Raw genomic sequence first — 232484 nt, forward strand, 5'->3', positions numbered from 1 at the left:
AGCAAGAGATTTTTCTCCCTGACGCGAGAAAATAAATAAAAATCATGCAACATGATTCATGCACTGAGTGACGTAAGTGCATACAAGAGCTAAAAAAAAAGTGGAATGTGAAATAAGAAATGCAAGCAAAAAGCGCAATGTACCGACCAGATGAAAATGGGTCGAAAGAATGACAACGATCCAGCTTCACTATTTTCTGAGGTCAAAACTGCAGCGAAGCGGAGGCAAAGCGTGTCGGTGCAAGGTAATGTGATTGCAGTTGGAATAAAAAAAAACTATATAACACAAACAATCACCCCCACTTAGCAAGCAAACCACTCGAAATGGTGTAGTGCATAAAGCATCATAACATTAATGAGGAAAACCTAGATCGTGGCGTAATTTATTTGCCAAGCCATAGATTGTGTGACCGACGGACTTGCATTTAGAAACTAGGTACGGCAAACTTCCGTAGAATTGTTGTCGTTAGGACGTAATAAAACCGAAAGCAGAAACCAATCTCCAAGCCGCAATTGGTTGGCGCAATCTCGCAAAGTCTTGTCCGGTAATGAGCGTTGCTTTTTCCACGAAATGGAAAGGAATGCTTTGTCGTTGTTGATTTATGCAATTTTCCAAGCTGCAAACGAACCCTTGCGGGTAAGAATTCTATTTCGATTTTATTTTGATAAATAATTTGATTTGAAGAGGAAAAATATAGACCGCGCTACAGAGAACTATTAATGTAAATTATTTGTCAAAAAAAACAACAAAAACGCCATATCTTTTGAGAAAAGTTTTAATAGCCTCTTGAATAATCGTTTCAAGGTAACCGACTTGAACGAAGGGAATTGAACGAAAAACTTGACACAACTGTCACAATTTAAACGCGTCTAGTGGCAGCTAAGTTAGACACTAGACGAAGCTTCAAAGTTTGATCGATAGCAAGGGCTGTTTATTCTTCTTGTTTTTTGTTAAAAGAAGACAAATTTGAATTTAAAAATATTTAAATTGTTTAATCGTTATATCACGTTCATTTATTAAATATCTAAACTGAGGTACTTAATGATAGAGAAGGGACCAAGAACTGCACTCTGATTTACCACAAAACGAGTATCAGTAGTTCGTCCACTAAAAGCTGATAAGAAAACAATAAAATACAACGTTATCGTCCAGCTAATGTATCGCGTAAATAAAGCGAACGCATTGATCCGATAACATGTTTTCCCTTCTTCTCCGATCGGTTCGCGATCCGATCTAAAGCGTCGAGCAAATTAGGTTTAAGATCGACAGTAAATTAAACTGCACTAAAGGTAGGTGGGTGCGATATCTAGCGTCTCCCACGAGCCCATGCATACGGCCAAACATATGTTAAACCATTTTATAACGATGATGTTCACCGGGGGGGATATTAAATGAGATCATCGGCTATTGTACTTTCGGGTTGCGTTTCTTCTCCATCGAATGTGGGAGCGGATGCGAGGGTGTTGGAAGGGGAAACACAAGCGTAATGTTGCGTAATCGGCATGAAAATGCTTGTACCGAATTTATCATTACAACTAAAGCTTCTAAATCCCTATCTCCCTTCATCATCTATTAGGTTAGATACAACATGTTGGTTTGACTGATAGATTTGTAAATAGTGTCTTGTAAAATGTGGCTGAACAATATACAAACCCTTCCGCACAAGTGATTGAGAACCACTGCCGCTGAGTTTCAGCTCGCTTTCATTCCATGGTGAAACACGAAGGACCATGCTGCTCTAGGTTTTCGTACACAATTTACATTTTGATCGTTTTTTTTATCAGCCTATTCCGGACCGTGTCCTATTCCAGTTGCTTCCCGCGGTCAGCTCTGGGAAGGTGTCGTCTCAGAAGCAGAAAGTCGAAGAAACCCATCTCGTCGAACACCACGCGATGTGTTCCGCAACGCTTCCGATGGGCCCGATATGTCAACTGATGACTCAACCCCCAAGCACTACGATGGGATGGCCAACCTGGGACACCGGTCGCCTTTCGCCCCGACGATTTCGCTCCATCCATCCATCGACAGCCACACACTATATCCCCTGCACCCCCAGACGACCCCCTACACTTGCGCCATGAATCACGGCCCGTGCACTCCCATAACCGGCGTCTTCCCACCGAGGCGTTCGCGGTCGGTGAAGGGTGGCAGGCTGTGTGGGGAAATTGCAATTCCAAAATGGAAACACAACACACATCGCTGAAACTTCACTTCGCCGCGGAGAAGTGCATATGAATGTGCATTTTGGTTTTCTCTCTGTTGCTCTTCAGCGATCATTTGGTACGGTTTGAAGGGACCTCACATTGGCAACTTCGTCTGTCTACCCCTCCAACCCCGACCCCCCGACCGTGGAGGCATGGCTGGTCATATTTTTATATCTAATTGTAATTGCCATCATTATGGCCGTCGTCGTGGGTGCAATACTGGTGCAAGGAGAGTCGTACGTCTGGAAAGCGTCGGTAGCGCCGACCAAATATGGAAAGCCATTTATTCCGCTGACATCGAATGACGGTGCAACGGATGGGAATGTTTTTATTTCTGCAATAAATCCGTTCTTTGTACTAGGCTTTTTTATTGCTCAGGATACAAATTTTAGATTTTATTTAATTAAAAATCAACGATTTTTCTCAACCGAATGATATGAAAATGTATTTAAATTACTCTTTCCTATCCGCGGAACGTTTCAAATTTCCCTCACAATAAATGGAAATGGGTCAATGAAAAAAGGGGAGCAATGTTTAGTTGAGAATGGCATGGGGGGGATGGAATCAACATTCATGCTCGGTTGCGTTGGACAATTTATTTGGATTTTCTATTGACCAAAAGCATGGGGCATCTGCAAAGTGCAAGCTTTAATCCCTCCGCCTACTGCTCCTCCTCCTACCAACAAAACAGCTGACCGAAAAACCTAAATCTGCTCCATTTCGATGCCAACGAAGCCGAGAGTCGTTGTTTCTGCCATTCATCACCGGTGGTTTCCCGGGCCTCCTCCAGTACATCGACCGTTTACGTAAAGGCTTAGCCCCAATTTCGGTTCACGCAATTAGGCAGCCCATTTTGTCGCCACGATTGAATGCCGCTAATGCCCGCCGATCCGTCGAGGTTTTCCCCCGGTGCCCGAATTAGGCAGCATTTAAACGATGTGATGTGGCAACAGGCGGTCGCGGCAGCTTGTTAGTCGGCCCATTCGGACACACGGAAGACCCCGCCGATCTAAGCGGTGAGGCCACCGCATGTGGCTACTGGTTTTGGGGAAGCCGATTCCTTCGTGGAATTCGAAAAAAAACAAAACGCAACCAAGGGATAGTTAATCGGTTACGTGCCTTAAGAACGAGGCAGACACGTCTCGCTGAAGAGCTGAAACCCCAATCCGAAAGCATACGCCGCAAAGCGCGCACGCACGAACTTTCCTCGGCCGTGACACTCCATCCAGACTGGCGATCTCCCGCGGGGAGACACGTACACTTCGGTTGGCTTTCCACGTTGCCTGGCGGAGAAAATGGAAAACATCCGGCCGCTGATGCAAGATGCGGAAATTTCATCGGAACTCCGTTGTCGTTGTCGCCGGAAGCGAATTGACGCTTCGGGCGACTTTTTGACAGAAACTTCTTTCAATTATCCTCTTCGTGGTTGGAAGAGCGATTAGTTTTCTTGGGAAATCATGATGCCACGTTCGACACGCCAAGAATCTCTAATGGTTCACTTCCGATGCGTAGTATGCAGTCGCATGTTATCTAATAGAAATATGATAAACAAAGCATATCTTTGGGCAATGCAATTTTTATTGATTGATTATTTCTATTTCCTTGAACATTTGCTTTCAACTGTTAAGACATATTTTTCATTTTCATATAGTTTTCTTTTTAGTAAACTAGCGTAGAACATGTCAGAATTTTCATGTCGCAGGTAATTTACAGAAGTTGCCACCTATATTAAGCTTTATCCACCGGTGATTGAAATAGTTCTGTCTAAAACATATGGTGGTATTGAAATAGCTCATAGAATACTGTCTCTTACACTTCTGACTTTGTCTCTAACGCATCTGACTTTGTCACTAACCCATCTGGGTTTGTCTGATTTCAACTGACACAGTTATAATAAACATGATAACGTTATAAAATCTACTGGTACTGTTTAAATATCATGTGCTGCAGTTGGAATAAATGCTGCTACTGTTATGATATCATGTGAAAATCCCTGTAAAGTAGTTGTGGTTATGCTACATTTTAAAACTCGAAACCCCAAAAACATTATTATTTTTGTATGCTTTCAAGCTATTCTATTCAACGTCTGTACAGTATGGTTCAAAATCCAGATTATCAGACAAATGTGTTATTATTCAAAAAATCTAACGCATAAAAAAGTATGTTACAATAACCTTTTTTCAGCTATTTAAACTCAGATGAACCTCTACTGTTTTAAAAGAAAAACGAAAGGTCATTTTATGGTTTATGTAACACATGAGTTTTCAAACTACATGAACCCACCGTATCCGCGTTAAATTTACAAACAGGAAACACTTTCACTGGTTTCCGCTACGATGAAATAGGAAACATTAGTTGTTTATCGTAAACCATCCCGATAAGATTACGGGTGAGTTCGATAGCGTACCCGATAGCAAAGCATGGCATGTATTTTTAACCGCCTCTATTTTATCTTTACCGATACATTTGTGGCGAGATAAAATAAGAGACGCCGTCACCGGGCCCGGGTCAACCCTTGAGCTTACCCTCATTGGCGCCTCGGTTTGTAGGACACAATCTCCTTCGTCTGCGTACGTATGAAATACTTTGGGGGCTTTGTTACAACTCACATTTAGTTTGAAGATAATTTTTTTTCCACAATTAGCGCACCACCGTGTTGCAACCGGTTGCGGTTGGGGTACTGAAATTACCCCCTGAAGACTCCTCAATCGAACGGCAGTACACGGTAACGGCACCTAACCAACGCAGTTCTAACCGTAAGGAGAAGAAAAAACAAGTGCATGTCGTAATCGTCGGGCCCTTCCCGTGTTGTTACCACTTGGAAGAAACATTTTGCACCTGCTGTCGCGACTGAAAACAGCTTTATTCTGTTTCACGTTCCAAGCCACCCCGCCACCACCTTTGAGGTCCTAATCAAGATCAACCCTTTTTGCACCCTTCCCCTTCATCCCTGACCGGCTGGTGGTGGTGGCATCGAATATCGTGGTTTGAAAACAGGTTTTATCGCACCACCGGTTAGGGGACGGGGGGATGGGTGCCCTAGAACGCGACACTGACACACAGTGCTCCCCCCCACGGTGCCGCCGCCGCCGGGTGGTGGTTGGCACAACTCGTTCTAGATGCGCGTCCGGTGGTGCTTTATAACGCGAGCTATCGACTAGCGTATAACCACAACGCCACGGTTCCACAAAAAGAAGCAGAAACGCATGACAAAAAATGTGATAGTAAACCAATCAGTATGCATAACAGGCTGGTGGCGTCTGGTGGCCGACGACTTCACTGCTAACCGTGTCTAACCGTTAAGGTGGCGTGGTGGAAGAAATGCCCCAACGATCGATCAGACCGTACGAGAGCCGGTCCGAGAGCCGATGGTGATAAATCTCCTCCGACGTAGCACGGATTCGGAACTATGTGTTCGCCGGGATCGCTAGAGTATCCGATAGGTTTGGGCGGCATCAGACCCCACGGGTTGGGAAGGATTTAACCGGAGCTATCCGGTCGATGCCCACACGCGCGAAAACAGGCAACCGGTGCATTAAACCGACGGACCGCCCCCCGGTGAAGGTGCGTAGGTTGGCGAGCATCTTGGTCGCTCGTTAGTCAACATCCTACCCCCCTCTCGGCAGGAGATAAATTTTAACGACCGTCTCTTGGGCAGGGTTTGGGAAGGAAATCGTTTGAAGTGCTAAACCATGGGGCATTTACACCTACGACTTGCACAGAAGGTGGCTAGAGTCGTAAAAGTTTCTACATGCCGATGGGAAAAAGAGAGAGAGCCTCCAATATACCAAACACATTTGAAGCTGTGCGAAATCATCAAACCCTAGCTTTGGAAGCATTAAAATTGAGAGATCAAGTAATCAGCAAGCAAATGGTTGTAAGACAATGTTGGTATCATTGAATCCTTAGGTTAGGAAAAACACGAATTGGCTGTATAGATTCTAATTTATGAGGCAGAATAAAACCACATCTCCTTAGTTGGTGTTATTATGTCCACCTAATATAGAGCCAAGCTGCCGCGCTTTATTGACTGACCATTTGCGGAATGGTTCAGAAATATTTTATAGCAATAATTCCCTCGTACCCACGTCGAGTTCGAGTTGCTCTCGGCGGGAACCTACCGTTCAGACTTACTTCCAATTCTACGGTAAGCCTCGACGCCGCTGGGAGTCTGCGGCGGACAGGTTAATCGATCTGAACGCGACCGGCGGGACGTGCTCGACGATTCCATGAGAACAAGTACGATGATGATTCATTTCAGCGCCGTCGGTAAGCCGCACTTTCCTCGTCCCACCCTCAGGTTGAGGTCAATTAGATCTCACGCGAAAGAAGCCCAAGGCTAACGAGAGACCCGAGAAGCCCGACAACGGACGGTCAATGGCGAACAAAGAGCCCCTCCATGACTGGGTAGAACTTTGCACCTCACACCTTCTCGACTTTGGATCCGCTGAGACTTCATCGAGATCGATCGGTCTGTTTGCCCGAAAGCCGAACACAAAAAAATCCGCAAACCCTCAGATCTTCAAGGTGACAACATCTCGCAGATGGAGAGCGATCGTACGGAGCCTTGCTTGAAGATCCAACGAACTGACGGAGGTGAACCGTTCCGTACACAATGTTGTTCTCTGTGCGGGCCAAACGTGGGCCGAGCGCGTGTATACTTTGTCGTTTTTACCAACACACAAAAAGATCGTCGACAGTTTGGAACTGGAGTCGCAAGTCACGAGAATGAAACGACAGACAGGGTCCTCCATTAGCTGTGCCATCGCTTCCAACCCAGAGCCACCTGAGCCAGATGCAAGCGAGATCAAAGTTAATGGACTCGAGACACAACACGACGACAGCGCTACTTTACCGCGTTGGATGAAGTATAATTTCGTTGGAGCACTTTGCCACGCGCGCAGGGTGTGGACAAAGTTGAACCCGCCACCGTCAAGGTCGTCCGGTGTCGTAGGAACAATTTTGGAGAAGTGGAAGTTAGTCTGGTACCACACCAGTGGAATATCTGTTGAGATAATCTTTGTTGTCGAAAGTTGACACAGACTGACTTTGTAGCAGTCAGTTATTTCCAGAACAACACCTTGCCACGGTTAAGGATCGTTCTAGCAATCGACCACCGTATGCCTATATATCTTCTATTCCACACTTCAGCAATCGAATGAAACATCGATCGAACATTCCGCTCGTAATTCCTCGCGATGATTAAGAGGCGATGTGAACCGATAACAGGTTACGCTTGCAAATCTCACCCCTCCACACCCCGAGCTCTTAAACCTTCGTGGAGAACATAGTATAATTAATGCATCATCGCAAAACCTAACCTCCCTTCGCACGCATGACCGCAAGCACAAGTGGTGGATGTAGATGGCCTTTGGTTTGAATCGAAGCACCAGTTGTGTAAACCCGACTACGGACTCGAAACGAACCATCCAGCAGCCTTGGACCGGGGGGTGGAGCGGTAGCGATCGCACTCGGGCAAAACTTGCGGTCGGATGATGGTGTCGGGTCGGAGCAGAGCTATTGCGTTGAGCCATGTAGATTGCGGAGGGTACGAAACACGGTACACCTCCACCAAGTATGGTTCTGAATTCGAACGCGCAAGTCACCATGACGGTTTGGGGGAATCGGGAATCGGGTTCTCACACGAGTATCGGATTGTGTTGCAAGTGAGCCGTGGTGGCGCGCTGTGGCTTTTCCAAACACAACCCCAAACGGGACGAAGGTTCTTTGGCTTCAGCTAGAATATCTCCCGCGAGTGTGGATAGGAACAACGATAGATACCATCGGTTTCGCCATCTCGAGTGTGCGGATTCCAGATAGCTCAGTTTCAGCCTCTCCCTCCCAGTCTTGCTGGAACCAACCGTTGAAATGAAAATAATTGTTACGATATCCATTAAATGGCGTTGCTTGCTTCCATTCCGAAGCCACCACCGGAGATGGAACGAAATAAGCCGGTTTCAGAAAACCGTGAAACAACAAACATTACCATCAGCTACAAGCTTGAAACTTCATATGGAATCCACACTCATCTCGCGTATCATCCGCAATGGGCGTGACCGATCGAATGGGATGCGTTTTATCGAATTGCACATTAGATAACCATTGGATAAGTGGAGAACACGATCCTTGGTTGCGCACAAACAAAAAAACAGTTTGGTTTATTCGCAACGGGTTCGCTGAAAGCTGACACTCCGTTCGATCACATTTCAAAAATACCTTATCATTGCTTCGTGCCTTGCAAAAGGCAAACAAAATGTTATGCAAACATCCGCGGTACCGGTGTGGTCAAGCATCCGAAAAATAAAAACGAAACAAAATAGCAAAAACCCACAAAAACCATCGGTCAAGGCGTTTGCGACCGACCTGCTGCAGTCACCTCATAGCTGCCCAACCCTGAAACGGAAGCTTTGGGACCGGCAATAGAATATGCCTGAGAAAGGAAAAACAAAACTTATTTTTGGGTGGCATTTGGTGGGAATTTGGCATGATGCAACAACATTTAGATGGTCAAGGTTCCGTGCTGAAGTTGGATGAAGTAAGTGAATAATAAAGCATTTGCTGCATCTGGCAATCCAACCCGTGGGATTGAACAACGCCAGAAGACGACTGTCTTAGCCAAGACCGGAGGTAATCATTTCGAAAACCTTGGAACACCCTTGTGATCTTCTCCGAAGGATGTCTATAAACTTGAGTTTCTCGATGAGATCATCTTTTCAAAAAATGAAAACGAGTTCCTGACAAACTACCATAAACGTGAATAAGTACGGGAAATGAAACACAATGTTTTAAAGGCCTATGTTTCCCTTAATTGAGCTCATTAGATTGGTTTTTCATTCCCTCAGGGAGCCTGGAAATTATACATACGCGTTCCAGTTTCCCGCAAGTACGTCTTGCCCGCTAATTAAAACCGATCCCTCGGCCTAAGTATCATATTACCCCTTTGGCCGGCCGCTTGACATCGGTCAGATTTTTCTCGCCATCGACAGGGCGGGGTGGAAGGGAAAAAGTTAATAAAGCAAGGAAATATAATATGCACATACACAATGTATACCCTTTCCTATCGGCTTGATTATTCGTTCCGTGTCCTGATGCCCTCGTTCATTAGAAATGCCCATCGGAGGCCGACACGAAAGATAGCAAACCCTAAGCACGCGGAAAGCTTGCGAAAAGGGGGTAACTATTTACGTTTAAAATAACGCTCTTCGGAGACGGCATGAAAAATGTACCCCCAAAATAGGTCACTAACGCGGGGACATAGTACATATGCCGGGAGCCAAGCCGCATCGTACCGGCATAAAAAAAGATGGGCAACGGAGGACGCGGTAATGGGAATCGTATGTAAATCCACATGGGGCCAGCTCACAAGTAGCCCAGGACGTCGGTCGGTCTTAATGTCGCCGGGACAAGCCCTGCCAAGAGCCAAGTGGAATCCCCACTCCTTCCATCGTCTCACGGGGAATAAAATCAATTTTCCATGCGTTGCCAACACTCGGCCGGCGTATTGAGTTGTGGAGAAAAATAAATAATCCAAGTGTCTGTTTTGCAAAAACACGTAGGCGTAAGGATACGGTTGGCAGTGGGGGGAAAAAACGGGGATGCGGACAAACTGCACGGGGTGCCGTGGATGTTATTTACGAATGAAAATGCGTGCATAGCGAAACAGTGTCACACTGTCTGGCCCACGCCAGGCCTACATAAACATAATTGCATGGCTGGCTTGCCGGAACGTCGGTCCGCAGCGAGGAAGGCATGTGGGCGCCAGAAATCTTACCGTCAGCATCCAATCGATAAATCGTATTTTTACGCAGTTTAAGTGCGGACATTGAAAGAAAAAAAGCAATTGACACATGGCCCTTGACAAACACACCCTCGATAAATGGAGCAGCAAAATAAATGGCTTGAAATTTATGATTTAAAAACACATTCAAGCGTGCTGTTCACAAATAAACTATTCTGAAAGTATTCTATGCATTAGTATAGAGATATAAAATTTAAACTAGAAGTAGTTGTTGTAAAAAGGCGAAAGTCGTGCTTTAAACCTGCTTTTTAAAGTGAGATAAATTACACCACCGATGACAATCAGGAGGTTCAACCTATAGGGTCGGTAAACTCGGGATGAAAAAGTGAAAAAGGCAACATAAATAAACCAGTTACGTACAAATCTTAGACGAGGTGAAAAGCTAAGAATCACCCCGCAGTAGAGAACGCAAGAATGCGACCAAAGAATGTTACGAGTGCTTCGAAGCAGACCAACACCACGATCAAGCGAATGATCCTCGCTTCTATGCTGGCATCGGAGAGATGAGAATTTGGGGCTCTGGCGATCGTCCTTTCTTTTACTTCTATTTTCCTGCCTAATTTTTCAACGCTCCACGCCACGATCTTCTCATCGCACCGGAGGAATGTTTCTAGTTGGGATACGTTTCAGCCTCGGGCACCGTCTCGCGAGTCTTCTTCTTACTTTCATCTCCCGCAATTACAAGCCCAATTAGAAATCGAGCCCAAAACGAGTTCTGGTTTGCGTGCGTATCCTCCTGGAACGCAGCGAAAGATCAGTTTGCGCCCCAAAATTCGATCGGCATCGAAGAACCGGCCGGTGAATGCTTTGCTTGAAGCGATGCGTTTCGTGTTTCCTGTTTCGACCGGCCATCGTCGTCGCCCCGGCCATTGCTGTCTGCCACCTTTGACCACCGATCTCACTCACACAGCCCCAACCGCGGGGGCTCGCGCAGCTTCCGCGATCACAGTCTCTCTCGCTCTGTGGCGGCATTAAACCGCTGTCGTCAGACCCCATGATCATTCCCAACCGCCGACATGTTTGATCATGTTTGGTGTATGCTTATTTTTTTGTTTTTTGCTTCCATTTCGTACAGCCCAACCGAGAAGGTCGAGGTCGTGGTAAATTCACTGGATCCAACGCCAACCGGTGTCCCCGGGCAGTTGCATGCCACGCTATTATTGAGGATGAAATCATACCGCCTGAATCGAGATCTCTCTTTTGCATTTAAAATTCTCGTCGTTATTCTATCGAGTCAAAATCACCATTCGCTTTTCTCAACATTGCTTATGAATATTTCGAGGTTGTTTGCATCATCCATGAAATAAGAAATATCTTGTATCAAAGCAAGCGGCTTTTCATAAAAAAGTTTGTACAATTTGATGGCTAGCAAATTCATTGTACTGCAAAAAAGATTATCTAATGACGAATATTTGTCGTCAGCATTTCTGGAGCAAGCTTTTTTTTAAACACATGCAATCCAATGGTCAATGTTCACTAGAATAGCTTTGATGAAAGGATACATTATCACTTTTTACATGTTATTCCAAATCTTGAATGAGTAAGTGTGAGCTCTATTCTGACACATTTAAGAATTTTATTTTGCAGTCGCTTTATTTTTGAAGCAATATGAAATCGTGCATACGAGATAAAATTATCATATCCATATTGCCATTTTTTCGCGATGACCGATCTTGCAAACGGTAGGCAAAACAATTGTTGCTTTCTGTTGGTGTTACACGAAGCGAAAACACCGCTATGAGCTATCACTTTGAACTGGCGGCTTTTTATCGTCAATTCACGTTCCGCTTTTCTGTAAGTACGGTAAAAAAGGGCTCCACCGGCGAGCGCTAAACACGTTTCGCTAAAACACAAATATCACATACGAGATCGACGTCAATGGTGGACGAGTGTTGTGCCCCTTGCAACGTTAACCGAGCAAGTCTGAGAAAGAAACCTTCAAACAGCATATTGTCCGTTGGTTTTTACCGAACGGTGCGCATTTTTATTTGGCTTTTTGCGTCGCGGTGTTTGTTTTTGAGATAAATATTTTAAAATTGAAAGAAACAATTTTACAACAGCCACCTGTACTATGGTTACATAGAGAGCGATGCTTTCGCGAAATACGGTACATGCGCTTCCGGTTGGCGCTATGACGACGTACATGCATATCTATTTGATGTTGGTTTGGCGTGAGCTAATTACCTGGCGGTAGGGCTGTTTATGCAATCGTTGCCACGGCAATCCGCTTCTCTTTCCTGCTGCTGTATGCACTACACATGCACCCTGCTAGGGACGGATAACTGCGATGCATCAACCGTTTTTCACTTTTAAATAACGGCACAATTTTCACTTACAGGCACGGGGCGAGTGTTGTGTTAGAAGGGAAAACACCATCTGGTGAATATGGTTTCACAACGATACTAACGGCGGGCACGTGTCAACCGGCGTAATAACTGGGAAACTTGGACAATTGGTTTACGGCCTAGAACACAAATTTGCACTTTTTTTGGTTTTTATAACAATAATAAAAACAAAAAATACAAACTGGTTGAACAGAAATATTTGTATTTCTTTGTGATTTTAGTGACCTTTTTGTTACACTATATTTTAACTTAGAAAAACCGTCATGCACTTTTTCGACTCACTGCGCATTTATCCATTGGCAAATATTCGATTGATAAACAACGATCTTCCTTTTGCAGCGAGCAGCTAGGCAGTTGTCTCATAATCCACGCGGCATTCGATGGGGACGCCAGGCGATAGATATGTTGGGAAAACAATTGCACAAACTCACGGTACAACAATCACCGTAATTGTTACCGGTTTTGCTTCAGCACCAAACATGTACCACGATACGGTGTACAGTTACGCAAACTCACCAAAAAATGTGTATTTTTTCTTTGTTTATAACGAGACTTTGTGGAGCTCCCGTTGCAAGACTGAACTTCACGCACCACACGGCCCAAGTGTTTCTCACAAACTAAATCGAGTATTGAAGTGGTGACGAATCTGGATTCGGAAGATCCAAAGATTCAATCCCAACACGGATTCCAATGATTCGAATCCCTTTGGGATTTAATTTTCCCACCACTAGTTTGCTTAACGAGCAACCCCACGGTTACTTTAGCCAAGCTAATTGCTTGAATTGTAACTTTGGTAGAAGAACCTGGTTGGAAAATGAAATATTTTGAATTGCAACCTTCGGTTGAATGGAAGAACGGTAGTCAAGAAAAGGCAGAGAAAAGAAAACAATTATTTAGCTAAAATAGTTTTAAAATAAATAAATAGTAAAATAGAACATGAGGCTCTGGCCTTAGTTTTTTCGGTATTGGACTTAAGAAATACAGAATAAGTTTGTATATAAGCTTTGCTGGCGCTTGAAAAAAGGTCTTAAGAACCTTGACTTCATCTTTAATTTTTTAGCTTTTCAGTGTTTTTTTGCAAATGATCTTAAAATTTTCCGAAAATCAATTTATATCATAGAGACACCTCCAACAGGAACAAAATCCTATTACGCTAGGTTAAACGTACACCTTTTTGTCATTGTATACTTAAAATAAACAAACGGTCTATGGTATAACAGTCTATTTCAATAAAAAACTTCGTTTATTCTATTATATCCTCCGATTCTTCTTCCGGTAAACCCCATACATCTATGTGCCGTTTTCTGGCGAACAAAATATCACTTCCTGTGGGATGTGGCGCTAGAGAATGAACCACCTCGCTTCCTATGCGCAACCGTTTTACTTCCGTACCTTCGAGGAGATCCCAAACAACCGCTGATCCTTCCGCCGATCCAGATATAATTTTAGTATCGCTACAAATAATGCCACACTCGATGTGGAAATCGTCCACCCGGTGTCCCTTGTACTCGGACAACATTTCACCCGAATCATTGTCAATCAGTCTTATTCTACCATCGGAACAGGCCGCCAACAGACACTGGCCATCCCGCGTCTGCACGAGGTGAGTGATAGGTACACCGATGGTATCGCAGACTAGTTCTCCTGCCCGAATGTCGTATTGCCGGATGGACCCGTCCAAGGAACTGGAAATAATCTTATGTTCGCTCACCACCAGCGCACTGATGCAATCCTTTGCCTCGCGCATCGTCTGAATGGCCTCCAGTTTACGAGTACGGATATCCCAGCAGGCCACCGTGTTGTCTTTCGAGCCGGATACGACAATGGATGATTCTTCGTTAAATCGAATGCAGGTTACACCACCAGCATGGCCCCTTAAACGACGCACCGGCAACCCTGTCGACACATCCCAGTAGATAACGCTCTTGTCGAGCGAGGCAGATACGATGTAACTACTTTCACAACTCCCGGCCGCATCCATCACCTCATCAGCGTGTCCGCCGTACGTTTTTAGCAACAGGCCGGTACGCGGGTTCCAAAGTTTTATTTTCTTATCCGAGCCACAGGACAAACAGTATGAACCATCGACTGAAAAAAAAATGGGTAATGGTTATCCAAAGCGGATACAATTCCTCATACAATTAACGTTACCATTGTAGCGCACTGCTCGTACCGCTCCCTGTTCACAATTTATGCTTCGTTTGGCCACTATATCCATGTTAAATAGTTTTATTTAAATCATTCACAAAGTCCCTAACAAATCTATAAACAAAAACATTTGGTTTGTAAATAAAATCTTGGAATTGCCGGCTGTCAAACAACTTATCGATTTATCGTTTAGAGGTGAAAATATTTTTTTTAATCGACGAGGTAATTCTTTAAAAATGCAGCGATTTTTAAATGTTTTGTTTCGTGTTAAATAAGAAAACCAGCATACAAAATTTAAAAAAATGTACTCATATAAAAAAAAACAATTTAAACACATGGGAAAATGGTACAATACACCACCTGTTTGGCGCTGGTAACCCTAATCGAATGTAAACAAAGCACTTTTTCCACGTACTACGTATTTTATCGTTTTCCTCTGATGACACTTTTTGCGCGGAGTTTTTGCATGGAAGAACAAGAAGAAATACGCAAAATATTCAACCTGCAGGAAGGAAGAGTTTGCTGGCGAAAAACGGGACGAAAGGAAACGAAAAGATAAAGCGGACTGTGCAGAAAGGGTAACCGCGTCGTTGTGCGTGAACAAGCAAGCTGAGCAGATGGCGTAAAACGGAAAACTTATTGAAGTAACGATGACGGAATTCTGCGACGACGTTATCAAGCTATTCCCGCTTCGAGCAATACCGGACGTCATTAAACTGTTCCGGCAGCAGCTGAATAATCGCGAGGAGGAACCAGATCTAACGCTCCTGTCGATCGTGACCGGATTGATTGAACATTCGTTGACCACAAAGGTTCTGGAATCGACCTCGTCGTCCTCAACGTCCGCGAACAACAACAACATCCACAATAACAACAATAATGTGGAAGGTGGCAAAAGTTCAGCCGGTGCTGCTGGTGCAGATCCATCCGGAAACTTTCCGATCATCAAATACGACACCGTCGAAGGACTCTACAAGCGGTTTAAAACCGTTCTGGCACCGATCGAGAAGCTGCTGGTGAAAAACACGACCGACTCGAAGTTCGCCAACCGGGAGATCATCAAGAAGGTGTCCGATATCATCTGGAACTCGCTGCTTCGCAGCTCGTACAAGGACCGGGCCCATCTGCAAAGCCTGTACAGCTACCTGTGCGGGAACAAGCTCGACTGCTTCGGAGTGGCGTTCGCGGTCGTGGCCGGATGTCAGATGCTAGGCTATCGGGATGTTCATTTAGCTATCTCGGAAGACCACGTGTGGGTTGTGTTCGGGAAGACTGGCGATGAAACGATCGAAGTGACCTGGCACGGTAAGGGGGCGGAGGATAAGCGCGGTCAATCTGTCGCACCAGGCGTCGAGTCGCAAACGTGGCTGTACGTCGCTGGCAATCCGGTCGTTTGTAACCGCTACATGGAGGTGGCGGCCATTGTATCGGCGATAAATCCATCGCTTACGGCAACGAGCGCGTGCCTGGAGGTGGCAGACCTGCAACAGCAGCTGCTATGGCTGTTGTACGATATGGGACATCTGAAGAAGTACCCAATGGCGCTCGGGTGCTTGGGAGAGCTGGAGGAGGTGGAACCGACGGTGGGTAGGAAAAGCTGCGAAGAGCTGTACAACGAGTCGGTACGGTCGGCTCAAACGTATTATCGGAATCATCACGTCTATCCGTACACGTACCAGGGTGGGTACTACTATCGGAAGAATATGTACAGAGAAGCGTTTGCTTCATGGGCGGACAGCAGCGACGTCATACGATTGTAAGTAACTTACCTTTGATATCCCGGCGGAACTGTGAACATTGTTGCTTTTTTGTTTCTGTTAGGTACAATTACTCTCGCGATGACGAGGAAATCTACAAGGAATTTCTCGATATCGCCAATGAGCTGATCCCGCAGGTGATGAAGCTGGAAAGCTCCGGACACTCGGCGAAAAGTATTTTACGTGACTCGACCTGCTTCGCTAACCTGTTGCGTTTCTACGACGGCATCTGCAAGTGGGAAGAATGCAGCCAGACGCCAATCTTGCACATTGGTTGGGCCAAACCGCTGGTAGCTACGATCGCAAAGTTCGATCATGACATACGCTCGCAGGTTATTATCAAGTGTGCCGACCAGGAACCGCAGGCTCAGCACCACCATCAGCACGAGAACGGCAAGAACGGATCGGCAGAACCAGAGAAAAGTGCTCAGGCTCACAACAACAACAACAATGTAGTGAAGGCCGACACAAACGTTAGAAATGGTAGCAATGGAAGCGTTGCCAAGGGCGACAGCAATAGTTCGTCGATGGCGACTGCGTTACCGAAGTCGCTCGAGGCAATCGTTGGAAAATGCGGCGAGAAGCTGCTCAATCCCGAGTTTCTGCTGCAAGGCGGGGGGCAGCCATTCACTTCGGAAGAAAGCACACCCTCGTCCGATGGCGACAGCAATCTGGTAAGTGCATCCATCGGAGCTGATTTGCTGTTGGGAAGCGGCAATGGCAACGGCGATGCGGAGGCAGTCAAGCTAGAAAAAGAAAAACCGCCCGCGAAGGACAAGGAAGATCCGGATGTCGATCTCGAACCGAAACGGCCCATCATTATGCTGTACAGTCAAAAGATGAAAGGCCTGAAGGATCTGCTGCTGACAGAGAAACTGAACACAAACGCTATATCGTTGCAGATTACGGCCCAGAGTCAGGTGCAGGTAGGTGGGAAAAAGTTGCGCGGTTCACAGTTGGCACAGGGTGTTGCTTCTCTTAGCGGTGCTAGCGGATCGTTGATGTCCAGCGATGGCAGTGAGGGTAACACTCGACCGAAACGTGCCCGCCGAGAGTAATATTTCTAGCCGGTGGAAAATACACATAATTTATTAATTGGGGAGGGGGCTATGGCGTAAGAATGCGACAGGTAGTTTTAGCTACCTTTTTTTTTTTAAATCGTCCACTTTTACGTAAAGGTTCTTTTTTGTTGGGAATATCAGCATTTTTTTATATAAGTTTTAATTTTTATTCGTACAGCCATTCCATCACTCGAAGCGACCGTCTCTAGTCGGTACAAGTAATTTTATTTATCTTTTAGTTTCATAATTTTTAACCACATCGTTCTTGACATGAGTTTGCTTTCGAAAGCTGATCATTTCGGTAGACAATCAATCGATTACAGATGATCTGTGAGTTTTATGTTTCTTTCGTACTAAGTTCCTTCCGTGTTACAATAATGTGACAAAAAATCTAAAACGCTTCTAAAACGTTATCGTGTTGCATTAAATGCAATAAAAGTTTTTGCTAGGATTATAACAACCTATAGTCCTTTTCCAACCTCTGATGGGGTATAACCTTTTTTCTTTGTTTCTACCTTTCTACGTAATAAGTATTCATTCTTATGTGATTTTTTTTACTAAAACTCTATTATTAAACAATTTATTTCGGTTTTATTCATTCGATTTAATTTTATGTTACGGCCGTTATACTATGTTATCAAAGCTGCTTTTCACTTCTAATAAGTCGCGATAAGCTTTTCACTGTTGTTTGCGACTGGAAAGGCAAAATATTCAGTTATGCTTATCACAATTGGCGTTAATTCCAAACACGTTTAATTGTGAAAGGCGGCTCCAAGGTACAACTTATAAAAACCATGTAGAGAGAGTCAAGTAGAGAGCAACAACAATCAAACACTTAGCCAATCGGTATGCAATACACCGGAATCAAAATTGTTTTCTTGTTGTAAATATAACCTCGAGCTAGTGTAACTTATTATCTAACGCCACTTTTATTCATCAATTTTTATTGTTTCACTGGCATGACACTCATTTCTGATTGTTTCAATGCATGTTTAGTGTATTTACATCGTTAATCTAAATCGCTCATGTTTTATTTGGCTCCTTCGAAGGTTGGTTTCGAACCATCTGTTTGTAAGAGCAAAGAAAAGCATATAAAATAACGAGGATAAGTCACGGCAAAGCCACAAAACTATTGATTCGTATACATTTGTTGCAAAAATTTAATTTTTTATCACAATTAACAATGACATACATCATAAATGAGTTTGATACATCCACGCTTCAGTGAACATTTTTCGGGAAAAAATGAAGAAACCAATTTACTCGCTATGTTTATAAGCGATAAAAATTCATCAAAAAGAGATTACTAAATATGCTACATAGTAGTGAAAGCAATACTAGCATGGAAAACAACCGAAAATATATTAGGACAAGCCATGCAATGTAGACATTTTAGTGTAAGAAGAATGGTACGCTCTAACATACAATCGAAATTTGAAAGTACAAACATTTAACTACTGGTACCGACCGAAACACTTCACTTTTACCCTTTAGTATTTCCTAGCAAATCACAATCGATCTAATACGATCCGAATTCGGCAGGACGTTTTACAAAAAGAATAACAAAATTTTTCTAGATACCGTTGACACTGGGAAACAAAATTAATACTAAAATTCTTTAAAACAATGTTTGTTTCAATCTGCAAAACTCCAGTACCTTTGAAGCGTAAAAACTAGCTGAAATCAAGAATCAAATACAAATTCATCTAATCAGGAAAATTGAAAAGAATGGGTACAACTAAATTAACATTACTAAAGCATTAGAATACAATTAGGGGCTTGCTTTAGTTTGAATTTGGAACGCTTGCAAGCGATATTGAAAAAAGCAGTAACGAAAATTAAAATCTGGTTGCATGGCAGACAAATGAGACATTTTGGCACGTTGAGAATCAACATGAGAGGGGAAACTTTGGCATAACGACTGATAATATTCGTTTTTGATGAATTTATTGCAAAAGGATAAGACATCAAGCGTATGCGACTGACATGAATTAGAAAATCAATAAATGCGAAGGATGCTAACGTTTGAGGAATCATAATCAAATCTAAAAATTCCCCTGCGATGTAATAAATATATACTAAATAACCTGGAAATGTAATGCAAACAAATATCAGACATGTTATTTGACACATGGCCTTCATTCTTCTCAAGGCTTTATTAGTTTGAAGTGTATTTGATTTCCTCTTGATAATTGTACAATAAACTCACAAACATACCCAATCGGACATTTCATAGCTAGAAAATGATCGATTATCATCCCCTGCGCTTAGATGAAACATTATTATTTGATTGTTTTGATCTAAGCTCCATTTTTCCAATGCTAGAAAGTTAAAACAATAGACGGTTATCTGGAGTAAAAATAATAACAGCACAAGCACACATAGGGCACATATAAAACACTCAACGACATATAAATGAAATCGTGAAGATACACAATAGGCGTAATGGTATGTTTTAGATTTAGTTAACCTCTGGAAATCTCTCACGTAATACCGAATAAGATGAATTATGCTACATTAATCCGATGAGATTTAAAAAGGAACCGACATTAAGTAAACTTGTACCGACAAGTTGAAGATATGTTTAAACAATTACAAAATACATCACATTCCTCGCTCACTAGAAGCATGTTGTAACAATAGAAAAAAAGGCACTCAACTAAACATGGTATCCACCGTTTCCTAACAGTAAACATTAAAACTAAATGAAATTGTGCCATGCCTAACTTATTTGATAGGATCAACGACAAACTCACAACAAAACTACAGGCACCAAGAGTGCTCTCATTAGGCTTCACATAAATCGTTCAAAATGTTCGGTTTAGCTACAAGCCATCGCTTGTATGTGACCACTATCAAAAGAATGGAAAAAATCATGATTTATTTAGAGATTATAACCAAGCTCAATTGCAACCTGCTCTGCACCTACGAGTTTTAAGTTGCTACTAACGGCAATCCTTGAGGAGCACATCTTGCCACATGAGGCACTCGTGGGAAAGAAAAAAAAAACACGAAAACAGAAGCAAACATTCTCAAGCTTGAGGAAAATAGTCCCGCTTGAAAAAGTATGCACTACAATTCGTACAAAATGTTGTTAATTTTCCTGTTTGCTGCAGAGACCAGTAGTTCTCGCTAAGCGTGTATGTCTGTTATGTATGGTATATATTAAGTACATGCAGTGAAATGCACTTACGCGTCACACATATTTAAATACGACCTTAGAAGTCATGCTACACCATCTCAGTAGTGTGTTGAATGCTGGGAGGGAACAGAAGCGAAGGAAGGACATTATAAGATTTGGGAAAGAAGTATTAAGGGACAGACATTATGATTAGAGTAGAGGCTATCCGTTTTTTCCTGCTGTTGTTGTAAAGTTTTCGGTTTCTAATGTGTTAAATTGGGTTCGAATAGATTGTTTTGGGTTTTTATTATTAAATGTAAAAGATGTTACTAACGGGATCGGGTGAATTCGCATTTTAAATTGGTAATTGTTGCATTAGAATTGGTAAATTCAGATCAGATTAAATTGTTAGCTATTCGATGAAGCAAATTATGCGACTATCCTCGCCACAGCGTATCGTGTTGCACTTGAAATATGTTGATGGGTTTACTTAAATTGATATGAATATATTGCACAGTTATAAGATCATTTCGAGGAGCAAGTGAATGGAATCTTTTCAGTGTTAAGAACTGTTGATTAGTTTTCGCCTTTAGAAGGACTGAGCTGGTGATCACGATAAAAAAAGCATTATAGAAAGTAGTTGGTGTTCAGTGCACGCTTATGTGTAGCTTAATTAAGTCTTGCGCAGTCTAAGTGCGAATTGCTGAACACTGTGGTAAATAGAAAGGAAGCGTGAAGGTTCATTTCCAAATCCGAGCGTAACATTTGATGTTGGAGCAGCGGGATTTGGGGGCAAATTGGTTCTGGTGAAATGTTAACGCATGTTCTATTGGGTGATGATAATTGGCTTATCGTGTTGTGCATGTGAAACACTAAACTAGCACATGCGACCGTTGAGGAGACGCGAAACAGCAACAAACATGTTGTAAAATCAAACTGGACGGAGATTAACAATAATGTGAAATCATATATGGAACATTCATATATTTTTGAGATAATATTCATATATTTATACATAAGAAAAAATCAAAATGGGGAAAAATACACAAACACTATAGGCGGCCGGTGAAACACTAGAAACGGGCCAAACAAATAGTATTGGCAATATTCTACCTTTTGAATAAATGCATTTTCTTCTAACTACTTTCACTACCTTTCCGCAACATAAAATAGACCTGGTTAGTTTTGAATATTGATTGATAAATATTCTATATGCACACACCACCACGAAAGCAGTAAAGAGCAGCCGGTAAAGAATGGAAATACAAACTACAAAAGTAAACAGTAGCAAATAGTAAAGAAACCTTGTAAAACATGAAGGAAAAATATAAGTTACGATAATTTAGCGTACATACTTTGACCGAAAGTTGAGAGTGCGAATGTTCGTGAAAGTGAAACAGCGGGAGAAAAATCTTATATCCAGTGTTAGAAACGTAGCAAAACATACAAAATGAAGGTTAGAATAGAGCCATTAAAAATGAAATGAATCCATTCACACACAATAAATATCTATACAATGTGACAAAAAATTTGCCTTTTTTTTAATGAAATATGCTTTAGGAATTTTGTGAATTTCTATCAATATGAATTTATTAATTTGTTTTCGAGTTTTAACGGCGTTTAATAAAGGTTGCTTTATTTTAATGCTACGCACTTTCATTACCCTGTTTTCCTTATCAAGGATACTTTGGTGTTTTGTTTTGCTTCTCAATAAAAATCCAAAATTCTCAGTTTGCATCGTAAAAGAAGTGCGCCAAAGGATATCGAATTGTGAACGCGAACATGGCACAACCGAGCTGGAAAATGACCAGCAGTCGGTTTAACCGATCCTCCCTTATCGGCCCAGTGAGGAGGATACAAAAGTTGATGATCGTAAAGTTGTTGCACGTGACCGTTTTTCCGTCTCGGTCAACCTCGCACCGGATCAACCGTAAGTGGTGGAAAATCTGATAGCAAAGGCGTCCGAGGGCGTTCAGCTCATCCACCCGGAACTGAGTGCGGCTGATGTGTAGCAGGTCGGTCGTCGGGTCGTGCTTTGGCATGCGGTGCCGAGGGCACGGGATGAATCGGAACAGCTGTGGCACGGAGTACAGGAAGTTGAGCACCTGCGGGATGAAGAAGAGCAGCACGGTTTTGCTGAAGTGTCCGAGGATGCCGACCACGGCGAACGTCATACCGGAGAGGTAATTAAATGTGTCACCAACGAAAACCTCCGAGGGGTACCTATTGCAACGACAGAGGAAAAAACATACTTTGATTAAACCGGAAATGGAAACGCAATCGTCAGAACAACATGTAGTTATTAAAAAGTAAACAAAGGAGACCCTACTGTCAAAATTGCTTCGCTAGGACTTGTCAAAATGTATAGGGCACTGCGACCAGTGAACTAGACCGTTCATGGTCGACACACGAACCTTAAGTTGACAACACCAGACAACAACAATGACTCATTTTTTGTACGCCGTGCGAAATGGGAGTTCGCGTTTCGCTCGCTAGATGTTGGTTAGTTCATTTATAAAACATCTATCCACGGGCACAGACAAGAGTGATATCGCAAGCCGCCTCCAAGAAAATTGGAGTTGCTTTACAGCTGAAACGTAAGGAAGTGGAATTTTGCCTGGAAGACAAATGAGCACCATATTCAAGTGCATGCGTGATGGCCGATTCGTGAGGAAATGTTAGCAGCAACAGCATCAATTGTGCAGTGACAGTGTGACGCACGGACGAATGGTAAACGCCCTGAAAAATCAATCTAGTTGGCGAGAGGAGTAAGTGTGTGTTCTCGTAGCCCGGAAAAAAGGTGTCTTCTCGGCACATCGTAGTGTTTGGGCAGAATCCCCGACGTGGTCCGGGGAGGGGTGGATCGATCGATCAAACACCTTCCGCGTTGCTTTTTCATCCCTTCGGCAGTGCGGTACCGCTGGCTATACCGAAGGTCCGAGATCGTTGTCTCGGATGTCTCCGGGTGGCAGCAAACGGAAACTGGACGTACGGCTGTTCCTATGGGGTCTTTTTCTGCTGCAAATCTCGCTTATCTGTCTGTTTCTGCTGTTCGGGACGTTGCTCGTGTCCACCGCCGTGGACGATACCAATGGCCAGACAGTTGAGCAGCCGATGGTCGAAAACGATGGGCACGGACAGCGTAAGGCAGGACACCCGCTATCCGATTGGTCCCCGTTTGGAGTACGTTTCATCCCCAATCGAACGTCGACGGCGGCATTGGTGTCGTCGGAAAATGAAGCAGCAGCAGCAGCCGCCGAACAGGGCAACTCGATTCATCTGCACGAGAGACAACCGTGGGTATCTCAAGGCGACGTGCTTGACGACAGTCAGCTGTTGAAAAGGAAACAGCTGCACCCAAGGCATCCAAAATATCGACCGTGGATTCAGCGGGTGATATCACGACCAGAGCGAATGGAGAAATATTTCAGGTATGTACATTAATTTAATTTTGTACGGTTTCATGAAAGTCGGACGGAGTATAAATGTTTTCTTTTTCTCTCAAATTTTAAATAGAAAAGAAATGTTTATCTCTTTTCGTCGTGATTTTATTCGTGGGCCACTTGAAATAAAAACTCTCGTCTAGCCCAGTCGCCTTAGCTCAATGAAGTAAAATCTCTTTGTGAATCCATTTCTCAAATGATTACGTACCATCGTAAATAAATTGCATTTTAAATCTCAGCTCATAATAATTCATGATACACAACGCATCCACCAACAAACTTTTGCGATTGCGTTGATGAGCGAAAATAGCTAGCTGCTGCACATTTGCATCAATTTGCTTCAACTAGCACGATGAGATTGTGCCAAATCTTGGCGCATCGTATAAATTGACTTGTTGATGGTCTCGAACCATACGTCTGCGTGGGGGTGTGGCACGAAAGAGGCGTACAACTGAAATCCATTCCATAATCTGGCACATTTTGTGCCCGTTTCTAAAGTCGATAATGAGGCTAATGGTACTGAAGAGACGTCAATGGCCGTTCGAAGGACGCTAATTGGCTTACCGGGTTTCCGGGTGCCGAATGCACCGAGTGGCCAAATGGGGGGCACTTGACTCGAAGAACTGTTCGATCGTTGAAAATCGTGGTTAAATTGTAGTTAAAAGCTTTAATATTCGTACACATCAAACTAAACAGTTGTTTGTTTCATTTCTAGGACAATTTCCTTCGTTGACTGGCATGGCATTCGCAAACGACGGTTGTGCTTCATCGAAGGCACCCGTGGTAGCGCACAGGTGACTTCGATGGATCAACAGAGGAGTAAAGGCAGCAACAATGAGACTGAACTAATAGATACAGGAAAAGAGGACGTAGTAGACAATGCAAAAGAGCTTAAGAAAGGGAATAAGAAGTCGGCAGCGGCTCCTGACGCAGCAGTGTTAGATACCGATGGAAGTGTTGTGACGATGGGAGAGGACGCTATTAGTCGATGCCGCTGCAATTCCCAGTGGCACGGTACCGACTGTGGCCAACCGGAAGTGATCTGGCGAGCATTCATTACCTCGAAGATTCCGCCACGCGACCAGATGGCCGTTCCGCGAACCGTCGCACGAAACGTCTTCTACATTGTCCAGAGTACGTTCATCAGTGTGGAAGTGCTCGAAATTCAGCTGATGGAGCTAGCCGAGCAGGTAAGTCTGTTCGTTCTCTGCGATCAGACACGAGATCCTAGCGAACCGCCATCGAAGGATGTTTCCATCGCGGATCACCTGGAAGATACCGATTTTCTGCGAACCCTTCGCGATCGATTACTCATCGTGTCGGACGCAACATGCAGCGGGAGGAATGTGTTTCGAAAGCTGCAAAAGTATACGGCAAAAGAATCGATTCGATCGGACGACATTGTGCTGTTGAGCGCAGCAGACGAGATATTGAACCGAAAAGCGGTAGCATACCTCCGGTGGTACGACAACTGGCCACAACCGGTGCGGTTTCGCTTGAAACACAATGTGTATGGCTTTTTCTGGCAGCATGCATGCAACCGTACCGTCATCGGCAGTGCAGCGGTGCAGGTGGGGATGCTACGAGAGGTTTACGGGTCTGATCCGGATCGTCTATTAGCGATCGAGAAGCCGGTAATGTTGATCGGTGATTTAAACCACTTTGGTGGATGGTACTGCCGAAGATGTTACCAACCGGGCTCGATAGTACAGTACTTTGAACATCGCGCCGGCTTATTGTCCACCGTGCCACGGGCCGAGAAAGCGTTAGGGAACAAGAAGAGCGAGCCTCTGCTCTTCCTACCCGATCCCAAGCGGACGAAGGTGTTGAACGAAGAGTACGTTCAGCAGGCAATCGCCAGCGGAAAGGATCTCGAAGATGAAGAGCGCGCACTGGAGCGCTTAAGTCGCCGAACGGACAAGTACTATCAGCCAGAGTACGTGCGGGACAACGGTTGGAAGTTCGATAACATCGTACTGAATCTATTTGCCCGCTGGGATGATAATCTGGCAGAGGACGATTACTTTAGCTAGACACTAACTCTCTGTGTGGACTCTTCTTCCTTTGGTTGTGTACCTGAGTCGCGTGGGAAGGAAGAGGTGTTGTCGCGCAATGCATAAATTAAACGATATCTTCCATCTCCTACTAAGGCAAGGCCAATCATCGATAACCGACATGAACAACACATCACATAATCATCGCAAACTCGCTCCTACTAAAGCAACAACTAGTCAAATATTTGTATCGCTTCAAACCAAAACATAGATGAACCCTTGGAATCTCGGATCGATAGCATAATCATTAACATTATCATCGCCATCGTTCATGACCGTCGTATACGAGACGGTGCCAATGCACACACTACCTATATACATACAGCACCGATCCACGAAGTCAGGGAAAACACCAGAAAATGCGAAATGATAGTTCTCTATCCTCTGGATTCAACTCACAAGTAATATAAACTGATGTATGCGCTGATAAACAGTACTATCAATATTTATATATACACACAAATGTAGAACAATAGACAGAACGATAACGTTAGCGAACAGAGCGGATCTGTTCCCATTGGCATAGAAAAGGAAACGGATTAGTGAATGTGACACCAAGTATTCAGTAGCCCAATCCAATCGGACTGTGTGACTTAATCAGGGGAAAAGGCATTAGCCTTCATTATCGTTTGTAGCCTAGTTGCAGTGTACTCTTCTGAATCACACATGGAATGGCGCTTTGGAGAGTAAAATCATCACGACAGAGGCAAGCATCCGTTGGAAATGTATTAAAATGTGATGGGATCAGTTGGTGGTGTTGCGCCAGATACAAGAAAGCAATTAATGAGGGCAAAGGAAAGGATAAGAAAAATGTGATCGACTGATTCGAGTAGCCTAATGCTTTGAAAAGAAAAGGATTTATAAACTTGTGGAACTGCATAGTTAGTTAGTCATCAACCTTAAGTTATCGTCAATGTAGGTGGAATTAATAATAATGATAATCGTAAAAATATCAGACCCAAACGAAAGCACCCGGGCACCATGACGTTATACGATGTGCCAAGTGTGTCGAAACCCATTGGAGAGAAGATTCTTAAAATGTGTTTTTTACTCAAGTCGTAATTCTATTTTGCAATAATTTTTGCAAATTCCGGAAGGATGATCAATGCATAGAGACTGGAAGCATCGTCGCTAGAGGCACGATTGCTAGTTGTTTGTTTTATAATTTAGGTAAAATTTGCTAAATAAATGATCAACTTTAAAATGAGAAAAACTGTGTTTAAATTCTATATGAAGAAAGGTGATGAAGATAAAGATATTTTTTGCAGTTCTTACCTATTATACCGCCACAAAGCCAGCGTTGCACCAATGTATGGCAGCATGATGTACAGTGAAAACTCGTGTGCATCATTGTGGTGTCCACTGAGAATCTCAATCACGTTGAACACGACAATCGAACCGGCAATAATGAGGGATTGACACACCTCAAGCCCATTGATGCCGGCCAAAATGTTGATCGCGTTCGTGCAGAACACAGCCAGCATTCCCATGAACACGTAGTAAAGCACTCCGATATCGAGCGACTGGCCTAGAAGGGGGCGCACAAGCTTCGGCAAGATCACCGTCGTTGAGTTGAAATTTGTGTAGTAAACCATGAGCAAAGGGAGCGACGCGATTGTCGGTAGGTAAAGTTTGTCCCGCCATCGTAGGTTGAGTACGTCGTCGGCGAATCCCAGCAGAATCATGCAGCAGATGGACAGCATAGCGGCAATGAACTCTACAAACTGTAAGCGAATCGTGAGTGAACTGCTCTTCAGGGCGCGTTATATTGAGGTCGGTAGTACAATCTATACCTTATCGTGAGGAAAATCACCCTTCACTGTGGTGGAAAAATTCCTCAAAAAAGGCACGGGTATAAAGAGGAAAAGTGATACGAGAAATATGCATCCAGTGACAACACCAAAGGCTTCTGGGCTGTGAAACAAGAGAATAGGTGTTGCAATAAGCAATATGCTTTCAAAATTTTGAAATTTCACATCAATACTTACATTTTAGGTTTCGATTTTTTATTCATATCGATGCCGTACAGGTTTGCATTGATAAACATCGGTTTCATCTTTGGTATCAAACTACGCCCCGCCAGGAACGCTCCCGCAGAGATGGCCACATTTAATAACAAAGGAACCGGGAGGGATACTTGCTGTCCCAATATCGTGAACTCAAAGCAGTGTACCAGCGGCATTTTTAACGCTGAACGAATTGAAAAATCTCAAACGTAAAGCTATTTACTGATGCACTTGAAACCGCAAGATCACAAGATCGATTGTTTATGTTTTAAATTGTCAACACGCAACAGAATCCACATCGGCTGCCGAGGTATATGCACCTAGGTTCACGAGAAAAGATCGGATCACGGTTACTGGAACGAAGCAATACTGCATTGCCACAGCTTGTATGTCTCTTAATCTTGATTTTGATAAATCCAAAACTGTTTGTGCTTGTTTGTTTTATCGTATTTCTGTATTAACAATAATCCTTTGATTTCCCCTTATTTTCTGTTATTCACGTTCAGCGATGCATGGTCGACTCCTATCGTATATCGAAAGTAAGCTGAATAAAATCAAATCGACCTCGGAACAATTCAAATCTGATTCCAATCCGCCAAATGGGAACAAATCTTTAGAATCCGTCAACGGATCGAGTATTTGGGTCTTCCGAATCACGATTCTGCCAACACTACTTTCCACGGACGCGTTAGATTTTTGTAGCAACTTTTCCCCCTCTTGTATTTTCCCATTTTCACATCTAGTGCTGCAGTAGTTTTGGACAATTTTTAGTTCGATTGCAATGCTCTATAAACACCGTGTTAATAGAATATTTTAGTTACCTGCTGCCGATAAGCTACAGTACGTATTATTCTTCGAAAGGCTTCATTGGCCTGCTGTAGGGCATTTGTTGTTTTGCGATCTTGTGAATGATTCGCAGACAATCAATCGCTCAAAACACTGGTCCAATACACTTTCCGGGAGTTTCGTGTCGAATTTAGGTGCTAACATTGCTAAACGCTATATGGTCAATAAAGTTAAGAAAAAATAGTGCATTCCATACTATCCCAAGTGTGCCTTTGTACAAGTGAAATTGCTGGTGTATCAAATGAAGAGCAGTCGTAAAAAAGTTCAATAGCATCGTGAATGCGGCGATGCTCAAGTTTGCAACAAAAGAAATCGGTGTCGGGAATTGAAAGGTGCATCAGTCGAGTGTTGAGCCTGTAGCCCGCGGATCTTCCTAGCGGATTCGTCATCTTGCACCAGTACTTCCCCGGAGCAAAAGCAAAACGTAAAGCCAGCGCATTCGAAAGCGGAGACTCAGGTGAGTAATGGATTCCCGTGTACCCGAATGGCCGCGTAGCAAACGTGCGGGGTCATGGTGCTAAACATATTCTCAGCGTCGCTTCCATGACCATGATGCGAGCATAAATGGATTCACCAGGTGGTGGTATATTCCATACGATCGCCGGTGTGTACCCCTTGAGCACGGCGAGATGGTGGTGTGGTATGTGTGCGCAGGTGGAAAAGACGGTAGAACAAATCCGTCGGGTCATAAAAGATCGAGATGCACACCGTGCCTTGCACAGCATCCATTTCTCGTTTCAAGAACGTAGAACGTCTTGAGCTAGACGGAGACGAACAGGGTAGTCTCTTCCTACTTCAGCGTGTTGTTTGATCATTTTCTCCCTTTTTCCTTAAATAGCCGGTCAAGATCGCCGAGCGGTCCTAATGCATGATGCAGAGGTGAGCAACCTCCGATGGTAACGTCCTATATTTTGAAGATAACTATTTGAACTGGCTTAATGTAAACTCTTAAACATGGAGTCACAATGGATTTAAAATGTTAAAATACGAATATAAAAAATATTAAAATACCGATGGATGCTTAAGCATGTAAGGATGAACAAATCATCAGTTCATTGAAACTAACATAAGTTGTCTTAACCAATCAACTCATGTTGGATGATGATGATCAATTATGATAAAACAAATGTTAATGTTTGACTTCGGTTAATTTTTTTCTGTACTTATTTTTGAAGTGAATGTAAGTGATAACTTCTTTCTATCAAAAGCACTTTTTCAATCATATGTGCAAAAGTTCGCAAAAAATATATAGAAAGAAGAACAAGTTTTTGCTAATTGTTTTTTAACCTAAAATGGTCATAACCAAAACTGGATATTGCTATCCTGCGGTTCTCATCTTAACTAACATCCTTACTAAGATGTTGTTTAAGTACACGTTTGTTAGTATCGTACCAAAGTGTAAACTACTTGTTTATGACTACTTGATTTTTTTTAATTTTAATTTGTTTAATATTAAAACCATTTTGAGTTGTTTGTCCATAACTATTTTTTTTTGTAATAGTAATTGTACACTTAAAGCGGAAGAAAATTAGCTTCTCTGTTGGTCATCGTAATTGTCTTTATAAATTGTATAGTTTATGGTATGTTCTAGGCTGTTAAGAGCGTTTTATGTACTCTCTATTCTATATCTATTGTACTATGTACTCTCTATATGTATCTATTAAATTATAACAATTAAAAATCACTTTTTACTGTGTTTAAATTGCTCTTGTTTTAAGTTATGTTATGTCTAGCGTCTTGTTTTACATCTTGGTGCGATAAGCAAAATGATCATATGAAGTTCCAGCTGACAGAAGGGACCGGTTTTTTTTTTAACTTTATTTTACTCGACACTTTTTGTCCGACTTCCAGTGTGTGTGCGCCATATGCCACTTCGCATGGCAAAAGCCCTTCAGCGATCATCTTGCCGCCGCAGCGTTTGTTAGCAATTGCGGGCGCCGACGCCACCCGCGCTACCGCCAGCGGCACGATCTTTGCGCTCAGCTTTACTCCAAAGCGCGGTTGTCCCGATCGGATCCGATCCGGCATCCTCGGCGTTTGCAGCACGCGCACTCGAACCGGTTCTCAGAACATCCCGGTCCACGGTCGTCGTCGTCGTCGTCGTCGTCGAAGGCGTCGAACGGCCGTGCGCCCTACCGTTGGTTTCAGTCGCTTTCGAACCACGGTCCGGACCGGTTGTGCCGTTGCTCCATTCTTTCTACTCCAGTGGAATATCGGTGTTATAGCTGCCTGACCACCGAGTGTTTGCCTGGTTCGTGAGGGTTTTCCCTGTTTTCTCGAAGCTCGTAGAACCGATCGACCCAGCCACCCACGTGTCCAACGATGGGTAGCTTCTCGGGTACCTGTGCGATTGATCCCGCGCGGTTTTGAGGACGAAGCAAAAGGGCTTTTATAATCATCCCTGTTTAGTTCCGAAGTGACGGTGCGGAGAAATCCCATTGGCAAGTGCAAGTCGGCTGGCGGCCAAGGCAGAAAACAAGCCCCAGCGCCGCCGTTACGTCAGCACGTTGTTGGTGACGAATTGTGCAAGTGTTGATGGCATTGTTGGTGTCGCGTTGTTAGTTAGTTAGTTTGCGAACATCACAAACGAGTTATCAATGGCGGTCGACGAGTTTGCAATATATTGCCACTCCTTCTTTCCTCTTTTCTCTAACTATCTATCGCAAAATGTAACCATTTTTAAAAGCCAACAACCGGGAACGTCGCAATATATTGTGGAGTAGTTTTTTCGCTCATTTGTTTTATTTTCTCACGCTAAGAAGTTATGCCTTCATTAAATACATAAATATATTAACCGAAGCATTTTGATAGTCGCATCTACTTTCATTCTCACGTTCCTACATTCAATATTGCTTACCCAGCTGTTTCCATTCAACAGAGGTATCGAAAGGGTGTGAAATAAATTGATTAAAGTTAACTCAATTTCCTCTATCTTTTCCGTTGTTGCGTACGTTTTCCTTTTTTACGATGTCATACTCAAAGCGGAGTGGTGAAAAACTGTCTGTCCCTAAATTTGGTTCTTAAAGTTGAAAATTCACTTGATCGTGATTTTCAGCGGCAGATCGGCGCGCCGATTTCCCTTGCCACCGCTGGTTGTGCGTGTGTATGTGTGCTTGCGGGAGGGAACCGCGGTCGCAGCGGGAGTGTTGTCAGTGCGTTCCTTTAAAACCACCTTTCCGCTGTGTGTCATTATTGCACCGCCAGTGCAGCGAACCCGATTGTGGTGGGAGTGTGTGCAGCTGCATCGCGATCCTCGGCGCGCGAAGTGGCCACTTACACATGCACACACGCACAGTCGGCGGTCGGCGGACACAGTTGACAGTGGTGCCAAGGACGGAAATTTATCTTTTCTCGTTCCCACACAACAACGCAGTGCAGCAACAATTGCGCCAGCCAACAACGAGCAGCAGCAGCAGCAGCAGCAGCAGTTATTATCATAACTCACAACCAGAGAGTCGGTCGCTGGAAGTCAACAGTTGGCCCCCAAAAGCCAATAAAATCGAAAGAAACAAGAAAGTGGTCGTAAAGTGTGGTGTCATTTAGGAAGAAAAAAAAAAGACAACCCCGTAAATCATTAAACGGCTGCCGACCGGCTGCAAGTATCTCGAGTGAGTTGCTGGAAAGCAACAGGGTTTTGGGATTAGGACGTGGCTAGGGCGCAGCCAGAGCTGCGTTAAACAAGCAGCGAGATGACCATCTTTAGCTCGTGAGTTTTATTTATTTTATTCAATGCTATTACAATAAGGTTTATATAATGAGTGAGGGGGGCAGGGGGAACTGTGAAGAGAGCGGGCCCATAACCAAATAAGACCGAATGCGTGGGAAAGTCATGTCTCAATCAATCACCTTGCTTATTTTCATTTATAGTGGACATCGAAATAGCCCGAAAGTCATCTCTCTCCTTGATAATTCAACTAACCGCCAACAACTAAAAAAGTCTGAGATCTTGCAGAAAACAAAGACTTTCTATCATGAAAATATACTATGATTTATTATTTTAGTTCAAATTTTAGATGTGCGTTCAAATGCAACAAAATTAAATGATGTCAATGCAAGTGAGAGTAACATTGGTCATTCTGCGTTATGATCAGAATTACAAATAAAAATGATCGATCATGATATTGTTTCTAACAATACGAAAATAAAAAGTTTTTTCGCATCCCTTTTCATCGCTTTGGCAGAATAAAATCAACTCGGGGTTTATGTTTATGCCAACTTTAATAGCATCGAGGAAAAACATACAATCAAAACATGCATCATTGTGTCCGACAAAACAACATTTTCAAACCGCAAAGGGTTTTATTATTACTATTTACACAACGGATGGTATCACTCAGCGGAAGATTTTACAGTGCGTGATACTTTCCTAATATTTTCCTCCTCCCAAGTTACATCATAAGCCGCCCCGATACGTGTCGAAACCGTTTGTCGGGGAACCACTGTTTAGAATAGTACACGTAAACACGTTGTTCGCTTCCATCAACAAATTCTCCCTTTTGAGTGCGCGATGGCGGGAATGTTTTGAAACCCACCTTGTTTTTTTTTGTCGGCAGCCAACTTCCGTGGAGCAGGAAGAAAATGGTCTATTGTGATTTATTGGAAAGATAAACGAAAGAATCGTGTGTGAGTGGAAAAGGGCTGGGAAAAAGGGCCCCCACCATTTTCAAACCCTCTTTTCAATCGCTATCGTGTACGATCGACCGAAGAAAAACCACACCTGTCGTTGGCATTGTCGTTGGTGGAAGGATTTTTCCTCGGCATGCACCCGGCCATTCGGTTGGATCTTCTCGATCGGAAATCCAATCGGACCATCGATCAATGGGTTGGTTTTGTGCGGCCTGTGGGGAACGGTCTGGCGCGTTTAGGAGGGAAATGTTGGTCTAATTTATTTCAAACATGCCTTTTCCTGCCCCACCAACCGATGCCGATTGATGACGATGGAAATCTATTGCTTCCGTTTGCGGCCAGCGTGTTTCTCGTGTTCGAAAGATTCATAATTAATGAACAAGCGATGGAAATTCGTGGCCGTACGTATAGATCTTCCCATTTTCACCCCACGCCGATCGTTGTGCTTGGCAGTTACATCTTTTTTTTCCCCTCTCCCCCGTTTAGCTGCTTTTGTTTGTTTGTGTTGTTTCATCATCACTATAATCATCATTTCTTTTCCGATTCAAACTCGAAGATTCTGCCAGCAAACGAAATCGATATTTAAAAGACGTTCGATTGGTATATCTCCCGCGCTTGAACCTTGGTTTGTAGAATTTAATTGGTGTCTGCCCGTCGTCCCGAACGTTGTGCCTGCTAATTTATTATGTGACTGGGCGATTATTTTATTTCCTGTGCGAAACAACAAGTTGGGGCGGCCTTGGTGACTTAAAAAAAACCTTAATACCTGTTTCATTTCCCGGAAAGGGTACATTCAGTCAAAAAAAAAAATGGACCAATGGAATGTGACTGAAATCATTCGATTGAAATAATTTACCTCAAATAAAACATACAAGAACACCAACCCTTCAACGTTTGTTTTACACAAACAAAGGAAAAAGGTGGGTAAAATTGAGTTGTAAAAACTCTTGCGCCAAACCGGAACAATTTTCTCGTCCCTCGCCGAGGGAAAAAGCGAATACCGGAAGCAAAATTGCCGCTTCCCGGTTGACGCTGAACGCACGACACCGGAAGTAGAATGGTCGTAGGAAGGTCGCCGGGAAGCGAGGAAGATTCCAAAGACGATCGGGGGATTGAAGAACCGTAAAGAATGGACACGCCGTAACGCTGTGTATGTGTGTTTTCTGTTTTCCCCCCTAATCGTTAACGAGTGAGGAACGAAATGACTGAATAAATCAAACCGGAGTCTTCAGAGTTGGGCGTAGCGAGGAAAGCGGAGTGGGCAGGGATGAAGGTAGAAGGAGAAGCTTAAGAGAAAAAAAAAGCCGGACGAACCGGAAGTACCGGAAGGAAGGAAACCAATTCAATGAGAAAAGATCATACAGAGAGGCAACAGGCTGAAAAGATGCTGCTCAAGAGGTGTAGGGGGATCGGGACGGGTAAGGCGGGTGCGGGGGTGCGTGTCAAGATCGGAAGTGCCCTCGAAAAGATGCGAGACCAGAGCAGTATGTCGTTAATTAGGCAGCGTGCGGTAGGAGGAGGGTTGTATCAACAACGCAAGCAATTTTTCCGGAAGAACTTCTTTCCGGTCGTCCGGATGATGCGTTGATGATCGTGTGGAAAGTGGAAGGAAGCAACAAAAGAAAGAAGAATACACACACACACACACACACGCACGCACGCAAACCTTCCTCCTCCCGGTCGCGATACACAGGGCGCGACCCTTCCCATCCCTTTCCCGCTGTGCTGGTCAACACATTGTTTGGCGACGGAGGCATATGCCGTGTGTGGTTCCGAGAAGATCCGAGAGGCAACGGGGCTGGAGAACACCCGGGAATGTAACGATCTTCAGCAAATGACGATCCGAGCGTTCGAAGGTTTGTAGCTGGCGTGTGGTGTGGCGGTCAGAGCCCTTTCTTCCCTTTTTTTTAACCTCCCCCCCCCTTCCGATGTTGTTTATTTGTTCAGTTTTTCTTCTGGGCGCAAGACGGTGTAAGCGTAAAGGAAATTGTAACGTTATAATTTGTTGTATCGATCGTTGACGGGAAATGGCACCGTAACCGAGAAGCGTTTCGCGGCAGCCAGATATTAGATTAATAAGCAGGAAGGGGAGGTTATTTTTCTTACGGCATGGCCACGTAGTACTTCCCCGAAGGGGGTGCAAAAACAGGATTTTCGTTTCCAAGCCCGTACCTGTTCTTTTTATCATTAATCATCGCCCGGAGCTGATGGATCTCTCTTCAACGTTACTTACTCGTTGGAGCGATATGTCTAGTTACACTGGTCTAGTTACAATACCCCACCATAGGTGAAGTAAAGGGTCATCCGGTCTGTTATGGCAGATCTACAGCTGCGGCTTGCGATCGCACTGGAAACTTCCGGTTCACGTTAGTGGCACAACACAAATGTGAAGGTTTGCTGTTGATCATTCGTTTCTTCCGTTGAAAGCTTTCGTACCAAAGTTGGGGGGGAAATGAATTACACTGATTTGAAGAGCTGCTCTGATGATGATGTTTGAAAACACCCACGACGAATTCGACGATCTACGAATAAGTTTTATTGTTTGTGAAGGGCTTGGTGCTTAATTTATCTCTTTGATTATTAATAAAAATTGTTTTCAATCGAACTAGGGATTAGACGTTAGAACATTTTATTCTGAACTGTGGAGGAATTGTGTAACTCTTTCAAAAATTTTGGCAAATTACTAACGAATCATACCAATGTCTAACATTTGAATAGTTAATATGAAATGTTTTCCGAACCACAATGTTACCATCATTTATATTGATAACCTCTACGCTGTATATAAATTCATCCTATTCATCATTATTTTTCCAAAAGTTTGTCACTCAAAATTTTGAGCTTTCCACATAGAATTATAAAAAATGGAGGTTTTTCTTTGAATTGGAAAAGTCTGACAAGCTACGACGTTTTTTAATTAAACTTACAGAAAAACAGATTAATAATGCTTGCTATTACATTAGTTTTTCTGATGTCAATTCGTTGAATACTTAGACCACTTCGAAATATATGGAGTGTGTGTTTCTTACAGCAGCTAGAACATATTGTAGAAAATGGTACCCCGGTGGGCTCCGGATACCCGACGATCGGGGGATCCGGTTTTATCCTCTTCTCCGGAGGATGAACGGATGGACGTCGTCACCCGGGTGAGTGTTGCATGTCAATTGAAAGTCCGGTCCGGTCTGGATGTTCATCAGGGGGAAGAAAAAAAGCCTTCGGCAATGCTCACAGTGGAAAAAGGAAACACGCTGGAAAGCTTTATAATTACCGTCATCCGTAAGAGATTCATACAGCTCAACTGCCACACCTCTATTCCAGGCCTGTGGCTTGTGGCGTTGGGTCCTCGAGGGGAGGCGGAGGAGATAACCGTCTACGGCGTTCTTGAACGTCGGGAACGACAAGCTGGAGAAAATCATTTTCCCCGGTCCGGCTAGACTTCGGTGGGGGGGACAGTGTTGAGGAAGGAAGACCGTCTACCGGACACCTTTCTTCATGTCTCGATTAAGTGGCTGCATGCCGCCAAGAGTGTACGACCAGTGTAGCTTTTGCGTAATGCTTCGTGTGACCTTAGGCAAAAATTGTGCCGATGTCCGGCTTGTGGGAATGGGAACGGATTCGTTCAAAACAGACGCGACACAGAAAATATACCAAGCTTAAGGACATTGTCTTTTTAGGCTCGTGAGATAAGGATGGGTTCAATTTATCACACGCCGATCCATATATTTTGTCGTCAGACATTAGGAACAACCGAAGGTAGACAGGTTGGGTGCCTCTCTGTTGGCGATCCAAACGCAGCCCGTTGCAGTAATCAAGACTGCACTCAATCCCCGCCCCTCCGAGTGACGCCAGGTGCATGTGCAATCACATTCTTTCTTCTCCATTTCTTTTTTAACGTTGCTGCACGTCTCGGTACCGGAAGTGCACCATCAGCCCTTCTTTGGGGGTAGTTGGAACTCGCGGCGTCACTCTCCGCCCTTCCTCCGCGCGTCCTTTACGCTTGGTACGCCTTTTGTTGGACACTTTCCTCAATCAAGGTTCGGTTTGATTCGGAAACCCGATGGCAGCTCCCGAAGGCGTGGATAATTTATAACGGTGCAACCGGTAAACATCCTCGGTGTCGGCGGAGGAGTCCTCCCCGGTGGAGAGCGAGCGATATTTACCGATACTTAACGTCCATTTCGTGCGTACACCGCATCACCATCACGATCATCATCATCATCAACATCATCGGCGTTGTCGCTGCCATGATGAAGAAATATCGTGCGAAAATAACAGCGACCCGTTAGCCTGGTGGGCAGAGAGAAAGAGAGAGAGCTTTGCTGGGAAATTGTACCTATCCTTCCAGGGTCGGGGTAAAATTTATGCTAATTATTATCGGCAAAGGACGAACGAGCGGGTCGGGCGGGCATTTTCTCCGCGTTCTCGATATAAAACGATAATTGGTTTGTTCCTGTTGGCTTGTTTTTAAGCAATGCAATTTGTTAAACTTTACTGTGGGAATTTTTCGGACGGTGGTGGTGATGCACATGACATGCAACTAAAGATTTCGTGAAGGTTTTACACAATGTGGGTTCAAAATTAACATCGAGTTTGCTCTTCATGTTTCCTTAATAATTATTGCATTTTGCATTACAAACCGCTAAACGGTTTGGTTACTTCCTCGAGCTGTAAGACATGATGATATTCTTTGTTGCATTTTCCAACGCACGCCGGAGCTCTCCTTTCTGTGCTGCAGAACTTTGAAATACATACATATTGTTTCGAAGCACCCCGGCTCGGAAAGCCGTTGCGGATTTTCTCCGCCTTCTTGAACTTCAACCTTCTAGAGTTCGAGTATCCGGTTTCCCATGCTCCCGCACTTGCTGGGAGTTGTGACCTTTGCTGGTGCCCCCCGACCCCGTGACTTAACTCGATGTTCTGGCTCTCGCTTCGAGCAATCGAAACTTTCTTCCGCCCGAGGGTGCTGTTTTTAAGTCTCCCCCGCTGGATCCCACTCATTTGTGTTTTTCCTCTACCCGTGTTATGTGTTTTGTGGGAAAATATTTGGCACGCAAAAGAATTGAAATTCGTACATTTTGCAGAGTGTAATAGGAAGGTGAGGTCCGTTTTTTCTCTTCATCTAAAACACGGCTAGCCCCTAAAACCAAGGTTCTGGCAAAGACAAAATGTTGATGACAACTAACTGCGTGTCGAACGGCTAACAACGCAGCAAAGAGGCAAAACTTCGAACTCCATCAAGGTTTCTCATTCTCCGTGCTTCCCATGCAAGAATCGACTGCAACATCCTGCTGTGAAGACTTTGCTATCGGTTGTTGTCCACATGTTTTTGACATTCCTAGTGCATCTGTTTTGTGGCATCCTGTAGATGGTTTTCGATGTTGCCAGCATGCTCTAGCACATGGCAAATACAAATCTTATGAAGTTAAAATTATTTGTAAAAGCGACCTTTCTATCGCGACCGATAAATTTGCGACCTTTCTATCGACTTTCTGCACCTTTGTTCAAGTTCTTGGTGGTTGGGTATATTTTATCTCGTTGATTATTTATTGAAATAATAAGTATAGTATAGGTTTAATTCTGTGTTACTTTTATCATAAAAGACCGATTACCTACGACGATAAAAATAATACTATTACAAGTGATAAATTATTTAAAAAAAACGACTCAAACCTGCCATACGTGGAAACGCTAAAGATGTTCGTCCTGAGAAAATCATTCCGTTGCCACGCAGTCATCTGTTTGCGATCGACAGTTGGTCGAATGCTTCACGCATGAAAATATGGCTTCATGACTTCTTTTTTCCGACTTTTTTTCTTCTCACGATTCTGCTTCCAAACTCAACACATTATCGCCAGCTCAGCGGACAGTTTAGAACCCGCTGGTGCCTGAGTTTTGAAGCCCGTCGGTGTGTGGATGTCGTTTGATTTTTCGTTTTCATCTCGTTTATCTCATCTTCTCGTCCATCCGTTTGCTTCGGTGCACTTTCATCCTGTTTCTTCTCCACGCGCGACACCGCACGGATGGTGTCCTTCTCAACGTTCCTCCTGCGCACAGTTCACCTTAGTTCCATCTGGCTTTTTGTCTGGTTCACTGCGTAGGACCTCCAGCAAAAGGAAGCCAGCAGGATCGAAGAATGAAGCATCGCGTATGCCGCCTCAGAGGCCACTGGAAACGAACGGATCCTTTTTGGGTGGTGGCTTGTTTTTTTTCCTCTGAGGCTGTCCGTATCCTTCCATCGCTCGTTTTCGTTCGGTACCCTAGCGAGCGGCACCCACAGCTGGTAGACGAAGGAAGAAAAGGACAAACTGCAGCGTCCGATGTCGGAGAATGTTGGGATGGGAAAGCCTAATCCATTTTGATTGTCGTACGAACACGTGTGGATGAGTACACTAATCGTTCAAACGAGAAGTATGAGTTGTTTAGCATATTTTTAAATCAAAAATCTTACTGAATATTAGAAAACAACGAAAAACTGATTATTTTTATCGATTTTACGTGAGCTTTTTAGCAAATAGAATCTCATAGCAATGTTTCTCCGAATTCTGGTGTTACTAACTTAAGCTTAAAGTAAAACAACAGTTCAGTAGTTCTAAGATTTTTATTAAAATCCAACATGACATAACCTTTTTTCATTGTATAACTGAATCTGTTCATCCCATTAATAATCCCTTTCTTTTTTTTTTGTTAAATCCGAAAATATTTTCCTTATGCTTATTCCTTTGTTCCGTTGTTTAATGTTTTCGTATTTGTATTCAACATCTCAAACATGATGGCAACAACAAATTACGTCAGTACAAATTCTTTGGAATAACATCTGTGGGATGAAATCACCAACAACAAATCGAGGCAAATAATTGCAGATAAACTGTGTTGATCAACACAACTTCGAGAAACGAATCGGGCCTCCCTTCCACAAGAAGTCAAGGTTGGGGGGGGAGGGTGGGGTTCTGAGAAGAGTGTATGCAAATATGATTACTTGCTTACTTCATTCGATCGTACGGTTTTGTGTTTGATTTGGCACGGTCCCCGTCGGAGGAGACCGTGATTATTTCGTTCGGGTTAGTTTTGGTTTTCCCTCGCGGCAAACTATTGCACAAAGAGTGGCCCCATTTGCACTGCACACACACACACACAAGCTCGTGCATAGATCCCGCAACAAAGGGTCATAATTCCGGTTGAATGACCCCGGTGAGCTCATAAATATGCTCTGTGCGTCCAGGTCGGCAAGAGCGATGGAGATGTCCTGTGCTCAGCCGTCAGTTGTCAGCCAGCGATCATCGGCTGGTTCTGAAATGAAAAAGAACGGGAAAGTGCCACAACACAAAGACACCGTGACATAATGCGAGAGGGCAAAAAATAAACGAAAGAAGCCGGCGAGCAGCCCTTTGTTCCGAAAGTGCTTAGCGCTTTTCCACCACGGTACCGATCCAGCGATCGGTATCCCGGTACGGGTTCTGGGGAATCTTTCATTATCCAGAAGGTGGCGAGTATGCAAACAGAACTAAATCTTCTCCCCGGCAGATGAGGTTTATGTGCTCCTACTCTACTTCGTGCCATCTGCACGTGATTACACAATAGAGTTTTTTCGTCATAATTTTTATTGAGCCTCTTCCATGCGACACTGCGCCCGCATCATTCAGTTTTCATGTTGAACTCTGGAAAAGGCATAAATGCAAAAAAAGTGTAATACATGATCAAACCGGTAGCAAATGCGTGCTCATCTCCATCCATGTTAAGGTTTTTAAGTGCGTGCCTTACCATTCAACCAACCTTATCGAGATGAATGTTCTAACAATTAAGGGATGAAGAATTTGCAGACACATTTTTAACGTCGAATTTAAGGTTGAAGATATTCCTTGAACTGACAGAAAAACCTTAGAAACGACATCCGACGTTGTTCGACATGGAAAACCCATAAAAAACCGCTCCCTGTGTTGGACGACATGGTGTATCTTCTCTGCATGTGGGCGCCTACATGTGCTCTGTCTTACAACAAAGCATTCTCCCTCCGGTTTTTTTTGTGTCCTGTGTGAAATGGGGTCTTCCTTTTTTTTACGTTTTGCCATGAAATGTGAACCCGATTCCGAAGCCAACAACTACGGAAGGGTTGCGTCGAAGTTAACAAAGAAAAATAAAATCTCTTTTTTTAACTCTTTTACATCTCAGTAACAATCGACAAGGTTCTTGTGCCATTGGCGGGAAGAAATCTCATGGGCAGGGATGAGGAAGGGAAAGGAATTGGTGGTGCCAAATGACGCACCCCAAGGTAAGGCAACCATGTCTCGTTCGGCAAGAAAATTCGCCGCTTTCCTTCCGACGCGTTTTGCTACACGATTCCCCAAACTCCTACAAGGCATTTTGGTACTTTTTCCTTCCATCTCAGGGAAAAACAAGACGGAAAACGCCCATGTAATGTGTCCCACAAAAGTGTATGTCCCACGAACCGTAACTCAATGCGACTTTGATATTCGATCACCCGTTACGAAAGGGTTCCATTCAGGTCGTTCGATTTCTTCCGGGGCTCGAGTGCAGGGAATGCGTTACGTGCTGGTGTCGTCGCGGCTAGGTGCGCTGCAGTAAGACGAGTACAAGCAAGGTGCTTGTGAATTTGAAAAATGTTGCAAGGTTGGGGAGGATAAAAAATCGATTCCATGAACTAAAGGGCTTAAAAAGGAGAGTATAGAAAAATGGATATAACGGAAATAGAATAGAAAAAATCTGAATCAAAATGTAACGGTTACGGAGAGATAGGGCAAGGAATGTTTGTTCCAAACGAGTAAAATTGTAACATCTTTCTAATTTTATGTACAGAGCATAAGTTATATGAATCTTATCCTTTGTTATCTTCAGTTTTAGACATTTTCATAATATGTCACATACAACTCATCCTTAATTTGTTTTTTTTTTCTACATCGTTTCAGTTATGGAGTAAGGACGAAAGTCCAGGAGAAGAAGAAAAAAATGACTCCCGAGGAGCAACAGCAGCAACAGCAGAACCAAATTCCAAACATTGCCGGAACGATCCTGATCGGCGGAATCGGTACCACTAGCCCTGATGGTGTTGGCCAGCCGAAGCACCACAACCAGCAACAACACCAGCAGCAGCAGCGGCAACAATACTCGGCCCATCTCCTACCTCATTTGCATCAGTTCTGCACGATGACCGGCTCGAACCCGGCCAGCCTGACCGGGGCGTCGAAGCTGCCGTCGAAAAGCTCGCCCCTCGGGCCGTCACCGTTCCGGCAGCTGCTTCCGGTGACGCTCTGCATCATATCGTTCGCGACCGTGCTGAGCATACTGATCATCTACATGGACACGACTGGTGAGTTTGGTTTGGTTTTGGGTGGCACACACTCACACGAGCGTCGTCCAAATCCGGGGGCAATCAAACAAACCGGGCGTTCCTTAATCGATCGAGTCATTCGGTACAAATAAGGCCTAACACTTCCGCCGAACGATGAGCGATTTAAAGTCGTGCTGCGGTGGATGAAATGCTCTGCATGTAAATGAGTGCATTCTGTGAATGTTTCGAGTAACAATTGCATATTCAATTTTGCCTACAATCATCAGGAATATTTTTATTAAAAATAGCCAGGATTAAATTTTAAACCTGCATGAGTATTAACTAATTTTCTTGGAGTTGATTTTGCGACCTTTAATGAAATGAACAAGATTATTGAATAGTCGACCGTGAACTCTTTTCCATGAGACGTTAATCACGTTAAGATTCAATTAGAAAGTCCGTTCGACACTTGAGTCAACATTTTAACGTAAATAAATAATAAACAATAAACACTTGTATTGGATATCAAAAATCCCATTCATGTGGAGACCAACTCGCTTCTCGCCCTAGGTTAGATTTTTTATTTCCTTTACGATTTATTTAGTACTCCTAATTATGTGGTGATTTTAGTTATTTTTATAGCCCTCCATGGGAATGTGTGACTCGAAGGCTCCTGAAGGGAATGGTTTCAAAAAGGTTGTGAAATTTAGGTGCGTGGCACGCACCGAGCACGCTAACATTCGATCAGTTCGCACAAGATTTTCTCTTTTTATGGACGAAAATTTAGAAGGACTAGCCTCGGAAGGGTTCCTTCCTCGTTCGGGGCTCCAATTGGAATAATTAAATTTCCGGCATTAATTCCCAAAAACTCGAGATCTTCTGGGGACGATATGCGGGAGCGCCGCCTCTCTTGACGGTGCGTTATCGCTGAATCCGAAGCGCAGTTTCCGAAGCATATCTGTGGAGTATCGGGGTTTTATTGCGATTTTATTTTCCGTTCTCGGTTTTGTTACTATTTTCATATCTCGATCGAGTTGATTTGGTTTACCTCGGCTAAGCCACAGCTAAGTTCATCGCTAGGAAAGCACAGCTTCTTCGTGTCGTCTGTCGATGAGCCGCGATAACGTGTTTCCGATTACTGTGAGTTTAATTAAATCCCAAAGTGGACCTAACCTTATGCTCACGCTGAAATTAGGTTTACCAAAAAAAAAAAAACATCCATGGAGGTTATAACCGTCGGGGAGGCAAACCGCCGGTGGTTTGGAATATAATTTGTTTACCGAAAAGGAAATGAGCGCCTCCCATGTCCCTCACGCGTTTCGGATTTGTGTTGTGTCCGGACCCTTTTGGCCGGCTGTGTTATGTTGTGTGGAGTGTAGTGCTGCTTTAGAAATCGCGCCATTTGCCCATAAAGTAAAAGAAACATAAAAGCCCCGATGAACCACCAGGGCAGAAACGAAGCTAAAAGACTCTGTTCTCTTTTTCCCCGCCGTGTTTGGGGACCTCTCGTAACGGCCAGGAAACGCACGATCTCGTTGCGTAAAAGACGTTAAGCATATCCCCCCGTTCGTCCGCTGTCTCTCGTCCGTCTCGGCTCGGTCGATCTCCAACTCAACGCGACCGATCGTGGCGGGCAAAATTTTCTATCGACGCAGGAAGAGATAAACGGTGGTCACCCACCGGGCTCTCGTCGGGCTCATTCATCGACGGTGCGGTGGCTTTTTAAAATTTATTTTTCTTTTTCGTCCAACCAACGGCCAACGTAGAAAAATTCGTCGCCGAATTCAGAAATGAAAACGCACCCCAAGAGTGATCGTACTCTAACTGGGGGAAGGGATCGTGCACTGGGAAAAGGGTGGGCTCCACACACTGACCACCCTGACCCCTCCGTCTCTCCCGCTCTCCCGCCGTACGGAATGTGCGTATGCTTGTTTGGCCTTTTTTTCCCCGGCCCTCCCTCCCGATGAAAATGTTTTCATTCGTCGGCCCGATTTTCGATGCTGGGTTTTATGTTCGTCACCGGTTTTATGTTGGCTTGGGGCGGAGGAAGTGGATGCCGCTGGGGGGGTGGAAAGGGAAGGTAAGGGCGGCCCACGACCAAAAGAAGGCCACTCAACTTCCGGTCAACGGTTATTTTTTCTTTTTTATTCATTCTCAAAACTCGTTTTCCTACACATGGCTTCGGGGTTTTCCCCTACGCCATTAATTTGTGGATTAAAAGATTTAGCAAAAACGAAAGAATGGTTACGCGCCACGCTGAAGGCCGTCCAGTTTTGCTTTTTTTTTTTCGTTGTTTCGATTGCATTTTTGACAAATTTTGCATTTCATTCAGACGTTGGAATGTAGGTAGTTTTTTGTTAAATTGATTTCAAATCAGTCTTTCGGGGTGCAGTCGATGTTTTGATAATTTGTTTTAAATCCAACCTCCTTTACTCAATTTTTCTCAACGACAATCCAGATTATAGTAGGAAATGCTTGTCTCTGGCGTAATGTTCGACACAAGTCCCAAAATGTTACCTTCGAGAAAGGAGGGGGCTCTTTCGCTCGAGCCGATAATTATACCAACGACGGCGACGACATTGACCGGTGGCCGGTGCGATAAACGAAACGGACCCATTTTCCTGTCGGTATGCTTTACCTGCTTGGCGTCTTGGCGCACGTCCCCATCGTCGTCGGGGCCGGTAATTTCCATATTTTAACAATCTATGCCCTTCCAGATATGGTGCGGTGCGGCTTTCTGGACTGACAAGGGAATAAAACCTACGGAAGAAGCCGCCAACACCATCAAGTTCACCCGGCACGATGCGGCATTTAAAGGTAGTTCGAATTGTTCGAAACGCTGCTGCACGATAAATCCTGCTCCAGTGAAGGAGTCTTCTGGATTTGCCGGTCTCCCGGGTTCGGGTTCCGGGGGAAAACGATCGAAGAGACAATATCGATTTCCGGCCGAAGGTCGACGACATCGGGGAGGGCAAATTGGTTCGCCTCGTTCCAAGTGTTCGGGTTTCCCTCACCCCCGGGCCTGTCCGGAAGATTTTCTAACGCCTCGCGCCGCATCAGCAGCGCAGGGTCGATAAGGGAAAACGAAAATCAAAATCTTTTTTATTTTATGCTCGAATGCTCGGAACGGCCTCCCTCTGGTGAGCGATGCTTCCCATTGTGTAAGACCGTTGGAAGCTTTCTTATCGGGTTTTTCAGGTGTCGCCGAGCTGCTTCGCGGCAGCATCTAGCATCCCAAAATGTGGCATCCCGACCGAAGTGACCCACTTAAGATAAGCTGTTGTTTGCGGAGCCTTTTCGTGAATCACCAAGTGGCGGTTGTTTAGGAGAAAAGCTAAGGTGGGATGAACGTCTCGTTAATGGTGGTGCTTTTTCGAAGCAGTCACGGTAAAATTGTTATCTTTTTGGAATTGTTGAAGCCTCTTTGAAAAGAAAGTTTTTCACCAAAACAATGATTTTTGTAGCCGTTATAAAAACAGCTTCACAAACATCTGTAACAAAAACACGTCGAGTTTCATGATTATCCCTCTCGCTCTTTCAGCAGCATAATCGATAACATGGTCTGCCCTTAACGATAATCTAACGACTGAAATAGGTCAAAGGCAAATTATGGAGCAAACAGAATCGATGATTTATTATTACCCTACGAGGCCGGTGGGAGGAATTCAAAAACATACTGAATTATACCTCTCTTTAATACAATTTTCTACAGTTGATTTATATCCGTAGATTTGTTTTTAACTCAACCATTTTTCCTTTTCCAATGGCCATTTTTTCTTTTCCAGATAAAGGAAGAATCTGTTGTTGTCCCTTTGAAAGGTTGATACGAATGGACGAGTTAGTTCACTTTAATTATCTAACTGAAATTACGTTAGCAAATTGTAACTCAACCCGAAATGGATGGCTATCAACAGGCCATATGCTTATGTTTTATGTCTTACTTTTCCCTTTTCGAGAGAAAAGATTTGAAAAGCAAGCCGATATACAAATCTTTTAAATAATACGGTTGAAAATGAGCCCAATTTTGCTCGCATTAACAATGCCCGCAGCTGTTCGGCAGCCGAATGCGCTTTCGGTAGGAAAATTATTGTAATCATCGTGCTACTGGCCCCAAAAAAGGGCTGCCAGGATCGATAAGACCGTCTGGAGTCCTTTTTTTGTGCCCTTGTTTTTTTTCTCCTTTTGAAAAATTTAAAGTTAGTCCTATTTCGCGGGACGTGGAAGGCGAACGCTGTGTTGGGGAGTGTTGGAAGAACAGCACACAACGTGGCTTTTTACCACTGCACAGCTGCAATCATATGTTGGTGCGAAATTATGTGGTTTCGACACGAACATAGCCGTCCAATACAAAGTGAGGAAAGAAAAAGACCGAGGTTTCTGAAGGTTCTTCCCCATGGACCGACCTAAACAACGGGGTAGATCGGTGGAGTAGCGAAGGAGGGGACTAGAAGGTCTAGAAGGTGGAAGAATGTTCCAGTAGCCGGCAGAAGGCATACCGAAAGCCGAAAGGATGTTGACCAACAGCTGACGCTTAACCACTTAAGCGATGATCACCCGTTGATGATGGTGCCGGAGGTTTTTGAGGACGATCGCCAGCGCTAGCTGTGTTTGGCGCCTTTCTAATCAATTAACGAAACCGTTCGTTCCGCAGTCGGACCGCGTCGCTATCGGCATCTAAATGGGTTCGCAAATTGGAAGTTGTCGGATAAGCTGTCCCCGGAGAGTGCTGGAAACGATGGACCAGTGTGGTTGTTTTTTGAATGGAAAGTAATAAAAACTGCGGATAAAGGTAGGAAAAGATGGTACAACTATTTAATGTGAATATTTCTCAATTTTCGTCATATCTAATTTAATAGGCTAATAAACATAGCTTTCGCCTATCTCTGTAGGTTTCTTTAAAATTGGAAAAGGTTAAAAAAGATACCGCAAACTTCATCCATCACCATCTCGCTTACAAATTCGTGGGCTTCACTCGCTCGAACCTCCTAATAATAGTCATGCGGCTGATCATCGACCTAGCGAATGATTGGTGATGCAAATGATGAAGAATTTTAGTCGTTTTTGGGGGCGAGTCCGGTTACGAAGAGTTGTTGCTTTATGCTTACTCATTTATTTGTTTGGCAAGAACAGAACCTTGTGATCATCGAAGCACCGTTCCGGTCGCGTTGGTGAAGTTTTTGGATTGTTATGCTAATTGGAAGATGATAACAGCCTTAGCACGTTCCATTATAGCAATGAATCATGTTCAACTATCAATATTTAATTTGTCGGTGTATTTAAGAATACTTTTACTTTACCAATGTTTTACTAAAAATTATAATAAGTTCCAATGAAAACCGTTGGCCGATTTCTATTGACTCTTCACTGGACGTCCGATCGTAAATAACCCCGGTTTAAACTCACATATTTCTCCACCGGAAATTAGAGGTGCAAAAGTTGGTGCTAAAGGAAGTTATGTACCGAGTTTCCATTCCATCGTATTTTTTAGGATTTGGGGAACGATGGTAAAAACAACATACACACTGGTACAAAAAGACACCATTCCCGAGCATGAGTCGGGAATTTAGAAGTTTGAGGTGGAAAAGGGGTCGCCGGAGCTCCCTAGTTTCTAATTTCGCTTCACCTTGGGCGGCATTTTTTACTGCAATGTTCTTCGGCCACCCTCGGTTTAGGCTGAGGATGACGTTCGTCGAGCCGGGAGTGGAGCGCATTTTTGTGTATTCGTATAAACAATCACTTCCGGTGTCGGTGTTACCGGTATATCCATTTATCCAGTCAGCCGTTCTTGGTTGCTGAATTTTGCAATTGGTTTCATCGTTTCCAGGACGGGTTATGGCACCCAATAATTTACTGCATCTACTTCAAGCACTGCCAAATAGACTGTAGTTTTTGTGACGCTAAAAGGGAAGTTTAAATTGTTTCAGTATTAGGGTAATAAATTGCGCACTAACACTTTATAAACATCAGGTACCGTTTTTCCATCACGCTTTACATAAGTGCTTTTTGGAGAATATTTTGTCGAACTCAATACGCGTTTCTAAAAGATCCAAACTTCATCGTTTTGGCAGGTTTCCACGGTTCCAGAAAAGGCGGGAGCACCCTGCAATCTTCAATTTAAATTTGAAGGGAAAGAAAATCGAAGAAGTTGAGATGAAAATCAATTTACAACTAAACGTTCCCCCTTCGGGCTTGGGGAAACCCACTTGGAGACCGTTCCGTTGGAAGAAGTTGATGGTGGTGGTCCGCGCTGGTTAAAGGGTGAAGCAAATTGCTCAGATTGATGCATTTAATTTCACAGTAATCGGGCCCCATTATATCTGGTTGGTTTTCGTTTGCGTACGGCGTACGGGTCGCACAAACTGGTACGAAATTCAGAAGCATCAAAATATACGCTACGCTTAGCGAGATGGGCCAAGAGTTCGGCACGATCACCACGTGTTCAGCTTTCGTTCGATCGATCGGTGCTCCCTGCAATGATCTCGGACGCTGGCCCATCGCTAGAATTGTTGACCCGGGCCAGAACAAATCACAACCCGTTTGGGTCGGGTCTGCCAGGGATAATTCGTAATGGTGTAAGGCTGGTTGGTTGGGAGGCTTGGTTTTGGAAGCGGGTCGATGGCGCGCACTCTTTCGCGTGGCTAATCGCATGGAAAGAAGGTGAGGCGCGAGTGTATAGGACGGGCTTCGAGCAAGCAACAAGACATTATTTACGCACGCGTTTCGGATTTTCCTCGGATGGGTCCGTCCCAACATCGAGGTGCAGCACGTGCCTCCGTCTTGCGAACGGTTGTTAATCAACTTGCGCGCGTGCTCCTCCGTTCGATTGTGCTTTCGATACGATTCGATACGAGCCGGAGATGCTGCTTCTGGTAGGCCTGTATCGTACAGTCATGCCCGCCGACGTCTCGGCCGACGTCTCGGGTTGCAGAAGCAAGCACTATCATTAAACAATCACATCCTCTCACCCTTCCTGATGCGGATGAAGGGATGAGGGTGGTGAGCACGAGGTGGCATTATTGTAGTTTGCGCGTGGAGGCTAATGAAACACCTTTTCGCTGACTCACCCGAAGGAATTCACTTGACTTAACTTTTCTTCTGAGTTCCTACACTCGTGCCGGTACATGATCTTTCTGTGCAAATTCTACGGCTAGCATTAGAAAGAAGGGCTCGTCTAGGCTGCTTCTGGAGTTTTAATTGCAAATAATGAGGGATGCATGTTGGGTTTATCTAAAAAAAATCAAATAAAAAAGAACAAGGCTCGTTTGAAACCTTTTCTTAGTTTTACTAATAAAGTCTGTAATTTAAATGTAATTTTTCCATCATCTTACAACCACACGTGGTTGCACCGACTTCCAAAAGATAAAAACTAAAAGTCGTCAAAGTAACACAGGAATCATCTAAGCTTGTAGTTTTTAAGTAAATATCGAGTTGTACTTATGACCACTTCAACATCAGTTGCACTGATGTATTTCACGTTGCCATGGTATTTGGTTTTTTTTTGTACAATTCCAGTGTTGATATTCATTAAAGATTTGCTATTATATAAATCGGCTTTAACATTCTTCTGAATTCCGTACATTTTTTACATTGTTTTACCACATAAGGTTTCCTATTCAGTTCAACTCTGTTTACCGAGGGACTTTTTTGGCGTTTGATTATGTTTTCGGTTGGTCCAATTTTTGGTTACTTGATGCTCCGCTACTCGAGCTTCTTCAGAAGCACTTGTTGGTTGAGTCCGTGTGGTTTCAGTCCTTTTGCGACCGCAGGCTCGTCGACGGTGGGCTTGGATTATTTGACAGAATTTAACCTTTCCGCACCGGCGACGGTGGAATCCGTTCATCCTACACCTGATACCGTGCAGTTGACGCAAACTTGAAACCAAATCCGATGAATAGTTTTACTGGATTCGTCGCATAGGGGTAAATTTAATGCTTAATCTTAGCACCGGGCGAAGAGGCGAACTCCGGGTGTAGTTTGTTGGCTTCCCCATTTTTTTTTTTTTTTTCGGGTGTTACAGGGATTTGTCCTGGTTCGTTTGTTGTGGCTTAACCACATTGTTTTGTCGCTACTTTTGATGCACAGAAAAGCTACTTGGGTTAAGCAGTTGCCAACGGCGTTTTAGGATGTGGTCTTGTGGTTTTATCATATTTGTATTCGAATCCGGTAGAAGCATGGGAAACAACTGTAAATCCTACTCGACTGGGCGTTTCGTTGTGGTTTTGCCTGTTGAATAGTTAAAGTATTAAAAAAAGTATTCATTACACAAACTGTTGCTCAATATGTGTATGTCATACTATTATCGGCAATGTTCAAGTTTCGCTAATCGATCGTTTCTCTTATCGCATTGCAGAAATCCGCCACCAGCAGTTCCGGTTGAACATGTCGCGCGACTACGACCTGATGGGCGTGCCGCAGGACAATCCGGCCCTCATCAAGTACGTCCGGGATATCCACATGAAGAAGTACCCGATGACGTTCATCCGTAACGCGGACGGGCCGGGCGAGCAGTTGAACTTCACCAACCGGCACGAGCTGGCCCCGGAGATGGCGCACCTCATTTCGGACCTGCTCGGGCGGAAGCGCTTCGGGACGTTCTTCCAGTCGCTGACTGGCAACAGCGATGCGATGATGACCGCACCGTGGCTCGCGGAGACGATGAACTGGGGCGGTTACCTGGTGGAACCGGACCCGCGCAAGTACTTCTCGCTGCGCAAGCAGAATGCCTTCCGCTCGAACGTGCAGGTCATTCATGCGTGCCTTTCGCCGAACACCTACCCGAAGGAGGTAATTTTGGTGGGGGAAAGCAGTGGAAATGTGCCGCTTTTTCCACTTGCCCCGGTGCAATCGGTGTCGTTTTTCCGCCTTCTTACTGTTCTTCTCCGCTTCTCCCGACCGTGCGCAGGTAACGCTACACCACGATGACGACAGCGAGGTGCAGATCAATAGTGTGCTGGACGAGGAAACGGAATGGTTCCATCCGCGGGTCAAGTGTTTTCCGGTGTACACGCTCATGCTGGCCGTCAATCGAACCTCGATCGATCTGCTCAGTCTTGGCTGCCACGGACAGGAACTGCAGGTCAGTAAGCACAATTAGAATGGCCTCTGTTTGAGCGCGTGAAACGCCTGTGGAATATTTTATCATTGGCAAGAGTTATAAAACTCGCTGTGGCATCCTAACGGCTTCGGCCAAAGAAAGAAAAATAAAATCTGTTAAAACTTAGTTTTTTGTTAACTAAAATCTGTTATATTCAAGGTTCTTCCCAAAGTTATGTCATGTAGAGCGAGTTGAAAGGTAGCGCCATCATCTACTTTCGGATAACTAAAACAATCATACGTAAACATCGTTAGAAATCGATTGTATAACAATAAAAAAGTTGAAACATTATTTAACTCATAATTAGAATCAATAAAAATCTTCAAAGAATATTTTCAAATACAAATCTAGTTGATTGCAATTTCAATTGCAATGCAATTGTTAAATAAATAAATAAATGTAGATTTTTATATACAAAACTAATTGTGGTATCGTTCACTTTTCCATTTTAGATCCTCCAAACAATACCCTTCGATCGAGTTCATATCAAGGTAATTTCGATCCATCTGGTGCACTACTACGAGGAGGACGAGCAGATAATCGATGTCGACGACTACGTGCTGAGCATTGGCCGCTTCCTGATGAGCCGATCGTACAAACTCGTGCGCAGTTTCGATCGTAACTTTATCTATCAGCATCTGTCCGTGCTTTCGGCATCCAAGCAACGTCAACAACTGCAGCAGCAACAGCAACAACAGGAGCAATTACAGCAGCCAAATTCACCCTTCTTGGGACCCTTGCTACCACCGCTGCAGCCAACCATCCTTGCCCACAGCAATGCCATTAGCTCCGGCGAGAAGGCCGATACCTCGATGGACATCCGGAAGGGGCAGGAATCGGCCGCCAATGGTGGAGCTACTTCCATCGGTGGTGTAAAGGTACCGGTGTCCGTGACAGCCGCTGCTCCGTCTACCACTACCACGACGCCAACCTCTTCCAGCACCTCTCAACCATCGATTGCGAATGTTGCAAATGTTGCACAGTCCTTCGAAGGCATCGAATCGGAGTTTGGTTTGAGTTCGTCCGAGTTCGCCGCGGAAGATAGCGATGAGCAACGGCAGGATCAGGATGATGAGCAAGAGCAGCCGCTCGGTGGTGGTGAGGGAGAAGATGGAACGGTTCGGGCAGCTGGTTCGCCACCGCCAAGTGTTACCTCCCTGAAGTGAACTCGCGTCCAAAGGGGACGGTTTTCTCTCGATACGCATTTTATCAACTGAAAGCTACCAGTTCATCATTCCACTTATAACGTTTACTTACTACAAACGTCCCATATCTGCCCAATTGATCGGCAAGGGTCGAGACGAGCCTTCGTCTGCAATGTACCACACAGAAGTATACCTTTTTTTTTCTTTTTCCTTACGGACGAACTCATTTTATTGCTTAAGATTTTTTAAATTTTCATTTTATCTTGTTTACGTAATTTCAAACATCCATGCGAAGGTGAAATCAGTTCCATTCGAAGAAGGGTATCAGAGCATTAGATAAAAAGTGAGCGCTAAAAATGCATACCGAAGCGGGTACCTTAGGCTTTGTGATGGCGTAGAATTACTGAACCATATCGTAGAATTTTTGCAAGGAGAGGGTACCAAAAGGCAAAGTCGCATGGAGATTTTAGTTTTCGATGGCATGCATTTAGTATATCAACTCTTACTGGTACCATCCACGAGGGATTTTTTGTGGTTTCCTTTATTATGTTGTCTCCACAATTCAATGTTTTTCACCATAGGGTCTATGGAATTGGTCGATAGCCTTCTGCTCGTAAATTTGTCTAAAAATGGCATTGTGAAAGGGTGATAAAAATTAATTGAATATTAGTTTTCCTTTTACTTTACATTATTCAATAAGAGAGTATTACTTTTGCTTAGGTACTAAAGAGTGAACGGTATCAAATTGTGAAAAAGGAGTGATGGCATAAAGAGAAAGAGAGAGGGAGAAAGAGAGATAGAGAGAAGAGAGAGAAAAGAGAAAAGAAAAACAACAACACACAGCTCTTAGATCTGTAGATCAACACAAGCGTAGATAAATAAACAAGACTCTTATAAGTAGATCTTACGCATATTTAGAATACTGCCAAACTCCTAAAACTTGGGTGCCGTTGGGGGGAAAGATATAGATATAGCAACTCGTTTTTTTTACATTTACCATTGGTTATTTTCTGTGGCGCGAGGTTTAAATATTTTTGGAACGAACTACGTTAAACTATCTGAACTGAGTAATATCGAAAGAAGGAAATTCGAGGCGAACGGACGATTCATTTTTATCTAAAATATATTACACTATGCACTCGTTTAGGGCATATTTACAGAAACATTACATATTTAAAGCAAACTGCTAAGGTCGATTTATAGAAGTTATTAGAAAAATAACACAGAATAATTCAACCATTATATAATATTGTTAATTGCTCTCTCTTACATATATATGCAAATGGTATGCCTCTCTCTTTACACTGTTGGCGCGTTAGAGTAAAACATTCGTGGCAGTATCTCGATACTGTTTTGTATTTTTGCCCGAACAAATTCGGATTTGCCTACAAGGGTTGATGGGGTTTTTTTTGGAAAGCTCAACTAGCGAACTCTACCATATCAGTCCTAAATGATTCCTATTTGTGCTCTTTGCTCACGAAACAAAATATAGAAGATTTTGGTGGTATCAGGAGTCTTAGTTGTTAGCAGCGAGTAGTTTGAGGCATTGATATTGCGAAACAAATCACACAGATTACTTGAAGTAAAGCAGTCTCGAACTAAGAATGCAACGTACCGGATGATGGTGAAGTAATGTAGTTTTATACATTCGTTGCACACGTTGCGAATCTCGATTGTCTCTCTAGCCAGATGGGTGTGTTTTCTCGTAGCCAGACTTCCTAACTACCTAAGTATGAATTAGAAATGAGAACGGAAGTAACAGATAAGTGCATCCAATCGCGATGTCACATGTATTGCAGGTCGTCACACTCCTTGAAAGCGTGCCCTGCTTATCGTGAACATGTAATAAAGACGAACGATTTATTTTAAACGATGTTGTTTCAATGGCTCAAGACATAAAGTCTTCCTCGGGCAGTTAATTACGTGTTGTAGTTTTAGCCATTCTGTAGGTTAATGGCCTTTGAAAGAACTAAATGAACTAACAAGCATTCTTATTTCTTTCAAGGTTATCCTTGCTGTGGAGAAAATAGCCTTAGCGCTCCAGGGTTGCTGTTTGTCCTTCGGGAGCACTCTTTCTGAACGGGCTTGTTGTGTTCCAATCCCGTCGTGTTGCTGTCAAGGATGTTAGAAATGTAGCTAAGCATATAAATACTAACAAAATGGAAATCTCGCTCCATCAAACGAAGGGCAAAGAGAAGCATTTGAAGAATGAGAATATATAGTTATATAAAATAGTGTTTAGTTTATGCTCGTTAGTTTTCACTCGTATAGCGTCCCTGTTAAAATAAACATTTAACTTGGTTAGTTTCCATTATCCAAGTTGGTTTTTTTAACTACTTTTTTTCCTTAGTAGTAGTATCTTTGGGAACTGTTCCGGCAAATTCTATTTGTTTGATTGCTGCAGTAATAAAATATTTTGCTTGCTTGTTGTAGTAATAAAAGTAGTCAAAACATGTAAAAAGTTCTTTTTATCATAACAGTTTAGAAAACTATTGTTTTGTACCTCTACTAACGAAAGGTCTAAATAGGCTTTAATGCGCTGAAATAGAATTAGAAAAACACAGAAAAAAAGTGTAACCGTGTTCGAGTGCTTGTGAGCTGTTGGTGCGTAGGTATGTAGAGGTTTGATGCACGCTATTGAAGCCTGATCTTTATCAATGAGCAGCGACAGGAGCGCATCTACGTCAGCGGTCCTGCATAGTGTGGTAAAGCATGGGGAATCATATAGGAACAAAAAACAACAAGCAACAAACACATATGGAACAAATATACACAAGCCTGCAACGCCGAGGTAGGTGGATGCGTGTCGCGGGGGAGAGCGAAAAACTCAGCGTGCGGCCAACACACGGGTTGGCGCGAGTCTGCGCCGTTCTGGTCTCCCGAAACCGCCGAGCTTTCCGTTATCGATCGCGTCCAATCATACGTGCGTCCCGTGGTGTTGGTGTATGCCTGGCGCAACAGTGTGCTACGAGTTGGCCCGCATCTTTGACTCGGAGGAGGGAACCCACATACAGCTACGGCTCGAGGCCAATACGCCATTCGTCCCAGCTTGGCAGGGCTCAAAGGGCAGTCACGAACTACCGCTCGACTGCAGTGCACTCAGTCGAGGCAGTGTCAAAGTCGAAAAGTCTTTCTTACGTGCTCGCCTATAAAAGAGCATGCAAAACAAACTATCGGTACATGGTAGGAAGCCCGGAGCGTAAAATAGTTGCAACCTGAGAAATTGCAGGGAAACCAAGAGACCTTACAACGCAAAGGAACTGAGAGCTGGCGGCATTTCCCATCCTTTCCATCACCAGTGGCGTCAGGATCTGTCTCATCATCCTATCATCGGCGAGGGATAGCGAACCCGCTTGCTGAGCTTTCTGTGTTTTTCCTTACCGTTATATTTTGGTTGTTTTCGCGGTCCAAAGTGCCTAAGTGCAATAGAGGCAGGAAAAATAGTAGTACCAAGTGAAATCAACCGGAATGTGGAGTAACGGTGCGTGACCAAAAGCAAGGGCGTGAATCCGAACCCCCCGACTGTTGTGTCACATATCAGATAACGCGACACCGAGGAAAAGTGACAGCTTCGACAGTTTTTCCACGGTACACCAGGTTACGGGATACACTAGTGGCGGTGGCAGGGACTACTTTGGTGCCGTTGGCCTACACCCGTAATCGTCACATTCATCACAGAGCGGCACGTGAAATTGGCGTGAAGCAGGAATCATTCCCTACGTGTGTGCGACGGTACAGTTCACCGAAGCAGCTCGAGAGATTAATGGTAGGTTTGATGGAAAAACTGATAACGGCGGGTGTGTGTTTGTCAGTGTTGTTGTTTTTGTCTCTGCTAAAGATGCCCTTGCTCATGCTCGGTCGGGCATTTCTTTACTCGATGCTCAAATTGTTTCTATGTTTTTCCTGGAGTTGTTTTCCTTGACGGAGTCTATCAATATTTGAATACATTGTGGCAGGTATACATTTTCTAGCGAATATTGACCACTAATGTACTCTTCCTTCACGTGTTGTATAAAAACAAAATTGCCCAATTTTCCAGCAAGCCCGAAACAGCTGATAGATTTAATACATCAGGAAGGGGAAAGTGGAGCGCAATAAGCTTCCTATACCAATGCTTGTAAGGTTTTGTCAAAAGTATCAACTGTTTGATATATTGGGCAACTCTTTTCGCAGTTGGAAAATTGTTGGAACACATAAGACCTATAAAGTATGCGCCTAACGAGATTTTTTTTATAAGTTTTGAGCCATTGACAAGGCGTCAAATCTTCTTACAATGCTGGCCATACTGAGGGCTTATCGGTGCTGGATGATTCGTACAAAAACATCGAATCCTTGTGCATTATTTAAATACTGGGATACAGAGTATTTCACTAACATCCTGCCGTTCGACATTAGTTTATGGCAAATTTTTAAACTGTCGTGGAATTATTCAATTTACATCCAACTATAAAACTGAAGTCGAATTTTATTAGTTTATCAAGTAGATTATATTTTGCCAAACATGTTTTGCTTAGGGCATTATGAAAGTCATAAATATATTTCAATTAAAAAAAACTTTTGCTTAAAAACAATGATGAATTAAATTACACCATCCTTCGAATGATAATCTTTTGTTTAAAAGAGAACTGACATTTGTGGGATAAAAATGCACCATCTGGAATTGCTTAGAATGATTCTGGGGATTATTTTGAGGTTATAGGAGGTTGCCTTTTCTGTTGTTTCAGCAATGATTTTCGTGTTAAAAGGATTTCAAAAGCTATTTCTTGAAGCAATGTGACAGTGCACATGAACATTAGCACCCCGGTCGCCCCGTAACCTTCTGCCAAGCGCTACCCAAAGTGAGTGCCAAGGACCGCCGAAGAAAAGCTCCGGAAGCTCTGGTGAGTGTTCCTGCGGGTGAGGCTGCGTCGTCGTCGTGGAAAAGTGTCGGTCAAAGCAGCCACCGGGCTGCCACCAAAAAGCCCGGGTAAGTGCCGCTGTATGTGTGTTCGAGTGCGTGGGGGTTGATCGCGGCCTCGGCCGAAACGCTTGGCGGCAGTCGCGAAGCTGCTCAAGCTGCTACGGCCGCCAAGGGGCGAGTGCTCGCTGCCGAAGTGTACAGCATATTGTGCCGTTGGTCCCCCTGGCGGACGGTTGCATATTTTTCCGCCCGGAAAGTGTGTGGGACTTCTTCAGCGACCCTGCACCAGCCAGTGTAAAATTAGTGCAGCTAATAGTTTCTAGCGGAATCGCAGCGAACTGTGAACGCTCGAGAAGTGTGAACACCGAAACAACCGTGTCTCGTTGGACAGTCGTCCAGGGGTAGTGATTTCGTTTCGTTTTTTCTTTTCTTTTTATTTTCCTTTCCATCCCTGAGTTAGATTAGTTTTTCGGTTGCCCCGTTCCTTATTTTCCGTTCGATTCATCCTTATTCTCACGTCGCGGCCTGCTACGTTACAGTGTTTCCGTAGTTCGTTTGTGCTTTATTTCCACCATCCTGAGTGCGCCGTTTCCTTTCACGTTCACAGCATCCAATAGTTCTGGGCGTTCTGGTAAGCGCACGGGCGTTCAGCCTTCTATCCACTGGGGAATACGGGCAACCATATTGAGCGGACAAAGTTCCTCAAACGGCATCAAGCGAGCCGTCATTTGGTGGAAAATGGAGTCCTTTTAACGATGTCGTTCCCTCCCTTCGTGTCCTACAGTCGGATGTTTATTCTTAGTTGATTCATGCTCCTCCAAAGCCATGCAAGGTCAGAGGGTTTACCATTTATTTTTTACATCTTCAGTTAGTTTGCCGTCGTTTTTGTATAATCGCCATTTGATTCAAGCAGATTCTGAATAATCACAATTTTTCAAAGGATTATAGTCGCATAAGTATAGATAAGATGTGTCCTAGCCCGTCCTAGCTTTCTTTTTCGCTGCAATTCATCTTCATTCGCCCACGCTAATGGCCGTGCTGTTGTGTGTGAAATGATTTGCCGATCCAGCCTCGGGTCGTTTTTCCTTTTCGATAGCGAAGCGAAGTGGAATTTTACGATGACAACGACATAGATAAATAAGGACACACACGAATACCAACGCCGCGCTAGATGACTTACAGATAATCGCTCTCCCACACTGACATGGAAGGTTGATCCTTGTTTCTTTGCATGCTCGCCTTTGCGATGGAGGCGCCTGGTATCTGTTGACGAACACGTGTGTGGAACGGTCGGTGGGAGGTTGGGGGGCGTTGGGACGGTGGAAACATCTCTCGGTGAATCCTCGTGGACGTAATCGTTTGGAACTTTACGGTGTTCAAATGAGTTCCCGGTGCTCCTGTGAGCGATTCGAGATGCGACCGAAGCCGTGGGAAATGACGGGCTGTATTTTTCTTCCGTCTCTCAAAGTTCATAATAAATAATAAGCATACAAAAACTAAACAAAAGCCATAATCAAAACAAGCATAACAAATCATTTAAGGAAAAGAAATATACTGCGGAGAAAATGGAAACTTCACGTCGGCATATTTGAGCCGATACTGTCGAAAGTTTGCATACCGACACAGCAGCTTTCCCAATTGCGCAATGCTCCCGTGGAAAAAATCCCGGCACTCAGCGAGGCGCTCCACGCACACAGGACGACCTGTTGACTGGGGCTGTAGGGCATGGCCCATGAATATGCAAAGCGTCGAAAGTTATCGTACGAAAACACGCGACGCGCTCCGACAGCAGTAGGAAAATGTCAGCCGAACCGTGCGAAACACAATCGACCAACATGTAGTGCAGTGCGTGCGAGCATCCGATAACGGTATACGTTGGTTTTCTTTTCGGTCAGCCACCAATCTACATCAGGGAGAGGTAAAAAATGTCTATATTTGGAGCAACCGTTTTGCAGAGGTTCCCGCAAGTTGTGGATCGTATTTGAAACGAATTGTTGTTTTGCGTGCAAAGTTGGAGTGAGCGAAAAGATGCGATAGAAAATATAAAACTATATTTATTCTCCAGATTGGTTAAAAATTCAGCAGAATAACAAAGTATAGAGAGAAAGGAATTTTACTTCCTCTATAGTTGTATGGGAATATCAACTTTAAGCCTTAGACGTGTGCTCGGTTTATTAAGAAAGTTTTCAACGGGATATCCTTTCTTTATTCATGGGTGACAGCGTTATACGCTAGTGAACAACTGGCAAACTGGTGCCTCCGCTGGGATACATGCTGTTGCTGTTTGCAATAAGGAAGAACATGTTTATTCACCACCGTAACACAGTTGTGGTAAAATCTCGTCCCTTGTTAACTGTAAGTGAGACAAGGTGGGTGTAATCTACAGGTGTTTTAGCAGAGGAAAAATATTGCTTCAGGGAATTAATTTAATTACTTGTCTATGTTCATGATTTATTTCAACTTGATGTGCTTTTAAACTTACCTAAATAGTCAACAGCAAATTGTGCAAATCAACAATTCGTCTGCCGTTGGTGACAAATAAAGCAAAACTTTTCCTTTAAAGTTTACTGAAACTAAAAGTTAATTTTCAAAACAGTTTCCGTCGTCCTTTGTTTTTGGGGCACAAATTGAATTACATTCTCACGGCAAAACTCTCGGTCGTGGCATGCAGGGGAAGCTGGTCGTAACTTAATTTTCTCCGTAAATTGTTGAACAAAACTTTTCTACTGACTAGCGACCTCCTGCACTGTTTGCAGGCAAAAGCAACAGATGAGTCCGGAAAGAAGGAAACCATTGGAGACAAGCGTAGTAATATTGCACATAAACGGTTTTGTGATGATGGCTGTGTGTGTGTGTGTGTGGGTGTGTGCTAGAGTTAATTATTGTTTCGTAGAATGTAGCGTTGATAAATTGGTAGATATTTATTCGCCGAAACCGCACCTTTGACCATTGGTTGAAATGTCTGTAGGAAAAATAACTTCTGTGTGACGTTATTCAAGCTGTTGTTAAAACATAATACACTTGGTTCAATGGAAGCGTTTCAGAAACAGGTAATATAAACGCAGAATTTTCACATTAATTTGTGTTAAATTAGTAAAAGGGCGTAAGGAATGTACAAAATGGCGTTGGCGTTCGTTCGTGCTCCAAGTATCGATAAATTGGCTTAACCATTAACCTTTCAATTTGGCAAACATTCAAACGCGAGTCGGTCAGTTTTCCAACAGCATGCATTTTTCGCGGTGTGTGGGAAGTACTCAATCACTCTGGTGGAAATTTTGTGAAAAGAGATTTCTATCGTTCAGTAGGATGAGAGAACGAGAAGGGAGTAGGAGTAGTCGTTTTGCCCTCCGCCAACGAAATCAATTTCAGTCAAGCTGAATTCTTTGGTGGATTTAATTTGCATTATATTTCAATTAAAACCACCCGACTTGACGAAACGATGGCTCAAACGCGAGTTGTAGGTTGACGTTGTATATTTTTGTATTTCAATGGTTTGCCTCAAGTTTTGGTTTACTCTGTGAGATGCTCTAATAACAAGCATAAAATACCTTCACCATCTTCTTGATCACGCGAAAATATAGATTGCAAATGGAGGCGCATGGTGCCAGATAAGTGTACCCGGTGGTTTGACTTTCTAAACCCTTTTAAACTGTAACCGCAATGTCAAGCGAAAACTTTTCCAATATTTCATACCTGAACTTGACGGGGAAAATCGAAAAAAGCTCTATAGTTGAACGTGACGAAAGTAAATCATGGTTTTTAATTAAACTGCACAATGTTCGACCCTTTATCACTCCTTAAGGCCCCCAGTCGGAACCGGGTTGGCTCATCGTACCTGGTGGAAATGAGAGCTAAGCTTATTTCTTTCATCCAGTTACACTTGCTAAGCCTCCATAGTCCATCGATGCATATACCTTCGTTTTCCCGGGGGTTGGAAGGAACTTTCCGGACCTTTCTGTCTCGTTGCTTCGACGCACGTGACAAGCTCGCTCCTTATGGTTCGAAGTTGTGTGCTGGCAGGTTTTTCCAGCTTCCCTAGAGGAGGGTGGGGGGGAGGTCTGGGAAAAGCGGCCGGATGTATCTTTTGCTTCCCTGGATGGTGCGTTTCCCTTGGCCAGCCTGATTGGCTTTATCAAATATGGAAGAAATGTTGGAGCCTGCGATAGTAGAATACTATTTTATCGTCCTTTTCATGCGACTTTAGGTAGGACACAAACACATATGAACTGCAGCATCATCTTCTGTCGAATTATTCGATGTCACGTAGCAAAATTAAGCTTGGAAAGCAAGACGAGCTTCACAACCACGGTGGAAACTAGGCCCAGGATTTATTTCAAAGTTGTGGCATCGTTGGTTTGACAGACGGTCGTCGTTAATTATTAACATGGGACAAATTCTATGGTTGACCCAAAGTGTCTGACTTTTGGATAGGCTTTCTCTTTGCAAAATGCAAAGTAAATGAAACGCCAAAGCTGACTAAACACGTTCAATCTAAGCTTGGATTCTAGAATCAACTAAAACACATTGGCTTCAATCTTGCGTAACTCAATGTTGCAACTTTATTAACCCTTCGCATTTCCTTCACCCTCGCAGTAATCGCACATCAAACAAGGAGCACAACAAACTTCAAACAGAAACTTCAAACTCAGAAAGCCAACCATCTTTGCTTTCCCGAAAATAGTGTTTAATTAACACCGAACGCGTTTGCGGAAAGAAGAGCAACCTAAGCAGCAAACTAGCGACCAAAGCGAGTACTTTAAAGTGATGATCTAGAGCGCACAATGTCAAGTACTGGCACATCGACGACAGTGGCAGCATGGACAAACACTTGGCAACACTTGATGCTGGCCGTCGGCCTGCTGGCGCTGTTGGTGTCCGGCGGCATCCCTGGTGGCACTAATGTGCTCGTTGCGGCCGAGGGTAACATCGGTAAGTACCATACAGCCATGTTTAGGTTAATTCAGTTGAACGGTTTGGGCAAATATCCTTTCCTTTGGTTCGTTAGCGTATATGTTTTTGTGGTTTAGAGCCCACATGCTTCCCATCGTGAAACGACATTTTCCTCAAGGACTTAGGCTCCCACGAGTAGAAGATGGAGGGCATCTTATGTTCAAAAGATCGTATGAGTGAGTGTATTTCTCTCGCAAATAATATTTGTGCCAAGGCATCAGGAACGGATCTACCGTCACCATCGGTGACGTCCTTCATGGTCGGCTTCCTGCTCCACCACAAGGCAGCAGCCCTATTCCCGTGGTGCTTCAGAAGGGCACGATTAACGGGAAAAGGTTTTCCCCCGTCATATTATCCAGGGCCATCGGATGTGTGATGAATTTTCGATGCGTTGGCGATGTTGCCGCGTGCCCGGGTAACTAATGAGAGACCTTCGGCTTGAGAAGGATGTTTTAAGTATGTTATACCTTTGGCATCACCGAAACACAGGCTCTTGGAATCTCCCTTCCACTGGATGATTGTGTAATCCGTTTGGCGTGGAGGGGGAGGGTTGATTATAAGGATATCTCTTTGTCAAATAATAATTCATCGACTATTCCATACATCGACTATCAAGCGGGCTTTTCGGAAAACTTTATTAGCTTTTGTGTGTGATGCAAATATATATGACAATATGGTGTACTTTCTGTAGTATTAAGGGGTTTGCTTTTCATTTATTCCGCGACGAACCCATATTGCTGGGACATTAAAGAAAATAATAATGCATTTTGCTTCGGAAATAAACATTTACCAATTTAATACTAGGTCACATTGACCACAGATAACTTGATTGAATTTCTTACCACCACTTCAAGTCGAATCCAGCAAAAGGCGTTCCGATGGTTGCCAACTGTTGCATATCAGATGCAATATGAATTCATGCACATGTTGCAGCGTTGATCCTTACATCTTGCAATATCGTTTGCATAGAGAAGCTTTTCCCAGGCTCCGGTGTTGAACAATGCCCTGACAAAGAATACTCCCACACCCGGAAAGGTGCTGCTTCGAAAACTCTGGACCTGCGTTTAACGCAAGTCGGGTAAAACCGTTCCAGCACGGTGGACTTCCCAGTGAAGCTGCTGAGATGCAAAGGCCATTCCACGAGCACAAATGCTTCTCGAAACGTCCTTGAATCTCGCAGCTTGCTTGATGGAAGGATACACCCGGCAAATGAAGCTCGTTTTTCTGCTCAGTGAACATCCAATGCCGACGCACCGAGTGGCATCGGCAGGAATTGCGGAGTTAATTGGATTGTCTGCGATGCAGTTCCGAGGAATGTTTTTTCGTCCCATCCCCACCGTTATGGTTGCAAGTTATTTCTCATCAATTGCGCACATTGCAGCGTGTTTTAAGAGTAAAATGGGTCAAATGTTCGCATTCGGCGCATATAAAAGAGATTGAGTAATTTGTTTGAATTAAAATATGATTTATTATCTCGTCAAAACAAAATTCAACTCCTCCCTTGACTCTGATAGTATTACGTTGAAAGTTTTTTTATTAATCTGTTTAAATTAATGATTTATACTAATTTATTTCATCGCGCTTTACGTTGTTCTCACAAAAGTATAACAAGAACATTTATGTTTTAAATTGAAGAATAAAACTATACTATAATACATTTTATGTCATGTGTTTCTGTGCCTTTTTTAAGCTTTAGTTTATATTATTATTTTTTTACAAAATGAAAGCAATTTTATCTCTCAGATCTAACGATATAATATTCACATGCTGTCTTTTGCATCACATTACTCTAAGGTGGAAAACTTTTTTGTTTGAATTTCCACTTTGGCGAATACACCTAATTACAACTTTCTAATTACGACGAGGCGTAAATTACAATTACTCACTCTTTTTTATGTAGAAGTAACCGTTTCATTTATTAAGCCCCTTTTTCCTAGACGTGAAAAAAATGGTTCATTTATTTTTTGACGTTTCTACCGTATGAAGTCATACTGGATATGAGCTCATTTGTGTAATTCCACTTTTGCGGAATTTGCATGTATAGAAGCATTTAGTCAGGCAATGCGGAAAATTCAAGATGCCACAATGACATAATAAAAATGGTGGACCGTGTAGGGTGCCTATTGCATTGGCCAGCTAAACGCACGTATCTTTCGAGCGCGTGTCAAACACAATCCTACGCTTCGCAGCATGCATCCGAGCGTTTCCAGGCGCTCGTTTTGCATTCCGACACATCCGGGCACGGCTGAACGCTGCCAAGGATAGGAGCAGACGACGGTGCGGATCGATTCCCACGGTGGTCCTTACTCACACTGTTTGATGGGCCCGGACGAGTTATGAGTGCGTCCCAGGACACCAGGATCAGGATCCAGGCCGGAGATGGAGATGGATATTTTTCATGGCTCACTTCATCTCCACCACCGTCGGCCATAAACGGGGGGTTCCATTTCACGGGGGTACGTGTGTTTCAGCGTGAATGTTTGCCCGGACATCACCGGGACAGATTTGCCTGTCGCTTTCAGCGACGGAAAGCCACTTCTTCTTCTGCTTCCTCTAGCCAGCTTGACAGGATAAAATCAAATCCCCTTTACCGGGCCTCCGGCTCCGCCCGTTCGGGGAAGGCTATTTGCTTCGCAGATTTTATCACTTACCATTAAACGCCACGTGCCCGTTGCATCCCGGGATCCCGTCGCGGTCTGTAGTAGGACGGATTGATGGCGGTTGGCGGTAGTGGTGGATTCTGCGTAGGATGGCTTCCGCTAGCTGGTGGAAATATTAGAGCTGACGTGGGAAGGCTTCAATTACCCGAACGCTAGCCGCAAGATTTATTAGCGGTATTGAAATATGGTTGATGCTACCGTTTTATGATGTGGTTTTTGAATATCTTTTGACAGCCGAGCTTTTTGCCAATAAAAGGACCTTTGTGTGAACGTTGTAAACGATAGGATTTAATTGCTTGATAAGCTTATTAACTGAATTGAAAAGTAATTCACTCCACGGGCGAAGGCCTAATCAGTGTCCCACTTTTCATTGGCTTGCATTCAATCTTGTAAGCACATTTAAATCCTATTGTAAAATATTTCTTCCATGCGTTTTGACCGCATGCGTAACTCTTGTTTGGGCGGGGAGACAAATATCCATATTCACGTCCCTGACGAAAACATTACCCTCGGAGGCCAGCGCTCATAATGTTCGCTGCTTTATATGATACAATAATGGAAGCGCAGGCGAGAAGAGTATTAATTTGTAATACGATCCTAGCGACGGTCACACGAAGGGCCGAGGGTCACCAATGTCAAAGGACGAAGGTTGGCTTTATGTGCGTTAATGGTTTTCCTCCCGGTGATGGAAATATACGTGGCCAACAAACTGCTGACGTGTGCGGCCTTTCAACACGCTGGACAGGAAATCGTTCGTTTTACTTTCCTTCTCCCAGCGCGTGAACGGTGAAAGCATATTATAGTGGTGGTGGAGTAAGACATCGTTCCTTGCGAGTGTCATCTATTAGGGAAAATATCTGCCGATTCTACAAACATTTTCGATACGCAGTCGATCCCGGTCAACACGTTAAGGCAGCCACGTGCTGATGAAAATTTATTTATAATCCATTCATTGCTGCTTTTGGCAGTTTTAGTCATATCATTCTGTTTGGCCAATCAAAAAGTGCGTTCGCCGCGACGGTCCGGTTTTTAGTATAAGTAAGATAAATTTATCCTGTGTTTACGAAACGATGGCCGCAAACGTTAGATGAGTAACAAGGTGTTGACCTTCTCACAATTCTAGGATGCCGAGAGATGGATTCGAGCGGTTCAAGACAATTGGATTGGAAGCTTAATGTAGTAAACTCTTCTTTCCAATAAAAATTGGCAGTAAGTTATTTACCAAAATGTAAAGCTGCATTTAACTAAATTGTTCAAAGATATGTTCTTAAAACAATTCATGTCAGTGTAGTCTTGATATTTTACATTTTACTTCAATGGAAGCTTAAACTGAACAAACTCACTTAAAAATTTATGAATGTATAGTTCCTTTATTTTTTTAGAGAATAATAACTAAATAAAAAAGTAAAAGTAACAGTATTTCAAAGTTCGTTAACAAAATTTAATAACAAATCATAAACTAATCTAAAGCAAACACAAAAGAGAACATATAAAAATTGGGTTCAAAAGAGTTTCAACGAGAACGGCATTCAACGGTTAAAAGGAACTGTTATACCTATCGTACATTCAATCCTTTTCTCAACTCGATATGTTTACCAAACATTACTGTGCGTAACCAATCAATGTTTATCTTGGAATAGTCTGATAGAGACTTTATTCGATTTTTATGGACATGTATGACTAAACAGTTGCACAAATTCGATTCTCCATCCGCCAAACATTTCTAAACCCATTTCTTTATCTTCAATGTTCCACTTAACAACAACCAAGAGGCTTTCCTCCTCTCAACTCCCCCCTATGCCCTATGCGATAAAACTGGAAACAGCTGTCATTATCCTCGAGCAGCGAACTCCCACAAGGGTTATTGCGTAACATTATGGTATAACGGGGAAATAATTTGCGCCCAACACATGGTGCTGGTGGGGCGAGGGGGGGGGCCGGAAAGTGTGGCCACCGGCCGGAAACAGGCCGTTACGGGGGGGGAATGCAACGGCCGATAATTCGCTCCCATAATCCCTGCGGTGATAATCTTCGCCAGCGTGATTAAACCCATAAATAAAACGCGTGAGGAAAGCTGCGGGAAATGGGAGAGCAAACCTGTAGCGTTTTCCTTCGATAGCGATGTGTGTGTGTGTCTAAGCATTGGGGGTAACAGATACTGTGGATATTGTTTCCGACAGTTGATTTTAGCGCCTTGTAGCGGAGGTAAAAAGAGCTTTCCTTTTTGGTGATGGAACTCGTTGCCCCGAATCATGGAGAGCGGTGAATGGTTTCTCTTAATTTAGGGCTTGGCTTTCTCTGGTCACAAAATACTTGCTTACTTATAGATCATATCGGGTCTCGCTGTCTAAATTTAACCGGAGGTTCGTGCGATCGATATCGATAATTTATGGACGGCGACAACACTATCATCCTTCCCCGAACGATGTTATTTTTGTCGACAGCTTCGAAAAGCTTCTTTGCAATGTAGGATGCTTCTTTGGGTCAATTAAATTTTGGGGACCATCCGTTTCATTTCAACACAAATGGAATTTGTGAAAATGTTGTTTCCAGAGGGAAAAAGGCACTGCCGTCTATTAATAGAACCAGGCAAACTGCACCGCGAGCCACCTTTTCCGACAGTGACAGCTTGTCCGATCGGGTACAGAACACTAGGAAATTAAAAACGGATGCGGAAGTGCGTTAAAAAGTTATCGATCCGCACCAACACACAGACGGGACGCCCAGGGACATTTTAGGGAAGTAGCTATTTGTGATGCAATGTAGTTTTTGTGCGGCAATGTGTGTGTGTGTGTAACACGCACAAAAACGTAACACGTAACAGGCAATACGCAAAAAGGACCCTCAAAAGGCCTAGAAAACATCCCACGCGTGGATCAACCTTTTCTAAAGAGCCGGGAGAAAACTGTTGGGAAAATGGCAAACGGCGGCGGAGATATTTGGAAAATGGATCGTGCAATGAAAAACAAAAACACGACAGACGGAAGAAGAGAGGGCAAAAATGCGGCACAAACATTATAGCTTTCGTGCGTGCCGAATCCCGTCGGCCGGATCGACATGGCATTCGTTCGACCATTTTCCATCGGTTGACGTCATTCGCGGACCGGGTGGAAATAAGTGTATCGCCTGGCGGCATTTTCCATCGCCACGGGGCCTCGGGTGAGTTCCTCGGAGCATGCTCGCCCTCTATTGTGGGTTGGAAACGGAGAAAGATGGTTTTATGTTCGGCTTCGGCTATTAGAATAAGCTTGCGTGGGCCCGTAAGCTCTTAACTGAGCGAGCAGCTGCCGCCTGCGGAGCAACATCAGAACTCACCGCTTCGCGGGGGAAACTCGCCACTGTTTGCCGCAACAATCCTTGACTGCGCCGAGTTGACAGTTTATCGCTCGTTCACTGCCTCGGTCGCGAAGTTTCGTCCTTCCCAAGAAGTTTACCAAGCTGCAAACGGTCGCTGTTTGTCCACTCACGCGAGTCCGGAATTGTGCAGTTTAAACTGTTGCTGATGTTTATCTTTCTGAGTTTCCATTCGCCACAATTGAAAGTTGTCGAATTCAGCTTTACTTAACTTAGGAGGGGAAAAGTTTAGTAAAATTTTTAAAGTGAACCTCTTTCTTAAATCAAATTAAGAACAGTGTAACATTTTAGCTTTCCTTGTGTGCTTTTCAACTAGTGATGAGAAAACTCCTAAATTTCAGGAGCAGATCAGATCATTTGCTCTCAGTCAAAGATCGGATCAGATCAGAAGAGCATAATCGTACTCCAATGCCATGCCGCTACGGGTAATGGCGTCACTAGGATCATAATGGAGCAGATCAGATCACATCGAAATAGGTATACAGACAAAGAGCATATTGGATCAGATCAGAACACATCGCCATACCGCTACGGGTAATGGCGTCACTAGGATCATAATGGAGCAGATCAGATCACATCGCCATAGGTATACAGGCAAAGAGCATATTGGATCAGATCAGAACACATCGCCATACCGCTACGGGTAATGGCGTCACTAGGATCATAATGGAGCATTTGCTCTCATATTTTCGGATCAGATCAGATCATATAAACAAGAGAGCAGATCGGATCATAAGAAGCTATTCCTTCTTCTCATCACTATTTTCAACGCACCAGACCGGAAAAAAAATCCACACCGGAAGCGCTCGTTTGACGTCATTTTGTTCGTGCCCACATAATTATTTGGTCGCACGCGAGCACGCTACGGAAAGAAAACAGCGTGACAATATTTCCACTCGCCAGCGCAACCGATTGGCGAGTTAAAAAATGTTAAAATGTCCGTACATTTTCTAAAGCACGACGACCGCGCACGACGGTTCGCATAACATTCCCGCAAATGTAATGCAAGCGTCCATGCATGGACATGTTGCAGCGACATATCTACCTCCTGTTCTTTTTCTAAATATTTTCCCGATGGAGCTCAAGATCGGCCATATTGGCATGTTCTCACGCCATCGCGCGCGAGGAAACTGTTGCCGACAACATTCAGCTCGATTTACTGTCTGCAAGACCCCGATGGGGAGTAAGAAAAGCGCAAAGCTATTTTTAGCCCATCGACCGAACGAACACTTGTCGCTTTTAAGGATCACGTTTTATTTTACCTTACTTTAGAGAGCATTCGCACAAATTTTACCTTCTATCTTGGGATGGTCAATCGGTTCCTTTTTGGAAATCGGCAGAATGATCCGAATGTTCATCGCCTAGCGGAAAATAAACAAACAAGCGCGTGTATGTTTGTCGGGTTGGAAAAGCGTCCAGCCTTGGTCCATCAGAACCCGGTGAATGCGTAGGATGCTTGGGGTAGCCTTCGACCGAACGACTCCCTGGAAGTCGGAGTGTCGTGGGAAGTGCTTCAGCCGAGCGCAGGCTAAATTTAGACGCAGCTCCAGGGGCGACAGGGAAATCAATTGGGGCCTGATATCGATCAGCAACAAATACGCTGATGCATGCGCGAAGCTACGTCGGATGATTGATGGAAATGGAGGAAATTGATCGAATGTCATGGTGATGAAGTGTGCAAGGGATTTTTTTTAGGTTTTCTAGGCCATCATTCACCGAGGATTTAATATAGGAGAAAGTATCGTTTGTATCTTTTCATCAACGCTTACACTGTAGCATACGCTACGCACATCACACAATTCCCACGTATCCTTATCACATCACACACTATATTTCAAACCCACATCTCATCACACTTATCACACTTTGTAACAACACAACACAACACGCTAGAACCACACAACGTTCTTAATCCACACTTTGTAACACAATGTACAGTCAGGAAAGTTATGACGAAAACCAGAACCCAGAACCAAAACACAAACCATGTAACTGTTACAATGTTGCAGTCACCAACCACTTGTGACCCATAGAAGGAAGAACCTTGACTTAGGTTACAATGTTGCATAACATGCAACGAAAGTCAATGTCAACCCGCTCTTAAGCTAATGAGTCATAAATTAGAAAGAACACAACGCCGACCTTCGAGGCGCTAACGGAGCATAGGCATGTGTCATACGACACCTAGGGAAAGCGTGAGAACCGCGCGTCGAACCGAGCGCATGACGAAGTGACTCAAAGCGGAACCAGGAAAAAGGTCTTTCTCCAGGCAAACCAGGAAAACTCAGGAAAGGATAACATTAAACAGATGACCAATGTAACAAAGAAAGTTTAACTATAAAATAAAGATCACGACGAACGAAGGGGATCCAGTCCCAGTTGAGTCGTCGGAGAAAGCAAACATCGTCCGTGCCCCTTTCATTTATAGCGACTCACCCACTACGAATTAAACAGCAATAATAATACAGTTACATAGGTCTTTCTCCAGGCAAACCAGGAAAACTCAGGAAAGGATAACATTAAACAGATGACCAATGTAACAAAGAAAGTTTAACTATAAAATAAAGATCACGACGAACGAAGGGGATCCAGTCCCAGTTGAGTCGTCGGAGAAAGCAAACATCGTCCGTGCCCCTTTCATTTATAGCGACTCACCCACTACGAATTAAACAGCAATAATAATACAGTTACATAGTTGGCGTTAATAGTTGGAGTTAATACAACACTATAAGTATGGATGTTCAGTTTTTCGTACATGCATTCATGCATAAGTGTTTTACTCCATTAAAGTTTAATAATTTCTTCTGGAATCGATAACATGACTAAAATTTATGTTGACGACTCTTTATCCGCTCCGCAGCGAACGAATCTTCTAGAAAGCAAAATCTCAGCACGGCATAATTAAACGAATCAGTCATCAGCAATCTCAGCTTTCAGCTGGGATTATTATTTTTCCCGAACCGAATGCAGCACACACAACAATACAAATGTCAAACGGTCATGCGAAGCGACGAAGAGAAAAGCGTCGGAAAATGCCTCCCCGTACCGCCTAGCTGGTGAAACGTTGTGTGAGCTGTTCCTTTGCTCATCGTGCGCTCATCCTTTGCCCTTTTTTAATGAGCTTAGACTTGAAGAGATGAGCGGGCAGCATCAGCAGCATCAACGGTCTTTTTTTCTCCTGTCGGGAAAAAGCACTCCCGAGATGGCAGATGGTGTAATATGGTCCGCCTCTGCTCTACTCATCTTCAGTGTATCGTTTCGCTGGCCCATATTTTTTTCTTTTGCCTTTTATTTCTTTTGTAGACCGAGCCGGTGAAAAATCTACCAATATTGCGGCCTACGCCATTTGAAGAAGTAAACAATTAAATTAGGTAGCATTACTTTGTTTGCGTTTGGAAAAGCCCAACCGGACGTGATAAACTTATCCAGATTATTTCGATCGATTCCATCTCCTCCTTGCATTGACCTCGTGCACCATGAAGGCACAAAGGATGCTTCGCTCTTATCAGATCATTGAATTGATGAACCATCCCGCGCAAACCTGCCAATAGTCTCGCAACGGATGAAGATATTGCGAACCACTTCAGGCTGCCCACTTCGGAAATTGCACTTTCATCGGAGCCAACAGTCTATCTCAATTGGAGTGGAATCTCCACACCGCCGGGCCACTCTCCTAACCCGCCACCTTACCGATGATTAACGGCCACTAATCGATTCCCAGCCTTCATCAGGTTTTCGAGTCCCGGGCAGAGCGTTCTCGTTGCGGGCATTTTCCCTTCAAATGCTTTTCTTCTTTTTCTCGCCACCACCCAAGCTAATGATGTGGATTGGTCTGAAGTGAACGAGAGTAAGCGATCATCCGCCACCTGTTTCCCACTATACAACGAGAGGCCATTTCTATTGATGATTCGTTTCGGAAGGATTAGATTGTTGTTCACCGGTTCTTTCGCAAGCCTTGTTGAGCTTTCAAGTATTACTTCATCGTCGTGGGAGATTTCATAGTTTTCTTTTCAACCAACTTTAAGCGACATCAGCTACTTCAAATTTATCTTTAATGAGTGTCTTTTTGCTTACTTCCGTTGTAGGATGCCTTTTTGCTGAAACACTTTGCTTGGAACACCTGGAATGGTGCTACGATGGTAAGTACCTACTTGTGGCGTTTGACTCTTCACAGGACACGTTTGGAGGCAATCCGAAAGGGATGCACATGGTTCTTACAATGAGCCTTAAATTGAAAAAAAGTTAAAAAAGTTTTTAAACGAGAAAAAGTAAAAGTACGGGAGATAGTTTAACTTCTTTTAAATCCTCAAAAGCCAGAGGAAAATCTAAAATGATGTCCTCCTATGATTTTATTCGCGCCTAAAAGTATGCAATTGGAGTACATGGATATTTTTCAGATGGGACGATGAGTTTTTCGTTCCTTACGTTCGATGGTGAAAATCCATGTGAAAATCTAAAATGATGTCCTTTCTTACTTTTATTCGCGCCTAAAGATATGCAATCGGAGTACATGAATATTTTTAAGATGAGACGATGAGTTTTTAGTTCAATGAAACAGTACCACCTTTTCATGACGATCATAATTCACCGAGACAATTTTTTTTAAATTGTGTGCTTCCCTTTGCTTTGTAATACAAACATTTCAAAGTGTTTGCTTGAGAGCTCATGAAATTACCTTATCTGATGATCCACTTCTTAGTATCCGACTCGTCCCTGTTTGTCCCTGGCGTCGTTGTAATTAATTTCCCTGATGAATAATTTCACCGTTCAGCAAACAGCGCAAAAACTAACTGCTCGCTATCGTTTTCATTACGGTCATCTGTTGCCGGCATGATGCCATTCTGGCGCGTAAAGTCCGACCGGCCCCGGACATTCCCCGAAATGGTTAGATCGCGGAGTGCAAGTGGAGGTATAAACTTTTCTAATTAGATTTGCCCACCTCCCCCAAGATGAACGGTGGACAAGAGAAGAAGCCGATGACCACCTCGTTCCTGCTGCCATTTGCGGTGCGGAAGTTTACCGTATCTTCTCGTGCTTAGTTATTTTGCTTTTACTTCGTCGTGACCGGCACGTGGTAATTGAAATCGGATTGATGGATGGTTTCTGGGTTTCGTTTTTGCTTTGACAGCCATATTTAAACGTTCTTTTCTCGCTTATCGTTTCCGTTGTAGACTTCGCCTTCGGAAAGTGTCTGCCGCAGTATGGGCTGGAGCCGGAGGAGTTGTTCCGGCGGCCGCTGGAGGAGGACCAGAGCCGCATTCTGGCGCGCATGCTCGAGGAGCTGCAGGGAGCCGGGCTCGGTTGGGAGCACCCGTTCACGCAGTGTCGCATGCAGGGCGCCCTGTTTGCCATCCGCACCAACACGGAGATCCCGCAGACGCTGTGCGCCAACCTAGCGCCCGACCCGGAAGTGCTCGGCCCGCAAAGTCCGCTCGCCTTCGTGCGCTTCACTCCGCCGAACGAGGAGTACGCGGACGAGGTGTACTATCCACCGCCGAAGAAGGCGTTCGCCCAGCAGGCACTGAAGTCTCCGGCCGAGCTAGACGTCCTGCCGGAGGTGATTCCGGTTGGGCCGCATGGTATGACCAGTGCTGAGCAGAAGGAACTATGGCGACGGGTTGCGCTCGGCAAGATGCTGCGACGGTACGAGGAGCAGATGCAGCAGCAGCAGAACCCTCCGGATGTAACGGACTACTTGGACGTGGATCCGAACGAGATTGAGGACAGCCAGCTGCTGCCGTATAAGGGGCCGGAGCGTGATTGGGCTTACGGAGCGAGCAAACGGACTGGTGGCAACGCGGCGGCACTGTTCCGCGAACAGCAGACCGGACTGGATGAGGAGCGCGCCCTGAAGGAGCTGGTCGACCGGTTGACACCCGAGAACGACGATCCCGAGTTCCAGTACATCTACCCGAAGACTTCCTCGTTCCGCGAGTACGCCAAGGAGCATCACATTCCCAAGATATCGAACTTCGCTCCGGAGAACGTCAACACACTCCCGGAGGCACCGGCCAAGGTGACCGATCCGAACGTGGACAAGTTCTACAAGAAACCGCACCGCTCGGGAGCGCACGCTCGGAACGAGATCCCGACCGGCGGCGCAGTTCTGCGTGAGTCGAACGCGGGTTACGCCCCCGAACCGGAAGCAGCCGGTGGACTGTACACCGAGGGTGGGTTCGTGTACGTGCCGAAGGCGGGCGTAAGCTCACGGCCGGGCAAGGACGAAGCCCGCGCACTGCTGGATAACATTCTTGGGTTTACGCGGCGCGAGCGGTTGGATGTGAAGAAACCGGGACCCCCGGCAGCGCCACCACCACCAGGTCAAAGCCCTAGTGAGCCACCGAAGGAGATTGCACCGTCGGACAAGGACGCGGTTGGTGAGGAGAAGCGACCGAAGTCAAAGTCAAAGAAGGAGCTGTTTGCCCACACCGACGATGACCATGCGCCGCACTCGGTCGACACGGAGTACGCTCATGTGATCCTGAAAAACCCGTAAGTTGAGCGCATACTAAGGCCATTGATTGAATGTGTGATCAGATCGGTCTTATTTTAGTTATCTTCAAAATCAAGTTAAGAGTTTGTAACCCGTTTCTTTATCAGAGGTTTTGTGTTTTTGATTCATGAACCTTTAGGCTCTAAAGCTAGTCTTTTCCTTCATTGAGGTTATGTTAGTTAACGTTATCGTCTAGTTGTAGACTTTTCTAGTAGGGATTAGCAGTCCTTGAGAAAATCCACCTGGAATGAATGGTCTGCTTATAATTTCTGAAACTAGAAGAGATTCTAAAGGGTGTAGCCAATATCTTGGATGATTGTATTAGAGAAACGACTAACGTTAAAGAGCCAGTAACTTAAAGGTTTTTGAGGATATCCTTGTTTTTGGATGAAGGATATTATTAGGCCACTCTTCAACAATTTTGAAGAAAAGACTTGAAACACCAAACATATTCTGTTTTAGTTGTCGATCTATGCAAGGCAAAGGAGATCCATAAGATTGCTTAACTTCAGTAGAATTTGAGGCCATTTTCGTATGCTGCTAACTTTTCCTGCTTATCATTGTAACTTCCTCTTTCATCTACCACCCAGAATCGACAACTGGAAGGATGGTGCACGGATTGTCGGAGCGTTAGCGGAGCTATTGAACATGCAGGGATACTTCACGCACCCGAGAGTTGACCGACACGAGGTATCGTTCCGCGTGGAACCGAACCCGGACAAGAAGACGGCCACCGACGTGGCGAAGCAGATCAACGACAGCCGGTTCAAGAACAACCTGTCGCGCCGGCTCGGCGTGCTGGTGATCCAGGCCGGAGTGGGTGATAAGACCAAGGATCTGGATGCCGTCTCGTCCCAGCGTCTGAAGCGCGTCGAGGACGGTCCGAATGTGACGCACGTGATGGCGTACATGTTTGCCGGTGCAGGCGCGGCTGCCGTCATCGTCGTCGCCATGACGCTTTTTCTCATCCGCAAGCACGACAAGAAGAAGGACAAACTCGGTGGGCTACAGTCGGGCATAGGGGCGGGTGGTGATAGTTCCAGCCGGGACTACCAGGACCTTTGCCGGGCACGGATGGCCGGTGGAAAAGCGGGCGCTCCGACGACGGGCGGAACGGGCGGAGGTATTGACTCGCCCGGTGGACGCATCACGGCGCTGGCGAAGGAAGCCGAAGCACGGCCACCGTCGTCCCGCTCGAGCACGTCCTCGTGGAGCGAAGAACCGGCCCTGACGAACATGGACATCTCCACCGGGCACATGGTGTTGTCGTACATGGAGGACCACCTGCGGAACAAGGGCCGACTGCAGCGCGAATGGGAGGCGCTTTGCCGGTACGAAGCCGAACCAAGCGCAAGGGATGCGGCCCTGCAGACCCAGTGTGCACCGTTGAACCGTGCCGGGGCCCCTCTGCCGTATGACCACTCGCGCGTCGTGCTGAACCACCTGGCGAACGCGGAGGGCATGGACTACATCAACGCGTCTACCATCACCGATCACGATCCGCGAGCGCCGGCCTATGTGGCCGCCCAGGGCCCGATGCAGTCGACGCTGGCCCACTTCTGGCAGATGGTGTGGGAGCAGGGTGCCGTCGTGCTGGTGGCGCTCTGCCGCCTGCAGGAGAACGGCGAGTCCGCCTGCGCCCGCTACTGGCCAGAGGAGGGCGCCGAGGTGTACCACATCTACGAGGTGCACCTGGTCAGCGAGCACATCTGGTGCGACGACTATCTGGTGCGGTCGTTCTACCTCAAGAACCTGCGCACCGGCGAGACGCGTACCGTCACGCAGTTCCACTTCCTGTCGTGGCCACAGGCCGGAGTACCCACGTCCGCCAAGGCGCTGCTGGATTTCCGCCGCAAGGTGAACAAATCCTACCGAGGTCGCTCCTGCCCGATCGTCGTGCACAGCAGGTAAGAGAAGTTTTTGTTTCTACCCTAACCGTTCAATTATACACGGTGCGTGAAGTAAGAAAACTATTTCTCAGGTTTGCGTAACAACATTAAAATAGCAGAAAAAGTACATAGGAAATAGAAAACGTGACGATGTGGAAACAAGGAATTAATTGTAATTTTATTATGCGCAGAAGTGTCGAAGTACATAAAGTATTCATATTGATAGACCAACCTTAATCATGTCGAGTGTCCCCTAAAAATCGTTAATCCTGACTGAGGCACTGTTCACAATCTTCAATACATCAACTTCACCGAACCTTATCCAACTCGTTTCTCAAAAAGAATATACAAAGTTCTTTAAACTCGTTTCTAGTTCAATAAGAATTTGTAAATCTTTTTACTCAGTTTCTGAAGCTATTTTGGGGAAGTAATTCATTCAATCTATTCGAATCGTTAAAATTCGGACATATCGTTGCAAAATTTATATTTTCTCGAATTCGGTTGTCCGTAACACTCTTTTCAACCATCTTCTTTTCCTTTCCTCCCACAGCAATGGATCGGGTCGCACTGGAGCGTACATTCTGCTCGACCTGGTACTCGGTCGCATGAATAAGGGCGCTCGTGAGATCGACATCGCGGCCACACTGGAGCACCTGCGGGATCAGCGGGCCGGTCTTGTCGCCACCCGGCAGCAGTTCGAGTTTGTGCTGATGGCCGTGGCGGAGGAGGTGCACGCCATTCTGAAGGCACTCCCGCAGACGACCAGTGCCAACAAGGGCTCGCAAGAACAGGATGCCAAAGATGGCCAGGATGTGGCCAAACCATCGGCCGAAAAGCCCGTCGACAAGTGAACGCACACAAACCGTACGCGCAAATGCCATGAGGCGGCATGAATTCGTTTCTGTTCAAATTGCATTTGACCAATGGCGTTAGGTTGGTTATCTTTTACGTTGGATAAGTTCACTTTTAAAAATAAACATTTGTAGAGTTAGACAGGTCGGTTTGAGTTCGGTTTCCTTACTCATGCCCTGCGTTAGGAACACTTTTGTTAGGTAGTCTACGATATGATTTGTCTTGTCCTTTTTTAAAAAAACCATTAGAAATCTACCCCAAACAGGGTGGACAATCGGGCGCCAGGTCCACCGAGCACTGTAAACGGTTTATCGGAATCCCGAGTGAAGCGGAAAACAAACTTGCTGGCAAATTACGGACAGATTATTGGAATATGCACTACATCAGAACCCATCGAATATCGGACCTACGCTAAACGAACACGGTGGAACACATCCTACGGACGACGGCATACAGAGAAATGAAATGGAAAAACTCATCAACACACAACCCTATAATCCATACATTCCACCGTTCGTGTCGAGTTGAGCCTTTCGAGTCTATTCGATGGAACGTTAGCTCCAGAAGAAGTTGTCTGTTCGACTTTCGTGAACGAATCTCGGAAGTCCCGCATTTCCGGTGGATCAACTTTGTCAACCAGCCTGCGAAGTTGATCGATCGGGAGCGTTTTGCGCGGACGGTGCGAGGTTTTTCACGGGAGCGTGAAAACATTTGCTCGATGTGTTCAATGTCGATCGTTCGGTGGGTGTGATTTGGTTATCGATTTTCTTTTTATTTGCCCATTCCCATTGGGCCTGGGGAAAACGATCCATGCACAGACGTTAGGGAGGAAGCAGTCCGTGATCGTGTGCGATAACTTATCATTCACTCGCACTCAATAGCAAGAGGTGCGACTTTTGCATCGCAAATGCAAAAATCAATCACAAATGTACCTCCTCGAAACACCATACATACACTAAAAACACACTAAACCACACTTGAAATATTCTATGGTATCGCGAAGCAGGCAGCCAACATGGATGCGGTAAGCTAGAAGAGAGTGGGACGACCAGGGAGGGGAAAGATTTATCATAATATCCATACAAAGCATACCGATGGAGCTACAAAAGTCATACATATGTCTATATACATACACGTAACTATATTAAAGAGAGCCAGAGAAATTATGATGGGGAGGAGTTAGCACAATCCCAGTCAATATTTTAAGCTACTAACCGCCTGAAGATGGAAACTATGGCTAGATATATATATATATATATACTATATGTAGATGGAATACTAGTGAATTAAAAAGTATATATTTTGTCTTTGGGATGCTAGTAAGAGAGATATTAAGATGAAAGGCACAGAAAAGCTAGACACGGCGCAGGATTGAAAACAGGATCACAAATAAAAATAATAGGAAGATTCAATCTGGAAGGGTGAAATATTATAAACTGGTTACAATCTTGACGCCAAGCCATTTTCTAACGTTGGAAGGTACAACCTCTCTGACCGAGGGCAATGGCAGTGGAATGTCTCAACCGTGCAGCTATTAGGTAGAAGCAAATTTAAACTAACCTGACCATAGTACAGCCGTTAGGGACCGTTGAAAATCGACCCGACCGGGTATCACTAGACGAACGCAAACACATCATCAACTCAGATTCGCATTGGGCAGGTAGGAGGAAAGTGCACAGAACGGGGAAATTGGAATTGATTGGAAAAAAACGCAAGGCAAGAAAATATATATTTTTTTATTCCTTATTGTGTGTAGTAACGGCAACACCGACCTACTGCGTTTGATAGTGTGACAGCGTTGCACTGCGTTACGCGGATGTCATTAGTAACACACCGGGGTAGTGTAGCGTTATACCCCGTTACCTGGCACCTATCAACCGCGGTAGCGTGCGTTTCTGTCAACCATTAGTATACACATACTCAAATAAGAGCAGCAGCAGCATCCTTCCTACAGGATGGATCGAATACTATACGAAATACCCACACACACACAACTAAGTAATTGTTCGATGAAAATGTGTACTTTATAAAAGTGGCAACGTTATGCTTATTCCATTTTACCCATTAGTGATTAAATGTGTGATTCATCGTATGCATGTTACTACCAGAGAAATACAAGCAGCATAGAAGCAGACAAAACATACAACAAAACAAAAAAACCCTATCGAGCGTAAATAATCGAGGCGTTATTTTTGTAGGCACGAGCCGGAGAAGCAGCTCGTGAGGAGGTGTACCTAGACTAAAGGAAGCTCGCAAATCCTTCCTGCACAAGGACCGGTCCACCGATCGTTCGAACCTTCGATCACACAGCTGTAACTCGAAGCCCTCAACTCCAGCCTGTTGAGGGTTTTGGGCTGCCCGACGAGCGCGGAAGCTGGTCCTGTGTAAGGGTGCAATACCACTACGCAGATTGCAGCACTACTATACAGTTAATCGTACGTCTAGGTACTAGATTTGGTGTCGTTTTGGCCACCCGTTCGGCAGGTTCGTTTGATGCCGGCACGAAAACAAAAAAAACACTTATGAGGAGAGATCATCAAGTATCGCACAGTAGCTGTTGACTATCATTCGGCAATTTATGGGGGCATTCCATTTCCAATCCACATCGCACCACCAAGGAGAACAACTTCCTTAACAATTAAAACAATCACCATCTAATGGTACAACTGTTTCCATCAACGATGGGAACGCATTTACTGCAAACAAGCTTTACTACGCGATCACGTTGTTTTCGTGTGAATAAGCGGATTACTATCTTGACGAGTCGCAGACTCTCTCACTCTTTTGAATCGTCGTATATACATATTGCGCTCTTATGCCAACCGCGGCAACGCACAAACGAACCTTAGCTGAACGGGTGCCGACTAAACCAAAACCAAATTATATGCAGCTACCAAGAGAGAAGAACACGAAAAACGTACAGAAGGTGGCAGCAAACATGAAAATCAATTGAGAAGATGGCGATGACGATTTGTTTACACTTTACATGAAATTTCAGACAGTAAGAAGGGGAAGGAAGAGTTAATCGAAGGTGGAAGGTTAAAATAACTTGAGACAAAAAAAACGAACTAATCAGAGACTGAGTAAAAAACTGAGAAAACTAACAAAAACAAAATAAATGCAAGTATCTCATATTTATTTGGAACTGTTATAAATATATATATATTTCCTGTCGACAAAGATTACGCAACCGTTTTCTTAGGTCGAAATTTTTGTTTTAAATAAAAAAATAAACTGGATTGCGTTTCACACAACCTTGCACAAAGCTCATTGTTAAATTCTTTTTGAACACAGATTTAAAATTTACAAATTTTTCTAATGTTTTTTTTATGCACTACAATCGAATAATGGAAGTTTTAAGCATTTTCAAGTGATTATATTCAACTCCACTCCGCAGTACAATCATGGTTTTTAATAAAACGAAAGCTTGACACACCCCAAATCTCGTTCCAACGGAAACCGACAAATCATTGCAAGAAAATGGCCAACGATAATTGGAAAACAAAACGTGAAAAGAAAAGAAATGAAAAGAAAACTTAAACAAAACCAAATCCATAACGGATTACTATATGATACTTTTTGAGCTATTTCACATAAATTATATAGATATATATACATATACATATACATCAAAGAGGATCTAGAACATAACAGAATAGTGAGACAAAACTATGGCAAGAAGAAGAAGGATCATTAAAAGCAAAAACAAATGATTGCAACAGTTAGACAGTCACCCGTAATTAAACTCCCTGAAAAAAAACCTCTCACTCTATAAGAATATACACATTATATATAAATATATAAGTATATTATATACACACAACATTCAATAGCATTCTCAAAAAAAAAAAAAAGATACTGCAACATACATTTACTATGCAGCCTAATCCCCAAAGCGATATCCGCTCACTTCCGCGCCACGATCAAATGGAACAAATTGATCAACGTGGAAACTCAAAAACAAAAAGCATAAAAAGCGGTGCGGCTTTTCGAAAGTCATAACCATGCATAAATACGTTGTGTTTTTACTTAACTATCACCAACATGGCAGCAATTGATACGTATTCATAGAAACGCAAGGCCCTTTGGACCACAGTGCTCGATCGACCAGTGTCGTCAAAATTAGTTCATTTAGGGTGAGTGATGAGGCCAAATGGACGAATGGCAACACTGTTCGACTTGCTTGCAATGCGTCATATAGACCGCGGAAAACACTAGCGGAGAGAAAACTTACACACCCGAGGCGAGCATGGAAGCAAGATCGGTAAATCTCCCATTTTCCATGCCTTGGAGAAGGCCTTGGCCTTCTTGATGGGCTGAGGCCGACGAAAAGTGACCTGGCACAGGCAGCTAGCATAGAGTTACAAAACCCGAGAAAACCCATTTCAAGCGCTGGGAGTGCAAGTAGAAGGAAGGAGGGATTGAGAGCGAAATATTAATAAAAGATGCATATTCATATTAACCTGTATGTAAACTGAATGTCCACCTTCGTGCAACAGCAGTGAAATATCATCCAAACATTTAAAAAATGGCAAACCCACAGTACACGTGCAAGACACACTCCTCGGGCACCCATTATCCATTACTACACGACACATCAAGCAAAAGGGAAATATAATTATACACTCATATTATATACATTCACCTACGTTTATCGTCAGGAGCAAAACGAACTTGTACACTTTATACTTACCGTCTTGGATCCGTCGCGCATGCTACCAGGCACCAGAAAAGGGCTGAAAGGCCACTGAGGCATCGTGTACATTTTGGGGCAGGATGTGGAAAAGAATAATAAACAACCAAAGTCAATGGCACACAGCTCTGCACGAAACTTTCAAAAAGTAAAATCCTTCGAAATCTACATGTGGGGCAAAAGGGAACCCGAGTCAGTCTTAAGGAATAGCAGGAGGACGAAACATAAAAAATAAAACACAGAATTGGCTCAAAGCCTACTAGAGTTTAGTGCATATTCCTACTCAGACTTAACCTGTAAAAGAGCATTGAATAAACATGTTTTACGTACGATGATCACGATACCGAGCAGAAGGAGCATACATGTTCCGCTTCCCGGCCGGATCTCTTCCGGTACCGGTATCTTTCAGACGTAACTTTAAAAGAAAACAAGCAAACAAACAAAACCCACAACCTTATGATGATTATTCTACCAGATGGAAAATGAAACGAACGACTAGAACGAGTGCAGCTAAACAAATGATAACACACTCTTATGGATCGCACCGATCGAGCAGCTAGGGAAACGTAATTTTAGCAACAAGTAAATTAACAAGTCAACAGAGAGTCAACTAAACACACGATTTACACGCACGCATTTGCAGGGAAGGATCAGTTTTTCAGCCCTTTTTCCCCTGTTGGTTTGCCCATTTGGTTTGTCCTTTAGATGGAATCGAGAGTAATTCAATTTAAATCAGTAGAGTTCACGTTGAGTTGGAACTTATGTCAAAGCATTTCCAAAAAGTTTTCACTTCACTTAATTTAGCAGGGAATACAATTTTAGTTAAATCAAACTGGTCCTATGTTTTCCTCCTTTCTGACATGCACAAAAGAAACAAAAACCCGAATGATTGTTTTAGCCTGGTCGGTCGAAGTTTAACTATTTAGGTACTACTACTTTGACTGCGGATCATACTGTTAATAGCGATCGAAGGGGATGAGGAAGAAGTTTCGTTGCACTTTGTGGAGTTTATTGTATGTTCTTGTGTAGGGTTGTCACATACCAACATGTTCTGTTATCGTCGTTGTTGTATTTGAACGTTGAATGCTTCACACCCAACGCACAGGCGTCAGTCAGCCAGTATGGTCTCAACCAGCACTCGGTTGTATGGTGCCATCGGCCATTAACATTCACATTCCAACATTCACATTCCTTCTCTTAAACTCCCTAAGAAAAACAGAATGGCAAATTGCAAATATAACAGTCTATTTGTACTTATGTTTTATTTTCATAACCTGAGCATAGAGCTGTGCGTTTCTTTTCATGCGTTTCTTCTAAGGTACTCAACGTCACCGAGTTCATCCGAAAACGATATTTTTTTTGTTCAGCAGTTTTAAACTGCTTGATGGGTAAAAGAAATGGGGCAAGGAAAGAAATGATGGAAGCGAAAAACAGCATCTTCTTTATTCACTACGTTGCTCTCCGACGGCAAGGTAAGTTCTTGAAAGCGTAAAGTTTAAGGCTAAACGTAGGGGTGGGAGAAATGAGTACGCATCGTTAACACTGACCATCCTTGAACCAAGCCCCTTTACAACTTTACAACATCGGCCTTGATGATCAAGTAATCATCTAGTGAGCAAAGTATTGTGGTTTGCATACCTTGAGGCGCGGATTAATTTTATGGAACGATTTTTCTGTACCAAAGAAACACATTTTCATTTGAAATGAAATTGTATCAAAAGTATGGAATATTTTATTTGTTCTTTATTTTCCCATATCTAGACTTATTCGTCAAAGGTAGTATTTCATCGCACATTGTCTGCAAGGGTGTGAAAAATACGCTTCAGTCCAAACTATTATTCAAACAATTGCACACACCCATAATCCTACTTCTCGTCACCCGTTTGGTTTGTCTAACGCCACAAGCAAGACCCATCGTATCCAGCGAGACTGTACTGGCCCCAGTACATGATTTTTCCATAACGTTTGTCAACTAACCGAGGCCAGGAGGGGCTTACGTCTATAAATTTGAACAGCAAGGAGGATCTTCTTCACACCCGGTCCGATCATCGGGTGGGTTTTACTGTTTGATCCAGTCGGTCCGGATTGTGGTGCTGAATGTGAGGGAAACATTTACGGTTCACACCGTTGCACCAACAATGAAGCTTTTCTCAGGCCAGTCGAACGAGATGACGAAATGTTAAGCGACCGAAGAGCTGCAGAGAGTAAGTGTGATTATCTCGTCTAATTTTATTATTCAAAGGTCAACGAATAATTTCGGGCTAAATGAAGATATTTTAGAAATCATTTTAGCAAGAACTCAGACTATGCTGCACCTGATACATCCCCAAAGCTTTTACAAAACCCTATATTAAAGGTGAGATTTTCTCTTTTCTTCCCAACTTTTGATGCGAGTCGTGGCTATTGCAGTCCGGCGTCGCCGAACGAAAACCGGTTGAGGGCTTGGGACCATCTCCAAACGGGCCGGAGATGAGCATTTGTCTTTAGCGATGCACCCGTCTGAAGGGAATTTTCTTCCACTCAAGTTCGATCGTTGGGCGCCCCTCTTATATAACGCAAGGTGTTGCATTTGAACCGAATATGTCTATCGAGTCGCTCGATTCGGTGAAGATCAAAATGGGTTTAGTGATAGTTATTTTTAATTTATTTTAAGCTTTTGGACAATCAGTCATGAAAAAAATCTTCCGCGTCCCGGATCTGTAATGTCACGCGTCTTTAAGGGGTCGCTGTGATCTTCGAGTACGTTTTGCGGTGTAGTACTTCCGCAGACTGCTAAACAAACATAAGCTCATGTGGACCGGCGATGCCAACAATCACCTATCTGACACGTACGTTATGCCGGACGAGGTGGAAAAAAGCCTCGTTCACGGGAGCTGGCAAAGAAATGGAAAAGAAATAACAAGAAGAAAAAAATGAGGACATACAAGGCCAAACACAACACGCGTAGGAAGTCTCAAGAGATCATCGTGCAGATCATGACAGTATGTCAAGTTTGTGTTGTCTTCAAAAAACTTGCTGAATAAATAAATAAATAAATAAATAAATGATTTTTAAGGTAAAGTTCTGAGTCCACTGAATGTACTAATTACGTGAAAAGAAACAGAAACATGGACCGAAAAATCAACCTCAAATGTAAAAGTAGAACCATAAAACATTATAAACTTCAAAAACCCAAATGTTTCTATAGAACAAATTTACGATGAGAGCTCAATCAAAATATAAAAGTTTGGTATACAAGTAATTGTAATTTTCCACTACGGTACTCCCTAATAATTTAGGGAGTTGTTAGATGCAAGAAACCAAACCATTGACGAAAGTGATTGAGCTGGTGTTCAGTTAACCAACATATCCATCATCTTGTAGGAATTCCAAATTTCGGTGCGAAAGAAAGAGTTACATCTCGGATCGTCTCCGACGAACGAAAGGGCACGGCCCCTTATGGATGCTTTCTCGAACACCCCTTCGCCAGTTTCGTTGCCGTTGTCGATCGTCTTCAACGTCGAGTGAGCGAGCCAACAAGAGAGTCTCTGCACTGTTGGACGCTGCTAGATCAGCCACCGAAATCACCGGCTCATGGCGATAGGCGCGAGCGCTCGTCGGCAGTCGCGTTCGGAACCCGCGAGCGTTTGGTTCGTAGTAAAATTGTTCCCATCGCGTTTGCCTCCTGTGGTGGAAGTGGTTCGTTCGGTGGTTGCGAAGAAAGCATCTCAAGCAATCGCAGGGGAAGTGTGAAAGCCGTGTGGTCACAACGGGATCTCGTCTGGATCTCGGTTGAACCGATTGACCCGATTACGGTGAAGCAAAACGGGAAGAAAGTTAGAGCCCCTCTGAAGCATTGGAGGGCAACAGTGTTTGATGTTTTGAAAACGACTAGTGCGAGTAGTGTGCGTTTCAGTGAAAATTCGCCACCAACGGTGGAAGTGAAAAAGTGCAGTTCGTTGAACCACTCTACGGGAGTTTGTTAATTCATCTACGTGTTTGATTCGGCGTGGAAAAGCGACGCAAGCGAAGCCGTTTTAGGAGGAAGAGGGGGCAAACAAATTTCACTCCCTTCTACAGCAAACCGCGGACACCGACACAACACCCAAACACGCCCAAGATGGTCCTGCGAATGCGCGACATGCTGTACGAGAATCCGCTCGATCACTTCCTCTCGTTGTTGATTGATTTGCTGATATTTTCCGTAAAATCCGTCTACTACGTGCTGGAAACGATCGCCCTCACACTCACACCGTATCAGTTTCGGAAGCTAAAGGTAAGCATGTGGGAAATTAGAGAACCCCCAATGTAACTCCGGTGGTGGTCTGTAACGATGATCAATAGAGAAAAAAGGGATAGAAGAAGTTCGGCGAGCCGTTAAGCCGCGAGCTGACCTTGATAGTTTCGGATTCGTGATGTGGGTTGTTAATGTTGATTGATGCGCACGAAAATGTGGCCAGTTGTAATTTTTTGTGTAAGCAATGCTCGCATAAATACACAAAATATGGTAATAACATTAAAGAAATGGCTAAAGGATCTCTTTCGAGTTGAAGCGAAAGCTATAACGTTTTTACTACATCAGTATGAACTATTTCGAAAAATATTTGAATTCAATTTTCTAAAACCCTGAAAGTTCCAGTAGGCCTTTGTGCTTTCAACGTACGAACATAAATAATGGGAAGAAATATTGGCACGTTCAAAAAGTCAATTAGAATATCAATAGAGTTTAATTATTTGCTTTTCAATTTGCATTTTTGAATCCAATCCATCTGAATACGTCGCGGGGTTTCTATTTATCTGCGACTTGTGTCACACTTGACGCATACAATGGTGCATGTGCGGTACGTGCTTTGCAATAATACTTCCCACCTGAACCATAAAGGTGATCATATTTATTGTCTCACCATACCCCGTACGAAACGAATATCGTAGAACGATCCGAGCGCAAATCAGTGAAAACCTTGCCCCCCTTTTGCTGCCGGACTACCGCAAAAACAACGCAAATGCAACTATACTATGTGCATACACCTTTCACCAAAACTGTAAACCGATCGATCGAAACCGCAAGTTGCAACCGCTGGCAGTTGAAAATAGTCGTTAAGGCATGAAAGTATGGTTAACGATCCACCATGATCCACCGTTTGATCGGACTGCACAAAATGGGGCCGTAAAGGGCAATTATCTTTTTTATTCCATCGGTTTTGCCAGGTTTCGGGTAGCTTTCTCCGAGTGTGAGGTAAATGGGCGCATCGAATGCATACGATCTCATTTGAACGCGGTGTCAACAAATTTAAAAATAGACCGACTTCATTTCAAAGTGTGGTGAAATAGATTTCCTACCTCCATCTTATAATTAAAACAAATAAAAGATAGGATGAAAGAAAACAATCAGAGTTGCAAACGGTAGAGAAAGTTTACATAACTTGAAAGGCTAGGCTGTAAAATGCATATTTCAACGGAATACGGGGGAGTAAACCTTCCTCAACGAAAAGCACTTCACTTCGGCATAGATACATTATGGAAGAAAAACAAACTAAACGTTAGATAAGGAGAATTCAAGAGGAGATTAGGAGGATTTTAAAGTGCCTTAGCAATAGGTATCTTTCCAAAGAAGAGAATAGTTGAACGAATTCAGAGTATTTCATTTGTATTTCAGTTGATATTTTAAATGCAAAAATACCTTTCGGTCCAAATAAGAGTAATGCAATCGAAGGCTTGCTCGTTAATTCAAGGTATCTTTTACTTTCGATGCTCTCCTCCTTTCGAAAGGGAAACCGAATTCATAAAGCCGCCCAAACACTTCGCTTAAGCGCACGCCTCGAAACCATACCGGAGATGCTTTTACCATACACAACCATACTCCCGACTGATGGCTTTCCCTTTTGGTAAAACGGCGAAATGAGGACAGTTCTTGAGTTCGTGCCAAGCAAACCGGTATTGAGGAGAATAATTTAAGCCCACTACGGTACAATTGGGGAACGGTCAGCGTGGTCAGCTTCTTATCTTTTCCTACTTCATCCACCAACAGCCGCTCCACTAGGGCGTGTTTCCTGTGAAGTATTTTCCCAACATCTCTTCGCCTTCTTTTCACATTTCGCAACCTTTTCGCAGCGCACACTACCTCCATCCGTCTCTCGACGTCCGTTTTTTTCGGGTGAAGGTGAGCAAGAAACGGAAGGGAATTGGTAGGGCACATAAACCAACTAATTTATGCGACCAACGGCACAAACTGCCGGCCAGGACCGGCGGGAAAGGTGGCTAGGGGTGGGCCCTATTTATGTAAAACATGTAAATTGGTATGCGTTCGTTTCACCACGTGCGGCATCCCAAAACAGGCGCCATCTTTGGCGGATCCCGAATGGAAATGTGTGATGTGTGTATTGTTTACATGTGAATCCAACAAGATGGGTCATTTTTCTACTTAACTTTTCATACTGCAAAGCTGTTGTGAATCATTTTTAAAGCCCAGCAAACGGACGGTTTGATGTACAACCAGCATCAACCGAGTGCATGTCATTGCACTCTAGTACTTTACAAAATAACAATAGAAAAAGTAAAGTGGAACAGTCAGCGATACCTGAACAAATTAGCGAAAGCATGATATGTTTGAGCAATCAATAACCGATGTTTTTCTTCACTCGGTACAACAATTCAATTGACAAGTCGAGGGCGTGTTGTGAAAGTTGCTGAGCAATAAGTAAAGTTCATCAACTTCGTCGGAAAAATGTCACTTGATAGATTTTTTTCTCTGTAATATTATTTTCGCTGATTTATGAGTAACAAGTTGTTTTAGCCATGTAATTTTAGCTATAACATAACATTTGTTGCATAACCCTACACTTGTTACGTTCCGCTCTCTTAGTGCCTAAAGACACAAATGTTTTTTCTAACTGAAAACTCGCGGAATGATTAGCGGGACCTTGTGTTTTTACCTATGAATTTTCCAAGAGTACTTCTTAATTTCTGCAGATTTACAACCTGGTCTTAAGCTCGTGTAATAAATAGAAGACAGATTTTTGTAATTAATGGTTTGAAAATCACTTTGAGCGAAGGCCACAAGGCTATCGGTGGACAGACGATGTCAAAATGAAACTTTAATGGATTAGCTACCCGCAACTCCTAAACATGCTAATGCGCCAAGTCATTTCCTTGTCCGTTAATTAACAACAGCTCTTTCGGTATACACTTGGTGCAAAAGGAAAACAGCACCTTCCTTGACCCATCGCCATCGTTGCTCGGTCAAAAACGGTTCACTGACCCGACCCAGATTGGCCACCGGCCATCGAAATCCGTCACCTCTCGATACCGGCGCACTGACAGTTATTATTGGTCACCCAGCGAAATGCAAAATCGCCAGTCAACGCCCCTCCACCATAGGTCGGGCTTAAGTTTAGAGCGCAAGTGTCACCGCCGGTATCACCGGGCACTTAGCGACACGGTGGATTATTAAGTGATCATTTATTTGCAGCGATTATGGATCAATTTATGTGATTCGAGTGACACGCCGGAAGATAATTACGCTACGGCCGTTGGGAGCCCACTCTTCGGGCAAAGGATGCTTGCTTGCAACGAGCGTTTTGTGTCTCTTACAGAATTAGCCTGCTTCAGACCTTATGAGGAAAAATGGAAAACAAGTTACTTAACCGTTGTCAGTGAGTTCAATTATTGAATTAAGGATGACATAAATTCAAGGCATCGTTGATTGAGAGATTGATTTACGCTCTAGTTGAATATTTATATATTCTTTTAGTTAATACATAATTACAGAAAGTTGTTTAACTTCTTTCTTTCATCTGTACTAACCCATTCTCTAACTGATAAAAAGTAATTTTCTAGCTGGTAGCCTACCAACAACTACCGCTCATTTTAATACATGTGGAAGGCGAACGTTCGTTGCTAAAGCGGTAAAACGGTTCGAAAACAGTACTACAAACGTACGCTAGCTACAACTTATACTCATGTCTTACATAAAAGTCAGGAACCTCGGGCAGATCTGCAAGTCTGCAGGAACCCGAATCGTAGCAAAGGAGGGAAAAGGGAAACAACAAAAACCACCCAGTCAGCTCGTATCATAGCCGACGTCTACCGCACCCAGTACATTAAATTAATACTGCTGAAGTAACTCTCTTTCGTTGGTTTTTTTCACCAGCCTCGATTTCTCCTGAACCAGGAGTGGTCAAAGTACGGAAAACTGCCGAGCGAGAAGTGTGTTGGGAGTTGGGAAGACAATTGTTTTGAAACAGCGGTGAAATTAATACTTCACCATACACATCCCGCGCACATGCTGACATTTGGATGAAGCTCGTCAAGATGTTCGTCACAAATGGAACCGGTTGTACACTTGAATAATCGGGGGACTTTTTCACTACGTCAAATGTCAATTGCGCCAAAAAAAAGTGATCAGTAATATGAATGTTGAATTTACCATTACAGCCAACAGTTCCTATGCGTAACTTGCATGGGGATCAAAAACCTATCCCTTCAGCCGAAAAAGTGAACGGAAACCCCAAGATTCGGTTTGAAATGTACAAAAGACTTCAACGGCCGAACACCGCTTTTAAGGCGACGAACCCGGCGGGATGCATAACAACAATGCACTCGACCTCGCGGAACCAAGAGGCATGCAAACTGTTTGGAAAAAAGAAAACAAAAACAAACCACCATGGTTAATGTTTGCCGTACGTCTGGAAGCGCTTTCTCCCTGGGGGTCGAACCGGTGGGGGCACTATTAGGGCGACGATTGCGCGACGTCCGAAATCCGGTGATGTTGGCAAACTGTCACACAGTTCTGTTTAGTGATGTGGTAGTGCCTATTAAAAGTAAATTTTCTCGTCGCGTTCACGAATTAGAAACCTCACATTGGGATCACTGTGCGGGAAAATTCGTCACCGTCGCAAACAATTTGTTGTGTATCAAACCGAACCCTAACTAGTGTTTCTTCATCCATGTCAAACTTTCCGTTCGCAATAAAACCCAGCGGTTTTTTGTTTGCCAATCTAGATTGACGAGTGAAATCGCTGTGTGCAAATGTCACATGGCGGTCGCGATCGTCTCATTTCATTTCCCCGCGAGTGCAGTTTGCGATTGGGATCAATATTGATATTCGCGGTGAAAAGGTTCACCTAATATTTGCTCTTCTGCCTCTTCCATCCAACAATTCACGCAAGCAAATCTTGGCAGAGATTGGCAAAAAAAGAAGACATCTTGCGCCGCTCGTAAAGTCCTTGTTTGCACTGGCAAACAGTCGGTGCACGAAAGGGTGTCACGTTCTTCTCTAGGATTTCTTCACACTTCACCCTTTGAGACACGCGGTGGTGGGAAGGAGGAGAAGGAACCAGTCAAGAGTGGCGTTTCAGTGGAAATGTGTACTGAATGAAGAAGATAGTGTCGCATGCGTTCGGTGTGACAAAAGCAAAGCCAGGCGTGTGCGGTATTTGACAGGCCATTAGGCGGAGTTGGAAGGAGTTGATTAGGTGGTGTTCTTTGTTGTTGTCGCGTTTTACCCCCCCTTTCGTAATAAAAGCACTTAAGCCGACAAACCACCGGAATGGTGCGGTTAACAGCAAAGGGTTCGCTCAGTAATGAGCCACATTGTGCTTGCTTCATTACCGCATACGGAGGGTGGATTTGAATTTCCGAAATTTTTCTTCTACCAGCTTCGAAATTAACGACATGCGTAGATGTGAAGGAAAATTTTTTTTTGCCACGGAATTCTGTGGTATTTTAAAGTACTAATAAAAACACTGTCTCATTTGACCTTGAACTGAACAAACCAGGATAGAGCGTAGCATGAAACGTGTTTCTATGTTCATTACACATTTCACCATCAAAACTTTCCGTTATTGAAAAGATAAATATAACACCTTGGGTCTGAGCTGGTCAGTAAATCAATAAATTATTTCAACAAACGATTCAATAAGATCCAAAACATGGTGGTATGTAGTTTTTGACAGACATTCGGTTCACTGTAAATATAAAAACAGATGAAACTAAAAGTTCAAAAATTGCTATTCATTATTTACTTAGTATTGTATTTGTATGTTGTATTTTGCTCGTAGAAAGGTACAAAAATAAAATCAATTTAGAAAGTGCACAGTCTTCTTCCTTCTTCGAAAAGCCAATGCATAATATATACGAAAGAGGATGTACGAAAGTGTGTCACGCCTTTGCCAAGCCGATGCCGATGTTAGCAGATAAAAGGAAGACATATGGCGTTCGCTGATGTTATAATGCCAAATCACCAACCACACCCATCTCGAGCACCACACAGAAAGCTGAAGAAAAGACTCAACAGCAATTGATATCTTACCACTGCGTTAATCTTAAGCTGCGGCATGTTCGTAAATACAACCCACCCCATACTACTAAAGTTAATGTTGATTTTGTTTTCTTTCGCCTCAGGATATCTCCGGCCAGGTGGTGCTGATAACGGGTGGAGGTGGCGGCGTTGGTCGGCAGTTGGCATTGAACTTTGCGCGTCTACGAGCGCGCGTAGTCATCTGGGACATCAACACGGACGGTAAGCGCAGCCGCGTCCTATGCATAATTTCTATATGCTGGCTGTACATAAAACATGATCAAACGGACACCACAACCTACGACACCTGACCCATCGAAGGGGGGAGGGGGATATTTTGTCGTTGTTCCTATCGGTGATCGACAGTGGCTTATTGATTGATAGGACGTCAGCTTTACGCCGCTGCCGACGCTGATTAATGTTAATCGCCTACGAACAGCACTAACACGTGAGAAGCGAGGTAACATGCGGGCCTAAGGAAACGAAGAAGGTGGTTGTAGGAATTGATGGCTTTAACATCTAGCATTTAAAGACAATCGAGTCTCATTCATAAGAACAAACACTTCCTGCTAGCAACAACCGATGTGATGGAAGCGATTCTTAGCATAAGTATAAAGCATGCGATAAAGATAAAGCATCTAGAGGTTTGTTAATTGGAATCTTTTATGGTTGACTATTTTTTAAGGTAGACTCGACTCGATTGTATACATAAATCATCACACTTTCTGTATATGTACATTATTTGTGATGTAAATACCTTAGTTGTATCCAATCGGCTCTCAGTTCGAAGCGGCATTTCTGCTTGGTGGGCCAATGTGCAAACATTTCATCAATTTATAGTTAGGACCGTATAGCTAGACGAAACTCATTAGATTAAGCAAAGATACACATTCCCACTGACCTCCACTAATCTTCGAATACCGTAAAAAGCTATCTGATACCGTTGGATTTGATGCAAAGCAAAGTCAAACAAACTTTTTTTCTCACAGAATCGGAAGAAATTGCACAATCCGAACGCTCGTTTGAGTGAATCTGTGCAGTTTGCGATAACAACTGATGGTTGATACAAATTAAAAAGTCAATTTCTCGTCCGTATGGTGGAAATCCCTTACCGAAATGACCATGAAACCCGTTCAGCCGCAAGTCTTATGCAATGCGAAGTCCTCCACGAAACCTGTTGTTGGCGATGCTCCTTCGGCATCGTTCAGTGCCATCGTCCGTGGTCATAGAATACGCAAATTTTCTGGTTTTACCAATAACCGTGCACCCGTCAAAGCCCGGCCAATATCCTACCATTGCATTTATAACTTGGTAGGAGATTTCTCTTTCGTTTCGCAGCATTCAGGTTTATATATGGTTTCAACTTTCAGCACACGAGACTAAACTTCATTATCGCGGGAACCGGAAACGGTCGCACACATGGTCGGCAAGGATATATCAACAGCCGAACCGCTAACTCGATGGATTAATATCGCACCAAGCATTTGTGTCGTTTCTAGCACGATCTTTGCAATCAACCGATAATCTGTTTGCTCATCCAACTTTGCGGAAGTATTTTCTAAGCGTATAGACAAAGTGGAATAAAAACTAGATTTTTTCGTGTCAACCGTGCCAAATTCACACCTTTGTTGGTTAGAGTTTCACCTTCAGTAGTACAGCCATTTTGTTTCGGACCCCATCACCCGCTCCATGGTTTGAAAAGTTGTTTTAGGTTCTTGCGTCTATAAACAGAAACTGATTTGTCAACAATCAATCATTTATGAATCAAAGTTTTCTCACCCGCTGAGCTCACAAAAATCGATTAATGTAAAACTGATACGCTCCAAAAGATGACGATAATGAACTGGTTTGTTTATCGTGGATTTATTGTATCAATATAAGAAACGCATCAAAAGAATCTTTTAAAATGCGAACCTCGTGATTGTCGCTTGAGATTAGAGAGTAACAAACAACCTGCTTGTTTCTCAGTCGCACACTATATGAGATGCAAATTTAAATTAGTCGTTTTGCACAATGTTTATTAATTATTTTCTTACGGTTCTATTGGCACCATACGGCCCAAATGTCATCCATTGATAAGAAGCAAATATACAACTCTTTCTCGTTTTCCAAAATGGTCAGTTCCTTGTGATCAGTCAGAGTCATTGTCTTCTATCACTAAATGCACACTTACGCTAAATGCCAAAGTAGCTAAAGTGATTTGAGTTCAGCCAAAGGCACAAAAAAGAAACAAATAAAAATCTTCAAAATTACCCTAGAATTACCAATCATACTATTATTAAACATTTAAACTTCATTAGTAATATTTATAAATATAGTTTTATCAAATTAAGTTGAAAGAAGATGTGCAATTTATCAGCACAACTTGCTATAATATTATACATTCTTGTGAGTTTCACATGCTTCTAAAAATCGTTTAAAAATGACAAACTAAGGCACTCCAAAAACATTAAAACTAAACTGATTATCACGTTGCTCGGCGAATCAAAAATATAACCATAGCAAGTATTCGAAGATGATTAGACGCTAAAAATAGTTGTGCCACGTGCTCGAGTCACCAGCATTCCCAAACCGGATGCACTGGAGACAGCACTCGCGAGGGCTTTTTCAACGACCATTGACTGGCACGGTATCGGTAGGGTCGGCAGGAAACGTCTAGTCTAGACCCGGAGTACGTAAACAAAACAGACTCCATGGTAGGGCCACTGGAAGCGGGTTTTGTTTGTCTACAGCGATTCGTACGCGTCTCCAATGCGTCGCATAAAATTAACATAATCGACACAATCGATCTCGCACCAGACCGTGTCTTCTGGCCTCCGGTGGCGTATGAAGAGATCAAATCGGGGTCTAATGGTATTGCTTACGACGGCGAAGGCAAATAATTACAATCAACAAAGCCCCCATTAGGTGACCGGATTATTAATCTATGCCGGTGGATAATTGAGCCCAATAACGGACGACGGCTTGGGTGAGTTAATGCTCCGGTTAGCATCAAATTGGTGGCGTTTAGATGGAACAGGAGTTGCAATCTGCATTGTGGATGGTGTCTAGACTTGCGGACATATTGCAGCATCCAGCAATCAGTCATTCTGATCCATTATGTTTTCCACCGTATCTCCACCCTTGGTCTTTTCTAGATTCGCATATGAAATGTTCCTTTTGACTAAATGACAGACATAATTTTTCTTCGCCTGTAACATGGACATCCGAATCATCGAAAGAGTATGACAAATCGCATGTCCCAACCTGATGGTGTTTGATTAATCGTCGCGACATCGCGCCATCGCGGTGGTCTTGCACATCGCCGTGGAGGGCCTAAGGCGAACGAAAAAAACAATTAGCTAAAAAAAGCCCAACCATGTCATGGAACATCCAAGTAGTTTCATACTGTTGTTTTCTTTACACTCGTTCCATATGATGGTTGATTCCTGACGCGGTTGATCGGTTTCGGTGCCATTAGCGCTGAAGGGAACGGCGGATGCACTGGAAGCTGAAGGCTACCGGTGCCATACCTACCTGGTGGACATATCGGAGCGCGAGCGGGTGTACGAGGCAGCCAAGAAGGTGCAGCAAGAAGTAGGCAACGTGCAGGTACTGATCAACAATGCCGGTATCGTGGCCTGCCGCACACTCTGGGATCTTAGCGACAAAGCGATCGAGAGCACTTACGCCGTGAACATTCTGTCGCACTATTGGGTAAGATTTGGAGGATGCTTTGCGAGGGATGAACCTCGTGTAGAGGACTTTTTGTTAAAATAACATCTCTATTTTTGTTCCAGACGACCCGCGCGTTTCTTCCGGAAATGATGAACTCGAACAGTGGACACATCGTTACGGTCGGTTCGGTGGCAGGACTGCTCGGAACTTACGGCTGTACGGATTACAGTGCAACCAAGTTTGCCTGTGTCGGGTTCCATGAGGCCCTCTTTACGGAGCTCAAGGTAAGCTTCGTCTAAATGTTACGACATTCAGCCTATTAAACACTTTAATTAAGCTAATGTCCCCTCTCCCCGATGCAGACACACGGTTACGATAACATCCACACGACCCTGGTCTGCCCGTACTACATCAACACGGGCATGTTTGCCGGGTGCCGACCGCGTCTCCTGCCCATGCTGGAACCGAAGCACGTCGCCGACAGTATGGTGCGCTCGATACTGAAAAACGAAGTGAACTGCACGCTGCCGGACCACGTACGCATGTTCCTGCCGCTCAAGTGTCTGCTGCCGGCGAAGATGTGCTGGGAGCTGATGTACCGCGTCATGAAAGGCCCCGAAACGATGATGGGCTTCCGCGGTCGGGGCAAAGCGACTGCCGGGTAGAGCCATAGGGCTCACAGGTTGTTTCCGTTATACGTGCGTGACGTATTGGACCAAACTGGCGGTGTTTTATGTTTAAGCATACTCTAATTTAACTTTTCAATGCCGATTCATTACTAGCTTATGTCATACGATACGAAAAAATGGAAAGGTAACATCGGAAAAAGTGAAAATTAACAAAACCATAAACTATCTCTTCGTTGTGTACAAGAATTTCGTTCTTAAAAGAATGTATTTTCAAGGAGAACCATTACTATATTGCTTTTTTAGTTAATAGAATATCGCACAGCTGCGAAATTTACTCTTTTAATAAACAAACCGTTTGTTTATTATCCGAAAATCATCCTATCATCCAACTATGAGAACTATTAAAGCCAGTCGGAGAACAATTCGTCTTTATCCACCGTCCATTGCCGGCTTAGAAAAGGTCATAAAAGTAGTCTAAGCCTTGTCCGAGCTCCCAGATAGAAATTCCCGTTCCAAGCTCACGGGCCAGCTTGAGTCGCTCATCGATCGAAAACAGGGTTGGATAGAATACCATGTGGCGTCCATTGGAGGTCCTACAATTGAGATACAAAATTATCAAATCGCAAATGCACGCAAAACCATTTGCTGGCCATACGTACTTTACTTCGAAAAAGTTCTCCACATCATGCTCGTCGTAGGTAAGATGTCCCTTAAGGTGTTTCAGCAGGGCCAAATATTCGTGCGCCACTATCGGTTGTCCACCGTTCGGCGTGAAATCGCTTCCGTACATATTCAGCCCGAGCAGTATTTTGGAGCGTTTTTCGCGCACATTTTCAGCACTATCGGGGCAGATGTGTTGCACGGCGTTCCGCACCCAGTAGAGTGGTGCATTTGCGCCCGGTCGCTGTACACTCGAGAAATCGTACGTCATCAGCGAAAAGGCCGTTACCGTGTTGACGAGCGATTCGAAGTGTTTGCGTGAGAACAGGTCGTACGTTTCCTTCCGCGCCGGCGGTATCACAAGAATGCAGTCGTACGATGAGGCCGTCAGTGTGTTGCAGATTTCTTCCACCAGCCCAACCAAGTAGTTGTCTTCGACGCGGGCGGCCAACTGGGACCACACTTCTAGCACGATTCCGTCAAACTTGTGCTTCCGGATGGTGGCTAGGAGCAGTTTCGCGACGATTGTTCGTTCCTCTGGGTAGGTGAGCAGCTGAGAAAAATCTCGATCGGCGAATTTATCAAACAGAACACGTGGAATCACTGCAAAAACAGTCGATTAATTGTTCATATAGATAAGAGCAACCGTTTTCATACTCGCCATACCTCGATTGTTGATAATCGAACCGGCTTTCTTAACGTCCTTCACCCATCCATCGTCGATGTCATGTACGCCACCAATTTCGTACTGTTTTGGTCCTTTTCGCAGCACCTGAAGCCACACCGGTGACACGTAGTCAAACTTTGGTCCCCAAATTTTTGCCACATCGTATCCATGGTTGTTCCACTACAATTAGACGGAAGATATCAGTACATGCTTGATAAGGAACTTCCGGTCTCGTCACAGTATTGTGAGTGCCACCGTACCGGCGTTACAAAGCCAAGCACTTTGCCCTCGAAGAGCTTCAACGTGGTATCTTCAAAATATGCAGCATTTTCGACGATGATGTCCCGGGCGGACGGTTCGCCCTGTACCAGGTCCCTATCGTATACGTTCGCCAACTGCGGACCCGTTTTCACCTTCAGTTCTTTCGGGGCTTTGTTGCCCTTCTTCTTCGACGGAGACAGTGTCGCCAAGGCACCATGGTTTATTAGCACACACAACGATAAAAACCCAATAAATAACAGAACAACTTTGTCTGGCAGCATATTAGAGGACACCAAACTGTAACTAGCAGAACGGCCAGGAGAATAAGTTTGTTATCGTCCAATTCAACTAAAGACGATAACTTCTTCCGGCTTTCCGAACCTGACGTGGTTTGTTGTTGTTTACTTTCTCTGAAAGCTTCAAAAACCTTGATCACAACTTGAAATATTGACTAAAATAGCTCATTTGTTAATTACTTTTTAGTACCTCGGTCAATTTTAGCAACAGACCCTTCAAATGAAAGGTTTTTTGAAGACAGATAACTCTGTACAACAAAGATTTTTCCGTAATTCTTAGTTTATGAAATAAATAACTAAATGAGGCAGGTTGACGTGGTTTGTTTGTTTACTTTCAGATGAACACTGCAGATGAACATTGACGGCCGGTCGACATTTGACAGTTGTGTCGATGAAAGAACGATGAATGAACACAATCGATGAAACTGAATTTGGCGGGAAAATTTAAATATCGTTGAATGAAAGCGGATTTGGGATTTTTTTCGATCATCATAATACAATTTACATTGGCTGTTCACAGTCTCAAACCGATGAGGACTATAATTATAAGGAAATTATTCTTTTTGCAAATTATCAACCGTTCCTGCGATCTGATTAGGTGGCTTGTGGCCAAAGACAATTAACAGACAGGTCGCAGCATACCATGTAACGAGCCGAAAACCGTGGGAAAATGTTTGACACTTGGTTAAAATTTTGTTTACTTCTCACGAACAGCGAAGAAAGTGGGGTAAAACTGCAAATTTGGTATGTTTCATCAAAAGAAAAAAGAGTTGAGGCGTTCAAAATATGTTCTGGAGGAAGACTGGGTATAAGGCAGACCAACACACTTAATTTCGGCAATCACAGCGAGCAAAAGGATCTATATCACATGATTTCACACAGAAGAGCAGTTTCTATCCGCAAGACCATGGATACTGTGATCTAGAATTACCAACTACCTATTTCGCGAAGATTTTACCGGAGATCTCCCACAAGTATGCTGGAAATTTTTGTAAACACTTTTTTAACCAACTGTCACAACAATGGCGGAGCAAAAAATAGCTTTGACCCGACCTATCTGTTAATTGTCTTTGCTTGTGGCATGTTTCAATGCAGCCTGACAGCAAATAAGTTGAAGTACGATCTCCATAAAAATTGAATAAGCGATTTTCGCTATAACATGATTTTAAAAACTCGTGCCTAAAACTGTTTTTAGGAATGGCAACTGAGCACTTGTTAATACAGTTGTTGATTGTGCAACGTATGACAATGAAGTCTACTTCACGGGAAAATATTTCTAGGAGAAGGAACGCAAAATTTCTACAACAAAAACAGTTCCCTGACACAACATTCGGCACAGTTCCCTGACCTACGGCAACAACGGTTGGTGCTTACATCCCACGTTTTAATTTCTGCGTTGTCACTAAAAGGGAAAAACGAAATGAAAAGCGAGCAGCCAATGCTTGAAAGACACACTTTAGGGATTGGAGAAACCATCCGAACGACGACTTCAACGCGTGACGCACCGGTGTGCCGTTATCTCCCGTTCACGCCAGCGACATGCGACCAACGGCCCCTGTAGTCAGGCATCCCGACTGGAACGGACACGCATGGTTGATAGGATTCGGAAAGCACATCCATTACCTGGTGGAGAAGGTATGGCAGAATTCGCAACTGTTTTAAAGTTAGCATATGCTAATACATGAAACGGGTTGATTTTTGGATCACACAATCCGAAAATGTTTAAACCGATAAATGCACTCCGAAAAAACGTTGTAGAATTACATAAATCGCCAAACTGCTGATGGACTAAAACGCAACGGTTCTCCACCACGGGAACCGGTGTGGAGCTCCAAAGCCACCAAAAGAAAGTAAACTCCACATCTACTCTCTTTCCGCTCAAGGACTTTCTCGTGCTCATTTCTCCGCGTTTCTCAGCGGGCAGCAGTTTCTCGTGGTGCCGATGTTATAAAACTAACGTTTTAATTGAAACGCAGCCCAGTTGCCGGTGAGAGATTCGAGCGTGCGCACGTGTTTTCCGGCTTGCGTTTCTTTCCTTTGCGCATGAGCCAACGGTCGGGTAGCGTGGGAGATCGCAATTTGCGTTTTTCGAATGCAGGTTTGTGATGGTTTGCTTTGTTTTGCAATTTTTTTACTGTGACAAAAACCCAACAGATGGTGTGCTAGCGTTAATTTAGAGTGGTCTCTTTAAAAAACATTTAAATCAAGTTTTGCCTGCAATTGATTAGAGATTGATTTTATTACCACAGTGTCAATTCCAAAGTCGTGCCATTATAATCCACCGCGGTTCTGCTAGTTCCTGTTCGTCCCGTTAATCTACCAACCGAACCAGTTCTCGTGCGTAGCGAACCCGCCGGTTCCCGGTCTCTGGTGAAAGGCGTCACTGGATTAGGGTGAAAAAAGGAAGAAGAAAAAACACACATCCAAAAAAGAATACGGTGGTCCTAGGTGGTGCTAGTGGCTGAGACCGTGAGGACTAGGCGTAGCAGGCACCAAGCGGCCGCTAGTCTGGCTTCTCGAGCCACATCGCGCTCCGCCGAACCGTCCGTCGATGGTGAAAGTAAAAGTGGAAAAGTCGCACAAATCGCGCGAAACTGATTCGTACGAGTGATACGCGCTTTCGCGCACAAACCGACCAAACGCCTTGCCCGTTTCTTGCGTGACCGGGGGCAGACTCAACGGATCCGCAACAACTCGGCCCATCTTTCGTTCCTACGGGCACTGTGCAATTTTCCGGATTTGCAACTGCACAGATCCTGCTGTCGGTGGCAACCCGCGTGAAGAAAAGAGAAATTCGAAAGCTTCCAGAATAATTGCAGTGCAGTGTAGTGAATATAGGATGCATTAGATTTGATAAAAATTTCGTAAAAATAATTTCTGAAATCTAAAGTGAACAGCAAACCGCGTCGACGAAACATTGTGTATCCGTTCCTTCTGGTGTTTTAAATAAATATGTCCAAACCAATCGTTTTTTAAATTGATCCTCGAATGGGTGTGTGATTTTCCGTTGATTTTGATTCAGCGTAATGTTCGAGCCGATGACTGAAAACTGGAAATAACCTAACGCCAAGGTCCCACGCCAAGTTATAAAATCGCAACCGGATTGAATTGCATCCCATGCCAAAGAGGCGAATTGACGGTGACATCGAAATAAACTCATCGAGACTTAAAAAAAAAGGAAAAACAAACTACACACAACTTGGCAGCTAACTTAATCATCCGGAATGGGTCTATTTTTACTCGGCACGCTGACGCTGGTGATCACTTTCACTGGAAACGGTACGTACACACGGGATCGGTTGGGATAATCGCTTGAGGCTTGAGATGCTGCGTTGCCGCCGTTTGTGACCGGAAGGCGAGTAACATTAATCTGCATCCCACCCCTTTGCCTTCGCTTCTTGCCCATTTCCCCGTACAGATAGCAGCATGTGGTTTTGGGGAGGAAAATATGCAAACAAACATTGCCCTACCGCAACGGTGTTTCGTGAATGTGTGCGGTTTGTTTGTAACTGCCAGGCGGAGGTTAACGCATGTCGATTTTTCCTTCCGAGGAATCTAACGAGCGCTGGTGGAAATTAAAAACGAAGAAGAACCAAAGAAGAGTCTCCTAACTCATGGGAAAGATGCAGGCAAAGAGGAGAAACTGCATAGCGATTTCTGGTTGAAAACCGGGGCAAACGTTTTAAACCCCTTTGTGTGGAAGCAGCAGCAGTAGCAGTGACTGCTAAAGACGGTCAAATGGGATAGGGGAGAAAACTGCACCAATTGTGTATCGCATTGCATCAGTGCATCGGGGCAGCGAGAGGGGCGAGGGGAATGGATGCAATTTCGATTTCAAACGACTCCCGCCGACCCGCATTCGGTGGCTTGGAAGGTGGGAAACAAATGTGCACACCTTTTGCTAGCCTGGAAAAACCGTGGCACAAACAACTCAGCCCGCTGTTTCGTAGGACAGTAGTCAAGAGGGGACGTACACTAAGCTAAGGTACGCGGCAGATCACAGCGAACGTGTAGGAAGTGAAATGTAGCTACACCGGAAATGGATGGGAAAACATGTCTTCCGAAAGATATAAATTGTGGCAGCAGCCCGGATATGGTTTGCAGACTTATGCATGGGAAGAATAACACGATCACTTATGATCGAATGACACGTGAAAAGAATGTGGAAAAAACACAACTTGTGCAAAAAGTTTCACCATTCCTAATTTCTAATCGTACATCATGGAAGTCATTAAGGGTGGCCTACGGACCGAATGTGGTCTATATAATTTGGCTTTGCGTACTCCCTGTAGGGAATTGAATAAAGTTTATCTGTAGCTACAACGGTTATTTTTTTCAAATTCTGAAATGCCGTATTTTCTGTCGTTGTCTTTTAAATTTTAATTTTAACCATAGCTTTTGTTACAATGCTTCAAAGAACTTTTGTAGATAATACTTTGGTAATTTGAGTGGGGCAAAAAACAGAACTTCGTTGTTCTTGTTACTGTTAGTTCAGCAATTTTTACTTTTCGTCATAAATTGCTCCCATGCTTTAAACATAAATTAATAACAGTCATTTTTATTACAATAAAATTTATAAAATCTGCTCATTCATATTTTTTTAAAGAAACTCCGTACGAAACGACAAGTTTCAACTGAGACGAAATTAGAAAGACTCAATCACCATCAATATAAAATGAATCATTAGATGCTTCAGTTTCAATGGCAATCGTTTCGTTATCGAAATGGTGTTTAGCTTCAATATTCTATGGGTCAATTAATGGCATAAATATGGCATAATAATGACTCTCGAATGTTCCTCCGATCATGTGGTTTAAAAGCGGTTGAGAATAACAACAAGAAAAATGGACAAAATAAATCAGTTTAACTAAATTCAACAAGAAAAACAAACTAGTTCTGCAAGCCACAGCCCTAAGCGGATGATAACGTCTGGTGCATAAGAAAAACGAGACACGCTTAAGAAACACATCAAGACGATGAGGTAAACAAAAACCAAACCCCTACAACGAGTTTCGTGCCGTTCAAGAAGCTGCCGACGGGACGGGAAAAACAAACTGGAAAATGTCCGTGGCAACAATCGCGGCCAGTGGCAGAAGACGCCGCAAGCAAAACCGGCCACCAGCTCGTGACCATAATTAATTAATGAATCGTTAAAGCAGACGATCGTACGGTGCAGCGCATGGCATGGCCACGAGGCAGAAACCGAATGCCGGTGGAAATGCAGTGAAAAAGGTGTTAAACCGGGGAGTGATCGCGAGAGAGTCTTTCTCGGTGGTGCTAGAAGGAAAACGGTTGGCTGTGAGCGGGTGAAAAGCAAAGACGGAAAATGACATCGGAGGAAAATTGTGTGCCAGAAGCGCACACGGCGAGATGTACTGCCGTGAGCGCTTTAGGGCGCTTGAAGGCCAAACAAGTGAGACAGCCAGATGTTGATGTAAATTAGACTGGAACCACCGCTTCCATTTTCCAGTTTTCCCGCCCCACGGGCCGATGAACGGTATTTATCGAAGCGCTGCCAGCGGGTTGCTGGCGGTTGGTTTCGTGCGGAACCACCCGGGAGGGGACCTGAAGCAGGGGGAGGAAAAATGAAATCTTAAAATGGTGACATGGAAAATTGAATTACAAATCCAATCTCCCGTCACCCGCCACTCCCGTTCGTTGCAGCGATCGTCTTTTTTTCTCTCGATGCCGCTATTTTCTTCCAACCGAACATAACATCTGTTTGTTGGGAAAAAGATGTTTCAAAAACACTTTGCAACAGCGAACGGTTCTTTTTGGCAGCTGAACATAACAAAATTTATTTAACTAAGGCTGTATAGACTTTTAGACATTGAGAAAGAAAGAGTTTTACTGCTCGGAACACTTCTTCGTGTGCGTGGAAATTGATCAATTTTCCGATTGCAATCGAACAAATCCGGATACTCCAGTATTTCCGGTTGCTATAACTATATCATTTCAACTTTTCCTTTCTGGCTCCATCCACCTCCGGGGGAGTATTGAACTGTGGGCTGCTGGAAGAAATGAAAGCACCCCGCCGTGTCTTAAGATCCTGTGCCACCCAGAAAGTTCGCTTTTGATCTTTTCAAGTGTCCTCAGCCGGTCAGAGCAAAACTGTGTGGCTGTGTGGCGAACATTTTTCCCACGTTGTAATTGCAATCCCAGCAGGGAAAGGTGTAAGCCCCACGCTTGGTGGGCGATCGGTTCGGTCGGATGGTGTGGTTGAAGTGATCTTACGTGACGATCATCGCACAGCAGGAATATTGTTTTTTCGTTGTGTTAAATTTGAATCGTTGAGTTGCTCATGTAAATAATGTCTCCATTGTTAGCTTGCCTCCATAGGTTTTTTTTTGTTATCAAATAATGTCTCCACAGGTTTTTTGTTAGTAAAGAAAACAATTGCATTGAATGTTAAATTTACCAAAAACGATGTTATACCATATTCGACCAAAGCAAAACTGACGCATGTTGACTGACATTGCCAATGTAATTACACATGCTGGAGGGTCGCACATCAACTTATGGACCTTCATTTTTCGAGCCAACTGGACTGAAGGTGTTACCTAACCACCGACGCGATGACGGAGAGGTCATCAATAATCGGCCGAAGAGAGCATGGGAAACTACATCCTCCGTATCTGTTACTGCCAGCCATTTGGCCAGCATCCCACAAGGTGGCGTTCATCAAATATGACTGCGATTATTCGACTAGAGTCTATAATCAGGGAACACTCGATCGTATATAGATATCAAGCGACAGTTACTCAAGAAAAATATTAAAAATACAGTTTTTGCCCATCTACGAGATACTTTTATGATGGAACGGTAAAAGGTTGGTAGCAACGAGTGGCCATTTTTATCATAGCACCCACAAACGGATCAGATTAGCGTAAAACCGTAGAAAAAATATCCATGTTACGTCGGTATTTTCAGAGCCGCTTGGTTCTGAAATCGTACCGGATATGTCGTGAAGCGGAAACCAGGCGATGCATCATGATTAGATGATTCTGCTCTTTCACCCTCTTTTTGTAAGACTGTTCTGGTCGGTAAATTTCACGCAATAGTTGCATAGCCATTAACAATGTTCATGCCCAACGCGTACACGCTTTGCGCTAGCGTTGGATGATGAAAATACTGAATTAACACCAACCATCTAGCGTGTACTCTTGTGTATGGGTGTGTCTAATTAGTAAAATAATAAGAAAGATGGACTGGTGATGATTCATATGAAGGGAAAGCTTGAAATTAATTTTGTAAGAATTCCAACCACATTGGTTTGTTTGTTAATTATCGTTTTAGTAAAAGTATAGATCACTTTCACATTTAGTTATTAAAAAGTTGGCGCACAAAAAACAGCAAACCATATTTTAACCATCAAAAACTCAGGCAGATGAATAGCGATGAAAGTTTTTCAATTAATGTGGAACATTGAGGTTGTTACCGAAACCAAAACATCAATCCGTTTCTTTGTGTTTTTAGTGGGTTTAACACCATCTTTTCTTCCGCCACATGTAATACTTGGGAATTAGTTTTCAAATGAGTTGTTTGTACCAATGCCTCTAATAAACTAAAGTAGATTTTGATAACTCAGATAACTGAGTTAGTTAAATACGTTGGCAGTACTGATTAGAAAAAAAAGCAGAAGCAAGTGTATGGACATTGCAACAAGCAGAGATAAGGAATGAATTTATCTTTTAGGAACTAATATATTTGTTGCAGTTGTTTATGTACAAGATAAAAAATTTAAAAAAAGTTGTAACAAACATATTTTTATCAGAATGTGAGAAACATACATAGGGAAGTAATATGATTTCCGGTTTCATAGCCAAACCCTATTGGAACCAGAAAAAAGTTAATTTTCTTTTAGTATTCCACTGTTTGGATATTTGAATCTACAACTCCCGAAGTAAATACATGGCTTCTTTTTTATGGCGTCAAGTCTTTTTGAGCGTCGGTTTGTTTGCATCCACACCAGACATGGTTTCTTCCCAGCTTGCAGGCGCTCTATTCTTCTCCCTTTCTTAAGTACTCCTAATAACCCATTTCTTTTAGTTCAAGCCTTTCGTTAAAGGCCCCCACGGAAACGTTACGCATCTCGCACGCCTCTACGCCAGAGAGATATCTTTTCACCTTCTTTTCCAATCACATTTTCTTCCCAACAGCGCACGCAGGCAACCTTGTGAAGCGGAGTCTGAAAAACACGGTACCCTGCTTAGAGGATGGACGGTTTTACAGGTCAGTTCCAGGTTTATTGGGGAGGTTTTTCTTCTTTCGCCAATTTAACGATTGGCCCTACCAGTGTTTCCCTGTGAATGGTTGATTGTTGGCGCGTGTGCATTGCGGTCCGAAGTAATAAAAAGCCGACCATAATGAGCTCCAAATAGATAACACTCGAACTGCGATGCAGAACGACGTAAACTGCGTTTAAAAACGGCCAACAAGAGAACAGGCTATATTATTGAAAGTACAGTATTTTTTAATCGTTTTCTCGTATCCTTGCACGCACAGAAATCCCGACCGATTGGAGCACAAAATGTGGACCAACAACGAGTGCGCCAAGTACTATCTCTGCCTCGACGGGGAAGTGTTCGAGTTCAAGTGTTCCGTGGGGCTGCTGTTCGACGTGTCTCGTCAAATATGCGATTTCAAGCAGAATGTAGAGAATTGCGACGTTACCGCCGGTTAGTGGAGGATAATCGAGGGTTTCACCATTTTTGCCAAATTTCAATTTTTAACTTATTGTTGAATCTTTCCAGAGGCTCGTGTACCGAAGCCACTGCTTGAGAACGCGAAATGTGAAGAACGATCTCAGCTCGGCTGTGGCGATGGAACGTGTCTACCGAATGAGTACTTTTGCGATGGGTCCGTCGACTGTGAGGACGGGTCGGACGAGGGCTGGTGTGACGTGGAGAACGACCCGAACGCGGCCGACCCCTGCGACCCGTCCGTGTGCGAGCTTCCCGAGTGCTTCTGCTCCAAGGATGGGACGCTCATCCCTGGACGGCTCGAGCGTTACCACACGCCCCAGATGATTCTGCTCACGTTCGACGATGCGATCAACTTCGAGAACTGGGAGCTCTACACGGAAAAGATCTTTACGCCGGCACGCAAAAACCCCAACGGTTGTCCGATCCGAGGCACGTTCTACATTTCGCACCAGTACACGAACTATGCGCAAGTGCAGCGGATGTGGAACGATGGGCACGAGATCGCCATCCACTCGATCACCCACCGGGGGCCGGAAGAATGGTGGTCACGGAATGCCACCATTGAGGACTGGTTCGACGAGATGGTGGGCCAGGCGAACATTATCAATCGATTCTCGAACGTGCGCATGGAGGAGCTGCGTGGAATGCGGGTACCGTTCCTGCGAGTCGGCTGGAACAGGCAGTTTCTAATGATGAAAGAGTTTGGCTTCGTGTACGATTCGTCGATGGTGGCACCCTTCTCGAATCCGCCGCTGTGGCCGTACACACTCGATTATAAGATGCCGCACGCGTGCAACGGTAACAATCAGTACTGTCCGTCCCGGAGCTACCCGGGCATCTGGGAGATGGTGATGAACCAGCTGGAGGCAGGCGAGTACACGTGCGGTATGGTGGACACTTGCCCGCCGCATATGAACGGCGAGGACGTTTATCGGATGTTCGTGCACAACTTCAAGCGCCATTACCATTCGAACCGTGCTCCGCTCGGCCTGTACTTCCATTCTACCTGGTTCCGCAAGCAGGAATATCTTGATGCCTTTTTAGTGAGCACATGAGTGAAACGCCAAACCATAAATGTAACTTCCTTAACGACCCTTTTCCTCTCGCCTTTCAGAGATTCCTTGACGATATGGCAAAGCATCCGGACGTGTACTTCGTGACCAACTTCCAAGCGGTCGAGTGGATGCGCAACCCAACCGTTTCGAATCAGCTCGGCCACTTCGAACCATGGCAATGCCGACCGAGGCAGTTCGATCCGCAGGAACAGGCGTGCAATCTTCCGCGAACTTGCAAGCTGCATAGCCGCGTCCTACAGCAGGATCGCTATCTTTACACCTGCAACGAGTGTCCGGCACAATATCCCTGGATACGGAACGAGTTCGGACTGGACTGAAGTAAACCATCCTTTCGGTGGCTTTAGCTTTAGCGTTACTTTCTGTTTTGTTTCTCGTTTTTGTAGGATGGAATTTATTTACACTATAAGAACAACTCAACACCGATTAGAATGTAAACAAACGAATGTTTAGGTCTACGAAATCCAAGATTTTCATGTTGTTTTGTTAAATTGTTGTCTGTTGCAATTCTCCTTTTGCTTTTTCTTTATCCATTCGGTTATAATTTGTTAACAACTATCGGCAGCCCATAGGGAAAGGCGGAAGAACTCGCACTTGAAGATGAATACAAGAAACATTAACCGTCCAGGAAAAAAGGCAAACATTGTCTATTACCTTATTTTCGCAAGTTAGTTCTAGCTGAAGAATAATAGTATTTAAGATATAAATTAATAAACCGGTCGAAAACGGTCGATCTTTTTAAACAAAAATGCTAGGTCGATAATTCATGTCGTCTTCTTTAAGTTCAACTACCAGATCCATCCGGAACCTGATGTTCCCCATATGAGCAATTCGATTATGGGTTACTTATGCGTATCTATGAAAGAAGGGGTTGTAATGGATTCATGGGATAAGCATGGAATGAAAGGAAAAGAAAAATGAGCACATGATCTGTTGTAACGAAACATTCGCCTAACAACCAAATACACGCGTTTAGGAAAAGATGTAAGAAGAAACCTGCAATCAAATTCACTCTTCACACTCGTAAATGCTGTAGAAAACGCTTTCCACCGTCACTTAGAACAAAACAAGAGCCACAATATTCGATCACAGGTAGGTACCGGTCCTTGTGCATTGAATGGTTTGCATTCATCGACACTTGGACACATTTCCTGCCATGAATGCGCTAGCCTTCCTGAGCGATGAACGGATTTTGTATCGACTCCATACCTTCCTGGGGACAAATCAGTACTACCGATGTGCCACGGCAAACCACCAGCCCGAGATGCCGCGTATCGTCCGCTAGCTTGTAATCGTCCGGATCACGCAGGAACTCTATCGTGTTATCCAGCACCAGGTTTAGCAGCGGATCATAGCCTTTCAACACACCGGCAGCTTCTCGCCCGCCGGCAAACTTTACTCGAATCGTCTTCTCGAGGTATTTGCTCAGATCGAGGATGGACTCCTTGCGGCGTTTCTCTTTGTTGTCTCCTCCACCACCGCCGCCGGTTGAGTTACCCGATGTGGATGGCTTGAAGAAATGAAACGAAAATGAAGCATCCGGCGAATACAGTACTATATTTCAAGGTTATATACCTTTTTGTCGGACATGCTCGAATGGACAGCGCTTTGCTTTTGATTTTAGTAGTTTCCACCTCAAGTTTACGAGTAGGTTTTACTAACTTTGAGTAGCAGTTTAACAAGAAACCAAAGTGGTAATTGAACAACTAACCTCCGCGAGGTACGACGGCGTTTTGTTTAGTGTTTGGGCTTTGAGCAACAACTGCGCGAAGTCATATTCAGCTGTCAAATTGTCCGAGCCGGCAAACACGTTTATATTGTATGGTTTGAAATCTATGTTGAAAATAGATTTTGAATTATGCACCAAAACAGTCCCATCAGAGAAGATAATTTTACCCAATTTCCTTTCGTCTGCTTTTTTAGTGCAGCAGGTATGCCTGCGATTTAGTAATTTAGTTTTTTGGACAGTTTTAACCTCAAACTTTGAAATTTGAATGTTTCCTACAGATGCGGTTATATGGGGTGGTTCAAGTTCAATAAGAGTTGAGGAAGAATTCCAATGCGGTTAAGTTCAACGTTGTGTGCTATTCATCAGATGATAATCTAACCGAAATAGGTAGTCTTGTCGCTGCAATTAAAATTGAATCATTAAGTCCGTTACTTTATTTTCGTTTACGTGAAGATTTCATTCATGCCAGCATGAAGTTTATTGCTGATTCAATGTAAAGTGTAACCAACGAACATAAACGCAAATGGCGACAGGAACAATTAGTTTTTTTTGCGTTCCATGAAAGTTGACGTTTCAAATCATCAGAGGCGAACACGAGAAGAGCTTCGTGAATTGATTTTTACCGGCACACTAGACGCACCGACGAATATCCGGAAGCATCGTAGCTCTGAACAAGCCGAGGCACGCCGTTAATCGTTAATACGTGAAAGTGCCACTGGACAATCCGTATATAGGCCAGTTTTAAAGAAGTGACAATTGTTTGTGTTGGCTTATGCGCGGCAACAAAGCGGAAGATGACGTCGAAGACCCTAGCGACCGCGTAGCGGTAGCAATGGTTTCACACGGATAATCAGGAATTGCCGGCTAAGCACCTGTGATAACAAGGTAAGTAATATGACGTTCTGAGGGGGAGATGATTACTAAAAGGGAAGAATACAAGAGTTGCTAGCAAGAGGTTAGATTGATATGATAGGTTTCATTGCATTGATATTTTCTCGAGCGTCCGAAACTTCGGACAAGAAAAGGTTTCGCTCTGCATCGTTCTACGAAGAGTTATGCGCGCGCATTTTGGTGTACAGTTTAGGAGTGATTGTCCAGACAAATTTTTTACTCGAGGTACTAGAACATGTTTTTTATGTCTCGCGAAACAATTCCAGAACAGGCCAGATGTGCCACAGTCTTCTAAATTATGTTCACAGTGCAGTGTGCGCCGTGTGCTAATGGTCTTCTTTTTTTTTTTGCTAACAATTGGATATGGAACGACGAATCTTGTTTCGAACAGATTGGAACTGCCAACGTTTGTAAATGTACATGCTCTAGCTTATGTTTGCGTTGTATTTCTTTGTCCTATTATGAAAATAGTCGTGAAACCGAAATAGAAAAATGGAACCGGCGGCAATTTCAATGCCAATGGAATCTTTCGACGACCCGTAGCAGCTTGATAGGGAGCGTGTGTGAGTGCAATGGTCAACTTTCGGTCCGCAATACTCACACTGCTTCGTTTGGAGGAAAAATGAGAGTGTGCAACAGTTCGCTGGAGAGAAATGGAAAAGTAACTAAAAATGAGTAGCGGAACAATACCTATCACTCCGAAAAAGTAGCGGTAACTGTAACATGACTACTTGTTACAATTTACATGATATAAATTTTATATCCGTAGAAAACACAGTGCAAAGCTTAAATTATTGTGAACATTAAATTTTCCGTAGAATTTTTCCGGGTTATATTCGGTAAAGTGATGGGCCTCTTAACTTTGCGTACAGTACCTAGCTGCAAATTAAATATTTGTACCTAGCAACTGTAGCTAGTTGGAGCTTCCATCACTAGTGCAGTTCAGTTCTCTTTTGGTCTACCAGTTTGGAACATTTTATTCGGTTCCGGAACCGAAGGTTTCTTTCTCTTTCTCCGTTGTGAGCGACTCCTTGCAGGTACGGCCATTTTTCAACGCCCCGTAGGCTCAGTTCGGCTTTTGTTCTTTTCCCGTGCGCAACGGGTCGTTCGCGTCTCGAAACCATGTGGAGAACGCTACCGAAGGTACTGGAACAAGAGTTTAAATCTGGTCAGCCCAAGTTTTACCCAACTGCCAGGAACGCCAAAATGGCCAAGACGAGGTGTGAACTCGCTAGGATTTGTGCTGGCGAGCCGCGAGCGCGAAGTGCGTGTGTTAATAGTGGTTTCAGATGGAATATCGATGGCGTTCCCTGAACGCGCAAGGAATAACGTACGAAGGACGATTAATCAAAGCACATCGCGGACCACCAACTGCTGGCAGATGGAAGGTTAAAATATTCCCGTCTTGCGAATGCGCGTACACTTTTTGCCAGTGATTATTCGACCAAGTGGTAAAACATCCCGGTTACGGTTTGTGCTTCTCCCGATTCCGGATGGTGGGTGTTGGTGTGGAAACAAAAGCCGCCGATTCGCCTATAGAAGAGGTTATGTTCGACGTGCCCTGTACCACCCGGTCAAATTTTACGAAAAAAAACTCGCAGCATCGAATCTGCTGGAGCTGCAAACGAGAGAAAAAAGGAGCAAGAACAGAAGACAGTGGCTGGTACGTGCATGCTGTCCACGCAGCAATTTGCAGTCACCATTTGCTATAACGCCCGATACTTGGAATGGGGATGCAGCGAATTTTTCTTTCCAGGTGAGTGATCGACTTTGTTCGACCTGTCGTGATGTGCTGAAATTCTTTTCGCTGTCTCTTTTGAATGCACCATGCACCTTAGTTCCTTTTTAGGTTATAACATTAGAACCTTTTACAATCTATTGATTAAATAATTTGTCTTACCGTATTTGGTGGCGAAATAATGATGCAAAAAATATTCCTCGTTTATTATCCAGAGCTTAGAGCCAATAGTTCGAATCAGTTTTTCTCTAAGCCTTCCTCGCGATTTTCTCACTGGTCATGTTCGAAAAGAATGGGATTTTCTCCGTTCGCCAAACGGCGGTTGCTAAGCGGTCGAGCGAGTTTTGTTTGAGCTCGTATTCTTCTTAGAGGCGAAGAAGGAACGCGCAACATTCACTGTTCAGTTCAATGTTGCCAGGTTTTTACACCGTGGTGTGTTTTCGATGATCTTTAGTTTTCTTTTCTTACTGCTGACACCGCCTTCTTGCACAGCACCCCAACCCCGAATGCCTAAGAGAGGTCGCAGCATGCAATAATGTACCCTACACTCACACCTAGCTATAACTGACGAACAAGAAAAGATGCCAAACAGGTTGGGCGTTTCAATAAGAATTCTGTTTTCTACATGGGGTCATGGCGGCGGCATAACGATGGTGGTGGCATAGCCGACGACCGATGCTATGTGAAAGGTAGCAGGCAGCAGCAGCTACGAACTATTAACGATAGTCATTCTTTTCCTCCATTTTCCGCAGTGCACACAATATCGAGACGTTCACATTTTTTTTTTAACAACCGAACGTGTATCGATCTGAAGCGAGGGAGAAATGTGGTTTGGGATCTGTCGTGTTGCCCTTGCAAGAACCAAGAACAGGTCAACAGCGCGCAACCCGAGAAGAGCAAACAGCAAACACATCCGTGGATCCGGGAATTTTGATTCGACGAAAAGCGAACCCAAATGGTGGTGCGAGAACTTTGAAGAAAATTTGAAGAAAACGCAACGTGCCGATCCGACATCTTTCCCCTGGTGCTCGTTCGCTCGCCATTGAGGGAGAGTTCGTGCTTCTATCCAGTTCGATTCAAAAATCGCACATTGTTGTGGAATAAGATTTTTACTCCAGTTCGTCATCGCTGCTTTCATTTGAAGAGCGGTTCTTGTTCTATACATTCAACACAAGGGAGGGCGGGGATTGTTGGTGTGGCATATAATGCCTTGACTGTTGCTTTTCGCGAACTTGATTTGCACACTATACGGCTTATATAGTTGTACGTGTTTTTACGCGGTAATTGAGTTTTTGGGATCTGAATGTTTTAAGGTCAATGAACGGAAAAACAGTGGTAGGACTACTATTGCTTGTGAAGAACCACCAAAACAGGTATTTAACCTTTATGTATCTAATCAGGAAACTTTTTAAAGGTATCAGATAATTTGTGTTGTAGATTAATTTTAATATTGAAATTTAATATTGAAGAAAAGCGCGCTGGAACAAGAAATATGAATTGTCGAAAGCTAATAAGAATTGCCTACATTCGCAACTTTATTTAAAGAACGAAAAAAAAACACTGGCGCCAACACTAACCCTCACAAACACAAGCCTACCGCAGCCCTATTTTATAGAGTTTCGAACAATTCCAAATCAACACCATCACGATAGCCAAGTTCGTAGTCGAAAACCACCTCTGCCAGCAGCAGCAAGGAGATTTCTATCCCGCTGTGAAAATGAAGGGAGAAAGAACGAGCACGGCAAACATTCTGGAGACGTTCGTAGGCCGTTGTCTCGACCGCGACGTCGTGGTACGCCTTTTATGTATGGAACAACCGTGGAGGAGAGATGTAGATTCGGAGCAATGAACCGACGATAACGCCGCGAAAACGACTTTCGGGAACATCTCTCCATGACACGCGCGGAAACCCACCCAACGTTTTCTCAGCGTGGCGCGTTGATGCAAGAGATGGCCGTGATGGTGGAGGCCCACCTGTGAATGGTAGTCTTCTAGCAATTGTGGAGCCGGGGGGAAACATTAAAGAAAATGATTTCACAAAAGCAAACCATGAGAATAGCAGGCTCACTTCATCCTCCCCTAGCCCGAGGCGAGTTGCTATGGTAAGGTTCGTATAGGAAAAAGGATGTCGAAGGTTAAAGGTAGGCTTGGTGCTGTTTGAAATGAATGTTTTTAAGAAAAACGACGAATGAGAATTCGCGAAAAATCAACTACCATCATTTGGTATTGCGATACTCTGTATGCCCGAAGCCGGAGTTCTGTCTGGAGAGAAGAAAGTAATAAAATGAAATCATCGAAACAGGTTTTTTACCCCTGTGCTCTGCTGATTGGAGGCTCAAGTTTTGCATGTATGCGCACGATGGCGAGAGAAACTCGCGTTCCGAACACCGAACTTCACGTTTTAGCGGTTGGGATGCTGAGATGTTGTAGTTGGGCGCGAGAGAAGAGCTGTTTTCTCAGCGACCAAGAAGAAGGAAGCTTCGACTGGGAAAAGGAAGGCTAAAATGGGAATTAGCATTGTTCCAATGGAGCCTTCTTCGATCGTGATTCCCTTAATTGCACCATCCGTGGCAATGGTAAGGAGCATGGACGACGGATTGCAAAGAAAAGAGAAAATGTGCTAGGCAGAGGTTTGCAAATGTTGCTGACGAAAGGTGTGACTCCATGTTCGATTGAATAACCTTGAATTTTTCGCGCACGAAGAATTGGAGGAACATTCTTTTCTGGCACCACATCTTTCCTCGATAGGCTGGCGTTATAGTAGCTATCTGTAAATTGATTCGTTCTTTATTGTGCTTTTATACATTTCCAACCTCGTACGAACATAAATGTGATACCATATTAGAACGAGTGGAAAAGGGGTTACCATTTGCATTTATCATTGTAATAATGTGGCCGGGAGTAGCATGAATGTCCTTTGATGACACGCATGGATAGCGTGGAGCAGGGATAACGTTCCAGGCGTTGGCCACCATCATTCATATTTTGCGAAGAATTTTCAAAAGACTGCTTGCTGATAAAACACTAACTGCGCCTAGCCCTGTATATGAAGCGCATGCGGTGGAAAAGAAGGACAGAAAATGGCTGGTGGAGAGCCCTGCCATGACTCGCTGTTTGCTTTTCCCATTTCGGGATTTTCACTGACGCGCGTTGACTGGCAAATATGATGTGACACAATCTATCAAAGAGGAGAGTAATGTTTTGCCGTGTTTTTAATGTTCAACGCTAGAATAAATATTCCAAGAAGCGTAAACTGTTTCGACACTGCACGCATCCTCTCCTCAGCATGCAACGTTCGTATATTCCATGTGGTCACACATTTCGCCACGGCCTCTCGACGTCTGCCGGTTGAAACTCTTTCTCCTGGGAACGGCACATTCTCTTCTTCATGTTTGGCGCGAGCTTTTTCGATATGCTGATGAGATGATGTGTTTGTCGCATGGCTATCGACTTCGTCTTTGGCGTCGTAGTCGACGTCTTAGCGATCGTCATTCAATTCGGCGTTAGTTTTGCTCTTTCGAAAGGCAATTATCAACAGTTCCAGAGGCTGGTAGGAAGTGGGTACAACAAGAACACATTGGAAACGATTGTGGGGGATGATGATGGTCATTTGGTTTGTTTCTACTCTTCTTGGCAATTCTCGATTCTTTCTATTCACCCACCGCCTGCTTTGCTTAACTGGATGGAATTTGTTTTTCTTTTTTTTTGGACCATGCTCGCCAGGATCGGGTTCTTTAGTGTAGATCAAAATTTAATGCAAAACCAAGCGAAAGACCGTCGATAAGATTGATCGCCCAAGTGGTTGGTTGGAAGATGGTTGTCTGGTTACAGAATTAATTTTACTTACCTATTTCTTTGCCAGATCCTTTGATACTATTTGAAAAGGAGCCGTTTAGATGTAGATCTAAGGAAAAATGTTCTGAAAATTGCTTTACGTACATATTTTAATTTGAAATTATAACGTTTTCATTTGTACAATCTCATTTTCACATTACATCTGGGATTCGAACTTGTCGTTTAAGTGGCATTTCCCAACGTTGTTTGGATTGTGGATTTTCCATGCATGCATGCTTTTGATCTCATTCACGTGTCAAGCATGCCTCGGCAAGAAACAGTGGCTGGAGCACGATGATGTTTCTCTACTCTTCTCGCGTTCAGTTATTATTCGCTTTGTGTCGAGATAAAAAAGGACTAATGGGAATTTTCTATGATAAGCACGTAGAGGAGAACATCGCTAGACTGTGGCATGTTCAGATGGAGTATCTTACGATAGGAGAAGATAAACTCTGCAGACCTAGACGTTGCATGTTTTTTTGTGTGACTTTTTTAAAGTGACAATGATCAAAGCACAGTTTTGCATAAGTGTTTACTAATGACAAACGGCAAACCGTACGAATGTGTTGTGGCTTTGGAACTTGATTTCATGTTTGGCAAATAAACTGCAATACATTCCATTATGCCAAATTAGATGGTCTCAAAATATTTACTTCATTTTTGTCGTTTTTAAAAGCTACAGCTTATGAAAAAAGTGTAATAAAAAAAATAGTTTGTGAGTAAGAAATCACGACGCTGAATCCCCGTCATCAAACTCTCATCAATCGCTATAGAGCCCCGCACCATGCTCAAACATTTTGTTAGTTCGTTTGTGCGATGCAGAAAAATGTTGCAAAGTTATTCATCCCTAGCTGCGCCAGATGTCTTGCTTCCTAATCACTGTTCGGTGTCCCGGTTCTGTGCCTCCGGTGAAGTTGTGAAATAACCGCATCGCCAGAGCTAGAGATGATGATACGTGAAATACCGCATTCCGGCACATGGTTGTCACGTTTCTCATGCCTTTGGAAGGTACTGTTAGGTGCTAAAATATTCTGCCGTGTTGGAAAGGAAGTTGCGTCTGTTTGTAGAACTTTTTATGTGCCCCGTCAGAGTAGTGTAGCATGGCGGACTACGAAATTGGAATGCCTCCATTTCGTTCGTTTACGTACGTACCGCCGTTGCAGTCCATCCTTTATGTTCTTCCTGAGTCTTTAATGAAAATGTTTCATTTACGTGAATGCAAAATACGCTCTTCTTGCTTACACTGGAAATCCTTATTGTTTTAAAAATGTCACCTTTTTGGCCTTGACCGAACTGCTGCCAAGAGCTGTTAGCAAAATAACCTGGCAAAATAGAGGAATCACGTGTGTCAGCATGACACCCGGTTATCCTCCTCCTTCGCTTCGGTGGCACTTTGTAGTTCTACTGCTCGATCCATTAAAAAATTGAAAACGCTGCAAAACTGGCTACAACTGGTCGGAATAGAAAAATAAGGGTTAGTTTATGGGTAGCCAACCGAAAGGCGTTAGACGGCTGCTCCGTGTGCGTATCCTATTACTACGATTATCAGCGAAAATTATTGTTTCCAACCGGTGGTGTTTGCGTGTGTGTATGTGCGTGCATGCTATGTCCCATTGTAGACCAGCAGAACACACAATCCCGCATCTTCAGTGCCAGAACTAGGCACCGGGAATGCACAATATGACAGACTGGTCCGTTTCGTTAAACATTGGGAAAAAGTGCCACCGAAGCAGTTTTTTTCTTGGTCATAGTTGGCATAGAAAACTGCAACCATGTGCTTCGGTTAGTTTATTCCTCTTCCAGCCACCATTTTATTATAGATACTACAATATTTGTTGGCTTTTTTCCTTAATTTTCTTTACAACTTGTTCGACAAAAGCCATCTGTGTCGGTAATCCATTATTTAAGAAACATTCAGTTTAGTCTGAACCACCATTATAGCGCGATCAATATCCAGGTTTTCATAAGTGTTTTTTTTTTCTTTTCTTTTTTTACAAATAGGGTGAAAGATTGTGGAAGAGTTCGTTCCAGTTCGTACCCTGGTTCCCTGCACAGCCTCTAGCCAAGACGAAGGACGGCGGTTGTGGAGTGATGGTGCCATCCATCGACGGCATATCCTTATCATTCGATTTTCGTTCGTGGATCATTACCCTCGACCGGTGGTGACCACACCAGAACGTTGTTCGTATCTCCGGTGGTCGATGGTGTGAAACAACATAGATCTTCGGCAAAACGATGATATGCGCCGGAAAACGTTTTTCTCGGTAATGCCGAAAAGGAGTTTCCCCTCGTGAGAGTTTGGATCTAATTTTTCGTCCTGCAAGAGAAACCGGAGATAACTGCGAACGGATGCTGCTGTGCGCGCTGTGTAGAGAGAACTTTGGAAAGTGAGAGAGATATCAGGTAGAGAAGCAACATCTGTTCCGATGGAAAAAAACGTATACGAGGCTATGACCACGTTAGTAAATTTTAGATACTTTTATGCGAGTTATTAAATTCTGGTTAACATCTCCGAGTCATTAAGCAATGATGAAAATTGTCCTCAAAAAGGTTTGAGTCATCAATCAATGCATACCACTTTCCGTCCCAGGATACGCGACGGTCCGTGTTGCCATCGAAAAAGCTTCCTACCAAGTCTAGTGTTCCTGCATCCCCTCTCGTTAGTTTGATGATAAGATGGTTTAAAAACTCTCTCGAAACTCTGTCGGGGCGACGTGCGTTGGATGGAAAATGATTCACACGCCCACCTAGAAATCGGAGAGCAAGGTAAACGAAAATTCCCTGAGAGACATAGGGGGAGGAGAGTACGGTAGTGCATGCTGCCATTTGTTGGTTTGTTGCTCCACCAAAATCGGATCGAAAAGGAAGACTATTGCCGGAAAGGATTTTCGACTTCTGTCGCAACGAAGAGATTCTGTCGCTCAACAGTGCGAGCTGGCTGGTCGGCATCATCTCCATTTTTCTCCTGAGTATAGTGAGCGAAAGACACGTGAACGCGACAACTACAGACCGAGCAGGGCACCACTGGTTGGTGAACACACGACGCGCCGCACGTGCATACATCGAAGCCGCCCCTCAGCAGTGTTGAAGAGAAGATCCGGTTGCGAAAACGAAAGTCGTCGTCTTGTCTGTTCTTGGAATCCCGGATTCCCGTCTCAAGGTTTGTCTACCTTGTGGCAACGTCGTCGTCAACGTCGTTTAGCAGCGGAGGAGATCCATTGTCCAGCACATTGCCCTACCACCCGTTTCCAGACGTTCCTGTGCATAGCTGAGTGAAACTGGAAAGCGAGATATATCTGACAAGCGCCTGTGTGGATTCTGGTCACTAACCCTCTGCGAGAGCAGCAGAAGCAGAGAAATCAATATTTAAGTTCACCATCGTCCGCGAACGCAGCGTGAAAAGCTGTCGGGTGGTAGCAGGTGTTCAGAGGGGTAGTTGTACATTCGATGCACACTGCCTTCAATTGACATACGGAGGCACGGAAGAACAATTGCTAAAAAGCGCTATCAAGGATTTGACGACAGCACACAGTGGGACAAATTGTGGGTTGGGCGTGTGAAGTGCGAGCAAAAGAAACGTACGCAAGCAACTTAGGTGTCCTGGACGGGGATGAAGGATCATCTCTTCTTCTTCGCACCATCATCATTGCTATCGTCGTCTGGTTCGGCAGATTTTGGCCAGCGTCGTGACCACTATCATCACCAGCAAGAGCCGGAATCGTTGTTGGCACCGAGCCGAAAAATCCTTTGCGGTCGTCGTATACCAGCAATTAGCGGTGGTGGTGGCCTAAATTGGCGCAGCATCGGTAACCGAAAAATACGCGGGACTGGGAAAAACGCCAGCACACAGAAAAGAGCAGATGGAAAAGCTATTGGCACAATTTAGGCCATCCTCTATGTCAACACTTTTGAATTTTTAAAATTTCTGCCAACTGCACAGACACACACACACACGGTCGGTATTCTGGCATCGTAGTTCGAAAAAAAAGAATCATCGATTTAAACATCATCGTTTTGGAGATAGCATAATTCTACCGCGTTTGTGTGGTATTAAGTTTTAAAACGGGAAGAGTAATAAGGTACTGGAAATCTCAAACGCCAGGGCAAAAATGGCAGCTCTACAGGCGCAGAACAACGTTACCACTGGTTCCCAACAGCAGGCTACCGGCCTGCGTGAGTTCGTCGAAGGATGGACACTAGCACAAACACTCGGCGAAGGCGCCTACGGAGAGTGAGTAGTCTCTTTACTTAACATCATGTGTAAAGAATCCTTTTGATTGTGTGATTACTACCCTTACAGAGTTAAATTGCTTATAAACCGACAATCGGGCGAGGCGGTTGCGATGAAGATGGTCGATCTGAAGAAACATCCGGACGCGGAAAGCTCGGTGAAGAAGGAAGTGTGTATACAGAAGATTCTGATGCACCAGAATATCCTCAAATTCTTTGGCAAACGAACACAGGGTGACATCGAGTACATCTTCCTCGAGTATGCCGCCGGGGGAGAACTATTCGATCGGATAGGTAAGGAGTTATTTTGCTAGATGATGCTGTTAAAGAACATTTTTGTTAAATAAAACACTCACATGTTTCAATCGTTTATCTCTCTCCCCACAGAACCTGACGTGGGTATGCCTCTACCGGAAGCACAGCGCTACTTCAATCAACTGCTGGCCGGTGTTGATTACCTGCATGCCCGGGGCGTCGCACATCGTGATCTGAAGCCGGAAAACCTTCTCCTCGACGAGCACGACAACGTGAAGATATCCGACTTCGGGATGGCGACGATGTTTAGGTATTAGGTATAAGCTTAATGAACCTTCACCACGGAGTCTTAGTTTTGATGCTCGATATAGTTGAAATCGGAATCTCACCATCTCCGCCTTAACTCTAATCATCGATCCTTCCAAAACCGTGTTACTAAGTTTTTTTTTTCTTTCTTATACTTGTTCATGCCACGGACGATCATTGTTTCAACTACGCCTTCGTTTGCTTCACTGACAAGAATAGAATGAAGGGCCGAGAGCGACTACTGGACAAAAAATGCGGCACACTGCCATACGTCGCCCCGGAGGTGCTGGTCAAGCCCTACCGGGCAACCCCGGCCGATCTGTGGTCATGTGGAATCATTCTCGTCACTATGCTGGCTGGAGGTGAGTGGTTTTTATCATGTGCTTTTGCTGTTTATTTTTTTCCATCTCTCATCCTCCTCCCCACTTCCCCATTGCTACTTCTGCGATCCGCTTAACGATGCTTTTCTCGCGCAAATCTCAAGGCGAGAAACTACCTTTCGATGAGGTTAAAAGAAGTTTCCAACAAACGGCGGTTCTCACACGCTTGCTTAAATGATAATAACCGTTTTTTATTGCTGCTTTCTTTTTATAAAGTTTTGTTTTTGATTTTGCAAAATAGCAGCATGAAATATTTGCTGCTCCGCTCCGAAGGGTTCTTAAGTATATTTTCAATCACAAATTTTCTCTTTCAATTTTCTTCTTCTGACATTTTTAACTCCTTCAATTATGCTTTCCTTCCTTTCAATTTAAGCTAAAATCAAGTTAAATGTATATCAACATTTTGTATACTTATGCTCGAACCTGTTACCAATCGGGTTATCTTTCAATAATCATTCATTTTAAATGTTTCTATTGAGCAGCATGTATGGTACCGTAAATTTTCCCTAATAATCCTTGAAATTTCACTGCTTACAATCGGTAAAGTGGTTTATGCTTTTCCAAGATATTGTCGATGGTGCATCATGTATTACCTCCCAGTTCAAGCCTTGAATGATTTCATACATATATTGATGTTATTTTTCGTGTATTTTGTTGTGTCTTTGTGGAAGCAATATTTCAAAGAATTTTATGTCATTTATATGCTATATATGACGACAATGGAAACTAATACATTGCATAGCAAAGTTATCTTTTATGAATTGGCGCATAAAAAACAAATTTTCAGAACTTTAAATCAGAATTACTAAAATGTCCATCAAATTACTGCACCACTACCACAATCACTACCTCACCACCTACTCCCCACTTTTACACCTTTCCGTGTACTGCGCGTGTTTGGACTTGATTGTGCGTTTTTGTTTCGTCCCGCGTTTTTAGTTCATTTCATTCATTTGCCAAACATAATAAAAGTTCTTAATTATGCTGTTTTGATGTGCTCGAAAAGAAGAAAACCAAATTATAACAACAAAGTCTCTCTAAATCCCCCATTCGTTGTTTTTTGTTATAATTTCCGGCTGTATCTTTGGTATTCTAGCTGTAGAATGTTGTTTTGATTGTAATATCTCTAAAGCTTTAGTACCAGAGGTCCAACTGGGAATTGCTTGCTGCTGCACTGCACTGTTGTGTTTTATTTGATTTTTTTTATCTCAATATGCCCTGCTGTTTAATCAAATAAATCCTCATAATAATATTATTGCGATGTGTGTGCTATTTGTGTTTTTCGGTGTTTGTGTGATGAGTGTACAACTTTTTTTTTATTCACAACCCAATAATGTTTACTGCTGGCCGTTTCCATTTTTATTCTAACGACCTTTTTTAAGATTGTAAATTTCAAATAATCGAAGAATGCCTTGCTAAATACTTTCGTTTGTCTGTGGAAAAATACAATAAAAATGATATTTCGCCTACTTTATCACTTTTTCCCTACTCTGCATTTGAAAACAGTTTGAACAAACAAGCTTCCCTTTTGTAAACTATGTGCATTGTTTTTTTTTTATTCAATTTTTTATGAAAGAGATCAATACCATTCTATATTGTCTTGCTCAAAAACTTACGGGGAGCAGAATAAATGTTTGAAAATTTTGTTTTACTATATACGGCTATCTGTTGTCGCTCGCTGATTTTATTCCATTCGCTCATTGACCTGCTGTCGTGCGTTTTGTAAGCCTTAAATATTGTGTATTTTGCAAATCTGATATTATTGTGCATTGGCCTCGAAGCTTTAGCACGAAGAAAACAAATTAATTGTGTATGTGTGAATGTGCGTGAAAAAAAATCGACAAGCAATCCAGCCTCCTGCAACCCTCCTCCCCAATCCAGTTGGTTGGGGGAATCTCTGCATCTGCAACTCCTTGCGCACTCGACTTTGGCTTTATAGTTTTTTTTGTGTTTGGCACAAGAGTATCGCGAGAACATTCATGTATTGTCTGCTGTGTATGTTGTTGCTGCACCACCACCAATCACTACTACCAACACTGATTGCATCGTGATTGTATACATCAACCGCACGTACGCCGCCGCCGTTACAGTAAAGTGATAAACCGATTCGGAACTCGCGAGTGAAACAATTTCTGACAAATGAATTTAAATAAAAATAAAAATAAACCTTCATTGAATATGCCGGTACACAAATCCACTACTCAAACCTTTGATATACTTACTTCCTGTCAATCCTGATCACTAGTTCCTCTGCCATCATTCTGTCTCTTACCTTGAACATCGCTCTTATGAATTACCGCTAGTTCCACTAGATTTTAAGAGTGAATTTTTCAGAGAAAACAAGGAAATTGACTAATTTATTTTTCATTCTTCTCTTTCGAAACCGGTTTCGAAACTCACTTTAATGTTTTACCGCTCCTTTTTGTGACTGCCATGCCACAATCGTCGTTATGCTTACTACGCGATAAGAGTTACCCTGGGACCAGCCATCGTCCGGTTGCGCGGAGTACCTCTGCTGGAAGGAGAACAAGTACACTACCTCAACGCCCTGGTGCAAACTGGACACCCTCACGCTCTCGCTGTTGCGGAAGATTCTAGTCCCTAATCCGGCGCAACGGCTTACGCTGGACAAACTGCAGGACCACAAATGGTGCCAAACACAGTTTCACCTGCAAGGTAAGACCGAAGAAGAATTGTTTGAGCTCTCTACTATCTGTTGCGTTGTTGCATTTCGTTACATTTCACATTCGTGCGTGTTATAGAGTGAGTTATTAAAAAAAGAAAAAAATAATAAAGCGTGCTTGAATAAACTTAGGAAAGTGGTACCGGAGGAAATGTCGCTAATATATAACTTTTGCATGACCAACTTTTTTGTGGTCGTATCATCGTATATCAAATCCTTTGCACCCTTGCTGTGTTATTCCATACTCTCAAAAGGAAGGGACGTTTTATGTTCGTCCGACCAGCATATTCTCTTTTAGATTATGCCAATGTGCAGCTGCTGCTGGCATCGGTTTCTGAAATAATATTTGTTCATACCTCCTCCCGGGTATTAGAATTGGAACACAACCACCATGCATTCCCGTTTCTTGCTATAGAAAATGGCCTGTTAATGGAAGAATCGAGCAATGCAACGAGATAGAGAAAAGAAAATTAAACAGGAAAACTCGTACTGGAAAACATGCGACGAACGATAAGACCACGCCGGTGGAACCATCTAAAGATGGGAACAATCGAAAAACGAGTTATGTCTGCAAAGAGAACAAACGATAGAGTATTCGATGTGTGTTGCCAGGGAGAAGGAAAAGTGGTGGCTTGTTTTGATTCGTTTCACGAACGTAAGAATGGTCGAGTTTTTGGCATGCGGCCAACATCCAGAGTCTGCGGATTTTCTTGGATCGCCCTTTTTTTTCGTAGTAGATGGCTAACCAGAGACCGAGTGTCGAAACTCGACCGATTCCTATATATATCTGGAGCAATGAAAAGCAGCTTTGGAAAAGATAAATTAGCTTAAAAATAGAAGCGATTCCGATGACATTTTCCGGACACGTTGGTCCTTAAATAATGGTTGCTTTTAGGTGTGTTCACTCGTCTTGTGTTTCCTTCGCATGGTCAGGTACTGGATGACTCTCAGTGGTGAACGAAATTCTGAGGGAAATCCAGCACTTGGCCTTGAGTTGTGAACAACTCGTCAGCGTGTGATGAAAAGCCCTTCCTTGTATCTTCTTGTAGCAAAACAGTGAAATACGTGTTTCGGTGAGCTCTTTTTGTTCTGATATTTTTCACAGTGACTCGATCTAAGAAAAAAAACCCCTCTCAAAAGAAGCCCATTTGTCTGTGCTTTGGCGCTTTAGCTGTATGATAGAATTTAAGCTATTTCATAAAGCTAGATTACCAAAGCATGGACGACTAATCGGGCAATACTTCGATGAGAAAGGATCCGGAAACATTTATATAAGAATTCGTTATGAGAGATGTACACAAGAAGAATGATATTTTGTCGATTAGTTGAATTGAATAGTTTGTGTTTGCACATATCGTATACTACTCAAAACACAAGTACTCCCTAAGCATGTATTGCACTTCAAAGTATTTATTCCCAATTGAACTTGTTTTTTTTTTAAATTTTATATGAATTTTTATTTACTTCTGCATCTCAATTGTCTGTATCTGCTAAAATACTTTATTTAAAGTCACCAGCTTGTGTTCTCCAAACTGTGTTAAACATTTATTTAACTTATTTTCGATATTGTGCGAAATTTTATAATTTTGTCATTGTGTGTAAGCGTGTTTTTTTTTTATATTCTGGCCTGACGTTAACAAATCAAAGCTATTCTGTGCCTGTTTGCCTGCCTACCCACACATGCCTGCCCTGCCTGCCTGCTTTGCTTGCCACTTATTGGGACTTTGGTGATTTTAGCTGTATGTTTCAATGTCTTTCAACTACATATAGCTTAATCACCAAATACCTAATGAATGTGCACATTATAAGTTTGGTTTATTTTTTTCTTAAATTTTTTATTTTACTTTTATATGTTGGCGCACGTTATTTATTTTTATAAGTGAATTGAATCCTCGGTGAATATGTGAGTTGTGTTTGTGTGTGTTGTGCGCGTGTGTTATATTTTTGATGGTAAAATAAATTTTCCGTTTGCTACCGGTTTATTACGAGTGTTATATGATCTTGCTCCTGGATAAGACAAGCGTGTTAAATAAGGGCAAATTTTACATTTATTAGTTATGCTATACCCTACGATAACAGTTATGCTGTACGCAACATTACACGATGAATGTCGAATTAATGAACGGTTAATGCATTTCAGGAATTGCCGACATTGGTGGAAATAACGGCATTGGTGGAGGAATGGTGTCCGGTGGTGGAGGGTGCGATATGATTGACGGTCGTCCATCACCCCGTGCCAAGCGGCTTTGTTCCAACCAAGACATCTCCACCCCACTGGACGATTCCACTTCTCGCATGTGCCAATCGCAGCCCGTGCCCACGATCGTGCACACCGAGGTGAACGGAGTCGAGGAGGCAATCGAGGCCCGCCACGGGTTCTGCTTCTCCCAGCCTACGATGCTGGACGATCTGATACTGTGCACGCAGCTTAACCCAACCCAGAGCGTCGGTACGCAGCAGCAGCAGCAAAACCCGTTCCAGCGGCTGGTACGACGCATGACGCGCTTCTTCGTGTCGACCCGGTGTGACGAGACGCTGAAGCGCTTGTCGGCCGCACTGGAGAAGCTTGGCTACTGCTGGAAGTCGAACGACGAGGGCATCATTACGATCTCGACCATCGACCGGCGGAAGCTGCAGCTCATCTTCAAGGCCAATATCGTCGAGATGGACGGTAAGATCCTGTGCGACTTCCGTCTGTCGAAGGGTTGCGGGTTGGAGTTTAAGCGCCGCTTCATCAAGATCAAGCAGAGTTTGGCCGACATCGTGCTGAAGGGCCCGGTAACGTGGCCGATTGCGATTGCGACCAATTCTGTGCCTTAAGTAGTAGCAGCGCACCGTTAAACCCGAGTTCTTGTTTATTTTTCTGCAACGGATGTGTTCGTTTCCGACCTCCAATGAAACTCGCAAAAGTGTATATTACGATGGCCACGTTGTTTAGTAAGAAGAATCTCGAATGAAAACGGAGGAGGATAAAACAAGCTTCTAGATGAAACATTCATTGGAGAAAGAAAGCTTTTATAAACATTACGCTCTGTGAGCGTTCGTTGGGAATCCTTTCTTTTAGGGTGGCCATTTCGGGAAAAAAACACACGAACCAATGCGTTACCCTCCAAACGTCTGTAACGGAAGGGGGAGGTTGTATCGCCATAATACTCTGATCACACGGGTATAGGTGAAAGCGTACGAGAGGTATTTCATCGAAAAGGAAGCGAAGCGCAAATAAGGTTCAATTGTATCGACATTTTTAGCCGCCTGCCCTCAAAATCATTGGAGGGTGTTATGCCCAGCAAGTGGGTTAAAGAGCTTTACTGGAGTAAATCCTTGACGAATAGGAGGTATAAAAAGAATCAACCACGTAGTATTTCATGAAACATGACTTTTAATACAAGAACACAAAGAACGAAGATGAAACGACGAGGAGAAGATGCAGGTTTTTGTGAACAAATGATCGATTTTATACATATTTTATCAAGCAAGGAACAATGCACAAAACTCAATTATAGATTGTTGATTGAAAACAATGATTCTCACTGAAAATGGGTGTATATAAACGAAAAAAAACTCCTTCATATAAGTATAGGTATTGGCGTGGACCACCAGTAATAATATGGTTGTAGGAAGGTAAACATTTTCGAGAGGAAACAAAGAGCTTCCGTTCAATTATTATGTTTAGAGGACGTCGAAAAAGACAATATACACTAACGAAAGCAAAAATTACAATTGTATGGTATGAACGCAGAGGATTAATTTTGTTGCCCAGTCGGGGAAATGGATCGAGGCACTGATTTCATCACGTTAGGGGGGAGGGTGTGGTAATGATGGAAAAATGTGTTGCAGTTAGTATATGATGCTCATGGCTCTCTTCCTCGATTCGATGGAGGGGCTATAATAGTAGCTGAGATGTTTTTTTTTGCTTGGAAACAGTTGATGAAGGTGCTACGATGATACAAAGATAAGAGAAGGACGTTAATTGAAACTGAAAACTGTGCTGTGGAATTGTGGGGAAAACGGGTCCGGGGGAAAAAATATTAGGATTAACATCTTCGGCAGTCGTTGCAGTAACGCCGCTTCGTGCTGTTGTGTGCCACAGCATCTGTAGTAATCCTTCAACTTTCATTGAATATGTTTAAATCTTATGCTCTTTCACATTGGTAGCATTAAATTTTTCCGTGATCCTTTGGCCACAAACAAATGAAGGATTTCGGACACTTTCTTTAACACTCTTTGGATGATTTGTTGAAAATAGGGTTTATTCTTCTTAATTAGAATTTTACGAATGCTTTCTTATATTCTAGACTTTTATTCTACTGTTACATCATATTAAATTCGTTTCTCATTTTATTTTGTTACACATAATCTACAAATAAAATTGTAATTGAATTGTTTACAAACATTAAAAGGAGTCGTTAGTTCATTTAACTATTGTATTCGAATTTAAAGCAATCAGTAGAGTAATGATATTTTGCCATTAAAGCTAACCAACAACCGTATTGTCAAAACGGTTCCGGCGAGAAGGCCGACCAAATGACCTCCCAATGGTACCGTCGCCCCATTGCATTGATTCCCAAAACACATTGTGCAGGTTCCATCGCGAACGTCTAGACATCGCTCCCAATCGGATTCGTTCAACTGGGCCACGCATCCTCGCCCCAGGATGCGTTTCCGTACGTCCCGCATGATGTAGCAACCGCGCCGCTCGTACGGCACTGTACCGCGACACTCTTCCACTATCCACCGATCACATCCAATATCCGTGTCACACTTGGCGCAAATCTGTAGCCGCTCGTTGCGGTTGTTGCAGCCCGCCCCGAGGCAAACACTGTACCCAGGATCATTGTGGCACCGCTGTTCACCCGCATCACCTGCGCAACCTCTGCGGAAGAGAGGATTATCAGCTACCCCATCATTATCGTAACACCTGTAACAGCCGGTTCCTGGCGACGACGACTCCGGTTCCGAACAGCGCGTTGCCTCCGTGGAGCTGTAGCCCCATAGGCAAGCTTCCCCGTCGGTACCTTCGAAGCACTGAATGCACTCGTTGCTCGTGACTGTATACTCGTCGCCATTGCAGTCTTTCTCTGGTGCACAAACATGACAACTAGGGTTCGCTGGATCACATGCGTCTTCATCCGAATAACATCCTCTCCGTACGGTGTACGTGTCTACGAATGTATAACAGGAATCGGTGCGTCCCAGAAGAAGCTCCCCGGAACACGCGGTTCCCGGACCTGTGCGCTTCGTAGCACAATCTGCCCCGTCACACTGGTAGCAGCTGTGGCCGTTTGATACGATCCCCGGGTCAGTGTTGCATCCGGTGTTTGGAGTCGTGCAAATAACGCATGCCGCTTCCTCCGCACACGAAGGACGATCGCTGAGACAGCCTCGTTCGATGTCTTCCGGACCGGTGGCGTACGTGTAGCATCCATCGGTGGTAGCATTATAACGTCTGCAAGCAGTTGGACTGTCCAGTGTCACATCTACACACGCGGTACCCGAGCACTGGTAACATTCCTGCCGGTTCGAGGGAAACCGTAGCTCGTCATTGCAGGCGTCCCCAGTGGAACAGACGTAGCACAATGTCGCATTTTCGTCTGAGCATGAAGCTTCTGTTAGCTGGAAGTCCACGGCGCAACCTTTCACCGTGAAGCCATTGTCTAAAGGAGAGGTATTCGAGAAGATCATTTGTAAAAGATGCATAAGGTTATGTGAAGATAATGATGATAATGTGTGTACTATTTACCATCGATGTACGTTGCACAACCCCCTGTTATACATGATTTCCGAGTGCGTGCAGTGGATCCTATCTGCGTCGAACTAGAGCCACAACCCGGGTCACTTTCTGAGCTGCAAACGGTACATTCCTGTACGCGTGGCTCTAAATTACATCCATCTCCCGAGGAGCACATTCTACAACCGTTCCCTTCGCCTTGGCATTCGTCAAGCTGAGTTTGGTTGAGCTGCCCGATGCATCCCTTTTGCTGACGGTCGAAAAAGCTGTAACACGCATCCATACCCACTACGTACGGCTCACAAACGGTGGGTAGAAGCAATGGATCGGCACAGGCCGCACCCTCGCACTGGTAGCATCGAATCCGATCAGGAGGATAAAGTATATCGTTACAACCAGGTGAATGACACAGGTGATAAGTGGCTCCCGGTGGTCCTTTGTAACACATGTCAAGCTGGACGGTCTCCGAGCATTGTTTAACAATCGTCAGCACACCGTCACTGGTCATCGGCAAGGAGGTTACCACACAGGCTCCAGAAGTGCAAGTCTGCAACAAGTCGGTGTTCCCGACATCACCACAGCCGCGCTCTCCCTTGCAGACGACACACGACGTTGGTGGACCGTTGCAACGGTCACAGTGGCACACGGAACACTCGCTCGAACCGTCGGCGCACTGGGCCTGGATAGTTGGGTCCGCTTCGCTGAGGCAGCCACGCTCAAGAATTTCCCCGCCGAAAGAATACGTGTAGCAGTCATCGTGCCGGCCGAGTAGAATCATTCCTTTGCATGGTTCAAACACCGGGTTATCCTTTCGTTCAGCACATTCGGTTGCATGCGAACACTTGGCACAGGTGAGCCAGTTCGGTTGTTCAAACGGTACGTCATTGCATCCTTCCCCGTTACATCGATGGCAATGCGAGGGGGAGTCGTTGCACTCCTGGGTTATAGTTGTGCTGCATCCTCGGATAGTGTATCCGTTATCTGAGGGGCGTGAAGAACGTTAATGTAACTAAATTAAATTTTCTGCAATAACCGTAAGGAAGTTTTCCTGTACGTGATAACAAGTAATGCTTGATTTCATTTTACTCGCCATTAATTACATACCAGGTGGCAAAAATGCATCCTAGTTATTTACTAGAATCTTAATCTTGAACGGTTCAACGTTGGTTAAAACCAAGGTAACAACCCAGCGTAGATCGATAAACGCTTATTTAGATATTCAGTTCCGCGGCTGACCGCGGCGAAATCTGCAAGTTTAGGGTAACAAGCACTCGTGAACAAAGTACTCGTGTTAAAGCTTGTTCTGTTCAGCATCATAGTAAGCAATGCTATGCAATTGACATGTTTGCTATCTATGTAACTGGTATGCTTGCCTATCCGTCGTTAAAAGTGCACATGAGTGTCTTTGAATTCGAATTGTTTCATAGCAATATTCTCATTACGTGTAAAGGGGCGATGCTCCAGATCAAGATAAGCTTAGGCAGTCCAGTGTAATTTGAACTTGCAGTGGCTTTGAAACTAAACTCTCAGACTGGAATGTATACTTACCATTTCCCCATTATTTATGTATAACGTTCCCGCAGAACCTCCATTCTGAATCCCTGTCACAATGTTTGGTTTAAATTCACAGTCAACGAGAATGGCACTTACCAGAAACATAGGTGTAGCAACTGTCCAGCGGATGGTAACGCTGGCATACTTCCAGAGTCGTTGTGGAACCGATCTGCCCGCATGTACCCCGGGGCCCTTCGCATTGGTAGCACTTCAAACGGTCTTCCGGAAATATCCCAGTGTTCGACAGGTTACCTTCGAAAACGGCACACATTATCCCGGCATCCTCCGGCGACGCACAATCCCCCTCGAAATCTTCCCAACAGCCTTTCCATGTGATCCAGTCTTTCACCAGTGACACACAGTGCCCGGTTCCACAACGGTTGCGTTCGAAGCTTCCCGGCAGGGCGTTGCCACCGCACGTCGGATTCGTCCTCGAGTTGCATACGACACACTCGACACTCTGCGCGTTGCAACCATCGGAGGAACACGTCTTGCAGTTGATATCCACTCCCGTTCGACACTGGTTAGCTTCGGATTCCGTCAGATGGCTAAGGCACCCACGCCGCGATACGACGTTGGACTCATCGAACACCGTGTAGCATTGCTCGGTTCTACCGAATAGGTGGTAGCCTACGCATGGCTGGGGCTGGACGTTTTCTATTTCCCTACAGCTATCAACACTATCACACTGCACGCAGTGTAGTGTATTTGGGATCCAGGGACCCTGGTCGTTGCAGGCGGATGTGTTGCACTGCTTGCAGTATTCTTCTTTACATTCGAGGTTGTTCTGCTCGATAATGCAACCCCTTTTAACGGTGTTCTCATCTGGACGTTGGGAAAAAGGGGTAAGTAGCCTGTTGAAAAGTAATCAATTTGACGATTTTTACCTGCGAAATAGGTGTAACAGCGTTCTTCTTCGTAATTGTAGATGGGACAGTATTTGGCGTCGCCGATTGCAGGTGAAAGGCAATCCACACCAGTTCCCTCGCATTGATGGCACTTGATACGATTCCGAGGCACCGGACCGGCGTTGCAGTGATCTCCTGCGCATCGAAGACATGTTTCAAGGTTCGCGGAACATGCGTATGGGGTTTCATCGTAATCGAAGCATCCCCTCGTAATGTGGGCATTATCTGAAAGGTAAGCAAACGGTTACGGACGGTTCTTTCACATCCACTGCGAGGACTTACAGTCAACAAACGCCATACACTCCGGCGTTGGACAGCTTGCCGTGCGGACCCGGCCAACTTGCGGCTCGAAGCAATCTTCGTCCTCTTTCGAATTACACTCGAAGCACAGATAGCTGTTGCAATTGTCCCCTCCACAGCGCTGACACCGTTCGGTACCACCTGCCAAAGTACAATCGTTGTATAACGAGCTGGTCGGTGCAATATCCGACACGCAACCCTTGGCAACAACAAACGGCCCACTGAAGTAACTGTAACAGCCACGTGTCTTGTCGGAGCACGTGATGACGGTGGGATCGGTTTCGCACTGCGCATTGCTGCTGCACGCCCGACACGTTACCGACTCGTACGCGAGCCCGTACTCGAGGTCGTTGCACCCATTGCCTTCACAATACCGGCATTTTGTATCGTCCGGATGGAAGCATACATCCGTATCGCCTTGGCAACCACGCTCGGCGAAAAATTCCCCATCGAACCGGGTGAAACATTGGGCGTTCGTCGATCTGTATATGTAGCATGGCTCTAAAGGAATGCTCTCACTCGTGGACAGTTGTGCACATTCTTCCCCTCGGCATCGGACACAGTGCAGCCTATCGGGAGGAAACAGTTCCCCGTTACAGCCGTCCGTGTAACATGCGAAGCAGTGTTCCTCATCTATATTGGCACATCCTTCATTGGAGTTGGCTCGTATAATACCGTTAACATCACCATACACAGGCACAACAGCAGTGGCCAAGAACACCACACACGCTCCATAATCATACACTACAAGGGAGCTTTTCTGTTGTTTTACGAGGCACTCAATCGATGTATCGCATGAAAAGCATCGGATTTGTCTGGCATTGCCATTCGGAACATCGGATACTACGCACGAGGTCGGGTTTGCGGAGCCACCGGTGGTTGGACACAGCTCCCACAGTGCACTATCGCTCAGGCATCCCTTCTTCACACTACCGTCGCCCGCGTCGTACGTAACGCACCCATCGAAAAGCAGCCCTTTCTCGTTCGGACACGCACTGATCGCGTTGTACTCGGAACACGTTGCTCCGTCGCAACGAACGCAACTAAACGCAGACGACTCCGGTGTATGGGCCCCGGTTGCTGTCTGTCCATTGCAGTTGTCCTCTCCGGTGCAAATGGCACAGTTCAATCCTTCCATGCATCCCTCGGGCAAGGCAGTACCTACGCAGCCTCTATGCACCTGCCCTGCCCCATCCAGTAGTGTGTAGCAGCGGTTCGACAGGGGGTTTTGGCACAGTTGGGAACTGCTAACGGGTGGCTGATCGGCACAATCGGAGCACACGTAACAGCTAACCCAGTCGGCTCGTGAAAGGTCGTTGCAAAACATTGGGCTGCTACAGATTTCAAGCTCTTGGTAATTTTCAATCGGTTCCGGCATGGCAGAACGGCATCCTCGATCAACCCTCGTTCCTACGAGCCCGGTGAAGCAAGTATCTCCCTCGGCGCAGATTTGGGTGCCCGGTTCAACGGCCCCGTATACGTCCTCACATCCGTTGCAACTCAAGCAGACCGTTAGGGCTGTGGAAAAAATATGACAAAACTACATTGACGTGACCTATTTCTAGCTATTTGCTGGCCCTGTGTGAGCCCATCTGGACAAGCTTCATTACTTTACCTTTCGCATTGCAGAACGCGCCCGCACAGATCTGGCAATGGTCTGCATCGTCTTCGCAGAATTCCGGTACAGGTTCTGCGCAACCGTAGATTTCCTTCTCGCGGTCCACGTAGTGGAAACAGCCGGCCATTCCTTCGCACACATCACGGTTCTCTTTTACGGTACAATCCTCGCCCGGTCGCGTATCGCACTGGACACAAACGCCAAACGCTCCGTTGCAGTTTGACTGGTCGCAAAGGAAACAGTCCCTGGAATCCGGCGGGCAACCCTGGAGGGACGTGGTACAGCCGCGCGATACAACTCCCGTGTTCGAAACGCTTAGGAAGCATCGATTGTTCGGTGGTGTGCAGGTGACCGCCGGTGTGCACAACTCCGAACCGGTACCGCCCGGGCAATCCTGGTAGCAGCTGATCGTTTGCTGGAATGCTCCGTTCGAGAGGCTTTCACTCACGACCGTGCAGAAGGGATCGTCGTCGGTTTTGCAGCGTGCGTCCGGATCTGAGGTACATCCTCGCACGACCGTGGTGCCATCTGTGATGGAGAACATGCATCTCTACAATGTGAATGCTAGGAAGTTGGCATACAATTCCCTTACCTTGATATGTGTAACAACCATCGTCTGTGCCATAATAGAATAGGCAATATTGTGCAGTACCTTCGTCCTGTTCTTCGTCACACCGCTCTTCTCCGTTGCATCTGTAGCAGCGTAAACGCTCCGGTGGAAACAAATCTTTATTAGAACCCATCGCGACATCCACTGAACAAGCCACCGTATTTTCACACGGTTCAGCAGATTGGTCCACGCAGCCCCTTACGGTGTGTCCTTCGGCGTCTACCACCATTAGGCAACCGTCGTTGTTGCCAGTGCACATATCGTACCGAAGGTTTCCACTTTCCAATCCCAGGACACAGTCCAACCCATCCGTTCGAGTATCACAGCTGATGCAGTGTTGCCGATTGCAGGAAGCTCCCGTGCAGTACTGACACCTACGATCTGCCGGATCGTAGCACGCTGTCGCTAGCTCTGATCCAGGTTCGAGATCGAGCAGGCATCCCTTCATAAGCGTCCCATCAACGTCCGAGTACATGTAGCACCGGTTGTAGAAGATGGTTTCACTACAACTCGGTGCTGGATTATTCAGTTCACATTCGTCCACCCCTGAGCAATGAGCACAAAAGAGGGCCCCCGTCTTTGGGCCTCTATTACATGCATCACCACTGCAGCTGACACAGTTCTGATCCTCCCGGCATTCGCTGTACGCATCATCCGTATTGCATCCACGAAAGAGCGTTCGGAGACCACCTTCCGGTTCGGTTAGCAGCATGAAACAACCGGTGGCGCTTTCGCTTTGGCAGAAGTAGACATCGTTCGAGGTGATCTGATCGCACCCGACGCACTGATAGCACTGCAGGTGCGTTGGAAAATCAACCTCATTGCATCCCGGGTCGTTGCATAGTTCCACTGCGTCGAGTCCGGGCGCTTCCGGCGATGCGCAACCGCGCTTCGTTTCTCTTTCCTTCCCTTCATTAAGCGATTGACAAGAAAAATGGGTTTAACAAGGAATTATTGATGAAGCGTAGTTTTGGCCATCTTATACTCACAATCGTACCCAACGTAACACCGATCTGTCTCGTCGATAGTGCACTCAACAGGCGTAAACAAATCCTTATCAAGCGTAGGGCACCCGCTACAGGTATAACACGAAAATGCGGCTGAAGACGAAAGGAAATTTGCATTATTGGAAAGGAGTCCCGCGTAAGATTGTTCCTTTCCACACGACCTTACCCTCCCGATTGCATTCGTCACCGGTGCACGTGTGGCAGTTACGCGACTCGCCACAGTTGGACTGATAGTCTTCGCTGCTGGTGCAGCCCATGTGCAGCATGCGGGCGGCATCGAGATACCGGTAGCATTGATCGGTGGAACTGGGGCAGCTTTGGATGGTGGATGCTGGATCCTGCAGACACTGTTCACCGACAGATTCGTCACAGACGATGCATCGAATATTTTCATTGCAGCTCTTACCGACTGGGGAGCTACACAACGAGCAGCGATCGTCGCCGGTTTCAGGCGAGCAGTCGGTTGCGTACTTCTGATCCGATGTGCACCCTCGATGGCCATCTGGTAAGAATAAGTAACGTTAAATTCACATAACTCAACCAGAATAGGTTCAGATGTGTTGTTATTGCGTTTCTTTATGTGTCGTAACATTCTACCATGGCCCGAGGCATTCAAGTTAACTCAAGAGAAGACCCGAATGGTCATGAATGGCTAGCGATGTCCAAGGGACTTACAGCTGTTTTGATAGTTTAACAGCTATGCGCCAAGAGGATTAATCACTTTAGTTTTGAAGTTCTTGTGACCTTTCTACTAGTATGTTAGATAAGTTATTGGTTAGATGTGTGTTTTTTTTATACTAATACATTAGATAAGTGCAAACTTAGATAATTGTTGAACTTATCACCTCTACAGAATTACAAATAATCACGAAGTAACGATGTTATGTGCCTGTAGACTACCTCATGTAATTCTACCACATGTACTTGTCTATCACTTCAGGAATTCTGTGATTCATTTGTGTTCTCTACCGGGAAATACCTAAGGAAAGTCTTGACTGCCAGATATCAATAAACTTTTATGAATGGTTCCATGATTACTGCAAGCCCTCTTGATAAAACCAACATACTGTTGCTGCTCAACAAGGATGTTATTTAGGGCACAGATTCTAAATAGTCGACTTCCTACCAATACGACACCTTACCCTGTATTGAAGCGACGTAAAATGTTTATAACGATGTATCGTAAACAACTTCCTCCTAACCGTGCAACGTCAGGGTACTATCTTCTACTTAAGACATTAACTTCCTTATCCTTTCCTTATCCGGCGTCTGTTGTGGGTATCTGTCTTCCGCCAAATATAGCCTGCTTAGCACGGTTTCGTTTATATGGCTGGCAATCGCTGTGGCGAGTTAGACTTTGTGCAAAATTGCACCCTGATAAGCGGCTCACACGGGAAGCATGAAGTGCTCCCCAAAAGTTTGCTTTACGACTTATCGTAATCGTGCCGTAAAACGATCGAACGGTCGAACATTGACGCCATCCTGTTGTTGATTTCACTTTATCTAACATCCGTTTTCGGAACTGAATTACACAGCTTCTTCCTGTTGACAATTTTTTCAGTGGACTGTATTGTTGATGCGTATTTTTACGCCTTTTCAGCCGCACTACATGTTTTGGAGCATTCATACCACACTCATTTTCGGTTGCTTACTTTGTCTCTATGGCTAGTTTCCGACGTTTGCTATATTTACAACGTCTCCTTAATTTATAAATTCTTAGACAATTTACCTGCTGGATGCAAGTAGCACTTGTCCTCGGTACTGCTACACAAAACTTCTTGACATTCGCTGGCATCCACTGAGTCACATTGAAGGCATCGTTTGGGGATCGCATCGTTGCAGAGATTTTCCGCACAACGCTGATACTCTATGGCGGTCTCCGGGATGAACTGGATGCATCCACGACCCACTTGTACCGTGTTATCCGCCGCTGTAGGAATGGAGTGGGTGGGTATGATTTGTTGTTTTTCTTTTAACTGATACCCTTAGAAATCAACCAAACTTTCAACTCACTCGAGTACCATATGCCACATTCGTCAACACAGGGCCCGTTTTGTTCTGGGATCACCGAATCGCACTCTTTATCACAATAGTAACAGTCTGTTTGTGCCTTCACCGTTGTGGGAAATAGTAGACAAACTAATATCCAGCCTATCACTAGCATCCGTTTTCCTCTTTCATTTGCTTCCATTTTGCGTAAAATTGACTGTTATGCAAGACCTGTTTCGTTCCAACACTTAAACCGTCCTAGCGATACCGACGGCGAGCGACGAAGTGATTCTCCTAATCTTTCCGGTCGTTCGCGAAACCTCTTGGAACGCTGGTTTGAGCTTGACCTGGCGTTATCCCTTCGGCTTATATACCCGTTGGGATCTTGGCGATAGGAACCAAACTGATAGCTTAGTAATAAAGATAAACTGCACCAATCGTTTATTTTAGGTGTTTTACACGTTGTGTCAGTTAATCGAAGGGAGGTCAACGGTTGGAATTTACTTTTATTTACTACTATTAGTGTTCTAATAAGAGACACTTAGTTATCAGAAGATTGGAGGAGGATTTGATTAGTAGATCCGGGAATGATTTATTGGTCTTGTTGTCTTGTCTTGACCGGAACCGATCCAGTTTTCTCACTGGACGATCATCCTTTGATACACATCGTGGAATATCCGGTATCGTTATTAGTCGTGAAACGGTGAAGAACTTTACCTTGTTTGCTGAAAATTCCGCTGGACCACATTCCATCCATTATCATTCTCCTCTAGACAGACTATTGAGACATTCCAAACCGTCGCATTCCATTGCAAATCTGCTTTGATTATTTATCTCTCACCGCATCGTGACAACACCATGTCATTCGATTATAACAGATAAGTTGCATCAGCAACGAATGGAAAACACCGCGTGAGAAAAAAAAATCGTCTCCTGTTAATAGGTTATCGGCATCACGCAACTGATAACAGGCGAAGTTTTACCGGTAACAACCAGTAGGAATGTGTTATGCTATCAGATAGCTTCTAGACATTCCGACGTCAGTGAAGCATCTTGCTACTTTCCTTCCTAACCGGCTTTTTTCGTATTTGTGTAATTATTCTTCTTCAACACTTGAAATGCAAAATTGATTCCATGCAACATTTTATCATAAGATTTTCTCTTGAATTATGCTGAAGGCAAAAAGAAAATGAAAAAAAAATACATCGTAAACAGCTCAATTTCAAACAATAACAAATAAACACAGTTATCTAATATTGCTGTTTTAATTTGAATTAAATTTTCAGATTTATTAGGATGGGATTATAGCATTTTAATGAAAGTAGATTTGTTATGAAGTTAGGTGAGAGATTGATGAAAATGTTATAGGATTTGATTTGCTTATTCTATATCTCAATGTATAAAGTTGTTGCTGATGGTTTAGTTTTTGTTTTTTTTTTAAATTTTTCAAAATTTTAATAAAAAAAATAATACAAATCATTTAAAAACAAATGTCTAGTTTAAAATATATCTCTACACTCATTTAACTATATTTACTTGGAAAACTCGATTCCTCTTGGGAGAAGCTGGACTCAAACACTACTCTATTCCTTCGTAATACTGTTGTATGATGATTGAAGCGCACTACCAAAATGCTACTTCAACCTTTCTTATGATTTCGTGACACCGTTTTGTACGTCACCGATGACCAATACGTCCTTGAGGACAGCAACTATAATGGCACGCGCAGTACGCTACGCAATCTTTCTGGAAAAACCAACCGAAAGAAAAAAAAGTGAATTGTCATCTAATCAATTGGAACGTTCCATCAAACTGAACCGAACTGAATCGGGAGTTATTTGCATACATTCCAACCGTGCTGCGTGACTGGCAAAAGGTCCCGTTGAGAGTGACTAGCCTAGTGTGACGATAAGATAGACTTGTGTGGGGCCAAATAGAATAAGAAATAAACAACGTCACCCCCCTGCGATTGGTTGGATAGCGCCTGAGCATCTTTCAACTTGCTGCCAAGGGTGCCGGAGGAATATATAAGTCGGGATGTTCAACCCTACAGCTCAATTAATTGTTTACCGTTCGTTGGCTACGAAGTTGTTTAATTGTTCAAACGATGGGGCTTAGGACAGTAGCCTTTTTATTTGTTGCGGTCACAGTTTCCTTAGGTGAGCACCTGCGGGCTAACCAGTGAGTGAGAAGAGGAAAAACACTAACTATTATCTGTTTTAATTATCTCTTTAGTGCGTTCGAATGAAATTAGGTGCTATGCGTGTGAGGATTGCACCAAAGAAAAGCCGGCCATTGTGCAGTGCAGTGCGAAGAATGGAATCGACGTAAATGCTCTGAGTTATACGCCAACCTATCCCGTGCTTACGCAGTCGACACCACCGTGGGCATATCCTTTGGATCCATGGAATCCGAATCTGACTCCACCGCCGCTGGTCGGAGGAAACAACGGCAACTATTGGGATCCCTGGAACCCGAACCTTACTCCACCGCCACTGGTCGGAGGAAACAATGGAGGTGGAAACTATTGGGATCCTTGGAATCCCAATTTAACACCACCCCCTCTGGTTGGAGGAAATAACGGTGGAAACTACTGGGACCCATGGAACCCGAATCTAACGCCACCGCCATTAGTCGGAGGAAATAACGGTGGAAATTACTGGGACCCATGGAACCCGAATCTAACGCCACCGCCACTGGTCGGAGGAAACAACGGTGGTGGAAACTACTGGGATCCCTGGAACCCGAATCTAACGCCACCGCCGCTTCCATGGTATCCCTACGTAAAGGCAAACAAATCGCTGAAAGCACAGAAACGATTCGTATGCGTGTCGATCATGAGCCAAGGTACGTACCATCAGCTATCGAGGTTTTGTTTTAAAGTGCAATGGCGTCTGCAATGGATGTTGAAGCTGACGAAATTATTTCTTATTGTACTCCCGCAGATAAAGATCGCGCGAAGAATGTTGTGCATCGCCGAGGGTGCGCCGAAATAGAAGGATACGCGACGGGTGTGTGTGACAAGGAGCAGGTTCCCCACGTAGAAGGTGGCATTACGGGTTGCCGCGTTTGTGGCCATTCCTTGTGCAACGAGTGAACACGAAAATGTGCGAACTAAAGTAGCATGCTGTGATGAAGTGTTTGCGTCAAAAGCTGAAGAGGAAAAGTTACGTTTTAAATTATGGCATTAATCAAAAGACCACTTGGTTGACGACTATTATTACGAGCTGCACCATTATACTGTGCAGAATATTGAATTACGGTCATTTACGCCTTAAAACTATAAAACAGTATTTTAAATAAATGTAGTTTAAATAGATATCGTTTTGAATTAACTTTAATTTTGTAGTTTGTAACATATTTCAACGACACATTTATCGTTCGACGCTTGATCAAGCGTTGAAGTCTTTCTACGGATGTAATACCGATCGCCCCTCAGGGTGCCTACATTCGGGGGTTTTGTAGGAAAGCGCGATACTGCTACAGCTGGTTCAAAATAAAAGCTTCCGGTACATGCTTTCGGGGACACAAAGCATATTTTCTCTTCTGGACTACGCGTCCTGAGTATTTCGAAAAAGGAACAAAAATTAACACTGGCTGAGATGAAATACTTTTTTTCAATGTTTACCTCTGCATCCCACCTGGATACTGGATCAGTAACTTCCTGCTTGAACTGCAACGTGGATATGAAAATATAGTTTTCTGCAGCAGGTGAATGGACACTAACGCTCTCAAAAAACTGACCAAATATTGAGCCATGAGAAGTGTTAGAAAAATAATCTTATCATTTTTGTTGTTCTGCTTGTATACACAGTGTATCACGTGGAAAATATGTGCTCACGTGAAATGCAAGGTAATATCTTCTACAAACCCTTATTTGATGTACAATGAAACCGGGCTTCGTATGCATTTACCTACCATAAGCACCCATCGGGTGAGAACCACTCCCATTGCGACCAACTGGATACCCTTTAACACTGATATGCTCGTTAATTTATATCGACTAATCGATTCGATCCATCAACGTCCGAACGACTGCACGAATCGTAACAGGTGGACTTCGAACTTGATGTAATGCACGGTAATTACATCTGGTTTTGGAGGGTAGCTCGGATTTGTCATCGATTTCACCATCGGCCGAGGTGCGAGAAAGAGTTGGAGAGAGTACGAGTGCGATGTTACGAAAGCCCAATATATCTCACCGTCAAAGGTTAGTATCCGACAGATAACGGGACGGACTTACCTTCAACGGATATTTTTGCATGTTTCCTCCCGTGCGGTTATCGCTATCCGCACGTCGTTATCAGGATACTGTAGTAGATTAGTAGATTTGATCTAAACACCATGCGGTTTGTTTGTTTTGTATTTAAATTTTATTGCGACTGCTTCCTCCCTTCCTTGGTGACACGAGAATCTAAAATTATTTATATCTATCTCATATGTGAACGAAGGATGGAGCTTATGGGTACTGGACACTCCTTCCATTCATACTTCTGAGGTTGTGTGTGCGTGTGTGTTGCCTTGGTGTATCTTTCGTTTGAGTAGTGTACACCTTCACTGGTTTGTCATCGGACACGTGGGATAAATCGTCTCCCTTGCGTCGGTTTTATTGTTTCAGCAACACACTGAGCAGGGTTGCCAGCAGCAACGCGACCAACGATACTCGCAAACCGGCCGCACTGTTGCATCCATCCCAATCGCAAATGTGGCAATCGTTTGGCGTGAGACCACCGTTTACGGACTGGCAGGTTTCGGTATCGCTGTTCAGGAAAGAGGCGCACCCGCGTCGGACGATGCTTGCTGTGTAGGAGTAAAAAGATTGGGCAAATTAGTGCGTAATGCTTCAATCCCTACATTTTATGCGGTGTAAACGAATAAAGTACATGTTTGATGCATTTAAGGAAAAGAAGAAACTGCCTTACCGTGTTCAATCCGATAGCACCGGTAGCCATTCGGAACCTGGCGCTTCCTGCGGCCGGCCACCGGTGGCGGGGTGATGATCGGTGTTTCCGGCACCGGTGGGGTCTCTGCTGGTGGTGGGGCCGGCGTTATTGTCGTCTGTTCCGGCTCGCCGTTCGTTGGCAGTGGCGGGGGGGTTAGGATAGTCGTGTCACCTGTCGGTGGAGCGACCGTCGTCGTCGGTGTATCGGGATTCAACGGGCAGTCCTGCTGCGGAAAGGCGGAACCGTCGAACGGATCGGGGCAGTTTTCGCACACGAAACACCTTAGCTGACCGTGCGCTGGTTACGTGGATAAAAAAATGCGTTGAAATTAAATTGTATGTCAGTGCAACGGATAATTTCCCACCATCGTGCCCCTCCCTCCAATCAACTGATAACTGATAGTAGAAATGTGACTTTATTGAGTCAAGGTATAAAGCAATACAATCTCATACTAAAGTAAATAAATAAATGAACTTGTAAGAGTAAAAAGATTTAACAAAAGAAATCAAATCAATTGAGTACATTATTCCATGTTATGCAAATAAAACTTCTAGGGAAATTGTCAGTTACGAAATTTCCGATCGAGAAGATTGTCTGGAGAAGGTCTAAAAATCTCACACTCACGAAGCAAATTGTTGTATGGAAAACCTTATTTTCAAAACGATTTTATGTATAAATCATTAACGTTACGTTTGCATAATCAAAAGATTCAATTTGTTCAAACAATTCCCAATGAAACGTATCTGACCCCTCGTCTACAGGGGAAAGAGTGTTATTTCCACACAATGTACATCATCAAACTTTTTAAAGTTCCGAAGTTTAAAAAAAAATCTTAAATAAAAAGCTTCACCACACAAATTACAACACTATAATGATCGCGAACTCAACTCCATAATCCACAACACAATGAGTCTGCTGGACCGTCCACTGTTTTTAGATTTGTAACTTATATGTTTAATCTTTTTACTGCGGCTATTTTATTGTTATCGCGGAAGGAATTGCGCACGTTCATGATTTTTTATTACTAGAAAAATATCATTGTTTGTTACTTTTGCACTGGCGCAATTCCGAACTAAAAACACGGGGAAAAATAGGGTAAATACCTTCACGAGTCGCTAGCACCACCAGCAGCACAAACGTGGCGCCTAATTTCACCCTCATTACGAACCGTTCTAGTTACAATTTGTTATCGAATAAGCACTTAAAACCCGTTTAGCTCGTTCACTATCACAGTTGCTTGCGCGGCGGTTTTCCACAGGGTCACGACGGCAACACACAATCAGCTAACTATCGGAGCGACTGCGTGTACTGAGGGGCTGGGCTGGGCCAAATCGGACGAGTCCGAGCGATCGAATGCTACTGAAACCGGCCACCCGCCGATGGTTCGGTTTTTATATCGGACTCCGAGCGACTCATCAGTGTCCCGTTTGCCTATTAAGCCTCTCCCCCCGTTCGCCCGCGCCTAATTCCGTGCCCAACCGTAGGCGGTGACATTTTCCCTTCAACCGTCCATATCACAACGCGTACTTACCTCACGTTTGGTGTGTTTTCGGTTTGGGGAAGAATTGAAAAAAGGGAAGAAAGTATATTAAATTAAACCAGTCGCCGATGGTTTGCCTTATCGTCCGTTCGGCTTATCGGTAATCGAGAAAAACGGTGGCCTTATGGTATCCCGCGTCCCGCAAGCCCTTTGACTCCGTGGCCAGACGTTGCCGCGCGCTTTCCAATCCCTCCCTCTCCACCGAAGCAAGATGGGAGTTGGTGCGATAAATTTTACTCCTAATTGCAGGAGAAGTAAAGTAATGGTAACCACGGTAGGTTGCTCAAAAACAACCACCCTTCAGTGCGCACCTTGCGCTGCTTTGCGGACCAACAGTTTGCATTGATCCTTATCGCAACGTTGGCGTCTTATCGATCGACGATCGGAAATATGTTGGTAATCGGCCCGTCAGTCGTATGTTTGATTCAATTTTAATTTACTACCTAAATACTGTTGCCTGGCGAGAGGGGAATTCCTTCTTCAGCTGGCTCATCTAGAGTGAATCATCTTAGCCATGACTAATCGATAGCTGGATGACACCGGATCATCCACTTCGGTTGGTGATGTTATCTCAAGCCGCAGAGTTATTGATACTATTTTAATTCGCTAGAGACAATTCGCTTCAGTATCGAGAGAAGGATCTAACAAATGTTAAAAAAAAAATGATTACAATTTCTCGATGCGACATTAGACGCATAAAAAATGGTATTAATCACATTCAGGATGTTTTTGATACGATCATTTATTTTTCCTCCAATGTCTGTATGCTTCCATTACTTCGGTGCGATACAATGTGGGAGTGCTTGTGTGCTGTGTGTTATGTGTACTCATTTATCATATTTTTTATCATTGATGAAGAGTTTGCGTATCGCCATCGTTACGTCGAACAGTACAAAATGACGTCGATGGATTTAGCATTACGTTGCGTTTTTTCTTGCTTTTTTAATTGTATCTTTTTTACGAAGCGTGAATGAATTCATGGTACAACTTATTTTCCTGCGCAAAACCGAGTAGTTCCGGTAGTGCATGTGCTACACCTAGAGTGTAAGTTGCTAGAAAAACTCCGGATTTTAGTTTCCTATTTTATTATATGCCAATTTGAAGAATCCAGTATGTACACAAGAGAATTTTGAAGATTTCTATCTGTGACATAAACGCTAACATAAAAGTAGCTCTTTTTACTTTGGTTTATCGCATTCCTTCTTCCATGAAAGAGATAATATATAACATAATAAAAACTATCAACACGGCCCAATGCCCTTAAACAAACAATCAAACTGGATGAAAAATTACGATAGTAATGCTATTTCTCTACAATCTATTTGACTAGTTTTTTGTTTGTTTCTTAGCTCCTAATTATCTTGCAATTATTATGTGCCTCATTTTTCCGTTTGGCGTTTGATTAAATTTGGACGTGGCTCGTGTTGCACACTGGTGTTTTAAACGCTTGCAAGCTACAGAGTTGTTATTTTGTTTTTCCTTTATCTAGTTGTGCTATAGCAATTCCAATCGATTGCAGTAAAAATGGTAGTTTGTTCAAACTGATTCTCCCCAAGGGGGACCACTTTGCTACATTTATTAGATGTGAGTATTATTTAGAAATTTTGAATGACTATTTTAGAGATTGCAATTTGCCTACACTTACAGCCTTATCCCTTCCACGGCCCACTGGGTGGAGGTGGGTGCCCTTCGTTTTTAATGCCTAATTTATTGTGCCAACAACAACCGGAAAATGGATCCTTTTTCAAGATGCACATTGAATCTTATTTCTTTTTGTCTACTTCTCGCTGCCCGAATACCTACGCTGCGTGACGGTTTGGTTCGGAAAAGCTACAAATACGGCCAAGCTTTTCTGCCACAATATGAGCATCATGCAGCGGAGCGCTAAATGGGGAAGGAAAACACGAGGACGAATGATCGATCAACAGTTTATTGGTAGCCAAAAATTTACGCATGATCGATTGTGTGAGTGTTTTTTTTACTTATGTATTTATTTTTGTTCATAATTGATTTGCCCTTATTTATTCGCTAATAATCTTAACTAATGCTTCCCAACAAGTTTTTTTTATTTTTAAGATTTTTCGAATGAAGGCATATGCGTGAATTTGATCATGTTTTTCATTCATGTTTGCATAAGTTTTACGTTTAGTTACTACCACCTAGTGATTATAGTGCTACCTGTGGCTGCATGTGATTGCTGAACGTTCCTACGCAATGAGCGCATCCCGTCTTTCTCCCCGCAACGGTTAACGGTCGTAACGGACGTTTATCGGTTAATTGTAAACTAGTTTCACTACTTTCGCGGTGTCGATAGCGACCTTCAGCTCCACCATGGGGTGACTCAGTGACGTTATCGTTTTCAATTCAATGCGTGCGTGACGTAGCCATGACAAGAGTGACTAACATACTGACGGTGCAACTGGGCTGACTAATCCATGTAAGCCCTACACAATGCATAATGATTGTTTATCAACTTGATCCTGATGGCTTAAGATTCCTTCGCGTGTATCAAAACCTTTGAATTGTGGAAAGTTTTGTGTTCGTCTTGTGTTTATATGTTGGAAAGGTAAGTTCCTCGATGTGTGTGTGTGAGTTCGTGTGTTTCACAGAGAGTACGATTTTCAGTGTGTTCCACTACTGACCGGGACGAATCCTGTTCGATCCTCTAAGTGCTTGTGTTGTAGATCGTCAATGTTTGCTCGATTCTGCACGGCACAATGATGCTTTTAACTTTACTCAATCAATTACCAATTATTTACAGGGCGAAAATGCAACGAATCGCTTCTTCCGGCTTCACCACTCCGTGGGGCTGCGTTTTACAGGAAATGCTGCCGTACGGCGAATCCAAGCAGGGCAAGTGTGGCCCCGGCCAGCCCCATCGGCAGCCTTCCGGCAGCCACCCGCTCTGCCCCGTTACACTCGTCCTCCTTGCAGATCGTGCAGGACTCTATGTTGACGCCTCGCTGTGCCTTCGCCTTGCCGTACGCGATCTGGCAGAGGTCGCTTTTGCCGCCATCCAGCTGACAACCGCGGTACGTCATCGTCTCGCCCACTTCTGGTTGGATGGAAGAGCAAGAAACGGTCAGTGCGCTTTTTGCGTCGTCGGCCCAAGGCCATCCCGCACCCCCTCCCCACGTACCATTCGTGGCGACAATCTTCTGGCAGACCATCGGGACGGTGATTTCCTTGCCGCCGAAGTAATCGATGCGCGTCAGGTCGGCCAACCAGTTGCCGGTCGTGGACGCCATCTTGCTCGGGGAGCAAGTCTACGGGAGGTAAAGAATAAGTTGAGTTTGATAATGAAAAGAGGGACCAACGTCGGTAAATTTATCAATGACTACAGCAGACTAAAAAAAGATCATAATTGTATCTTATCTTTTCGCTATCATTGATTTGGCGGGAGGGAGTTCATCTGGCCCCCTGGAAGTCTTACGGTTCAAAAATCATTACTAATACCGTAAGCGACTGGGACAGCTGATAGAACGATACCGAAACGGATTATATACAACGTTATTATGAATTACATCTTCATCAAAAATGGGCCGGAAATGGTTGAATTTCTCCTGGAATATCTTCCATAAGTTTTAATTAAAAATTAATCAATAAAAACATAGGTAATTTTGGCAACCTCTGACAAAAGTATCATAGCGTGACCATTACTGTTTTATTTTACGAATAACTTTTAAACTATTTGAAAGCTCTACGCTGTCCAAAATGTTGTCCTTGTTGTTTCTTCCTAAGTTGTGAACTTCGCTTCATATTTGTATTCTATATCGAAATTAATGTTTATCCCTGACACGTGATCTACTCCCACAATTCCTCGAACTTACACAAAGCAGGTATCGCAATCAATTGTCTCTACCCAACCCATATCGCAGTCCTTCGCGGCAAGAGGACAAGGCTACAAAACAAGTGAAATGTATGGCGTAATAAATAAGTGCCGGTGTTGTGGGTGGCTGGACACGGGAGCCTTCGAACTGCCTAAACCATTCGTCAGCCGCGCCTGTCCGAAGGTCGCATGTGAGCTGAAGGACGGAACGCATTCCCACCGCCTACAACAGGCCCCGAAGGCTGTTTGCTCTAGCCAGCGGTACAAATCTATCGGTGTCAGTCAGTCGCCGCAATCGCCGTTCCAGTCCGACGGCATAATAAATAAAGGCCACGCTGCCCCGCGCTGGGTACGCTGCTTTCCAAGGGCTTGCGCGTGCCTTAGAAAACCGTCCGTACGGTTTTTGTTCTTGTTGTACGGTCAGCATGCTTCGAACCTCCGTGCGATGATGGCGAGCTATTAATTGATGATTAATATTCCAGCTATCCTTACCTCGGCGACGATGGCGGACTTCTGCTTCAAGTCCATGCATTCCTTGTTGCTGGTCGAATCGCACGTGTAACACTTGATGCTCAGGCCTTGGTTGAGTCGAGTGGGGCCGGGGGGGATGGGGGAGTAGGGAAATTACGTTAGTGTCCAGTTGTTGGTAAACTTTTCCAAGCGAATGGTTCCCGGAAGCTTGCACGTCCTTGTTAACATTACACATGTTACACATGTCCGAGTCGTTTAGTTCAAAGGTTACACAGCCATGTTCCGCAATTACTTTCTTAATTCGCCGAACCACGGCGGTTATCATTACTCTCCGCTCGACATGTTGACGACCTTGGTAGAGTTTATGAACATGACTAATTTATCTCGATGGAAGGCTAATGTCAGGTTGGTTGGTACATGTACTTTTGCCTGCTGAATGAATAATCAACGGAGATAATGTTTTTTTCGGGAACATTTCCCGATATTAAAAATTCATCCAAGATAACCCACATCAAAATGATGACTTTTTTATGGGTTAAGTATATTAACGATTTTTACCTAGGAAGGTGACCTAGGGTCGTTAAAACCATTGGGCCATCGGCTCGTTCCATAGCCAAAAGTGAATTATAATGGAGACGCAATATTAAAAAAAAAACTTTTAACACTCATCGATTATCGGAATCACATTTCACTCAAATTGTGTATTTTTTAAACATGGCTCTCTCATCTAAGGCATCATCTTTGTACCTTAAAAATATCATAGAAAAGAAAATTGATTTATTGGTGTATCTCGTTTGAATGTTATCGGATTTACTTCATTACATGAGTCACTAACTCACGTTCAATATAAGCAATGTCAACCGAACACAAATTGGCAAACAAATTTGTCTTTTTCATAACACTCAGAAGTAGTGTCAACAAATGGTTTTTGAATTAAAATAAAGACCATGAAGTTTATGTGAACACAGATTTGAAGATCGTTCTCACGTTGTCTGTAATTTTCCATAGATTCTCCTATGTCTCTACTCCAAAGATAACATTTTACTATTTCCTGTGTGTGACTGCCTTGAAGAGTGTGCACTGTACTTAGCCGTAATCGTTGCGTGGCCGAAATGCATCGACACGGAAACCACGTACGTAGTCGATGGAGGCGCCTGGTGATCGTTGACAGCGCACGTAAATTGATGTTTGCATGCTTGGATGTGTGTGGTGGTGGGCGAAAGACAGTGTAACACAATTTCGTCCATCGCCAGCTCAACGTCACATAAATACAAATTAGTTTTTGCTTTCTTCGTGTGACCAGTTTTTTGCTCGCCACTTGCTTTCCTTCGTGGACACGATACGTTGGCAGAAAAGTAAAAAAACCCAACAAAATAAGTGAGACCGAAGTGGATCCATAAAACCGTAATGAACCCGTGGGAAATTGCATTTTCGCTGGCTGACGCTCGAGTGAACGAAAGCGAATCCAATGACCGCCGGGAAAGTAGTGGCATCGTATGGTGAGGTGTGAGAACGATTGGCGATCGAAAAAGTTTTCCCCCACACACACACACATACACATCGAAGGGAACACATCGTTAGCACGTGTGCAGAAACGAAGAAAGATTGCGAAATCAATGCTGGGGTTTCTTGACTTGTCTCTAGTTATTTAGCCGAAGTGTGTACTCAACGGAAAGCAAACGAGGGTCCATGGTTTATCGTAAAGAAGCCTTTGGTGTGTAAGTGTGGATTGGATTAACTTCGGCTCAACTTCTTGACCCCTAGCACGTGTCCAACCGTGGGGTCTACCCGTGTCCTTTGTCCGAGCCGGTTTACCATCCATTCGCATTTCGATAATCTTTGTTGTAAAACTTCGCACCGAATGGCGCACGGAATTGGATGCCACTTGGCACCGAGTGGTTGCCGGGAGCTTAATCCAGCACAATCTAATCGGAGGCACGTACGATAATAATGCCCATAAAATGTAGCTAACCGACAAGGATGTCCAGCCGCATGCCGCAAGAAACCTCGGAAGGATCTCGAGAGTGAGCGTTATTAGGATGTTCGCTGTTTAACGTTCTTATTGGCGAAAAACAGCAAAATAGTATTCATGAAAGAAGATGAAAGTTACGTTGGATTGTAAGGTAATTTAAATAACGCAATTATTTATCCCAACAAGTATGTAATTTTATCTGATTTTCATTTATATTATCAAGTTTCCTAGTAGTACTTCTAGTAACAGTATTCAAGATATTAAGTAGCGCATGAGACATTTGAATATCAAAAACGAAAATCGCTACCGTGGAAAATGAAAGAACAACTGTTTTCGTAAATAAATAGAAACTGCTATAATCCTCTTGATGCATTAGAAATTCGTATCACAGACATCAAAGACATGGCGTTCGACAACCGACGCCAATTCAACGAGCGAAATCGGGTATATATCTTCTACCAAACCCGAGATGGAAAAGCCAGTCCGTGCGTGAACTTCTTCAAATGCGTTCGTGAATGGATTTTGAACAGAACTACTCAGTCAGTCAAGATCAGAGACCATCAAGGGAATTGTTACGTTTTTTCCCGGCCGGAAAACTCAATTTTTCACTTCGTTATTCATTATTCAGGATCATCGTTTTCGCAGGACGGTCGCAGGATGGTTTGTTGGTCTGTTCCAAAAGGTCAAACCACAGAAGCACATACACACACACAACAAAGTTTGCGATAAATCAGTTTCCGAATGGTGAATCCTGGGAAAAAAATCCGCACCAGCGAATAAATGTTTCGTTTGCTTCTTGACGATATTAATTTTCAAACGGTTGTCTCCGTGCGTTATTTGCGCCACCGTGGAAGCAACCGATCGTTTTCACTTTCAAAAATTTCACCGTCACGTGTCACAAAAAAAGTTGATGGTCGTATAATAGTCTGCGATCAATTGCAGTTAATTTGAAACACATCAAAGTAGCCGATTGAAGTAAAACAGACTTAACACATGTTTAATTTATTTTTCGAATTTTAGCAACTTCGTAAAATGCATAGGCATTAAAATCCAGGGCCAAAGAGTACAAAATGACGTTTTAAAAGATAAAAAAAAACAATCCTACCAGTTGGCGCAATTGTAAATGGACGTGCAAGCTCCGAACCACCATAGCAAAGCAAAACGAATAAACCTTCACTAACCAGTTTGCACCGAAGCGGCGATCACACACATTTGCATAAAAATCGAATAAAATTTGCTCATTTTACTGGATTCTATACTAGTTCTCTAGCAGAACGAGAAGCGAATTGGCGTAGATGCTTGAGCCCCGTAACTTGTGTTCCCGTTGCAATTTTGTCAGTTCCAATGGCGTCCTCCTGGCGACGTTTTCTGGCTCACGTTTATTCCTTTTGTAGGCGACGATGATTACGATTAACTTCGATGTTTCGCTTTTGCACGAACAGGCAGCTTCATTTCCGAGGCAACAGCGTTTCGAAGGAAAAAAACGAAACAGTAAACAAAACATATTAAATTCACTTGTATAAATAATTTCTTTACAAAATGTAAAACAGTTTTATTGCTTCAGTTTAGGGTGCGGTTCTTTGAAGGTATTGTAAAAGGCCGAAGAATTAATCCACCTTACAGCAGTGTTATAAGCTATCACAAAGTGCTGATCAAATTAATTGCTTTTCACTCGATAATCTATCACTTTCTAAACTGCTTTTAAATTTGCTTGCAGTCCATAGAACCATCACTGGCTCAAACAACTTAATTTTTGTGTTTCGCAGTGATCAACGTTTTCTTACAATTGAAAAATAGAAGATCTTTTTTTCCGGGTTTGGGTTCGGCAGATCACTTAACTGGAAACTGTCGGGCTTCCGCACGTTAAAATGGAAAAATGAAAGCAACACACACAAACACGAGGGAAAACTTTCTACATGCAAACTAACCCGGCGGAGGTTCGGAAAGGTTGCAATCAATCGCGATGTTTCACCTTCTTGGCATGGGAGTGTAAAAGATTAGAGGGCCAGATTAACCAGAGAGCGCCCACTTCAATCGAAGCCGTCGCAGACCGAAAGGGTGCCTTTGAAGCACACGAGACGAAAAGAAAGGGGAAGAGAAAGAACCCGCGTATCCGTACTCCGATTCCGTGTGTGTTACACTGCCGGCCGTCCGATGCTGACTGACCGAATCGAAGCACAACTCCGGGATTTTGAAACGGTGCCCTAGAACGGTTCGGATGAGAACCGGTTTTCAGCTTCGTGCGAACCTCGCAGCGTTCTCTAGTCCCGTCGAGCCGAACGACATTCGGGCTGCGTGGAAAACGCCGCCCTGGTGGAAACTGCACCCACTTCGGACGAACGCGAGACATTCGTGCAGCGGCAGCACCATCACCAGTTTTCCTTTCGGCAGCGGACACGAGTTTGCAGATTTTTCCGTGAGCTCGCAGCGCTTTTCCACCTTCCGGGGAGAGATGATCCGTGTAACGATATTACCGACTCCCGAAAGAGTGGTCCTCGACGATCTTCCGGGACATTGGGGTATGGTGTGTCGTTGGGGGAATTGTGTAAATTAACTTCACCCGTCGGAAGGCCCTCTGTTGTGTTTTCCCCCATGGAATGCCGCCTGTTTGCAAGCAAATAATCGTTATAGTGGTTCGTGGTTGCGATCGGTGTTTTGTGGGATTTTCAAAAAAGGACCATCGAATGGTGGCATTGGGAGACGGAGAACGCAAGCACATCATATCCGTTGCTGTTTGCTTAAGTGTGCCAATAAAAGACTTCAGCCATTTGAGCCAGATATGATTGTTCAGCGGGTTTCGATGCATTTCGAGGATGTTTTGACCGTGCCCTAAAGGGACGTTTTGAAATCTCTTGAAAATCCTCGATGTCTCGTTCTCCATGTACATTTATTTTTAAGTTTTTCCGCTAAGCGGAGATTTAGTTTTAGAGTTATTTTTATTGCAAAGTAATATTACCCCTTGAGCGTGGTTTGCTTGGAGAAGAAGCTTCGAAGAATCAGAATCTTGACATGGTGTTATATTTTTTTTTAATTGAACCAAAAGCTACAAAAAGGATTTGAATCCAATTAAAAAATAACCTTTAAAAGTCTAGGAAATTACGGGTTTTATGTGTTTTGTTTTGTGAACTGTAACTAGAAAATTTAATTATTTACATACATACATTTTAATTTAAAACTAAACCAGTCAAGTCACTGCCAATTGGTTGGCTTCATCTGGTATGATTCGAATATTATTTTAGAAAAAGGAATGGAGGTTTAAACAAATTTTACATTCTACTCTGAGGAAGATGACAAAAATATTTAAAAAAAACTATAGATTATAATTCTTGTATTAGAAACGAGGAAGAAAGTTTATTGTTGTGGTGTAGTTGGAAAATTCTATTCGACACCGATGACTCCCACAACATACTTTTCCCAGTCAGACCAGTTTATGGTAAATGGATCACTTTTTAATTGGAACCCCAGCCATCTTTGGATGTGTTCCAGATGACACCCAGACGTCCGCCCGAGACGAGGCGAGGCGGAGTTGAAGGTAAAACCCCATCCACGGAAAAGAAAACCGGGTGGATGACGCGAAAGGTTTGAGAATGCAAAAAGGCAAGAAATGGCGGCGTCTGTCAATGTCTTTCGGGCCCGAATAAGGGAAACGGCCGTAAACGGGTACGCACAGCCAACGAGGCTAGGGTTACGTAACGAAATCGAGCCCACGGCCACGATGTTACTGCCAAGCCGTGGCAGGATGGGGCAGGTTTTGTGTCGTGCGGGAAAACTCATCCACAGCTGGAACGTACAGTTGGTCGGCACAAAACTCGCTGTCTTCCTTCTTCGGAGCGAAATGATGCCGACGGCGGCTCCAATGACGATGGTGATGATGGTGCTGATTTACGGCGGCATGTTCTCAAGTAGTTGTGCAGTTTAGTTTTTTTTTTGGCTTTTTCGCTCGATTTTCCACAGCTGGTACTGTTGGCTGACGTTATCTCCCCGGTTGTGGTTCCTCCCGCAATCAACAGCTTAAGCAGCTGGAAGACTAGTGGATGTTTGAAATCCTGTCTGAGTCTAAGCACCGATGCCAGGAATACCGTTTGGAGTTGCAACTCCCAGCCGGAGCAGGAAATAAAAGGAAAATTCCCAATGATCCGCGGAAAGCCAGAAACGAAGAGGGAGTTTTATTCGCTTCAGTAGCACAACGAGGAGTAAAGCTTTATGGAGCTAGCACGTAATGTGGATGGGATGTTTTGAATGTTTCCATTAATTGCCGCGCTAGGTAAGCGCTGCTTTAACTGCTTTGAACATGAACGGTGCTGAATTGCTTGAATGTTTGCAGCTTAATGATTCAATTGAGAACGTCACGTAACAACGAGCACGACGAAAGTAATTGTCATGGGGCCATCTTTTTAATAAAAAATAATTCAAAACAAGTAAAAACATTAAGTAAGAGGGTGTGATAACTGGAGGGATGATAACTAGTGTTGAAGTAGCTTTGGAAACAGAAGATTGAAATAGATAAGAGATAACAAACAGATTATAAACACCTAATGAAAAAAGGGAAAAGTGCAATTTGCAGCTTTTTTTATCCCTCCCTCCCCAAAAGTGCTCATTCAATCCAATTAAATTGATAAAAATTGAACGAAAAAAAAAAGAAAACCATGATGGTAATAATATCGAATCGAAAACAGTCACGCTTTGGCGTAAACTGGCAGTTCCGTTCGTGGACCCCATTAGAACAGCTCCTGCCCCTGACCGTTGCATGAAAATCGCTCGTTCGAATAATCATAGCAATGTCAACGGGAAGCTTTTCTCTCGTCCCCTTCCATTTTCAGGGTTACCCTCACCGTCATCACTCAATCCCATTTCACGCCCTTTGATAGGTGGTTGAATGCAGCAAGCGGTACAAAATGTCCCAAAGCCAAACCTCCACCGTGTTGTGGCCACGTTCGCACCTCCAATGTTCGCCGCACCCTTTCTCAACGTTCTCGTTGGCCACACGATAGAGGGAAAAAAGGGACAAAGGGGCGCCATAATTCCTCGACACATAATCGGAATTAATATCGCCAACACCTTCGGGCGTCCGGTTGGGAGCGAGCATGACAATGCTGGTGTTTGCCAGTTCTGCCAAAAACATTCACTCTGTGCCGTATGTTTTCGGGAACTCGTTCTCGGGTGGAAAATGACCATCCCCCCCTTTTTTCCGGAATGGTAAAAGGGGATGACGCATGGGTGGCGAACCGGTCGAAAGCCTCCCCATTCGCTCAATCAAAGTCAATGCGCTGACTTTAACGAGATTTATGATTTTAATCACCTGATTGCGCGTACGAAACTCGTATTGTGTTCGGATTGTTTGACCGTAATCAAAACCACGTGCTGGTGGATGTGTGTGAGTGTGTGTGTGCTATGAATATAAAATATTCTCCTAGCTCAACTATGTTTTACTGCTATTTTTATTGCAGTGTTTACGAATATCTTTTTTTTCCTTAATTAGTTTACAGTAAACAACTTCAAAGCAGTTTATTTATGATTGAAAAACGATTTATTCGATCGTTTATGTTATAACAAAACAGCAGGTTATTAAATTAGGGGAAGATAATATCATCTATTCAATTTATTTGTAGAAAAGATATATCTTTGCAGTATCAGAAAAATTCATAGTAAAATGATCAAAACAACATTCGTTACAAACAATCAGTTTTCGGAAAGAATTTATGCATGCTTTAACTCTATTCAGGGAATTGGAATTTTGAAAACAGCATGTTGTGGAACCGAGGCCAAACATAGAAATCGTTTTAAAATGTAGATGACTTTCAAACATTTGGTACTAAAATTTGGCTTTTAGTTGTTTTCAAAGTTATCACGTAATGTTCTTTCTAAAGTTTTATCACTGATTAAGTTTTTTTAATACGCGATAGAATGACTAAATGTAGTTGCATGACGAAGTAAACCAATCAAATATGATTCATGGAGCGGTTTAGTCTAATCAATGACTTTGCAGGCACACACACACACTCAGGTAAGTGTTTGAAGGAAAACATTGATCGATGTGATTCCATTTGAAGACTAGAAACTGCTATCAAGAAACTTTACTGACTTTACCGAAAACCACATTGTGTAATTTCGCTCCATTTCGGCACGTTCTTGCTAATCATACCATCATCGGGTGTTGCATTTACAGGTTTGCAACAATTTGGCGCTCACACACACAATGTTTCCCTTGGTGTCAGTAATGGAAGGAAAAACTTTCCACCTGGACAGGAATTTCCTGCCATCGAATCGGACTGCTGGGGGAATTGATTTTTCTTCGTCCAACGGGAGCTAGTTTAAACTTCTTTGAACCTTAAAGTAGGAAACGGCGGGAAAGCTTACTTTAACCTTTCCTTCGAGGCATGAGAAGCGTACTCTATCGTGCTTCCTCTATCGGGTTCCTTCGTTCCTTCTTACAACTTTTATGTATGTGTTCATCGTGTGTGAATTCGCCATGGACGCTATAAATAGAACCGTTTCACTTGACATCTCCACGAACCGCTAATAGCGCCGTTAACATTTCCACGCGAGCAAATTCTACTATCAGCCGCGAAGGGTAAGGGTAAGAATAGGACCTTGGCCAGCTGCCTAGTTCGCTGTTTGCGATGTTTGGCGTGACGGCGCACTGCTGTAAGCGTCCACATCCGATCCCGTTTTCTTGAGGGGTTCCCGGGAAGCCTCGCGTGACCGGCCAGAATTTACTGAACCAGAAAGCGGTGCTCCAGAAGCGAACCCACCTCGGATCGAGGTCAAGAGGCTGGCGCTGGAAGGGGAGTGGACACAGTTTTGCTTTCTTTTGGCGTCCCACTTTCGTAAGTTTGGGTTCCCGGGAGCCCCTTTGTTGCTCCCGTGGAGTTCGCGGGATGATTACCTCTCTTAATCAGGTTTCAAAGGCATCGAGTATAACAAACACATTACATTCTGTGACTTTTACCAGCCCAGGTTGTTATCGCCAGAATGTTAATATCGGGGAATGGAACTTCCACACCTTCTCCACACTGTACTCCTTACAAAGCCCCAATAACGAAGTTTTGTTGCATGTGAAATATCCCAGTAAGTCGTACGATGATACCCAGTTGACGAAGGGTGTCATAAAAACACCTTAGGGAGCACATTAGTTTAGCCAGCGTCAAGTGGTTGGCCATCTTTATGGTTTAAGGACAGACAAAGTCGTGCGATGAAATGAAGTGATTTATAGGGTAAATTGAATAATCAGTTTAATCAACCTTCATCGAAATGGTTTGGTTCCTTGTAGCGCAAACCGGATTTGCTTGCGGATAGGTAGTGAATAGTAACGAAATCATGAATATGAAACGAATTCTCCCTCGTTATCTCATCCCGGTGTCATTGAGGAAAGGCCACGATTTACTGCGAAATGTCATCAGGAAACGTTGAGCAAGTGCGTAAACTTGAAACCTCACTCACTTAAATCTTGTTCTCATAAGGGGTTATCATTAGTTTGCTTTGTAAGACAACCTTCTATAACAGATAGATTTTGTGAGTAGCATATGTGTTTTAATTTCATAACATTTTTTTGCATAATGTTTCAACATTTAAATGAAACAAGAAATAGGAAACAAACTCTAAAAGTTGGCATTGAATGTGTAAATGAAATCCATTTTTACATTTTGCTCATTTCTTATATTGTTACCAAACAAAATTATTCAACACAATAATGAAGTGAACATAAAGCATTCATTTTTATTATATGCGGTATAATGTTTTCCTTTTTCCACAATCAGCGTACCTCAAATGTACGCGGGTGTGGAATTGTAATCACCACCTTTTAGAAAATAAAAGATCAAACACAACCGTTAACGAAGGGTCTTCGACGGCCGGAAAAGAGTGCTCTTCACCGGCACCACCGATGTGGGGGACTAAATCGAACGCGAATCTCATACATAAAAATCTCCTTGAACGAGAAATGGATACTTGGCCCGAACGGAGAAAAACAAAACGACGGACAAAAACGAAAGAATGCGGTTTACACAAGATTCACCGAGTCCCAGATTGAGCACCTGCACGAAAACACAAGCATGCGGGAAAACGCTGACCGGCAAGCAAAAGAACGTTCAATAGCGCAAGGCGTCTTGTTTGGAGAGGAAAATTTACTTTCCAGAAATGTAGTATATAACGGAATCGACAAAATAAGACAATCAATTGCCATCGTTTTCCGTTCACTAATGATGGTGATGGTGGTGGTGTAATCTTTTATGGAAAAATAAAAGATAGCGGAGTATGAAAGAGATTTTTCTTCCTCCCAAGAAACAAACTTACCCTTGGCGCTTTTTTAGCAGGGTATTGACTGTTAAAATATATTTGTTAACTTTGATATATTTTTAATTTATGTTCATTTATCAAATCAATTCGAAATATGGCAAATTAACTCCAATAAAAAACAATAAAAATTCAACGGATTTTGACTTGAAAAGTGACCAAAAACGTAAACCTAAACGATAATGTAGTCCCTTTTACGAGGACGGTTTTTCCATTATCCATTGCCTTGAGCGTGGAAAATAAAATTGCACTGCAACTTCACGACATCGGACGTTGTGTGTGACTAGGTTGTATTTTTTGTTTGTTTTATTTTAAACTTCAACAACTTCCCAGACAGGAAGCGTCCAGCGCCGAAAAGTCGAAAATTGAATTTTCCTACAATGCAAATTTTCGTTTTTCTCCACCCTCGCCCTCGCACGAGGATGCATCAGCGTTTGCCGGCGTTTTTCATCTTTTCTTTCTTTTTCCATCACCCGTCTTGTCCGTGTAACCGCAAACCACTACAAACAGGTTGCAACACAGTGCAAGGGGAAGAGGGAGTTTTCTATATGCAACGCGGAATTTTCCCAGTCGCTTTGAATGTTTTCATTCAGAAGGCGAACCGCTTCAGAGTTGCAATTGTGAGAACATCAATCAGAATTGCTATTTTCCTGAAAAATGAGAAATAGACCAAATGCCTCTGCAGCGGAAAACTGTGAACCGATTGGAATTTCGCGCTACTTGCGCGAAAACGGAATCAGCAACATGGAAGCCATAGGAAAATCCTTGCAGGTCTTCCAGATGGCATTGAAGCGGAGATGATAGTGAAGCTGTAAAGAAGAAGTACGGAAAACTCGATCCTAACGCTGTATCAATCCCATTAGTGTTGTGTAGGTTTTTCGAGTTTTGTGTGATGCATCTTCGCGTGGAATCGAATTTTCCTCGCTGCGCCGAGCAAGTGAGGAACACATCAGACAAATTTTATGATCAAAAAACGATCCTCCAGCATAGCTGCCCGAGAGCTGATAGGATAGTTTATTCTATTTGCTTTCGATGCAGGTACCAACGGCTAACGCGGGCACGTTTCTCTCGCCCTGCCAGCTCGAATCTGCTCGATCCTTGAAGATGACAAAGCAGAACCATACAAAAAACCCACTTCTCTTGGGTTCACAGCAGCCGACGTCACTAACAGCGACGCTCGTGTTACATCGTGCTGGCAGTTAGCCAACGAAGTTAACCATTTTTCCCCAGACCCGAACGATGGCCATGCTTTCGGGAGGACAAATTATACGTCCAAAACGAGTAAGGAATTTCCTCTCCTGTACTGCCTTTTTTGTCAACCTCTTTTCTTGTCGGCAATAATTTTTCAACGTTCGGTTGTAATTTTAAGCGCAGTTGGCCGTAAAACGCGCTGTCTCGGGAGAATTAGAGAAAAGCCATCAAAATTACGCTTCCTCTTGACTTTGCTGCCGCAGGCCACTTCAAGCAAATTGTTTTGTTCGTTGGTACAAGAATGGTTGTAGAGTTGATCTGTGTTATCGAAAAATTCATCTCGTTTCGGGGCATTTCAAAGGATGTTGGTCAAGAATAAAAACAGGTAAGTTGCTTCGATATGTTCAATATGACAGTTGCTTCAATATGTTGTAGGATGAAACATCTCTTTGTTGACGAACATCGTTACTGTTTGCTTGTTTATTGGTAGAGACTTTCTTGTCCAATTTAGATGTATATACTTTGCAGCAAAGTGAATAATTTATTTTTGTACGCCAAAGTAATTTGTCGAAACCATCATTCACACCTTTCAACCTCAAATTACCGGAAAAACAGGAAAGTTAGAAGTTTAGTCCGTTAGTTTCCTCTACCTCGCATAAACCAATCGATCGTACGATAACACTGCGTGCCGTAAACAATGGGTACTGAATATTTATTTTCGCCAAAAACTTAATCAAACAGACGATGGAAGAAGGCAAACCGCAGGCATTTACTGTGGTTAAGGCAGAAAAACGGTGGACCCGCCCTAAGAAGAAGACAATTTTCGTCTTTTCCAATCCAATTAAAACTTGTGCCCGTGTACCGCATCCGCATCGGAGGGTTGGAACGGGCGTGTGTTGACAAGATGAAAGGCAAGATTCTGTAATCCGAAACCAAATCGATTCGTCGGTTGCACGGAACCGCCAACGGGGTGGAAGAAAATTGTTGAAGGCATTTCGGTCTCGAACTGTGCCACGAACTGTGCGGTCGACAGCGATCGGTAGCATCAACAGCGGTTGTTGTTGCGACGGGAATGTCGCGAGAAAAACAATTTCCCTTCCCTGCCCAATGCTTGCAGACAGGACCACCAAGGAAGGTGGCCTTGGAGCCGCCATTACCAATCGGTTTTCCAACGTCATTAGGTTGATCCGAGATCGGGTTTTCCACGGGCCACACACACTTTTCCCTTTCGTAGTGGTGTTTACGGCCGTCGTCTCCCAACAATGGCGAAACCGATGAAGACAACGGCGCAAAATTGCTGACAACAGCGAAACAATTTCAGACGCTTTTCCAGGCACATAAATCCCATTTCGACTTCGACGTTTCACAAATGTCCTATCGGAAGGACAAGCAAAAAAAAAAACAATCTGTCGCTTAAACCCTTCTTTCACCAAAATATTAGATGCGCTCGTCGTCCTTTCTTTTACGTCTCGGTTCACGGAGAGACTATCGGGGATGGGTCGAGTGGCGGTCAGCATGAACATGAAAACCCCTCACAGCTGAAATGTCAAATTTTTATTTCCATTTTAACCCGCTCCATCACGATCTTAAAAAAATTGCTGACCTCGAACAAAACAAAATAAATTCGTCAGAAAAATAGCTTATGCACCAGCAAAGCACCATCAACTGGTTGATGCCACCATCGATGCAGCGAGCTGTGGAATTGGATACTGAAAGAAAATTCCTTCCATCGATGAAACATGGTAAAAGTTTGCCAGGAAGCTTGGATGAAGTTTGGAAGGTGTTGAAGAGACGAAGCGGAGTTTGTCCGCTAGAAAATATCCCTTTCCTTCAATCCATCGAAAGTGTGGAGAGAATCAGGCACCGATCCCGGTGATGTCCCGATTTCGTCTTGTCCGAGGATGAGCGGACGATTGTTTGTTTGATTGTTTGTTCGCGTCTGGTTGATTCCGTTTCCGGTGCACAATGTTTATTATATTTGTTTGCTACGAGCAAAAGGACATACAATGATTTGAAACTGCAGTATTTTTTTGTTTTATGTGTTTATGAACCGAGTGAGGCAGTCCTGATGACAAAGGCAGTTAAAGATGTAATTTATAGAGACAAACATATTTAAGTCATCAGCCTATAGTAGTTTAGCAACCTCATGCAAGTGCTACAATTCCGTCGACCACAAAAATATAATATGAATAATGAAAAATTGATATAATTTTTGATTGTGAAACTCTGTTTACTTACGTCAGAGCAAACAAGAAACCAGAGTGGTAAGAGAAAACTTTTCCGCAGTTTTGAAAACATTGACCTGCTTCTTTTATGATCCCCTAATGGGAAGCAATTTTCTTTTGAAAAAGATAGAACTGCTCTTATTTTCTTCTCCAACTTCTGAAGTATCCGTTTTACTGTACTACGCGATTTACTTCCGCTACGAGTTTGGGTACGTTTCCATACCACGGCTTGCAATATCTCATTCATGAGCTGGAAAAGTTTTAACCCGGGGAGGACCAAATCAATGGATGCCATCGGAATATCAAATTTCTGTTTCACTAACGGTTAAAAAGGACCGTCGCCTACAACCGGTTCGCAACCGGTTCGAGTGTTCGTGTACGGGAAAATCGTCCCCGTGAAGTTGAGGGTTTCTTTACACAAATTTTGTTTTCCTTTCGGTGCCCACGGAAAATCAGTTCAGAGCATTCAATTTGTTGCACCCTCTGCGTTGTCTGCTTGGTACCGTTCATTCACAGTCAGGTCATTAGAATTCACTTCAAGAAAGAGCCGTCGTGCTTCCTTTAACCATTTTCCCGACCGGATTTTTCCCCTCCGCACGAGATGAAAAGCTTTCCTGATGTGATTAAATATATTGTATTCTGTACGAGTGGACCAATCTTTCCCTTTCGCGTTCTATCTTTTCCACCCCGTTCTCCTCTCGCTTACGTTCGGGGTCTGGTTTGGTCATGGCCAAAATAGGGGGTTTTCCGCACACGCTTTCCATCGGGCGAAGGGAGGGTTAAGCAACGCCAACAGCAATCAAAAAGTCGCCAACTTCAGCAGCATCCATCCGCGGGGTGACTGTGGAAAGTGTGCCCCAAAAAGAAGAGGAGAATAAAAACGGAACACGCATCGCTGACAACTGGGTGTTGGTGGCGATGGTGGCGGAGGTCGTGTCGGCGGCGTCATGTCGGCGCCGTTCTGGCGAAAATGGCAGATTTGATGCGTCACGATGGCGCCCACAAACTTTTATTTTCATCCCGCCATCGGCACAGCTGCGTTCTGGGGCTGTCCATGTTCACGTTTTTTTTCCCTCCCCTATTTTCCGACTCCGTTATTACCGGTTCGGTGCGGGCTCCAGTTCGCGGTGCAAAACAGCAAAGCAACAGTGACCCGTTACGAGCACACGGATGTCGGTGTTTCGGAGGTTTCAGTTTGCTCCCATTCGTGAACAAACAAACAAACCAAGCCCCGGGATTCCGGGAGAGACGAACGATAGATGAATCTACTTTTCTGTTCTGTTCCTCGCCGTTTGTACTATGGGCAGCCGGACGTTGAAGGTGGGTGATCGATGAGACTGTTTGTCGCTCCGGGTTTCTTCGAGAACGATGCAATGCAATACAAAAGAAAATGACCATCCACCGATACCATTTGCACGGCAGGCGGAAAGTATAATGGGTAAAAAATGGGAAAAGCTGCACTTTTATGGATGTGCATCACTTTTGGGAGGGAAAAAGTCTAACCTCGGCTTAAAAATATCGAAGAAAAGTTTAAATTGATCGCCACTCACTCTGGGCGGACTTTCTAAAACCTTGCGTCGACTTTTAATTGTCCTTGCACGAACTAGCCCCAAATGAACGTGGAACAGATGACCTGAAACAAAAACCAAATAGTTGGCCAACGTTCAAAAAGTACATTATCATGCGTAATCAAGCGCGCCGGTGGCTGCCGAACCCCGGGCTGGAAAGTGGCAAATTTCAGCTCAGTGATTAGGAAAATGAACTCGCTTCCCAACCCCGCGACCAGCCACCGGAAAGTTGGAAAATTTGGTCAACATTCCCACCAACCTTACTAAATTTTCCTGCCAACCAAAGTTTTATGGTTTCGCTGCTCCGCGAAGGAGAAAGGAGTGGAGTAATTCTAAAATTTCATCCACACACAGGGCTCGATTTAATTATCGCTGTGCAAATGGAATTTTCTACGGGAGGGCTTTTCCTACCGCTTCCTGTGTCTAACTTTCGCGTTCTGGTTTCGTTTCCGGAAACCATGCACTAGATTCACTTTACTGCAAAAGTTGAAAGCATGCAGCAGAATGTTCCTACTGTCTGTGGAGCAATCTCGATGCCGGACGCACTTGTAGCTCTTCTATACGGAATGCACTTGCAGCAGGGTTAGAGATAGAATAAATAAATTCGTAGGGTACAATGGATGCACCGAAACAGAAGCATAATCACTAGAAAGAGCTCCACACTTTACATGCGTTAATGTAATTTGGTTGATTGAGAGTACACTTTTCGCAAGGATCCAAATTGTAATTTCTTTGTTTCATATTCATGCGGTTAAAATACTGGACTGTTGGTCTCGAAATTATGCATATAAAGCTCTTTCTATGAACAATTTCTAAGAACAAGTTTTCCAACTAAATAACTAAAAAAAAATTTTTTGACGCTGCAATACAGGTAATGTTTTTCTTTTCAAACAACGAGTACTTTGTTTGAGTATCCTATATTTTAGTAGAACCTTTTAGTAGACATATACCAATCTCTAGTATTCCTCACATTATTTTAGAATTAAATTCATTTTGCCTTACTACCTTTGTGTGGATATTGGAAACGTTATTATCTGTCTTTAAATGTTTAAATCCTGCTTCAACTTCTTCTCCAAATTTAACTAAATCCTGAATTCGTTTCAATCACAAGTTGTTAAAATGTATAAATATTCTACGATCAATTTCTTTTTGCCAGTTTAAAGGAGTTACTTTAAAAATGTGTGTGGTCCTTTTTTCATAGTTTCGAAGCAGTGTTGTACGCAGAAGAATTATGTTTTTTAATAAAAGTAGAAAGATTCACAATTTTCTTTTTTTAGCTTTCTAAATCTGTTTTCTTCTCATTTCCTCTCTCTCTCTCTCTCTATTTAGAGAATTAATATACAACCAAAGGCAGGACTGCTTATTGAGAGACAGGTGCTTCTAATTGGGTGGTCTTGGGAAATAGTGCAGTGTACTACAAGCATAAGGAGTTGAGCTGCTCACACATCCTGCTGAAAGCCGTTTTCATACTTTGCCATCCTTTCCTTTCTGCTTCGAATATTGCTTTTCGGAATATTGCTCAGGTCAGTGCAGCCATCATGGGGCAGAAGCGAAGATGCAGACCCAGGGTTTATTTAATTATCCCGTAGCGAACATCATAAATCGAGCGGGATATGTGAGATTAAATATTCACCAACTACCTTCGTAGTGTGCTCGGAAGTGCCCAAAGGAGTGTCCGAATTCCGTTCATTCATGGTTCTAATAGTTCAGAAGAGCTCATGCTTTTACTTTACAAGAACATTCTAATATCAAACGCAATGATTTATTGCATCTGCTGCATCACTTGATTGAATGTAACTTTTTTAATACAACACTTAAGGTGATATATCATTCCTTTAATATGCCCCAATACTAAAGCTAATGTTTTAATAATTTTCGTAATCCAAATAACTTTTGATGTTATATTACTTAAAGCACAGTGCGTTCATATTGAACATATTTTGTTGAAAGCACTTGGCCTGGATCAAATGACCACAGTTATTCTTAGATTTACTTATATATTTGATGTATTCATTTAGTAAATTCATAAATTTATCACATCATAGTAATGTTTCGAAGGAATGGCGGAAGTCAACTTCAAAAGTAGGGCATGCAATATATTTCCTTTCTTGATAGATAGTAACGGAATTGGTTTCTCCAGACCACTTGTGTTATCCGACACATGGCGCCTGTTTGGATTGGGCCGTAAAATGAGCCGGGTGTCCATAAATACTCATTGCAATACACCACGCTATCGATAGCCGTTTTATGGACAAACGGGATGGAGAAAAAGAACCTCGTTCGGTCTTTTGCAGTGGACACTAAAACGCCCACTGCTTTCACTCACACGAATGATTTGTTTTAGTTTTGTCCAGTGTTTAAGCGCAAGGATGTATTCATAATAGGATAATTTCACCTAAAGTGCTCCGTTGAGTAGATGGTGTCCGATTAAATATTTAATAGGCCCTCTAGATAAACATTGGCAACGGAGCCGTGTGGAAATGTCGGATTGCATTTGCGATTTCAAACCAAAGGAATCAGAAGTAAGCTGCATTTTGGAGTACTTTGGAGTAATATAGCAGTTTTCTTTCTCATGCATAATCTACGGCCCGTAATGGACGGTGCTTAAAATATTTGAACCAAGGTTGAACCAATTCTTGGACACCTAACGAATCCAGAGAAATACTTTGGTGTTACATTCCTTAAGTACAGGTTACTGCCGACAGACGGCTTTCTGCTTTCATTCGATCTACTTGAAGATTAAAAGTTACCCCGTGATCGACAGAAATGTTTTCCCCTCGCAAAACGCCACTGGAAACCGACGACATTGAGCAGGGTTATCGTAAGATCTATGGTGTATTTCATTGGTTCCTCAAAGTAGCAATTCTGCGCATCTTCGACGATGACTACATGGCTGGACCATTCTTAACCTTCCACGTGCTCGATATGTCGATCGCAATCATGGTAGTGATTTTCCACTTTTTACACCACCTGCACGACCTGGACACGGTTATCCTGAGTTCGTCAGCATTTCTGGCCGGCTCCGAGGTGCTGTTGAAAATTGTTGGAATGGTTCGCCGGCGGAAGCATGTTTGCCGGATGCTCCAGACGGTGCTGAACGATCGGAGCTACCGGAGCGGACCGACGGAGGCAGCTATTTGCGGCAAATACCAGCGTTTGGCGAGGTAGGTCTGTAGTAGAGCGAAAGCGATACAAGGAACGTTAAATGTAGCGGCAAAACGTTTACTTATTTCTAATTTCTTTCCTCTGGTTTTGTACAGAAAACTTCTATATGTCACAGTCATATCGTACCTGACCACATGCACGATGCTGCTGATATACCCGGTTCTGTCTGGCAAACTTGGCAATCATGTCCTCCCGATAGGCTACTCGATTCCATTTCTCGACTACCACCAGCATCCCTGGTATCTGGCCAACTATATTCTGCAGATCGTCCAGCTGCACTGGGTGGCGATTGTTTTCGTCGGACTGGACGGACCGTTCTACCTGTTCGTATGTTACTCCGCTTCGCAACTCGAGATATTACTGGAGCATCTAAAGCGAATCGGACAGAAGTAAGACCACGTTTGAGGTTTGCTCGGTACTTCCTTCATTGATCATCGATGTTTATGTCTTTCGCAGTCCGGACGCAGATGCCGAGCAGGGAGAATTGATTCGGAAGATTTTTGAGGCACACACTCGGCTCTCGGAGTAAGTACTACACGGATCCGTAAGGTTTTGTTCTAATCGATCGCTACCGATTCGCAAAAGGTTCCTGTCGGAATGTTCCTTCGTCTACCGGGAGATATACCTCATGCAGACACTCTGCACGATCGGACACATCTGTGTGTCGTTGTTTCACATTCAACTGAAGTGGAACAACGGCTCGTACGGAATGCTGCTCACGAACGTCAGCAAAATGTGGCTCTTCTGCTACTGCGGGGAGCTCGTCGTCAGCAAATCGGCCGAGTTCTGCAACGGGGTGTACTCTAACCGGTGGTATCAGCTCTGGAACCGTAGGCACCTTCGTGACGTCCTGTTCATGTTGGGCAATGCTCAGCGGAACTACGGTTTCAGCATCGGAGGATTTGGGTACCTTTCCTATCACATCTTCACCGTGGTAAGTGTCCGGAGGATTTGTGCACGATACACCCTCTCTTATCGCGGGGGAGTGGCCTTCAAAACTTAATTACAAAACACAAAACTATCCCCCACTTTCAGGTCATGAAGACCGCCTACACCTGTAACGCATTCCTGCACCGAATAATGAACTAGTTGCATCGGATCGCTGGAAACTGCGGATATACAACGCCAATGCTTGCCCCGAGGCCACCAAATGAAACTACGGCATGTCACGCACCAAGCCGTTCCTGCAAGCACCACAAGCCACCAAAATCAACCTCACTTGCGATTGCGAAAATTTGACCAAAAAACATGGAGTAATTTGCATAACCATCGGAAATTGCTTCCTATTTCGGGGTGTATTGAAGAGGTGTAAATTGGATGTGAGAAGGGCAGCAAGATGATAATGAGTTAGTTTTTGGTTAGGTGTTAAAACCACAGCAAGGTTGGTACAATAGACGGTCTAGGAATGTGATAATTAATGGGTCGTGTAGTAGATTGTTTTCATCCGTTACTATTTGGCAAACTGGCACGAAAGAGTAGAATTTGTTATATTACTCTTTACACAGACAGCACAATAAGAACATTCTAGATTGCCTAGGGCACAAACAAAACAAATGGCTTCTTTTTAGTAATAATTGTAATTTGCACAATACAATGTTGTTTAACAAAATAGTGCTGAAATTTCAAAATTAAGATTTCGAAAAAGTAATTAAACTTTTACTTAACAGTAACGAAATAACAACTACAGAAAAAGTTTGCTAGGAGAACAATCCAAGGTAGTGTTCCACTTTTCTTCGAAACTATTTCACTTCATAATTTGGATAAAGTAGTAATATTACATTTTTGCTCTATCGTTTCAATAATATGATGTAAAAGAATTCTCATTAAAGGGATGAAATATTCGTCTCTTTTGCGCAATAAAGAATTTACCACTTTGGAGCTTATTTGCCTGATGACATACTGTCGCAACTTGTCTTTCTTTCATATATTTTTGGTTATAAAAAGATAAATGAACCATTGCGATACGGAATGACTCACCATTTCAATATTCGTTCCGTTGCTTAATCAATCTTCGAAGCGAACGCTTGGGTATGTGCACTCCCGCATTTTAAATCCCTCCCGGTTAGGTTTCGGATGGTAAAATGGCATGAAAAATATAACCTGCACGAAACGCTGTATCGAGATGCGTACCTACGTCCCTTCGACTTCGAGCACTTAAAACTGGCAACGAGAAAAGTAAAAAGTACATACATACTCTTCGCCATTTTTCAATTCCAATCATCAACCGCTGCAATTTATCTTCCGTCGCGAAATGGTGTGCGAGGTGGCAAAGAAAAATAAACAAATCGCACCGCGAGATGCTAATCGGCGTTCCCTGTGGCCTGTTCCTGCTGGGGGAAAATTTGAAATAAAGAAAAACCCCTCACTAGTGGAGTTTCGATAGCGTTACTTAAATTTCACTCGCCTGGAAAACGTCGTTCCGCGCGCCAAGGGAGATCGTTAAGACAAAGGGCAAAGCTATTACGCTGGGCAAACAAATACCACTATAGAGCGACGATACCAAAAAGAACACCCTTGACGTAGTTGGAGGGCGCAAAAGGCGAATTTGAATTGCTGATGAGCGTGCAGATGAATGTCGTGTGGTCGTTCACATTGGTTGGTCCCAGCATTTTCTCAAATGGAAAGCCTTCGGGGATAAGCGGAGGAAAGGAAGAGCTCGAATTGGAGCCTGGAAAATCAGTAGACGATAGATGTGCTCATAGTAAGGTGCCTTAAAGGCGTATTGATCAACCCTGAGTACTTGCGTAGTCCACTCATGGTCGGAAAACCTATGAAAAGTCTAATTGAATTCTCGTTCGATCGAGCCACTCAGAGATTTTTATTCCACCCAACTGATTGCGCTCCTTTTTTGCCTTGCGACGCCAGTAACTGCGAAGGAACGAAGGAACAATCCACGTGGTGCCGGCGACCCGAACCGATTGATGTCCTCAGTCGTTGCTAAACAGTATTTCCGCAAGTGTTGGCGGCGGACGAGCGGCATTGTTGCAACCGTCGGTTTCGCATTTGCAGACGCGCTCCTTGTGGCCACCGTTGCTGAACTTGTAGCAGGGAGTCGGCTGCGGTTCGTAGCCACACTCGCGCCACAGGCGAAAAGAGTCCGGTACGCTACCACCGAGTACTTTGGATATTGAAAAATGAAGCAGAAAACAAGAGGCATAATTATCTAACCGACTCTAAGGTACGAACCTAGCTATCGCAAGGCTTACCTTGAAGATACTGAACCCTACAGTGGGGCTCACGTCCCTGTTCGTCCTTCGCTGGGCACTCCTGCAGTAACCGTCCGGGAATAGTTCGGTTGTCCCGGTACTCCTCCTCGGTGAAACTATGTGGCGGCTCAAGACATTCCGAGTTTTCGTCCGAATTGCACACGTAGCATCGCAGTGAGGTGACTATGGGGAAGGTGAACCGGTTAAAAACATCCGGATTTCTCTTCGTCTGTTAGTTTTTTTTTAACCATAAACTCTTCTCTTCTAACAAAACAACCAAAAACTTAAGCAACACTTCGTCCAAATGTCCACGCCTCATTGTTCAATCTTTTTGAACGGTCCTAAAACACCGCGTTCTGTGAGTACAATTTTATTTATTTTTTATCGCCCAAAATTATCCGCCAATGTCACGGTTGTATTTTTTTTTATTTTTTTATCAATGGAACAAATGCTCTGTTAACACCCTGGATAACAACACAAAAATAAAACGCAGGCAAAGTGCGTGAAACCAAGCGAATGAGAAGCGGTGGGTGGTATGTGGAAACAGTTTCACTAACCTAACCACCCAACTCCAATGAAGGTGCCAATAATAAGTCACAGGGAAACGAGGCTATGTAAAAACCCGAGGTCTAACTATCCAATCGAATTTCAGCTTCGTTTACCCCCTGGAATCGTACAATTAAATTACATTGTTGGAACTGCGAAAGTCATAAACATTCGCATAATGGCAAATTTTTGACGGTGCTAACCTAACGTCAGCAAAATAATATTATGAATCCCAAGGCCAACATCATTGCCATAAACCATCGGTTCTTTTGCGGACGATTTGTGAGAATTAAGGACCCCGGATTAGTCCAAGTTGTACTCAACCTTTTTGAAGAGAAGTTCTGAAAATCTTGCATACTTATATTTTACCATTTAGATATGGGGCATTTCAAGGCTATCCCTATTTTCCATGTAATGGGTTCGACTTGTAAAGGTAAGCCTCATGAATTATTTATGAATGTTACACGTATCACCTATCCTGGGCACTGTAACGTTAAGGTACAGGTTTTCCAACTCGTTGGATTTGTTATCCACGTTTCCTTACTCGTTGTTTCGTACAGTTTAGGGTACAATCAGTGCAACTCATTAATGCGTTTTGTTCCGATGGTCACGTGTGCATACAGCCGAGAGTGGTCTTGCTACACCGGAACAGTCCTTAAAGCCAATGAAGAGGCCAAAGACTGGAGTTACCATCAAACATGTCCGACTGGACGATGTCTACATGGTGTTAATGCAATTTCGCTCTCTTATCAGATGGACACGAGTGGGGTCGAGTGACAAACACCTAACGGGTGACACTAACGGGGGTTGGAGTAGGACACTGGTTGACGCTGTGTCATCATAACCCCTGTCTTGTCGGTCCGTTGGAAAACGTACGAGTACCCGGTTCACCGCCGGACGTAATTCCAGAGTAGCTGTCCATCAATCAAACTCGTTTCACACACACACAGCTCCACAAATAGGGAACCAAATGGAGAAATTGAATAAATTATTGCTATCTGTTCGGGCCAGTGTGGACATGCGTGTCGATGAGTTTGTTTGCGGATACGTACACGATGTCAACCCTTATCGGAACCACCTCACCCACTGGCACTGGCACGCGGTATGCGACCTTGTCGGACATTCCTGCGAAATGTCGGATGGCTTAGGATTGCTTCAAACCAGCTGGACCCCAATGAATCCACTCACTGATACGATGGTGAGTAAAGGGATATTTTCCGGAATGCTTTCGAGTACTGACACCACGGACGAGGCAATGGTTTTATTAGCCACAAACAGGCTACATCGTCACAGACTTTAACATCACACCACTTCTAACACCAATTTTGAACTCGGGAGGACACTTTTCACCTACCAGCAGTCGCACCTAACACCATCAACACCACGGAAAGGCCCAACCAGCTAATGGTAGTTGCCATTTCCCTGCCGATTTGTAGCGCGATGCGTCCTGCTCAAACGAATGGCTCAGACCGAACTGATCGGACGGGATCATCCGGCATGATCCTATATTAAATAGTCTGACTGTTACGACCTGTGGTGCTAACGAATGTCTACCACATCGGGCGATTTCGAAGTAGCGGAAGAAGGAAGTCGAAAGAAGCTAGTCACGTTGACACTAAATTGGAATATGAGACACGATTTTTGGTCGAACTCGAAGGTTATCTATTTTCAGCTCAAGGACAGTTTACTTCTTCTCCAAACCATTGTTGATTAAATACTACCACACTATAGGCTTCCTTCGCAAAGGTTGTTTCAAATGGTATCTAAATAAATCGAGGATATGTTTATCCTTTCGGTTCTTTGGTAAAGAACTTTTTCTTAAAATCAATAAGAGAATTCAATATTCGTTTTCAATTCCTAACTGAATCCAAACGTAATGTAATTTGGTAGCCATGTCGTCATCGTAGTAATTAGCATATAATTTATCAGTTTGTCACGCACCCTCCTTCCACATCCGAACACGTGACGACAGATATACCCTCGTTTAGATCACTGGTAAAAGCATTCCATCCGTGAACAGACTACCACAAATCAGGAGTTAGGCCACTAGTGCTTTCCCTTGATTTTATATTAATGTATGTCTAAATTTAAAATATTTCGACTAAAAGAATAGTACTTACTGAAAAACAAACAGAAATATCAGGCATATGTATTAATAAAACTTAAAACGCAGGCCACGTGGTCACCAAATGCACTTCGGTATTATGTTTCAAATGTTATCAAATACGGGCTCAATTTGTCATTTTACGACAAACATGGTCAAACACCGTTTAAAATCTGTACTAATCAGCTCGTAAATGCTCCAGATGCAAATGGGACTAAATTCGTTACAGATTACTATGATTTTCTGCCATGACAGAGCGTTGGTAATGCTGCTTCTTTAAAATCTTTCATGAGTTTTGGAGTGAAATAAAAATTGACCATTTTGTCTTCTCTTGGAACGCGGAGCTGATGAAATGATTTGCTCCTCTATTAGCTCGCTTGCCTACGCCTCGATTCTAGTGTTGTGCTTAATGAATCTTTCACCTAAGATTCATTCAGATGGATTCATGAATCTTTGTGGATTCGAATCTTCAAAGCTTAATGAATCTTTTGAAACCTTAATGAATCTTTCATGGATCTGCCATGAATCTCCCCGATTCTTTCATAGGCCCCCGTAAACAATGCGAGCAAAAAAAAGAAAAAAAGAGGTCCCTCAACCCATTTGTGGCTTGTGACTTTTCATCATTTGGTGTGTCTTTGGGATTCATGAATCTCTAGACGAAAGATTCATGCATCACTTATAAGGCAGAGATTAATTCAGATTCATGAATCTGAATCAGATTTACACAACTCTACTCGATTCTCATCACCATTCTCAGCACTGTCATGGATTGTTTTGATTTCTAATACAACCTGCTTGGCAGCACTGAACTGTGCGTTTACATGTCCTGTGGTCGATTTCTTCCTCAGCATGATTCAAAATTTTGAATATTTATACTCGATAAATGTTCGTTAGGAGGAAAAACACCAGCACGTGTCGCGCTGTTAAATTGTATCAAAATATTGTAAACAATAAATAAGGTATCCATTTATTTTGTTTTGTGGTTCAATGCTAAACTTTAACCAACTTTACCACGAAAGTATTAGTCTCAGTGTCGTGTCCTATTTATAGCACAGCAACCACGATTTCTTTCTACTTCCGGGTCGTCTGCCGGCAACGATTTAGTTGGTTCAAGATGTGAATGGTCAAGGCTCTACATTCTGGGAAAGCACCTCGTGCTTCTGCCAATAATAGCTACAACCTTACATTGCACATCCATTTCAATATTAGATACAAACTCTGTCCAAATCTTAATTTCTTTTCCAAGCTCTGTGTACAACTTCGCTTTATTAACAACCTTCAGGAACATGAGATGACGAGTAAAAAAGCACGTTGCGGTTGAAAATCAACAACTTGTTACGGTTTTATTGTACTCTCGTGCTACTTGATACTATCATCCGTTGCTATCGAGCCCATCGTTCAACACTACACGTTTTTGACCACAGTTTTTGTTTGGTTTCTACTCATCCGCTAGATTTTTAGATACGCTTTCCCCGCTACATCCGCAAATGGTCACCAATCGACTCTATTTATACTGATTGAAATTCTGCTATCTACCGAGTCAATATTCAGATCCCCTTAGGAAGCTGTCTCGTTCTTATTTGGCTGCCACGTAGTACAAGCCATTTATGTAAATTTCTGTCATTGGTGCTTACGAACGAAGATTACGAGTTATAAAATTCTTTTGATAAATGCAGTATTTCATACCTAACGTTCTATAGGTCCGACAGGTTTATTCATAAACAGATTCATAGAACAGTTGAATTTGTTATGTTCATTAGGCATGGTTCAGGAAGGCGATCGCACCGAACAACAGCACGCCGAACGTGACGGACAGCGAGGATGCACCGTTGCAGTTATCTTCGTAGCAAGCGCACACCACCTGGCGGCCACCGTATCCGGAACGTTCGTAACATTTGCCCTGGTGCAGAAGAAAGGAATGCAAATGTTAACATTGTCTCCTCGCAAACCCCTGTATGAATGAAACCCTTCCCCGTACCTTGTAGGCGCTCTCATCGTAGCCGCATTCTCGAATAATTCGAGTCTCTGGAGGAACTGTCGTGAAGAAAAACGATTTTTATGTGAGCCGCCAGATAAATGGAAAATATTTCGCCTACTTACGATTGTTCACCGGGAACTCGATGATCTGAACAATCTTGCGGCAATATTTGTAGGCGAGGCCTCCCTTGTGTTCGGTACAGTCAACGGACATCGTTTCCGGTGGGACATCGTTCGAACAGTTGGCAGCAAGAGCACTATTGCACTCATAACAACGGATGGCGTCACCTGAAAAGAGTCGTAAAATGAATTCATTATGGTTGCGCATTGAGTTCATGATTGAGTTTAAGGTTATATTTCACAAAAAACCAATAGATTCAATCACTAGAAGGATAATAAAGTTTCATTTTAAAACGGGCTGTCTTGTCGCAGGATATCGTTATTGCTGCAAATTATCCAGCTTACATTTAATCGTATCAAAAACAAGCAGCATTTCAAAAATGAAAACGTCAGATGAAAAAGCGAAAATGAGGAGAGGATGACTGTCTTCATTCGAAAAATTACATTATTTCTTTTGCTTACCAAACACTTACCTCTCTGGACGAAGACCGCAATCATCAGTAAGCTGACGAGAAACGCAGACTGCAGCGTAGCCATCATGGTTGGCTTTGGTTGGGCGTTTTACAAAGAGTCGGCTGATTGATCTTTTCCTATTTGTCGTTACTAATATTAATCCTTTTTGGTGCTATACTGAGACTTTCTCGTAACTGGGGGTAGCCAATCACAACTTCAGCTTTTTTTTATTCGGATCAGCTATGGGGATAAGCAGTTGGAGTTGAATGGCAAATGCAGGAAAAGGGCCAATGCTGTTTTGTTCTTTTTTTTGGAAAGATAGAAAAAAACTACAGTTTCCGGGCATTAATGTCTAAATGCGGTTGTAGGGACGTGACGTCGATTGGATACCCAGTTCAGTTGTTCGCGGACCCGATCCGGCATGTTTCTTGGGTAACCTCAATGCTTTGAAATATACAGTAAGACAAGAAAGTAGACGCACAGTCACCCTTTCAAATTTGAATTTTGATTATCTCCGAAAATAGATAACCTAGGACAACAATTCAAATTCTTATCGCAGTCCATTCAAGAAATTGATATGTGTGTGTTGCGGAATCAGAATAGGTACAACCATGAGTTAATTTAGCTGGGAGGTGCATTACACCCCACCGAGTCGTCTTGCCCCACTTTCCCCTGAATAGTTTCTAATCTAAAAACTCGAGACGGATAAACGCATATCTTCTCGTACCCGTAAACAACTCGATCTGAAGAGATCAATGACGTTGTTCGTTTATGTTGCCGAATGAAAACTCAATTTTTCCATTACTTCTCAGAATCGTCGTTTCCAACGATCTCTGGTCGTGGGATTTGTCGGTCTGCTCCACACACGCACAGAAAGATCTATAGTGAATCAGTAACGAATGGTGAATCGTCGGAAAATGTCCCACACATGAGCAGCAGCTGAGCATACTTGCCATGCCACTTGTGGACAAAAAAATGGACCGGTGGAAAAACTAACAGGTGGAGTTTTCCAACCTTTTTCTGACACCACGTACTGCTACGCAACTGATCGATGACTTCGGTTGGTTCATGAAGATGGTATTTTTAAACCGTCGAACAAATCATTTCTTGTTACGCTAAGCCAGTACGGGGACAGATGATTGTGCATGGAAGAAAATCGAAGATTTCGAAAACTTATTGGCGAAAACTTATTGGATCATAACTTTCAAAAACATAAATTTGACCCTCTTACGCTTTTAGTAGTGTAGAAAACGAGATGCCACCATTGTCACGATGTTTGTCTGATTTAGATATTCCACATGATGAGTATGGGTCAGACCTCACAATAGGAGGAAGGGGACGTAACGGCTTGACGTCCCCATAATAACTTTTGCTCATGCTGCAGATAAAAATAGCAACTGGAGGAGGCAAAACTAATTTTAAATTTTTAACAGACCGAACGTTTCAGTGAGATTGTTGTATGTAAAACCGACAATTTTTGCAGTTTTCTGTTTCATAATTAATATGTTTTGTTTGTGGCTCCGTAGCAGAACCACAGGGTTTGTTTAAATTTAGAAAAGTGGTTTTTGTTTTGTTTTTCATAGACAATTTTCCTGCTGTTGGCGACATTTGCTACACGTTTATTAATTTTGCATGTGACTGCGATTTCAATTAACTTCGCTGTTGTATTTCGCACAAACAACTAGCTTAATTTCTAGTGCAAGCTAAGACAAATGAAGTAAAGACAAATAATATCACATTTGCATGCATAAACAATGTGCCATCATGTTTAAAAAATGTGGAAAAGAAAGATGGCTTTTTTAACAGAGCGTCAATTTGGTTAAATCTAGGAATAACGTATTCACTTTGTGCTGGAACACGATCATATAAATCAAGCACTGTATCACTTTCTAAACTGCGTTTGAATTTGTTTCCAGTCCATACAAACTTCACTGTTTCAAACAATTCTTTTTTCTTTCATTCTTTTGTTGAGTTGTTCTGCAAGTGCGAGAAAACCGCGTTTTCTTACACTTGTACAGCAGAAGGTCGCGTCCGGATCGGGTATAGCAGATCACTAGGCCGAGATCCCGCCAAACCGCACGCTCGAGAGGAAAAACGAAATCACACGCGAACACGTGGAAGCACTTTTTACATTCGTACGAGGCTGGGCAGTGAACAAGATTAGGGGGGGCAGATTAGTCAGAGGGTGATCGTTTCCGCATGCGGTATGTGCAACACTGCCGGCTGTTCGATGGTGACTGACCGAATGGAACCTCAACTCGGAATGGTCGAACGACATTCGCTCGGCTGGGAGGAAACCCCAGGGGGTGGCAACTGCGCGCGCTTCGGATGAACGCGAGACATTCATTCAAGTTTTCCTTTCGACACCGAATACGAGTTTGCTGATTTTCAATTCTTTCTCCACTACTTAAATTTACCTCGTATTATTTATGTTTCTCTACTAGCGTGGTGGTACTATTTTTACTTCGCACAGGGTAGCTACCAAAAAGATGTTTCACCTCCCAGCTTTGAAGCATCGTTGTTTACATCGTCAATGGGCGAAAGCAACGCTAGAAAATGTTTTTCATTTTGGTGAAACATAGCATCCGTGTTCCAGGCACCCTAACTTATGAGTTTTGTGACGTAAGAAATCATCAGCTTCAAAAACATATTTTTACTTATTATTCGTTATAACGAATAAATATATAAATCAAGCGGATAAAGAGGGAAAATTTCACGTTTTAACGGCACTTATCTTTAAAGATTCATCTCGACACGCTCCTTGTGGTCCTCGTTACCGAACTTGTTGCGGGAAGCCAACTGCGGTTTGTAGCCACACTCGCGCCACAGGCGAAAAGAGTCCGGTACGCGAATACCACGGAATATTTTGGATATTGAAAAATTAAGCAGGAAATATGGTACTTAAACATCCAACTAAATCTGAGGTCCACTTCAATATCGCAAAATAAATACTATTCCTTATGTATTTATATTATGTGATTGAATATTCCTACCACCAGGAAGACCTCAGCAACCTTCTTCTTAACCAAGGTTTTATTATCCTTGTCAGTCAAACTAATGCTCACACCCATGGCTTACTCCCCTGGGGAAAATGGCCATTAGCCGCACCCTACCGCAGGCAATAAAACAAGTTTCGCATTGACTCACCGAACTCAGCGAAACTCTACCTTGCACTGTAACAATTTCCATATGTGATACTAACTCTGTCCAAATTTCCAGCCCAAACCGATCACTGAAAGACAAACCACTGCTTGTTTGTTTTACGGGCTTTGAGTGCAGCTTCGCTTTATTAATCTTCCGGAATATGAGATGACGTGTAACAAAATACATAATTATATCACAAAATGCACCAATAGAGTTATCGTTGCACGTTGCGGTTGAAAACAAACAATTTATAACGGTTTCATTTTATTCTCTTCTGATTTGATACCATCATCTGTTGCTATCGAGCACAACGTTCAACCCTACAAGTTTTTGCGTTTGTTTTGTTTGTTTTAAATTTCAATCGCGCTGTTTCTCTAAGTTATCCCTAAAAACTAGCACAGTACTGGTCGCATGTACTTTCGCTTTAAAAACCTAATATGAAAGAGCTCTTTTCGGTGCCTCATTGCTTCAGTGGGTCAACGTGTGTGTGATGAAAGAGATAAAGTTTAGCCATAACTGTTCCGTGTTTGTGTGTTTAGTCATTAGCTTTGACTATTCTATTTCGTATATTATAAATTGTAAGATTCTGCTAGCCTTAGTATAAAGCCTGTTTGAAATATTCAACTAATTTTACAAAGCGGCCTATGCCAAAACTAATGATTACACAAACATAAAAACACTTGCGATGTATTGCAATGAGAGCAAAAAAAACGAAATCGAAATGACAAATTACTGACTCTGACGAGTGGCATGAGCGGATAGTGGATAAGCCACAGATAGACCACGCACACAGTTAGGAAATGCCCTCAATCCCACCTAATCTATATACTTATGTTTTTCCGTTTTCTTTAATTTTATCCAAACCCCTATCCTTACTAAACTAAGCATTCTCGAACAACGATGACGCGCGCTTACACGTTAACGAACAAGCGGGGAAATTAGATTTCCACTACGTGTGTTGAAAAAACGACGGCTGGGAAAGTTGCTCCACGCGCAACATACACACTAATCGAACAAATTTTCTCTTCCCACTTCCGGCGAGTGGTCGCTTAACCGCTAGTATTTATAATGTATTTCAATCGTGTTTACCATTTATCTTCATTTATAGTTTTGCGTTTGCGTTTATTACTTGATTTTTACCACCTACATTATGTTTTTGTTTTTGTTGTTTCTGTTTTTTACCGCTTATGTGTGACTCAATGCGTGTTTTGTTTGATTTAACCTTTCAGACAACTAGATAACAACTACGACTTAAAAACAAAAATAAACAGGTAGAATAAAATAAATTTCGAAATATGTGTTTCTACTATGCTTGTCAAACTGCCCGCTTTCCTCCAGCTACTTTTGTCCTGTTTTGACTGACTACGCGTTATGACGACGCCACGTTTTACTAAGATTTTATTTTTCTAGTTTTTTTTTAGTAAAATTGAAAGAATTAAGGATGAGCTTTCTCCACATCGGCGGTTTGCGGTACTTCCATTCTACGCGAGCCAATCCTGACGTCCAAGAAGCGGTTCTGGCAGCATGGTTGAGATTATATTAATTTATTTGAATCTATAATTCCTTACCATTAAGGAGTCGACAAAATCCCTACCTTACGATTTGTGTTTTTTTTTTCTTTTTCAAAACAAGCAGTATGAAAATATTTACGGAAAGATAAATCTATCTGCTAAACGTGTCCATGCACATTTGTAACCTTTGATCGAAGGTTAATTTAATCCTTCTCTCGAATGGGGTACACTCAATGACAATTAATTGGAATGGTTCCGGCGCAGGTCGAGGATGCTTTATGGTTTCCGTCAGTTCCTCCCTCGCTTACGTTGGTTGTTTGTAGAAAAGTGAAACATAACACTACGACGGCATCGGGCCAAACAACGATCATGTTAAATTCCGTAGGAGTAGCATATCGTTGTTTGAGCAAACAATCGAAAAGTTACAGGAGATTATTTTTTGTAGACAATCGACGCCATGCAGATGGTTGGGTCGGAAACGTAGTCACCCATGGAAAGGAAAACACGAAAATGAACGATATCTCCACTAATGGCGGTGGATTTGTGGCGGATGAAACCGTTGATTGGATTAAGCACGGATCAGAAAGGCGATCGCACCGAACAACAGCACGCCGAACGTGACGGACAGCGAGGATGCACCGTTGCAGTTGTCTTCGTAGCAAGCGCACACCTCCTGGCGGCCACCGAATCCGGAACGTTGGTAACACTTGCCCTGGTGCAGAAGAAAGGAATGCAAATGTTAAAAGTGTCTCCTAACAAACCCCTGTATGAATGAAACCCTTCGCCGTACCTTGTAGGTGCTCTCATCGTAGCCGCATTCGCGAATAATTCGGGTGTCTGGAGGAACTGTCGTGAAGAAAAAAATTATGATGGGAGCCGCCAGAGTAATGAAAATATTTCGCCTACTTACGATTGTTCACTGGGAACTCGATGATCTGAACGATCTTGCGGCAATATTTGTAGGCGAGGCCTCCCTTGTGTTCGGTACAGTCAACCGACATCGTTTCCGGTGGGACATCGTGTGTGCAGCTGGAATCGTCCGCACTGTTACACTCGTAACAACGGATGGCGTCGCCTGAAAAGGAACGCAAAATTAAAAGCTTCCATGTTTTGGACATCTGTGGATAAAACATCAATAAATAGCAAAGCCTTTGAAAATAACACGTGCCCATGATTGAGTAGAACAAAAACAAAAAACAGTTACAAACAACCTGTATTCTGTTCCGTGATTCAGACGAACCTTCGTGTGCTTCGCCTAATGCGGATCACTACGCGGGATTTAATCGGCCGTATTATAACTATGATGGACTCAGATTTTGTTTTTGTCGAACAAGTAATGCCCGTTCTTATCGGCGACAAGACAAAGCGAGAAGCGTCTCAGGCATACTTCAAATACTTTAAATGTTGACGTTGACCCGTCTGAGACCAGCGATAACCATATCCCTGGCGAGGTTAAAAGTAAGAGCAAAAAAAGCAGACCAAGTACTGAAACATTGGCATTTGTTTCGTTTAAAACATTCTTATCACATACGGTTAAAGAAAAAATACCCTTGACGGGAATGAAAAATAAAGACTGATATTGAAAAATAATCAAGCGTAGTGATCCACGAAACGACAGGAAAACTTGTTTCATGGACATCGGTAACCAAATTTCATGCCATAGTTGACTTTATCCGCTGTAATTAGCTGACAGTGAATACAAATCAGTTTAAAATTCATCAGAATCAGAGTAGCCTGTAAAACGCAAATTCCACGTGAAGAACCAATACTCTGACATTAGGTACTTTCCACGAGATGACACCATATTCAACTTAAACAGGTTCTGCTGTTGTTGGTTGATTTTAATAGAGACTTCAACTGCCTTTCGGCTACATTCGCCTCGTTAAACAGGTTCTGTCTATTTTCAACCGTGTGGCACGTGTTAATATATTCTGTTCAGAAAAAATACAAACCACCCTGGCACAGTGAAAGGGGGATCTCCCGATTAAGTCATCATAAAAACGTACACATAGTTACCGTATTTAATTTTACTTCCAGGTTAGGTCTTTTCGAAAGTATTTGTCTTAAATTTTCCTATGTTATTGTTGTACTAGTCGCGCATCTTTACACCGATTTAATAGAGGGGGCAACTCTTTTCATTCCACGCTCTGCCTTGCCTATAATATTACATAACTGTTTGCCACGGCGCATCGGTGAAGGAAAACTCGCCACCTTACCACCCGTCGCTGGAAAACCGTTAATAATCCCCAACACGCCGAACAAGCAATACGCTGCGCTGCGACTGTTTTTAATTGGTTTCATTCCGAAACACGTTAATCTAATCAACTTCGGGCCGTCACCGAAATGTCTCGTCCATTGCATACGACGTTGGAAAGGGCCACAAGGAGAAAAAGAACTTCGTTAGACCATAATTCTTCCCTCTCATCAAGATGTCCAGATATGTGGTAATTTGTCCACAATGGAAGACGGAAACGGGCCGCACAAAAACCCCTGGTAACGGTGTGACCTTGAACCGAAGGGCAACTTACGCCTCCCTACGAATCGAACACGGCTCAAAATTTCCATAGTCTGTAACCGTTAGAATTTTCATTCCTTCCGACACGGAACGGAAGAAATATCCAAAGACGGACCAAACCGTCCCACTACGTCATGTGGCGTTTGACGTTTCGAAAGAAATCGATCCTTATGGTTGGAAGAAAAAGAAAACCCGTGCGGAAATACCGTTCCCCACTCCTCGTTCATGTGCATTCCCGGCGTCCTCCTCCAGTATGATGTCTTACATAACCACCGTTTTTCGTCCAGAATTCACGTGCGGAAAAGATTCTTCACGAAGGGTGGCCCCATAAGGGTACTACCGTCTCGCCCTGCAGCCAATTGCTCCATTCCATCGCTCATACCGTGCAAAACTTTTCTAGACCAACTCAGAGTCACAGCCTTCCTGCTTTCTTTCGAGAAGCTGGCTGACCTCGTGTGAATCACGGAACGGTCGGTCAATCTTCTGTCGGACCCGGTATGCTACGCTCTTACATCCAATTAAGGACGGAATTGGATAATGTCTGTACGGTGTAGCCGTAACCGCCGCTGAGCACATGGACATGCACCACACATCTCGGGGAGCATTATTCTTTTCCAACCCAACGATTTGCAAACCGCAGCACGCGTTCCCGCTTGTGCTACATAAGCCACAAGCGTCTTTAATCTAAAAATTACGTTTTACCCCACTGTTTCCTTATCGCCAAACACTTACCCTTGCCGACGAAGACCGCAATCAGCAGTAAGCTGACGAGAAACGCAGACTGCAGCGAAGACATCATGGTTGGCTTTGGTTGGGGCGTTTTACAAAAGTGTTGACGCTAAAGCTGATCCTTTTTCGCGCTACTGGGTCTGGCTCGCCCGTTTTCCTTGGCGTGTTAAATCCTTCTCACGAACCTGTCAAAAGAAAGGAACCTCGATTCACATACACGAACACGCAGGCACACGAATACAGTTATGGGCACACAGGGTAGCGTAACGACGGCTGGCAAGGATCGATGAATGTTTCTTTTCCCTATGCCCGCGTGCGCAAACGCATACGACACCACACGGAAGCGGGATACAAATCAGGCGCACACCACAGCAAAACTACTGTTGCACAATGGACAATCAGGTGGCGTGAGTTTATTTTCAAATTTCCATTCCTATCCTTGAACTATGCAAAAACTTCACCGATTGCTCGAATCTTCAATGTACTGAATACTTAGTTTCCAGGACTTCTTTCTTCTTCGATAATCGCAACCTCAATTCACTTTATGTAACCGATTTCATTATACATCACACACATACACACGTGCAAAAACCACACTCATACACCCGGGGGCCCATCTAGGAAGGCGACCCGGAAAACTATATTAGTTTCCCCCCGATCGAATCGATAGTGGCGAAGGATGGCTTTAAGTAATCACTGCGGCAAAGGTCACCAGGGCCGTACGTTACACAACCATTCCAGAGTCCGTGGTCCAGTTTCGACGGGGTCCTAGTGTACCACACGATGTTGCCACTCGTTTTGTTCATAACATTTGTACGTTACATTCGATGCAGTATACAATTTCCACCAATGCGACCTTGCTCTTAAAGGTTTTTTCCTGATTTGAAAAATAATATGGATGGCTACAAACCTACCAATTCGGTTACTCACGAACCTTTCAGAAGACGGATGCTGACTAGACGCGAGGACAACAACCGCACACTGGAACGAGTAACGACGAACTGTACGTGAGCCCAACCGAGCGGCCAACCCGACGCGGTTCCCTTGTGGAGTAGCCTGGCAACTTCCCCTCGACAAACACGGTCAAGTGGTACCCGCGCGTCATCACTCTCTTTCTTTAGCTTCTCTCAGTTTTTACCTCGCAGTGATCGGCTACTCTCAAGCCGACTGTGGTTGCCGTCCCCATGGGGGGCCAAGTTCTCGTTTGGGCTACGGATCTGGAATTGTTGCACCACTTGCCGTCGAATCTTACCTTTATGCTGCTGAAGAGGTGATGGAGGTGCCTGGTACTAAAAGGAGGTGCCTGGTGCCTGGTGATATCAGCCACGATCTCCGAATCTGACGCCTTTTTGCTGATTGGTCTTAAATAAAAACGTGTGGTCTCACACTTTTCCATTATTTTTTTCCGGCTGAAAAGCAACATCGAATCGATCTTGATCTGGTTCTAACCAGCGGGGCACGAAATATATCGTATGATAATTAGGATTGCCGAACTTTGAACTAACTCAGCTTTTCTGAAAACTATTTATACGATAACGCTCGAGCTGTGCTAATGCAAACGTGACTTATAATTAATAGCTTTCGACGGAGGCCGGGTTCCGCTTGGTTCCGCTCGTTAGCAACCTATTGGTGATAAACAACAGCTTCGAAAAATGGAAACAACGACATACAGGCAGCAGATCTGCCTTCTGTTTATCACTTTTCATTATCACCGGTACTCGTTGGCACCTCGCTTATTACCTAAACCCTGAATGATCCAAAACGAAGCATAAAAAGAGAAGAGTAAAAAAATATATTCAAATATGGAAACAGTAAGAAAACACAAATTCATATTAAAGGAACAAAAGTATTTTCAATTTAAAACAAATAGCTCAATATCTCACCCCGTTTGCGATATATTTGAATAGATTGAAATTTATTTGTAATGGTCTATAACAATTGCGAATGTTTAAAAGTAATATGAGTTAAATTAAATGATTGAGAATTGACTCAGATGTTTAAAGAGATTTACAATAATTCCCGAATGTGCTAAACTATCAATTTTCCTTTTACTTTTTGATACCTGACACTTGACATGTGTTTTGTCGGTAGATATAAATATTAATTTGTTTAATTGAAGTATTCTTCAAAATTCAACTAGTTAGATTTCTCAACGTGAATTTCAGTTTACAAATTAGCTTCTCTCTGCTTACATCTACGTATCACGTGCTCATTTGCTATCACTATCCTCGGCTTCACTGGATACAGATCCAAAAGTGGATGCACTAGTATGAAAGGAATTCGGACTCATACCTAGCTCTCCGTCTATCCCGTCAAGGGACGAACTATGGCGTAAAATGCACTCCACTTTTGCTACAAATCTTTGCATTGTAAGAATGCTTTCGACTTCCTGTTTCTGAACGTCGGTACGCTTAAATGCAGCGTCTTCGTCATATTTGGCCAGCTCAAACATTTCGAACGTTTCAATGTACTTATTGCATGCATCGACTAACTGCTGGAGATCTTCCACCAGTTCGTCCACCTTCCTGTAGCAGCCTAGTTCGGCGTTCGTTATGATCGTACGCAGATCGGAGCATTTTGCAGCAACTAGTTGAAAATCGGGGAACTGAAAGAAGAGAGAACCGAAAAAAGGATAATGCAAGTAGTGGATCGTTACTGATGTCACACGACGGGAAAATCCGCTTGTGTGGGCATGCGTTGTTACGCTTCAGATATTGCGCAAAATCTCCGTAGTGTAAAAGTTAGAGAAATAATGAAACTCTGCCAAAGGACGCAGAATAGAAGAAAGTAAAATTTCCCCTTGAAAATCTGAAACTGCGAGAGAGTAGTCGTGCCCCCTTTTTTTAGACGAAAGGGGCATGACAAACAACAGTCGAAAATGACGGAAATTTTAAATCCAGACTATGAAAAAGGCTCATCACTTACATAATTTTTGGTGAAATTTAAAATAATAAAGAATTTTGCTTCATCAATTGCAAAAATTTGCTCAAGTAGCCCTTCGATAAGGTTCGCCGTTGCTTCTCCGTGCAATTTGACCAAAACTCTACGATCAAGCATCGATTTCGTAGTCGGAGCTTTGTCGTGGACGTGTACCCATCGGTCGCTGCATTCACTCTCCGACGGGTCACTGATGGTAGATCTTGGCGACACCATAATGTACGGGTCGTCTGTGTCTGGATCGCTCAACGGAAAAGCAATATTGGCACCAGCGAAGCGAGGCGGACCGGAAAACCCTGGTGGGGCTACGGGGTGATCGTAGAGTCCGGTCCGTATGTAACTTTCATCGATGTCCGGCAATTTGTTAGTTTGCGATGGAATATCCAACGATTCGGTCGACATTTTCCTGCCCTCTGTGCCTTGTGAGCCTTGCTTAGCTTTGACGTGTCCACCCGGACCGACGCGTTGCTTTTTTGCCAGCTTATCCAGCTTCACAAAGGAGGCGATCAACGATTGCGTCATTTCATAGGACGCCAGATGCCAGCGACTAAATGCGTCCTTAAAGTTCGGGCATAGCTCGTTCTGAAGGTTCACCAGGCCCGCCGGCTGACTTTGGACGTAGCCTTTGATAATGCTCCATGCGTTTACAATACGCGTAAACACAAATATAAAGTCCTTCACCGCCCAAGCCAAACCCTGCGAGTTGATGTTTGCCATCACGTTATCCGGCTTGACTAGATCCATCTCCAGGTTGGTGCAGAGGGTGTCGATTCTCTTAAAGCATGGCCGCGTCTGGTTGCTGGACGCCAACACACCGGCCAGCTTGCAACCTTTGAGTGCAGTGTCGATCATGACTTCGAAATGATCCGTAATAGGTTCCGATGGTGCAGTAGTAGGCTTTGCACCCTCGCATGATAGCTTTTGAACACTGAAAACACAACATTTGAAATGATATGGGATGCTTTTGTACTAAGCCCATGCCGGTAAAAGAGTAAACTTACCACTGCGCACCTTCGAAGCCCGTGGGACGATTGGCGTAGGTAGAACAATAATGGATTCCACCAGTGAAATCTCCTGTATCATTTATCGGAAGTGGCATACAGCTTCCGGCTCGAACGTAAGGATTCATCATCGTAGGTGCGCTGTTATTAACACTGAAATTTGTTTATTTCATGACATACTATATAACCAAGACACATTTGCGAACTTATTTCTCCATACTTACACGACCTGGTTCCACAGGCTTGGAATTCGATATGGAAGATAGCAAAATTGAGGATTCACCATTCCAGGCGGTGCATTTATGCCATTAATATAACTTGTACCATTGTTCTGATATGCATGGGAAGCAACATGTTGGATAGCGTTACTCATTGGAGGTCCACTAGCTGCTCGATGGTCCGGCGGAGGCACTAAAAATGGTAAGTACAGTGCGTCGTTGCGGTTTTCAGTTGACTGAATGGTCTTGGCAAATTTTCCTCGATTAGCTGCTACGAAATAATGAAACGAAACTTTACTATAGTTAAGGGTGTCAAAAAACAAACGAAAATGGCACACTTACAACCGACTAGAAATCTGTTACTTTGTCCCGAACCGTTGCTAGCCATTTCGATTCCAAGTACGGATTGTTCTTGTTTCTAGCACTTCCGAAGAGCTGCACAGATTCTTCCGGAATGACTAGACGCTTTATGGCTTGCTGTCGTGGGGGAAGGAAAGCAGAATCACCATGGCAACCGCCTGCTACGACGAATTGGTTGACGCTTTCAAATTCATCGCCTTTTTGTGACTATCGTCCACGATTCCTGCTCTTTTGACCGATAGTGGTTAAATGCCAAAGATAATGCCTTGGAGAGTATCCAATAATGCCTTAGATAATTTACGTATAGGAAGACGATTTTCAAACGGAAAATAACGAATTATTTTTATGGGAGCCCTTGCGCAAGTCCGTGAACTTTTTCGACGCTTGAACTTTTGTCCGCTTTTGACAGCTGCTTCTGTCAAACCACCAAGCAACGAGCTGCTGCTTTTCGTAGCAGCACTGCTGGCATCAGTTGGTTTGGATTGTTGATTTATGGTGTACAACAACGCGCTGGTGGCAGTGGTGGTTTGTTAGTGTAAAGGAATACCAATTGTAGTTCTAATAAGTAGCGTATAATGAGTGATGTTATCAAATCTCGACGTGAGAAATCACAGAAACGTAAAAAGCTTCTAGCACAAACCGTAAGTTCGCAGGACGGCATAGAAATAGTCGGGGAAAAATAGTCAAAACAACCTTTCTTCCATGCAGTTTGGTGTGTCCAGCGTAGAAGATCTGAAGCATGTCCTCGGCACGGCGGAAGATTCACCCAACAAGTCGCAAAAATACGATGACGAGGAAGCAAGCTCTTCAACACAGTCGCAAACCGAGGGCATGGTTTACCGTGATTCTTCCACTTTCCTGAAGGTATGTTTTTGGTTCAGATTGGTGAAAGTGCACATTTGACTGTAGCGCTCCGTTGTACTTTTTTTTCAGGGAACTCAATCATCCAATCCGCACAATGATTACTGCCAGCACTTCGTAGACACTGGCCAGCGGCCACAAAACTTCATCCGTGACGTTGGACTAGCGGACCGGTTCGAGGAGTACCCGAAACTGCGCGAACTAATTCGCCTGAAGGACGAGCTGATCGCCGAAACGGCTACCCCACCGATGTACCTTCGAGCCGACCTCAAGACATTCGATCTAAAGACGCTCGGTACAAAGTTTGACGTGATTCTTATCGAACCACCACTGGAGGAGTACGCCCGAGGAGGGGCAGCTGTGGCAGCGGGTGCACCGCGCAACTTTTGGTCCTGGGACGAAATCCTAGCGCTGGACATTGGCGAGGTGGCTGCCCATAGGAGCTTCGTGTTTCTCTGGTGCGGTAGTTCCGAGGGCCTGGACATGGGGCGCAACTGTTTGCGCAAGTGGGGCTTTCGGCGGTGTGAAGACATCTGCTGGATACGGACGAACATCGATTCGCCTGGACATTCGAAGATACTCGAACCGAAAGCAGTCTTTCAGCGCACGAAGGAACACTGCCTGATGGGCATCAAGGGTACGGTGCGTCGATCAACCGATGGGGACTTTATTCACGCCAACGTGGACATCGACCTGATTATCTCCGAGGAGGCGGAGTTTGGGAGCCTTGAGAAACCGATTGAAATATTTCACATCATCGAACACTTCTGTCTCGGGCGGCGTCGGTTGCACATCTTCGGGCGCGATTCTACGATACGTCCAGGCTGGGTGACCATTGGGCCCGAGCTGACTAACTCCAACTTCAACAGCGAACTGTACGCGAGCTCTTTTGAGGAGAATCCGACCACCGGGTGCACCGAGCGGATCGAAGCTCTCCGTCCAAAAAGCCCCCCGGCAAATGGGAAGGTTCTGCGAGGCCGCGGCCGAGGGTTTCCCCGTATTCGGGGAAGGTCTCGGGTGTAGGATGCCATCGGTGTGGATTGTGGTATTCCTTCCATTTTTTACGTTTCATTTCATTTCTTATCCGACACATTCTAGAAGAAAGAACAATACTAGGAAACCACAAATAAAAGTATAATATTTTCAACACATCGTTTTCTATGCTTTTGTTTTCGGAGCTTGCAAGAACCAACATATAAAGTAAGGTTGTTACTGTTTTATTCTTTACTTCACACATCTGAATCATATTCGCAAGCCTCAACTTCGTTGCTCTCACGAGCAAAACGTTCCTGCTGCTGAAGATGATGGTTTAAATGTTTCATATATACATCCAAATCATCCTCACTTTCCTCATCAGCGCAATAGATCGCGCTTGCCTTCGGCTCAGTTTCATCGTCCTCGTCGAAATATTTTTCCTGCTCATCCTGTTCCACGATATCCAAATCGTCGTACTCCAGGGAATCATCCACACGCGAATAGTCAAACTCTTCATCTTCGCCCGCTATGAAGCGAGCGTACATGACGCCAATGAACTCGTCTCGCAGCAGATTCCGTTCACCAGCGGTAATCAGATGAGCGGGCGGAATAGCCAACTGGCGCCGCCTTGCCCTTTTCTGTCGATCGTGCCGACGTGCCTCGAGACGCGTTTCTTCTTCGTCATCAAAATTGCCCCACTGTGCCCTGGGAAACCCGGGCGATGATGGTCGGGAGCGGACCATCGTTTCCTCCATGTCTTCTAGCTGTTGCTCCTCTTGATATTCTTCCGTCTCTAACTTTTGCAGTGTTTCTTTCGCTTCGTCTTTATCCATCTGGTTGAAGATGATGTTCACAACGCTCGGTGTTACCGGAACACTAGCATCTCGTTCCCGTTTCTCCTTCTCCGTCATGTATTGGCCTACCAGCTGCTCGTACAGCAGTGGCTCGCGTTGCATCATTTCCTGCTCGCTAAAGTACGTTCCGTCGTTGCACATTTTTTGCAGTGCGGCGTAGCGCCGATTGCGAACCTCCGTTGCCCGTCCACCGTTGCGCAGTTTCCGGATGCGCTCCAGATGATAATCGATCTCGTACCGTTCATCCGGACTGTAGGCTAGCGTTTGCTCATTCTGCTCAAAGTACCGCAAATGTTCGTCCTTCATGAACGGCCCAAAACGGGAGAGGAAAGTACAATGACTTTTGTCCAGCACCTCCCGCAAGATGTTTTCCTTTTCGACCATACTGAGCTCTGGATCGTTTATTTGCTGGTTTTTGAAGAAAACCCGGGGATTGCTGCTAATATGTTCGAACAGATCATGCACGATCACATCCGGTGGCATTGCTGTTGAGGCTCCGACGGTACAAACGCTCTGTTCAGTTTCCTTAAAGATGAACGAAAGATTAACCAATAAACCTTAATAACACTCTCATAGCCTTTGAATACCCGATTACCTTTGTTTCAGTGCCCATTGTACATTATTTAATGTTAAATGTTTTGCTTAGCAAAAAACCGACGAATGCTACCATTCCATAAATCTGGGAAATGTCACGTTTGTTTACAAACAAACAATTCATAAACGTATTTGAACGTTTTTCAAAACGAAATTTGAATTTTAAATTTTTGCTTTGCATACATGCACATTTTACAGCCGGAAGTAGGAAATGCACTCAACTCGATATCCGGTGGTTTAATAAGCAATAACAAATTAAAATCATACGCAAGGTGATGCATCATCGAAACAATGGAGCGGAGAGTTAACAGCTTAACGATGAGTGCGTCATAATAATGAATCATGCGTTATCTCGTAATTTATATCGTAACATGCATTTTCTTGTAATCCAGGACATTGGAGATTGTAATTGTATGATAAAATCTACCAATTTTGTCATTGTATAACAAAGTAAGTAGCGATTTTATTTTAAAACAATGCATTTCAGTCTTCCTTTGGTTTGTACCTTCACTTTCATTTTTGAAATTTTTTGATAGATTTCTAGTACTGGCAACAAAAGGAAGATGAAGCACGAGGGATTGTAAGCTCAAAGCGCGCAGACTTTCCGACATAGAAAACCGGAACTTGAATATCAATTATCCGTTTTTCTCAAGTAACTTCCACTCGTTCATCGTTCGCTGCACCGGCGATCTAGCCGTGATCTAACTGTACCTGGATTAGAATAAAAATTTTCGATTTACAGCATGACGTAAACGCTAAGGGTCTGTTTTCATCATCCGGATTGCACATTTCGATACTTGTAGTTCTCGTAATTACTCACCGCCTAGGGTTAAAACAGGGCTAGTGGGAAAAAGCATGCTGCGTGGCCTAAAATTGCAGTTTACGCACCGGACAAGCGCCGCGTGCGCATCGCATCGATCTGCAGCACGTTTAGTTGGCAATTACAATCTATGCTAACACGCCAATGGCTACACACCACACGGCAGGTGCATCAAATTTCCCATCATTGTGCATCGATGGGAAAATGGTTAGGAAAGTGATCCGCGTTCTCTGGCGTGTCGTGTGTGTGTGTGTGTGTGATAGAAGCATGGATATACAGTTTCGTGAACTGTCCCTTTGGATTAGTCATGTTTCCATTACGGAAAGTGTAGAAATAATCAAAATTATTCCTCAAAACATCAAAAACAATGTCTACTACTTTTTATTTAGAGTTTTCTATCAGGACGAAAAAAAACGTTACAAAAATCAATTTAAACCGTTTTACGAACACAGCCATCACATCATGGCACGCAGCGTTAACACGGCGCACTGCAAGTTGCGTATTTCTTATCTTCCTATCTCAATCGCCAGCGGTACAATTCTGCGATTCCGGAAAGCTAATCAATAGGACTCCCACCACCATCTCGAAGCGTAAGGGAAAACGCCGTCTCTAGAACCGATCCCGGTGTTCTAGGTTTGGTTGGGCCCCACTTCCCTCTCCTCTCATTACGGCTGAGGGTGCGTAGTATAAATAGGCCAGTTCACCAACCGGATACGGTCAAACGGAGAACAAAGTTTCCCTAGAACATAAGCAACGACTAGCGCAGGAGAGTGGGACCGAATAGAGGGCCTTAAAGAGTTAAAATAAATCGGGCTTAGTCCTGGGTGGTCCAAAAGTTTTCCTAGTGAAATATCAAAATGTCTCCAGTGCCTGTGCATAGTACGTGAATGTCTTTCTTTCTTCTTGCTAGTGCAACATGATGACGCAAAATGTGGAGAATGTAAAAATATTTTTTTCCATCTTTTTATCCTTCCTTGCAGGGATTATCTGTGCTGTGCTATTGGTGGGTGTTATCAGTGCAATTAATGGCCAAACGGATTACTGTGACCCGACGTTATGCAGTAAGTTTCAGAAACGAAGTGAATCGTGAATTCCAAAAATACGTCATAACATGTGTCTAACAGAAAATAGGATTTACAGTGCAATAGAAAAGCTTTTAAATCGTTTAACACAAGTGATGTTTTTGTATCCAATCTAGAAAACAACCTAGTGCACGTAGGATGTGGCAAGAGCGAGAATTTTGGACCGTACTGTCCAGTTGACCGGCAGCTCGTTCCTATGACGGAAGATGTGAAAACTTACATTCTCGACCTCCACAACGTGTACAGGGCGAATGTGGCACGTGGAGAGGTGACAAACTATGCATCCGCTTCCCGCATGCCAACGCTGGTAGGTGAAAGCACGGACCCCTTCGGGGCAGGTTAAGGTTGGATACATAGTTTTACTTCACTTCTTCTGCAGATCTGGGACGAGGAGCTGCAGAAACTGGCCGAGTTTAATGTTAAAACCTGCATCTACGGACATGACTACTGCCGCAATACGAAGCTGTTCCCGCTGGTGGGCCAGAATATAGCGGCCAACTCGTTCTACGGCATGGAGGTGACGCCACTCGACACCATGACGGAGCTGCTGTCCAGCTGGTACGCCGAGAACAAGAACGCCAACCAGGACTATATCGATTCGTATCCCCTCCTGGGGCAGGATCCACCGTACGCATCAACCAAAGCACGCTTGAAGATCGCGCAATCCTTACGTTTGTCCCTAATCCGATTTTGTGCATCATCTCTCCCACCGTAATGCAGGAATGATATTGGACACTTTACACAGATCGTCATGGATAAGTCAACGGCCGTCGGTTGTGCGATGATTCAGTATACACAGAACGAGCAGGGCCACGACTGGGTGCATCAGAACTATGTGTGCAACTACTCGAACTCCATCGCCCGCGGCCATCCGGTGTATGTGAAGGGAGCACCTTGCGAGCTGTGCGTCACGGGTTGCAGCTCTGCTTATCCGGGACTGTGTAACATCGGTGAACCCGTGCAGCCGACGGCAGCGTGGTGAAAGCAAAGTGCTTGGAGCACGCGGTAACACATGCCAGACCGTTGGCAACGACTACGACATCTTGATTTTATTTATTATATTACGATAAACTAGGACTTTCTCCAATCCCCGCAATTCATCTGTTTCCCACCCCCTCATTGTAAGCCAACCAAGGACAATGACATTAAATGAATGATCTTCGATACGAGCGCTAAAGACGGGCGGTGTGGATTTATTTATTTTTTCTTCCAGCCAACATGCCTGCAGTCGTCGCATCGCACGAAAAGGACCCCTTTTTTTGTCATGTTGAGGAGTTAATTTGCGTGTTTTTGTATACGATTAAACACGTCCATTAACTCTGGTACATGATGATAAAAGCGAGCAGCGACGGATTGTGCCGAGTGGGGTTCAATATGCGATCATTTGCGAGGCGTTTTTCATGCTTATACTTTGTACAGTTACGGGCAGTGTTGATCTCGAAAGAAATTCTACAGGAGCAATATAAAAGTTAATAAAAAATAGAAAGCGTTTATGAATCAAAACTAAAATAAAATAAACGTCGAAAAGAATGATTCATGATTTAATAACCATTGTGGAGTTTTGTTTTGTGTTTATAATTTATCTCGTGCCAGTTATATTGCAAACCAGTTATTTGATTTTAATACATTCTGTACCCATTTACGGAGTGTTGAGGAAGCATGTTCAAACTGTTTGTTGAATCATGATTCAACTGCAGTTTCAATGCAATACTTTCTACAAAATAAACTGTCGATCATGCGTTTGCATTGTTTTTCATTATTTTTGTCGTAAAGCTGGAACTTGTATGAGGAGCAAGCCCATTTTAATATTTTATAAACAAATCTGCTCACAATATTATTTGTATAAAATTACAAAAAAAGGCAACAATTACTGTTTTTTAGGCAACTGCCTTTTCAAAGCAATTCAACCGCTTTTAAGTTTGACACTTTGGTTGACTCAGATTTTACAGGGTTTTTCAGTTGATATCATAACAGCAGCAGTATTTATTCTAACTGCAGCACATGATATTCCAACAGTACCAGTTGATTTCATAACGCAATCATGTTTATTATAACTGTGTCAGTTGAAATCAGAATCGTAGCAGTTGATATTATAATCCTCCTGGTACAGCAGCTTGAGCGAAGTACGCAACTGGCGAGTTTAAACGTATATCGCACGAATGACAGCCCACAGTTGATCTACATAGCAGGTGAGTTCACAACGAATGAAGCTCTTCGATCTCATTGGAACAAAAATGCTCACAAAAATACATAAGTAAAAAATGACATGCAGTCAACATGAAAATTAATCAGCACTGCTTGTTTAAAAATTCCTTTCGTTTTCTAATGAAATTAAAGCGATCCATGCGAGATGAATTCACCTACTATGTAAATACACTTTGGCGTTTCATTCATGCGATATACGTTTATACTTGTTAGTTACGTACATCGCTCGACCTGCCATACCAACTTTATAATATCAACTGCTACGATTCTGATTTCAACTGGCACAGTTATAATAAACATGATTGCGTTATGAAATCAACTGGTACTGTTGGAATATCATGTGCTGCAGTTAGAATAAATACTGCTACTGTTATGATATCAACTGAAAAACCCTGTATATTTGTTCTCTTTTTTGAGGAAATTCATTCTGCATGACAGAACCTACTAGGTTTCAATTAATGGTGGGGAAACTGAATCCCTACAGGGATTCGAATCTTTCGATTCAAATCCATTCTACTAGCCACGGAGAGCGTAACGATCAGTGTCAAAAAGGAAATTGTCTATGACATGAGCGTACTTGACACGGCAGAATATCCCGCGTTCAAATAGTACGTTATCAACATTTCAAAACCTGGAATACGTATAAAATATGAAATTATGTAAAATATGTAAAGGTTCTCTATGCAATTGAGGTTAGGACTTCGTACTGGTAAATTCGAAAGAGTAATATTTCGCTCGAAAACCAACTACAACAATCAGGGTCAGGGTTTTGAAATGTTGTAACGTATTATTTGAAACGTCCGAACCAAGGGATTTTCTGTCGTGTCAAGAACGCTCATTTCATTGATAAGTTCCTTTTTGACACTGATCGGTTACACTCTCCGTGTCTAGTTATGGGTTCATGTTTACACATAACGCCGTTGGCGTTACAACTTCAATTTTGTTGCTGTTTTGAAAGAAGGTGCGATTTACAAGGAATGTTGCCCCAGTTATTTGTTGGCCTGTCAAACCCTGTATAATTATTATTTACATTCTTTCATTTTGACTCAATAGTTAAATTAAAAATCGCATTAAAAACATGAATTAGTACGCCAGTATATTCATTTACTATATCAAAACTCCTTCTCGTCGAACAAACCACGACAATGACCATTTTTAACATACGAGTAACGGTCTTTTTGTAATGTCGCAGAAAGTTGCGACGAACACGTTGGCCAGATCGTCCAACGCCGCGACCCGGTGCCGGCGTGAGTTTCTGCGACACTTTTGATATGCAAGATGGCCGACTTGGGCTACTTTTGATTACTTTGACACTTCCGGTGAGCACAAATCGGTCGTAGAAAACCCGCTCGCAGAAATGTCGCAAGTCCGTGTAAACGCATGGTCAGATGGGATTTGAATCTTTAGAATCCGTCTAGGGATCGAATCTTCGAATCTTCCGAATCCCGATTCTGCCAACACTACTTAGGATGAAAGGAAAACAAATGCTGTTGTCAGCGTCAAAGTTTCGCTTGTGATTCCGATTGGCATATTTATCGCTACAGCAGCGTATTTGTGACTGAAAATGGTGCGGATGTAGTGCGGTGATTACGTATACGGCTTCATTGCGTCTTGGTGGCGATTACCATAGCATTTCTAGCAATTTCTAGCGCATCCTTGGTGGCGGTCATTTTACGCGCGAAACACAGTGTCTGCTGCAACAAGCTGATCGGAACCAGCGTGGACGGCAGGTAGTTGGTGCAGCACACGCCGGTCAGTCTACCATCAAGAAAATGCAAAATTCAGGCGGCGATCAACGGAGCGGAGAAGATGTTAATGAAAAATATCGGCGCAAATACTGCCAGCTGAAGCGGTACATGAAAGATATGGTGTTTGTAAGTAAATGCGCGAACCAGTGACCATCTGTTGGTAGGGACACATTCAATCTGAGCAGTTTTACTAACCCACTGTACTGTTTGTAGGAAAATGCTGCTCTGAGCGATCACATCGCACAGGTGCAAGAGAAGATCAGTCAACGGAACGAAGAACGAAGGTATATGCTGAAGAAGCTGCTTGACCACGAGAACGAACTGGAGACGCAACTCGGTCGCCCGTGCAGCAAGCTGAACGAATTGATAGCGAATAGTTTACCACCGAAACGCCAGTACAAGAAGCGGGACAAAAACTCGTCCACCAATGGAACTGCTCCTAATGCCAGCACGTCCACCGACGGACAGGATGCGCATGGAAACCATGTCGGTTCGGAGAGTTCCACGGCGGAGAATGGTGTGGCGAGGGCTGGTGACGGAGAGCTACCTTCCGGAAGTCGTATCGAAAAGACTGCCAACCGTGTTGGGCGAAAGCGTGGTCCGGCTGGTAATAAGCCGGGCAAGAAGGCGCGCCTTGGTGCGTCCGGGGCATCCAAGAAGAGCGTGCAGAACATTACCCTCAACAAATCCGGTCATCCGACGTACCCGATCGTGGTCGGTGGTTTCACGATACAGAACCTTGGCGAAATCGCTCCGGATCGACCGGCCTACCATGCTGAGTACACAATCTACCCGATCGGGTACTGCGTGACCCGGCCGTACGGTCATTACAAGGATCCAGAAAAGCGTTGCATTTACACCTGCCGTGTGCTGGATGATGGTGAGCGGCCACTTTTTGAAATCGTACCCGAAACCACCGACCCATCATCGTCATCGTCAACGTCGTCGTCGTTGGCAACTGGGGATGACATCATAAGCGGGCCGAGCACCGACAGTTGCCACGCGATGCTTCTGCAGCGCATCAATGCCGCCCTGAACATTCGCTCGATCGACTGCCGGCCGTCGGGGGATTGGTTTTTCGGTCTCGCCCATCCAACCATCTCCAGCTTAATCCAGAGTTTTCCAAGTTCGGGCCGGTGCACGAACTACAAGGGCATCAAAAAGGAAAACTTCGCCAACATGGACAAGGAGAACGATCCGACGCTAAATTACGATGCGCTGCTGCGTCATATAACTATCTCTTCGTACCATACGGTTCCGGAGATCAAGGAGGAACCGCCGGACGAATTGTTCGATCACTCGGATGGGAACTCGTTTAGCTTATCGGTTTAATGGCTTAAACTACAGCTGATTGTACATAAAGCAGAGAGATATATTTTCTGGTTCTGGTTCTGGTCACAAGGACAACAAACACGCTGATACTCTTCATTACAATATTTGTCTCTGATACCATGACCTGTATGTCACATGGCAGACTTTTGTTCAAAGCTTCCTAGAGCACTGGCAAAGACCAGTCTTTATTGGAATCACCCCAGCGCCAACTAGTTGCATTCAGATAGACCTTTACGTACGAACATCCCTGAAACCCTGCCGATTTAATAACAATATAAGCAATAAAACAAAGTATATAGATGTTTATTCCAAAACATTGTAGGCTGTACCGTTTTATTCAATTAGCTATGCAGTGGAAGTTACCGTTTTTTTAATGATTGAAAGCAAACGGTTCGCTTACCAACGTACTAGATGACGCGACGAAACAATAGAACGAAACTTCTCCTGCAAACGTCACTCATTCACGTGTAGTGAGTTGGGTCATTCATTGTGCAGCACTTTGTCACCGGGAAATGAAACCGTGAAGCTTCTTCTCGCTAGCACACACAATTTGCAGCGCTATCGCCAAAGAAACCCCCAAAAAGGATATTACATCTATCTTTCTCCCTACTTACCCGGAACCACGCGTATTTCTCTCTAAAGGAAAAAATAAAGCAAACGCGGCTTCCGAGAACCCTGTTCCTTAACCTCGTGTTCCTGATCGCATATCCACTTATCTCAGTCCAGTTTTATTTTTGTATAAGTACGTTATTATCGTTGGAGAATTTGTTTTTAAAGAAACTCATAGAAATCGTTACGCCCTATATTTGTTCTATGTTTCTGTTTTGTTATCTGTACAACTTTACATGAAAAGCGCAGTCGGTTTGTTAGTAGTATGTATCGTGCGTTAAAAGTTAGTTGCTATTAGTTATTAGGTATTTAGGTAAAAGTTCTGCTCGGTCATGTGACTTTAAACGATAAAGAAATTGCTATGGTAACCACAATCATAAAGGTGGTCGCTATGCCAGTTGATTTTATAAGCGAATGGTACAGAAATTCCCCAAACCTCTTCTGGACCAAGACGGGGGTTCATCAGTGAATTTTTCAAACGTAACCTATTGCCGTTAAGCGCTTGTCGGTTCAGTTTGCGCTTGTTCTTGCTCCATTTAAACCTATGTCGTTGTATCGATCTCGCGGCGATAGAGAGATCGTTTTGAAATGGGCGAAGCAGTGAAGACGTCGTAGGCGAAACTATCGCCTGAGCGGTCGGTTCAGTATCGTTTGGTGCTGATGTTGTTGGGCAGTCAAAACGGATGCCGAGGAGGCAAACGACGAGGAAGCCGCCGAGGGCGACGGTGATGGTTGGCGCTGGTGCGTTCGATGATGGTGCCGGCTATGGTGATGCTGATGATGCTGCCGATGTTGCTGTTGCTGCTGGAGTAAAAAGGATGAATTGGAAGGCGCCAGGGGAGGTGTTAGGCCTCGGATGTTTGGCCCACCACTTTGGGGCGTCAGTGGCTGCGAAAGGGCAGCTTTGCCCTGCTTGGATCGACCGCGAAACAGTGTGTTCGTGAGAGCAACCACGATGGAGAATAGTTTCAGTGGTGTTTCGCTGGAAAACAATAAATTTATTTACTTTCTCATTTTTTTTTTAATATTCGTAACCGCACCACTTACCACACATCCACCCTCGGGGTGGCTTCATTGGCGCTGATAATAAACAGCGGGAACAGAACCGAAAACACACAACCACTGATCACGATCGAATTAGGGAGCTCGGACAGGATGGCCAGTGGTAATCCGAACCCGAGAAAGTACGGCCAATTCTGCTCGATGTAAGTGAGCCGTTTGTGCAGCTCCCATCCCATGTTGAACCACTTGTACTCAAACGCGTACAGTGAGCAGAGTAGGCTCATGTGAACCATGTAGATCGCCGTGCAAGCAAACGGGACCGGCACCGGGAGGTACTTCACCAGCGTGCTCTGCAGCAGGAATAGGATCTGTATGAGCAGGCTGATGAGCGTGTCGGCAATGAGTTTGCTGATACTCGGTATCAACTGCGGGCGCCCCTTGCGGAACTTGTACGCCGAGTCGGCAATATCCTGGAACCAGAGACTGTTGACAATTTTGCTAAGCAAAAATAGGGGTGCCACCCAGAATGAGTTGAATAGCAATGAGAGAGATGGTTGCATCCAACCCCAGACGGTCGTTAAGGTGGTTGAGTTTTGAAACAGATACCACAGTAACAGGTGCAGTCCGGGTAAAACAATGTGCTCGAAGGACAGGATGCTGAACAGGAAAATACCTCCATTTAGCATCGAGCACTGTACTACACGTTTTAGCACCTTTGATTCGCTGTAACGAAAAACTTTGGATAACTAAATTGCTCAATTAGTTCGCTTGGAGCTTAACTCCTGGGAATAGCTTACTCGATGCGCTTGGAGACAAGTTGATTTGATGATGGATGCTGTTGAGTTGAAAGGCTTTCCTTGGTTCGGGGCGGCGCACTGCCAAGATGTGGTTTTGTGCTGGCTTGTGTGTACCTACGATTGGCTTCCTTATCCAAATAGAACACCACCGTTATGCCCTTAATGCTGTCCAGGACTCCATGAAGCACGGTAGTGCTTACTCTCTGCAAGAAGATACGAAAGCCGTCGATGTATTGCCCATAGGGTATTCCTGCTTGATCTGCCCTAATGACGACTTACCCATAATGTTTCCATCACTCTGTTTGTGCAACAGCTGCCTTACCATGAGGGTTACAATCTAACAAAACTACACCAAACACTTAACAAAATAAAGGCACTGCTTATACGCTGTGAAAGTTAGGGAGAAACAAAGGAACCACCAAGTGTTAATCGGGAAACATCAACAGATCACAGTGAACTGTGCTACACAAACACCCCAGGTTGGGATGGGCAGATAAGTTTCTTTTGCGTGTTTGGCGAATTACGTGGTTTATAAATAAAAATACGCTGCTGAAGATGGAAATCATAAACGATGGGTAATAACTGATGAAGGGGGCTACGAAACACCTTGCGCGTACGAGAAGGATGGAACCCGAACGTAGCAACCGAGTGAACGGGTACGCAAGACCCCTTTGACAGCTTTTGTTTACAGCGCACTGCCTCTCAATTGCGTCTGATGACAACACACCAACAATGTTGCGGAATTTCGAGCATTGGATGATGAAATAACATCTTTGCAAACTTAGAACTGATCTCTCTTTGCTTACCTAATTGCGCGTGAGTGTTTAAAGGCTAACTAATTAAAATAGGAAATGGTTCATAGAGGAACACTTTCTACTTCTACACAGCTGTACGAGGACTCGGACACGAAACCGACGACCTCCAAATCATCTGTTTATCCGCCAAACTAGTGTTGGCAGACTTGGTGTTGGGAAGACTCCAAGACTCCATCCCTAGACGGATTCTACAGAATCGGATCCCATTAGACGGAATCGATTTTGCCATGTTTTGATTCAGAAATGATTCGGTTTGAATCTATTTTTCATCAGCGGAATTCGAAGCTGACGAAACGAAATGTATCACTTCATCAAACATTTCCACTCCACGATAAAGCTGAAAGTGCGGACAAAGCATCAAGGAGTCGTGCAACATAAATGGAACTTTTCTCGGATGAAATCGAATAAATCTGTTAGTTTCCGAATATTTGTCAAAACGGGCAAGAGGATGCCATTGGGAAGATTCTCATTGTTTGAATTTTCTGAGCGAAGATAATAAAAACTTATTCGACTAAAATAAAAACTTAATATAGATTGGTTATTCAGAGCCCTATCCCTAGAGGGATTCGATCTGCCCACCACTAGTTTATATGCACAGTTGCTCAGCTGCAAACGTGACAGTTGCTCAGTTTGCAGCTGATTGTCAAAAGTGAGCAATTTCAACAAGAGTGTTTGTTTACGTTCAATCTGCTGCTACACCAAGTCTTGCAAAACCGATGCAGAGAAGATTTGTGAATATTCATTAAAAAGAAACAGTATTCTCTTCGAAGCAGGACCGCAGCAACACATCCGGGATGGTTATTTACGGCGTGTACATAGTTAACAAATCTGGTGGGTTGATTTTCAACCTAGATCACAATCTACCGAAGATAGAAACCGAGAAAACATTCAGCTACCCTTTGGACATCAATCTCGAGTATGAACCAAAACGGATTTCAGTAGCTTTCGGCCAACGAGACGGCATCAATGGTAGATACAAGGCTGACCCTGAAAACGTGTTTAGTGTAGAATGATAACCACATCCGCCTTATTTTCCTGCTTGCAGTTGGACATCATTTGATCAGCGTGAACGGTATCCTGGTCAATGGGAGCACACTGGAGGATGGGCGTGACGTAAAGGAACTGATTGAAAACAAGGACAACTACCCACTAACCTTGAAGTTCAGTCGACCGAAAATGACAACGAATGAAAAAATCTTTTTGGCCAGTATGTTCTATCCACTATTTGCGATCGCCAGCCAACTGAGCCCTGAGCCGAAAAGTAGCGGTATCGAGATCCTTGAAGCGGACACGTTCAAACTGCACTGCTTTCAGACTCTAACGGGTGTTAAGTTTATGATTTTTGCTGAAAACCTGCAGGCCGGTGTAGATGTTCTGCTGAAGCGTATCTACGAACTGTACGCAGATTACGTGCTGAAAAATCCATTCTATTCCCTGGAAATGCCTATCCGCTGTGAATTGTTCGATACGAATCTACAGTCGCTGTTGGATCAGGTAGAGAAGGGCGGTGTTGCTAGTATTTAAACGATTGCTTATTCATAAAATAGATTGTAACGAGTTGGAGATAAACATGCAAAATCCGAAAGACCTATGGGGGGCGTGTGTACCGTTTGATGATACATAATTATTAAAACTGAAAGTCAATATTGTGTCACTCTCTATCGTTTCACTGTAAGAATATTTAATTCATATTAATAAATCATTCCGTTGCTAAAATAGCAAGAAAAGCAGAGTATAGATTTCGTACATTTCATCCTTATTGCTTGTTCAATGCTTCTTCCATTTTCGCAACAGCCCAAGAAACAAGACAAAAATATCCAAAAGGTAATTTTATTTGTTGTTTCTTTGTAAAAATTGCAAGGTTTCTCGAGATGAAACAGATTTGTCGATTTTTATATGTTTAAAAATTTCATGCAAACAAAATGACTCGACTAGCTCACACGATGCTCATAAAGTCAGTTTTGAGAGCCTCAACCTGATCGCTCGCAAAACAAAGCAGTGGCGACATGTCAAACTATTTCTAATCCAAAACGTCCGAAAAAGAAGAAGTCCTCAGATCCCATGTATCGGAAGAGAGACATTTCTGATCTCGTTTTCTTTTAATATTTGTTTCCAAATAGAAAAAGGTATCTGTTGTGCGAGCAGCAGGAGTTACGATGACGGTATGGTTTTCGGTATCCTGCTGGAAGTGTAAAATTGTGCGGACAAGGCTCGTGTGCCGACGGAAAATGGATTGTTTCGCGAAGCAGAAGTGAATGGAAGCGCCGCCAGCAGCAGCTAGCGCACCCTGACGTAGAAGTGTGTGAATCCGCTAGCCGTGAAAAGTGGAAACATTTTTTTAACCCAAATGGTTACTTTCCTTTGATACCTTGCAATGGCAAACGAGGAGGTGCATTAAAACTTACCTAATTGTAGCACACAGCTTTCGATGTGCTTAATTTGCGGACACCAGAAACTGCTGCGTTGGATACAAAGTGTAAAACAGACGGAAAATAGGGACGAGCATTCCGATGTGTGTCCCTCTTGAGCGTAGAATGGTCGAGCCCCGCAAGTGTAATGAATTGAAAATGGAACCGATTGTGTACATCTTTCCTTCAACACCTCTCCTGCCCGTGCAGTGCTTGGCGAGGAAAATCTGGGAAGAAAATGGCGATGATTTGCAACTCCTACCGATCTGATCAATGAGACAAAAAAAAACAAGCTACTGCTTATTGGTCGCTCGTGTGCACACCTAGCAGCAGCGAAAAAATTGGCCGATGACGAAAAGACTCACGGAAAAGGTGTCTCTTGCAATGTTGGGTGCGAGGTTTGCTGTGGGAATTGGGTTTTGATTGAATCGGCAAAGGCGAACACTCTCGGTGGAACACATCAAAGGGTGGTTTTTGTAAATTTATTTGATTTTCGAGGATGCTGTTAAAATACAGCTCAAATGTTTCCGTGTGTAGTTCACGAGGATGACCACACTTACACAGTGAACGGCTTGGATGGGGGGGGGGGGGGGGGGGGGGTACACACATGTTTTTTGCCCCTTTTCCTTTTTGTTGTGCGCCGATGGCGATGGTACTTGATAGCTGCTGGGCCCCCGCGGGGAGCGGGGAAGTGAAGATTATTACAGCCGAAACAACGGGGCAGTTCCGGTCGCAAACTTACGGCAGTGTTGTGTGTCCATCGATTTTGCACGGCCCGGAACATTCACTCCCTTTTGCCACCCTTGTTCGCGTGGAACTACACCTCCCGGAGATGTATCTGATTCATTAGAAATTCTTCTTTCTTGCCAGCCAGCATGGTACGCCTTTTGTTACCCGGACGATAGAAGAAAGAAGATGAACGTCAACACGAGCAAGAGACATCCCGTTCCCCGATGCTGTCATCTGGCCGGGCCACGATTCGCGGCCGTAAATAAAATCTCCGGTTAAAAATCCCATTTCTTTCATTGCCGTTGGCCTGTGCTTTGTGAATTTTCCACAAAGAAAACAAGGTGATGCACCGAATGACGTTCTATGTAACTTGGATTACGCCTACTTTATCTTCGTTCTGTTGAATTGCTTATTGATTATCTATAGGTTGGTTAAAGGATTTGTTGAAAATATTGTTTTTATCTCTTTTAGGAGTCGATCAGTACAAATAGGATTGTTTAATCACTCCTTTCAACGGTGGAAAATTATGGACATTTGGATAACTTGGAAGAACATCTTTCGGATCAGTGTTTAAAGCAAAACATACCGTGTAAACCGTGGATTCTAACAAACCAGCATCGAAATCCTGTCAGGCTTGTCGAAGAAGGCCAAAAAGGTTGCTTGGGGGAACATTGTCCTCCCAAACCCACCCTTCTCCCCGTAAGGCGGATGCGTGCGTGCGTGCGCGCGTGTGCTCAAGTGAGAAAACCTTTGTGTGTGAGGACCGCGCCATCGACAAGGAGGTGATGTTTTTGTGTATCAAAAGGCATCCTTTAAAATGTACCACAACATCTAGCGTCGTCGGCGTTAGGTAAGCAATGTTTAGACCGGCAATCGCGTCACCGTTATGAGTAGGTGATTCTAAAGGAGTTATTTCATGATAGTAAAGCAACACACACGTAGCAGAAAACCAACCGCAGGCTCGACAGTGGTAGCAGCTCGCGACCGCTCAAAGTGTGGGATTATTTTGAGGTGTGTAAAAGAATTTTGCTAAACCAAGGCCCACACCGATCGCATCCTTAGCCATGCAGTGCGAAACCCCAAGTGTTTTGAGGTGAAAAGTGTCCATGAAAAAGTGTTGTTATCGAAGCAGTCTGTATCGTTTTCCCATGACGATACCGGTGTTGAAGTGAAGTGCTATCAATATGTCCTGCGATCAATCCTGTTAAATCGAGGCAGCTTTGTATTTTTAATCCACCGATTAAAGTCCATGTGCAGTCAGTGATCACTGTGTATTGAGATTCTATCAGAATCCTCAGCCGTGTGTGTGTGTGGTAGAAGTGGTACACCGTAGCGATCTCCATGCTTTCCAGCGATTGGATTGTGTGTTATTGTTTTGCATTTGTTGTGATTCACCTGTTGGCTCGACATTGCTAAGAGAAGGTCTACGCAAGGATACGACGTATGGCCCATTCGCATCCATTTTATGATATCGAGTAGCAAGGTAAACACGGGGTAAAGTGCCACGGAAAACATCACGATCAACTACAAAACAATCGGTGGAGCGCAGAATTCTCTAGATACTTAAGTTCAGAAAGTAGATTGCGGTGCTTATCGGTTCGAGAGCCAGCGGTCAAAATGAATCGCGTATCCACACAGAAGAAGGAGGGCAAAATGAGGATCCGTGCCTTTCCGGTAAGTTTTTGTTTGTTATCTTTATTTAACCCAACTTCTTTCTCATTAGTTCGTATTTTTGTCGAGGATAAAACAAGAATGAAAGTTTTACCTTCGAAAACAGACTTTAATTTGGAAAATCATCAGGAACATTGCTAGATCATTGTTGTTGAAGGCAATGCACTGTATCATAAAGTGTAAATCGAATGAAAAAGAATGAACGTTCCGTCTAATCTAAGAAAGATGATTTTATATACCATGGTTTAGAACTATCACATCTCGTCAATTAAGAAGTGCTCCATTACTGTCCCATATGATATTTGGAAGTCCTGTTCTGAATCTAAAGGTTGGAGTGTGGATCAATTTCAGAAACGTATTGTATCTCGTTTGGCAAAAAAAAAAAAATCATCAACTAACTCGGAGGACACGACCAACTCGAGAACAATAGTTTTAGAAGTAATTAATCGATGTTCAAAATCACCTTGAACTTGCAATAAGCGTAATATAAATTGAGATTACTTCATGTACTTAATGGTAACAACACGAATACTTTCGGTGTCTTTTCATTCATGTTGGGGTTTTCTTGTGAGATTACTTGCAAAATAATTACTTGTGCTAAGAGAACTAAACATCCTAGTAAAATCAAATCCAAAGGTCCAATTTTCTCTCTTTATTACCTTCGTTTGCCTTTGACAATGAGTCTTCTGTGGTTAGATCGTTTCCAACAGTCGGATAGTTCTACTGAATTCTCATTTTTTTATCATTATTGCCTCTCGTGCACAGAACAGTAAGGAATTATTCTTCTTTCTCATTGCATGGATTAAATCGGTCCATGCTTACCCAAAATGCACTGCTCTGTTTTGTTGTATGTGCCGTATTTAAATAAACATCTCGAGTTAGGGCCGCGTGTACAGATCGATCGCGATCCAGCGGGGACGGGGGTGTTCTAAACGTCGTCATTTTTTCTATAATTTATGTCACACGACGAATTGGGTGGTTGGTTACGCTGCGTAGCGGAAGTCAGTGCTTGGAATTTAATGACTGTACCAATTTTTCCCTTTTTCTTTCTTGCGTTTCTCGACACCATCGGCGCCGCATGATCGGGATGATATCGTCCCTGCGGTACGTGCGCGGGGTAAAGGAAAAGGGCCACTCGAGCACAATCAGTGCGACACTTACGCACTTCAGGGGAGGTGAGAACAATCCGGTTCGGTGCCGGACCTTTCTCTCGGGTCGATAATCGTTCCCACATGCTCGAAGTTTCACTTGACGTGCTGTTTTGATGTTTGGCTCTTAAACGCTTGCCACAATAGGATCATTTATTGATCACTTGACGAATACCAGGGATGTCAACACGGCGTTTTGCTAGCCAGAATCTCAGGATCGCATATGAAACTGCGATGTGAAGATTCTAGATTGAAACACAAATCATACTCAAGTAATGTCTAGTCGAATCTCAAATGTTCAAGCTCCGAGTTTCAACTAAAAATAAATTGATTGCGTTTTACTGAATAGAATTAAAGAATAAGAATTTGTTTCTAAATTTATTTATTTTTCACTTTGTATATGAAATGTTTTTTGTCTTGTCGAATTGAAGATTTTTTCGACTTCAAATGAAGCAATTCTCTTAATTTTTATTCTATTTGTTATTTTTGTATGCAGAAAATATGGCCCTGCTTCACTAAACAAATCATTTCTTTTGTAAAAAAAGATGATGATCAAAAATAAAATCACGGAAAAGATAAGCAGAGTTCTCCTTTTCCAAAACTATTTAAATAACAACATTAACCCTTCGGAAGAATGTAGCATTTCTAGTTTATAAGGCAGGGAATTGAATAAAGTTAAAATATAAAGTTCAACAGAAGTAAAACAATGTACATGCAATAGCCCGGTCTGTTCGTAACGTTTTATTTAGTTTGACACCCCTGAGCTAAACTATGCATTTTCCTCTGTTTCGATCATATTCGAAATAGCGTATTAAACGAGACGATTGTTCAGCTCATTCATATACTAGTTCACCAATTATGTTGTCTCTTTCATACCTTAATGTAATACGGAGATACCCTGAGACGGTTCGTTTCTGAGAAGTACATAAGACCATTTACAAGTTGTGGAAATTTTGAAGACTGCTATGTTTATAGGCATGGGGAATTCTCTAAAAGTGATGCTCTTGTCAATTACGAAGACCTTCTTCGTTGCGTGGAAAGTTTTTTTGCGAGACCAAAAAAAACCGCAGGACCCCCCACAACACTCCCATAAAGTTATCGCATAAAATTGCTCCTCGCAGCTTCCGTCCTTACCGCGAGTATCCTAAGCAGTTTTTCAAAGGTTTTGTTTGTGTGCAAGCTTTAGCGTACGTGTGACTCAAGGCTCCTCTTTGTACATAGCGATCAGTTCCCGCCGACTAGCTATGGTTCGGATGCTGATTGGTTGTCGAGAATTCTTCGAAATTTTATTGCTTTTCCTCTGAAGCGGTATTGCGCGTTTAAGGAAAATGGGATAGAATGCAGGGGGATGAGAAGTGGTGAACTCGGTGGTTGAGCCGCATTGACAGCTTAAGTCTGGCTCCAGGATTTGTGCACGCATTCATTTGTTTTCAGACTTCGGCCCAGTGTAAACGTGCTTTTCTTTCGCTTGTCGCGCACTTCTTTCCTGGTTAAGAAAACATCGTTCGGGAAAAATATTGTACTCATTCGAGTTGGAGAAAAAATGGGTTTCAAACCGAGAATGCGGCTTTTTAAGTACACCAATGTAAGTAACCGTGCTTATTATTGTTCTTTTTTTTCTATAATTTCGATCAGCTACAAAACTGGTTCACATCCGATCCAAGAGTCCTTTGCTTGAAATGGAAAAGATCTTTAACGGCCTTCTTGGAGGTTCTTCTCTCTGCCGCTCTCGAAGACGAACGACGGTCTTTCCCAGAGCCCAGAGGAGTTTCGTTTTCCGTTTAAGAAATTTGCCTACTAGTAGTGTCGTGCTTTCTGATTTTGGTATCGTTTTTTGAGCATTTTCAATATCAAAGTAAATTTATAAAGTAAAGAAGGTACAGTGGTGTAACTTTTTGGCAACCTCGGAAACGTGCAAAACAGTGTGCCATCTTTGGTGTATTGTGTGTTTTTTTTTCTGTTGTTTTGTCACCATTTCAAGCAGTGGAAAAAGAAAATTTAACTCGTCAAAATCCTTGTAACATCCGGATGTTCGCTCTGTGGGGGGCAGGAAGAAGTGTGAAGTGCTGCTTGCTGGTTCTGCTCAGCGATCGAAAGCGAAATGTTTCGATTCCAATGGCGGCGGAAGGTGGAGCGCGAACATCAAACGCTGACTCTGCTGCCATGCATCAAGCGAACCGTAAATCATCCTTCCGCGGAATTAACTCGCTTTATGATTCCGTAAACTGTTCGCTGTGCGCAATCGTAAACTTTTTATCCTTGATTTTTATTTTCTGTCTGCCTCCCCAGATGACGATGGACGAGAAGTACGTCGAGTCGATATGGTCTCTGCTGAAGAACGCCATCCAGGAGATCCAGAAGAAGAACAACTCCGGGCTGTCGTTCGAGGAGCTGTATCGTAATGCGTACACAATGGTCCTGCATAAGCACGGCGAGCGGCTGTACAGCGGACTGAAGGAGGTCGTGACGCATCACCTGGAAACGAAGGTGCGCGAGGAGGTGCTGCGCAGCTTCAACTGCAACTTCTTGCAGACACTGAACCAGTGCTGGAATGACCACCAGACGTCGATGGTGATGATTCGCGACATCCTGATGTACATGGATCGCGTCTACGTGCAGCAGAACGACGTCGATAACGTGTACAATCTTGGGCTAAACATTTTCCGGGATCAGGTAGCTATTGGAGAGGTTGCCAGGCTACTGGGATGGGTTTTGTGACGTCCGATTTCCCTTTCTTTCCTTTTCCACTACAGGTCGTGCGTTATCCTCGCATCCGAGACCACATGCGCGAAACACTGCTCAACATGGTGATGTGCGAGCGGAAGGGAGAAGCGATCGACCACATCGCGATCAAGAACGCGTGCCAGATGCTGATGGTGCTCGGTATCAACCAGCGCTGGGTGTACGAGGAGGACTTCGAGCGCCCGTTCCTGACCCAGTCGGCCGCGTTCTACAAGCTCGAGTCGCAGAAGTTCCTCGGCGAGAACAGTGCAAGCGTGTACATCCGGCGGGTGGAGGCGCGCATCACCGAGGAGGCCGAGCGGGCCAAGCTGTACCTGGACGAGAGCACCGAGAGCCGCATCGTGGAGGTGGTGGAGGACGAGCTGATCAAGAAGCACATGCGCACGATCGTCGAGATGGAGAACTCGGGCGTGGTGTACATGCTGCAGAACACCAAGACCGAGGATCTGGCCTGCATGCACAAGCTGTTCTCGCGCGTCAGCGGCGGCCTGAAGACGATCGCCGACTGCGTGTCGCAGAACCTTCGCTCGCTCGGCCGCGATCTGGTGAAGGAGGAGGAAAATGGTAGCACCAACCCGATCACGTTCGTGCAGAACCTGCTAGACCTGAAGGACCGCTCCGATCACTTCCTGATTCACTCGTTCAACAACGACAAAACATTCAAGAACATGATATCGTCCGACTTTGAGCATTTCCTCAACCTCAACAGCAAGTCGCCCGAGTACTTGTCGCTGTTCATCGACGACAAGCTGAAGAAGGGCTGCAAGGGGGTAGGACAACGATCGGCCACCGCATGAATGTAAACGTAGACTCTAATGGTTACCTGTTCTTTTTAGATGTCGGAGCAGGAGATTGAGACCATTCTGGACAAAACGATGGTCCTATTCAGATACTTGCAAGAAAAGGACGTGTTCGAACGCTACTACAAGGCCCATCTGGCCAAGCGTCTGCTATTGAACAAGTCGGTCAGCGATGATTCCGAAAAGAACATGATATCAAAATTAAAGGTATGAGTGCAAAGTCGGGCGCTGCGTGGGTGTGGAGTTTACTTACAATTACATTTATTATTCTACATGCATTTTTATTCATTATTCCATTTGCATTTGCATTTATTGACCTTTTGCGAACACATTTAGTACCTTATTTGCATTTATTACATACATTATCCTGCATTTGACTGCGTGAAATATACATAAAACTTATTTTTCTCCCTCTCTCTCTTATCGTGTGATTATTTTTCCCGTTTCCTTTTTAATCGATCTGGTTTGTTACGTTGAAGACTGAATGCGGTTGTCAATTTACCTCAAAATTGGAAGGGATGTTCAAAGATATGTCCGTCTCGAATACGGTGATGGAAGAGTTTAAGAATCACATCAACAACGACAACTCGGCACTGGAGGGTGTCGAGTTGACGGTTCGGATTCTTACCACCGGTTTCTGGCCGACACAGGTGAGAGATGCTGCGTGAACGCTATGGTTATAGTGCGCCAGATTGCAAAAATGATCTTTTTATGTTTCGTCTTCCTTTTTTGTTAATTAATGTTCTCGGAATGCCCTAGTCCGTGACACCGAACTGTAACATCCCGCTAGCACCACGGAAAGCCTTCGAAACGTTCAAGCGTTTCTATCTGGCGAAACACTCCGGGCGGCAATTAACCCTGCAGCCACAACTCGGTAAAGATTCGCTAGAGAAAAATGCACCCCATGTGGGGAAAAGATTGTAGTTTAACTTTCATGTCGTTCGGCTTTACCCATTCGATTGTAGGCACGGTCTATATGAATGCTGAATTCTACGGCGTGAAGGCGGAAAAGGAGAAGGGCGAAGGAAACTGCAGTAGCACAGCGCCATCTTCCGGCACTAGCAGTGCCCCGACTGGTTCATCGGCCACGCAGGACGCTCCGAAGCGACACGTGCTTCAGCTTTCCACCTATCAGGTTGGTGTCCCGGAAATATTGTTGGATGGTTTACATTACATTGCTGCGTACATCTGCTCTCAACTCACTCTTCTTTCTTTAGATGTGCGTCCTAATGCTGTTCAACAACCGCGAGCGGATGACGTACGAGGACATCCAGCAGGAAACGGACATCCCCAGCAAAGATCTGATCCGCGCACTCCAGTCGCTGTCGATGGGCAAACAGCAGCAGCGGCTTCTCGTTCGGACGCCGAAAACGTCCAAGGACATCGTATCGACCGACGAGTTCTACGTGAACGATGCATTCGTGTCCAAGTTCCACAAGTACGTGTTTATGTTGGAATTCTTTTTGTTATTCCTTCCATCCCCATTTCCCACCACCCAAATATATAAAAAATTAATCTTTTTTTTTTTGTGAAAATTAGGGTGAAAATTCAAACGGTCGCCGCCAAGGGTGAATCAGAGCCCGAGCGTAAGGAAACTCGAAGCAAGGTGGACGAAGATCGCAAACACGAAATAGAAGCGGCAATTGTGCGCATTATGAAAGCTCGGAAGAGAATGCCAGTAAGTAGCCTTTCGCAGTGACGCGGGCTGTGGGAACACTGTTTGCAGCCACTATATAAATGGCACTTCTTTTACAGCACAACCTGCTCGTGTCGGATGTGACTACGCAGCTGAAAAGCCGATTCCTGCCGTCGCCGGTGATCATCAAGAAGAGAATAGAGGGCTTAATCGAGCGGGAATATCTTGCCCGTACGCCCGAGGATAGGAAAATCTATGTGTATCTAGCTTAAACAACCAGGGGATCGTCGTGTGAGCAACAAGAGATCATGTTGTAATGGGACAGATTATAGATATATTCATAGAGAGATATATTTCGCAGCAGTACTAACGATAATAAGCACGCATGGAAACGCATATTGGTTACAATCTCATGCCAAACCCCCCCGTCCGATGACAACGGAAGGGACGTGTCGTGGACGGGACAGCATATTTTTTGTGCCGCCTACCTGTACCGGTGTGTTTTTCTTTCACCTGGCTAAGGATTAGGCTAACAAGGCATGCATTGGGACACCCAAATGGAAACAAATCTAAATTTTCTGGACATGAAAGAGCACTGGTCTTTAATTGTCTCTCAAGAAAATTTATGGACACGCATGTAGAAGGGCGATTTGCTGAATTCGGTGGATGATAGTACGTACGGTAATAAGAACAAGTGATGTTCTGGTAGGTTATCTTTTGGGCCAGGAAGGGAATGCATTGAAAGAGAAAGCTTCTAATACGATTTGCTGTACATGCTGGCCGTTTTCATTATCCTCTGTAAAATTATCCAGCAAAAAGTGAAAAACTAAGATGATTGACACGATTTTCCGTAAGTGTTCAACATATACTCTGGGAGGCGGATGGGAGCCGTGCTCTCTCGTCAGATTGCCCCCTTCATTTTTGTAGTTATCTTCCTTGTTAAAGCGGAACAAGATGTGTGTGTGTTTTTTTAAAAATCGTTTATTGTACCGCAATTATAAGTTGCTTTGGCAAGAATGAAAGCGGGGATTCATGAACTCAGCTGGAATAATGTGAACAATGAAACATTGCCCACAAGATATCAATATGAAACGGAAACTATGCGTAACTTGCTCCTCCGAGTTGAATTTGTCAAAGCTCATAATAAAACAAACAAACAAACAGACAAACGGTGTGGCCCATACACACCCCAGCATTGCGTGTTGAAGGGTACAACTACAGCAAAGTGTGATCGTAGCAATTTTACTTATGGCCCCCCTCCTCGGAGTTTATATATTTATGTTCGACTGTCGTTCTGTGTAGTATTTTGCATCCCTTTTAATACTATTAATTCGCTAGTGTTTTTTTTTGTTTTATCTCTTTTGTGCAGTAAGTAGTGAATTTTGTTTTTTTTTGTCCTGTTCCACAACCACCACCTCAGCCCTCCACTGTCGACTCCGGTTGAGAGATCGGGCTCTTTCTTTCGAACGATCCGCTGGCAGATCCGTACATGACAACACATTGAGGGTTTACCGGTGCGATGTCAAATGTAAATGGTTTAGAAATAGCTTCCATGCTACCTTAAAAATTATGATTACATTTTTTATCATATCTTTGGATTTTAACATCTAATACCCGACGAAACCCAACTGATCTTTCGTTCTCTGTGTTATGCCTTCTCAAATCAGCTTGATTGAGGGAATAGATTCAATGTGGGCATTTGTGGTAATACGAAGATGCTCGCACGGGAGTGTATGCCAAACAATATAAACCTGCGTCTGGCAAAAGATGGACTCCTGGTACTCAGACAACTCTCCCGCTAGAATGCATATGCAGTGTTTGGGGCAGCAACAGCTCCTTATGCAAACAAGAAAGCAGTGCATTGCCTGTAAAGAGAGTGTAGTTTTTAAGCAAGACAAAGCTAGGATTGTTTTTAAGAAATGAAATTTTACGTGTTGATATTCCTTTGACTCCGTTCTCTTCTCGTACTCCTCCTGTCCTCCTTTCAATCGCGGTTCCTTCCCACGATACAACCATCACGCGCGATAGGCTTACACCAAACGGTTTGCCTCAACTAACGCCGGCGGCTACTCCCTCACCGATATGCTTAACAAAAAGTTAGCGATCCTAGACTGATCGCCATCGAGTCCTTTTTGTTACACCTTCTAGCCCCGCGGAGGACGGCGGGTAGAGGAGCAGCAGCAGAAGTAGTGAAACTCAATGCAACTGATTGACTTACCGGGGGAGGAAAACTACTGTTCCACTTCAGCTAATACCTAATGTGTAACGTAACTGAAGGAATGATTAAATAATTTACTTATTAGGGCGAGGGCGCCACGGCGCCAAGAAATACGCGGCACAGTTCATTCGCGGCCCAAATGAGACGATGCACATTAACAGAAAAGATGAAGCAAAAAAAAACAATTTAACTGTGGGCCGTCGTCAAGTGGGATTAGAAAGATTTACGTGACTTTGGTGACTAGCGTGGGAAAGGAACGTAAAGTAACAAAGCAAAAAAGAAGAAAATACCAATAAAAAAAGTTATATGCGAAAATAACGGCTGAAAGGAAAGTTCTCTACGTCTCTGTTGATTTGTTTAATTCGGAAAGAACGGAGTAATTTTTCATAAGCGGTTAGTGTAACAGTGTTAGATACAGTGTACTAGAATACGCTAGAAATTTGTATAATAACATTCGAAGCTCGATCGGTTACTTTCTCCATTCGAACCTGAATAACAAAGTATTCAAGATGGATATGCTTTTCTTGTGAGTTTCGGTTGCAGCTTACGTGCAGCGGGTTGCAAATACGTGCAGATTTGAGTTACTTTAGTTGAGACAATGCCATACTGAATGAGTTTGTCCAAAATTTGGAGCAGTGAATTCTGATCCACATAAGCCGGTGCATATTGCCCCCGTATGAGAATGTTTTATGTTTTGTCTCCAGAACTACAATGCAACGATTATTAATCCAATTAAGATCAGTATTCGTTAAGTTACATATTGAGGTACGTTATCAATGACTTTTTGAAACCAAATTGTGTTTGTTATAGCTTAAACTAGCGTAGAAAAATCTTACATCACTTCAGGTATAGTTTTATGTTTTTTTATCAGGTATAGTAGGGAAAACATCCCTGTTAAATCTTATGGCAGAGCCGAAACTCATATAGGATGTATTAGACATGCAAGTGGACATATTTTATTACTTAATTTTGTTCTAAATTGCTTAATTCAACTACAAATGTACCGATACCCACCGGTGCATCTTGCCGTTAGTTTGAATGTATGCTGAGGTTGAGTAATTCTTACCAACATCTTTTTTCGTGTTGATAGTGAACTTTTACAAGTTTGCAAACTCTAGCGGAATTGTTGGTCGTGTAATGGCCTTATCACACTGGTCACCAATGGTGGCTTTGCAAAGCCACCGAACTGTCAAAATTTGGTTTTGGCATCCAGTTTGACATACTGGTGCGTCTTGGTAGTGTGATAAGGCAGGCCACCTGGGAGTGGGAGTTTATATAATTCACTTTCGGTTCATGCGGTTTTCGGCAGTTTAAGATTAAAATACCGAAATTTTATAATCTTATTATGCTTATAATTGATTATTAATAAAATTAAAAAACATGAATCACTTTCAAATCAAGCTTAACATGCCAGATACACCAAACTCCATACAATGACAGCTCGGTGATACGGGCAAGCTCATTCACCAACGGACCCCCAGCCACTCCAATGTCATTCGTTTTCGATGGTCGTTTGACAATCCAGTGCTTTTTCCATGCCACCATTGGTGACCAGTGTGATAAGGCCATAAACTTTATAGATCGTCGTAAAGGTACTATAGCAATAAATATCCTGTGGTATGCTCTAGCCTTCCACTATAAGTAGTAGATGTTGATGAAGGTTCCAGAACGTATCACAATAAATTATTTATTTGATTTTCCATTTCCAAGTCCATTAAATGGGATCCATTCCTTTAGAATCTGCCAAGGGATCGAATCCTCGGATCTTCCGAATCCCGACTCTGCCAACACTACTGACGACTGCTACGCAGACGTAAACAAAGTAGACAGCGTCGCACAGCCGACACATCGCCTTTGAGGTGGGGAGCCTACGTTTGATGTCGGTATCAAAGTGATCGAAATCGTAGAAAAAAAGTGTTGTTGCTGCTGCTGCTGGTGACTGAACAAACGAGAGTGGTGGCAGTTGCTGGAACAAACCGTGTCGTATTTTGTTGCCAGCAGACCGCGGGATAGTGAAGATCACTGCTTCGTGTGCCTTCATATTCGTTCGCTCGAGAGGCTTAGTAACCCTGTGGGTCGGGATCGGTGCGAAGGCCTCGCGGAGTACCACCTGCGGTGTCTGCAATGGACGCAGGAGGTGACGGCGATAAAAAGACCGCGGTGACTGCGGAGAGATCACCGGAGACGGTGGATGGCGCGAAGTTTCGATCGACCGAAAAAGGTTCACCGCCGATCGAGGGGACCATTCTGCCCGACCAGATGGACGAAGCCTCGCTGAACCCCCAGTTGCTGGACCAGCTGAACGAACAGTTCGCCAAGCAGATCCAGTTGGCCGAAAGCGAGGAGATGGACGAGCCGTTCAAGGTAAGTTCAGAACCTCAGAGCACGCGTACGCGACGCACGCGCCTCGAAGGTCACCCTCGTCACACCGTACGCAAGGGCCTTGTTTGCGCTGCATTAGAATCGGCTGGCTGTCGTCGTCGAGTCTTTTCCCTACCCTCCTACTCCCGGGGTAGTAAGACTTGGTTTTTTAATTGTTTGTATCCTTTGTGACCAAAGAATGGGCACGTGGCAACGCGTTGCATTTATGAAACCTAAGAAGGGATCCGAAGATGTGTGTGCAAGTGCAACAGCCTACTAATTTATACACCATTTTCATTTTTCTTTCGTTCCTACGGGTGACGCCGATGATGGTGTTAACTTTCATCATGCACATCGTGCTAGTAGATCCGCATCTACAACGACTGGGTCAACAGTCTACGGTCGCTCAACACTGAGCTCGTTCAGTCGTTGCGCGAAATGCAAGACACCTGCATGGAGCGGATGGCACTGATGCGAGCCGCCTACCTCAAGGATCTGGTACGTTTCGGTCCGGATATCCGGCTGAAGCGCGTGGAAAACACAACTGCGCTCGCTACGACGCCGGCTGCTGGAGAAGAAATTATTTCTCTCGAGCTCTCCTCAAACTATCCGATCGTGCCGACCACTGATCAGATGCTCCTGCAGGAACTGGACATCAAGTCACGGTAAGCGAACGCCACAATCGACTCTATGATTAACATGTACTAACAACCAGTCTTTGAATTTGTTTCTTTAAGGCAAATCGAAGAATTGCGGAAAGAGCTGGGCGATAGCTGCGCTCTGGTGGATCAGTTGCGTAGCATGACCAAAACGCGGGAAAATCAGCTAGATGATAAACGCAAAGAGATAAACATTCTGCGTCATCAGATCACCTCCTTGGACGATCAACTTCTGAAGGCAAAAACGGTAACTTTTGTTCCGCGGGGAAGTTTTTCCCCATTGTTTACTTGTTTGTTTTTCAATGATGGTAAATTTTGATGCGAATTCATTTGCGTTCCGATGTGAACAAACGAATGGAAGCTCGTACCCCAAAGTTGGCAATGTTTGCTCATTTCATACATGTTTTCTACGTGTTCTCGATATGTATCTTCTTAAAACAACTAGTCCGCAGCGGCCACGACCGACAATAAGAGCCTTATTTCGGAGATCACCGATCACCACGATAAGATAACGTTTTTGCGGAAGAAGTTAAAAGAGCAGGAGGACAAGCTGCGGCAGGCCAACACAGCCATTTACTTCCGGGATCAGGTGATCTCCCAGCAGCGGCACGAAATTAAAGTACTGACCGAGGTATCGATTTCCTTTCGATTGGACTTTTGGGTTGGTGTGGTGGTGGTTGTAGATTTAATTATGCACCAGTGTTACCTGATAAACACTATTTTTGTTCAGTCCTTAGAGAGTGCATCATTGTTTTCCGAACTGTACGACGATGAAAGCCGTTGGAGTGTGGAAAGCTTTACCTGTTCTGCTTGTAGGAACGAGGGCCGTGTTGTGGATTAGTTCTGGTGATGTTTATTGGAATGAGGACGCACTAGAATCTTTTTGGCTAAAGAAGAATGCATTGTTTGCGGTGGTGGCAGGGATTTAACACATAATTGCGAAAATTTCAGTGAAAAGGTGTACTAACAATGGCTGCTGAATAAAATAGTTTTTAAGTTTGTGTATCTGCTTTGAGAAAACAAAATAGTGTACCTGGGCTTGATACTCAATGCTCCCGCAAATAATTACTTTTGACTCATTGACTCATTGACTTTATTGTATATCTTTTTTCAAGAACTTCAATTCACATTCCACCACTGAAGAAAATGAACAGGATCCATGTAAGGAAGCATGCCAAGTGGTATCGGACTCCTCCTTTTATTCGACTGAGACTCAAGCGTCAAAAGAAGACACAACGCTCCTCTCGGGACGCGTATCTCAACCGCTCCTCGATGGTATCAGTACGATCGAACAGCACAGTGAGACCGAATCGGAATACGTACGGACACTGAAACAGGAACTGGCCGAGTTGCGAGCACAATTGCAGGACTACAAAAGGGTCCACGGAAATCATCGGGCTTCGCTACCGATGAACGACGGTAGTGATTGGCAGTGCGCCGATATGATAAAAGCTCTGCTGGGGCTACGGGGAGCCTGCGAGGAGTTGCTGCAAACTACCGGTAAATTCTGTGGCGAAGAGCAGGAGCTATCGGGGGGCTCCTTTAGATACGAAGATGACGACGAGCTGATCGAAGCGCTACGGGCTCGCTGTGAGATGCTGTGTCGCCGATTGTCCGAGCATCAGGTTTGTGCGTTGGAGCAGGACGAAGGCATCGGCAGTACCAGCATATCGCGGCTGGAAAACTGTAGCGAAATACAACCCAACGTTGAAGGCCACCGGGAGCAGAGTATGGAAGCGGATTTGTATCAGGAAGTTGTGGTACAATTAAAACGTATGGTAAGTGATGATGTAAACAAGTTTAATTTGTTTTGGGTCTAGTTCAACACACTGTTAAAAAAAAGTTGTACGATACACGTACTCCTATGAAAATTTATTAGCTTAGTAGGCTGGTTATCAAGCCAACATTTGACCCGGTGCCTTAGTTCAAGTAAACAGGCGCCTTTCATCACCTCTATTCGAAGTAAACATTTTGCCACTTCGATTTCCTTCTTCTATGGTGATTAATCTCTCAGCCGTCGTATGCTTACAGCTCCCGATGGAACGCCCTTTTTTGGGCAGCTATTTTTGTAGACCACTTGCGGATTGGAGTAATTACGGCAAGCAGTGCACGGAGACGGGCTCTGGAGTTGGTACATTATGGAGCTGCCGGGGAAGTGAATGGGTGAAAAATTCTTGTTCAGGTGAAGGCTGAGGAGACCCATCGCACCCAACGGAAGCAATACGGGCGGTGGTCCATGTTAACCCAGTTTCTACTTCTCGCCTTTTTCCGACTTCACCGAACGACTAGTTAATTCTAACTCGTTTGACTGCGCTGGTGACTGCCTTTGCGGTGGCGGCACGAGATGCACATCTCCACGGGATGGCGCAGTGACAACCGTCTATTTTGGAACACAGACACACGGTCGAGCGTCTACAGTTCTGTTCCTTTTTGAACTCCCTCCCTGCTTCCTGTTCGTTGCTCAATGTGTTGTCTTCCATCGTACGTGGTGTTTTGCGTACTCCAAACGCCGTTGCTGAATCCTCCCACGACGGTGTTGAAGTTATTTGTATGTAGGTAAACCGCGCGGACACCGGTGGAAGTGGCTATTTATACAGTCCTCTTTGTATCCCACCACCTCTTTCGTCCGTCCAGCGGGGGTCGGGGTAAACGAGTGTTAATTTACCAGCTTTATTGTACGGTTGTTGTATGTTTAGTAATTAGTACTATTTAGGGCATAATGGACTGGTACTGGTAGAGCTATTTGAATGGTTTCGACTTTTACGGACTGATTGGCGGAGCGGGCGGAGAATTTGCACAGCCCTGACGTGCTCACTAGGAGTCCAGGGTCCCGGTGGTACGTAAAAGGTGGTGTTAAATATTTCACCTTGGATTGTTAATCGGCTGATAGGACACGGTTAGTGGAAGCCATATTTGCGTGTAATTGTAACAACGCGAGGAACTTCCTTCGCGGTAATTCTGTGTAGAAACGGCTAAGCCTATTATTCAACGTTTGGATGTTTATTTTGTTTGTGCAGCACATTCGACGCTAAATATTTCCTCTTTTAAACAGCTTCGCCAGATGTCGTTGGGTGGTTCTTTTCAACCGTTGGTCGTAGCTCTGGCGCTTCTACCTATTTTCACGTCGAACATCATTGCCCTGGGATAAACGTAGTGAGTCATGATTGATCTATGCACGTTCTCGAAATTCTGGCAAGAGTTCCGTAGTCCGTAGTCAAGGGTGAGATCGATGAGAGATCGATCGAAGTTTACGGTGTGTTGCATTAGCACGATTCTTTTCCGAGCAGCTTCTCGAGCGCCTACCAAATGCCGACAGACCGGGAAATCGGGAGCTAATAGTCAATTAACCAGCATATTCCGTGCTCGCATCCTCCTGTGTGCGTACTTGCCTGTCTCGCCGGTAAGGTGAAGGAATCAAGGGATATTAGATCTTCGTTTCTTTTTCCAATCGAAACATGGTTAGTTATTTTAAGAACGTGCAGTCTACGACTGCGTACACCCCCATACGATTCCCCGAGTGGTTCCAGAGCGAGCACGAACATCGATCACTTAAGAGGTCCGGGATGTGGAACCGTACGCTCGAGAGGGCCTCAGTTCCTGCTTGCGAGTTTCAAACACGAAGACATTTTATTGCATTGCGCGTGTGGCTGAAGAAAGGGTGTGAGCAGTCCGATGGCGTTGTTTGTAAACGAATCCGTGGGATGTCATACCGGCATCAACCGTTCGGGGTGCTAGAGGAGACCATCAACACCTACGCCGTGCGGTGCGTGTAGAGTAATGGTCCACTCAATGTGGAAGAAGAGATCGTGCACGATCGTAGTACAGAGCATGGTGGAAAGAGGTTTGAGATGCACTTTTGCTTTGGGCGTGAGGAACACAGACTACCTACGATTTCTACTCTTTTGAGGGGACAGATTGAAAGAACTGTGCCGCTGGGTGTTCAAAAATAGCCACCCTCCCGTTCGCTTCTAACTAGAACTAGGCGTAGTCCGTGCGATATAATGCTCCCCGTTGCATCTGTCGGTCGGGAATGGCGCTCAGGGAAAAGGTACTGTAATAGGTCTTCGTTGTTTCTAAATCTGTAGAATTTCAAGTAGCCCCCTTGTGCAGGATCTTTGCCAGGTACTTTTCGTTTCACCCTAGCAAGAAAACGTGCAGGGATTCTCCTCCGCCCGGTTGTCTAGTATTATTTTTGCCGGTCAGTATCTCCTTTCCATCCATTTGGCTCTCTGTATGCTCTCTCCGCTTTGCCTTTCACTTCAAACTGGGTGTGGGTCCTTTGCATCTCTGAGATGCGCTTGATTTAGTTAGTTCGCGGATCTCTCGACGGTATGTTCGTGCGTTTCGTGTATCGTGACGGTTTCTCGGGGCTTGCATTTATGAACATTGAACACACGGTTTTGCGCAGCATCCAATTTCCATACGATCTCGTGCGGTAGTGGATTCATTAAGGGGGTCGAATTCATGTAGATTGTCTGTGAATGGACAGTGTGTTTAAATTAATACAATCTGTTGTGTGTATTGGCTTTGTGAAGAGTGTGCAGTTGGGTGTAGTTAATCGTTCTCAAACAAGCTAAGACAAGACATCACATCATGACTGTCTTCCAGCTAGGAAAGGACAGCAACAACAGTGCCAGTGAATCGCTCAGCTCGCTGTCGTTGGGCCTGGACGAAGGCTGTACGCTGCAGGGTCTGATCGACGATTTGAAGAAGGAGATCGAATCGAAGGATCTGGTACTGCGCGATCGTCATGCCGAGCTAGAACGACTCCAACAGGAATTGGGCAACCGAGAGCGCCAGCTTGGCCTGTGCCGGGCACGCCAAGAGTCGATCGATGACGAAAAGCTGACCCTCCAGAAAAAGGTACGGTTGATATAGGAATGAAAACCCACACGCAACGGAAGGGAAAAGTAAATTGCACCGCTCTATTTCTTTATATCGTATCAACAACAGATCACCGCACTGGAAGAAACGGCGGACGATCAAGGCCGGATCATTGCGATGCTGAACATGGAAAAGTCGAAGCTTGTGCAGCACGTGGAGGATCTGAAGGAAACGGTAGGGGTTTTTTTGCACGTTTCGCTTGTATGTGTGTTGTATAGTTAGTGAGATCGTTTTTCTTCTTTCATTTTCCGACAGCTGCAACAGTACCGGGATAATTTGCAGAAGACCAGCGAGGAAAAGATAATCATCGAGGACGAGGTAGGTGCGCTTGAGGTTGAATATTTTTCATCCGCGAACGGGAACTTTTCCTACGTCGCTGCCGTTTGCGTCGTTGTAGACAAATGAAGCTGCGCAAGCTGCGGGACAAACGGGCACCTATTGCGCACGATCGTTGAGGGAATCGGTTGAGCAAACTGCAACGGGCTTGTTGATGGAAGTTTATTATCTTTCCGCTTTTCCGCCTTTCCCGGCTTGCGTTTAATTATGGTTTCAAGAACGACCGAGAGGAATGAGATTATTATTGGTTTTCTTTGGTTTTACAAATTGGTGAATTTGTGCTGGATCTTTGTAGTGATGCTTGGTTCTGTTCAATTTAAGTCTAATGTATTTTTTTTGTTTTCGTATATATTTTACCCCCACGCTACACGACCGACTGCCTTATCCAGTGTAAAAACCAACTCGTCACCATCTCCAACCTGCGCGTTGCCCTCGAGGAAACGAAACGCAACGGCAGCTCATCAGTGAGTTTATTTTCCGGCCTCCGTTACAGCCAACCGGCGGCGCCGTCGTCGTCGTCGCATGCGGCGCACCGTATCGGCCATCAAAGCATTTGGCCGAACAGTAGCGGCAAGGAGCATGATGCCGCCGTCTTCGAAAGAACCCCCAATAGTAGTGTGCACCCACAGCTGCTACCACAAACGACCTCAATCTCTGCCACCACTAACTCCCCAGCTGCCACTACTAACAGTCCTCCTTCCGGCGCAACGAATAGTAACGCTTCTGCCAGTCCCGCGACGGGAAGTAGCAACACTGGGGCCACCGACTATTGGACCGCGATTGGACGCGCGCTGTTCAGTGGCTTCGACGCGTAAAGGAAACGGATCGTTTTGATTTTTTCCCCCGTTTTCCAAAAACGCCAAAAAACCAACCTTGCCTCATTCACACGCGCTTGACCCGTGGAATATCTTGTTGACTTTTTGCTGTGACGATTATTTCCCTAGGAACTAAGGAAACTTTTTTTTGTTTTTTTTTCTTTGCGAGTAAGACATTTTGGAGACAGTAGTATTATACGACTTCGGGTCCCGTTACGGGTGTCCTATACTTATCGCGAATAGCATTTTGTTAATCGTTATCTTTTAGCGTTAGGTAGAGAGATAATTTACAATCCAGTTTTCTTGAAATATTGTTGACTTCTACGCCATAATTTTATGCGCAATACGTTTCGTTGAGTGCGTACTTCATCATTACTTATATACACGTGTTCTCAATTTTGTTCTTTTTCAATTTCCGTTTCAATTGCCGTAATAAATTATTTACCAGATTGATAGCGTACTAATCCTATTAACTGTTGAACAACTTTTATTTTATCATGGTTAAAATATTAATATTCTCAGTTTTCAAAACCAGTTTGGTAAGTTTTACGGCGGTATTTGTTAACGAAAGCCTCCAAAAGTGGGAGAAAACTAGCGGTGCCTTAAATTGCACTTCACTTTTTTGATCTTTAAATTAATGCTGATTTCTTGCAATAGGTAAATGTTCTTCACGAACTGGTGGAGAATCTTCAACTGGAAGTTATCCTACTAAGTGAACAGCTAAACGACGCATTTAAAGAGGTATGTAGGTCGGACGGGTTAAGTTAAACTTCACGCGCCAGACAGCGTGTGTGTACTAATGGAAACTAATATTGGACCGACAGAACGTGGCCAAGGACAACGAGCTGGACCAGTACCGTGACTCCAATCTGCAGCTGCGTTGTCAGCTGGCTGACCTGAGCCGCGAGTTTGCCGACTTGAAGGACATATCCGATGCCGTCGACATCCGGCAGGAGGTGAGACATCCTAGTGTTACTGCTTTGTATATATATTTTTTCTCTTAAGCCACTAACGCGTTGCAGTAAAACCCATTTATCAAGGAGTAGGTTCTATGTCAATGCGCCCGTTTGCTCGTTACAGGGTAAAACCACTGCCGGAAGAAATTACTGCATGATTTGTGTCCTCCACCCCCCTGTTTTTCGTTCGACACTTTGGCCAAAGTATCGCGTTGACACAATGGTGCAACTGTTTGACGATTGAGAAATCATATTCTATCGACGCTTCGGCACGGTTTTATGGGTTGGCAAGATGTTTGAATTTTGGCGCACCTAACGATTCGATCGTAAATGTCGTCCTGCGGCGCTGCAGCCTAGAGCCTTAGCGAGGGGAAGGCTAGGAAAGCAACACACCCACGCCAGCGAACGGTAGTAAAGTGTATGTTTGCCGACGTTCATCGATTGCAAGCTTTCCTGTTTCTTCAGTTCAGTCTGCAAAACATCTATGGAACAGGTGAAACGGTGGTACCGTTACACGGAGGGGGAAATGAAAGAAAGTGTAAGTTTTATCGCTTGTTGCTCCGGATTGTGAAGGATATTGCAAGCAAAGGAGGAAGGTTCCTCAACGAGCCGAACTTACACGGAGCGGTTTCGCCACTTCGTCTTGGTACAAGTTTTTCCCCTCCCATGGACGAAGTGATGTCCTTTGCGTGGTAAATAACCCATCAACACCAGGCCCACCGGGGTCTGGTTTCGCCCTGGTGACCCCGCCTTCGCGCTGAGTTCATGCCAAAGGATAATCAGATTTTAATCGTACACACTTCCTTTCGTTTACAACACAAGCTGGGTTGGTGATGGAGGTGAGGTGGAAATGGCGCCTTTCACTTTTCCTCCGTCCGTTCTTGGCTGGTTTGACTCGAGCACCGAACGAAGCACGTTCGAAAAGCTCTAAAGGGCTGTACGCTTTTGCAGAATCGGTTCACAGCCGAAGAAAGCAGGTGGTAAATGAATTATAATTTCTTGAAAAACTGAAAGGCAATAAATAGGAAAAAAAGAGTAGAGAGGTGGAGTTGCAGGTGAACATCAAATGCGGTGCCAGTGGCAGAAACGGTCTCTTCCCAGGCACGCAAACCTTGCGCCCCAATTGTGTCCCTGTCAGGATTGAAATAGATTCGTTAACTACGACACCTGTACTTGGGACCGAAAAGTGTTGCGAACTGCAAAGAAGAGATAGAGAGAAAATGAGCGAAAGAACGGAAGAGAGTTACATGGTTCCCACACGATGGACGTTTTTGCTGATACAAATCAGACGGTAGAATTTTTACCGTTTTAATTGAAATTTCAACTTTTCATTTAATGATTCCGAAGGCCCAAGCAGCATTGACCTAAAAAAAATTGCGCGACCAGAAAACTATCCTAATCTTTTTCGATACTATTAGAAAACTGGGTGGAATGATTAGATCAGGATAAGAGTAAAAGTTGCTCCACCAGCGGGAAAAGGAGCAATCGTCGACGACTATTGCCCCTGAAGGCAAATGGAATTTCGATTCAATTACCTTTGCCTTACGGTTTGTTTGCTAACAAAAGTAATGGAAAAACTTTTCCTCTACACATGATGATAACTTTTTAATAACTTCTCTTCTACCACGTAAGTTGGCACAACTTATCGCATGACTTTACAGTGCGAAATTCAGCCCGGGTGGTGGGGGTGGATGGGTGGCTTGTGTCCTCCGGACTCTGGTGTGTGTTGTGCCTTGCAAGTTGCATCGGGAGCGACAGTCTATCAACTCAAAAAATCCGGTTGAAAGTAAACGTGCTGGGCCCAACATTACAGCACGGTTTCCCCTGGTTGGCACGAAACAAAGGCACGCGCATTTCATCTCCACTCTGGAATCTACGAGTTTTGCTGCGAGGCGAAGGTGGGAGGACTCGTATGCACTTCATTCATTCGTTTTTGGGTCAACTTTGGAAAAGCGTCTGCTACACCAGGTACTCCCTGGGAGCTCTTGTTCAGGACTTCGTGACTTCCATTCGAGTTGTTGGTTTCGCGCTCACCGGTGCAATGTCCTGCGTTCCCGGATTGCGATTGGAATTAGATTTATTGCTACATTGTTGCTGTGGTCGTGACCATATCCTACACTCTTCCACCCCACGTTGTTCCTACCGGGGGTGTTGTGTGTTATGTTGACGGATTGGTGCTAAGGCTCAGACCACGGAATTCCATGTTAAGCCTCTTGTTTCTTCTATTCTTATTCTGTTCTTACACACCTACCACGAACACTGATGTCGGAAAAATCTTGTGCATTTGGGTGTGAGCATGAAGGCAAGCTGAGGCAAACAGGATTCCGGGCAAAACATCAACAACATACGACGACGACGACGACGACGACGAAAGGACACAGCCACGAGAATGATCAGGGAATGGAGCGAGTTCGTTTTTAGTACTAGTTTGACTCCGGTCGGGAACGGACACTTTTTTCCGGTGGTGCGCAAGTTCGTTTAATAGTGTAACATTATTAAGGTCTATCCTGTGGCCAGTGTGCCCAGTACGGGTAAAGTCTGAGAACTTTATCTAAGTTGAATAACATTTTTAAAACTGTACTGCGTAAGTTAAAGAATTCATTTTAAAAGAAGTTTTATCCAAAGAATAAGGTTTTTTCTTTGATGCAAAACAAGTAGGCGATCAAAAGCTTTTAGTATAGGTACACTCGAAGTCCGTTAGTAAATGTAATGTGCTGTGCGGGAAGTTTAACGAAGCATGCTGTGCCTAACCTACACCAACGAAAAAGGACGCTAACCTGGACCCTTTAGGTACATTCGACCGACCAACTACTCAATCGGAGTTGTTTCACGGAGTGTTTTGCTTTTTCTTAATTCAAACGAAACCGATTACAATCGGGAATGCCATTATACGCCCCCGGACCACGTCACGCGGTGTCCACTGATTTTGTTTGTTTAGTTTCGTTCGGCTGAGTACAGTAGACTCCATAGATGATTCGAGGTAATGAGTCGCACGGTTACCGTAGATAAGCTAGTTCCGCTAACAATCCGCAAAATAATTAAATAATATTTAAACACATTTAAATCAACATTTTGCAAATGAATTTAGTTACATGCAACATAATGGTATATTTGAAAATCTCCAAGTTTTCCTCTTTCAGTGTTTAAATAAATCTTATTTTTCACAAATTTTTGCGAAAAAGAAATTCAAAAGCCAGTAGATTTAACTGAACCTTTCATTTTTTGCTTATTTTATTATTATTTAGTTGAAAAAAAAATCCTAGAACAGGAAATCCACGAAAAATAAACCCCGAGAAAGACGACTCACTGTCGCTTCAGTGCAATGGATGAATGATATCCGGTTCCTTTGACGAAAAACCACGACAGACAACGGCCGGTATAGCGGGTAGAATCCTTCGCTGGTGGTTTTGTGATCCCTCGTGCTTTTTATTTAGTAAAGTAATATAGTCCTGAACCCTAGTGGGTTGGGAAACGATGTAAAAATTGTGGAACGAGTGGATCGTCGTAAAAGGAACCGTTCGTATTTCATTTCCGGGTCATTTACGCCTTCGATTCGTGGCGTGCGAGTGGGTATTTTGTGTAATCGGTTCCGTTTGGTCGGGTTTGGCGTGGTTTTGGTTGTTTTCCCGTTTTCTAGCAGTGACGTGATGATTATTTGAGTTTATTGATTTGTTACCACTGTGGGATTGTGTGGCGCGTTCTTTTTTTCACATTCCGCTAAAAACTGCAGTTTACAGAACAATACAGAAAAATGATAGTTATTGAAAGTATAGGGTATATATGGTGGTGAATGCACATTGTTAACATCTGTAATTTTATAATTTATTCTGCTTGATCAAACAATGATAAGATCCCGCAAAAGTAATGTATATTTTTTCAACATTTATTTTTTAGCTGAACGATCAGAAACAACGTGTATTCGCTTTGCTCAAGGAAGATGTAAAACAGTTACAGGATCAGATGAATGGTGTCCGAGGGGAGATAGTTTCAAGGCAGCAAGATTTGGGAAATTTGAACTTCTTCCGAGAAAAGTGTGCCGAGATGGTAAAACAAAACAAACCCAAACATTAAGACTAATGCTACTGATAATGCCCATTGCACATTCCAGGAGCGACTCCATGAGCTAGAAATGAGCCAGCAGCGTACTAAGCATTCCAACGAGCTGAAGCAATTGCGGCGAGAGATAGAATCGCTTAGCAATCAGCTGGTCAGTTCTTCGGACACGGTAAGCACATGCGCAAGGAAACACGTGTAGGAAGGTTAGCAAATTTGTTCGTCCTATTGTGTTACAGAGTCAGCAGCACGAACAAACGGTAGAAGCATTGGCAACGCTGCAGACCACCATCTTGAAGCTTGACGAGCACAATCGTGTGCTGCAGAAAACGATTCAATCATACCAGGACAGCGTAGTCCAGCTCGAGCAACAGTTGGGTGGCTCGCAGCATCAGCTTTCGACGACCAGGCAGGAGCTGGAAGAGTTACGGGATCGGTGCAACGTGCAAGAGGACAAACTTGTAGCCCTAAAATCGGAGAAGGACCGCATCGCCGGGGAGCTCGTGGTGCAGCGGCGAATGTGCAAGTGTGGCATAAACAGTAATCCAGGTTCCCGAGAAAGGGTAGGGCTCGATTGCGAGCTTAACACACCGAATATTTTCGAATGATTATGGTACTGTTTTCTTTTCCTTCCAGGCAAAGACACCACTTTCTCACTCGCTGCAGAAACAGTTGGCCCAGAAAACACTGGAAGCAACCCGAGCCCAGGAAGAGCTCGCCCAGCGCATCGAAGAATGGAAAAAGCGCGAAACAGAGTACGTGAACCACCGGATACAGGCGACGGAACAGACGACAGACCTGATTGAGCAGCTGAGCGAGTTTAAGGGCCGTAATAGCAATCTGGAGCAGTCGGGGTATATGAAGGATGAGCTGATCGAGCGTCTGCAGCAGAGTCTGCGTGACGTCAACCGAAAACTTGCCATAAAACAGGACCAGCTGGTAGAAGTGGAAGCAAAGAATGTCAGGTATGTAGCATGGGTGTTTCTGTTTTAGGAAGGTACAACAATAACTGTGTTGTTATGTTTTAGTTTATCTGATGCCCTGGAACGGGCGCGTCAGGATGCGTTGGCTTGCGAAAAACGTTGCATGGAGGAGCTCAGCAATGTCAGGCGATGTTCCATGGATCAGAAAAATCAGCTACAACAGTACGAAAGACAAATGAATCGCCTGCGAGCGGAAATGGACGGTGTACGAGAGAAAAGTGAACACATCTCTAGTGATGTGAGTGTGTTTGCCATCCCTGCTTCATACTGGTCTGGATTCAACGGTCACACAATTTTTCTTCTTTCTAGCGCGATGCATTGCGTGACGAATCTCAAGGGTTGCGAGAACGGTTGGCAACGTTTGAAGGAAAACAGAGTGCGCTTTGCGAGGTGATCAAATCGAATCAGGATGAGCTGGCGTTCAAATCATCCCGTGTGATGGTGAGCATGACGTTGCCGCTTAATTTACAGTTTGCTAATATGCAATTTTTCATGACAGGAACTGGAAGAAATGCACCGCCAACTCAACCAAAACTATCAGCAGCTCAAAAGCTTTCATGAAGATCTTAGCAAGCAGTTTCATCGCGGGCAGCAGGAGATTGAGCAACTGAAGGAAAGCTCCAAAAAGTTGCTGGAGTTTAAGCAGCAAACGCTGGCCACGAAGGAGCTCACGCGCAAAAGTGTCGCCGAGTGGAAGGAGCGGGAGGCCCAGCTGAGCCAGGAGATTGTTCGACTAAAGAAGCGCACCGAAATGCTCGATCAGGACCGGGCCAAACTGATCGGCAAATTGCAAGAGTACCATCGGGATAATACAATCCTTGGAAGGCGCGTGCATCAGCAGCAGTCGCAACAGCAGCAACCTCCTCGGCAGCATTCGCCCTACGACGACAATCGGAGGTGAAGCATGTTTAGGCAAACGATGGGGTATTGAACAAACCCATCGTAACTTACCGTTTTTGTGGTGTGTTTTTTGGAGCTATGCGTGATAATACGGAATTTTCGTTTTTAATAAAGACTAACCTGTATTCGTTAGGAATTTTTTACGTAAATCTTGGTAAACAAACGTTTTTCTATGAGTTATGCTTTTTGGATATGGAGAAGCAAACGCTGTAGTACTTGTAAACCATCCAATTTTCTTTTCTTTTGTAGAAGTTATAATCTCACGCCACTCCATCAAACGTTCTACCCACCGGAAGCGTTCAAACTGGTTCGATCTAGCAGCGATCCCAACTGTAATGAGGTTGGTGAAGAATATTTCGTACGTTATAAAGTATAAAAAACCAAAAGTAATTCAATCTCCATTCGTTTCCCTGTTTCAGTCGGACGAGTTGTTACAGAAAGTAGAACTTACGTGTAATCAGCTGCAGCAGATACGAAAGTTCTGGCACCAGGGTCTGAAGGAAGTGTTTCCAAACGATTCTTAGTTTTAATTACTAATGAGAACAACGACCGTAGCACAGGTTTGCATTCTTCCTGCCATTTTATTGTTTTATAGAGAAACTTTTACAAATTTAGTTAGGCAGTAATATCAGTAAGATTGTCAGTGTACGGTAGAATAAATTGAACGATTATCTTATTTCTGTAAATAAAAGTGAGTGTTTTATTTTGCTGCGAGTGACCTCCAGCAACACTTTCTATTACTAGCGATATTCATCTACCTCGATATTT

The 232484-nt window shown here is 43.9% G+C and overlaps 27 protein-coding genes across 28 annotated transcripts; 15 read left to right on the forward strand and 12 right to left on the reverse strand.

The window, feature by feature from the left end:
• Nucleotides 1–13567: 13567 nt before the first annotated feature.
• Nucleotides 13568–14565, reverse strand: LOC131281285 (WD repeat domain-containing protein 83). Its single transcript, XM_058310562.1, has 2 exons — nucleotides 14499–14565; nucleotides 13568–14435 (listed from the first exon to the last, which is right to left on the reverse strand). The coding sequence occupies exons 1-2, from the start codon at nucleotides 14563–14565 to the stop codon at nucleotides 13591–13593; spliced, it is 912 nt and encodes a 303-aa protein (XP_058166545.1). The 3' UTR covers nucleotides 13568–13590.
• Nucleotides 14566–15047: 482 nt separating this feature from the next.
• LOC131294907 (menin) lies at nucleotides 15048–17371 on the forward strand. Its single transcript, XM_058322959.1, has 2 exons — nucleotides 15048–16251; nucleotides 16317–17371. Exons 1-2 carry the CDS (start codon nucleotides 15146–15148, stop codon nucleotides 17308–17310), a joined length of 2100 nt encoding a protein of 699 aa, XP_058178942.1. The 5' UTR covers nucleotides 15048–15145; the 3' UTR covers nucleotides 17311–17371.
• Nucleotides 17372–22161: 4790 nt separating this feature from the next.
• LOC131282656 (UDP-N-acetylglucosamine--dolichyl-phosphate N-acetylglucosaminephosphotransferase) lies at nucleotides 22162–28113 on the reverse strand. Its single transcript, XM_058312179.1, has 4 exons — nucleotides 27920–28113; nucleotides 27725–27845; nucleotides 27207–27655; nucleotides 22162–22657 (listed from the first exon to the last, which is right to left on the reverse strand). The coding sequence occupies exons 1-4, from the start codon at nucleotides 28111–28113 to the stop codon at nucleotides 22162–22164; spliced, it is 1260 nt and encodes a 419-aa protein (XP_058168162.1).
• On the forward strand, nucleotides 23277–26141 carry LOC131282655 (uncharacterized). Its single transcript, XM_058312178.1, has 2 exons — nucleotides 23277–23865; nucleotides 24593–26141. The coding sequence occupies exons 1-2, from the start codon at nucleotides 23390–23392 to the stop codon at nucleotides 25908–25910; spliced, it is 1794 nt and encodes a 597-aa protein (XP_058168161.1). The 5' UTR covers nucleotides 23277–23389; the 3' UTR covers nucleotides 25911–26141.
• A 4359-nt stretch (nucleotides 28114–32472) lies between the features above and the next one.
• Nucleotides 32473–53083, forward strand: LOC131290407 (protein Star). Its single transcript, XM_058319565.1, has 5 exons — nucleotides 32473–32489; nucleotides 42331–42731; nucleotides 51043–51476; nucleotides 51595–51768; nucleotides 52239–53083. Exons 1-5 carry the CDS (start codon nucleotides 32473–32475, stop codon nucleotides 52950–52952), a joined length of 1740 nt encoding a protein of 579 aa, XP_058175548.1. The 3' UTR covers nucleotides 52953–53083.
• Nucleotides 53084–62612: 9529 nt separating this feature from the next.
• LOC131281173 (receptor-type tyrosine-protein phosphatase-like N) lies at nucleotides 62613–78028 on the forward strand. Its single transcript, XM_058310433.1, has 5 exons — nucleotides 62613–62760; nucleotides 72881–72934; nucleotides 73967–75287; nucleotides 75879–77195; nucleotides 77728–78028. Exons 1-5 carry the CDS (start codon nucleotides 62613–62615, stop codon nucleotides 78026–78028), a joined length of 3141 nt encoding a protein of 1046 aa, XP_058166416.1.
• Nucleotides 78029–86821: 8793 nt separating this feature from the next.
• Nucleotides 86822–97320, forward strand: LOC131282383 (estradiol 17-beta-dehydrogenase 11). The gene is made up of 5 exons (XM_058311830.1): nucleotides 86822–86977; nucleotides 93103–93220; nucleotides 96459–96694; nucleotides 96778–96939; nucleotides 97018–97320. Exons 1-5 carry the CDS (start codon nucleotides 86822–86824, stop codon nucleotides 97318–97320), a joined length of 975 nt encoding a protein of 324 aa, XP_058167813.1.
• A 356-nt stretch (nucleotides 97321–97676) lies between these two features.
• Nucleotides 97677–99153, reverse strand: LOC131293049 (chitinase domain-containing protein 1). Its single transcript, XM_058321129.1, has 4 exons — nucleotides 98872–99153; nucleotides 98611–98791; nucleotides 97944–98547; nucleotides 97677–97877 (listed from the first exon to the last, which is right to left on the reverse strand). The coding sequence occupies exons 1-4, from the start codon at nucleotides 99151–99153 to the stop codon at nucleotides 97736–97738; spliced, it is 1209 nt and encodes a 402-aa protein (XP_058177112.1). The 3' UTR covers nucleotides 97677–97735.
• A 3236-nt stretch (nucleotides 99154–102389) lies between these two features.
• On the forward strand, nucleotides 102390–109266 carry LOC131280958 (chitin deacetylase 1). Its single transcript, XM_058310204.1, has 5 exons — nucleotides 102390–102447; nucleotides 107328–107400; nucleotides 107674–107846; nucleotides 107922–108916; nucleotides 108988–109266. Exons 1-5 carry the CDS (start codon nucleotides 102393–102395, stop codon nucleotides 109264–109266), a joined length of 1575 nt encoding a protein of 524 aa, XP_058166187.1. The 5' UTR covers nucleotides 102390–102392.
• A 60-nt stretch (nucleotides 109267–109326) lies between these two features.
• LOC131284801 (U6 snRNA-associated Sm-like protein LSm7) lies at nucleotides 109327–110538 on the reverse strand. Of its 2 annotated transcripts, none has more exons than XM_058313663.1 (2): nucleotides 110522–110538; nucleotides 109327–110456 (listed from the first exon to the last, which is right to left on the reverse strand). In XM_058313663.1, exons 1-2 carry the CDS (start codon nucleotides 110534–110536, stop codon nucleotides 110112–110114), a joined length of 360 nt encoding a protein of 119 aa, XP_058169646.1. In that variant the 5' UTR covers nucleotides 110537–110538; the 3' UTR covers nucleotides 109327–110111. The 2 variants fall into 2 exon arrangements, with proteins under 2 accessions (XP_058169646.1, XP_058169654.1); XM_058313671.1 differs by having other exon boundaries at nucleotides 109327–110427; nucleotides 110520–110536.
• A 10602-nt stretch (nucleotides 110539–121140) lies between these two features.
• Nucleotides 121141–127812, forward strand: LOC131282759 (serine/threonine-protein kinase grp). The gene is made up of 6 exons (XM_058312302.1): nucleotides 121141–121369; nucleotides 121439–121662; nucleotides 121756–121933; nucleotides 122149–122291; nucleotides 124779–124985; nucleotides 127193–127812. The coding sequence occupies exons 1-6, from the start codon at nucleotides 121248–121250 to the stop codon at nucleotides 127810–127812; spliced, it is 1494 nt and encodes a 497-aa protein (XP_058168285.1). The 5' UTR covers nucleotides 121141–121247.
• Nucleotides 127813–129435: 1623 nt separating this feature from the next.
• On the reverse strand, nucleotides 129436–138908 carry LOC131293051 (uncharacterized). The gene is made up of 11 exons (XM_058321130.1): nucleotides 138731–138908; nucleotides 138447–138647; nucleotides 136876–137219; nucleotides 136708–136810; nucleotides 135693–136619; nucleotides 135098–135628; nucleotides 133465–135000; nucleotides 133162–133407; nucleotides 132371–133099; nucleotides 130733–131701; nucleotides 129436–130646 (listed from the first exon to the last, which is right to left on the reverse strand). Exons 1-11 carry the CDS (start codon nucleotides 138906–138908, stop codon nucleotides 129436–129438), a joined length of 6975 nt encoding a protein of 2324 aa, XP_058177113.1.
• Nucleotides 138909–140813: 1905 nt separating this feature from the next.
• Nucleotides 140814–141803, forward strand: LOC131293052 (uncharacterized). Its single transcript, XM_058321131.1, has 3 exons — nucleotides 140814–140865; nucleotides 140942–141553; nucleotides 141652–141803. Exons 1-3 carry the CDS (start codon nucleotides 140814–140816, stop codon nucleotides 141801–141803), a joined length of 816 nt encoding a protein of 271 aa, XP_058177114.1.
• Nucleotides 141804–143312: 1509 nt separating this feature from the next.
• Nucleotides 143313–144810, reverse strand: LOC131282062 (uncharacterized proline-rich protein-like). Its single transcript, XM_058311451.1, has 3 exons — nucleotides 144753–144810; nucleotides 143629–143946; nucleotides 143313–143506 (listed from the first exon to the last, which is right to left on the reverse strand). The coding sequence occupies exons 1-3, from the start codon at nucleotides 144808–144810 to the stop codon at nucleotides 143313–143315; spliced, it is 570 nt and encodes a 189-aa protein (XP_058167434.1).
• A 3195-nt stretch (nucleotides 144811–148005) lies between these two features.
• LOC131282094 (uncharacterized) lies at nucleotides 148006–152703 on the reverse strand. Its single transcript, XM_058311488.1, has 4 exons — nucleotides 152643–152703; nucleotides 149511–149596; nucleotides 148329–148455; nucleotides 148006–148244 (listed from the first exon to the last, which is right to left on the reverse strand). The coding sequence occupies exons 1-4, from the start codon at nucleotides 152701–152703 to the stop codon at nucleotides 148006–148008; spliced, it is 513 nt and encodes a 170-aa protein (XP_058167471.1).
• A 14800-nt stretch (nucleotides 152704–167503) lies between these two features.
• Nucleotides 167504–168991, forward strand: LOC131293053 (odorant receptor 63a-like). The gene is made up of 5 exons (XM_058321132.1): nucleotides 167504–167901; nucleotides 167998–168291; nucleotides 168359–168427; nucleotides 168488–168836; nucleotides 168938–168991. The coding sequence occupies exons 1-5, from the start codon at nucleotides 167504–167506 to the stop codon at nucleotides 168989–168991; spliced, it is 1164 nt and encodes a 387-aa protein (XP_058177115.1).
• Nucleotides 168992–170829: 1838 nt separating this feature from the next.
• LOC131293054 (uncharacterized) lies at nucleotides 170830–172777 on the reverse strand. The gene is made up of 3 exons (XM_058321134.1): nucleotides 172738–172777; nucleotides 171109–171291; nucleotides 170830–171020 (listed from the first exon to the last, which is right to left on the reverse strand). The coding sequence occupies exons 1-3, from the start codon at nucleotides 172775–172777 to the stop codon at nucleotides 170830–170832; spliced, it is 414 nt and encodes a 137-aa protein (XP_058177117.1).
• Nucleotides 172778–175514: 2737 nt separating this feature from the next.
• Nucleotides 175515–176395, reverse strand: LOC131281899 (uncharacterized). The gene is made up of 4 exons (XM_058311262.1): nucleotides 176329–176395; nucleotides 175859–176023; nucleotides 175737–175792; nucleotides 175515–175658 (listed from the first exon to the last, which is right to left on the reverse strand). The coding sequence occupies exons 1-4, from the start codon at nucleotides 176393–176395 to the stop codon at nucleotides 175515–175517; spliced, it is 432 nt and encodes a 143-aa protein (XP_058167245.1).
• A 5093-nt stretch (nucleotides 176396–181488) lies between these two features.
• LOC131281739 (uncharacterized) lies at nucleotides 181489–184289 on the reverse strand. Its single transcript, XM_058311086.1, has 4 exons — nucleotides 184211–184289; nucleotides 181874–182038; nucleotides 181754–181809; nucleotides 181489–181675 (listed from the first exon to the last, which is right to left on the reverse strand). The coding sequence occupies exons 1-4, from the start codon at nucleotides 184275–184277 to the stop codon at nucleotides 181532–181534; spliced, it is 432 nt and encodes a 143-aa protein (XP_058167069.1). The 5' UTR covers nucleotides 184278–184289; the 3' UTR covers nucleotides 181489–181531.
• Nucleotides 184290–189216: 4927 nt separating this feature from the next.
• Nucleotides 189217–190727, forward strand: LOC131291657 (N6-adenosine-methyltransferase non-catalytic subunit). The gene is made up of 3 exons (XM_058320737.1): nucleotides 189217–189364; nucleotides 189432–189587; nucleotides 189657–190727. Exons 1-3 carry the CDS (start codon nucleotides 189299–189301, stop codon nucleotides 190605–190607), a joined length of 1173 nt encoding a protein of 390 aa, XP_058176720.1. The 5' UTR covers nucleotides 189217–189298; the 3' UTR covers nucleotides 190608–190727.
• Nucleotides 190728–190813: 86 nt separating this feature from the next.
• LOC131293055 (coiled-coil domain-containing protein 97) lies at nucleotides 190814–191928 on the reverse strand. The gene has a single exon (XM_058321135.1). It carries the CDS (start codon nucleotides 191894–191896, stop codon nucleotides 190814–190816), a length of 1083 nt encoding a protein of 360 aa, XP_058177118.1. The 5' UTR covers nucleotides 191897–191928.
• A 1756-nt stretch (nucleotides 191929–193684) lies between these two features.
• LOC131293056 (antigen 5 like allergen Cul n 1-like) lies at nucleotides 193685–194891 on the forward strand. The gene is made up of 5 exons (XM_058321136.1): nucleotides 193685–193706; nucleotides 193808–193888; nucleotides 194026–194216; nucleotides 194289–194536; nucleotides 194630–194891. Exons 1-5 carry the CDS (start codon nucleotides 193685–193687, stop codon nucleotides 194889–194891), a joined length of 804 nt encoding a protein of 267 aa, XP_058177119.1.
• A 2940-nt stretch (nucleotides 194892–197831) lies between these two features.
• Nucleotides 197832–199337, forward strand: LOC131293267 (transforming growth factor beta regulator 1). Its single transcript, XM_058321348.1, has 2 exons — nucleotides 197832–197988; nucleotides 198076–199337. Exons 1-2 carry the CDS (start codon nucleotides 197887–197889, stop codon nucleotides 199192–199194), a joined length of 1221 nt encoding a protein of 406 aa, XP_058177331.1. The 5' UTR covers nucleotides 197832–197886; the 3' UTR covers nucleotides 199195–199337.
• A 989-nt stretch (nucleotides 199338–200326) lies between these two features.
• LOC131294938 (etoposide-induced protein 2.4) lies at nucleotides 200327–202516 on the reverse strand. Its single transcript, XM_058322992.1, has 5 exons — nucleotides 202409–202516; nucleotides 201882–201989; nucleotides 201603–201805; nucleotides 200851–201528; nucleotides 200327–200785 (listed from the first exon to the last, which is right to left on the reverse strand). Exons 2-5 carry the CDS (start codon nucleotides 201894–201896, stop codon nucleotides 200425–200427), a joined length of 1257 nt encoding a protein of 418 aa, XP_058178975.1. The 5' UTR covers nucleotides 201897–201989; nucleotides 202409–202516; the 3' UTR covers nucleotides 200327–200424.
• A 599-nt stretch (nucleotides 202517–203115) lies between these two features.
• On the forward strand, nucleotides 203116–204032 carry LOC131281211 (trafficking protein particle complex subunit 4). The gene is made up of 2 exons (XM_058310475.1): nucleotides 203116–203386; nucleotides 203463–204032. Exons 1-2 carry the CDS (start codon nucleotides 203212–203214, stop codon nucleotides 203939–203941), a joined length of 654 nt encoding a protein of 217 aa, XP_058166458.1. The 5' UTR covers nucleotides 203116–203211; the 3' UTR covers nucleotides 203942–204032.
• A 3026-nt stretch (nucleotides 204033–207058) lies between these two features.
• LOC131281926 (cullin-3) lies at nucleotides 207059–213972 on the forward strand. The gene is made up of 10 exons (XM_058311292.1): nucleotides 207059–207228; nucleotides 210663–211046; nucleotides 211127–211885; nucleotides 211952–212122; nucleotides 212395–212565; nucleotides 212675–212789; nucleotides 212881–213050; nucleotides 213133–213353; nucleotides 213455–213593; nucleotides 213671–213972. The coding sequence occupies exons 1-10, from the start codon at nucleotides 207172–207174 to the stop codon at nucleotides 213821–213823; spliced, it is 2340 nt and encodes a 779-aa protein (XP_058167275.1). The 5' UTR covers nucleotides 207059–207171; the 3' UTR covers nucleotides 213824–213972.
• A 3921-nt stretch (nucleotides 213973–217893) lies between these two features.
• Nucleotides 217894–232240, forward strand: LOC131293057 (interaptin-like). Its single transcript, XM_058321137.1, is given in 19 exon segments — nucleotides 217894–218133; nucleotides 218497–219036; nucleotides 219235–219420; nucleotides 219905–220567; nucleotides 223398–223652; nucleotides 223743–223847; nucleotides 223929–223991; nucleotides 224399–224473; nucleotides 225482–225565; nucleotides 225649–225780; nucleotides 229675–229824; nucleotides 229889–230005; nucleotides 230073–230396; nucleotides 230470–230798; nucleotides 230862–231054; nucleotides 231126–231257; nucleotides 231316–231713; nucleotides 231966–232056; nucleotides 232136–232240. Coding segments are annotated over 19 exon segments (4182 nt in total).
• Nucleotides 232241–232484: the final 244 nt, after the last annotated feature.

Source organism: Anopheles ziemanni, chromosome 2 (genome assembly GCF_943734765.1).
Source record: "Anopheles ziemanni chromosome 2, idAnoZiCoDA_A2_x.2, whole genome shotgun sequence".
In the NCBI taxonomy this organism is placed as follows: Eukaryota; Metazoa; Arthropoda; class Insecta; order Diptera; family Culicidae; genus Anopheles; species Anopheles ziemanni.

What these genes read in the sequence shown, in the direction of transcription:
- LOC131293049 (XM_058321129.1), bottom strand. Translation starts at nt 99,153, where the DNA reads ATGCTGCCAGACAAAGTTGTTCTGTTATTTATTGGGTTTTTATCGTTG. An exon ending in TGCTTGGCTTTGTAACGCCG is followed by an intron (nt 98,792 to 98,871) that starts GTACGGTGGCAC and finishes GTCTAATTGTAG; the next exon opens with TGGAACAACCATGGATACGA. An exon ending in GAGAACTTTTTCGAAGTAAA is followed by an intron (nt 97,878 to 97,943) that starts GTACGTATGGCC and finishes TCTCAATTGTAG; the next exon opens with GACCTCCAATGGACGCCACA.
- LOC131293053 (XM_058321132.1), top strand. Translation starts at nt 167,504, where the DNA reads ATGTTTTCCCCTCGCAAAACGCCACTGGAAACCGACGACATTGAGCAG. An exon ending in AAATACCAGCGTTTGGCGAG is followed by an intron (nt 167,902 to 167,997) that starts GTAGGTCTGTAG and finishes GGTTTTGTACAG; the next exon opens with AAAACTTCTATATGTCACAG. An exon ending in CTAAAGCGAATCGGACAGAA is followed by an intron (nt 168,292 to 168,358) that starts GTAAGACCACGT and finishes TGTCTTTCGCAG; the next exon opens with TCCGGACGCAGATGCCGAGC.
- LOC131293267 (XM_058321348.1), top strand. Translation starts at nt 197,887, where the DNA reads ATGCAAAATTCAGGCGGCGATCAACGGAGCGGAGAAGATGTTAATGAA. An exon ending in ACATGAAAGATATGGTGTTT is followed by an intron (nt 197,989 to 198,075) that starts GTAAGTAAATGC and finishes TACTGTTTGTAG; the next exon opens with GAAAATGCTGCTCTGAGCGA.
- LOC131293055 (XM_058321135.1), bottom strand. Translation starts at nt 191,896, where the DNA reads ATGCCACCGGATGTGATCGTGCATGATCTGTTCGAACATATTAGCAGC.
- LOC131290407 (XM_058319565.1), top strand. An exon ending in CATCTACATGGACACGACTG is followed by an intron (nt 42,732 to 51,042) that starts GTGAGTTTGGTT and finishes ATCGCATTGCAG; the next exon opens with AAATCCGCCACCAGCAGTTC. An exon ending in GCCACGGACAGGAACTGCAG is followed by an intron (nt 51,769 to 52,238) that starts GTCAGTAAGCAC and finishes TTTCCATTTTAG; the next exon opens with ATCCTCCAAACAATACCCTT.
- LOC131281899 (XM_058311262.1), bottom strand. Translation starts at nt 176,395, where the DNA reads ATGATGGCTACGCTGCAGTCTGCGTTTCTCGTCAGCTTACTGATGATT. An exon ending in TGCGGTCTTCGTCCAGAGAG is followed by an intron (nt 176,024 to 176,328) that starts GTAAGTGTTTGG and finishes GACTCTTTTCAG; the next exon opens with GTGACGCCATCCGTTGTTAT. An exon ending in CGAGTTCCCGGTGAACAATC is followed by an intron (nt 175,793 to 175,858) that starts GTAAGTAGGCGA and finishes TCTTCACGACAG; the next exon opens with TTCCTCCAGAGACTCGAATT.
- LOC131282062 (XM_058311451.1), bottom strand. Translation starts at nt 144,810, where the DNA reads ATGAGGGTGAAATTAGGCGCCACGTTTGTGCTGCTGGTGGTGCTAGCG. An exon ending in GGTGCTAGCGACTCGTGAAG is followed by an intron (nt 143,947 to 144,752) that starts GTATTTACCCTA and finishes CCACGTAACCAG; the next exon opens with CGCACGGTCAGCTAAGGTGT. An exon ending in GTGCTATCGGATTGAACACG is followed by an intron (nt 143,507 to 143,628) that starts GTAAGGCAGTTT and finishes ACTCCTACACAG; the next exon opens with CAAGCATCGTCCGACGCGGG.
- LOC131282656 (XM_058312179.1), bottom strand. Translation starts at nt 28,113, where the DNA reads ATGCCGCTGGTACACTGCTTTGAGTTCACGATATTGGGACAGCAAGTA. An exon ending in AAAAAATCGAAACCTAAAAT is followed by an intron (nt 27,846 to 27,919) that starts GTAAGTATTGAT and finishes CTTGTTTCACAG; the next exon opens with CCCAGAAGCCTTTGGTGTTG. An exon ending in GTGATTTTCCTCACGATAAG is followed by an intron (nt 27,656 to 27,724) that starts GTATAGATTGTA and finishes ATTCGCTTACAG; the next exon opens with TTTGTAGAGTTCATTGCCGC.
- LOC131294938 (XM_058322992.1), bottom strand. An exon ending in CTTGTCTCCAAGCGCATCGA is followed by an intron (nt 201,529 to 201,602) that starts GTAAGCTATTCC and finishes TTTTCGTTACAG; the next exon opens with CGAATCAAAGGTGCTAAAAC. An exon ending in ACCCCGAGGGTGGATGTGTG is followed by an intron (nt 200,786 to 200,850) that starts GTAAGTGGTGCG and finishes ATTGTTTTCCAG; the next exon opens with CGAAACACCACTGAAACTAT.
- LOC131281926 (XM_058311292.1), top strand. Translation starts at nt 207,172, where the DNA reads ATGAATCGCGTATCCACACAGAAGAAGGAGGGCAAAATGAGGATCCGT. An exon ending in TGAGGATCCGTGCCTTTCCG is followed by an intron (nt 207,229 to 210,662) that starts GTAAGTTTTTGT and finishes CTGCCTCCCCAG; the next exon opens with ATGACGATGGACGAGAAGTA. An exon ending in CCGGTTTCTGGCCGACACAG is followed by an intron (nt 212,566 to 212,674) that starts GTGAGAGATGCT and finishes GGAATGCCCTAG; the next exon opens with TCCGTGACACCGAACTGTAA.
- LOC131294907 (XM_058322959.1), top strand. Translation starts at nt 15,146, where the DNA reads ATGACGGAATTCTGCGACGACGTTATCAAGCTATTCCCGCTTCGAGCA. An exon ending in AGCAGCGACGTCATACGATT is followed by an intron (nt 16,252 to 16,316) that starts GTAAGTAACTTA and finishes TGTTTCTGTTAG; the next exon opens with GTACAATTACTCTCGCGATG.
- LOC131282759 (XM_058312302.1), top strand. Translation starts at nt 121,248, where the DNA reads ATGGCAGCTCTACAGGCGCAGAACAACGTTACCACTGGTTCCCAACAG. An exon ending in GGCGAAGGCGCCTACGGAGA is followed by an intron (nt 121,370 to 121,438) that starts GTGAGTAGTCTC and finishes CTACCCTTACAG; the next exon opens with AGTTAAATTGCTTATAAACC. An exon ending in CGTCACTATGCTGGCTGGAG is followed by an intron (nt 122,292 to 124,778) that starts GTGAGTGGTTTT and finishes CTACGCGATAAG; the next exon opens with AGTTACCCTGGGACCAGCCA.
- LOC131293056 (XM_058321136.1), top strand. Translation starts at nt 193,685, where the DNA reads ATGTCTCCAGTGCCTGTGCATA. An exon ending in CTTCCCGCATGCCAACGCTG is followed by an intron (nt 194,217 to 194,288) that starts GTAGGTGAAAGC and finishes CTTCTTCTGCAG; the next exon opens with ATCTGGGACGAGGAGCTGCA. An exon ending in CTCCTGGGGCAGGATCCACC is followed by an intron (nt 194,537 to 194,629) that starts GTACGCATCAAC and finishes ACCGTAATGCAG; the next exon opens with GAATGATATTGGACACTTTA.
- LOC131282383 (XM_058311830.1), top strand. Translation starts at nt 86,822, where the DNA reads ATGGTCCTGCGAATGCGCGACATGCTGTACGAGAATCCGCTCGATCAC. An exon ending in ATCAGTTTCGGAAGCTAAAG is followed by an intron (nt 86,978 to 93,102) that starts GTAAGCATGTGG and finishes CTTTCGCCTCAG; the next exon opens with GATATCTCCGGCCAGGTGGT. An exon ending in CTGGGACATCAACACGGACG is followed by an intron (nt 93,221 to 96,458) that starts GTAAGCGCAGCC and finishes CGGTGCCATTAG; the next exon opens with CGCTGAAGGGAACGGCGGAT.
- LOC131281739 (XM_058311086.1), bottom strand. Translation starts at nt 184,277, where the DNA reads ATGATGTCTTCGCTGCAGTCTGCGTTTCTCGTCAGCTTACTGCTGATT. An exon ending in TGCGGTCTTCGTCGGCAAGG is followed by an intron (nt 182,039 to 184,210) that starts GTAAGTGTTTGG and finishes GTTCCTTTTCAG; the next exon opens with GCGACGCCATCCGTTGTTAC. An exon ending in CGAGTTCCCAGTGAACAATC is followed by an intron (nt 181,810 to 181,873) that starts GTAAGTAGGCGA and finishes TCTTCACGACAG; the next exon opens with TTCCTCCAGACACCCGAATT.
- LOC131293052 (XM_058321131.1), top strand. Translation starts at nt 140,814, where the DNA reads ATGGGGCTTAGGACAGTAGCCTTTTTATTTGTTGCGGTCACAGTTTCC. An exon ending in TGCGGTCACAGTTTCCTTAG is followed by an intron (nt 140,866 to 140,941) that starts GTGAGCACCTGC and finishes TTATCTCTTTAG; the next exon opens with TGCGTTCGAATGAAATTAGG. An exon ending in CGTGTCGATCATGAGCCAAG is followed by an intron (nt 141,554 to 141,651) that starts GTACGTACCATC and finishes GTACTCCCGCAG; the next exon opens with ATAAAGATCGCGCGAAGAAT.
- LOC131282655 (XM_058312178.1), top strand. Translation starts at nt 23,390, where the DNA reads ATGTCTCCGGGTGGCAGCAAACGGAAACTGGACGTACGGCTGTTCCTA. An exon ending in CGAATGGAGAAATATTTCAG is followed by an intron (nt 23,866 to 24,592) that starts GTATGTACATTA and finishes TTTCATTTCTAG; the next exon opens with GACAATTTCCTTCGTTGACT.
- LOC131282094 (XM_058311488.1), bottom strand. Translation starts at nt 152,703, where the DNA reads ATGAGCAAATTTTATTCGATTTTTATGCAAATGTGTGTGATCGCCGCT. An exon ending in AGTCCGCCATCGTCGCCGAG is followed by an intron (nt 148,456 to 149,510) that starts GTAAGGATAGCT and finishes TACCTCCCGTAG; the next exon opens with ACTTGCTCCCCGAGCAAGAT. An exon ending in GAAGATTGTCGCCACGAATG is followed by an intron (nt 148,245 to 148,328) that starts GTACGTGGGGAG and finishes CCATCCAACCAG; the next exon opens with AAGTGGGCGAGACGATGACG.
- LOC131291657 (XM_058320737.1), top strand. Translation starts at nt 189,299, where the DNA reads ATGAGTGATGTTATCAAATCTCGACGTGAGAAATCACAGAAACGTAAA. An exon ending in AAAAGCTTCTAGCACAAACC is followed by an intron (nt 189,365 to 189,431) that starts GTAAGTTCGCAG and finishes TCTTCCATGCAG; the next exon opens with TTTGGTGTGTCCAGCGTAGA. An exon ending in ATTCTTCCACTTTCCTGAAG is followed by an intron (nt 189,588 to 189,656) that starts GTATGTTTTTGG and finishes CTTTTTTTTCAG; the next exon opens with GGAACTCAATCATCCAATCC.
- LOC131280958 (XM_058310204.1), top strand. Translation starts at nt 102,393, where the DNA reads ATGGGTCTATTTTTACTCGGCACGCTGACGCTGGTGATCACTTTCACT. An exon ending in GAGGATGGACGGTTTTACAG is followed by an intron (nt 107,401 to 107,673) that starts GTCAGTTCCAGG and finishes TTGCACGCACAG; the next exon opens with AAATCCCGACCGATTGGAGC. An exon ending in AATATCTTGATGCCTTTTTA is followed by an intron (nt 108,917 to 108,987) that starts GTGAGCACATGA and finishes CTCGCCTTTCAG; the next exon opens with AGATTCCTTGACGATATGGC.
- LOC131281211 (XM_058310475.1), top strand. Translation starts at nt 203,212, where the DNA reads ATGGTTATTTACGGCGTGTACATAGTTAACAAATCTGGTGGGTTGATT. An exon ending in CCAACGAGACGGCATCAATG is followed by an intron (nt 203,387 to 203,462) that starts GTAGATACAAGG and finishes TCCTGCTTGCAG; the next exon opens with TTGGACATCATTTGATCAGC.
- LOC131293054 (XM_058321134.1), bottom strand. Translation starts at nt 172,777, where the DNA reads ATGTCCGACAAGGTCGCATACCGCGTGCCAGTGCCAGTGG. An exon ending in CCGCGTGCCAGTGCCAGTGG is followed by an intron (nt 171,292 to 172,737) that starts GTGAGGTGGTTC and finishes CCTTCCCCATAG; the next exon opens with TCACCTCACTGCGATGCTAC. An exon ending in TAGGGTTCAGTATCTTCAAG is followed by an intron (nt 171,021 to 171,108) that starts GTAAGCCTTGCG and finishes CAATATCCAAAG; the next exon opens with TACTCGGTGGTAGCGTACCG.
- LOC131293051 (XM_058321130.1), bottom strand. Translation starts at nt 138,908, where the DNA reads ATGGAAGCAAATGAAAGAGGAAAACGGATGCTAGTGATAGGCTGGATA. An exon ending in GCAATCGGGAGGGTAAGGTC is followed by an intron (nt 136,811 to 136,875) that starts GTGTGGAAAGGA and finishes TTTCGTCTTCAG; the next exon opens with CCGCATTTTCGTGTTATACC. An exon ending in GTGTATGGCGTTTGTTGACT is followed by an intron (nt 133,408 to 133,464) that starts GTAAGTCCTCGC and finishes CTTACCTTTCAG; the next exon opens with ATAATGCCCACATTACGAGG.
- LOC131281285 (XM_058310562.1), bottom strand. Translation starts at nt 14,565, where the DNA reads ATGGATATAGTGGCCAAACGAAGCATAAATTGTGAACAGGGAGCGGTA. An exon ending in ACGAGCAGTGCGCTACAATG is followed by an intron (nt 14,436 to 14,498) that starts GTAACGTTAATT and finishes TTTTTTTTTCAG; the next exon opens with TCGATGGTTCATACTGTTTG.
- LOC131281173 (XM_058310433.1), top strand. Translation starts at nt 62,613, where the DNA reads ATGTCAAGTACTGGCACATCGACGACAGTGGCAGCATGGACAAACACT. An exon ending in CATGTGATCCTGAAAAACCC is followed by an intron (nt 75,288 to 75,878) that starts GTAAGTTGAGCG and finishes TCTACCACCCAG; the next exon opens with AATCGACAACTGGAAGGATG. An exon ending in CCGATCGTCGTGCACAGCAG is followed by an intron (nt 77,196 to 77,727) that starts GTAAGAGAAGTT and finishes TTCCTCCCACAG; the next exon opens with CAATGGATCGGGTCGCACTG.